At 46.6% G+C, this 272,184-nt stretch overlaps 3 protein-coding genes and 1 pseudogene across 16 annotated transcripts in view; 2 read left to right on the plus strand and 2 right to left on the minus strand.

Moving 5' to 3' along the window:
• Positions 1-6,475, plus strand: part of CARD19 (caspase recruitment domain family member 19) — a 15,812-nt gene extending 9,337 nt beyond the window's left edge. The window contains exons 2-6 of one of the 4 annotated variants that reach the window (XM_006072265.4): positions 2,322-2,541; positions 4,184-4,341; positions 5,567-5,626; positions 5,872-5,943; positions 6,211-6,475. In XM_006072265.4, coding sequence (XP_006072327.1) covers positions 2,322-2,541; positions 4,184-4,341; positions 5,567-5,626; positions 5,872-5,943; positions 6,211-6,326 — 626 coding nt within the window. In that variant the 3' untranslated portion in view covers positions 6,327-6,475. The remainder of the gene's footprint in view (positions 1-2,321; positions 2,542-4,183; positions 4,342-5,566; positions 5,627-5,871; positions 5,944-6,210) is intronic. The other 3 variants (XM_006072267.3, XM_006072266.4, XM_006072268.4) reach the window with 3 other exon arrangements.
• Positions 6,476-14,026: 7,551 nt separating this feature from the next.
• On the minus strand, positions 14,027-25,639 carry NINJ1 (ninjurin 1). Of its 4 annotated transcripts, none has more exons than XM_044940299.2 (5): positions 25,153-25,639; positions 17,088-17,102; positions 16,649-16,874; positions 15,688-15,846; positions 14,027-14,620 (listed from the first exon to the last, which is right to left on the minus strand). In XM_044940299.2, the coding sequence occupies exons 1-5, from the start codon at positions 25,225-25,227 to the stop codon at positions 14,586-14,588; spliced, it is 510 nt and encodes a 169-aa protein (XP_044796234.1). In that variant the 5' UTR covers positions 25,228-25,639; the 3' UTR covers positions 14,027-14,585. The 4 variants fall into 4 exon arrangements, with proteins under 4 accessions (XP_044796234.1, XP_025137864.1, XP_044796235.1 ...); XM_025282079.3 differs by having other exon boundaries at positions 15,688-15,850; positions 25,153-25,360; XM_044940300.2 differs by lacking the exon at positions 17,088-17,102 and having other exon boundaries at positions 25,153-25,363.
• Positions 25,640-48,437: 22,798 nt separating this feature from the next.
• On the minus strand, positions 48,438-50,496 carry LOC102403528 (annotated as a pseudogene).
• Positions 50,497-61,716: 11,220 nt separating this feature from the next.
• On the plus strand, positions 61,717-204,314 carry WNK2 (WNK lysine deficient protein kinase 2). 8 transcript variants are annotated; one of them, XM_045165135.1, is made up of 30 exons: positions 61,717-61,944; positions 62,515-63,188; positions 106,175-106,347; positions 106,580-106,800; positions 110,277-110,434; positions 113,133-113,221; positions 115,243-115,462; positions 123,839-124,121; positions 127,377-127,579; positions 130,049-130,204; positions 130,585-130,776; positions 132,213-132,767; positions 134,898-135,191; positions 135,752-135,801; positions 136,588-136,756; positions 136,843-136,959; positions 137,327-137,497; positions 137,768-137,813; positions 138,307-138,426; positions 168,580-169,403; positions 169,583-169,652; positions 171,491-171,573; positions 171,670-172,361; positions 173,553-173,767; positions 174,644-174,832; positions 175,561-175,659; positions 182,539-182,583; positions 184,025-184,284; positions 201,171-201,282; positions 204,115-204,314. In XM_045165135.1, exons 2-30 carry the CDS (start codon positions 62,517-62,519, stop codon positions 204,138-204,140), a joined length of 6,504 nt encoding a protein of 2,167 aa, XP_045021070.1. In that variant the 5' UTR covers positions 61,717-61,944; positions 62,515-62,516; the 3' UTR covers positions 204,141-204,314. The 8 variants fall into 8 exon arrangements, with proteins under 8 accessions (XP_045021070.1, XP_045021069.1, XP_045021071.1 ...); XM_045165134.1 differs by lacking the exon at positions 201,171-201,282; XM_045165136.1 differs by lacking the exons at positions 182,539-182,583; positions 201,171-201,282.
• Positions 204,315-272,184: the final 67,870 nt, after the last annotated feature.

A 272,184-nucleotide genomic window follows, 5' to 3' on the forward strand; every position in this document is an offset into this window, starting at 1 on the left:
CCATCTTTGCATGAAATGCTCCCTTGATATCTCCAATTTTCTTGAAGAAATCTCTAGTCTTCCCATTCTGTTTGTTTTCCTCTATTACTTTGCACTGTTCATTTAAGAAGGCCTTCTTATCTCTCCTTGCCATTCTCTGGAACCCTGCATTCAGTTGGGTACATCTTTCCCTTTTTCCCTTGCATTTCGCTTCTCTTCTTTCCTCAGCTATTTGTAAGGTCTCCTCAGACAACCACTTTGCCTTCTTGCGTTTCTTTTCTCGATGCATATTTCTCAACACTTTTATTTCTGACACTTTTGGTTACCAAATGTGTGTGGGGGTTTCCTCTGTCAAGCAATTTTCCAGTTCTTTGGTGGACACCAACTGGGTGTCCTATAAATTTAACTCAATTCTTACACCATCTATCTGGAGAGTGTCAGATCCCATAGGTTCACTTTAGGCTCAGTCCCACAAGATTGCCCCCACTTGAAATGCCAGTCACCAGTCCAGGCTGCTCCCTGTGCTTCTAACTGACTGGCTATAAATCAGATTTCCCCTGACTGTCATTTGCTAGAGCAGTTCACAGAACTCAGGAAAACACTTACTATTCACAGTTTGTTACAAAGGATATTTCAAGGATACAAGTGAACATCCAGGTGGAAGAGATACACAGGGCAAAACATGTGAGAAGGGGCATGGAGCTTCCATGCTCCTCCCAGGCACCTCCATGCGTTTAGTAACTGGGAGGTGCTCCAAACCCTGCTTTGGTTGGGGGAAGGTTATGGAGGCTTCCTTAGGTAGGCATGAGCTTCCCTGGTGGCTCAGCTGGTAAAGAATCTGCCTACAATGCGGGAGACCTGGGTTCTATCCCTGGGTTGGGAAGATCCCCTGGGGAAGGGAAAGGCTACCCACTCCAGTATCCTGGCCTGGAGAATTCCATGGACTGCATAGTCCATGGGTTGCAAAGAGTCAGACACGACTGAGTGAATATAGGAAAGTGAAGTCGCTCAGTCATGTCCAACTCTTTGCAATCCCATGGACTGTAGCCTATCAGGCTCCTCTGTCCATGGGATTTTCCAGGCAAGAGTGCTGGAATGGATTGCCATTTCATCTTACTGTAAATCACAGTATCACAAATCTATTCTGTCAGTCTGTGTCTTTTGATTAGAGAGTTTAATCCATTTACATTTAATTACTGATAAAGGACAACTTGTTTCTACCTTTTTGCTGTTTGTTTTCTGTATGTCTTGTAGCTTTTTTGTCCTTCATTTCTTCCATTACTTCCTTTTGTATTGATTTTCTGTAGTAACACATTTTGATGTTCTTTTGTGTATATTCCGTGGACATTTTCTTTGTGGTTACCATGGGGGTTATGTTTAATATTGTAAGGTTACAGCTATCTAATTTGAATCGATACCAGCTTAACTTCAGTCACATACAGAAACTCCTCCTATATAGCTCTGCCTGCCCGCACACCAACCCCGCATCCCCTGGGTCCACCAGGAAACAGGACAAGCTGCCTTACATAGGTAAGGTGGTGCACTTGTTCAGGTAGCTAGGGCTGCAGGGCCTTGGGACCCTTCCTCAGAGATTCTTTGCCATCTGCCCACCAACTTCTTCCCATCCACTCCCTGCCTTTAAAGTTTTGTCATTCTAAGGGACATTCTTAATGGGAAAGATAGTGTAACAGTGATGTTTTAATGATGATTCTGAAAGAAAAAAACAAAAGGAAAAGCATTTCCCAGCCTCCTGGGTAGCAGGCGTGTTGGTCTGCTGTTTGTGGCAGCTTCCCAAGGCCTTGCAGATACTATGTCTGGTGGCCATGCCAGCGAAAAGTGGCCGGGCCACTCTAAACCCTGTGCTTCTGTCTGTGTGTCTCCTGTCCCCACGACAACAGTGGCTGTAGGAGCTTTGGAGTTGGGCCTTCTCTGTGCTGCTGTGTCCTTCCTCAGGCCTGCCTATTTCCAGAGAGCACTGGGGGACCCTGCAGACAGAAGACTCTTCACCCTTCTGAGTTTTTTTGTGATAAGCTCTCAGGCATAGAAGAGAGGAGGAACCAGAGGCTCTGCTCTGCTCTTGAGCACTCTGTACCTTTATCACTGCACCCACCCACCCCACTCTTTTGCAAGGGGATTGGCATGACATGGGGGATTCCTGGGCTTTGCATGAGTTGGGATGTCAGCAGTTGTCCAGATGCTTACCGCTGGTACACCTTTTGGTGGGCACAGGACCTTCCTGTGAGGAGTCCCTGCCATGGCTGTTTCATGGTGTGTGGGACTCAACACCTCCTCCTTGGGCTGTGCTGGCTCATGTCCTTCTGTGTTCTCTGCTTCTGTTTCAGAGCAAACCTACTGTGATCGCCTAGTCCAGGACACTCCTTTCCTCACCAGTCTCGGACGCCTGAGTGAGCAGCAGGTGGACAGGATTATCCTCCAGCTAAACCGCTACTATCCCCAGATCCTCAGCAACAAGGACGCGGAAAAGGTGCCAAGGAACCTGAGGCTGCTCTCCCATCCCTTCCTCTCTGGGCTGGGAGAAGCGGGGGGCAGGACAGCTTGGAGGTGAAAACCTATCTCCTTGGGGTGACCTTAGGCCTAGAACATCATTTTTTTGAGCTTTAGTCTCTTTAGATGTCATCAGAACTTCTAGCCCCTTTCAGAAATGCTGGAGGATCACAGAAGAGGTGTGACAACATGAGACAGACCTGGGAGGGGGAACAGGGGAGTACCAGGGTGGGAGGGGAGCAGGGATACCAGACTCTACTGAGTGCTGCAGAACTCTTCACTCAGCATCTTCCAAAAGTTCAAAATGGGCAATCATCTTGGGTGTGATCTGGCCCGTCCTGTTCGGGGACACTGGATGAGAGTGGGTGCTCCTTGTGCACCCCACCCACTTCTCTGGCTCCCTTGTGGCAGTGGGGGTGGGTGCCAGAGACTAGCTGGGGCTCTGGGGCACATGACCTGCCTCCCAGCTGGGTGACAGAGCGAACCCTTCTCTTGGGGCCACATGCAGGGCTCTCTGGAGGGTTGAGGCCTCTCCAGGGGACAGATGATATTGATCCTCGACAGAGCTAGAATCCACCCACACACCCTGCTACTGGCTCAGATGCTTGTTGAGTTATAAACGTAGTCCAGTAAGTTGAAAAATAGGGGCTCAAATTTCTGTCTTGTAATTAAAAGTCTAATATGCATTCACTATTTTAAAAAAATTTTGAAAAGCTTCAGATGTTGACATGAGAAAAAGGAAACTGCACACACACACCCCCCCACGGTTCCTTTCCTCGTAGGTACCCATGGTTTCTGCTGCACACCTGCCTTTGCTTTGCGTTTCTGTCCTTTTGTGGTTCAACTCTAGTTTCTGGTAGAATGGTCCCCCACCAGCAGGTGGCAGCACCGGCCATAGCCTCCATGTTCTGGGAGTCGGTGCAGGTACCCTGTCCATTGACCTTTACAACCATATATGTTTCAGTCAGCCACATCGAAAAAGCCACCTTTTTCTCTCCTTAACCCTTGATATCGGAGAAGGCAATGGCACCCCACTCCAGTACTCTTGCCTGGAAAATCCCATGGACAGAGGAGCCTGGCAGGCTGCAGTCCAGGGGGTCGCTGAGAGTCAGACACGACTGAGCGACTTCACTTTCACTTTTCACTTTCATGCATTGGAGAAGGAAATGGCAACCCACTCCAGTGTTCTTGCCTGGAGAATCCCAGGGACAGGGGAGCCTGGTGGGCTGCCGTCTATGGGATCGCACAGAGTCGGACACGACTGAAGTGACTGAACAACCCTTGATATATTTTTTAAAACTCGAATCACATTCCTGTAGACTATGAACTACTAGAAGTTATCATTTATGCCATTACCTTGAAGGTTCCCTATAATGATCGTACCGTGTGGGTTTATTATTTCCTTTTTTACACGTGGGAAAACCAAGTTAGCAAGCCGCTAAGTTTCCACACTTGGAATAATGCCACCACCATCTTTCTTGGTGACCTGTCGAGGCCTCCAATGGGAGTGCAAGGATTAGTGGCCATGTAGCACAGTCTTGGGCACCGCATGGGAGTGGTTGAGTCTTTGGTATCAATTGCTACCTCCCCATGGTTGTTCCAGCCACGAAGGTGGCATCACAGCCATTGAGAATGCTGGGGCTGGGGGGTGAATCCAGAGTCCTCCAGCCTGATCTGTCTGTGCCCCTTCCTCCTCCAGTTCCGGAACCCCAAGTTGTCTCTGCGAGTGCGTCTCTGCGACCTCTTGGGCCACCTGCAGCGGAGCGGTGAGCGGGATTGCCAGGAGTTCTACCGGGCCCTGTACATCCACGCCCAGCCCCTGCACAGCTGCTTGCCTAGCCGGCACGCCCTGCGTAAGTGCGTGTCCCAGCCCCCTGGCCTTGGCATCTCCTTGTTCAGCCCTTCACCAGAGACAACCCTCTGGTTGTGTCTTGTGTGACCCTCAGAGAGTGTAGAGAGATTATTTCAGACAACACAGATATCTCTGTCTCCAAGGCTCCCTGTCTCTGTCTCTCCATGTCACTGTATGTGTCTCTCTCCTTCTCTCTGTCTCCCTTTTTCTTGTGCTATTTATTTCTTACACAAAAGTATCTTGTGCATGTAGTCCTACCGTTTCCTCTATAATCTAATGAACCTGGGAATTCTTACACTTCTGATCAGAACTAGCTCACAGCTGTAGGCTATACCAGCCTTGAGTGAACAGCCTCCCACGACAGAGGTTGTATCTACTTTCACCCAGGTAGAGCCTCATGGTGTGGATGTTTCTGTACAGTAGTCTCTGGCACAGATGGCTGGTCCAGGACAATGTGTTTTGGTTTAGAAGTGCCAGCCCATGACCCAGGAGGCTTGAGAGGGATCCTCTGATCTGCCAGGATGGGTACAGGGAAGGCACAGGTAGGGGTGGCAGCTCAGTCTTGAGGCCTCTGCACCCAGGTCCCCAGGGGGAGTGGGTACTGTCCCTCAATCCTCACATGAAAGGCTGGAGGCTGTGAGGGCAGAGGTGGCTCACCTCAGGCCACTCAGCTGGACCGGGGGCCCCAAGCACAGGCTGGCAGGCCTGGGCCCTGAGCTGCGGCATGGAACAGCCCTGTCACCCCAGCTGTCAGGACCACACAGCCCTGCCTGGAGTCAGGGACCTTCCAGGGTGCCCTCAGGGTTATCAAGGAGCTGGTTGACTGGGGAGCCCCAGGGAGGTCTGGGGAAGAGAAAGGGCGCCCTGCCTTCACTCAGCACCATTGGACTTGGGACAGGCAGGTGTTTGCACTGTTGGGTGCCTTGTGATTGCCAGGGAACAATGAAATCCCCATCCCATGGTCCTCAAGTTCCCATGAAGTGGACAAAAGGAGAAGACCCCAGACTGTGCAGGGGTCCTTCCCTGGTGCTGACTGCCCCCCCTCCCCCACCCACTGCCCCAGACACAGCATGGAGGGCTCAGCACCCGCACAACCCAAGGGGCCTGGGTGGTCTGTGGGGAGGGGCCTTGGCGGCCCCCTTGGTGGCCCCCTTGGTTTCTCGATGGCAGGCGACCACCTTACTCTCCAGCTCCCCCATGACTAACCACGCCCTGTGATTTTGTTTCCAGAGAACTCAGATTGCACAGAGCTAGACTCGGGCAACGCAAGCTGTGAGCTCAGTGACAGGGGTAACCGCCTCCCACTTTCCTTTTCTCTGTCCCCTGACCCAGGGCTCCACCTCTGTCTCGGGGGCTTCTCATTCCAACTTGGGTTCCAGTCCTGGCTGCCCATTGGACAGATCCCCTTAGGGTGCTCGCTAGGGGTATCCCTGCCTGGCTGACCCCAGCACAGGGTGTGAGCCTGTCCTCGAGGCCTCTGGACCCCTCCCCGCCCCTCAGGGCTCGGGGAGCTGCTCATGCGCATTTCTCCCCAGGACCTGTGGCCTTCCTGACCTGCCTCGGCCTGGCCGCAGGCCTGGCGCTTCTCATCTACTGCTGCCCTCCAGGTGAGTGATGCCGGGCCAGGCCTCGGCCAGTCCTCCCCACGCCCTGGGGCTGAGCCCTGCCAGATGGACGGAGGCCCACACCTGGGGCCCCCCCTTGTGACCCAGTGTGGCATGCCCGCCGTCCCTTTCCTGCCATGCTGACCTTGTCCAGGTCCTGGGTGGGAGCAGTGCATGGGGACCCCACATCACTCAGGTGTGGGCTGGTGATGCTGCGAGGATGAGAGAAGGTACCTTCTTGAGGAGTTCTGAGACCCCCTTGTCTTCTAGACCCCAAGGTGCTTCCAGGGGCCCGGCGTGTCCTGGGCTTCTCCCCTGTCATCATTGACAGGCACGTCAGCCGCTTCCTGCTGGCCTTTCTCACAGATGACCTGGGGGGCCTCTGACCGACCCCAGCCCTGCCCACCTGCGTGTTTGCTCTCCAGGGGCTTGCTTCTTTCCTAAGTGTTTATTTCTTGCTATTTATAATTTCTGTAATAAGCACTTTACTTTCATTGTACAGAGGTGTTCAACAATATTAAATGTTTGAGTCTCATCCCTTCTCTCAGGAGTGTTTTCTAGATGATTCCAATTCAAGACATGACAGCGTCTCTAACTAAGGTTGATCCTGTGGGTTCTTCACTTCCTGAGTCCAACCCAAGACCCAGGTCCTGCCCAGGCTGCCTTCCCGGACTCCTCTGAGCCTGGGTCTCATCCCTCTGTGTGGACTACCCAACCCCAAATGTCCCCGGCTGTCTCCCAGTGCCCTCTTCCAGATGTAACCCTGCCGCATGTCCTGTCCCCTCCTTCTGGGGCCTCCTTCCACTGCTTCTCTCCAGAACTCCTACCTTGAGCCCTTCTTGCCATCCCCCACCTGGAGCACTGTTGGTCCCCACACCTGCCCCCCATCTGCTCTCTGTCCCAGTCCTCAGCCCCAGGCCCGGAGGATGGACAGGCAGGCCCTCTGCAGTCAAATGCTCTGCCCCTGAGCTATACCCCCATAGGCAGGCCCTCTGGACTGCTCTGTTACCCTCCCTCGGCTCACAGGGCCGCCAGGGCCAAAGGTGGAGCACCAAGCCCTCTTGGATGTGCACAGGGACATTTCCGTGACAAGATCCTGAGCCTGAGGCCAGGAGGTGAGACAGATGGGTACAAGCTCCCTGGCTGAGGGGACGGGCCCTTGTCCCCAAGGCAGTCACAGGGCTCAGCTCAGAACAAGGGGCTTGCGTGTGGCCAAACCCCAGGCTGTTAGTGGAGGGCCGTGGCGGGGCACCAGCCAAATGCCTTGTGATGCTCTAGTGCTGCATGTGTTGCTTTGACTCCTCCCAGCGCCCCAGAAGGTGGGGGCTGCTGCCCTTGCTTTCCTGATGAAGACGCTGAGACTGAAAGAAGAGGCCACTGAGCCAAGAAAGGAGGACCCAGCACGTGAGGGGCTCGACCACCACCTTCATTCCCTTCCTATGACATGTCCCAGGGAGATACCCCCTATCAGCCCTCTTGTCTCTGTCTAGTCACCAGAGCCAACACCCAGTTCCTGGGCCCTGTGAAGCTCCTCAGACCCCACTATCCGGGAGACGGAGCCCCTCCCTCCTGGGGAAGCGATGACCTTGGCTTTGGGGGTCAGGGACACATGTACGGTCAGAGCCTAGAAATGAACACAAAATCTTATCCCTGATCCCAGGTGGAGAGGAGGTTAAGACAGAGTACACAGAACCCTCTAGGACTTCTAGAGATGAAAAGTGTAATTGTGCCATTTGAAGTCTTCAGCTCTGGCTCCTCACGCCCTCCCCTAACGGCCTGGGGGAGCCCTTTGTTGGACCCACACAGCCCCTTGTTCTCAGAGTCAAGCCCTGTAATTGCCTTGGGGAGATGGGCCTGTCCCCTCAGCCAGGGAGTTTGTACCCATCTGTCTCACCTCCTGGCCTCAGGCTTAGGATCTTGTCATAGAAAAGTCCTTGTGGACACAGAAGGGTGAGTGTACATGTCCAAGCGGGCTTGGCGCTCTACCTTTGGCCCTGGGGGCCCCATGAGCCGAGTCCCCACTGCTGGGCCATGGGTGCCCACTGCCCTCCAGGCTGTGGCTGCATGGCCCCTGTCCTCTGGGGAGCCCTGTCACCACCCTCATTACCAGTGAGGGAGCTGAAGCTCAGCGCCCAGGACCACACAGCACCTGAGAGTGCCCTCCCCACGTGCGCGCACACACACATGCACACAGATGTGAGACGTGTGTACAGTGCTCAGATTCACATGTGCGCGCGCACAAGGTATGGGCCGCTGGGGCCTGGGATGGGCCCAGATGAATCCCTCTCCCTGTTGCCTCCCTCTGTCATCTCCTTCCCCTCCAGCCGCTTTCTGGGGAAACAGAAGTATGTCAACCCGAGAACCATCATGTGCTTGCGTTTTCCACAGGGGATTTCCAGAGGCACCGCAGGCTGACACCAGGAATGATGCTGCCATTGGGCAGGCCCTCAGGAGGGGTTCCACTCCCTTGTCTCAGTCTCTGAAAGCATGTGGGAGGGAAACGAGATGGGAAGCAGAAGGATTGGCTTCACGACGTGGTCCCTGGCCCTCATTCAGTCAGCCTGTGGGTTCATTCACTCATTTGTATGCCCAGTCATTAAAGTGAGGGCCAGGGCATGGGAGAGCCAGGCAGAGGAGCCCTCCTGCCTTCCCTGAAGCCCAGGACATCATGGCTTACCACTAGCTCTTCCATCTCTGCCCTGCCAGTCCTGGGGGGTGTGTCTCCAGACTCTGAGTGTTAGTTGACCCATCTATTCAAAGAGACAGGACCCCTCCTTGAGCATGGATATCCTGAGCTGGATAGCACTGCTCCAAGTGCTGTTTTCTGGAAATGGCTTCATGAATAACCACTAAAGTTGTGCTAAAGGTGCAGCTAGAGCATGTTTCTCTGGAACAGACCTTCATTGGGTGAAATGAGCACCCTGAGCCATGTGAGCTGAACAGAGCCCTCAAAGGCTGGAACCACATGAAGGTTCCTCACTCAGGGTCTAGGGTGAATGATGCTGTGAACATATCCACTTCCCTCCCTCCTCAGAGCTGTAAGGATGCACTGCACTCCAGATCCCTTGCAGACAGTGCCCCGTGTAAACTGCTTTTACTGCTGCAGAGAGTGCCCGCTGTACTGGCTAGCCATACAGATCAAGGAACTAGTTTCTGGACTCCAAGCTCAGAAGGTAGGAGGTCAGCAGAACCCTGAGGCCAGCCCAGCACATCCTGTCCAGTCTGCAGCCCTTCCACCCACTAAACAGGTAAGATCCTGATTCCCAGGGGAAGTTGCTTCCTGGGCAGATGCTGAGGTATTACTGATGTTTGTCTTGCTCTCTGACAGACGTGCTTGGGTAAAAGTGACACGTGCCCAGTGAAAGTGACAGAACTAGGTAAAGGGCACCACTGGGTAAAGGCGCCAGATGCCTGACTGTAGGTGATAGAGACATCTGGGTAAGTGAGGCCGCTGTGTGTAGGGTGCAGGCAAAGCAGACACCAAACAAGCCAGTGCCTGGATCTCAGTCTTCCAATCTCCTGAAATAAATGTTACTTATATACCCCCCGGAATATAGTCCTTTGCTATTAGCAGTCCTGAACTATTAAGTAGAAGTACCTTTGAGGGGACATCCCAGAATCAGAATGTTGCAGGGAAGGTCCTGGTACTTACCCCCAAGGCCCTGTGGCAGGGTCCATCCCCTGAGCAAGGGTCAGTCAGTGCCGGTCCCAGGTCTCAGGTGAGCTGGTGAGCTGTGGTAGTCCAGGGCACCTATTCCCTTGGCTCCAGCTGGGCCACTCTTGTGACTGCTGACTTTCTCCTTCCAGCAATGACCCACCCAAGGCCTTGCCCTGGTGGTCCAAAGCAGCCCTTGAGTTCAGGCTGTTCTTGGACCCCCTCCGTGGATCCCAGCCTCAATGGCCCCTTCTCCAACTGTGCCTGGACCCTGTGCCCACAACTAAAGTCTATGGCAACAGCCCAGACCACCATCCAGGCCCCTCTTCCATCAGCTTGCCCCTGGCTTGTGGCAGCCATACAATGACCCCACTCCTAGGCTGGGACTGGGGGAGGTGGAACAATGGGGTATCCATGTCTAGGCACAGCACCTATCCCCATGAGGGCCCCCTGCCAACTACTTGCTCAGTAACCATGACCTGTAATGAATTAAGTCCATCAAGGTGTGAAAGATGCCAAGGGCCAGTCTTGCTGGCCCCCTGGGACAGGCCCTTAACCTTCTGTCCCCTGTCCCTACCTCCATAGCTCAACAACTGGAACTGCTCATGATCCATACCCTCCACCTTTGCACATGCTATTCCCCCATCTGGAAGACTACTAACCACTCCCCCCATCTACTCAACCTTCAGATCTTTGGTAAAATGCCACCTCAACTGGGAAAGTCCCCCACCAAACTCTAGTAAGAAGAGTAGATCCTCAGCTACCACAGTGCCGGGGTGACTGTCCCATCTCCAGTCTGCCTGGGTGGGGAAGAGCTCCCCGGTGTTGGGAGGGGAGTGAGGGGGGATGTGAGCAGGGTGGGAGGGAGGGAAGTGTTGGGGGCATTCAGGAGAAGTGTGTCTGTGAAGGAGGTGTGTGTGTGAAGAGCAGAGATCCTGTGATGGAGGCAGTTAGGCCCCTGGATGCTCTCAGGGATGTGGTTTCAGGCCCAGTGAAGTAATAGGCCGCTGCTTGTGGAGCCGGAAATGCAACTGCAATTTGCACAAGGCAGAGTTCCCCTCTGGGAGAAGGCACAAGGTCTGGGTCGGGGTGCTGACACTGCTGGAATCTGGGGTTATTTTCAGCCCACCAGGTCAGTGCTCTGAGAGCTATCTCAGAGTGCCCACCCCACACCCAGAACCTCTGCACAAACCCCAGGCCTGACCAACTTGCAGGTCAGGTCCTTGTTGGCTGGGCCCTGGGGCCCCAATCTTGTAGACTGTGTGGGGGTTTCGGAGCGTAGAGCTGGTGCCCTTCCTCAGTGCTGGCTCGGTAGCAGCTGGCACCTCAGTTCTTATCCCACTTGGAGGCAGGGCTGGAGCCCCATATCCCCTCAGAGGGCATTGAGGCCTAGGGCAGGGTCTGGGGGGCACTGCTGCCATGGGGCATCTTCCCTGGGCCACATGGAGATCCAGCAGCTTAGTTAGCTTAGTTTCCCCTGAAATAAATACTTGAGAGAGAGAAGAAAAATGCTAGAACATTCTGATCGTGAATTCTTAAAAGTAACGTAGTGAGAAAAGAGGAATTAAATTCCATTAAAAGCAGGTGGGAGAAAAGATGCCTGAGAGAGAGGGAACTGGGTGGGTGGGTGTGGCAAGTGTGGAAGGAAGGAACCACTCAATCCTGCAGCGGAAGTCCACCCAGCCCAGCCCATCCTGGCCTAACTTTCTCAGATCAACTGGGCCTGGGCCTTGAAGGGTGGACACTGGGGATGGAGAGTCAGGGGAGGAGAACCCCAGGGTGACCTGGGATGACTCATCTACCCCTACCCCTATCTGTCATCTATCTATACCTATTTATTTGTCATCTATCTGTCTTCCATCCATCTGTCCATCAGTCTATAATCTTTTTGTCCTCCATCTATCATCATCTCTGTATATTGTAAAACAAGGAAGCACAAAATCCTCCCAGCTCCCTCAGTCGCCCCAATTCCTAGCTCTTCATGACTTCCCCTTTCCCCACACTGACCATCCTACACTCCTTTAAGGCCAGCCCCAGCTCACGTGGCCTCGGGGTTCGTGCACCACAGGTTTGTCCTTCCACAGGGCTCCCTCCTGGTCCTGGGTCCAGGAGCATCAGTCTTGAGGGCTCCCTCACTTGACTTCCCTGTGTGTGTGTCCCTCTGTGGAGTCTCCCAACTCGGCACGTACATTTGCTTGCTTCTTACTCCTCGAGCCCCTTGCTTACTCTCAGGGTCTCTGCCTTTCCCCGGGATGACAGAGTGGGGTCCCCAGATGGGGCAGCTGCCCAGCAGGGCTTGGCCCTGACTGACTCTCTGGGCCCTGTTTTTTTTTGTCTATCCCTTGGCCACTGTAACACATGTGCAGAGCTTGGAACTTGAGGAGTGGATCTGTTGTAGACATGTACTAAGTACCTAGACTAAGTATGCCAGACACAGTGCTGAGCACAGGCTTTGAGTGGTTGCATCAAGTGGAAGGGCCGGAGCAGATCAAATAGAACTACAAGTATGATTAAGGGTCCGCCTCCTTCCCCAGCTCAGGCAGAGCTCCCTTAGCCTTCAGGGAGATGGTGAGCAGGACCCTACTTCTCAGGCAACAGCCCTGATCATGGGCCAGATGACGTGGGGGTAGTCAGGGCTCAGATGAGGGCCCCAGGGGGACACTGTGGGCAGTGATGTGACCGATGACATCAAAGGCAGAGCAAACCCAAATGGCCTGCCATGACAGTGACCAGAAGCAGGGGTCAGGAGGGCCAGCGGGGAAGACCTCAGGGCACAGCCCCGAACCTAGAGAGCTGCAGCACAAGCCAAGGCCCTGAGACAGGGGTACATCCAGAGTGAGGGTCGGGGGCCGGGTCTGTTGACATGAGCCTGGGTGCTGGTGGGTGGGGAGATCAGGGGCTGTCAGGTATACCTGTGGGGGAGCAGCTGGGGCAGAGGCTGTCAGCGGCTGAATGCACAATGCCCCTAGTGCCTGTAGAGGCCAGCCTGATTTGGTGACCTAGGACCCATCCAGCCATCTGGGGCTTACCCTATCTGGTCAGGTCTAGGCAAACTTCCTGTCCTGGCCAAAGGAGGAACTCAGCCATCTGCTGGCCATGTCCATGGTCCACACAGGCTGGCATCCCCCTGGTGTGGCTGTCAGGCATCCCACACCACAGGCCAGAGACAGCTTCAGGCTACCCCAGGGCTATGGTGCTGGGCAGTCTCCACTTGTGCAGAGCCCTGAGTGGGGCTGGACCTGGGGGCATGGGCCCAGATACCACCTTGGATCCACCATGAGGGCCAGGTAGTGGGGCAGGTTCACAGCCAGGAGACTGACTCCTGCTGCTTCCTGGCAATGAGACAGCCAAGGTGCTCACGGTGACCAGCCGCAGAGATTGGCCTCTCTACTGCTTGCTCCCAGGGCCCAGCCACCTGACAGCTGTGCATCTGCCCTCCTCTGACCAGGTTGGCCCAGGCTCATCGGCTCCTCTGGGCACACGTGTCCACCCACTGCCCACCTGCTGGTCTTGCTTCTTCAGGGATCTCATCCCACGTGTGAATCACCTTTAGTAGTCTTCTTTACGGGACATTCAGACACTCAGAAGAGCAGAGAGCTGGCTCTGGAGCCCCAGCTCTGCAGTCCCCAGCACTTCCAATCTTGCTTCCTCCATTTCCCTGTACCTTTTTCCTGAGTTATTCACTTTAAAGCAAAGCTCAGATTAGATCATCTCACCCATAAGCACTCTTGTTTATCAATCACTCTGTGCTCATCTTTCAGCCCCACAGAAGACTACGGGGTCATCTGAATGTCTGTGGAGCTGCCCCAGGCTCAGAGTGGGGAGGGCAAGAGAAGTGATGGGGGAGGGGCCTTGGGAGCTCCTGGGGGCTGCATCCCCTCCCCAGGCTCCAGTTGCTTGGAGGGAGTTCTCAGGTATCCCACCTGGAGAGGCCCAGGTGAAGGCTTTGCTGACTTGAGATGAGGGAATGGGGCCAGCAAGGGTCAGAAAGGAGATGACAAGGGGGTTGAGAGTGAGGGCTCAGGCCCTAGTGGTCACAGGGTGGACTGAGGGAGCTGGGGGTCCCAGCCACGTGAGAGGCGGCTCTGTGAGCCCCCAGAGACAGCACCTGGCCCTCACTGGTGTCTCTGCAGGGTCGAGGCTGGCTTGGCATCAGCCCCACTCTCCTTGATCCAGTACTGTGGGTATAGAAGGGAGCTAGTTGGGCATGTAAACTGCAGGAAATGGGGGAATGCTGGAACTTTCCACGAGGGTCTGGTCAGGGGTCATCGAGCTGACTGCCCTGAGGACATGCATGTGGGGGTGATGTCTGGAGATGCCAACAAAGGCTTGGAGGGAGGGACAGAGGAGGGCTGTATAGGCCGGGGACTCTGAGGGGCACGGTCCAGCACCCAGGCCTGGGTGGCAGGGAGGGTGGTTCTGGGAGCCACATGAGGAGAAGAATCAGCTTTATTGGTTACTTATATATAGAAAAGTGGGGGCTCAGATCCCCAAGGAGGGGCTACAGCCCTGCCCAATCACTGCTGGTGGAAGGTGTGAGGTCTGAGTCAGTGGCCACGGTGGGGGACCCACAGGGTCACTGATGGTCTATAGTCCTGGGTCAGGAAGTGCAGAGGTCACAGGTCACCCAGGGTGGGCAGCGTACAAGGCCAGGACGCTGCTGCACTGGCAGAGGGCAGGCATCGCCTCGTCTCTCTGGAAGTGTCCCGAGATGGGGGCCAGCTCCTTGACCCCCATCCTTGGGCCTGCTGCATGTCCACGGCAGCGATGACCGTTGTTGAAGGCTCACCAGTTCTATCTTCTGGGCCTGGCTACTCCATGCTCCAGGAGGAGGAGCAGCTGAGGACGGGGCAGGCCCTGTGTGGCCAGAGTGGCCTGAGCACGTGTGGCTTATTTGGATGCAGTCCAGTGGGGCCAGCCTGGGCTCCGGCGGTTTAGAGGAATCCTGTGGACAGGAGGATGGGCCTCAAGGGCAAGGCGCCTCCTGTGTCTAGGCAGCTGCGGCCAGGCATGATCCAGGGGCACCTGCAGAGAAGGGAGAGGGGAGGCATGGAGTCACCAAGGCCGGAGGAGCCTCCAGCTCTGTTCTGGTGACCCTGCCTCAGCGTGGTGTCTGCTAACCAGCCCATAAATGTTGGGGCCACTCTGACTCCAGAGTCAGCCCAATTCTGACCTGGGAGAACCACAGTGTCCCCCCCGTGGGACACTGTCAGGGTTTAAAACCCTGGCCCAGCACGCTCGGACAGGGCACCCCTGAGAGCAGGGGCTGGTGGGTGGACATGTGCCATGGGGACCTTGAGGTCTCCTCACTAGGCTGATGCTTGGGGAGACTCAAGACTGTCTTGGGGGCACGCAGCAGGTGATTAATAAGTGGCCCGGTTGTCATGCGATGAGTGAGGCAGCAGGCTGGCATCCAGAGGATTCCACGGAGGACAGACTGAACAGCAATCTGGGGCCAGCAGCTGGGCAGAGAATCCATGCCAGGTGGGGCCAATAGTGATGGCGGGGGCAAGTGGAAGCCAGATACTCACAACAGGGCCACACAAAGGCCCTGCTCCCAGCATCTTGCTTCGTCTGCTTGGTCAATCTGGAAGGTTTCCTCCTACGTCCCTAACACACAGGTGTTTGCTGTCTGTCTATGGCACCCGCCTCACCTCTGTGGCAGGCCTGAGGACTGCTGGGTCCAGGGCCCCGTGGACCTGTGTTGTGCGACCCTGGCCAGGACACATGCCAGACCTGCCAGCCTTCTGTATCTGCCCTCGTGACAATCTGGGTTGCCTGCCTCTGAGCCCCCACAACCTCCCTATAGGAGGGGCTTGTTGAGTGTGTTACGAGGCTCACGTGACTTCCTTGTGTCTTCTGCTCCCAAGTGGGGTCACCATGGGCAGGCACTGGGTCTCTCTGAGCAAGGACAGTGGGCTGAGTGTGGTGTAGGGGGGCACATGCCCAGGGGCGCCCACCCTGCAAGGACAGATGCAGTCACGGGTGGTCTGCACAAAAGACCCTGAGTTTCCCACGCTGAGTCAGCAGCCCCGTGGGGTCAGCGGGTGGGTTTGTGGAGGAATAGACCCTTGACGGCCCTGCCAGCTCACCTGAGCCCCTACTGCCGGGGTGCCATGTCCATGGTGGGCTTCTGGACACCAAAGGCAGTAATGAAGATGTTGACCACGACGATGATGAAGACCAGACCAGTGGCCAGGTTGTTGAGGAAGTCCAGCTTGGCATGCTTGGCAGGGTTGTTGAGGTCATACCTAACTGTGAGAGGGAGCAGGCACTGCCCAGGGCTGGGAGATACAATGGGGCCCTCTTCTGCCCCCCCCCAGAGACAGACATGCCTGCTTTAAAACACTGCCAAAAATGGGGCCTGGCCCAGGCAGTCTGCTATCTCTGGCTTGACTGCTGCAGCCCCGCTTGCTCTGTGAAGAGGAACTCAGAGGGGCCTGGCACCTCATCATAAAGTAGAAGGTGGGAGGCCCGAGGCCCAGGCTTGCATTCTAAGGCACAAGGTACTGCACACACACAGGCAAGCACCATTCTGAGCACTGGCGCATGATAAGCCATTCCCACACGTACCCAAGGCTGTCCTTACGCCCACTTTCTAGGCAAGGAAACAGGCCCACGAGGTCACGTAGCCTGCCTGAGGTCACACAGCCAGGCAGAGGGGAGCCCAAACACTTGCTGCTTCTACACCTGACCCTCACCTGGGGGGCAGGACCATCACCTGGTCCCTATAGCCCACCTAAGGACTAGTGGGTACATAGTAGGCACCCAATACACATCAACTATTTGTATGGTTATGATGTTTTCCTGTGTCCTCAGCTTGGGTGAGTGGAAGGATAGAGACATGAGGGGCCCTCTGGGGGCCACAGTGGGAGCTGTTAATCCATTTTGGACCACCTGGCCTAGCGAGGTGGGCTGGGGCTCCTGTGCAGCTTGTGAGGGCCTGCAAAACGTGTGACCCATCCCAGAGTGTGTGCAGGCAGAATCAGCTGGCTGTAGGGTAGGGTACCCCAGGGCCCTCCCACTGCTGCAGCCCCCTGCCCAGGCACGCACCAAGGAAGATGAGCAGCACGCCCACACCAATCTGCAGCGCGAGGGAGATGGAGATGAGGACCACCAGGGGGATGAAGAAGGCGAAGCCAGGGCCCTGCTCAATGACAGCCTTCAGCTGGGAGGCGTTGGCCATCAGCAGTGCAATGTCCAGCATGCTCTCAGCTGCGCTCTTCTTGTTGGCATAATGGTTCATGTTGATGGGCTGGTTCCTGCCCCAGCGGCTAGGCTGCAGGGAGCGGGGTGGTCAGGCCAGGCTCTGCAGCAGGGGACTGTGGGCCTGGGCCCACCCTGGTGTCCCCTACTTTGAGCCTGGTCTCCTTCCTAGGTACTGGCAAGAAGGTGGGGGTAGATCAGGTCAGCAGATGAGGCTTGAAAGGGATGTGCTGATTAACAGAACAATAGGCCCAGAGAAGAGACTGTACAGCCCTGCAAGACCCACCCTAGGAATCAAGTCCTGGAAGAGAAAGGAAACAAAACACAACCTAAGTGCACACTCTGGTTTTAGACTGGAAAATGCTGCCAACCATCTGCCTGCCATGGGTGGGGCCGTCTGGCAGCCTCCCCTGCGTGCCCCTGCCCGCCCTTCCCTTCAGGAGGTGACTGGTGCCAGGGAGGTGACGTGACAGCAGCTGGATCCCAGATTTCCACACACTTGCCCACATGTGAAATAAGACTTCCTGGGATGGCTGATCCACCCAGGCCATCTCCCAGCTGTGCGGGCACACAGCAGGTGCTCAAGAGATGCCTCAGTATTCTAATCTACAGCTAAACTTAGCCTCTTCCTTACTTTTTTATTAAAAACAATTTTAAACCACTTTACTGAGTGAGATGTGACTGACACAAAAAGCTGTACATAATAAACATGAACAACCTGAGGAGTGTGGAGCTAAGTGTGCACCGTGACACCATCACCACACCCAGGCCACCACACATCTACGCCTCCAGAGTCTCCTCCTGACCTGTCATTACTAGTATTTGTGATAAGCACGAGGTCACCCTTAGAGTGCCCTACTGGTCATGACGCTCTACAGCTTATCCTGCCTTCCTATTTGTGTTGATAAACTGCGAACACAAGTTGGGCTACTTCCTCCCTCACTTCTGCCTGAGAACATCCCCAGTCCTCAAGGCCAGGCCCTGTCACTCCCGAGCACCCTCTGTGCCTCAAGGCCCCACCCAGAGCCGACTGTCTCTGCAGACTAGGTTCTCTGCTGGGGCAGGAGCAGGGAGGGGAGTTAGGCAGAAGAAGGCTGGCCTCAGAAGCTGGAGTCCAGGCCACAAAGACCTCTCCCGAGAGAGACTGGAGTTTGCCTCTCGGGACGGCTGTTTCACTTGAAGGCAACTCGAAGCCGCCTGGCATCCTCTTGGTAGCCAGCCCATCCGCCCTCTTCAAGCTGCCCCTGGCCAGGCCCCTCCCCAACCTCCCAGAACTAACCTGTACCCCTCAGCCCTGGCCACTTGTCCACAGGCCTCCCTGAGTCTAGGCCTCCTGGGGCCATTTGGAAGATCTTATTTCTAGACTCATGAAAGATGCAGGGATGGGAGGTGGGGGTTCTGGGGAGGGCAAACTTCTACTTTCTGCAGTTGGAGAAAGCATGGAGATTATAGAACTATACAATGGAAATTACAGAATCACAGAAATACAGAAGTTTTACAGAAGTAAAACTACTTTTACATTATATCTTCTTTTTTAAATTGGAGTATAACTGCTTTACAATGTTGTGTTAGCTTCTGCTGTTCAACAAAGTGAACAGCTGTGTGTATACATACATTCCCTCCCTCTTGAACCTTCCGCCCAACCTCCCCACCCACCCCTCTAGGTCATCACTACATTGTATCTTTTAAAGTTTAAATCTCATCTAGAATAACAGGATCAGGAGGGCGAGCATGGGACTCCCATGTCCTGTGTTCCCTCACTGTCCGTTGTTCTTAGGCAGCAAATCCTCTTGGTTTAAAATTCTAGACCAAGAGCTCGCTGGGAAAGCCTTTGTCCAACCCAGTGCCCTGGCCCTGCTCTCCGGGAAATTCCATGTGCAGCCTCTTTCTTTCTTTAAGTGGGGTCTCTCCTTTGACTCTCCATGCCAGGCCGACAACTGCACTCACAGCTGGGTGGGCCACCCCCCTTGCCCAAGAATACCCAGGGCACACCACTCCTCCCCAGGGTCTGTGCCCTGCCTCAAAAGCACCCAAGCCGTCTCCCAGCTCTGCTCTTGCGAAGTGGCCCAGCTGGCCATGCTCTATCATGTATGTGCTCCACTGGGTGCAGGCATCCTGGAGGCCCTGGCCTCCTGGCCATGTGCCCCTAAGTTTCATAAACCAGAAACACCAAAACGTCTTCCTTGAGGCCACCCCAGGGCTCATCCCAATCCCCAATCCCAGAGAAAAAGCCAGGCGCAGGTTTTCCAAGGAGCTTCCACCTTCTGGGGGGCAGGGGAGCTATACACACACAAATGCACACATTCATGAGCACATACACACATACACGCCATACACAAGCATCTATACACACATACACAGAAGCACAATACATATACGCGTGTAAGCATACACTAACATGTATACATGATACACATGCACACGTGTGGATACATGTACACATATGTGTACATACATACACACAATATACATGTGTGTGTTCATTAACAAACACACACACAGCTAACTGCGGAAGCTTCTGGGCAGGAGGGAGAATTCCTCTTTTACTTTGAACTCTCTTGAGCTGTATAAATATTTCACGCCTATGCAACCACACACACATTCAAATACACAATGCCAGCAGCAGCAGCAGTGCCCCCAGCACAGGAAGCCTGTGCCCCTCTGTCCTCCACCTTGGGTGCCCAGGGCAAAACCCATCACCCTTCAGTTGGGTGCTTTCCTCCAGGGAGTCCCTGTCTTCACAGGGAAGTAAACTGAGGGGGTAAATTGAGTCTGTACGGGAAGGAAACTTGTCCAAAGTCAATAGGAAGTGAGGGCTGCACTGGGATTTGAACCCAGGTGCCAGGGCTCAGAAGCTCTGAGAGCTGACACCACAGTCTCCTTGGCCCTGCAGAGCAGGGCTGGGGTCAGAGTCACCTGTGAGGCTGAGTGCTCAGAAGTCCCCAGCCCCCTCTGCAGTTGAGCGCCCTAGGTGTGCAACAGGACCATGGAGCAAACATCCCAGGAGGTTCTTGGGGGTCTGGTCACTGTCTCAGGGCCCCTGGTAGCAAGCAAGGGCCTCAGCCCATATGTCCGTCCTGACCAGGACATTTCCTGCCCACAGAGCCATCTGCTTCCTATTCAACCCATGCAGTGATAAGGAGCACTAGCCAGAGGCTGCAGGCCACATGGCTGGTGGGGAGGGGGCTCTGGTCAAGCCCTAGCTGACTACAGGCTTGCAGTGTAGCCTCGACAACATGTTCCCTTCACCGGGCTTCAGTTTTCCCATCTGTACACCCCAGGTCACAGTCTGGGAAGTTCTACCACCCACCAAGTACACTGACAGTGAGAAAGAGCACTGTTCTCCCATTCTACAGAGTGGAAGACTAAAGGTCAAGGGGGCTTACTCAGGGCCACCGTGAGGGAGAGGCAGATCAGAATTTGAACCCAGCTTGTCCACTTTGAAGCTAAGGGCCACCCAGAACATGGCACAGCCTCATGTCCACACTGGGGAGGAGGCCAGGAAGCTTTATGTGGTAGGGCCTTGGGTTGGGGGTGGATTTCAGGGTTGATTCATTTCCCTCGTGCCTGACCTTGGTACCCCAGGCCTTCTGGGGAGGGGCTTTGAGCTGTGGGGAGAGCTCTGGGCCCGAGAGGTGACCACTGTTAGGTGAATCCCAGGGAAGGCGCTATCCTGAGGAGGTCACCCAAGTTGGGGGGAAGTCAGAGCCCATCTTGCACAGGTGTGGAGCTTCACCTCCCCACCCAGCTGCCAGGAGCCATGCTTGGGACCCTCCCACTGAGACCTCTGGCCATGACTTGGGCAGTGCAGGGATCAAACGCCCAGTTTAATGTGTCCCTGGGGCCAAAAGGAATTCACTGAAACCCCAGTGGCATCTCAGAAGCTGAGTAAGCCCAGGGCTGCCATTTTTTTTTTTTTTTCCTTTTCTCTAAAAGCCAGGAAGGAGCCTGTAGAGAAGGAGCTGGTTTTGGCGGGGATGCCCACAAGCCTGGCTCCTTGAGCCTACTTTCTGTGGACAATGTGCGTCATCCCAGTCATTTGTACATAGGCAGCTCGCAGGGACCCAGGCCACCTGGCCCAGGGTCACACTGCACTGAGCAACCTCAGCTTGGACAGGGAGGCAAGTTGGAACAGAAGCGAGATTCAAAACAGGTCTGTGGTACTCAGAATACCCAGTTTCAACACAGCACATCCTCCAGTTCACCCTGGGCTTGGAGAGGCTGCCCATGGCCTCCAGTTGGGCCCACGAGGTCTGGCTCATCCTCAGCCTCTTGCCGGTAAACCCTCTGCTTCCTTGGGAGATGAGGGCAGGCCAGGGCTGTGGCCAACTGAATCTCTGCAGGACCTCAAGGTTTGGGTTATGGACTTCCTCCAATCCTGCCTGCCCACAATTCTGCCACTGACTCCAAATCCCAGGTACAAGCTTGGAACAAGATGCCTACATGGGAATTCCTGCCCCCCTTCCCAGAGCCCAATTTCACATCTAAAGAATGAGAGACCAAGGCCCTCAGAGACCCAAAATCTATGAGGCTCATCAGCTGGTCTGGGAAGAGGTGGGATGTGGATGTGGGCCTTCCCTTTATCATCTCCACATCTTGCCACACCACAGACCAGCAGAGTGACTGGTCTGTGCTCAGTTTCCTCAGCTATAAAATGGGCAGGCGGGCATATGACAGGGAGCAAATGAAGCGCTCAGAAGCCTAGTGGCTGGTTAGAGCACAGCTGGGGCAGGGCAGGACTGATCGATCCTCTTCCTTGCCACCCAGCCTCACTGCTTTGAAAGGCTGCCTCCCAAATAAACTGTAACAATTTGTAATTAATTCTATTGTGAAAGTCCCTAACAAGGAAGAGAGAGGACTAGCCCCGGAAACTGCATGAGCTGAGTGAAGCCCAGCTCCAGATGCTGGCCATTGCAGCCACTCCTGCATAGGGCCCCTTCCCTTGGGCTCAGTGGGCAACAGTGGATGTGGGGGTTCTGGAGTCCTCACTTCTGGCCTGGGACCTGAGAACCGACCAAGTAGGATCTGCTGGGGCTGAGTAGGATCTGTCTGATCCATCGGTGTGGGGCATAAGCTGCTACTGTGCCCATTGCCTGGGCTCAGCGTGAAGGCACCCACCCCAGGTCACACTAGCTCACTCCTGCACTGTCCCCACACCATCTGTGCCCAGCCAGCCTCGGAAGGTCTCTTGCTCCGTGTCTGAGTTCCTGGCAGGAAGTTTCCCGGGGTGGGGGTGGGAGGTCCTCGCAGCAGCTGAGCGGGGTTGGGCAGTCCTGCTTCCTGTGGGCTCACCACTGACCAGGAGTAACCGCGCAGCCACGTCAGAGTTGCCTTTTGGAACATGGCCAAGACCCTGGCAGCCTCAGGATCTGCCAGGAGAGCAGAAATGAGAAAAAGAGCAAACTTGGAACTTCCCTGGTGATCCCGTGATTAAGACTCCACAATTCCAAGGCAGGGGGCACAGGCTCAATCCCTGATCGGGGAACTAAAATTCTACATGCCAGCTCAGCAAGGCCAAAAAAAGAATTTAAGAGAAAAAGAGCAAACCTCTCCCAGCAGCGAAGGCTATGCAAGCAACCCTCCCTCCCAGGACTTGGTTTCCAAGCCCAAATGTTGCCCTGCGAGCCTCACTGCACCCTGTCCTGCCAGCGCCCTGCTGTGTCCTCGGCTGGCTATAGCCCCAGAGTCTGCTGCAGTGTCCAAGGCAGCTGCCCCCTCAGATAAACCCTGGGCGTGGCCACATTTATTTTCACAATATAACTAACGTTTCTTATTTCTTCTGCTGCCATCCAAAAGTGAGTTAATTGACTAAAGACACCAACTCACTCCAGCAGGGGCCCTAAGCAGACTGGCCTTGCATGGAGGCCACAGGGGTAGGCAGCACGTGGAGGGGGACATCTGTGGAGTGGACATCTGTGGAGTTCCCTCACTGCCCTGGCTTGACAGATCATCTGCCCTTGGATTATACATACAACTCTCCTCTGAGCCCAGTCACCCTGGGAGGTGAGTGATTCTTCCCCACTCTACAGAAGAGGAAACTGAGGTTCACAGAGAGAGTCCATACTTGCCCAAGGCCATGCAGCAGAGCATCTTGAGACTGATAGGGCTCTGGGCTTGGGCTCCCAGTCAGTCCTCCCGCAGCCAGGGGCACAATGAGGACATCGAGGTGACTCAGCCCACACATCCTGCTGTCTGGGGGCTCTTGCTCAAGTGGGGACATATATGAAGATCCTGGGATTTCCCCCTCCTCCCAGCAAGCCCTTCTACCCCTCCTCAAGCAGGACCTTGGGACTCAGATTCAGGCAGGGGCCACTGGGAGGGAAGGCTGTGGAAGAGCCAGGTGAGGTGCAGGGGGAGGGCCGTGCCTATGGTGGGGTAAGGGGAGAGCGGATTGCGCTTGGGAGAAGGTGCTGCCCTTCCTAAACCCTGCCGGGATGTCATCTTTGAAAGAGGATCTAGTTTGGCAGGCAGGAATGTTAATACTATGTGTCCAGTTTACCCCAGCACTTCACACACATTAGCCCATTAGTCCTCACCACAAGCCTCTGAGGGCTTCCCTGGTGGCTCAGACAGTAAAGGATTTGCCTGCAGTGCAAGAGATGTGGGTTCAGTCCTTGGGTTGGGAAGATCCCCTGGAGAAGGGAATGGTCACCCACTCCAGTATTCTTGCCTGGAGAATCCCATGGACAGAGGAGCCTGGCGGGCTGCAGTCCAAGGGGTCGCAAAGCGTCAGACACGACTGAGTGACTAACACTTTTACTTTCTTTCATAGCCCTCTGTTGGAGGTGCTGCTCTCACCCCATTTCACAAATAAGACACTGAGACACAGAGTGATGTGCCTAAGAGCACAGTGAGGTAGGTCCTGAGGGTGGGAAGCAGAAGGCAGAGGCTGGAGAGAGAGCAGTGTTGGGTGGGACTGGACCCCAGGCTGGATGAGCAGAGCAGCCGTCAGTCCTGACGTTCTCTCCCAGAGCCTCCTTGCCTGTGACTGGAGCCCCCTGGAATAATGTGTCCACTCTCACGTGAGCGTCCAGAGCCTCCATGGCCCCTCCGCAGCTGGCAAGGTCTGACCTCCTATACGCAGCCCCGATGTACTTGGTGGTCCAGCCTCTGGGCCCTTCTCCCACTGTTCTTCCTCCTGGGATGCCCTTCCACACATACTCACACCCCAGGGCTCAGTGCCAAGGTCCCCACTGGTCAGGAAGTCTTCCCACCCGCCTGTGTGTTCAGCACTCTGGCCATGGCTTCTCCGTCAGGACTGGTCTCGGCTCTCAGATAGAGTGGAACAGGGCTGTAGCACCCGCAACTGGTCCCAAAGCCAATGGCAGTGACCCCTGAGCACAGGGATCCCTGCCCACTGAGGGACTGCTCCCCAGGCCAGGGCCTTGCTTGCCCCACGTGTTTGCCCTCCACCCCCTAAATATGGCCTGTTACTACAGCATCACCTAGGACTGGCCACTCACACCTGAGCGGGGTCAGTCTCGGCCTTAGTCTGGTGTACATGGCTGAGAGGCCACTGTCCCTGCCCCCATCCCCAGGGGTCAGAAACTAAAAGAAAGTCCAATGTCAACAAGTTACCAAAGGGTGGTGCTCAGGCCTGCGCCACAAACAGAGGCCCTGGGGAAGTGCTGGTCCTGGGCAGGGCCGGTTACAAACCGCTACTCTGGCCCTGCTCCAACAGTGGGACAGGACCCCAGGGTGCGAGGGTACTGGATCTAAATGGGACCACTGCCAGGGCCTGCCCCCATGCTCACAGCGCTCCAAGGCCAGCAGGGCGGGCTGAAGCGCAAGAACCCGCGGGTGGAGAGAGGGGAGGAGGCCACAGCGGCCCCAGGTTCCCCATCAGGGCATGCACAAGACTGTGCGGTCGCTGTGGACACCGTAAGTGACGTAACTGTCTGCCCGCTGCTGGCCTGGAGCCCAGAGGCCGGGATCCATTCCGTGCCTAGTCCCGGCGCGTAGCGAACCAGAGCAGAGGCATAGCTGGAGCGCTGTGTGAGAGCCAGGAAGGCAGGGGCCGCAGAAACCGGAGTGAAGGTGGCGCCCAGGCCCCACGGCTGCGCAGCTCCATGTGGGCGCTACCTGCCCCGGGCCATGTACGGCAGCCTGCCAACCGCGCCCCAGCCCAACCTTCCAAAGTGGCTTGAGCCCCGGATAATCCCTGGGCTCCCCGCGACCACGCTGGCAAGGGGGCGGGACGCAGGGGGCATGGCGACCACCCCGACCCTCACTGCGGACGCGGCGCGCAGCGGGTCGGCACCCGTAGGTGCCTGGGAGCCGTGGGAGCAGGGTTCAGAGAGGGCGGGCGTCGGACAAGGTCGCACAGCGGCACGGATGGAGGGGGTGCTTACCGAGGCGCCCGGGGATCCCGGCGAGCTCGGGCGCAGGTCGCCGTTGAGCTCGTACTCTTCGGGGCGCGAGTCCATGGTGAGGCACTGGGTCAGCTTTGCTCCGGGTCTCAGCGTGGCCCGCGCCCCAGCCGCGCACACAGACCCCGCTGCGGGTCCGCCCACGGCCAGCCTTCCTCCCGCCGGGTGCACGCAGCCGCACTCAGACTCCGCCCCCAATCCCCTGGAGGAGGCCGAGGGGCGGGGCTTAGGCCACCCGGGGCTGGCCCCGCGTGGACCTCTATGGCAGGGGGAACCAGCGCTGAATTTCGGTTCTGTTAGGTCCCCGACCTCTAGTGTTCGTGGTAACGCACGTCGCCTTCTGCGTTCCTGTCGTGGACACTTTTAATCCATAAAACGAGGGCAAGAACCGGCCTTTCCCAGGACGCTTCGCTAACTGCCATGGAGTCTAGAGGGTACTGCCGCGGGCGTGGTTTTGTGTTTTCCCGGATGACACTCACCCGCGGGGCCCTAGTGCAGCTCTCGCCAACACATCGCTCGCCCCGCACACGAAACCTGCGAGTCGCCTGGGTCTCACACCCTCTGAACTTTGGCCTTCTCTAGGAAAAGGGGACATGAAGGCCTCCCACCCACTCAGGAGAGGGCAGACAGCAGGTCACCGCAGCTTGGGCCCTCTTTGTGCCTGCCGCCCTTCATGGAGCAGCCTCTGTGTCTTCAGGCAGGGCCCCTTGTTTGGGGTGGCACCTTGTCTGTGTCAGTGCCAGCCGCTAGGGGTGGCAAAAGCATGTTTGTTCCTCCAGCCTTTCAGCACTTGTTTCCCGGGACGCGGGCCTTTCCCAGAAGCCAGGCGGGTGCAGAGGCCAAACATTATCTCCCCAGCCTGGTAGGCGAAGGTCTGGGTCTCTGTGTTCTGCCCTGACCCTGACCTGGCTCCCAGGACCAACAGCTTTTTACTCCTCCCAGTTTGGCTGCCCACCTCCACTCCCATTCCCGCCCCACCTTCTGCCTTCTCTCATAGTGTCTGCTAAATTCTGTTAGCACAAGGCATTTGACCAAGGCCATGTGGGCGTGACCTTACCCCTCCTGTTAAACCAGAGATCAGAGAGAGTAAGCAGCAGTGCCCAAGGTCGGGAGATAGTTACATTAGTCTTATGAGATGGCTGGATGGCATCACTGACTCGATGGATGTGAGTCTGAGGAAACTCCGGGAGTTGGTGATGGACAGGGAGGCCTGGCATGCTGCGATTCATGGGATCGAAAAGAGTCGGACAGGACTGAGCGACTGAACTGAACTGAGAGCTCATTTATTCATCCTGTAACTAGAGTGTCTGCTTTATGCTAGGCCCTGTTCTGGGTGCTGTGGCCTGGAACAGGGTTATGGGGCAGATGGGAGGTGATATGGGATAGCCTTGTGAAGCAGGGGTTACCCTCTCACTTGACATGGGAGGAAACTGAGGCATAGCTGGGAAGAGACCTAGGAGGGCCATGCTCAGAACTGGGGGGATTGCGTGGATCTGTAAGTAGTGGACTTGTTGCTCTCTTGGCTGGTCTAGCCAGTGAAAAATGAAATAGTTCCTGCTGTGTCAGTAAACAAAGTTGCCACAGTCATCAGTGATTGCAGCCCTCCAATGTGAGCTAGTGAGCCCTAAGGGAATTCAGGAAGGCAAAGATTACCTGCTATCTAGCAGCCAGCAGACTACAGCCATTTCCTATGGTGAGCCCCGAGGAAAGGAAGTTCAAGATGTGAAAACACAGGGTACTGGCCCCAGATAGCTGAGATGCATATGAAAGGAGTGATTTCAGTGAGCGCAGACTCTTGCATCTTCATGTAAATAGAAAAATGCTGATTTCCTTAACTTGGGATGTCTCATTTTCTTTAAATAACAATAATCTTTTGATGATCAGACTACCTGCCCTTTGTTGCAAAACGGCTCCTCCACTCGCCTCCTTGGACCACTTCTCTCAGGGTTTCTTGAGATGCTGTTTCCTGGGCTAGAAGTGCTGAAAGTTTCCACGGAATAAATATAACTCTCAACTTTTAGGCTGTAAGTATTTTCTCAGTCAACACCAGGCAGCAGGTGGGCATCCATGAGCACTGTAACCTCGTGCCTGCCTCACCTGTGATTGCCCTCCACACCAAGACCTCCTTGTTCCCCCCTGCCTAATGCCTTACCCTTACTGCTAGAAGTAGCCTTTTTTTAAAAAAACAATATTATCTTTTTAAAAATTGATTGATTGATTGATTTTTTTTTGGCTGTGCTGGGTCTTAGTTGTTTCTTGCGGGGTCTCTCTAGTTGCGCCGAGTGAGGACTACTCTAGGTGCCGTGCACAGGTTTCTCATTGCAATCACTTTCACTTTTCCCTTTCATGCATTGGAGAAGGAAATGGCAACCCACTCCAGTGTTCTTGCCTGGAGAATCCCAGGGACGGGGGAGCCTGGTAGGTTGCCGTCTATGGGGTCGCACAGAGTCGGACACGAGTGAAGTGACTTAGCAGCAGCAGCAGCTTTGTTACTGAGTCCAAGCTCCCTCTGCCCACTGCATGTTAGGCCAATGAGTCCAAGAGACAAGGTGTTGATGAGGCAAGGAATACGACTTTATTCTTATTCAGAAAGCTGGCAGACAGAGAAGATGGCAGACTAACACCTCAAAATAACCATCTTGTTAGGGTCTGGATGCCAGGTTCTGTTATGAACCAGAGATGGGGGGGAGGTGAGGAAACAAAGTAAAAAGGCCACTTAATCTTTTAAGTATCTCCTAGACGGCAAGCCTCAGGCAGAGTGATGTGTTAATTTCTTCCTTCTTGCCATCTACACAAGGACAAGGTTCGGAACAAAGGCACTTTGATTTAATAATCAGGCAGAGGGGTAGGATTCTCTGAGGCAGGCCATTATGTGTGATTATAATAATAAAAGCAACGGAAAGCAAGTCAAAGAAACCATTTCAACATGGAGTCAGAATTGACTTCTCCCCGCAACAGCTCCTTAGTTGTGGTGTGTGGGCTTAGCTGTCCCATGGCATGTGCAATCCTCCCAGGGGACAATGGAATCCTTGTCCCCTGCACTGGTAGTCAGGCTTCCAACCACTGGACCACCAGGGGAATCCCTAGAGGGAGTTTTGAAAGTGAAGCTGAAACCATGGGAAATGTAAGTCACTTTGGAGATTTATCAGAGAAGGGAAACTTCCTCTAAATCCTCCTGACATGCTGCATGTCTGCACCATTTGTGGTGATGGACAGGCTGGGGGCCATGGGGTTCCCACAGCCCTGGCTAAACCCAGCTGGGTATTTACTGACTGTATGATGTGACTGTATGATTCCTCCTCTGTTCAGTGAGCTGTTTGGGCTTGATTCCTCAGGGCTCTGGCCGTGGTGGGACCCTGGGGTCTAGGGTCTGTATGGGCTAGGCTGCCTGGGAACTTGTCTTGACCACAGCCCTAAAGTCCTGCAGCCACAGCTCAGACCAACAGGCCTCCATTTTGTGCAGGTGTGGGTAGGCCCTGCCCACTTGCTGCTAAGGGCCCAGTGCATCTTAACGGGGCCTCAGTTCTGCCCACTCACAGCCTGCTGGTGGAGGAGGAACTGCTGTTGTGCCACTACTTCAAAGCTGAGAAAACTGAGGTTCACAGAGATGGCTATTGCCTCAGTCCTAGTTGACAAGGCCAACATGAGCGGGGACACAGCAGTGCCTGGGGGTCTGATCAGACCCAGGCATGGTGACTGTTACAAGTAGCAATTACTGTTATTCTCACAAAACCCAAATGTAACTAAACACAAGCAGCTGGAAATGTCTGCTGCAGCAGCAGCCTGGCCCCTAGAGAGGCTTGGGAGAGGGCAGCCAGGAGAGAGGGCCCTGAGGGCGCAGGGGAGGCTCCAGGTGCAGGGGTGGGGCAGGTGGGGGGAGGTGGGAGGAGAGTGCTTGAGAGGGCTCTGTCCCCGCCTGTTTATTGGATGAGAGAGTGTCGGTGGGTGTCACCAAGGTCTCTCACGTGGGTCCTGTGGCAGCTCTGTGCTGAGGTTCATTATTCCCTCTGTCCAAAAGGAGGAAGCTAGGAGAGATCATGGTTGAATAAATAATTGGGCATTTAGACTTGGGTTTGTAACCATGCTCTGTACTAACCACCAGGGAACCAGGCAGGCACTTCACCTTCCTTGAGTAGAGCTGATGGGGGCATGGTCAGCCCTTGGCAGGGTCTCATCCTCCAGATGTGCTTGTCCTCAGGGAGGGACTTTTATCCCAGTCTGCTTTGTCATCCTCATTTGCCTGTGCTGTCTGTTTACCAGACTGTTCCCAGGACAGACTGAAAGAGGCAGTCCATACTTGGATGTCCTCACATCTACTTGGTTTCAGATTCTCCTGCTGGAGAGATCAGCATGGGTGTCCGAGGTTGGTTCCCAGATTCTGACTGTGAGGCTTGGGTCTATGGGGAAGTGACCATTGGGGAATGTCCCAGGAGAGAAGGTGGGCTGGAGAGGGACAGGGCCAGTCGCTGTTCTACAGCAAAGAGACACACAAGAGAGGGGCTCATGCGCAGACAATACACACGTTCAGACACACACATGTCGTGTGATGTTTAGTTCACCTGCCCATTCTGGTCTGTGTCACTGGAGGTGCATTTCCTGCCTGTAAAATGGGGATGCTCTGAAGATGAAGTGACCCAGCCCGGGTGATGCCCAGACCAGCTCCCAGTAATGGGGATGATGACAGTCTTGACCTCACTCCCCTCCCCATGCTCCCACCTTGAGCAGGTGCTGAAATCCTGCTGGCCGATGATAGTCAAGAGCCATATCACCCAGAATAGGCCCCAGAGTCAGGTGGCTCTTAGGGCAGTGGCTTCACACTCTGGGTGAGACAGAGACCAGATGCTTGGGTGGCTTCACTCATCAGGAGGGATAGGGTCTCATGGCTAGAAGGACCTGGTCCCCGCCCCACCCAACACAACACCAGGAGAAGGATGAATATTGCCTGTGCCCCTGAATTACTGTGGGGAGAGCATGGCTGTGTCAGCTTGGATCTGGGAAGATGTGCATTCAGATAGATCACGTGAATGGGAACCTTCACAAATGGCTGAATCCCTGGCCCTTTTCCATCTCTGAGAGGCAAGGAGACAGGGAGGGCATTTCCATACAGAGAGAGAGAGGATACCAAGTTTGGAAAGGTGCTGCGGCATGCATGGGGTGCCCCAGGCTCAGTGAGGCAGGCCTGTGCTCAATCCTGCTCTGGGAGGCTGGCTTTGCAACTGAAGCTCCTGCCTCTGCCAGGGCCCGGGCCAGCCCAAACATGCCCACTACTGGGGAGAGCGGGAGGAGAGCAACCAATTGGCAGTCAACCTGGGGCAATTGGTGCTCCCTGGGAGCTGGCAGCCTGACTGCCTGCTACCCACTTGAGGGGAACCTTGTCATGCCTGTGGGGTGAGCCTAGGATTCTGCATTCCTATCAAGCACTTCCAGGCAGTACACTTCACACCAGTTCAGTGCTCAGAGCCAGGTGGCAGGGCAGGGCTGCCACCCCATTTCCAGAAGGACAGAGGAGGGAGGCCAGGCATGTGAGGAGGTTCTGTGTTATCACCCTCATTTTAAGGACCGGGTGGCACTGGCCAAGGTCATGCATGGTAATGGACTAGGTAGCATGAAATGGGCACCCAGGTAGGCATATGCATCACCTCACTCAGTCCTCCTGCAAGACGTGACATGCCTAAGGTCACACTGTTAGGCCCTCACCCCCCAAACAAAGCGGGTTTCTCCCACGAGGGTGTCGCTGAGTTATGCTCTTCGTATTCTGGAATATCACCAACATGACAGTGGCTGGATGTTCTGTAGCCACCAACAGAGTGTGAGAGGCAGGTTGGGTGACTTGGAGGCGCCCACCCAGTACTGTGGAGAGAGAGCAGTGAAACGCAGCTTCCTCCAAGGAGACTTGATCCGCCCATTTGTCCTGCCGTCTGTGTATCAGTCTCTCCCCAGTACCTATGGGGCCCAGCCAAGTCCTTGTTCCCACAGCATGTCAAAGGGGCAGGGATAATGGCCATCCCTGCTATTGGTTCGTCCCTTCTCCTTCAGTCACAGACTCCTGAGTTTAGCTCAGCCAATGGTTTCCCAGAAGAGGGGTCTCTCCTGCAATTCTGAACTTCTCCTGCATTGAAGTGTGGCTGTGTGGCTACAGTCTGGCAATGGAAGAGGTGTGCAACATTAGGAAAGGGACTGAGGAATACCATTTCTTCTTCTTCTTTTTTTTTTTTTATTACTTCTTCCTTCCTATTGGCTGAAATATGAATGTAATGACTGGGGCTCCACTAGCTATGTTGGACCACGAGACTGGGCATGGGAGTCTCGCACAGCAGAGCCAAAGATAGAAGGAGCCTATGTCCCCTTGGAGCCCAGGCCTTCCCTAGCCTGCCCACCTTAATACTTCTTAAGTGTAAACAAACAAACAAAAAACTATCTTGTTTTAGGATACTGGAATTTTGTTTTTTCCTGATACAGCTGATCTTAATCCTAGTTTTTATATGTGTTTATATTTTTCATTGATAAATAGGTTTTTCCCCCCTTTAAACATAGGACATAAAACAGATGAAAACACTCACCCCTCCCCACAGTCCTATTTTGAAAAAGTAAATCAGGTTATCTCCCTGACCAGATTAAGTCCCTCTGAATTCTTATGAAAATCTTCACTCCTGGGACCTATATATCTGACACCCCTGCATCCTCCCTTCTCCTCACCTTCCTCATTGCCCCTCTGTTTGTTCCTTGGACTCATCACCGTGTCAGGACTTTGCATTCCCCATATTCCCCACCTAAAGATCCTGTTCCCAGGTCTCCACGTGTCCAGCTTCTTCATGACATCTGATTGTATCCCATCTGTTTGTTTACCATCTGTCTGAAGTAGCCTTTGGCCTCCCTCAGCTTGTGCCCTGGATCAGCCCCTGAAAACCCCATGCTTGTTGTTTGTGTGTTAACTGCCTCCTCCCCCGACTTGACACAAAGCCCCAGGTACTGCTGACCCTCAGCCCACGCCTAGTGGCTGCCCCGGGCATGCCCTGGCCATGCCTACTTTGTCCAGGCTTCAGGAGTCCCTCAGCCTAGCCAGCTCAGCCCAGCCCGTGCTTTGCAAACCACTAATGAGGGGCTCCATATTCTTGGCTCTGACAGTGACCGCTGACTCAAACTATGAAACTACGGGCCACAGGTGACTGTGGGAGTGAGAACAGGCATCTGGAGCGCTGGTGGGGTAGGTGGCTTGTGGTTTGGCAAAGAGGTGTCCTCTGGGAGCAGGTCAAATCTAGTCTAGGTACCCCACTTCCTGTTCCAAAGGTTGATTGTTAGCCTTGCCCTGTCCAGGGAACCAGCTAGGCAGAAAGCCCAAACCCAGGCTATGACGAGGTCCTATGGACTGATGATCGCTCCTCCATAGTAAACTGGATCTCAAAGCTGCACACCAGGTGCTGAGAGAAAAGTTGCTGAGGGACTGGTGGGGCCTATGCACATCCAGCCTGAAGACCACCCTGACACTTTCTGCCTTCCCCTGCCAGGGTCTGCTGCTGCTGCTGCTGCTAAGTCGCTTCAGTTGTGTCCGACTTTGTGCGACCCCATAGACGGCAGCCCATCAGGCTCCCCCGTCCCTGGGATTCTCCAGGCAAGAACACTGGAGTGGGTTGCCATTTCCTTCTCCAATGCATGAAAGTGAAAAGTGAAAGTGAAGTCGCTCAGTTGTGTCCGACTCTTAGTGGCCCCATGAACTCCAGCCCACCAGGCTCCTCCATTCATGGGATTTGCCAGGCAAGAGTACTGGAGTGGGGTGCCATTACCAAGCCTGGGGGCTGCCTCCTCTGGGAAACCCCAAGATGCCCCTGAGCGCATGCTTTCACACCCTCAGTTCTCTCCCACCGCCTTCCAAGACTCGTACCCACATTGAGGGGCTCAAGGCTCAGGCTGGGGGTTGTCTGCTTTAGCACCCACAACTTCCCACAGCTTGTGGACAAGTGGAGACACCGCCACCAAGAGGTCAAGGATAGAACTAGCAAGCATTGCTGAGGGACACTGGTCTGGGGCTTTGGTGTGAACTCTCTTACTATGCGCCCATTCGGCTTGCTTGGACACTAAGGCTCCCAGAGCTGACCAGGTCTCCTGAGCCCACCCCACCTGCCCCAGATGGGGACTGGGAGCTACCACGAAACAGGTGAGGCTCACAGGAGCACTCAGCTTCCCCAGGACCTTTCCACTCTTCCCTGGAGAAGCAAGGCCCACCTCAGATTCTGGGCTGACCACGACTTCACTTTCCTTAGGGACACCCCTGAAAATACCCTAGGAGCCACAGCAGGGTGGGGAATTTGAGCCTCCCGCTCTGAGGTGGGGAGGGGACAGTGGCCGCTGTGTCTGTGGACATCATGCAGTTCCATCCACATCGGTGTCCTTGTTCTGACCCTGGTTGGGCCATCATCAGAACTGCCGAGAGACACTGCTCGCTACCCACTCCCTGCATTTCTACCCAGGTCCTGGGGAAGCCGGTGTGGCTGCTCTGGGGACCCCACTCTGAGCCCCAGCGTGGGAATTTGAGTCAAGTGGATTTGACTGAGGGGTGTGGAGGGGAGGAGACCCCACTGCTGAGCACCAGCCTTGGCCCTGGTGCCTTTGCACAGATGCTGTCATCAATCACCCCTCAGCACAGGGCACGTGTCTCCTGCTTTGGAAAAGCTAAGACTCCTCAGGGTGACATGTTAGAAATGCCTGTAGAGCAATGGCACCATGTAATTTCACTTGCATAAATCCATGAAGAAAAGAGTCCTAAGGAGGGATCCTGTTCAGATTTCAGGGTCAGCCGGCACAGTCTTCATGTTGGCTGGGTTCTTAATGACCTGTCATCGGTCATTTCTCACAGTTGGTGAGCAAATTTTGTCCAACAGATGGCAAGGTTGCCTTCATCTTGGTAAAGCCTATGCCGTCAAAAAGCAAGGGTTTCAGAGGACTTTGTTTGCTAAGAATATTTGCAGGGCAGCCAGATGAGGGAGCAAGATGGCTTTACTTTAACTTGCCCTTTGTCCTCTGGCTGCTGCCTGCCTGCTGTAACCCTTGGGCTGTGCTTCTCAGTCTGACAATGTTGGTCTCCACAGCCTCTTCTTTCAAGCTGCTCATGAATTCCATTTGCTTGGCTAGCCTCTGGTTCTTTCCTTACTTCCAGCCCAGGCTAACTGGAAGAACTTGGAAGTTAAGATATTCCATTCAGTTCCACAGCTGCTACCTCCCATCTAAGGGAGAGGGTATGAAGGTTTGGGGGGTGAATTAGCCTGCCCAGGAAAGGACCCTTGTCCCTTTGGGACCAGGTTGGAGGCAGGTGTATCCTCCTGGTCCAACATGGAGTGGGATGGGGGCTGGGTAAACCCAGGGGCTGGTTCTGGGGTTACCACTGCTTGGGAGTCCAAACCACCAGACCATTGAGGCCTCCAGCTCCATATTCAAGGCATGTATAAGAGCTAGGCCCTGCATGGACCTTTTGTGGTCACTGGCCTCTTTGTGGGGCTAGCTGTCCATCTAGCCCATGGACGTGGCCTACACTGTGCAGAGGCTGAAATTTCCAGGGTGTCTCCCCCAAATGCCCTTCTCCTGTTGCTGGCTCTTCTGGTGTCCCAGCTGGCAGGACTTTTGCTGGGCAGAGGCCAGGGCAGGGTGCAACCAGCTCTCACTAAAGACATCTCGTAAGTTGATGGAAACCCATCTAGCACAAAGGGGCATTTACTGGACTGGATGGTATGTCTCCATCTGAATGCAGGGAGGACAGAAATAGCCTTTCACAGAGTGCCAGCAGGGCTGGGCTCTCCTGCTCTGAGGGTGTCAGTTTTCCAGCTCTTTCTCCAAGCTATGCAACTTGTCCCTTTTTCATGTGAGTTACTCACCCTGTCCTGGACAGAGGACTCACTGATCTCTCTCTTGCTAAAACTGTTAGAGAGAGCGGGGGAAAAGGGGAGAGAGTGGAGGGGGAGAGAGAGACTGGAAACATGAAAACACAGGTTGAGTTTCTGTTGAGATGCTGTGTCTCAATGGTTCTCCATGATGGGAGTGACATGCATTAATGTCTTACCTGATACCCTCTCCGTAAGATGAGATCGGATGATGTCATGCTCCAGGAAGTGACTCTTGTATTTCTGAAAATGGCTATCATTTCCATGATAGCTTTGCTTGTGCTCCTCCTTCTGCCTATAATGTTCCTCCAAAAATGCCCAATTAAGTAGCAGTTAAGTCTTCTTTGACACCTATACATAATTTTTAAAAAATTCAGTGTGCTAAAGCCAATGCTAGTAATGTTTTGGAGAGGTTAAGAAGTAGCTCAGCTGCTACTTTATTGCTAAAAAATGCTAACTATCATCTGATGCAGGGTTGCCACAAACCTTCAATTTGTGAAAAATGCAGTATCTACAAAGCGCAATAAAGCAAAGCACAATAGGAGAAGTTATGACTGTAGCTTAAATTTTCAGCAGGGAAAACACATGATCACACTGTGTTATATTCACTTGGTGGGATATTCAGTCACTGTAAATGTTACTCATGAAGGACATATAGTAACAAAAAGAATTTTTACAATATAACTTCAGAGAAAAGTCAGGATATCAAAATGTGCATTGCAGTTATTACCAGTTGCTGTGCGTCTGCAGAAGGCTGGGAACAGAAACACTGAGAGGCCTTAAGGAAAGGTTTTCTTTCTAAACATCCCAAAAGCTTGTTTTATACATACACACATACACATTTCTTTATATAAAAAACTTAGATAAATAATAACACATATAAGCAATAAAAATGTACATAAATAGTAAAATGTTATGCTTAATAAAATATAATATATAAATAATAAATATGTATGGAATAAAATATATACTTAGATTAATGTAATATTATGTTCATATCAGAAAATTTAGAAAATGAGGGTAAGGGGAAAAAAAGAAATTGATTCTGTTATGCAGGAATAACAGTTTTTCCTATTTTCATGTTGTGTGATCAGTCACAGCCATTGTGAACACTAGGAGGTGCTGGAGGGGAAGGGCGTAGGTCTTGCTCTTGTACCTGTGACTTGGCTAGGGCTCGGCTTCAGCTTCCAGTTTGGTCCAGGTCTGCTCCACAATTCTCCCATTCTCCTGGGACTGCCTGCTACTCGGATGCTCCTCTCCTGTTGAGAGTCTGGAATTCCCAGATTGGCAAGGAGAGCATGCAAGTCCTCTGAAGGTTTGGAATTGGAATCGGCTACTGATGCTGCTGCCAGAAAAAGCCATTTGGCCAAGCCCAAGATCAACAGGATGGGAAAGTGTCCTCCGCTTACAATTGAAGGGGAGTTGTGTGGATACATGCCCATCGATAATCCCAAATTACCCAGATGGGTAGCCTTTCCTACATTTTCTATGCTTTATATAAAGACATGTTCTTCAGGGAGCTTCCCAGGTGGCGCTAGTGGTAAAGAACCTGCTGGCCAATGTAGGGAACATAAAAGATGAGGGTTCTATCCCTGGGTTGGGAAGATCCCCTGGAGAAGGTCATGGCAACCTACTCCAGTATTCTTGCCTGGAGAATCCTATGGACAGAAGAGTCTGATTCGTAGGCTGTCCTTAGGGTCACAAAGAATCGGACACAACTGAAGCAACTTAGCATGCATGCATGTACTTTAGGACTTCCCTGGTGGTACAGTGAATGGGAATCTGCCTGCCAGTGCAGGGAACGCGGGTTGGATCCCTGGTCCAGGAAGATTCCACGTGTCGCATAGCAGCTAGGCCTGTGTGCCACAACTATTGAGCCTGTGTTCCGCAATAAGAGATGCCACTGCAATCAGGAGCCTGTGCACCGCAAAGAAGAGGAACCTCTCCTTGCCACAGCTAGAGAAAGCCCACATGTAGCAACGAAAACCCAGTGCAATAAATAATAAAAGACACGTTCTTTACACAGCAGAATCATTCTGCCTATGTTTTGTCACTTAATTATAAGTATGTCTTTCTATGTCATAAAATCATTCTGCAACATATGACTGCATGCATTTCTATTTTAATGTCACGTTATGCCTTATTCAACTTAATGGACATTATGTCCCCTCCCTTTTTTTCTGCTTCTAAAAGCAATACTTCAGTGACTGTCCTCTCCTGGTACCTAAGTCTTTAGGTTTTAAAACGTTATTTTTTTATTTATGTTTTTGGCTATGCTGGGTCTTTGTTGCTGCGTGGGCTACTCTCTAGGTGTGGTGTATGAGCACTGCAGTGGCTTCTCTTGTCGTGAAGCATGGGCTCTAAGGTGCAGGGGCTTCAGTAGCTGCAGCATGTGGGCTCAGTCATTGTGGCTTCCGGGCTCTAGAGCACAGGCTCAGTAGTTGTGGTGCAAGGGCATGCTCTGAGGCATGTGACGTCTTTCTGGATCAGGGATTGAATCCGTGTCTCCTACATTGGCATGCAGGTTCTTTACCACTGAGCCACCAGGGGAGCACTATCTGTGACATTTTTAAAGAATACATTTCTAAAGCAGATTTAGGGAGGGAGATAGTTGACCTCAAGATGGCCACAATAATCTTCGCTTTCTTAATCACACCCTTCTATAGTCTCTTCTTACAGTAAATCAAGGCCAGACTATATGGCCAATAAATTACAGCCGAGGTGATGGTGTGTGACTTCTGTGGCTGAGTCATAGAGGGCACTGCGGCTTCTGCCTTTCTCTCCTGGCTCAGAGCCACTCTGCAGAGTCACTCCTGAATTCTTGACCAACAGAAACCACTGGAGACATTAACTAATAATTTTTTAAGGCCACTTATTTGTTTTAAAGGATAGATACATATTAGTGTGAGTATTTTGATCGAGAGGCCCAGTTTCACTTTGTTATCAGATAAACCCCAGCATCTTGGTGGCTAACAGAGTATGGTTTATTTCTCACTCCCACACACCTAATGTGGGTAAGGGGGCTCCCCTGCTTTTCAATCAGGTGGTGTCCAGGGACCCAGCATATTTCAGTCTAGTAGCAAATCACTGCCTCTCACATCCAGGTGGTGAGAATTCAGCAGGTGATCACACCCAGATGTATGGGACCAAGAAAATAATTTGACCAACTCTTGATGTTGAAGTTGAAACTCCAATACTTTGGCCACCTGATGCGAAGAGCTGACTCATTTGAAAAAACCCTGATGCTGGGAAAGATTGAGGGCAGGAAGAGAAGGGGATGACAGAGGATGAGTTGGTTAGACGGCATCACCGACTCAATGGACATGAGTTTGGGTAAACTCTGGGAGTTGGTGATGGACAGGGAGGCCTGGTGTGCTGTGGTTCATGGGGTCACAAAGAGTCGGACACAACTAAGCAACTGAACTGAACTGAACTGAACTGAGCATTATCTCTGCCAATGAATCAAAAGAAACTATAAGTGGTTACTATGTATTTTTAAAAGATAGACTCAGAACTAAAGATCTATATATTGAAATCATGATTCACAATGAACAACAAATCCTGAGGGTGCTCAAATTTCCACAGTCGCTACATGACAAGTATGTAGAAACACAGGGACTCTTCCATAATGCAATCTGACGGTCTATACCAAGGGCCTTTAGAATATTTATATCCTCTGACCCAAATAGGGGCTTCCCTGGTAACTCAGCTGGTACAAAAATCTGCCTGCAATATAGGAGACCCCAGTTCAATTCCTGGGTTGGAAAGATCCCCTGGAGAAGGGAATGGCCACCCACTCCAGTATTCTGGCCTGAAGAATTCCATGGACTGTATAGTCCATGGGGTCATAAAGAGTTAAACATGGCTGAACGACTTTCACTTTCACACTGACCCAGATAATTTTGCTGCTGGAACTCTATTCTAAAAAGATGTTGTTTAATATGATAAAATCATTATGAATAATTCACCATAACATTATAAGAAGTAATGAAAAATTGTATGTATGCCAGGGAAGGGATAATCTGTCACCTCCTCCAGATTGAATATTACACAACCATTACAAGACATGCTGGTTGTGCAACTTGTCATAGCTGACACTATACTGTTATGGGGAGAGGTCGCAAAATTAAATTATTTCAATGATACAAACACAGGGAGAAAACATTACACTATTTATAACCTACCTTATTTCATAACCAGAAAAAAGTTGGTAGAAGCAATTTTAAAAGCGTTGCTGGTCTTTCTGATCCCTAGTCAAAGGCATATCTATTGGCTTCACTGTCCCCTTCAGGTGAGAGCTTCCCTAAGCTTCCCCAGTAGTGGATGCGGGAGAGGGTGCAGGCCAGGTAGGAGCAGGGATGCTTCAGAGCGGATCAGAGTGCTGGTCCTGCATCCCCAGGGATGGGGCTGGGATAACCCACCTGGGCACCACCCTCTTAGGCTGAAGTGAGAGCCCAGCCTAAGGCTGGAGACATCTCCCACCTCACTGGCTCCAGAAGCTGGTGGCCTCCATGATGCTGATATCCCCCCATGAGGTCCATGTCCTCCCATTACGTCCATGATGCCCGTGATGCCCCTGGCCCCCTTGCTGCCTGTAGCTCCCACGGTATCTATGGTGTCTATAGCTCCATGGTACCTATGGCCCCTGTGATGTTCATGACCTTCACGATATCCAAGGCCCTATGAGACCCATAGACCCTCAGTGATACCAAGGGATCCCCCTCAAAGGTGGCCTCTGCTCCCTGCCCACCACCTGCTGAGTACACTGTCCTTCACAGACCCCTCAGGGTGTGGGCTGGGTGGACAGAGGAGTGGGTGCAAAAGTTAGTCACCAGGGTTTGGGCTGGGGAGGGCAGAGGGAACCCAAGGGACCCACTCATCTCAAGGCTAGCCTCAGGCCTTGGTCTTACTTCTCTGAACTGTGCTAGAGCTGCCTCCGCAGGCCTGCGTGCTGAGGAACATCAAACTTTGATCCTGGTGAATGCTGTCCTGGAGGGAGGGGGACTGGCTTGCACACATCGCTCCTAAGCCAAACTGTGGATACTATTATCCCACTTTATAGATGAGGAAACTGAGGCCCAGAGGATGGCAGAGCTAATGGGTGGAGGAGAGGCCTTGAAAGCCTGGAGATCTGGCCAGAGCTCTCTCACATGATTGCTGTGAGGGGGCAGCTCCACCCTGGTGCAGGCCAGGTTCAAGCGGACAGGGACACAGGACTTGTCACAACAGGGGCCATCACCAAAAGTCAGGCTGCAGAGAGTTGCTGTGTCAGGCCCAGGGGCTGCCTCCTAGGGAGGAGCCTTAGAGCTGAAAGGGAGAGGAGGAAGATGGCCAGGCTGTGGTGTGTCCCAAATCCCTTGAGGCTCTTGGCCTTGGCTCAGGGCCTGCGCGAGAAGAAGGCAAATCTAGGCAGCTGGAGGATTAAAAGTGCCAGGGAGGACATGAGTCCAATGCTGTGATGTGATTATCAGGAACAGAGAAAAGCCCAGACCTGTGGGCACTTCACAAAGTTCACAAATGGGTGACTGTCCATTTAGTTCTATCTCACAGGCAGGACCTGAGGCAGAGGGGATGCTTAACTTAAGGTCACTCGGCTGGTACAGCAGGAGGATGGGAGACCCTTCTAATGTGGAGCTCGGCTCTCAGTCCATCAGTGTGAAGGAAGGGCACACAGTCACGGCCTCCCCTCACCGCCTGCATTTACTGTCCAGGATGCTGAGAAAATGGAGATTTGAAAGTGCAGAGACGGACAGAAGCAAGAGGGAGCAGTGAGAAAGAGAGAGAGAAATACGGGAGTAGGAGGAGAGAGAGAACCTGAGGGAAAGGAAGGGAGGAAGGAAAAGGCAGGGAGTGGGGGAAGGTGAGCCTGCCTCTTGCCCCCAGCGGCTCCTGTGCTCGGTTTGGTTGCCCCTTGAAGTCACTGCCCACCTCCCTCTGACTTTGCTCAGGTGCGTGGTGGCTCTGATCTCCAGAGAGGGAGCCAGCCGCTTAGTGACCGACTGGGAAGGGGCGCGTAATGCAGTTAGGGCCTGAGTGGCTCTTGCAGGTGGCCCTGTGACATTCCTTGGTCTGGGGCCTGCTCTCGGCCCTGTGCCCTTGGATCCTGGTGCCCAGCTCCCCACTGGTGGCAGTTCCTCCTTCAGTACAGCACATACCGTCACCAAGGCCAGCGCTGCTGGTATCACCGGCTCACCCCTGAGATGGGTATGCCTCGGGCGTGAGGCCCAACTTCACTAGTGGGTCCTAACAGCTGCCCTCCCTCCCTGGGGCTCTGGTTCCGCTGGCTGCTAACTCCTGAGCTGTGGCGAGGGGCAGGAAGCAATTACTGCCACTTGTCTACCTGTGGTGTCCACCCTTGGCCCTGTGTATCTAAGAGACAATTGGACTGAGAATTTCAGAAGCTCTTTTCCTGTTTAAAAGCATCAGCCATAATGGCAAATGACAGAATTTATTTTTCTGCCTTTTTTCTTATGTTTCCCAGAAATTGCTTTTAAAACACATGCTGATTAGAGTGCATTCAGGTAAGTGTTTCCTCCCTTCCACACTGGGCTCCTGATAGTCCAGCCAGGGATGGAAGGAGGCAGCAGACTGATCGGAGGTGGGTTCCAGGAACCACACAGGCCTGTGGTCATGGAAACATCAAAGTGGGTGGGATGCTCACTCTTCACCTCGAAATTGGGGCATCAGGAGAAACGATTAAGGCAGTGTGAGTTAGTTTTTAGGCAGCATCACAAACTGTGCCACTAAATATGTGTCTTCCCTTCTGGTCTGCAGTCTGACCTGGGTGATAGCAGCCAGAGAACGCCTAGCACTCACCACATCCTCAGAACTCATCCCTGGGAGCGGCTGTCACAGCTGGATTATAAGCTAAGTTTTGTCTATCCATTAGGAATTTATGGGGTATCAATAATAGACATAGTTTTACCGCCCCCCACCACCCCCATCACTAGATCAGACCCAAACAGCTGCTGCCTTGCTCAGAAGCTTGATGTTGTCTGGACAGTAACTCTGCGATGATCTTGGCCTTCTCCTTGGAGTTGTTCCCTCATGGTCATAACTTAACTCCCACAGCTTCAGGTATCACATCTATGTGCAGACCAGGGAGAAACAGGGAGAAGACCAACAGCCACATCTGTTCCCCTTCATGAGCAGAAGTTCTGCCTTTCTCCAGCAGCTGCTGCTGCTGCTAAGTCACTTCAGTCGTGTCCAACTCTGGGCGACCCCAGAGACGGCAGCCCACCAGGCTCCCCCGTCCCTGGGATTCCCCAGACAAGAACACTGGAGTGGCTTGCCATTTCCTTCTCCAATGCAAGAAAGTGAAAAGTGAAAGTGAAGTTGCTCAGGTTGTCTACTTGAAAGTTACACAGTCGTGTCCGACTTTTAGCGACCCCATGGACTGCAGTCTACCAGGCTCCTCCGTCCATGGCATTTTCCAGGCAAGAGTACTGGAGTGGGGTGCCATTGCCTTCTCTGTTTCTCCGGCAGACTGCCCTTTAAGTCTTAGGGCCACCCCTCACTGCAAGGGAGGCTCAGAAATATGGAACAGAACTGGCCCAGTCACCTGTCACCTGGGCTGAAGATGCTGTCCCTAGGGCAGAGATTGCCACGCAGTATTCATTCTTTCCCTCTTGATTTTTAGTAACTGAACCCCCAATTTAACTGGATTATCCCCAAATAGATACCACCTCTTCCTGTCTTCTTAACAGCCAGATGCAACTGAGTTCCAAACCATCATCTCAACTCACTGGAGTTTTGTCCACAAAAAAGAAGGGAACTGTGGCTGTTCGGGAGGTGTCGGTGCAGTAAGTCCACTGCCCTGGCGCTTGCTCAGTGGAGTGAAATCTCATTTCATAGCTTGATCCTTGGCTGATTCATCACACGGAGCTGCTTCTCCTCTTCAGACAGAAACTTCTCACCGTCTTCAGCCTTTCTCTTCTGCATGGTTGGGTCTCCCTCTAAGAAGGGGCCCACTGGGATATGGCATCCTGTGGGATGGACAGGGCTAGACAGGGTGAGACATGTTTTAGATTTCAGCAATGAATTATTACTCACATTGGAGAAGGAAATGGCAACCCACTCCAGTACTCTTGCCTGGAAAATCCCTTGAACGGAGGAGCCTGGTGGGCTACAGTCCATGGGGTCGCAAATAGTCGGACACGACTGCGTGACTAAACTTTCACTTTCACTCTATTACTCACATACACCAAGAAAGCACCCATCTTGGAGGTCCAGACTGATGTGTTTTGAGAACTGTACAGACTGACCATCACGAATATCAAGTCTAGAACACTGCTGTCCCCAAGAAAGCTTCCTCAGGCCCCTGTGCAGTCAAGCCCTCTCTCCCCACTACAGTGGCTACCCCTGTTCTCATCCGCTTTGCCTGTTCTGAATCAACAAATAAATGGATTAATTTATTACGTGTCTGGCTTCTTTCACTCACAAAATGTTTCTGAGATTCATCAGGGCTGTTCGTGTATCAGCAGCCCATCCCTCTTCCCTCCTGAGCCCATCCCAGTGCGGGGGCACCCAGCATGTTTTCACATTCACCTGCAGACAGTCATCAAGGTGGCCCTTGTTTGAGGCTGTTATGAATGAAACTACTTAGTGCAGTGTGTAAGGACTTGTGTAAGCATGTTTTCACTTCTCTTGGCCAAACAGAGAGGAATCTCTTGTGTATATTTATAAGAAACCACCAGACCTGTTTCAAAGTGGCTGTACTATTTCTTACCAGCAAAACATGAGTCCCAGTTGCTCCGTGCCTCCCTAACACTGGTTATTTTCTATCTTTTAAATGTTTAGATGTTAAAACGATTGGTGGAGATACTTCACTGATGACGCTCAGCACACTTTCAGGGGCCCATCCATTCGTGTATCACCTTTTGTGAAGTGTCTGTTAAAGTCTTCGGCACATTTAACATTTTAGGTTATTCATCTTTTTAGCCTTGACTTTTAAAGGAGTTCTTTACACACTATGGCCACATGTGTTTTTTTCAAATACAGGTATTTTTTCCAAATCTGTGTCTTGCCTATTATTTTCTTAGTCGTGTCATTTGATAAGCAGAAGTTTTCAGTTTTATAAAGTCCAATCTACCAGATTTTATTCAGATAAGTACATTCAGATAAAATAATTTTATATTTTTTGAATAGGTATTTTTTTTAGCATCCTGTCCTGGAGGCCCCTTTACCTGCAAGGTCAGCATATCAGTTCATTGCCTCTGAGCTCCGAATACCCTTGGACATTTCTCCTTCCTGGTGACCAAAATGTCAGGCACTCCCAGTTCAGAAAACTGGAAGGGTGGAAAGAGGATGGAGCTCTCATACCTGGGGGTCTGAAGTGCGGGATTCAGGATACTTGGTGCCCATGCACCCCAAATGACATTCCTGTGACCTTGCAGCCCTGCCCTGGTGGTTACCTTCCCAAGGCCTCTAGATTCAGATTCCCCACTCTCGGCCTCCAGCTCCTTCTTGATGCCCCGAATTTGCTACGCACCCTGGCCAGTAGCCACAGAGCCTGCGCTGTGGTGGTTGCAGACCAGCCTGGCCCACACAGACCAGCAGATTTCCCTGCCAACTAGTGGGTTCAGGCATGCCTTCTCCACTGAGGCCCAGCTCCCTCCAAGCTGACCTCCTCAAGTGCCCTCCCTCAGTCCTGGGGTTTCCTAGGGCTTCCTTTTAGGTCTCATCAGTGCTTACTAACTGGGCCTATTAGACATCCTGTTCAGGTCGCTGAGTGGTCCCTACCATCTGATTGGACACAGATTAATACAGTCACAGAGATACTCTCCAAGGTCTGTGATCAATGAGAGGCGAGCTCCATCAATATAGATACAGGTAATTGTTTTTCAACCACTTAATCATTGTTAAGTTTGAAGTTCAGCAGTGTTAAATGATTCCACCTTGTTGTACAAAAGATCTAGAACTTTTTCATCATTCCAAACAGAAACCGTCCCCATTAAACACTAATTCTCCATTCTCTTTCCCCCAGTCCCTGGCACCCCCCATCCCACTTTTTGTTTTTATAATTTGATAACTGTAGGTGCTTTATACACGAGGAATCATATAGTATCTGTCCTTTTATGACCAGCTTATTTCAGTTAGCACAATGTCCTCAAGGTTCAACTATGTGTCATGTGTCAAAATATTCTTCCTTTTTAAACTGAATTATATTACCAGTGTCCGGAGCAGGAAGGACTCTGGACCCAGGCTCAGATTCAGAGCTGGCAGTCCCTGAGTGCGGCGTGGCTGCGGGGCCCTCCCTGGGAGCCCGCCATCAGTCCCTCTGCTCCTGGGGTGTTCTTGCAGCACGTTCAATCTGGGCTGCTTCTCCTCTGGCACTCAGAGGACTTTCCTGCCACCCAAACAGCAGATGGTCAGGAAATGAAGGCTCACTCCAATATCAGCCAGAGGAAAATCTAATTCAATTGGCAAAACATAGAGTCAGAAAAGCATGTGGCTTAATGCATGTCATCTTGTTAGGTGGCGTTGGCTTTCAGAGACTAAGGACCAACAGCTGGGCCAGGGCTGGGATAGGGCAGTGGAATTTCGTGGTTTTCTCGGTGTCAGCTTCCCTCCCAGGCCTGGGTGCATTTCTCCTCCACCCCCGTCATACATGTGTGACTGGGCTGGATCCTCAGCCTATAATTGGCCAGATGCTTATCAGGTACTTTATATGATGTGCCACTCAGGGCAAGTGTGATGACACAAACCCCAAAATATCAGTTACTTAAGCAAGAAAGACATTCTTTCTTATTACATAGAAGACATCCTAAGGCAAGCAGGATGGGGCTGGTGTGGCAGTTCCATGTGTCAGAAGCCCAGGTTCCTCCTAATTTCCTGTCCTGCTGTTCTTAATATGTAGTCTCTACCATGTGGCCCAAGATGGCTGCTTAAATTCCAGCCATTCTGCTTGCATCCCAGCTAGCAGGAAGGAGGAAGAGAGAAAGAAATATGCATCCTACATTGTAAGACTTTTTTTTTTTGGCCAAACTGTGCAACTTGCAGGATCTTAGTTCCCTGACCAGGACTTGAACCTGGGACCATGGCAATGAGAGCACTGAGTCCTAATCTCTGGACCACCAGGGAACTCTCTAAGACACGTCTTAGAAGTTTCTGCACAGTTCCACTCATATCTTTGGTTAGAACTTAGCCACGTGGCTATACCTAGATGGAAGGCAAGCAGAGAGATGTACTTTATGTTCCAGGCATCCATGTTCCTAACTGAAAGTTCAGGGTTTCTGTGATAGAGGAAGAGAATGGATGGTGGAGAGCACTTAGCCATCTCTGTTACACACAACTAATTCTGATAAGTTCTAATCATTGTTTAAGTTTAAATCTTATTTATATCTACATTTTTGTTAAATAGGCTGATCACACAGTATGAAATTCAAAACAATGTGTGTTGAAAACTCTTCCTCTCCCTCCTGTCCCCCTCTTGCTCCTGTACTGTTCCTTTACTTTTCTATCAGGTGATGGGGCCTCCTGGCCAGCTCTCGGGGGACTTGAATGGGCAATGGGTTCCACTCACAGGTGACCAGTGAGGTCTCTCACGTCTCCCTCCCAGGGTTTCTTCAGTCAGCAATCGGGGGGACTGGGGGCCTGGGGGCCTGGCCTGTACTTTCCTATGGCATTAAGGCTGTTTAGTCTGTCCTTGCTGAGTTGGCCAGTGTTCAGCTAATATCTGTGTGAGGAGGCGTCCTCACAAATGTTTGTTGAGTGAATAAGTGAAGGGTCAGCTCGTCATCTCCCAGGTGGCGCTAGTGGTAAGGAATACACTTGCAGATGCAGTGGACACAAGAGATGAGAGTTTGATCCCTGTATCAGGAAGGTCCCCTGGAGGAGGGCATGTCAATTCACTCCAGAATTCTTGCCTGGAGAATCCCATGGACGGAGGAGCCTGGCGGGCTACAGTCCATCTCAAAGAGTTGAACATGAATGAAGCAACTTAGCAGGCAGCATCTCCATCAGTAACTCTGGACCCTGGACACTTACTGCACTTACCCAAACCTCAGCTTCCTCCCCTATTAGAAAGGGAACTGGAATCCCCACCTCACAGTGTAGTAGGCAGAGTACAAAGAGAGACGGCCAGTGGTTGGCTGTGTCTGGGATTGGGAAGCAGAAATGTTTTCCTCTTTCTGTCTTCCCAGAGAAAGAAGGTTTCCTTGAGTACAGATGGTGCTTTGTCAAATCTAACGTCGATGCCCCTGGAGCCTGATTGTGCCTCCCTGCCTGAGTTGCGCACCCATCCTGAATGGCCAAGCGCCACCAGGGGGCGCAGCACACCAGAGTCTAAGAAAGGACCCGCTGTCCAGGAGACTGAGCAGGGAGAGAGGGCACAGGCCTTGGTCTGAGGAGTGTGGGGAGTTTAGTCAAAGATTTTGTTGGGCACAGACACATTAAGGGAAAAATAGATCAACTTCATTAAAATTAAACACTTTTGGAATCAAAGGACACTATCAAAGTAGTGGAAAGACCATCCACAGAATGGGAGAAAATACTGGCAATCACAGATCTCACAAGGATCCAGTGTCCAGAATATGTAGAGATGTCATAAAAGTCAACCACAAAAAGACAAACAACACAATTCAAGAACTGGCAAAGGTCTTGAAAAGACATTTCTCCCAAGAAGATATATAAATGGCCAATAAACATGAGCATAAAGATGCTCAACATCACAACTGTTAATCAAAACCACAGTGAGGTACCCCCTCACACCCATTGGGATGGATAGAATAGAAAAACACAGACATTAAGTGTTGGTGAGGATACGGAGAAATTGGAGCTCTCATACCCTGCTAGTGGAAAAGCAAAATGATATAGCCACTGTGGAAAACAGTTTGGTGGTTCCTCAAACAGTGAACATAGAATTACCTTAGGATCCAGCAAGGCCAATACAAAAACATGTACATGATTGTTCATAATGGTCAAAACCCAGACACAATCCAAGTGTACACGATTGGATGATGGATTAAACAAAATGTGGTGTATTCAAACAATGGACTATTAATCAGCTATAGAAGGGTGAAGCGGTGGTGCATGCTACAATGTGAATGAACCTAGAAAACACGCTGAGTGCAGGAAGCCAGACACAAAAGGTCACATATGTTATGATTCTATTCATATGAAATGTCCTGAATAGGCAGATTCAGAGTCAAATTCATGGTTGTTGGGGTGCGGGGGCCCTGCGTGGGGGCTGATTGCCTGTTGGGTACAGGATCTATTTTGTGTTTTCTTCTTTCCCAAACTTTATTAAAGAAAAAGCAACGGTGGTTACTTTCCAGAACATAGTCAAATTTCTGGGAGTTTTCCATTGAAAATGTAGCATTTGCTTCCATATATATGCCAGTGTGTACTAGGTAGGGGCCATGCTAAAATTCTAATTTTAAATGAACTTTCTAATATTCATCTTCCACCCAGTCTGTGGTCTGTCTTTGGATCAGCAGTAATCATCTGAACAGTCACTGAGGCTGCATTAATTTTTGTCTGCAGCTCTCTGAGCTCTTCTATACACACCAAGTGCAGAATTTGAGCAGCTTCATTAAGAACCTCAGCTCCTGTGTTAAAACCAAGAATACGCTTGTCTTAAGCAGCAGGCAAGCCCTCTTCTGTTGGGTTTGTATTAGCAACTGCATGCCATATCAGGGATCCTGGACCAAAATGTTAATTGCTTGAAGCACTGCCAGGTAATCACCATGGATTGACTCTGAAAGGTAGCCTGGGCCAGGACACCAGCCCTAAAATTAGGATTATTTATGTCCAAATTGATCATGGGCTCCTCATTTTTAATTGATGCAACAGTCAGCATTGTTTGCATTATCAGTTACCAAGTAATTGTATTTTTCAGCATTATCTCCATATCCAAGTCTAACAGCTAAACCAAGAATCCAGTCAATTGCTTCTTGTCCATCTAGAATCTTGAAAGAACAGTGAACATCTCTGAGAAACTTTTCAAAGAACTTGGGTTGGTCACTGTCATGGGTTACCTCTGTCTTCAGTCTTACAGCGTCTGATTTTCTGGTCTTCAAGGCAAACATTGAGTTTCTAAATTCTGTTTTATCTGTTCAGTTGAAGAGGTAGGTTGTGGCAGAGAAAGCCCATCATGCTTCCTGCTTCAGCTGGGAGGGCCAGATCTTCTTTTGTGATGATGAGAACGTTCTGGATTTAGTGATGATAATTGCCTAAGTCCGTGAATGTATTAACAACCCCTGAATTGTACACTTTAAAAGGGGGGTTTTTATGGCATGCAAATTATGTCTCAATTTTTTAAAAAAAGGTTTTCTTGGTCAGAGTGAAATGTAGTGGCTGAGTTGCAAGTCATGTCCTTGCAACTCTGGCCTCCTCCCATCCTGTCCCCTGGGGGTGGGGGAGGCAGGCAACCCAGGGGGAGGGGGACAGTTTCCAGACAATTTCAGCTTTCTGTCAAATTCATATCCTCATTCATTTCACCGTGTGATTCTGTGATTCCTTCTCTAGGGCACAGTTGGGAGATGTGATGGAAAACTGCAGTGTGGCAGACAGAAGCACAGCTGGGGGCCAGGTTGTACTGGTGGGATAGGGGTATTCACCGTCCCTGGGACCCTGCTTGGCTGTCCCAGGGCAGTTACAGCACAGGAGCTTCAGGTCTGTGGTCCATCTGGCATCTTGAAGGCCATGTGCTCCCATCCTGGAGAGATGCCAGCAGAGCTGGCTGACACCCCTCAGGTCCTGGGGAGGGGCTTCCTGTACCAGCTGGGGGCTGGACCAGACGATGTTGATTTTCTGTGTTATTCACAACACAAATGCGTTTAAAAAAGATCTCCAGAGTTACAAACAGTACCTCAGAGTAGACTAATTAATTTAACTAACAAATAAACGCTGTTTTACAATTGGCTTTCCTATTGGACTTCCCTGGTGGCTCAGACGGTAAAGTGTCTGTTTACAACGTGGGAGACCTGGGTTCGATCCCTGGGTTGGGAAGATCCCCTGGAGAAAGAAATGGCAATCCACTCCAGTACTATTGCCTGGAAAATCCCACGGACAGAGGAGCCTGGTAGGCTACAGTCCATGGGGTCTCAAAGAGTCGGACACGAGTGAGCGACTTCACTTCCTATTTGCTCAGATGGTAAAGAATCTGCCTCCTGTGCAGGAGACCCTGGTTCAATCCCTGTGTTGGGAAGATCCCCTGGAGAAGAGGATGACAACCCGCTCCAGTATTCTTGCCTGGGAAATCCCATGGACAGAGGAGCCTATGGGCTACAGTCCATGGGGTCACAGAGTCGGACATGACTGAGCAACTTTTCACTTTCAGCTACTATCAGCTGCGAAGAAACTGCTGAAAGGTATATCCTTGTCATGACTTCAGAATTTTGCCTAGTTGCCTGTGATGACATCTTACCTCTGGCACCTGCGGTGAGGTTAGAGTGAAGTCAGACAGAGGCAGCACCTCCCCACCCTGAGAAACCCAGTGCAGCAGAGTGTTCATCATGGGCTGACCATGACCGCGTGCTGGACATCATGGTGTGCTTCTAAAAGTGCAGAGCCAAGAAAAGTACCAGAACAGCGTAGGGTCTGGGAGCTCCAGGTGTTGGGGATGCAGGACAAGCTATCTTCCTCTCTATTATTATGGTTTCCATCCTGCAGGTCAACAAAGGAGAGCTCAGAGAGATCAGCAAATCTGTCCAGGGTTTCCCAGCTGACCATATGGGGGCAACTTTCTAGTTTATCCTTAGCAGATTGTGATCCTGTCTTTTTGCCTATTCATCTTTCTTCCCTTCCCTCCCTCCTTTCTTCCACCTTCCCCCTTCCCTCCTTCTCAGTTATCCCTACCTTCTTCCCTCCTTCCCTTATTTCCATCCTCCAATCCTTTGAGCAGAGACTACCACGTTCATTCACTCATCTGGCTGTCCTCCTCTCCTCGCAAGTGGGGAAACCAAGGCTGGAGAGCGGCACCACCACCTGCTTAAGGCCACTGAGCCTCCTGGCTGCCTCCACCTGTGTCTGCAGGGCCTCACGCCATTTGTGTTAAATTCTTGTGAAAGAAGATGAGGGTGTGAGGCTGCAGGCTTGGTCCTCCCAGGGAAACTCCTGACCCTGTCCTCGGGCCCCCGTGAATGAATGCTGGTGCTTTGTGAACAGAGGTCCCTGTGCAGCCCTGGGTCATGCTGGCCCTTCCCCAAGTGCCACTCTGAGAACACCCTGGACTCCAGTTAGCACTGCCCACTGTCCTTGGTCCATGTGGTATGGGGGACACTGGCCTCTACAACCAGAATCAGGCATGGGCTGCAGGCAAGCGTGGGGACCCCAGGGTCAGGGGTCTGGCTGGCAGGGACCAGGCACGCACTAATCGACCAGTCCAACAGCCTCCACCCCAGCTGTGGCACAGGCAAAGTGGGCCCTGGGAATGGAGATGCTGATCCAACCCAGCATTATCTGGAGAAGGATGGAGAGCTCAGGGCACACACCCTCAGCTGCCTAGAGCTGCAGTGACCACTCCTCCTGTGCCCGGGCCTAGGCTGCCCACTGGAAGCACTGCAGATGTCTGCTCTGTCACCCTGACCGTGACCTTGCTGGTTGGCAGATAGGAAACTAAGGCCCAGGGGATGAGCTTATTGCACCCACCCCCCCAGCCTAGGTGTCTCTCCCGCAGGCTGGTGTGGCCTAGGGTGGCCAAGGGGCTGGACCTGAGTCCAAGCCACACTTCTGATGGCCACCATAGGGGCCTTCATCTTGAGGTTAAAGGCCTTGCTCCATGGGGAGCCCAGAGGAGTGAGATGGGTCAGTTAGCACAGACCAACTGGCTTAGGCCCTGCTGGGGTGAGGGGGCTGCCAGACCAGAGGAGCAGGGGCTCTGGGCTGCGACCTGAGTGCCTGTTGCAGAGAAGCACATGCTTCGATGGTGGCCCCGCATCAGGCAGGGCTATAGGCCCCTCAGGGACCTCACCCCTCTGTGGAGGTGACTTCTGAGCCTAGGGCTGACAAAGGAGATGGAACCAGTCACTCAGAAGCTGAGCGAAGGTGGTCTGGATGTCAGCAGGGCAGGGAGATGTCAGCCTCTATGAGGACAGTTCGAAGGAAAGAAAGCTGGTTTGAACCCATGGGCAGAGGCTGAGCTCACAAGTGACGGGAGACATGGAAATTAAATCCTTGGGGGGATATAGCATTTCTCCTAATGCAAAAGTCAATTAATGTGCTCTGTGGGCAAGCCGACAACACTGGTGGGAGTGTAAATTGGTACAACCTCTCCTGAGAACAGTTGGCCAAAATCTGTGACAATTACGAATGCATGAACTTCTGACCGAGCAGCTGGTTCAGGGTTGGCCAAGCAGGTGAGTGCATGGTACAAGCTGTGGGACAGCCATGACTGCCATTTGAAAATACTAGAAAAGCATGAAAACAAAAAATGGAATTCACCCAGATAGAAATAAAAGTGAAAGTGAAGGTCGCTCAGCCGTGTCCCATCCTTTGCAACCCCATGGACTATAGAGTCCAGGGAATTCTCCAGGCCAGAATACTGGAGTGGGTAGCTGTTCTCTTCTCCAGGGGACCTTCCCAACCTGGGGATCAAACCCAGGTCTCCCACATTGCAGACGGATTCTTTACCAGGTGAGTCACCAGGGAAGCCCAGATAGAAATAACCACTGCTGATATCTGGTGTATTTTCTTTGAGATTATTCCTTTATTGGCTGTTTTAACAATTGTTCCTTGAGCTTGCGGAATACACCAAGCTTTCTTGTGCCAGGAATCCAGTGTGGAGTGTATCAGTCCACATTGCTGCAGTAACCAATTATCACAAACTCCTTGGTTTAGGACAACAAAGGGTTACCCAGGCCTCCCCCTGGAACCTTGTCATTTCCAATTTTTTGGTATGTATAGTAACTCTGAGATAAACTACTCTAGGTCTAAATCTTTGCTTTCCTCAGGGTAGATGCCAAAAGTGAATCAGAGTAAGAAATAAGTGTGAGGCTTTTCCAAGCTGCTTTCCTAAAAGGCTGGGACTGACTACTTGTTCACAGCTTGCCTGTCTGCTCCCCTCTGCCAGCACCGGGCCTTATTATTAAACCAGGACTGCTAATCTCCACATGAAGATGCCAGTTTGTTTTACTTGCCTTCTGACAGTTCCTGGTGAGACAAAACTGTGGTTCTATACATTCCGAGACTTTCTGTGCTTGTTGGCATGACTTTCATCCTCTTTTCTTTGGGGAATTTGGCTTTTTTCCGCTAATACTGAACCCGTATTGACTCATGTGAATTTCTGTATATTAATGATAACTCTTCTTGCCCTTTATATCTGTTGTGAATATTTTTTCTCAAGGGAATGGCTGCCTTTAGATGTTGTTTCTTAATATTTAAAAATTTGGTCAATGTTATCTTTCTTTTTTAAATCTCTGATCTCTCCTCCCTGCCCTGCCCCCTTTTGCTCTTGGGTCTGGAAGGCCTCCCCACAACCAATACACACACACAAACACACACATCTAATAAATGATCACTTAAAGCTCCCTTCAGCAAGAGACAGGGCCTTTTTTGACCCTGGAGGCCTGGTTCTATAGCCTGATCACCATGTGCTCTTGGGCAGCTCCCCCTTCCTCTTCGAGCCTGGTGTCTCCTCCGTTAAAAGCCCTACTTTGCTCTTGCTGGTGTCTGTGTTGGCCTCTGCCCTTCAGCTTCAGAACCAAGGCACCCTGCCCCCTAGCCCTCCCACCACTCACATCCTCACAGACAGACAGAACCATGTCAAGCCCCATGCAGCACACAATACCCCACATCCTTACCCCATGGCGTCCAGGGCTCAGCTCCTGCCTGTCTGTCCCTGTGATGTTGATGTAGAAACCACCCCAGGGCCTGAGGCTGCCTGCAGTATCTACTAATGCCAGTTATAGTTCCGGTCTTTATTCGAAGTGGAGTGTGATTCTGGCTGTTGGTGCCTGCCCAGTTACCTTGTAAAATGGCAATTCTGTCTCTAAGACCAATAAGTATTGGAGTCACTGCTGTGGTTTATTGATCAGTGACTTCATTCCTGGATGTGTAGTTCACATGAAACCTTATAGAAAAACATGTTGCAGCTCAATGGCCTCAGAGGTTGTGACGCATTCCCTTGGCAGGTGTGTGCAGCATGTTGAGCCTAGGAGGGTGGCATTGATGTTTACTGAGCACCTACTGTGTGCCAGGTTGTTTAGGGCCCTCCCATTCTCCCATGGTCTGATGAGGTGAGCCATTCAGTAGATGAGCAAATTGAAGCCACAATTACAAGAAGAATGAATGGGGCTCCCTGGGGGTTGGTGCAGACATTCAAAGAGGAGCCATGCCTCCGTTCCCAAGGTCAAGGTCAGGGTGTAAGTGGGATGCTTCCTCCTTATTTTGGAACAAGCCCTCTTCCCACATCCAGTCTTTGGACCAAAGGGGGACATGTGCCCAGTCTGGCACGTCAGAACATCCCAGCCCTGTCCCCAGGGGTGGTTCAGGGATGAACACGTGACCTCTCCGCTAAAGACATCCATCTCCAAGGCTTTCCTAGAGCTGTGGAGGGAAACACTGGAAATGTCAATGTGGAGCTACTGGTGGGCATGGGTGCTCCTCCAGGAAGAGTCAGACTGTATGTGAAGCCAACAGAGAAGGAAGCATAGCTGAAAGACAGGCAGTGCCTCCTCTTATGATGCGGTCATTTTCCAAAGTGTGCACTAGGCCTGGCCACCAGTGAATCTGTTTGGGCAGCAGGATGAAACAGAGGCAGTAGATCCACAGCAAGCAAGGGCTGGCATGCGCCAACAGGACTAGTAGGAGAAAGGCCAGAATTTGGGGCCTCAGTGGGATGAGACTTCTCTAGAGGGCTCAACGGGTGTTTGGTGATGATCTATTATATGACCTGGACACCTTTTCATTCTGAATGAACAGGCATTCCCAGGGGCAGGTATTGCGATTTGAACTGGGTCAGCTGGAAAACCCCAAGTCAAGTAGGCCAAGTTTCCAGCCAGTGGAAAAAGCCTCTTTTGCATCACATGGAGAATTATGTGTCTCCCCTGAGAGCTCATGGGGGCTGATCGGGCCCACTGAATGTAAAGAGAAAACTCCGGGTGAGTGCGACCCCTGTGAAACATGGTGGCATAGCCCACCTCGGCCACTTGTCAGAACCTGTCCTGGACGGTGGCCTGGCTCTGGTGTGAGGACTCCAGCCAAGGCCTTGTGGCATGCTCTCCATGCTCCTTCTCTCTGCTCTGTCCAAATGAGCCCACATGTCTGCCCTCCCTCCTCGCTAGCTCTATTGCTGCTAAGTTGCTTCAGTTGTGTCTGGCTCTGTGCAACCCCATAGATGGCAGCCCACCGGGCTCTCCCGTCCCTGGGATTCTCCAGGCAAGAACACTGGAGTGGGTTGCCATTTTCTTCTCCAATGCATGAAAGTGAAAAGTGAAAGTGAAGTTGCTCAGTCGTGTTCGACTCCTAGCGACCCCATGGACTGCAGCCCACCAGGCCCCTCCATCCATGGGATTTTCCAGGCAAGAGTACTGGAGTGGGGTGCCATTGCCTTTTCCACACTAGCTCTGTGGTCCTAAGCAAATTGCTAAGACATCCAACCTCCACGTCCCCCTGGGGAAGTAGGGATTCAATGGCTCTCTTGAATCAGGGGCCATTTTTCTCTGTGTCAGGTCCCACCAGCAAGGAGACAGGTGGCAAGGTAGGAGGTGGTCAGAGTCCAGGATGGCTACCATGTTTCAGTCCTACTGGCCTGCTAGAACCCCTAGGGATTCATTTAGTGATTCTGTCACAACCCCAGGAACTGGGTGCTGCTACCACCCTGTGACTAATCAGGAAACTGGAGTTCAGAGACATTAATTAGTGAGTTGCAGTTCATGGCCAACAGATGGTGCCAGGATTCGAATCAGATCCAGGCTTCCAGACGCTTGCTGAATCAGTGCGCCCCCTTTTCCAAAGACATGGGCCACACATTAAGCGAAGCTGCCTCTTGTCCAAAGTGCAGAAAAACACACAAAAGCAAAACCATCTACTGCTGACATTTTGGTGTGTTCTCTTCTGGTTTTTCTCCAGTACCTTGTCACTTCAAATTATCTCTAATCACTTCCTGCCTCATTATAAAACTCCAAGAGCATTTAAATGGCTTCGTCATATTTGATTATGTCGGAATAACACAGTTTACTGAGCCATTTTCCAATTGCTGAAACTTTACATTATTCCTAATGCTTATTATAAACAACCCTTCAGTGAACATCTTTATGTGCCACTATCTGCATAGCTGGTCACTTCATTTGTATAAATTCCCCAAAAGGGAATTACTGACTTAAAGGGTATAAACATTTTTTTACATTCTTGCTCCAACTATGAATTGCTTTCCAGGAAGCTTGTGCTAGCCTGCTCAGTGGATCCATTTGGGCAACAGGATAAGAGAGGCCGTGGGGCCATGGTAAGCAAGGGCTGGCATGAGCCATCAGGACTAATAGAACACAACCCAGAATTTGGGGCCTTAACTGGGATTTGGCATCCCTAGAGGGCAGTAGACAGATGTGGTTGGGGTCAAGCTAGAATTGAGAGAGGGTCAGCTCAGTCGGTAAAGAATCTGACTGCAATGCAGGAGACCAGAATTTGATCCCTGGGTCAGGAAGATCCCCTGAGAAGGAAATGGTAATCCATTCCAGTATTCTTGCCTGGAAAATCCCAGGGATAGTGGAGCCTGGCAGGCTACAGTCCATGGGGTTGCAAGTGTTGGACATGATTTAGTGACTAAACCACCACCTCTCACTCCTCAGCCTGCCCATTAAGACAGATCCCTCAAGAGCTGAGAGTTGAGGAGAGAGCTGAGGCTGAGACTGGGCGGAGCATCCATTCAATCCTAGGGCTGAGATACCAGGTGTTGGCAGGCTGATTGAGCACACTGGGGACTCTGCTCCCACTGAAACCCAGACAGCAGTGCATACTCTGAGTATGGACAGAAGGAAGCTGTGGAGCTTGGACGGGTGGCCACCTCAGGGGATGCTCAGCCTCGGGGATTGGGAGTGTGGAAGGGGGCTCTTCTGTGCTCTGGCTGCTCCCTAGGAGAGGAGTGGAGCCATGTGACCGGCTCTGGGGACCAAAAGAAGTCTGATGGAGAGTACTGTATACCCCCTGTTCAGTAGATGGGGACAGGAGCTCCTTTCAATCTGCTGCTGCCAGCAGTTCCTCTGACAATGCCTTTCTGAAGCCACTGGAGGCTGGGAGAGATGGAGCACAGATTCCCAGCCCCAGTGCTATATGGGGTGAAGCTGGAGGTGGGATGGATCATGGGCATGAGACAGAAGAGCCAGCAGAGTTAGAGCTCCAGGGGCCACATGCACAGAGGTGTTAAGAGAGGATGCGAGAGAGCTGGTGTGATGAGGCATGTACCAGCTTGCCAAAGACCAGCCCCTCGAACTAGCAAAAAGTCTATGGGCAGGGACTGGCCACAAAGTTCTGAAAAGGCTAGAAGGCAGCAGTTTCAGGCTGAGAGGCAGCTCACAGTGAGGTGCGATCTGGTTCACCTCCAGGTCCACTGCCTGCATTCAACAAACTAAGGCAAGACTCTGCCTCTCTAGTGCTTCCCATCTGATAACAGGGCCCCCTAGGACAGTGTGGGGCAAGACAAGAGAATTCCTGCAAACTTAGCTCAGCACTGGGGATCATCATCATTATCATTATTTGAGCAGCATGACTTACTTTAGGCCCCACCACCCACTGGGCTCAGTGATTCACCCCTATTTTTGTTGGCTATCGGGTACTCTACTCATGCTATGGCAGAAAGTGAAGAGGAAGTAAAGAGCCTCTTGATGAGAGTGGAAAAGAATAGTGAAAAACCTGGCTTAAAACTCAACATTCAAAAAACTAAGATCATGGCATCTGGTCCCATCACTTCATGGCAAACAGATGGGGAAAAATGGAAACAGTGACAGACTTTATTTTCTTGGGCTCCAAAATCACTGTGGATGGTGACTGAAGCCATGAGATTAGAAGATGCTTGCTTCTTGGGAGGAAAGCTATGACAAATCTAGGGAATGTATTAAAAAGCAAAGACATCATTTTGCCAACAAAGGTTCATATAGTCAAAGCTATGGTTTTTCCAGTAGTCAAGTACAGATGTGAGAGTTGGACCATAAAGACTGAGCATGGAGGAATTGATGCTTTCAAACTGTGGTGCTGGAGAAGAAATTATTGAGAGCCCCTTGGACTGCAAGGAGATCAAACCAGTCAATTCTAAAGGAAATCAACCCTGAATATTCATTGGAAGGACTGAAGCTGAAGCTCTAATACTTTGGCCACCTGATGCAAAGAACTGACTCATTAGAAAAGACTCTGAAGCTCGGAAAGATTGAAGGCAAAAGGAGAAGAGGGCAGCAGAAGATGAGATGGTTGGATGGCATCACTGACTCCATGGAAATGAGTTTGAGCAAACTTGGGGAGATAGTGAAGGACAGGGAAGCCTGGCACACTGCAGTTCATGGGGTCACAAAAAGCCGAACACGACTTAGCAACTGAACAACAACAATGTTACTCAAGACCCCTGGTTCAAATTCCTGGGGCTTTAGGAGAGATGAAAACATGGAAAATAGCCCGTGTTTTCTTCTGCCCATTTCCCTATTTCATGATCCATGCAGGTCTCTAGAGCCATGCGGACCCTCTCTTTCTTTACAAACCAAAGTCAATCCTGCTCTGAGACACGAAAAGAGGGCTCATTCAGTGGGTCTCAGGTGGTGGACACAAGCATCATCTCTTTTGTGCAACCAGAAGTTGTGCCACACTCCATCTGCTTCCATCAGAGACTGAGAATGAAGGGCAGGCTGTGACCAAGGATGATGGTTGGGGTGAATGGGCTGCTTCAGCTCCGGAGTTTACCACAACTCCTGCTGAGGTTGAAGGCTGGTCTGAAGGTGTGCAGGTGCCCTCTGTGCCCACCTAGTAGTTCCCACTAAGACTGATCTGCTCTCCCACAGCTCAGGCCACTGAATGGGTAGGAATGATCATTGAATGGTCTTAGCTGTTCTTCTTCAGACTCTTAACCATAAAATGGAAATAAACTGTTTCTAAAAGTTGAATCCATTAAAAAAAAAAAGCCTGGGGTCAGGAACTGAGCTGTGCAGTTTGGGGGTGGTCCTTGATGGGAGACTGAGGGCTGACAGCATCTCCCACACCTGGAGGCAGGCTCAGTTCACAGCAGGGTCATAGGGAGAGGATTTCAAACACTTGCACATTCAGGATATCTGAGGGCTAAAGCCGTGTTCTCTGGACTGAACCAACAAGGATATATAATGTAGCATCTGGTATGAGCCAAGCTGAGTAAAGTTAAATAAATTTAAGTAACTCACTGCATAGGGGAAAAAGGTTTGAATCGTTATTCAGTTATTTGATGCAAGCCTGATGAGCATCTCCTGAGTGGACAGCTGCATATGGCAAGACGTGCCTGCTACAGGTGGTGCAGTGGAAGTCATACTTGTTGTTGTTTAGTTGCCAAGCTGTGTCCGACTCTCTGTGACCCCATGAACAGTAGTATACCAGGCTTCCCTTCCCTTCCTGGAGTTGTTGATAGACAGGGAAGCCTGGCGGGCTGCAGTCCATGGGTCGCAAAGAGTCAGACATGACTGAGCGACTGAACTGAACTTAACTGAGGCTTCCCTGTCCTTCACTATCTCCCTGAGTTTGCTCAAATTCATGTCCATTGAGTCAATGGTGCCATCTGCATTTGCATATGCTGAATGGAAGAAGCCAGTCACAAAGCACTGTCGTATGATTCGATTTCTATGTGATGGAGCTGTTATTTAGTTGCTAAGTCATGTCTGACTTTTTTGCGGCCCCATGGACTGTAGCCCATCAGGTTCCTCTCTCCATGGGATCTTCCAGGCAAGAATACTGCAGTGGGTTGCCATTTCTGTCTCCAAGGGATCTTCCTGATCCAGGGACGGAACTTGCATCTCTGGCATTGGCAGGCAGATTCTTTACCACTGAGCCACTAGGAAAGCTCATATATGATGTTATGAATTAACAAATCTATAGAGATAGAAAGTAGATCACTGCTAGCCTGGGACTGAGAGAGGGGTAATGTGGAGTGACTGCTAATGGGCATGAGTTTCTTTTGGAAGTGATAAAAATGTTCTGTAATTAGACAGTGGTGATGGTCACACAACTCTGTGAATATAGTAAAAATCACTGACTTGTACACTCTAAAAGAGTGAATTTCATGGTAACTAAATTATATCCTAATAAAGTTGTTATTTAAAAAAATCAACACATATTTTCAAATTTGGGAGTAAAAGAAATGTTATATCATTATAAAAGAAGAAAACAATGCGTTATAGAACTGCTCGGCCCCCACTGGATGGGGAGACTTCCCCAAGGAGCCAGAGCACCAGGTGCCCCACCATTTGCCCTCAGTTGCCGGAGGCTCCAGAGCCTCGGAGCTCAAGCTTGGGAGTCCCATATGCCCCGACTCCATCTCCCTGTCCCAGCAAACTTCCTTCAGTCCCTGAGAAGTTTGCCCTGCCCCCATCACCCCAACTCTACTCTCCTGACACAGTCCCCCCTTTTGCTCCATCCCCTTTACGGGACCTGGCTCTCCACTATTTCACCTGTGCCTGGGGTGGACCCCACATAGTCTTCAAGTGAGGGACCACCTCCCCATGCAGTAGCCTGTAGGGGGCACTCAGGGAAGTGGCCTGGCTGCACTGGGTCTGACCACTGGACTGACCCCAGGCTGTTTGAGCCCACTTAAAGGCAGGCCCACCCTCAAAAGTACCTGTTGACTGGGCTCCCTGGGGGCAAGCCCAGACCCTGACCTTCCTATCAGTGGGCTGTGCAGGGAACTGGTTGGAGCAGAGGCAGAGGGTAGGTCTTGTCTCCATTCCTCCCTGCTTCTGTAAGCGTTTGTTGAACACCAGCTGTGCATTAACCATTATGTTCATCTCATGGATGAGCAAACTGCAGCCTGTCCACTAGCTGCTTAGCTGTATACTCATGGGTCATGGGTCAGCAGAGAGAGTGAACTCCCTGTCACTAGAGTCAGGCAAGCAGGGCCGCCCCAAAGTACCCCTAAGGTCGCAGAAAGCAAGCACAGGGCACTCGGTCAGGGACAGGTTCTCTTCGATCCCCCAGCATTTAGGTTGCCGCTTCGATGTGTGGGGATACTTGCTGCCATATTATGTACATCTGCCAGGTGTGGGTGGGCAGCGGTCTGCCAGCGATTACATGAATTGTCTGTCATCTCCTCCATCACCAGGCAGGCATGATGCCCACATGCCACCAGCATGTCCTAGGGTGCACGGAGGAAGCCAGACTGACTTGCATGCGTCTGTCTGGAACATGCTTAGCTTCATCCGTTGATAGGCCTAGGCTCGTCCGTCATGGACAAGCTTGAAACGGATAGGCTTGTAATTCAGGATGTCTTCCTGGACTGACTGAATCTTGATGAAATCGAAAGCCTTTCCAAAAGGCGGACAGACTAGGATGGTCAAGCCATTTCTGCAGGGGGGATAACAGACCATTCGCGGCCAGCAGTCTGGTGGGGCATTCCAAAGATCCTCAGAGGCCAGCAGCGCCCCCTGGAGGGGGAACAAGAGGGCCGCAGCGGGCCTGCGCGGCCCCGGGGCTGGCCTGCAGGTGGCCGCGCGCGCCCGAGGACAGGTGGGCGTGCCAGGCCCCGCCCCGCCGCGCCGGCCGGGGGCGGGCAGCCGAATGCCCCGCCCTCCTCGCGCGCCGGGTCGGATCCCGTGCCGGAGCGCAGCCGCGCGGAGCCGGAGCAGCACGCGGGAGCGCGGCCCCGGCGCGGGCCGGCCAGAGGGAGTAGCGTCGCGCCCTGGTGCAGAGGGTGACCCGGGCCTGGAGCACGGACCCGAGCTACCCAGACCGAGCGCGGATCCCGGCCCTAAGAGCGGTCTCGCCCGCCCCTGCTGCCGGGCCGCGGGCATGGACGGCGCCCGTTCGCCCTGTGAGTGCAGAGCCCCCCGCCCGCTGCCTTTGTGTGCGCGCCGCGTCGCCGCAGCCCCCTCCCCGCGCGCCCCTCCTGCGCCCCGGGCCGCGTCCTTTGTGGAGCCGCCGCCTGGCCAGTACCTCCTTCTTCCCCAATCTCCTTCACCCCTCCCCGGCCCAGGGTTGAGCAGGGCACGGGCCCCCCATTCCCCCAGCCGCGGCCTCCCGGTCCCGTCTTCACCGTCTCCACCTCCCAGGGACATCCCAATAGGCCCCTTTCCCCTCGGTTGGGCAGGGCACAGGTGTGCTCTCCTTGGCCTCCCGGTCCCCTCTGCAGCCTTCCCCGGTCCCTCGTGAGACAGCCCTGCAGGGCTTCTCCGCGGCCCAGGCCTGAGCAGGGCACGGCCCCCTCCCACCCAACCCGGCCTCCGGGTCGGGTCTGCAGCCACTCCCCACGGACAGCTCGGCAGGTCCCTCCGCGGCCAGGGAGGGCAGGGTGCGGACTCCGGGGCGGTGCTGTTTCATCCCGCGGCCCGGGCAGGTGCGGCGAGGCCGTCACTCACACGGCCCTGTGTGTCCTTGCCCGCAGAGATGGACGACGATGGCGGCCGCCGAAACGCCCCGGGCGCACTGATGGAGGCCGGGCGCGGTGCGGGTCCCGCGGGCATGGCGGAGCCCGCGGCAGTGCCGCGGGTGCGGGCGGCGCGGCCGGGGCCCCAGCGCTTCCTGCGGCGCAGCGTGGTGGAGTCTGATCAGGAGGAGCCGCCGGGCCTGGAGGCTGCCGAGGCGCCGGGCGCGCAGCCCCCGCAGCCGCTGCAGCGCAGGGTGCTGCTGCTATGCAAGACGCGCCGCCTCATTGCCGAGCGCGCCCGAGGTCGCCCGGCCGCCCCATTGCCTGCCGCGCCTGCTGCGCCGCCGAGCAACCTTGCCGACCCCGGCCTGGAGCCGGCGGGAGCGCAGGAACCCTGCCCGGACCCCGCGCCAGTTCCGGTGCCCGCCCCCGACGGCGGTCCCCGTGAGGAGATAGCGGCCACGAGGAAGGAGGACGCGGGGGCTCCCGAGGCCAGGCCGGAGCTCGGGCGCGCACGCCGGGAGGAGCCCGAGGAGGAGGAAGACGACGAGGACGACCTGAAGGCTGTGGCCACCTCCCTGGATGGCCGGTTCCTCAAGTTTGACATTGAGCTTGGCCGCGGCTCTTTCAAGACGGTCTATAAAGGGCTGGATACGGAGACCTGGGTGGAAGTAGCCTGGTGCGAGCTGCAGGTGAGGGATGCGCTGGCCGCAGGTGGCTGGTGGGTGAGTGCAGTTCCGGCATGGCGCCATGCCTGGCTTAAGCCAACCCTGGCGGCGGCCGTCTGTCTGCCACCCTCTGTGTGGGTGGGTGGTTGTGCGGGCGGTCTGTGTGGCGAAGGTTTGGGTGATGGAGGTCGGACCTCGCAGTGTGTGGTGTGTGACTGCGGCACGATGTGAGCCCATGATGAAGAGGGGGCACTTGGAGGGCGTGTCTTGCAGTGTGTGTTAGTGCTGCTCTCCTGGGCTGTACTGACACAGACAGTGGCTTTGCTGACTTGCTGGGGGGCTTCAGAGCCCTGTGTCCAGGTGGTCACAGGGTGGTTTGGGGGACTCTCAGCTGCTCTTACATGAACACCTTGCTGTATCTTGCAGAGTGTAGATGGCCTAGTTGGGGATATCTGAGGGGCTTCCTTTGACCTGGGGTCTGTTTGCAGTGAGGCCTGGGGGACAAAACCTGGCGGCGTTGTCACTAGTTAGTTCACCACATGGATGTGTGAGAAGTCCTAAAGTCAAGTCATGCAAAATGCAGGTGGGGTTTGGTTTGGTTTTTGTTTTTGTGGATATAAAGGCTCTGGACATGCATTTTTCATAACCTTGCCCTCCTGTTGGCTGTGTCAGCCCCAGCCCTAGAAGATTATATAAATGGTAACTCAAGCTGCCCTGGGCCAGTCCTGGAAGCTCGGGCAGCGCCTGTCACAGTGGGTGTTTATGGGCCCTCCCTTGTTTGGGGGAACAGCTGTCAGGCACTGGGCTGGCCTATGCGAGAGCTGGCCGTCCGGGTGTAAGCCTACCTCAGCACCCTGTAAAGTTATAATAGCTGGGCCTGCCAGTCCTGACGCAGGCTGCCTGCCACACTGCAGGCAGCTTTCCTTTTTGGCTCAGAAATGGGATTTGGTTGCTTTGTCCTCTGGGCCCCTGCAGGGTGGCCTGTGCGTGTGTGTGTGTGTGTGTGTGGAGCTGGCTAATGTGTCCAGTGTCCACCTGTCCTCAGCCTTTCTCCTGACACAAAGAGCTCTGGAGCCTACCCTTCCCCACAGCTCCTTGGTTCTTCTGTGGAAATACAGATTTTTCATGGTGAAGCCAGTGGTGTTCTATTGAGACCCTTTCCCTCATGGCTGCAGATTCTGAGCCCTGCTGAGGGCTGGCCTCAGTGGTCTTTGGTCTGGGGCCCTTGGGATGGTGTGCCGGGGGATGGCACAGTCGTGAGCTGGGCATCACTGCTGTGTGTGAACACACAGGAGAGAGGGGACCCGGAGGGGGAAGATGGGAGAGGAAAAAGGACTTCTGATGCTAGAGTGCAGTCATGTGCCTTTCTTCCCTCCCTTCTTACTCTTGCCGAGTGGCCTGGTGTGGTGCTCAGCCACGGAATGCCTCTGCAGGGTAGAGGACAGGAGTGGGGGTGCTGCAGCAGGCAGGAGCTGAGTTAGACCTCAGCAGCAAAGCCCAGCTGATCTGGTTGAGGTGCTGCAGGCTCATGTGACCCTTGAAGGAGGTTGTTAATTTGCATTCCCTTTAAGGCAAGGCAAGCTGTTCTGCCTCTGGGTCCCTGAGCAGAGTGGCACCAGAGTGTAGCTATCCAGGGGGCCTTTCCTCCTGTCCTCTTGGTGGGAGTGGGAAGGTGGGAGATTTGGCTTCTACTCTGTCTAGTTTTGCTTCTTCTACAGTAATTACTGGGGGCCCCATGCCAGCCAGAAAACTGTTCCTGTATCTCCCCTAACACGAGGGCTGATGGTGCAGCATTTGGGTTCAGCTGCCTTCTGCTGGGCGGGTCTGAGAGGGTTTTACACCAAATGGGGCTGGGACCCAGCTTAGGGCAGCAGCCAGGGGTCTGCTGTGTGCCCTCTCCTCTTTACTGAACAGGAGGCTGCTGTCTCCCCCATTTGGTTGTTGAGCACCCACCAAGGTCACCTGTGAGGATCCAGATGATAGAAGGGATGGCAGCGTCATGGGAAGAGGCCCCCAGCCGTCCTTAGGAGAGGAGAGAAGGGTGGAGGGCAGGGCGCGGAGTCAGTCCTCTTAGATCACCAAGCACCAGGGAGGGTGACAAGTGGCCTGCTGGCTTTGTGTGTGGGGAAGGGGTTTCTGAGTGCACAGGGTGGAGACGTTCATCTTCCACCCAGCACCCAGAATTCCCCGGCATCAGGGCTCCCAGTGGAGGGTGGGTTGCCAGGAGCATTGCCTTCAGTGCAGGAGCTTTGCAGGATTCCTCCTGCTCTCCAACCCTCCCTTCCCCAGTCCCCATAGGCTCCTCAGCAGGCAGCTTGGGAATACCCTGGAAATCAACCCTCAAAAGTCCGTTTCCTCCTCTCAACCTTGAGGTCGTGGGAGATGTTGGCACCTGCCTGCCTCCCCCAGAACTGAGACAGTGTCACCCGTTCGATTTTTCTAGGGTTCCCTGCCAAGGGAAGGAAGGGCTGCATTTTTGGACCTAATAAGTCTGGCTTGGAGGATGTAAGATCTCCATGACTTCCAGTTTCCTTCTAGAATTTAGTTTTGAAAGAGCTTTGCGGAAAGAGCAATATGTGTTCACATCACAGTGAAGGGCATTACCTCCTAAATTCTCCAGACGTTCGGAACTGATACAGATTTTGGGGGGGAAGCCATTTTAAAGTATTACCTACCCTTCTGTTTTATTTTGAATGAATGTGTATTTCTGGCACCAGGACATGTAACATTAGCAACAGGGACCTAGAACCACTGACTTTACTGTAACTCACATTACCCACCTCTGTGCGGCCAGCTCTGGCCCCTGTCAGACCCCATCCTGTCAGACAGTGCATGGGATAGCTGGGCCTTCTGGTTGACTCTGGGTTGCCATGGAAGGATAGATGTGGATCACTGACATGGTCCCAGGTGACCCAGGCACCCTCTTTCACCTGCTGATGCCTCCGAGCCATGGGTAGGGCCTCGGAGCAGAGAAAATGCAGCCACCCCAGATCCTGGCCAGTGTCCAGAAGCCTCGTGGGAGATGGCCTGTTGGCCTTTCTTGGACCACCTGCTTAAGCATCTTTCTCGAGAACTTGGAAGGAACCTTGGTTTTCAGCCCCCTTGGTCAGTACTGCCCCTCCCGTCAGCAGGCCCCTGCATCCAGGGAGACAGGTCTCAGGTGCTGTGTGCTTCCTCCTCCCCACAGAAAGCTGCTCTTACAGGGTTGGGCACTGCCTCCGGGGGATTCCACCTGAGCTCATGTTTCTTGCGCTTGTGTTCTGGCCTGTGCCCAGTGCGGGAGACATTTTCCCTCATGGAGGTGTCAGCTCTTGACCTTTCTGGAGTACTTGAAGGGGCTTTGAGGGCCATGAGAGTCCTAAAGAGATGGGCCTGAGTCCCCATCAGCCAGGGACGGGTGCCTGGGTCCCTCAGGTGTCGTCATGAAGCTGTCCTGCTGGTTGGTACTGCCCAGAGGTGACTGCACTCCCGTGGGGTGGTGATGGCCTGGACTCCAGGCCCAGGAGTCGTGAGGACCACAGGACCTACTGACATCTCCATCCTGTGGCCATGGAGGACTCATGTGTTCCCAACCCACCCACCCCAGCCAGACCTCTGTCACATTCACCTCCCTGCGCCCTGGATGTGGATAATGCCTCTAGGGGTCTGTCGGTGCAGCCATTTGAGCCTGCTGGTCCCCTCACTGTCCTCAAAGGGTGACCAGGTCTTCCTGCTGTTGGTGCGGCCTGGAACCTCTCCCATGGCTGTACTGGGTGCTGAACTCACACTCTGATCATACAAGCGTACCATCCTCTTTCATGGGCAGACCAGGCATGTGCCCTGCTGTGCTGGGCAACCTCAGGCCTGAGATTGAGAGGTGTTCCCTGTGGCCTCCATAGCAGACTCAGGTGCTGCCTCATCTGCTTTCAGAGGAGCCACAAGCAGCCGGATCCGGCTGACACAGGGAGTCAAGGGGATGTGCAGAGGAGATGGTGCTTGCTTGCTGTAGTAGGATGCTCGGGTGCTGTGCTTAGTCCCTCAGTTGTGTCCGACACCTTGTGACCCCATGGACTGTTAGGCTCCTCTGTCCAGGGGGGTTCTTCAGGCAAAAATACTGGGAAGCCGTGCCCGTCTCCAGGTGATCTTCCCAGCCCAGGGATTGAACCCAGGTCTCCTTCATTGCAGGCGGATTCTTTACTGTCTGAGCCACCAGGGATGCTTAGAAAGGGCTCAGCTCAATTTGATTGGTGGTCACTGTGCTTTTTTATTTTTATTAAAAAAGTAATCTTTTAAGAGCTTAATTTTGTTTCGAGAGGTGTAATTTGAAAGCAGTTGGGTGTCGGCGCTGAATTTGCTTTCTCAAATGGCGTTCCATGTGCCACCGTGACCACATTTCGGGTCTGGTTGGTGAGAAAGGTGGGTGCCAGCTGCCTGAGAAGCCTGTGGAATGCACTGGGGGGGTGCCCACCAGTGCTGAAGTGTCCACGTCCAGAACTCAGAGGGGCCTCCCCTGTGCCCAGGCTTTGTTGGGGGTGTTGTCAGAGTGTGGTCAGCAGTGATGGGCGAGCAGCCTGAACTGTGGGTCACCACTGTGGGCACATTGGGCATTGTGGCTCATTCCCTGTTGGAAGAAGCTGCTTCTCTGGCCAAGTGTGTGTGTCCCAAGGTGTTCTCAGGGCTCTGGCGTGTACCAGGCTGAGCCTTTCAGGCCTGAATTGCCCAGTGACTTGGAGCCCAGAGGGAGGATCTCCTTTGTGGTCTGCCTTGGCTGAACGGTGAGATCGGTGCTGGCATCTGCCCGAGGTGGTAGGAAGGCAGGGCACACTGTGTGAACCCACTCTGGGAGCAAGGTATCCTGCTGCATTTGGGTCCCAGCCCCACAGCTTCCCAGCGGGGAGGCCATAGAGAGGGCACCTGTCTTTGTGAACCTCGGTTTGCCTCTTTGTGCAATGAAGATAGTGCTAGCCAACCCTCACAGGGCTATGGGGAGTGTGGAGAAGTACATTCAGCACTGAACATAGGGCAGGCACTCTTCTCACCCCATGTGAAGTAAGTCCCTCAGTCGTGTCTGATTCTTTGCAACCCCATGGACTGTAGCCTACCAGGCTCCTCGGTCCATGGGATTTTCCAGGCAAGAATACTAGAGTGGGTTGCCATTTCCTTCTCCGGGGGATCTTCCCAACCCAGGGATTGAACTCAGGTCTTCCTCATTGTAGGCAGATGCTTTACTGTCTGAGCTACCTTTGGACCCACGTGTGTTGGTCTAAACAGTTTTAAGAAGCTGAGCTTGAGGTGGAGAGCAAGCTGTATCTGGAGGAGCGCGGAGGCCTGCCTGAGGCTGGAGGGCCTGTGCCTCTGCCTGAACACCTGGCTGCTGCCACCTTATCATCTGAGCTGCAGATAAGGAAAGGGTGTGAACGAAGCAGCTGCACTCTCCCAGAAGCAGATTAGGATCTGCTTCTGGGCACAGACAATCCAGGAGCTGTGTTTTGGGTGGAGAGGCTCCCTTGGTGAGGATGCAGAAGCCCAGTCTGTGTGAGGTTGGCAGCCTGAGTCAGCTATGGGTTTTCCTCCTTCAAATAGTTTTCAAATCCAGATCTGCTCCTGACTTAAATTCTAAGATTTTCTGGAATACTTGATCACTGCCTTCAATTTAGATCAGCATTCTCTAAGTAAATGTTAAAGTTTTTAAAAAAGAATTGAATAAAGGAGGCAGTGTGGTATAGAGAAATAGATCACCGAAACTGAATAGAGAGCCCAGAAAGAAATGCAAATAAGTATATGACCTGACCTTTGACAAAGGAGCAAAGGCAACACAATGGAGAAAAATTGGTTATTTTAACAAACAGTACTGGAACAACTGGACATCCACGTGCAAAAAAAGGAATCTGAAAGTTATGACCAACCTAGATAGCATATTCAAAAGCAGAGACATTACTTTGCCAACAAAGGTTCGTCTAGTCAAGGCTGTGGTTTTTCCTGTGGTCATGTATGGATGTGAGAGTTGGACTGTGAAGAAGGCTGAGCACCGAAGAATTGATGCTTTTGAACTGTGGTGTTGGAGAAGACTCTTGAGAGTCCCTTGGACTGCAAGGAGATCCAACCAGTCCATTCTAAAGATCAGCCCTGGGATTTCTTTGGAAGGAATGAGGCTAAAGCTGAAACTCCAGCACTTTGGCCACCTCATGCGAAGAGTTGACTCATTGGAAAAGACTCTGATGCTGGGAGGGATTGTGGGCAGGAGGAGAAGGGGATGACAGAGGATGAGATGGCTGGATGGCATCACTGACTCAATGGACATGAGTCTCAGTGAACTCCGGGAGTTGGTGATGGACAGGGAGGCCTGGCGTGCTGCGATTCATGGGGTCACAAAGAGTCAGACAGGAGTGAGCGACTGATCTGATCTGATCTGACTCAGACGATACCTTTCAAAAAAGTTCACTCACAGTGGCTCATAGACTTAAATATAAAACACAACTATAAATCTCCTGGAAGATCACATAGAAGAAAACATAGGTGACATTGAGTTTGGCAATTACTTTTTAGATACAACACTGAAGATATGATCTGTGAAGGAAAAACTTTTTAAGTTCGACTTCATTAAAATGAAAAACTGCTGCTCTGCAAAGGCCTATAAGTGAATGAAAAAACAAAATGCAGACTAGGAGGAAATCTTTGCCAAATGCATATCTGATAAAGGGCTGTTACCCGGAACCAGGGAGTCTTGCATTGCAGGCAGATTCTTTACCATCTGAGCCACCAGGGAAGCCCCAGAATACTGGGGCTCTTAACTCTTAAGACTTTACAATAAGAAATCAGACAACCAGATTAAAAAATGGGCCAACTCTCTTTTTTTGTGAGTCAGGGAAGGTGAACACAGACCCACAGTCTTCTCCTTGTTTCTGACCTTGGCTTCTAGAACAGAGGGAAGCTCCTGGAGGGAAAAGTAGGATAAAGATCTTAACAAACAGCTCATCAAAGGAGGTATACTGATGGCAAATAACCATTGAGCAGATACATCATATTTCATTGGGGGAAATGCAAATGAAAACAATGAGGTACCATTAAACAACTATTAGAATGGCCAAAATACAGAACACTGGCATCACTAGTGGTAAAGAACCTGCCTGCCAACGCAGGAGACACGAGAGACGTGGGTTGATCCCTGAGTTGAGAAGATTGCCTGGAAGAGGGCATGGCAGCCCACTCCAGTATTCTTGCCTGGAGAATCCCATGGACAGAGGAGCCTGGTGGGCTACAGTCCGTAGACTTAAGTGTCTTAGCACACGCATGCACGGCATCACCAAATGCTAACAAGGGTGTGGAGCAGGTGGAGCACTCATTCATTGCTGGTGGGAATGCAAAATAGTACTGCCACATACTCTTACCATACGATTCAGCAACCATGCTCCTTCGTATTTACCCAAATAAGTTGAAAATTTATGTCTGCGTAAAAACCAGCATGCAGATGTTTGTAGCAGCTTTGTTCATAATTGCCCAAACTTGGAAGCAACCAGGATAGCTTTCAGTAGTTGAACAGATAAATTATAGAACATCCAGATAATGGAATATTATTCAGTGCTAAAAAGAAAGGAACTATCAAACAATGTAAAGATATGGAGGAATCTTTTTTTCTTTTAACTTATTTATTGTAATTGGAGGCTAATTACTTTACAATATCATGGTGGTTTTTGCCATACATTGACATGAATCAGCCACCGGTGTACATGTGTCCCCCCATCCTGAACCCCCTTCCGCCTCCTTCCCTATCCCATCCCTCTGGTTTGTCCCAGTGCACCGGCTTTGAGTGCCCTGCTTCATGCATTGAACTTGGACTGGTGATCTATTTCACATATGGTAACATACATGTTTCAATGCTATTCTCTCAAATCGATATGGAGGAATCTTAAATGCATATTAGTAAGTGAAAGATGTCAATTTGAAAAGACTGCATACTATATAATTCCAATTACATGGCCTTTTGGATAAGGCAAAGCTTTATGCAGGTCTCCTGCATTGCAGGCAGATTCTTTACCACCTGAGCCATCAGGAAAGCCCATAATGATGGATACGTGTCATAAATTTGTCCAGACCCATAGAACGTGCAACACCAAGAGAGAACTGAAATATAAAATATGGACTTTTGTTAAAGATAATTTATCAATATTGACACATCACTTATAACAAAGTTCCACACCAAAGCAAAGTGTTAATAATAGACAATACTGTGCAGGTGTGAGGGCATACAGGGGAATTCTGTTTTCTGCTTAGTCTTTCTATAAGCTGAGAATGTCTTAAAAAATAGTTTATTAATTAAAAAACAAAACAAAGCAGTGTAACAGCTACATTAAAGAAGTTTGCAGAAATGAAAAAACTCATAATTAAGTGATTATAATTACTTATTATTTTTGCATATTACCTTCAAGTTCTTGTTTCCCCATGTATGGCTTTTATAAATACCATTATAGTCTCTAGGTGTCATTGCTTTTAAAGTTTATGTTTCTAGAATGTTTCTTAATCCTGTGTATTGGTTTGCGGGGAGAGTCTGTGGTTTAGGGTCCATTTCTGTCTCTGTGCTTCCTGTTCTGGTCCTCTTGGAGGGGTTTTCCAGAAAGCCCTGCTCAGCTGTGCTCTGAAGGTGGGGAGCAGGCTGCAGCCTGGGCAGAGTGTCCCTGACCATGGCAAGGTGGTCTTGGATTGTGGGCTGCCTAAGCATCTGCTTCCAGGAGCTTCTGTGCTCCTGGAGTGGTCTTTATGCCTTGTGCACAAATCAGGAGGGTCTAGACAGTGGACCCCCTCATATCCCACCTCCCTGGGGACCAGGGATGGCCAGCTCCTGAGCTGGGATATTCCCCAGGTGCTCAGGAGTGGAGTCTCTTTGGTGGCTTCAGGAATTAAAGATAGCATGGCATGAACCCTGCCCAGGCACATGGGCAGAGGAGGCTGTGGAGGAAAGAGGGGTGCTGGACGAGGCCTGCTGCTGCTGCTGCTAAGTGCCCCCGAATTCTGGTGGTTTGCACAGAGCTGTCCTCACTTGGCTTTGGCGGGCGGGGGGTGCTCCTTGGCAGTGAGGTTCAGGCCTGACTATCAGCTGGCCATGAGCAGGATGTGGGCACAAGGGCAGGGGGGAAGCTGTGGTGTGGGGAGGACTTGAAATGGATGTGTAGACCCATATGTGAGTTTATTAAGTCCTCAGAACCACTTTGAGAGGTCTTGGGACTCTGTTTTCACAGATGAGAAGGAGACTCAGGGGAGATGGCACTCTAAGCTCACACTGAGGGGCAGCAGCTGGTGGCGTACCTCAGGCCTCTCCCCTGGATTGTCATTTTCCGTGTGTGTTCAGGGGCTTCCCTGGTAGCTCAGCTGGTAAAGAATCCACCTGCAATGCAGGAGACCCTGGTTCAATTCTTGGGTTGGGAAAATCCTCTGGAGAAGGGATAGCTACACTCTTCAGTATTCTTGGGCTTCCCTGGTGGCTCAGATGATAAAGAATCCACCTGCAATGTGGGAGACCTGGGTTCGATCCCTGGGTTGGGAAGATCCCCTGGAAGAAAGGTGTGGCAACTCACTCCAGTATTCTTGTCTGGAGAATCTCCATGGACAGAGGAGTCTGGCAGGTCACAGTCCGTGGGGTAGCAAAGAGTCAGACACGACCGAGCAGCTCAGCATAGCACAGCACGTGTGTTCAGAGGGTTGCTGTGGAAAGGGAGGTGTTACTAAATAGGCATGGGGAATGCTGGGTCAAGCATGATTTGCTGTTGTGGGACTTCTCAGAGCCTTTAAAATTCTCACTGTGTTGTGAAGCTCTCAATGGGGCAGTTGTGAAGCTCTCAATGGGGCATGGGAGGCCTTGCATCCCTTCCACCTTTTCTTTAGTTGTTTGAACATCTCGTGGGACCAGGATGGGCTCTGGGGAGTGTCCTGTTGGCTGACTGTTGGTCGAGGTACGTATGTTCCCGTGGCATGTCTTGGCTCCATTTCAAACACCATGGGAGTTCCCATCTCACTCACTGCTGGTGCTGTTGGCAGCACCTTGATCTAAACATGAAAAGCTGGCCTTGCCCTTGAGAGTTTCTACCTGTCTCAGGCCAGAAGCTACCCTGGAAGGACCTGTCCTCCTTCTGATGTCCACCCCCACCACCCCCAACTCCCAGGCCTTCTGCTTTCCTGACTCTCTGTGCTTTCTCAGACATGGATAAACTGGGAAAAGTCTTAGCTATAAGCCAAGTGTGGCTAAGCAGGGCAGACCTTTGATAATTCCCTGAATCTGAAATCTGGGGATGGCCAGTCCAGGGCCTTAGAGACTCAGTAGTGTCAGCAGGGTACTTTCCTCAGCCTTGTTGAATTTGTCCCCTGTCTCATTGTCTCAGGGTGGCAGAAAAGCTGCCATGGTTCCAGGTATCACAACCATATTTGAAGACAGGAAGCAAGCAGGTGGTTAGGTGGCAGTTAGGTAAGATGTCCATATTCTAATTCATAAAGGGAAATATTTGCCAGTAAGCTTCTTTGGTTTTTCTGGTTTACAATGAGATAGTGTGGTCTCCCTTAGTTGTAAGGGCGTCTGGGAAAGACTTGATGGTGTAGATGGGTTGTGATTTGTTTCCTGGGATGGGGCACAGTGGGTTTTGTTGGTAGAAAGGTGTGGCAGGCAGTGGGCAAGTACAGAGGGTGCCTTCCTATGTCTGTCTTGGTCACCTTATCCTCCCAGGATCTGATTGGTGCTCATGTTTGATGAGGACCTCCTCCACCTGGGCCTGTCTTCTGGACAGAACAACCCACATACTCGACTTCTTTTAGGTGCCTCCAGGGGCTGCGGTGCCAAACTCCTCCCAGCTCTCACTTCCAAGAGTCTGTGGCTGGGATCCTGTGACCTGGGAGCTCTCTACATGCCCTCTTTCCTTTTTCTCTGAGCTTTACATTTCCCCACAAACTTTTTGTTTTGAAAAACTCGGACAGAAGAGTTCAAGTTATCAGCTGTTAACATTTTGGCACGTTTGCTTTGTCTCTGTACCTCTGCACGTGTTTTATTTTGGCCCACATACAGCTTGCCCTGAAAACTTCAGCACATGTCTCCTATAGGAGTGAGGATATTTTCCTGCAAAACCACAGCTCAGCATCCCACTCAGATCCAACTTGGATGCTGTCAGCCACACATCTGATGTGGACTGTGCCTTCCTAATAGTTTTCCTGTTTGGATCCAGGATACAGTCAAGAGTCATGCACTGCATCTGGTGGTTATGTTAGTTTTCATCTAGAACGGTCCTCCCCCACAGTGTGCAGGCACTGGGCCCCTCCAGGGTGTCGGGGTTGTGAGGATGGAGGGCGTTGTGGACAATGGATGGGGAGGCCACTGTGAGCTTTTAGGGGAACATTTCCAGCTACCTAATTTCTGGGAGGGTGATGGACATGACCGTGCTGAAACCTAAAAAAGGAAAAACTGCCTCAAATGTCTTTCCTCTGACATAGCAGTTTTCACTTTGGTATGTGTCCTTTTTATCTCTCTTTTTATGTTCTTGGGTATTTTGCAAAGTCATAATTGTAGTGTTTGTACTAATGTGTGTGGTGATGGTGAATCACCGCAGGCCTACAGTTTCTACCTCCTTGAGCTTTGGTGAGAGCCCACCACAGGGATGAGTGGGTCTGCCAGCCTCCCTCTTCCCTCGGGGGTAAGTTCAGGCTGGGCTCACCCCCTGCCCTGTGCACAGCTGGGCCCAGGGTTTTGCATGCCCCTCTCATCTCCAGATTGGGGCCAGACCTGTCAGGGTGCCTCCCCCTGCACCGTGGGGGATGTAGCGTCTCTGCCCCGGTGCTGCTGTGGTCTCTGGGGCACCCCACAAGGAGCTGGCTGTTGGGCTGTGTCTCAAGCCAGGAAGTTCAGCAATCCCCTGACACCTGCCCCGACAGGTTCTGAGGCATTTCTTCTCTTTAATTAAAAGTTTCAAGTGGGAGAATAAATTCAGCTTTTTTGGAAGAAGCGTTGTAAGCTTGAAGGGTGGAGGAGCAAGCCGGGGACAGGGCAGTGGTGTAGTCCCCAGATATATTCCCGGGTGTGGTGAGGGCCCATGCACGCTTGCATTTTAGAAATACTCTATCATCCACAAGTGTTTTGTGGCAATAGAATTGACTTAAGGGGACTGCAGGGTCATTTGGTTAGCAGCAGTGTGAGGGTCCTCTGCCACTGTTGAAAGCCTCCCACGCCCCCCATCCTCTCAGGTCTTTGGGACCATCCTGTGTTTCCAGTTGGAAGCAGATTCCCAAAGGTCTAGGTCTTGATGGCCACAGCCACAAGCAGAGTGAGCTGGTTCTAGGGGACCCTGTGGAACAGTCTAGATGTCTGCATTGTCTCGGCCCCTGGGGACACAGGTAGCACCCCGCCTCTCCCTGGCTGTCCACTGGACCTGTGACGTATGAGAGTGATCTGCCCTAATGTTTGCTAGGGGATGGTTGGTCGTGATCCCCACCCCTCCGCCTACCCCAATGTAAGTCTTGACTTGGTCACCTGGACTGTTGGGTTCCTAGGGGGACAAAAGCTGCCCTCAGTGGGGGCTGTCTGTCTTTTGGCAAGCTTCTTAGGGGCATCAGTTGGAGTGATTCTGCCTTTGAGGTTTCTGGGTGAGGACTCTGTGTTGAGGATGTGGGGCCTGAACTGTGGACCTTGTGTGGGTGCTGAGTGGTCTGGAACCTGGAGCTGCCCTGTGGGGAGAAGGTTATCATGGGGGTGTTATCTCCATTTCACGGAGAGGGACAGTAGCTGTGTTGTGCAGGGAGGGCGGCGGGCTCCTGATGTCTCGGGTGGGTCCTAGTTTTACCGGGGGTGGGGGGGGGATGGTGAGCACTGAGGCTCCTCTCTCAGCACAGGTGTGGTGCTGTGAGTGATTTGGAGCCCCTCAGAGGGGTCTGGTTCCAGGGATGGCAGGGGTGTCCCCAGGCATTGGGAACCCTGACTGTGAGTGGGATTCTTGGCCAGTGGACCCACCTTCCCTACCTATGCTGACTCCTGGGGTTTGGGGCCCAGCCTCAGGAGGGCTTGCCTTGCCTCTGCCCATCTTGCTTATTTGCCTTTGCAAGTTTGAGGTTAACATCCCCTGGACAGTGCCCCTGGGGTACCTACAGAACTAGTGTGGGTTTTTAGGGCCCTTGGGTGGTCTGCCTTGGCTGGGGTCTCGTTGTTGTGGCTGCAGGCCCAGCTCAGCCTGAGGGGAGGTATGCACAGGTGACTGCGTTTGTTGTTTGTGGAAAGGTTAAAAGGGAAACTGGGAAGTGAATAAACTCAGCTAGGTATACTTCAGAGGAGGAGGACAGGATGAGTTTAGGGAAAATGGTAAAACGTGTTAAAAAACTATCAGAAATAAAATGAAGCAACAGCAGATGAAAATAAACAGCAAAAGTTTTTAAAAAGAAAGGGATACACGATCCTCTTTGAAAGTAAAGGAAAACAAAATGCTGAATGATGGAGGGGCATTCGTTCATTATCATGGAAATCAAACTGCTGGAGCCCACAGAGCAGTACAGTGTGTTGTGAGCCCCACCTGGCAGAGTAGACGTTTCCCCGTAACCCCGGCCCCGGGGCCCCTTGCCCGGCTGCTGTCTTACTGATCGCCTGCCTGCCCTCACATTTCCTGCACGTAGATCACACACTGTATGCTCAGCCTTTTGTCTGCTGCCCATGCACGTCAGTATGCCTTTGGGACTCGGCCCTGGCTGCACCAATCACAGTCGGTCTCTTTTCTGCTGTGTAGGTGTCCTCAGTCTGTCAGTCTGTGGACAGACTTGGGTGGTTTCCAGTCTGGACTGTAGTGGATTGGAGGGAGGCCGCAGAGGTGGAGGTGGGGGTCAGGGGCTGCTCTCTGCTTGTCCTCAGCAGCCTGAGGCCCCCTGCTTGCCTGGGCTCTGGTAGATGCCCACTCTTGCCCTTGGTCTTGACTTCCTGGGAGTCCTGAGTATGGAGAGCCCTTCTGTACTTGCAGTGGGGTCAGCGTGGAGGCAGCCTGCCCTGGGCTCTGTGTCCAGACAGCAAGGACCCAGACCCATGGTGGGCACGCTTGCTCCAGTTGGAGAGAGCAGCTGCCTGGCAGGAAACCCCACCCCTCTCACCGCCCCGCCTTCTCACCTGCAGCTCCCCGTGTCCTGGGAAGCGTGGTGTTTGGCTCACGGCTGGCCTGCCTGAGATGTCTGTCAGCCTCTGTAAATATTTGATGACGGCGATGATAAAAAACAAAGCCCTGCTCTGTTCCTGGAGGGGAGCAAGATGGTGACTCTGGAACGTTCCGGCCCTGCTGACTGCTTCCTGGAGAGGTTTATAGATGCATTTTTTTGAGGCAGGCCCTTTGTGTCCTCAGTCTGGCAAGGCAGAGCGGAGGCAATGTAGCCAACTTTCCACCTGGAGCCCGGCTGGGCCTCTGTGAGTGCTGCTGGCCAGGTCGGGGCTCACAGTGGGATCTTGCCCTTCAGAAGTGATCTGGGACAAACCCCTGGCCACAGGTCCTGGGGAGGAGCTCAGAGAAGCCAGGGGGCTAGGGTTTGGCATACGCGCCAGACCTTATAGCAGAAAGGTTAGTGGCTGGCCAGTATTGTTGGGCCCTGGTGGGCTTAGCTGGGCTGTCACAGGTATATCACATGCCTGCCCCTGTGTTCCTGCCCCTGTGGTCCTGCTCCCATCGTCCTTCCCTGGTGGTCTTGCCCCTGTGGTCCTGCTCCCTTAGTCCTTCCCTCGTGGTCTTGACCCTGTGGTCCTGCTCCCTTAGTCCTTCCCTCGTGGTCTTGCCCCTGTGTTCCTGCCCCTGTGGTCCTTCTCCCTTAGTGCTTCCCTCATGGTCTTGCCCCTGTGGTCCTGCGCCCGTGGCCCTGTCCCCATGGCTATGCCCCTGTGGTCCTGCTCCCATAGTCCTTCCCTCATGACCTGGATGTGGCAGCAGCGGCGCCTGACTCTGGCTTCCCCGCCACCGTCTGTTGCTCGTGCAGGCTGTGAGTGTGGTGAAGATGCCCCGTCAGGCTGTGCGGGCCTCTGTGTGCACTTAGATCTGTCGCTTGGGTCTGTGTGCCAGAGTAGAGGCCTCCCTGCCCCGTGGGCGCTTCCGTGGGAATGACAAACCCTTTTGAGGCAGCCTTGCTGAGGGGAAGCAGGCCTCCAGGGTTCTGGAGTTAGGGCCACAGCCCTACCAGACAGCGAAGGCCCTCTCTTTGGGTGGGGCAGGAACTGCTGGTGGGCCTCTGTGCTCCTGAGGGTGGGGACGGGTGTTCCAGGTGGGTGTTTATGGCTGATGGCCTTTCAACGAAGGGTTTCTGCTGTGTTTTCTCTTTGGAGGAGGGAAGATCTTGTGGGTGGGGTGGGGGTAGGTATAGTTTGGTGGAGGTTGAATTAATGAGGGTTTCAAAGGACCTTGTCTCTGAGTATAATTATTAATGGTCACGATAAGAGCTATGGCAATTTCTTGAAGGGTCACCGAGGACCTGTGTTAACCTGTGTGCTTATGTTTCTGAGTCCCGGGTGCTGCCCCAGGAGGCTGGTTTATCTTCTGAGGCCCAGGAAGGTTGTGCTTTCTGGAGCTCTCCTCCACTGCCCTGGGCTGCCTTTGCCTGGGTTTCCTGCCAGCCACTCAGAGCACTCTCAGTCCTGCTGCAGGGGCGAGGCTGGAGCACTCGCTGCCCGGACCTGGAGGGGCCGTTTCTGGGGGTTGTGGGAAGGGGGCCAGCCAGTCTGACCCAGGCAGGGGGGCAGGGCATTGTTGGGAGCCTTGAGCACGCTTTGCTGAACCTGGTTTGTGACGTGAAGCTGGAGTGAGGGCCCCTGGGCCTGATGGGCTGGGTGTGGCCAGAGGAAGGTGTGGAGGCCAGGAGGGGGCACAGGTCTTGGCAGCGTGGACAGATGGCCCCATGTGGGCAGTGATAGATGGGATGTAGATGAAAGAGGTCCCACGTGGGGCTTCCTTCTTCATCTAGAGAGGGAAAAGATGAATTAAAAAGATGGCATTACCCCCCGAGTGTCAGTTGCGAGACTGGGTGATGGCTGGCTTGGGGAGAGATGTGTCTGGTGTGAGTGCTGTAGACAAGGGGCTCCGGTCAAGGGGCTCCGGCAGTCTTAACCTGGTCAGTGGGCACGAGGGGCTGTTGCAGGCCCTTGCAGGGGTGATATGAAAACAGGGTTCAGGGACAAGGGCTCGACAGTTGCATGTGAGATGGTGGGAACAGTAGCGGCACTGGGTGGCTGTGGCCCCTTCCTGTGATCTATCCACGCAGGCAGCCTGCTGACTCACATCACTGTTGGGGGTGGCAGAAAAAATGAAGGCCCCACCTGTGGCATGTGGTGAACTGCCTGTGGCCCCCGGAAGGGGTGGCTTCGCTCTCTGGGGAAGGATGTGCGGCCAGCCCATGGGCTCTGAGGGGTCTATCCTAAAAGCTCCTGCCTGGAGCCTGGCTCTGGGCTGATGGCACATGTACCCCCTCTACCTGTCACAGAGCTGCATATGTCCTGTGGTCAGAGAGTTGAGTGGACCTTACCTGCCAGATGGGACCTCCCAGGGCTGGGGTCTCCATGGCAGGGAGAGGGAGTGCAAGAGAGGACATGGCCAGCCGTCCTGTGGCCATCCCCAGACTCCCTCCTGGAGGGCTGTCCTGCTGCTACCTACTGGCCAAGAGTGAATTCAGCCCGTAGGAGGTAAAGGAGTCAGTGAATAGTAGGTATCAAGGCTCTCTGGGGAAATATGTTGGACTGTGCTCAAATCAGAAAAGTGTTTGCATTTGTGGGAGATCCTGTTTCCCCACCCCCCTCCATTCTGGTACAAATATTACTGTTTAGTGACCTCCCTCTCCAGAGTCTGTATTTGCAGATCAGCTTTACCAACGATGGGAGGCATGAGGGCCAGGGTTGGCCAGGTGCCTCCTTCCACCTGACCAGCCCTTCTCTCCTGCCCCCTGCTGGCACTGTCTGTACCCCACCATCTCTGCAATTTTATCTCTGTACTCCCCTTCCCCAAAAGCCCCCCTCCCCCATCTCTGTCCCCACCCCCCGCTTAACAGGAGCTCTGTATCCATAGCAACAGTTGCTGCTGTGGAAGCCACTGCCTGCCTCCTCATCCCATGGGGAGGTATTTTTGGCACTGCAGAGAGATATTTATTTTATTTTTGGTTTGACTTTTCCTCTTTGAGTGAGCACTACACAGACCGAGCTGGGGGCAGTGTTCAAGGAAGCCTTTGCACTGGGAGGGGCGCCGGGCTCAAGAGCCGCCTTGTGTAGACGCGGGCCCTTCCCTAGGGGATCCTGTAGACCCAGTCAGAGATGATGGCTCCTTTGAGCAGCCTCTGGGGATGTAGATCACGGGATCACAGATTGTACTAGAGGTTTGGGGCAGTGACTCTGGACAGCAGGATAAACCAGTAGGGTAAGCCTGGACTTGAGGAGTGGTCTGACTGAAGCCTCGAGGCCTTGGGCCTGAGCCAGTAGTCACAATAATAGCTCACTGGGAGCATGCAGGGCATTGGCCTTTTGGGTGCCAGCCAACCTAGCGCTGGCCCTGGAGCCTAATGCTGTAAGTTCCCGTGATGCTGCCTGGGCTCCATTTTACAGGCTGGGGATACTGATGCCACCAGGGCGGTCTTGAGCACCTTGGCTAGACATCTCCTTCTGAGACGTCTTCCTGTCCCCCCAAGGCCCACGGATGGCAGAATATCTGGGCTCAGCTTCTTCCCCTAGTGTGTGAAAGTGAAAGTCGCTCAGTCGTGTCCGACTCTTTGTGACCCCATAGACTATATAGTCTGTGGAATTCTCCAGGCCAGAATATTGGAGTGGGTAGCCATTCCCTTCTCCAGGGAACCTTCCCAACACAGGAATCAAACTGCATTGCAGGCAGATTCTTTACTAACTGAGCTATCAGGGAAGCCCTCCCCTAGTGTGTGCCCCCACCTTATTTCTTTGGGGGTTGGGACTATACCCTTCTTTTGCTCTAGTCTTGGCCGCTGCGAGTAGAGGTGACCCGCACATATGGCACCTGCCCCAACACAGCTTTGCTCCTTACTGGGAGTGCCAGTGGGATGCCTGGGAGACCCCAGGGGCATGGGATCTGCCCCGTCTGGCCCAAGAACACCGTGGCATGTGGCTGGGGGCCGTGGGTTTCCAGTGTCCTTTACTGAGACATCAGGGGGGCTGGCAGCCAGATGGATGATGGAGTGGACAGGTTTTCCCATGAGCCAGTGCTGGGGTTGGTGTGTGCTTGAGGGACTATCACTGAGGATGGTCTACAATGCATCTGCTGCCATTGGTGGGGAGCTGTGGCCTCTCGGGGAGCAAGTCCAACCCCCTTTCATGGGTTTCCTTGTTGAGGAGGTGGCTGGGTGTGCTGCACCCCAGGGTGACTAAGAGCTGCTCCCTGATCCTCCACATGGGCATGATGGCAGCTTGCAGGGGGCCGTGGCATTGCTCATGATGCCCATGCCTGGCCAGGTTTCCTGCAAGGGTCATGACAGGGCATCCAAATCAGAGTCAAGGGCACTGGTGCTGACTGAGGGCCAGACAACCCAGTTGCTATTTCTGATCTATCATCATGGAAATTCCATATACGTCAGAAAGTAGACTAATAAAGCTCATCCCACCCCAAATTATTATCAGGAGGTTCCCATACTTTATCTTCTGAATCTCTCAGTTTTGGATAAGCTCTCAAGTACAGACCTGAGGGGTTAGACGTGCCCAGATCTCTGGAGGGACCTTAGCTACCATCACTGACAGGCAATACCTGCCAGTTCCCCCCAACCCCTGCAGAGGGTTGCATTTCCCATTAATCAATACACAATAAGTGCCCAGTGCACACACGGGAGGATTGGACTGGTCCATCTGCCCCCCAGAGGAGACGGAGCTCAACAGGAAGAAGCATTCAGGGTTTGTGGGTTTTACAGAATCAGGAATTCTGTCTCCAATGAGTGTGTTTGGTGCAAACCCAAAGCCATTTATAGAACAGATGCCAAAGGGAGCACTTGAAATAAACGCCATGGTAACCTCACCCTGGGGAGGAAAATAGCCTTGCAGTAAGCATTGCTGCTGCCCAGAACATGATCCAGAGATGTAGCTGGAGAATGCTTTTTGTGTTTAGTTTTGTGAAGTTTAGCAGATTGCAGAGAGTGGGGGAAACAGAGGAAGGAAGAGAAAAGTCCCTGTGCCCTCCTCCCTGAACTCAGCCCCCTATTCTCACTGGTCGTTTTGTTCTCACCATGTGAATCTTATTAAGTCCCAGCATGGTGCTTTTCACCCTTGGCTGTCTCACCACTTTTCTTGGTAGTTGGGGATTATAACTGCCCCGTAGACCACATGATCTGAGTCACTGCCGCCAGGCCTGTCCTGGGATGTCCGGTTATTTCTCAAAATTATAAATAACCATCCAGTGAAGAATTCCAGACACACACACACACACACACACACACACACACACACACACACACACACACACACAGAGGCATTGTGGTTTTGGATGGTTTCCCTGTGGAGGAGCACAAGGCTGAGAGTCCCAGGTGGGTTCTGCAGGACTCACAGGCTGTGGGTGCATTTCTGGGTTGCGGTGCCTGCTGGACAATGTGAACAACTGCAAATGAAGTTTTAGTGTTAACATTATCTGCCGCTCTCTTATGTTGTATTCTCTGAGAAATAGTGTAAATACAGTAGAGGAAGTAGCTTTTCGTAGGGAAGAACACCTGACTCCTGTCTGCGGTCCGAGGGTAGGAACGTGCCCCTGCCCGTGCCCTTCTGTGTGTGTACGTTCACACATGTGCAGTCGGGCTGCGCTCAGCACTTCCCCGGCTGCTCAGACAGCGGGTTGGGGGCGTTGCTGAGGAGCAGCAGCTCAGAGGAGACAGCTGTGCCTGGCAGAGGGAACAAATGCTGCGTTGCTGGGAGCTGGGTGTGTCTGTGTGGCCTCTGGCAATCAGTGAGGGTGCTGGGAGCACTGGGAATCACCATTGCCCAGTGGCCTCAAACGGTGTGCCCCACCCCGCCCCCCGCCCCTGGCTTCCTCCTGGGTCAAGGGTGGGAAGGGGGATGGCTGCAAAGAGTTTCGAGATGATGGTGACCCTGGCAGAGGAGGCTGCGAGCGAGTGAGTTGACTGTGTCTTGTGGTTTACATTGGCCGAGTATCTACACCTGTCTTAGGCATTTCCTGTGCAGCCAGACCGCACAAGAAGGTTCCCTGTGTCAGTAGCTAGGAAGCTGATGGGCTGGTTCGTGTGGGTCGCACAGTGCCTGAGCCCTGGCCCTGTCCTAGGGAGTTGTGGGTGCCTTGAGGCACAGCCAGGGAGGAGCCCGCACTGGCCTGAGGAGTGGTGTGCTGAAGGTCACCAAAGAGCACTGTCACTTTGTCAATGCCCTGGTCCCTGGTGGGAAGGGGAGTTGCGTTGTGTGAATGGTGGAGTTGGGCAGAGTCAGGGCTCTGACTGTGTCGCAGGGTGGGCAGGCCCCATGGCCAGGTGGCCAACGTGCTGATTGCTCCAGGCACTGTCCCTTATGGAGAGTGGCATTCCAACGTCTCCTGGCCATCTCTCTACATTGTGATGCCCGTGCCTGTGGATTTGAGGACAACTGGAGGTGTGGGTGAGGTGGAGCTGTTTATGTTCACAGGGCCAGGGTTAGAAGACTCTGGAGTGAGTGGTCCCTGCCACAGTGTGGGTGCTGACTGGGGCAGGGCGTCTGGCAAAGGGTATGAGAGGGACCTGGTTATCTGCAGAGAGGCCCGGGGGAGGGGGAGCTGAAGGGCGAGCTTTGGGAATTCACCCTGCTCTTTGCCTGTGCGGGGTCCTGGGTTCTTTCAAGTCTCCTCATCTGGAGTGATGTGTTCCCCCCACTCTGAGATCTGCCTGTCTTCTGCAGTCATGCTTCACCCATGTTCAACCATGTTCCCAGGAGCCTGCACACACCTGGAAGGAGTGGTAGCCAGGGTGGCTGAGCATCATGTTCTGACCTGCTGCTTGCGGAGGTGTTGAGCTTCTCTGAGCCTCAGTTTCCTCTTCTGTAAAATGGGGCAGCACCATCTTGCATGGCTTATAGGGCTGAACAGCAAAGGCAGAAGTCTTGTCTTAGGGTCACCTTAGTGAGCTCAGTGTGTGGCTGTCCAGCAGGGCATGGCTATTGGTAAGTGTTTGCTTGAGGGAAAGAGGTATGGAGGAGGTGGAGGTACTTCTTTACCCATCAGGGTGTTAATGACAGAGAAACTCCCCGACACTGGTTCTCCTGACCCTGAGTTCTCAGGGTGTCAGACCTCAGAGTTTGCTCCTGGCCTCAGGAGTCATTCCTAACTGTCCGAGGTGAGATATAACAGATGGAGGCAGAGCAGCCCCTGTGAGGTGCCAGGCCTGGCATCTGTAGGTCTCAATCGTGCAATGGGGAGGTGGCTTTACCATCATCTCCTGCAGAAGGGAGCCCCACTGAATACTAGCTCTGCATTGGATTTGGGATTCTTTTCTATCTTGGGAAGATTGTACCATCATCCTGTAGGTGATTGGGGTCACAAAAATGGTTGTCATTTGTAGGCATGCCCTGGGGAGACCTGGGTTGTAGGGCTGCATAACTGAAGAGGGCAGGATGAAGGGTGTCAAAGAGCAGGGTAACTGGGGTGGTGTGCTTATTTCACTGGTCATTTCATTTTACTTCATTTGGCTGTGTATTTGCAATTTTTGGTCATTATTTCATTACATACTTGTATATCCACATAGTGGGAATTTTAACAACTGAGGTGTGGTTTCAGGTGTGTATGCCTTGTAATTGGATGAACCAATCTTAGCTCTCTAGGCTTTGAGCAGTTTAGAGTTTGTACTTAGAAAGTTTCTCATGCATTCTTTCCTAAGTTTTTTAGTAGTCCAACTAGAGGTTACAACAATGTATCCTTGATTATTAAGGCACCTTACCTGTCTCCTGAGAAACCTGTATGTGGTCAAAAAGCAACAGTTAGAACCATACATGGAGTAACTGACTGATTTCAAATTGGGAAAGGACTACAACAAAGCTGTAAATTGTCACCCTGCTTATGTAACATCTATGCAGAATATATCATGTGAAATGCTGGGCTGGATGAAACACAGGAGGAATCAAGATTGTCAGGAGAAAATATCAACAGCCTCACATATGCAGATGATACCACCTTAATGGCTGAAAGTGAACTAAAGAGCCTCTTGATGAAGGTGAAAGAAGAGAGTGAAAAAGCTGGCTTGAAACTCAACATTAAAAAAACTAAGATCATGGCATATAGTCCCATCACTTTATGGCAAATAGAAGGGGAAAAAGTGGAAACATTGACAGACTTTATTTTCTTGGGCTCCAAAATAATTGTGGACAGTGCCTCCAGCCATGAAAGTAAAAGATACTTGCTCCTTGGAAGAAAAGTTATAACAAACCTAGACAGTGTATTAAAAAGCAGAGACATCACTTTTCCAACAAAGGTCTATATAATCAAATCTATGGTTTTTCCATAAAGAACAGAAACAGTAAGAACAGAACAGAAACAGTAAGAACCTAACAGAATCAGAAGAGATTAAGAAGAGAGATCAAGAATACACAGAACTGTATCAAAATAGTCTTAATGACCTGGATAACCACAATGGTGTGGTTACTCACCTAGAGCCAGATATACTGGAGTGTGAAGTCAAGTGGGCCTTAGGAAGCATTACTATGAACAAAGCTAGTGGAGGTGATGGAATTCCAGCTGATCTATTTAAAATCCTAAAGGATGATGCTATAAAGTGCTGCACTGAATATGTCAGCAAATTTGGAAAACTCAGCAGTGGCTGTGGGACTGGAAAAGCTCAGTTTTCATTCCAATTTCAAAGAAGGGCAATTCCAAAGAATGTTCAAACTACTGCACAATTGTGCTCATTTCACGCGGTAGCAACGTAATGCTCAAAATCCTTCAAGCTAGGCTTCAACAGTATGTGAACCAAGAACTTCCAGATGTACAATCTGGATTTAGAAAAGGCAGAGGAAGCAGAGATCAAATTGCCAACATCCGTTGGGTCATAGAGAAAGCAAGGAAATTCCAGAGGAACATCTACTTCTGCTTCATTGACTATGCTAAAATGTTTGACTATGGATCACAACAAACTGTAGTAAAGTCTTAAAGAGATGGGAATACCAGACCACCTTACCTGTCTCCTGAGAAACCTGTATGCAGGTTAAGAAGCAACAGTTAGAACTATACATGGAACAACTGACTGGTTCCAAATTGGGAAAGGAGTATGCCAAGGCTGTATATTGTCACCCTGTTATTTAACTTCTATGCAGAGTACATCATGCAAAATGCCTGGTGGATGAATCACAGGCTGGAATCAAGATTGTCAGGAGACATATCAATAACCTCAGATATGCAGATGACACCACCTCTATGGCAGAAAGTGAAGAGGAACTAAAGAGCCTCTTGATGAAGGTGAAAGAGGAGAGTGGAAAAGCTGACTTAAAACTCAGCATTCAAAAACCTAAGATCATGGCATCCGATCCCATCACTTCAAGCAAATAGATGGGAAAAAAATGGAAACAGTGACAGACTTTATTTTCTTGGGTGCCAAAATAATTGTGAATGGTGACTGCAGCCATGAAATTAAAAGACGTTTACTTCTTGGGAGAAAAGCTATGGCAAACCTAGACAGCATTAAAAAACAGACATCACTTTGCTGACAGAGGTTGGTATAGTCAAAGCTATGGTTTTTCCAGTAGTCATGTACAGATATGAGAGTTGGACTATCAAGGCTGAGTGCCAGAAGATTGATACTTTTGAACTGTGGTGCTGGAGAAGACTCTTGAGAGTCCCTTGGACAGCAAGGAGATAAAACCAGTCAATCCTAAAGGAAATCGACCCTGAATATTCATTGGAAGAACTGTTGCTGAAGCTGAAGCTCCAATACTTTGGCCACCTGATGCAAAGAGCCGACTCATTAGAAAAGACCCCTGATGCTGGGAAAGATTGAAGGCAGCAGGAGAATGGGATGACAGAGGATGAGATGGTTGGATGGCATCACTGACTCAATGGACATGAGTTTGAACAGGCTCCGGGAGGTAGTGGAAGACAGGGAAGCCTGGTGTGCTACAGTCCATAGTGTCGCAAAGAGATGAACATGATTTAGCAACTGGACAACAACAATGAACTAGAACTTCGACCGCATCCTGGGCATGGAAAGCAGGGGTCTTAGAACATTGCACTGTATCTACCCACCCTCCCTGCCTTTGGTGATATTGCTATGCTAAGTCACTTCAGTCGTGTCCGACTCTGTGCGACCCCATAGACGGCAGCCCACCAGGCTCCCCTGTCCCTGGGATTCTCCAGGCAAGAACACTGGAGTGGGTTGCCATTTCCTTCTCCAATGCATGGAAGTGAAAAGTGAAAGTGAAGTCGCTCAGTTGTGTCCGACTCTTAGCGACCCCATGGACTGCAGCCTAACAGGCTCCTCCTTCCGTGGGATTTTCCAAGCAGGAGTACTGGAGTGGGGTGCCATTGCCTTCTCTGTTGGTGATATTGTGTCTAAAATTTTCCTGTGTGTTTGTTTTGTAAGAGTTTTATTTGGCTGCAGTGTGCCCTTGGGTGATTTTCCTTATATTTAACCTGATTAAGGTTTATAGTACTTACTGAATCTATGTCTGGATGTCTTGTTTCAGTTTTAGAAAACTTTGGGCTGTTATTTTAGACACATTGCTTTTGTTCCATTCTTTATGCCCTCTTGTTCCAGAATCCCTTTTATGAGAAGGTTGGACCTTTTCACTGTGTTCTATGAGTTTTTAAAAATCCTCTTTCCTGTATTGTCTATACATTTGTCTCCACGTTTTCAGTCTGTATATTTTGTACCCCCATCTTCTAGTTTTTTGATCCAGTCTTTAGCCATGTCTAATCTGCTATTAAACTTGTATATTGAGTTTCCATTTTCATTTCTTAGTTTTAGATTCCATTTGATTTCTATTCCTTAGATTTTGGTTCTGGTGAAATTATCAGTCTCACTATCTGTTTTCTTGACCACACTAATCAGGATTTTAATGTCTGTGTCTAATAAGTATAATATTTGAATCCTCCTGGAGCTCATTGTCACTGTCTTTTTTTGGCTGTTGTCATTGTTTTTCCTCTTGATTTTCTATCATTTGGCCTTGTCTCCTAGTCTGCCTGGCCATTTCTGATGGATGTGTTTAAAACTTATGGAGATATTTGAGGGAGGCTGTGGGTGTTTTTGTCTTTCTCTAGAGAAGATTTACTTTTGTTCCCAGAGGCAGTTAGAATAAGAGGAGGTCGTATTAACCGAGTCTGGAATTAAGCTGATTCAAAGTGGAGTTTCAGCCTTTGTGAGGGCTGCTCCGTTCCCTTTTATCCATGTTCCTAGCACTGAGCACTTCTGGGGGGACTAGACTGAAGTGGGTGTTCACTGAGGCCTCTCTCCCCCAGCAGACCCTGTCACACTCCTGCAGCTCTGCCTGCCCTTCAGTGTCTGGTCTACAGTAGTAGAGCTGATGCTCTAAGGTAGAGGAGCACTGCTGCGCTGCTGCTGCTAAGTCGCTTCAGTCGTGTCCGACTCTGCACGACTCCATAGATGGCAGCCCACTGGGCCCCCCGTCCCTGGGATTCTCCAGGCAAGAACACTGGAGTGGGTTGCCATGTCCTTCTCCAATGCATGAAAGTGAAAAGTGAAAGTGAAGTCGCTCAGTCGTGTTCGACTCTTAGCGACCCCATGGACTGCAGCCCACCAGGCTCCTCCATCCATGGGATTTTCCAGGCAAGAGTACTGGAGTGGGGTGCCATGGCCTTCTCTGAGAGCAGCACTGGTCCTGTAGAAATTTATTGTGAACCATATGTAATATGTAGTTTAAAAGCCACTTTTAAAGTATAAAAAGAACAAGTAGAGTTAACTTTAATAATATATTTTCCTTAATTTAATATATCAAAAATATCTTTTTAACATGTATAGTTGACCTTGGAAGAATGTGGGTTTGAACTGCATGGGCCCACTTACTATGCGGATTTTTTTTTTTTTTTTTTTCAGTAAATACATGTGACAGTATTATATGATCCATGGTTGGTTCAATCTGTAGATGCAGATTATACAGACCATGAATATGGAGGGCCCACTGTAAATTTGAATGTGGATTTCCAACTGTGTAGAGGATCATCGACCATAACACCCATATTGTTCAAGGGTCAGCTGTAATTAAAATAAGATTATTAATGAGACTTAAAAACTACTTTAAAAAATGCTATGTCTTAGAAATCTAGAGTGTATCTTACATTTAGATAGCATCTCACTTTGTACTAGCCGCATGTTGAGTATTCATAGCCACATGTGACTCATAGCTGTTGTCTTAGGCCACACGACTCTAGAGGAGGATGTGGCTGAGTGTGGGGTTCCCTCCTCTTCAGAGGAGTCAGACCCAGCTTACTGCCCATTTCACATGCATGTGCCCTGTGTGCCTGCTCTCTTGTTTTCGTTGAGGCCCCAGGGCTCTTGCTACCATCTTGAGGAGGAACCAAGGAGTTGGTTCACAGGACTGGGACAGATGGGAGCCACTAGCCTTTCGTTCACCCCAGAGAGCCCTGAGCCTCTGTCTGTGGTCCTCTGTTTTCTTGATCACATGCACGGTCCATCTGTCAGTGCCTCCCTCCACCTTGCATTCTGGTGCATCACCCGACCCAGAGGGACATCCCCAGCTTCCTGACCTGCATCCTGATATCCTGGTACAGCGTCTGGCCCAGAGGGGGCACCACCTCTCCCCCCACCCCGCTTCCCCCCCATGCCCTGTACCCTGGTGCAGAGTGCCTGGCCCAGAGGGACACCATGGATGTTCAGGCCTGGGAGCATGTTCACTCAGCAGACACTAACCTGAGGCCATCAGTCTGCCACCTGGCCCGTGCGGTCATCTTACCTCTGTTGGTTAGATTACTTGGACTGCCCAGGGCCTCTGGACAGCAGTGGAGTGAGTCTGGGCCACTTTTTTTGTGGGGTGGGGCTTAGAGGACTTGGCTGGATGGGACCTTCCGTAGTATGAAGCACTGGGTTCTCCCTCCTTTCTGCTTCTGTGAGCAGTCAGGGCTGCAGGTCTAGGTGTTCCTGGGCTTGGAGGTATGTGGGGGAGGGTCTGTTTTCTGGGGGAGTGTCCATAGCATTCAGCAGATTGATACAGGACCATGGACCCTACTGTTACGGTAGGGTGCCCCAGCCACAGGAAGATCCTTTATAGGAAATGGGGCCAATGAGGAGGCCCCAAAGGAGTGACCTGTCAGCAGCTTGGCTCTGGCATTGGGCAGTGTTTGCTGTCCTGTCCCACTTCTCGCACAGGCACTGTCCTTGGTGAGGTACTCACCTCAGCTGACCTCGTCCACATCTATCTTTAGGTGTCTCTGTGCGGATGTGGCCTGGGCCAGAGCCGGCCCTTCCTAGAAACCAGGCACGTGGTGTGGCCACGTACAGGGGGTGACTGCTCCCGAGCTGCCTGCCGGGCCTTGGGGCCGCCTCAGATGACTTCTCCTGCTTGAAGTGTGGAGGGGAGCCAGGGCAGGAGCAGGGAGTGGCCAGTGGGATTGGCACGGGCCGGGTGCTAGCTCCCCTGCTCACTAACCTCCTATTTGCCTTTCACAGCACAGTGGATGGCCCACTGCTCTGGCCCAGGGTACCAGGGTTATTCCATTGCTCTGTCCTCTCTTGTCTGCCTGCTTCCAGCAGAGAACAGACCTGAGTTTGTGGTGCCACCTCCATAAGACCTCCATCCTTTCCCTTTGTATGGAGAGGCATGAGGTGTGGTGAGACCACAACTGTATAGTTAAGACCCCATGGCTAGGCCAGGAGGGGCGAGCTGGACCATGGAGGGCTGACTCCCCAGGACTTGACAGGGAGACCTGCTCAAGGCAGCTGTGATAGGAGGAAGAGTGTCTTGGACACGACCATCTGTCATTATCTGGGACTATCTGCAGGGCTGGTTCAGGTTTGTCTGTGGCCTGTGTGAGGCCTGAAGTGAAGTGAAGCGAATTCGCTCAGTCGTGTCTGTCTCTTTGCGCCCCTGTGGACTGCAGCCTACCAGGCTCCTCAGTCCATGGAATTTTTCAGGCAAGAGTACTGGAGTGGGTTGCCATTTCCTTCTCCAGGGGAGAAGGAAGATTCAGGGGATCTTCCTGACCCAGGGATCGAACCCAGGTCTCCCGCATTGCAGGCAGACACTTTACTGGCTGAGCCACCAGGGAGGTCCCATGAAAGATTTTATGGACTGGAGGGCTTGGGGTTGGATCCTGCAAAGAGGCCGGGGCCTGCCCAGCGAGCTCCTGCCCTTGAGGGTGCCGGTGGGCTCTGTCTCCGATCAGGCACTGTCCTCAACCCCGCTCCCTCCACCCCGCAGCCTGTCTGCTCTCTGAGATGATCCCGACCCCCTGTCTGGTCTTCTTCCCCTGATTGGCTCCTTTTCTCCACCTGTCCTTACCAAGTAGTGACAGCTCCTGCCAGTTTCACTGTGGCCCTGCCTGTCCTGTGGTGAGGAGGATGAGCAGGCCTGGGGCGGGGTGTAGCCTGCCCATGACCCTGGGGTGGGGCATGGGGCGGGGGCCTCCACCCCAGGCATGCCCAATATAAAGGGCCATCTCAAAACTGCCCCACTGTGTTCATGCCCGGAATAAGGGCTTTCTAAAGGTAGGAAGGGGCCATCTCCTGTACCCCACCAGACCTCACCTCTAGCCCTGCCCAAAGTAAAAAGTGACAGTCAACCCCAGTGAGGGTCTGGGGATGGGGTTGACACACTTTGCTATGTTCACAGAAATGAAGGCGGGCCTGATGGGGCTGCCAGCTGGTCCTGAAGAACTGGTCTGTGCAGGGCCCGTAACTGCTCCCTCACCCCATCTGCTGGTGGATTAGAGCCAGAGGTGAAGGAACTGATGCTGGCTCAGCCTCAATTGAGTGATAATTAAGATTCACCCATGGAGAATATGTGAAATGATAGGGAAAAGGCTCCACCCGGCTCAGTAAAAAATGCATGTTCAGTCACATTTGTTATCTATTTGATCAACTATGCACTACTGTTTCATAATAATAACTCGGTGCATAAGGAAAATGTTTGGACCTCAAAGTTACATGACCATAGGAAATAAAACCCCTAAATTCCAATATGCATCATTTTGTGACAAAGAAGTGTGGTCAGGTGATCAATAAAGGCTTTTAGGAAAAACCTGTATTCTATTAGGTCTGTGGAGTGAAAATAAGAATCTGGACTGTATTAGAGATGCTTTTACTTGTGTATTTTTATAATATAGCTGGGAGACTATGAAGTTCCATGGGAACCATTTCATAGAGCATTAAAATAATGACACTATTTTCAGTATGCTGCAGATGACGTCCTTTACAGCTCATTAAACTTGTGACAGAGTTGTATCTCAGCTTGCGAGTGGTGAGGGTGCCCAGTTTTACATAGTCCTTCTGTAGGTGGCAGAAGGAATGGGGCCTGGTGAGGCTGGCCGCCGGTGGCTCTGCCTTTTGTGGGAAGGGCAGTGGCCTGGGTGGCCTTAAAAGAGCAAAGGCCCTTAGAGACTCTAATTTTGAGTCATTTGTGTACCTAAACCTCCCTCCACCCCAAAGAAGATAGTATTGTTTACAAAAGCAGTGAGAGGCTGGCTGGTGATGTTCACATTTCCTTCTCAGCAATTATAAGCTTGCTGGCACCCATGACAAAGAAAGTGTGAGTGTTGGAGTGTCCAGCCCTCCCTGACCTGTCTGTCTACTGAAATTTTACTCTCAGCCTGGGCCCAGTGGGATCTTCCTTTTTCTGAGACTCCATGGACCCTTTATGTTGGGTCTGTGCTTCCTGAGAAGCGGGATTCCATCTTATGGTAGCCGTGGGAGGACTTTTCACTTCAGTAATGGTGCCTTTATTTTAGTTCAGTTTAGTTTATCTTGTATTTCTTCAGAAGCAAAGGAAAACTGTATTCTTTGATCAAAGAGTGGAAAGGTGCGAGCTCATGCTCTGGAGTACACACTCTTTGATGCCTTTGTTTGGAAATGATTTAGAAAAAAACATACCTCCCTTTTCTGTGAGCTTGTGTATTTTATTGCTTAGATGCAGCTGAAGAGAGCACTTGAGTTTAAAAGAAGTAAAGACAGTAAATATTAGAGGGAACAGGTCACAGCCCAATGTGTGTGATATTACCGTCTGTCCAGGGCTCTCCTTTGCTGCCCAGGTGGAGCGTAGCTCTTGAGAGAGGTCAGGACAGCCCCACTGAGCCACCTGCCTTGGGGCAGAGCCAGTACCTGGCTGCTGTCCCTGCAGCCACCAGCCCTGTGGTGGGTTGTAAACCACAATCAGCCCACTCTTCTGGGACCTCACACCCTCATATAGGATGCTTCCTCCCGGAATCCCTGCCCTGCCAGTGCCCTGGGTAGGTGGGGGCAACCTTTTCCCCAGGCCATTGTGGGTGTTCTCTGGCTCACGGTGCCTCCAGATGGCACACCCACCTATTCCTTTGCTCTGATTTTTGATGCAATGTCATTGCGTGTTTTTCTGTTGCCTGCCATCCCTGCCACACCTGAGGTTGTCCACGGCTTTTCCTGCATGCCTAGAGCCTCAGTGACATCGGTTGACTGAGCGAGGTGCAGGGATCCTCACCTGAAGTAGGAGTCAGGAACAGAGCAGTGTCCTCTTCTCCACTGACATCTCCACTCCCTGTGTGCCCACTACTCCCTGGACCCAAGACCCTGTGCTTTCTCTCTGTTTTATGGTGAGAGAGTGGCGAGGAATGGGCCAGCTCCACAGCAGGTTGAGCCTGGGTCAGATCCTCTAGACTTGAGAAGGCTCTTCCCACCAGTGGTATCTAGGGCCTAGAGTGTGCAGAGGACTATGCAGAGCCAGTGACCCCTGCCCTTGGGCCCACTCTGTTCCTGGAGCCCCTGTCCTCAAGTGACTCTCTGTACATGGGACTGTTCTCAACAAAGACCCTTGACACTTTGTTTTATGACCAGATGGGGTTGAAGAGAGGTCCAGATTGTCAACCCTAGGACTCTGGCTGTTCTTGACACTCTCCCAGCTGCTCATGTCCCCTCTCTGTATTGTGTGTGTGGATCCTGCCTTTCCCTGTCTGTACTCAGGGTTGCCAGGCAGCTCTGCTCCTCGTGGGGTTGGTTGGCTTTGCATGGAGAAAGGAGATGGTTGCAGAATCCCCTGAGAGCAGCCAGGGTGGCCCTCTGGGTCTGATGATTTCAGCCCTCACTCTTGTGATGTTGGGCAGAGCTGGTGACCCCTTGGTGGCTGGGAGGGCCTATTAGATCCAGGATTTTCTTCCTCTGACCACCTTGGCCATCTCTTCTCCCTGCCCCTATTCAGAGGGTGCCATCCGTGACTGGCTGGACCTTTTTCCTGTAGGAGAAAAGGGCCGGCATTGTCCCAGAATGCATTTATCCTTTATCATCTGGTTGACTTTGACCATCCTTATCCAATAAATTATTTAGCAATAATTTACCCGCCACCAGGGATCTGGTGGGAGAGAGGCTGGTCTAAGAGACCTCACCTTCTTGTGTGGTGGGGGTGAACTCTCCCGTAGCGATACTATGTGACCAGCTAGAGCCCACCTCCTCAACATCAGACCTCCAGAACCACCTACTCTGGCAGGATTTGGGGGTCTCAAAGGGATTATGTGCTTTCTTCCTACTGATTTATGACCTGAGCCCCCAGCACATCAATGAACGAAATCACAAACAGTGATAATGCATCAGTCACTGTGGTGGTCCTGCCTCCATGGAGTCACTGAGCTGATGGGGCCAGCCAGCAGTCAACAAACTGGAAAGGACCCCAGCCAGCTCTGAGAGAAGGGACGCTGGGCAGCACACTGCAGGCAGCTCTGGACAGTGCTTTGAGGACATGCCAGCTGATCTTTTAAATTATCGAGCAGTGTGTCACCTAGTTAAAAATAGCCCAGTGGCTTAGAACATAAAATAAGGTCGGCTCCCTCCCACTTCCACACCCCATCCAGCTCCAAGTGGCGCTGTTGTTAAAGATCTGACTTTTGTGTTATACTTGAGTCTTGGCTTTACCATGTTTAGCTGGCATCTGAAAATCAAAACTGTAGCATATGCAGGGCACTTTCCTCTCCCTCTCAGTGTTGTTAGTTAGGTTATATATAACACGAACCTTTTTGCTCTGCACTAAAATGAAATCTTTTGCTTTACTGTTGGTTGATGCTGAAATACTGGGAAAAGCAATTTTTATTATAAGTGATCCTGTGAGTTTGCTTTAGAATAAATGACTAGACCATTAGATGGTCTAGTAACTGAAACGTCATTGCTCAAATGGCTGCAGGGTCTGGGAGTGGCACAGTGGTGCACCCCATGTCCCTTCTGGCTTCTGTCACATGGTGCAGCCAAGTTCAGTCACCCATTGTGGACCAGTGGGGCTTCACCGAGTCCCCTTTTGTGTTCTGTGTTTTGCAGAAACGCTTCCAGTAGCTGTCTCACCTGGGGTGCTGTGAAGTAACCTTTGGGCTCTCAAGTGTCTGAGAATAAGTCTTTGGGCCTCATGGTTTGATGTCCCTTTGGCGGATGATAGAATTCCAGGTGTGAGTCAGCATTTTGAGGATGCTGCCAGTGTTACCAGTGAGACTGGGTGCCTGTCTGGGTGTTCCTTGGGAGGTAGGACTTACTCTCAGTCCGTGGGAATCTGATTTTTTCTGGAATGAGACCGGAGGTGGGTCGTTTTTCATTGATTCGGCTGTGGTGTATGCTTTTATTCTAAACAGTTCTCCTTTTAGCTCGGGGAAATGCTGTTCTGCCATCGTCTTCTTTCCTGATACCTGTTCTCTCCTTCTAGAACTCCTGTTCCGTGTTGTTAGGACTCCCAGCTGGTTCTTTCGTGTCTCTTGATGTTTTTCTTCTCTTTATCTATTTGGCTTTGTGATGCTTTCATTTTACTTTTTACATTTGAAAAATTGAGGTATAACTTACAGGTAATGAAACACAGATCTCGAGTGTATACATGATGAGCTTTGACATATACGTGGGAGCCTGTAACCTTTGTCTTCAGTTACAGTGTAGAATGTTTCTGTCACGCCCTCATCCCCCACCACTACCCCCCATCCTTCTCACCTCCTCCCTCTCAGCTCCTGCATTTCCCCTCACCCAAGAGGCAAGCCCTTATTCTGGTTTCAACCCCATGTGTGAGTTTTGCCTTCTCTGGGGTTCAGGAGATATTAGGACTGGAGCTGGGCTTCCCTGGGGGCTCAGTGGTAAAGAATCTACTTGCCAATGCAGGAGACACAGGTTCGATCCCTGGTCTGGGAAGATCCTTGGAAATGGCAACCCATTGCAGTATTCTTGTGGGGGAAGTCTCAGGGACAGAGGAGCCTGATGGGCTATAGTTCATAGGGTTGCAGAGTTGGACATAACTTAGCAAGTGAACAACAGCAGCAAAGTTGAAGGGGAGTGGCTGGACCTAGAGCAGGGGTGAACCTGCCAAGGGCTCTCTGAGGCTTGTACCAGCTTGTATTTCCAACAGCTGTGTGCCCAAAGAGCTCAGCTGCTCTCAGATGCCCAGTGGTTCGAATGATCCATCTTTTTATTTTAGCCCTTCTGGTGGGTGTGAAGTGGTATCTTGTGCTTTTAATTGACATTTTTCTGGTGACTCATGGTGCTTTACACATTTTCATGTACTTATTGGCCTTTTCTGCATCTTCTTTTGTGACTTTTCTTATGTCTTTATTGTTGAGATATGGGAGCTCTATCTATATTCTGGATGTAACTCCATGTCAAATGCACCTATTGAGAATATGTTTGTGACTTACTTTCTAAAACAAAGTATCGCTTTTGATGAGCAGAACGTGTTTCCATGTTATTGTCTTGGTGAAATGGTAACTTTTTTTGTATTTACTGTTTCATTGGGTTGCAGAATATCTTATTCTTAAAATACAGAGCTTTAATTTGCAAGAGCTCTTCCTTGATTGTTCCTATTTAAATAGAAGCTGCTCTTATTTATTTGTGTCAAGCTCTTGGATTTTTATGAGGACATGAACTAGATTTTGGGGGAAGTTGATTTTGTGCCTGAATTGCTTGTTTTTCTGGAATCAGTCTTGGTGTAGCTCTGCTTTGTTGGTGATTATTATATCCAGTCCCACTTGTACCTGGAGTGTCTGATGACAGTTTATTGAGGTGGGCCTGGTGGGTGGGAGAATGCCTAATGGGCACAGTGCTACTTGGGATAGAGTTCCTTAACCAGCTAATCTTGTCATGACCCCAGGGCCCTTCTCTTCTTTTGGATTGGTTGGAGTCTGGCCTGATGTCCTCTGGGGTCTTTCAAAGGACCTGAGAGGTCTTGGGCTGTGTTTTTTTCAGCTCTGATTTCTTCTTCCTAGAACTCCTCAAAAACTTGATGGTTTGTGTTCATTTGTATTTATGTTTCCTTCTGAGAGTTCTCCTGGTGGGAAGGTGAAGCGTGGGCTGTGTAGGCTGATTGGGCTGTGATGGAGGAGACACTGGAGGCACATATTCAGGCTTGGGGAGAAGGCTGTGCTGGGGCTTCTAGGGGTAAGATTCACCCATGAGGTGAAGTTGAAAACAACAGAACTCTTGGGGTTGTTCTGAGTGCTCTCTGGTGGGAATCCATTGGAGGGATTTAAGAAGGGAAGGGCCAGGATCTAGGCTGCAGAGGAGGGATGAAGACAGGTGGCCGGGTTGGTGGTGGATTGGATCTGGGTAATGCTGGAGCAGATGAATCAAGGGCAAGGAAGGTGCTTGGTGTGTGGGACTGTGCTGAGGGAGTCCGTGGCTTCCTCCCAAGATGTGGCTGGGCATACTTATGGGTGACACCCCAGAGGTGCCTCCCCGCACCGTGATGGTGGGGTTATAGTTCCCTACTTAACCTTGCGGTCCCCGCTCAGCGCTTGAGGTGCAGGTGCTCCCAGGCCCCAGTGAGTGTCTTCCGTGCCCTCTAGCATTGATGCAGATGTGGCTGGGACTCTACTATTCTCTGCCTCTCATGTCATTGTTTCCTTGTTTTCTGGATGTCATTGTTTCCTTGTTTTCTTGTCATCTGCTGTGGTTGTGGACATGTCCTCAAAGTTATGTGTAAATTAGAAGTAAACAGATGCTTCTTTCTTTTACTAATACTCAGTAAGTGGGTGTGGAGGGAGCAAGGTTTCAGAGGTTTTTTTCTTTTTTAAATTTCGATATAGTTGCTTTAAAATGTTGTATTAGTTTCTACGGTACTATGAGGTGAACTGACTGTATGTATGCACATATTCCCTCTGTCTCGGCCCTCCCGCACCCATCCCACGCGCCTAGGTCACCACAGCACGCTGAACTGAGCTCCCTGCACTATACAGTAGGTTCCCACGAGCAATATGCATGTCAATCTCCACCTCCCAATTCAACCCACTCCCGCTTCCCCTCCACCTCCCCATGTCCACAAAGATTCTCTACATCTTTATCTCTGTTCCTGCCTTGTAGATAGGTTCATCTGTCCTGTTCTGCTAGATTTCACATATATGTGTTAATATACAGTATTTGTTTTTTTCTTTCTGACGTACATCACTCTGTATGACAGATTCTAGGTCCATCCATATCTCTACAAATGACCCAGTTATGTTTCTTTTTATGGCTGAGTAGTATTCCATTGCAGAGAAGGCGATGGCATCCCCACTCCAGTACTCTTGCCTGGAAAATCCCATGGATGGAGGAGCCTGGTGGGCTGCAGTTCATGGGGTCGCTAAGAGTCGGACACGACTGAGCGACTTCACTTTCACTTTTCACTTTCATGCATTGGAGAAGGAAATGGCAACCCACTCCAGTGTTCTTGCCTGAAGAATCCCAGGGACGGGGGAGCCTGGTGGGCTGCCGTCTATGGGGTCACACAGAGTCGGACACGACTGAAGCGACTTAGCAGCAGCAGCAGCAGTATTCCATTGTATATGTGTACCACATCATCTTCTCTTTTTTTCTTGGCCACACCATGGGGAGTGTGGGATTTTAGTTCCCCAAGCAAGGATCAAACCCATGCCCCCTACAGTGGAAGCATGGAATCCTAACCACTGGACTGCTAGGGAATTCCCCTGTGCCACATATTCTATATCCATCCGTCTTCCATGTTGCTTCCATGTCCTGGCTATTGTAAATAGTGCTGCAATGAACATTGGGGTGCCATGTGTCTTTTTAAATTGTGGTTTTCTCAGGGTATATGCCCAGTAGTGTGATTGCTGAGTCATCTGGTAGTTCTATTTAAAGTTTTTTTAAGGAACCTCCATACTGCTCTCCATAGTGGTTGTATCAGTTACATTTCCAGTGCAAGAGGTTTCCCTTTTCTCCATACCCTCTCAAGCATTTATTGTTTGTAGATTTTTGATGAAGGCCATTCTGACAAGTGTGAGGGGATACCTCATTGTGGTTTTGACCTGCACTTCTCTAAAAATTAGTGATGTTGACCATCTTTTCATATGCCTCTTGGCCATCTGTATGTTTTCTTTGGAGGAATGTCTATTTAGGTCTTCCACCAGTTTTTTGATTGGGCTGTTTCTTTATGTTGAGCTGTGTGAGCTATTTATATATTTTAGAGATTAATCACTTGTCAGTTGCTTTGTTTACAAATATTTTCTCCCATTCTGGGGGTTGTCTTTTTGTCTTGTTTATGGTTTCCTTTGCTTTGCAAAAGCTTATAAGTTTAATTAGGTCCTATTTGTCTATTTTTCTTTTTATTTTCATTAGTAAAGGAAGTGAGTCAAAAAGGGTGTTGCTGTGATTTATGTCAAAGAGTGTTCTTCCTGTGTTTTCCTCTAAGAGTTTTATAGTATCCAGTCTTAAGTTTAGGTCTTTATCTATGTTGAGTTTATTTTTGTGTATGGTGTTAGGGAGTGTTCTAATTTCATCCATTTATATGTAGCTGTCCAGTTTTCCCAGCACCACTTATTGAAGAGACTGTCTTTTCTCCATTGTATATTCTTGCCTCTTTTGTCATAGATTAGGTGACCATGGGTGTGTGGGTTTATCTCTGGGCTTTCTGTCCTGTTTCATTGATCTGCATTTCCGTTTTTGTGTCAGTACCATACTGTCTTGATGACTGGAGCTCTGTCGTATAGTTTGAAGTCAGGGAGCCTGATTTCTTCTGCTCTGTTTCTCTTAAGATTGCTTTGGCTCTTTGGGTCTTTTGTATTTCCATATAAATTGTAAAATTTTTTGTTCTAATTCTGTGAAAAATGCCATTGGTAATTTGATGGGGATTGCATTGAATCTATAGATCGCTTTGGGTGGTAGAGTCATTTTCACAATATTGATTCTTCTAACCCAGGAGTGTGGTATCTCTCTCCATTTGTTTGTGTCATCTTTGATGTCTTTCATCAGTGTCATATACTGATGTGTACTCAGTTTCTGAGTATAGGTCTTTTACCTCCTTAGGTAGGTTTATTCTTAGATATTTTATTCTTTTTGTTGCAATAGTAAATGGGAGTTTCCTTGATATTTCTTTCTCAACTTTTGTTGTCAGAGTATAGTAATGCAAGAGGTTTCTGCACATCAATTTTGTATCCTGCAACTTTACCAAATGCATTGATTAGCTAAAGTAGTTTTCTACTGACATCTTTAGGATTTTCTGTGTATAGTATCATGTCATTTACACACAGTGCCAGTTTTACATCTTCTCTTCCAGTTTGAATTCCTTTTATTTCTTTTTCTTCATAGCTAGGACTTCCAAAACTATGTGTTTTGTTGAAAAAAAAAAAAATATATATATATTATATATATACATATAATAAACTATGTGTCTCTGTTGAATAATAGTGGTGAGAGTGGACATTCTTATTCAGTCTGTTTCTGATGTTAGAGGAAATGCTTTTAGTTTTTCACCACTGAGAATATTTGCCGTTGGTTTGTGATATACGGCCTTTATTATGTTGAGGTAGGTTCCTGCTATGCCCATTTTCTGGAGAGATTTTATCATGAATGGATATTGAATTTTGTTAAAAGCTTTTTCTGTCTCTATTGAAATGATCATATGGTTTTTATTCTTTAATTTGTTGATACGGGTTTTTGCGCTGATTGGTTTATGTGTATTGAAGAACCCTAGGATAAATCCCACTTGATTATAGTGTATGATCCTTTTTGTGTGTTCTTGGATGCTGTTTGCTAGTATTTTGTTGAAAATTTTTGCCTTTATGTTCATTAGTGATATTTGTCTGTAATTTTCTTGTTTTGTGCTTTTTTTGTCTGGTTTTGGTATCAGGGTGATGGTGGCCTTGAAGGATGAGCTTGGCAGTGTTCCTTCCTGTGCAGTTTTTGAAAGAGTTTGAGAAGGGTGGGTGTTAGATCTTCTCTAAATGTTTGATAGAATTTGCTTGTGAAGCCATCTGGCCCTGGATTTTGTTTGTCAGAAGATTTTTAATTGGAGTTTCAATTTCATTACTTGTAATTGATCTGTTTAAAACAATTTTCTATTTCTTCTTGATTCAGTCTTGGGAGATTGTACCTTTCTAAGAATTTGTCCATTTCTTCCAGGTTGTCTGTTTTATTGGCCTATAGTTGCTTGTATAGTCTCTTATAGAGAAGGAAATCGGAGAAGGTGATGGCACCCCACTCCAGGACTCTTGCCTGGAAAATTCCATGGACAGAGGAGCCTGGTAGGCTGCAGTCTATGGGGTCGCTAAGAGTCGGACACGACTGAGTGACTTCACTTTCACTTTTCACTTTCATGCATTGGAAAAGGAAATGGCAACCCACTCCAGTGTTCTTGCCTGGAGAATCCCAGGGTCGGGGGGAGCCTGGTGGGCTGCTGTCTATGTGGTCGCACAGAGTCGGACACGACTGAAGTGACTTAGCAGCAGCAGCAGAGAAGGAAATGGCACCCCACTCCAGTATTCTTGCCGGGAGAATCCCATGGACAGAAGAGCCTGGCAGGCTACAGTCCATGGGGTCACAAGAGTTGGATACGACTTAGCAACTAAACCATCACCATAGTCTCTTATGATCGTTTGTATTTCTGTGGTATTAATTGTAATTTCTCCTTTTTCATTTCTAATTTTATTAACTTGAATTCTCTCCCTTTTTTTTCTTGATGAAACTGGCTAACAATTTATCAGTTTTGTTTCTTTTCAAAGAACCGGCTTTTAGTGTCATTGATTTTTGCTATTATTTCATTCCTTTCTATTTCATTTATTTCTCTTTGATTTTTATGATATCTTTCCTTCTACTAACTTTGGGTTTTGTTTGTTCTTTTTTCTGTAGTTGCTTTAGGTATAAGGTTGTTAATTTGATATTTTTTTTGTTTCTTGAGATATGATTGAATTATTATAAACTTTCCTCTTAAAACTGCTTTTGCTGCATCCCATAGATTTTGGGTTGTCATGTTTTTGTTGTCATTTATTTCTAGGTATTTTTACAATTTTCTCTTTGATTTCTTCAATGATCTCTTAGTTACTTAGTAGCATATTATTTAGCCTCCATGTGTTTGTGCTTTTTACAGCTATTTTTCTATAATTGATTTCTAATCAATTGGAGCTGGAAAAGGTGCTTAATATGATTTTAATTTTCTTAAACTTACTGAGACTTGATTTATGACCTAAGATGTGATCTACCCTGAAGAATTTTCTGTGTGCATTTGAGAAGAATGTGTATTCTGTTGCTTTTGGGTGGAATATCCTCTGAGTATCAGTTAAGTCTGTCTGGTCTGTTGTGTCATTTAAAGTTTGTGTTTCCTAATTTATTTTCTGTCTAGATGATCTGTCCATTGGTATAAGTGGGATGTTAAATCCCCCCACTATAATTGTAATCCTGTTGATTTCTCCTTTTACTGCTGTTAATATTTGCCATATGTTTTGATGTGCACCTATGTTGGGTGCATAAGTATTTACAGTTGTTATATCTTCTTCTTGGATTGATCCCTTGATCATTATGTAGTGTTCTTCCTTGTCTGTTGTAATAGTCTTTACTTTATTTAAAAATCTAATTTATCTAATTGCTACTCCAGCTTTCTTCTGATACCCATTTGCTATAGAACACCTTCTTCCATCCCCTCGCTTTCAGTCTGTACGTGTCTCTAGGCCTGAAGTGGGTCACTTGTAGACAGCATGTATACAGGTCTTGTTTTTGTATTCATTTAGCCAGTCTTTTGGTTGGAGCATTTAATCCATTTACATTTAAGAGAATTATTGATATGTGTATTCCTATTGCCATTTTCTAATTGTTTTGGGTTTGTTTTTATAGGTCTTTCTCTTTCCTTGTGTTTCCTAGAGAAATTCCTTTAGCATTTGTTGTAAAGCTGGTTTGGAAGTGCTGAATTCTCTTAGCTTTTGCTTGTCTATAATGCTTTTGATTTTTCCATCAAATCTGAACCAGATCCTTGCTAGCTAGAATAATCTTATTTGTAGGTTTTTCCCTTTCATCATTTTAAATGTATCTTGCCACTCCCTTCTGGCCTACACAGTTTCTGCTGCAAAATCAGCGGATAACCACCTTTTGGGGATTCCCTTGTGTGTTATTTTTTGCTGTTCCCTTGCTGCTTTTAATATTTTCTTTGAATTCAATTTTTGTTAGTTTGATTAATATGTGTCTCAGTGTGATTCTCATTGGGTTTGTCTCCTTGAGTAGGGAAGTCTCTGTGCTTCCTGGACTTGGGTGGCTATTTCCTTTCTCATGTTGAGGAGGTTTTTGACCAATCTCTTCAAATATTTTCTCAGACCCTTTCTCTTTTCTTCTTCTGAGACCTCTATAATTTGAATGTTGTTGTGTTCAGTAATGTCCCAGAGGTCTGTGAGTCTGTCCTCATTTCTTCTCATTTTTTTTTTCTTTATTCTGCTCCTCAGTAATTATTTCCAGCATTTGCTCTTCCAGCTTACTTATTCATTCTTCTCAGTTATTTTGCATTGATTCCTTCCAGTGTATTTTTCATTTCAGTTGTGTTGCTCATCACTGTGTATTCTTTAGTTCTTTTGGGTCCTTGTTAAACATTTCTTGTATTTTCTTGATCCACGCCTCCATTCTATTTCCAAGATTTTGGATCATGTTTATTACCATTCCTCTGAATTCTTTTTCAGGTTGGTTGCCAAGGTTTTTACCTTGCTCCTTCATCTGTAACATATTTTTTTTTTTTTTTGGTCGTCCCATTGTTTTTGATGGGCAGGGCTGTGTTCCTGTCTTGCTGGTTATTTGACCTGATTAGTTCAGCACTGGAGTTTGCAGACAGTTGAGTGGAGCTGTGAGTTGGTGCTGAGATGAGGACCTCCGGGAGACCTCACGCTGACTGATTTCCCTGTGACCTGCAGTTCTCTGTCAACTCAGCAGTTTGGACTTGGCGCTACCACCACAGGAGCTCAGGCCCAAGCCCTGGCCTGGAAACTAAGGCCCAGTAAGCCTTAAAGTGCAGCAAAAAGAAAAAGCAAGCAAGCAACAAGCAGAAAAGAACAAAACAGTACCAAACTATAAAGTGAGGTAAAATTAGGAAAGTAAAAATTATATTTAGCGAAATAACTCTAAAAATTAAACAAGAAGACAAAATAAAACAGAACGATAACAGCAAAAAAAAAAAAAAAAAGGCAAAGGAAGAAAATAAAGCAATTTAAAAATTAATTAGAAAAAGAATAAAAGTAAAAGATAAAGACATAAAAATAGGACTTCCCTGGTGGTCCAGTGGCTAAGACTCTATGCTCCCATTGCAGGGAGCCTGAGTTTGATCCCTGATTGGGGAACTAGTTCCCACATGTCACAACTAAAAATTCCACTTGCTGCAAGGAAGGTCAAAGATCTCGCTCTCGCATGACACAGCTAAGACCTAGCACAGCCAAATAAATAAATAAAAATAAGTAATTATTGAGAAAAAATAAATAAAATATTCTCCATGCCTCCTCTTCCTGTGTTTTTCCTTCTACTGGAAGCTACAGCCTACCCCTGCCTCCCCAGTGGACCCTCCAAGACCTCCAGATAGGTCTCTGGACCTGCTTTGTCATATCTACATGTGTTGCTCACTAGCATCTGTTCCTGAAGCTGGCCTGGAGCACACATGCCATGTAGGCCAGCTGGGGCGTAGGCCTCCACTGGTGTGCCCATAGGGGCTGGCGTAGCCAGGGAAGAGGCCCTGGAGGCGGGTGGCATCCGGCTTGCCTGTACCTACATGGCCAGAGGAAGCCCTGTCAGGGGCGGGACTTGGGCTGCCAGTACTGTGTGGCTGGAAGAGGCCTTCATGGTGTGAGGGCTCAGGACTGGGATCCACACAGCTGGAAGAGGCGTGGGGGCTGGACTCAGGCCCAAGATGCAGGCGTCTAGAAGAGGCCTGGGGTGGTAGGGGGGCTGGGTGGTCTTAGGCCTGAGATCTGTGCAGCTGTAGGGGGCCCCAGTGGGTGGTGGGGCTTTCAGGCCCAGGACCCCCACAGACTCACCGGGGCTGAGTGGGCAGAGGAGACACTGGCTGTGTTCCCCTCTGATTCCCAGACTCCCAAAGGTCCCTCCCTGTCCTTGCTGATCCCTTGGTGGGGAGTGGGCTCCTCTGAGTGCGGAAACCTTCCCTGTCCTCCAGACACCCTCAGTGGTGCCTGTCTGGTCCCACCGCCACTCTTCTTCTCTCCCTCCCTCCCACGTCCTACCTGGTTGCTCAGGGATTCCTCCCGCCCCTTAGGTGTCCGGGGTCCCGCACCAGGGCCTTGTCAGTGCCCTAGTTCTGAGCAGATGCAAACTCTACATCTTCCTACTCCGCCGTCTTGATGCTGCCCCTCAGAGGTGTTTTTAGGGAAAAAGCACATGAGCATTACAGTGTGGGGTTTGGAGGTGTCTCTGATTCCCAGAGACCTTTTTGCTGAGCTTCTTGAGCAGGGAGAAGCTAATTTGAAATCGATGAGATATCAGGGTCTGATGTTCCAGATGTTGGAGAACCGTGAACAGTTGTGCTGGCTTTATGAATCAGAGGCCTGTCCTGCTCTCTGTGGGTAAAGAGGGGAAGGACTTGGAACTGGGTCAGATTTCCCTCAACCCCAGATGTCTAAGTCCTTTCTTCCTGCTGTGCTGTGTGTTAAGAGCCGAGAGAGCAGCCTGGCAGAGTCCTGGCCCCGGCTCCCTGGAAGGCCTCTGCCTGAGGCTGTGCCAAGTGTCCCTCTCAGTCTGTGTGTGTTTCTCTCTAGGACCGGAAGCTCACCAAACTGGAGAGGCAGCGGTTCAAGGAGGAGGCCGAGATGCTGAAAGGCCTGCAGCACCCCAACATTGTGCGCTTCTATGACTTCTGGGAGTCCAGTGCCAGGGGGAAGCGGTGCATCGTGCTGGTGACCGAACTGATGACCTCGGGGACACTGAAGACGTGAGCATGCTACCCACCCAGCCAGTTGGGGCCTTGGGGTGGGCTTGGCCTGGGGCTCAAGAGTTGCAATGGCTGAGGCCCCGGGCCTGCGTCTGCTTGGGGTGGTCCTGGCTGGTGTGGCCAACAGCCCTTTCTCAGAAGTGCCCCTGTTTGGGGAATAAATACACAGCCCTCAGCAGCTGGGGGCCCCTTCCCCACACGAGCCGTGGGTGAGCCACACCCCCACCTGCAGGTATCTGAAGCGGTTCAAGGTGATGAAGCCCAAGGTTCTACGTAGCTGGTGCCGGCAGATCCTGAAGGGCCTGCTGTTCCTGCACACCAGGACGCCCCCCATCATCCACCGGGACCTCAAGTGTGACAACATCTTTATCACTGGGCCCACAGGGTCTGTGAAGATCGGCGACTTGGGCCTGGCCACCCTCAAGAGAGCATCCTTTGCTAAAAGCGTGATAGGTGAGCCCATCTTGTCTCTTCATGCCCCTGTGCTTCAGGGCACCTCCCCACCTGCCAAGGATCACCATCCTGCAAGTGCTGGCTCTGCTGCCTGTGCCCCCGATGCCTGGCTGCAGCCCTGGATGCCCCGTGTGTGAGTCCCTTAGCTGTGTCCCTTGGGTGCTGAGGCTGACTGGCACCCAAGGGCCTGTGGACACTAAGGGTGCTTGGGTGCAGGAAAGAGATCTGGAGGACAGAAGAATGTGGGGACTTTGTGGTCATTGAGGCTGGAGCTGCCTTCAGTGGACTGAGAAAGGGGAGGGTGCCCCAGATCCCAAGACCCACAGAGGAAACCTTTGGGGTAGTTTGGGGTATGGAGTGAGCATGAGGGGTGTGGGGGCTCAGGGATTTCATGTGGATGGCAGCTTGCTGGCTATTAGCCTGCATTTCTTATCCTCCTCAGAGAAGCTCCTCTGTGGCTGTGGCTGTCGTGAGGACATGGTCTGCAGTTCATGCCAGCCCCATGTGGTCCTGCACACAGCAGGCACTGTGTCCACCAGAGCTGCGGGGAGCCCTTCCTGGGTTTTGTAAAAAATGTGCTTGGAGGGGCTGTGGGGCAGCCATTTATAGGGTTCAGGATGTCGGAAAGTGCCGGTGAGCTGCAGGGTCAGGTGGCTGTAGGGTATGGCTCTGGAAGTTTGGATCAGGTAAGATTGGGAGAGGCTCTCCTCCATGCCATGATGTGATGGCTTCTTCCCACATAAGCAAGATGAGAGGGTGATTAGGGCTTGGCAAGTTCATGGTTTTGTTGTATGGTTGGAGACAGAACTTGACTTGTTTTGTGGAAAATGGAACTGCTGGGAATCTGGAAACTTCTCTGGCAGGCTAGTGGTTTTGGAGTGTGACAACATCTGGGACAAGGTAGCCACCCGGTGTCCTGTGGATGTGAGGCCTCTGGCCGAATAGGGGAGCTGAGTGGTGATGCAAGGGTTGACTCAGGCCTCAGTTCCCTATCTGTGAAATGGGTGGAGCAGGTGAGGGCCTGGCTGTGGGACCCAGGGGTTTAGGGGATACACCACCAAGCCTCTGAGCTGCTAAAGGTGTCCAGGCAGGCTTTGCAGATTTGGCCTTGGAAGTTAGGGCTGCTTTGACAGCTCTTTTTCCTCTTGGAAATGGACTTTGCAGTTGCTGAGTGATGTGGTGGGGTGAGATGAAGCCTGCGTGTTTCTGGAGGCACAGTGAGCCCCACACAACGTCTGGCTCCACAGGGCTCCCTCATCACCCCACCTTTTGCTCAGCTGGAGCCCTCGAAGCTCCATGCTCATTGTAAATGGAGGCTGATCAGCACATTTAAACAGGTGGGCAGCAGGGCCCTGTCCCCAGCAAGGGGCCTCAGCTGAGTGGGGGTCTGTGGTCAGGTGAAGGACCCCCTAGGCCTGTGAACAAGGCTTTTCCCCCCATGCTGTGTCCAGGGTACCTATGGGGGCCTTTGATACTGTGGACCCATTCTAGGTGCAGCCGTCAGAGGTGTTGTGCAGATAAGATGTGGTTTGAGATACCTGGTGGCGGCAGCCTCCCAAAGGCTCCCCATGACCCTGGTGGGGTTTGTCCCTGAGGGCCGCTGGGGTCTGATGCCGTCATGGTGTGCTCTCACTGCGTTTGCATTGGCCGGGCCCTGAGTGGGTGGAGGTGAGGTCGGCACGGTCCTTCCTGCAGGTGTTCACAGCCATGGAGGCTGCAACTTGGGGGATGCAGAGCTGTGGGGCTTAGGAGGTGCACCCAGAGGTCCCTGGACACGTGTGTATGGGTGCCAGCATGCACACATTCTTCTTAACATTTAGATTTAAACAGTGTTGTAAGGAAAGAGAAAAAAGTTCGGTGTCCGTGGCCCTCACACAGGTGCAAAATTGGCATCACCCACCATCCCACCTTGGAGCTGGGCCCCCCACACACCCACTGTCCACTCTACTCCCACAGAGTCAGAACATCTTGGGTCCTTGGGGTATTTCTTGCAAAGCAGCATTTCTGGTTCCCAAGGGTCTCAGAAGAGACTGCGCTGAGTGATCAGGAGTCCTGAACAGGTACGTTGGGTCCTCTCTGAGCCGGCTTTGCTCCCAGCTGCTTGCCAGCAGCCCTGAGGCTCCTCTCTCTTATCCTTGTAGATGGACATGGCCAAATGCCCAAATTTTCAGTATTATCGTATGGTTCAAAACCCCAAAAGGATGAAAAATTGCCAGTGCAAGGTCCCTTGAACTCCAGTTCTCGCTCTATTCATCATTATTTCTGATGGAATCTTCGAGAATTCTTTATGCATGTGTGTAACTCAACTTGACATAGATTCTTGTGTTTTCCATTTTTTACCCAAACTTAACTTTTTTTTTTTTTTTGGTAAATATATAATACATCTTAAGTTGAAATTATGGGTAAAGGAGAAAAAATTAAAATCACCCTTAATCTGCCTGCATGCCAGATACCCTCAAACCTCATGCTTTTTAACACACTAGTTTGTACTGTTTTACATCTGCTTTTTTAAAAAAAACTGGAACGTTTTGAGAATCTTCCAAGGTCAACAAAGATGGAGAAGTTGAAATTAAAAGCAGTCTTATTGAAATTGATGGCCCCATTTCTTTGCATTCAGCTTGACAGATGCTAAGTTGGGCCTTTTTAAAAAAAAATATATAAAAAGAGTTTGTGATTTTGAAAGCAAATATTTGTTACAGAAAAATTACAAACACCAGACTAAAGGAAAAAGCCATAAGCCCACCTTCTAGATGAGTCACTTTGTCTGTGCTTATTGTTTTATATGGATGGTCAGCATGCATGTACAGTCATATATTTTGCTTATTTTACTCAGCCTATGTGAGTCTATCATGTCCTTAAAAATTCAGAGTAAGCTTGGTTTTAAAATTTCTTGTGCTTAGAATGGATGGGCAGTTCTCACCGTAACACGTTGCTGGTACCTGCCAGATGATTGGCACCTGCCCAGCTGTCCCCAGGCAGCCGTCTTTAGTGAAGAGAATCACTGTGCTGACTGATGCTCTGCTTGACTAGGGACATGGGGGCCTTTCTAGGCTTTTACAATTTACGAAGGTCTGTGGTGACCCCAAGTTTTTGTCTGCTCTGGATTATCTGGGCCTGTAGCCAGGAGGGATATGCTCAGACTTCTGCCTCCTCAAAGAGAGGCATCTCCATCATTTCTGGCACAGACCCTGTCTTCTGGGAAGCAGTGGTTTCCCAGCTCTGTGATCAGGGGATGGCGCTATAAACTGATCCACCGTAGAATTGGGAGGGTATGGGGAGGGCGGATTTGGGGAAACTTCTATCAGTAAAGCAGAATCCTGTTTGAATCCTGGATTCTAGAACCAATGGCAAGGAGCATGGGGGCAGGGCCCGTCCTGGCTTGTGGATGGGGGAGGAGGTGTGGGACTCTGAGAGAGGCCCAGGGGTCTCCGGGGCCCAGTGACCACTGACCCTGCGTCTTCTGCTCCCGGGTGCAGGTACCCCCGAGTTCATGGCACCAGAGATGTACGAGGAGCACTACGATGAGTCTGTGGACGTGTACGCCTTCGGGATGTGCATGTTGGAGATGGCCACCTCAGAGTACCCCTACTCAGAGTGCCAGAATGCCGCCCAGATCTACAGGAAGGTCACCTGTGTGAGTCCACCGGCCACTGTGATGGGCTGGCTGTGCGCCCCACGTTGAGCTCTGTGTGCTTTGTAAAATCCTCACAGGAGCCATGTGAGGAAGGGAAGGAAGCCGTTTTACAGACAGAGAATTAGAGGACGAGTAGGGGGTCTCCTAGCTTCTGTGGAGTAGCAGCAGTTGTAACGTGGGCTGTGGGTGGACCCTGGAGCCTTCACTAGGGCCTCAGGCAGTGCTGCGGGCTGGAGCACCAAAGGAGCCTCTCCAGGAGGCCCAGGCCACCTGTGCATAGAGACCCTCCTCTGTGCCACCTGGAGGCTGCTGGCCCTCCCACCTTCTGGCACGTCCCTAGACTTTGATCAGATGGTTTCAGCTCTGAAAACACCATCCTGTCCTCCCCCTGTGGCTGTCCTGCTGGGTGGGGAATGCAGCAGGAGCATCCAGCCCAGGGCAGCTGGGGCTGTGCCTTTTCTGGGCCCTGGTGCCTCACTGTCCATCTGTACCTGCAGGTACCAGGCCCCACCACCCAAGTGCTGGCTGCCTCTCCCCAACCCCAGCCCCCACCTCCCTGTAGCCTCCTCACTTCTGCAGAAGCATGAGGTGCCATGGCTCTTGGAACCCTAGAGCACCTGCCCTTATCCCGCCCTCTACTTTGAGCCCTCCCCGCAGGTCACAGCTTGTTTCTGTCCTTTAAGTCTTCATTTTCAGTTATCTATCAGCCATTTTTTTCACTCTAAGCGCCTCCTGTGTGCTGCTGAGGGTGCAAGGTATGAAGAGAGAATCCTTGGTTAGTGGCGCTAGTGGGTGTGGGTCAGATACCCGCAGAGGTGTGCTGCTCCCCCAGAGGTGCTGACCAGAGAGGTGACCCATCGGCCATGGGCAGGTCCTCCAGGGGGACAGGGAGGGACTCAAGGGAGATTAGGGCTTCATTGCCAGGTCTTGGAGGAGCGCTGGGGCCCAGGGTGCAGATGGAGCTGCTGCTGACCTTGGTCCTGGTTGTGTGTGTGGATGGGGTGGTGGTCCCTCTGTTGGGCTTGGGGAGACAGGGACTGAGACTCCTGGGCACATACTCCTTAGCCACCTGGGTTCTTTCAGCAGCAACTCTGCCCCCCATTTAGGCCCTGGGAAACAGGACACTGGTCAGGGTCCCAAGGCTCCTATGTGGACCCATGTTGGTTTGAGTAAAGCAAGGCCCTACCTACCCTGCCTCCTTGAGGAAATCTGATGAAAGGTGCATTCCCTGATCCTTGGTGTTTCCTCTGTTTGCCATGACACCCTCGTGCTCTGGGTCCTCTGGGCCCTCACGCCATACCCACACGCTGGTCCAGCCTCCAGCATCTGCTCCAGTCCTTGCAGGGTCTTGGTTCCCTTTGTTCTCAGCTGCCCCAACTCTGTGCTTCTGAGCCCAGAGATGTGAACCCCTTCAACCTTGTTCTGGCACATTCTGCCACAGCCTTCCAGAGATTTAAATGATGCTGTATGTGCACCCTTACCAGTATTTATAGTTTCTCAGACCACTGGTTCCCACCCCTGTTAGGACTGTGGCCTTTCTTTCTGGCATAATTAAATTTCTTTTTCTGTTGGCTTCAGTGGAGTAACACGGGGGTCTCATGTTCAAGGAGGACCCCTTGCCCACTTTTAAAGCCAAGGGCTGTGTCTGTTACTGCACAAACTCCCCTACATGTCAGACACAGCATGACCCATTGGTTATGGCCAGCTGTCCTAGGCAGGAGTTTGCTGGGCACTTTGGGGCCTCACCTGCACTCCCAGGGTGCACCTCCCCTCTCCCCCATCCCTCTCTGTGGGAAAATGTATGCTTCAAAAAAAAAAAAAGCCAGGACGAGACCTTTGAAGACAGTCTTTTTGAAAGAGGAAGAACATGATGGTTGAGCCCTCACTCTGTTCCAAATCTTCAAAGGCCAGGATCCCCTCCACCCAAACCCCTCCCTGGGTAGATTGCAAATAAGCCCTGCCATCCAGCCCCTGCTTCTCTTGGAATCCCATCTGCTTGTGGGATCGGAACTCTGCTCCCCCCATGCCTCTGGCTGCACACCCCTGGTACCCGCTGGCTTTCTGGTCCGCTTTAGTACACGGCCACCTCCTGCTCCTGCTGCCTGAAGGTCATCTGATCTGGCCGCCGGCTGTGGACCTTCCTGGTGCAGATGCTTGTCTGCAACCCGCTCCAGCCACTAGGCCTTGGAAGTCAGCCCCGCCTGTGACCACAGTGTGGCCAGAGTCTCTGGTGGCCCTTGGCCAGCAACAGTGACCACAGAGTGACTTCTGCATCCTCCAGGGAGGTATGACAAGAAAGGCCAGCTCTTTAGGGTTCCTTGTCCAGCCTCTGAGACCCTCTGGGCAGCTGGCCTGGGAGGTCCTGCCTGGCTGGTGTGTGGCCTTGGGTAGGTGTGCCTTCCCCCACACCCACCTCCTCTGTGCAGTAAGAGTGCAAATGCTCCCTTGTGCGGAGCTGGATTGGGTAGAGCGAGCATCCTTCATGTCTGTTCCGAGTTTCCCGAGTCTTTCTCATCCTCAGACCTCACTACTCCCAGTAACCCTTCAGTGGGGCCTTACAATGAAATGATGCCCCTGCCCTCCAACCCCAAACAAGCCTCTTGCACTTCCCATTTTCTCTTCTACTGGGGTGAGTGTGAAGTGAGCAAGAAACAGATCCCAATTCGATGTCAGGTGACTCTGCTCATGTCATCTTCAGGGCATCAAGCCAGCCAGCTTTGAGAAAGTGCACGATCCTGAAATCAAGGAGATTATTGGGGAGTGTATCTGCAAAAACAAGGAGGAAAGGTGAGTTCCCAGGCAGCGCTGGATCTGGGCTGTTGCTCTGCCTGAAATCACATCCCAAGAGAAGGCGAGAGTTGGGAGACAGGCCACTTCAGGCCACAGGCATACTGGGTTCCAACAAGCCCACTGGGCAGTTGGAGGGCAGCCCCTACCTGACTTCTGCTGCCTGGAACACACTCCCTGGCTCTGGGTACTGTCCTAGAGTCCCCATCCCCTTTACTGGCTGCTTCTCGCCCACCCAGCCTGGAGTGTGGGGGCTGCTGGGGCCTCATTCTGCCCTTGTTGCTTTTTTTCTGTGTTGTCCCTGGCAAGCCTATCCCTCCCCCTGGTCTGGAGGACACCCCCATGCCAGGGTTCCCATCGAGCCTCATCCTGCCCCGCTCTCTCAACTCCAGGCTATGTCTTTCATGCACGTGTTGTCTGACCCATTTCAAAGTCCCACATTCAAGTCAGAGCCCTCCAGATGCCCCCAGACCAGCTCCCTCCTCAGATCAAGGCCCTTCCTTCCTCAGCTGGGTATGTGTTCTGAGCCTTCCTCCTTCCTTCCTCCTTTCCTTCCCCCTCTCTCTTTCCTCTTTCCCTCCCTCTCCCACCTCTCTGCTCCTTCCTCTCTCTGTCTCTCCTTTGTTTTCTCCCTCCTTACTCTCTCTTCCCTACTCCTTCATACCTTCCTTCCTTCCCTCCCATCAACCCTCTATTCCTCCTCCTTCCTCCCATCTCCTCCCCCCGCTTCCTCCTCCCCTGCTCTCTTATCCTGCCCATTCCCCACCTTCCCCATTCCTCCGTGTCTCCCCTTAATACCTCTTCCTCATGGCAACCCACTCCAGTATTCTTGCCTGGAGAATCCCAGGGACAGAGGAGCCTGGAGGGCTGCTGTCCATAGGGTCGCACAGAGTCGGACTCGACTGAAGCGACTTAGCAGCAGCAGCAGCACCCCCTCGTATCCCCTCTCTGCCCTTGCACAGCCAGCTCATGCCTCTTCCCCCATGTTACTGTGCCCAACGCTGACCACTGTCCTTTCTGTCATCTTTCGTGTAGGGGCCTGTCCTGATCTCTCAGGCCTGTCCTGATCTCCTGAGTCTTCTCTTTTGCCCTCTGCATGTTATGTTTCTTAAAGAGAAAATACTAAAAAACTGTGAACTATAGCTCACATCAGAAAAGTACAGAAACCATCTCCCAGACCAGGACAGAGCCCCCAGGGGCTGTGCCGTCTGTGCCCCTAGGGGCCCTAACTTCTGGGCTTCCCCGGGGTCCCCACAGGCATTTGTCAGCCTGTGTGAGGGTTGCTCACCCTCCCCTCCCCTTTTCATGCATGGAGCTATCCAGGTGGCATGGTTCCACTGCCCGTGGGATGTGTTGCCCTCAGTAGAATCGGTGATGGGCCACTGGATCTCAGAGCCCACGGGGACCACAGACAGGAAGCTGGGAGGAAGCCAGGCCCTGGACAGCACTGGGATCTGTTTGTGCCAAAGATCAGAAACTGGGCAAGCATTTAGGGATGTGGATTTGGGCGGCAGAGTGGTTAGCAGGGCAACACGCCACCCTACCCCCCTTCCTGTCCTTGGGAACCTCCAAAATTATCCCTGCTTCTTGGAGGCCAGGGTCCCTCGGGTAGTGAACTGGGGAGTTTGGGGCTTGCCTCGTCCAGGTCCAGTTCAGTTTTACCCGGATCCACGGATCCTATGAGAGTTCCCCAGCATCTCAGCAGGCTTTGTCTGGACAATGCAGAGCCTGATTTACAAATTCTTTTCTGAATTACCCACATCTCTTAATAATGGAGGTTTCTTTTATAATGAGAGGAAAAAAAGGTCTTATGTAGGATGTAGTTAGATGTGTTCAAGTAGCAGATTTTTCCTCTTCCCCTGAGAGTTAGGGAATGCAGAGGTACTGTTTTGTGCTGCCCTTGGGGGCAGAAATGCCCAGTGAGTGGTATGGTCAGAGGACTTTCCAGGGGGAGCTGGGCAGGTACAGGGCCCTCTCAGCTAGTGTGCCCGTGCCCTGCCTGACCGCTGCCTCCTTCCCAGGTATGAGATCAAGGACCTGCTCAGCCACGCCTTCTTCGCGGAGGACACAGGTGTGAGGGTGGAGCTGGCCGAGGAGGACCATGGCAGGAAGTCCACCATTGCCCTGCGGCTCTGGGTTGAGGACCCTAAGAAACTGAAGGGCAAGCCCAAGGACAACGGGGCCATAGAGTTCACCTTCGACCTGGAGAGGGAGACGCCAGATGACGTGGCACAGGAAATGGTAATGTGTGCTTGTTTCTTGGCAAATCTAGGTGTGTGCCTTGCAAGTGTGTGGTTTCCACAAGATTAGAATGAAGTCAGAAAAGGAGCATGGTCCCTCAGTGGGTGTGCAGTTTTGGGAACAAGGATCCCCATTTGTTGAGTGCAGCTGTGAAGGACAACACAGGTCAGAATCACAGTGCTGCACAGTAGGATATCACCTTGGAAATGGTGCAGTGAGAGGATATTGTGGACCAGTGCAGAGATGTCCCTGGGGACTTTCGCATGTTAGGAAGAGCCCTGTTTTGACCAGATTCTTGCTAACTTTGTGCAGATGTAGGCCTTTGAGTTTTGATCTTTATTTCACTTTGTTTCTGAGGGGCATTGTGGTCTGAAGAGCCTGGCGAATGTAGAAGTATAGAGACGCTTCATATCACAGGGGGAAAGAAGAGAAATAAATTAGACACTAACTTTTACTAGAAAATCTGAGCAAAAGTAAAAATCTACATGCTTATTGCAGTAGAGTGAGTACTTGGCTGCACCTGTCATAATCACAGAAGTGCATGTCCTTTTTTGAATCTTTTTTAAAAAATAATGTGTCATTGAAAATAGCACATCTTTCAGAAATGCAGTAAGTCACAAAGGTATGGCTGATGTTTTCTTTACAAGTGGATTCCCTGAACCCCAGTAGATGTTTTTTTTTAATCAATAAAATGTATTTTTAAAAATTGAAGTATGGTTGATTTACAATGTTCAGGTGTACAGCAAAGTGATTCAATTATATATGTTTATGTATTTTTATGTATATGTGTATATATACTTTTTTAGATTTTTTAATATAGGTTTTTACAACATATTGAATATACTTTTCTGTGCTATATAGTAGGTCCTATTGTTTACCTGTTTTGTGTATAGTAGTGTGTATCTGTTAATCCCAAACTCCTAATTTATCCTTCCTCTCCATTACTCTTTGGTGACTGCAGATTTGTTTTCTGTGTCTGTGAGTCTATTTCTGTTTTGTGAATAAGTTCATTTGTATCATTAAGATTCCACATGTAGTGATATTATATGATGTTTATATCTCTCTTTACTTCACTTAGTATGATAACATCTCGGTCCATCCATGTTGCTGCAGTTGACATCACTTCATTCTTTTCTATGACTGAGTAATATTCCCTGGGAGCTCAGTTGGTAAAGAAGCCGCCCGTAGTGCAGGAGACCCTGGTTTGATTCCTAGGTTGGGATGATCCACTGGAGAAAGGAAAGGCTACCCACTCCAGAAGAATTCCATTGACTGTATAGTCCATGGGGTCACAAAGAGTTGGACATGACTGAGTAACTTTCACCTTCACTTTCAATATTCCTTTTATTTAAGTAATGTTCCTTTATGTATACAATATCACATCTTCTTTGTCCATTCACCTGTCCATGGACATTTAGGTTGTTTCCATGTCTTGACTATTGTAAATAGTGCGCTGTGAACACTGAGGTGCATGTATTTTTTTCAAAATAGAGTTCTTGTCTTTTCCAGTTATATACCTAGGAGTGGGATTGCTGGATCATATTGTAACTATTTCTTAAGCAACTTCCATACTGTTCTCCGAACTGGCTGCATCAATTTACATTCCCCCCAACAGTGTAGGAGGGTTCCCTTTTCTCCACATTCTTGCCAACATTTATTATTTGTAGACTTTTGAAGATGACCATTCTGACAAGTGTGAGGGGATACCTCGTTGTAGTTTTGATTTGCCATTCTTGAATAATTAGCAGTGTTGAGCATCTTTTCCTGTACCTGCTAGCCACCTGTATGTCTTCTTTGGACAGGTGTCAGTTAGGTCTTCTGTGCATTTTTTTGATTGGGCTATATATATATATATATATATGTATATATCAGTTCAGTTCAGTCACTCAGTCGTGTCCAACTCTTTACGACTCCATGGACTGCAGCATGCCAGGCTTCCCTGTCCATCACCAACTCTCGGAGTTTACTCAAACTCACATCCATTGAGTCGATGATGCCATCTAACCATCTCATCCTCTGTCGTCCCCTTCTCCTCCTGCCTTCAATCTTTCCCAGCATCAGGGTCTTTTCCAGTGAGTCAGTTCTTTGCATCAGGTGGCGAAAGTATTGAAGTTTCAGCTTCAGCATCACTCCTTCCAGTGAAAATTTGGCTTTACATATATATATATAATTTCCAAAATATGCAAACAGTTCATATAGCGTCCCTCTCTCTCTCTCTCTCTCTCTCTATATATATATATATATATATATATGTATATGTGTGTATATATATATAGAACATATATATATACTGTCCCGGTGTTAAGAGGAGGGGAGGCAGGCCAAGGGCTGGGACAGCCCTGCTTGGTTGGAGATGAGGTAGGTCCCTGGACGGCCTTGAGGGCTTGTGTCTGTCAATGTGCAGGCACCTCAGAAAGCACAGGTGATGAACAGTGTTCTCATTCCCTCGTGAACACTACATAGCGGCGATATGAGAGTGGCAGGGGACACAGATTCATGTGGTGGCATGTCCTGGAGGCACCTGGGACCTAGACAGCTGGAGCCATCTGTGTCTCAGCTACGCCCGGTACATCCTGCAGCTTTGGCTCCATTCTTGGTTTGTTCCAGACACTCTTCAGTTATAGGACGGCGGTGCCCAAACGTGGCCTGGACCCCTTCCCAGGACCTTCCCATATACTAGAACATATATATATATATATATATATATATGTTCTAGTGACATATATATATATATATAGAGAGAGAGAGAGAGAGAGAGTGAAGCTATATGAATATGTTTGCATATTTTGGAAATTAATCTGTTTTCAGTTGTATCATTTGCAAATGTTTTACTTCATTCTGTAGGTTTTTTGTTTTGTTTTGTTTATAGTTTCCTTTGCTATGCAAAGACTTTTTTTTAATTAAAAAATTTTTTTTATTATTATTTTTACTTTACAATATTGTATTGGTTTTGCCATACATCAACATGCATCCGCCACCGGTGTACACGTGTTCCCCATCCTGAACCCTCCTCCCTCCTCCCTCCCCATACCATCCCTCTGGGTCATCGCAGTGCACCAGCCCCGAGCTTCCTGTATCCTGCATCAAAGACTTTTAAACTTAATTAGGTCCTGTTTATTTTTGCCTTTGTTTTCATTACTCTAGAAGACAGATCCAAAAAAATATTACTGCAATTTTTGTCAAAGAGTGTTCTTCCTGTATTTTCCTCTATTTTATAGTAGCTAGTCTTACACTGAGGTCTTCAATCCATTTTGAGTTTATTTTTGTATGTGATGTTATAGGATGTTCTAATTTCATCCTTTTACGTGTAGCTGTCCAGTTTTCCCAGTACCACATATTGTCTTTTGTCCAACGTATATTCCTGCCTCTTTGGCGGGTAGATTAATTGACCATAAGTGTATGGGTTTATCTGGGGGCTTTCTGTCTTATTCCATTGGTCTATATTTCTGTTTTCATGCCAGTACCATACTATTTTGATAATTGTAGCTTTGTAGTATAGTCACAAATCAGGGAGAATGATTCCTCTAACTGTTCTTCTTTCTGAAGATTATTTTGGCTATTTGGGGTCTTTTGTGGTTCCATACAAATTGTAAAAATTATTTTGTTCTAGTTCTAGTTTGTTTTGTTCTATTTTGTTCAGTGTTAATAAGGCCACTGGTAGTTTGGTAGGGAAGGACCCTGGTATGGCCCTGGAAGGTGGGCTACAAGAGGTAGAGGGGAGACTGCCTGCACAGGCTCTTGTGGGCAGCATATCTTTGGGACCAGCCTGTGCTGACCACTGTACCATGGAACTCTGGTCAGATGAGGAAGCTGAGGCTGGCCATGCCGTGTAAGGTGTGGGAGTCATAAACCAAGGGGGCCCCGGGGGACTGGGCACATGTCAGGTGAGGGGTCCATGGAGCTTGGTTTGGGGGTTGCAGCAGGTTGGTGGATGACAGGAGTGGGAGGTGCATGGCCACCCAGGACCCTGCCCTGCCCTTGACAGCAGCCTGTGCCTCTGCTGGCATGTGTGGAGGGTATGACCTCCTGCTGATGGCATGGTGCCCGTGTCAGGACTCCTTCCCAGCTGCTGGCCACATTCCTGGACTTAGAAACAGGCACCTCTGCTATAATCAGATTTAATAGAATTATTTAGCTCTGTGGCTTCCCGGAGTATCTTTCTATGACCTTGCATAGTGCTGTTGAATTGCTGCATATTTGCTGAGAGTTGCATTGAGTTAATTACCAGCTTATCTATTTTAGTATAGTAGTTTGTATCTGTTAATCCCTAGACCTAATTTGCCCCTCCCCCTCCCTTTCTCCTTTGGTAACCATAGTTTCTTTTTCATGTCTGTGAGTCTATTCTGTTTTATATATATCAATAGATTAATTATATTTTAGATTCCACATTAAAAAAGTTAAAAAAAAAAAAAAAGAGTTACCATCCCATCAGTCCTATGAATTCAGGACCTTTTTTTCCCCCATACTGTGACATTGGTCCCTCCATGTTTTCTGCTGAAGTTTAAAGCATAGACATAAGTAGCAATCAAGGTCGTGTGTAGGCTGGTATCCTGTGAGCTGAGATTCATGAGGGTGAGTTGCATTTGGCGAGCATCCTGGAGGGACCGTGGAGATTGGGAGTACCTGGCCTGCAGCTCTAGCTGTTCCGGTGTTAAGAGGAGGGGGAGGCAGGCCGGGGGCTGGGACAGCCCTGCTTGGAGATGAGGTAGGTCCCTGGACGGCCTTGAGGGCTGGTGTCTGTCAACGTGCCGGCACCTCAGAAAGCACGGGTGGTGAACAGCATTCTCATTCCCCCGTGAACACTACATCGCGGTGGTATGAGAATGGCAGGGGACACAGACTCACGTGGTGGCATGTCCTGGAGGCACCGGACCCAGACAGCTGGAGCCATCTGTGTCTCAGCTACGCCAGGTATGTCCTGCACCTCTGGCTCCATTCTTGGTTTGTTCCAGACACTCTTCAATTATAGGATGGCAGTGCCCAAACGTGGCCTGGACCCCTTCCAGGACCTGCCTACCTTCCTGAGAGGACTCATCCCTCATATGGCTCAACATAGAGGATGCCCATGGCCCCCAGGCCCTTAGGTACACGCCTGTGCCTATAGCTGGGGCCTTGTCTTTACCAAGTCTCTAGCATCTGCCTGGACTCATGGGCAGAAGGTGTCTCTGAGAGTTCACAGCACAGGCCTTGGGCCCGGCTTCTCCCCCTTTCCTCTCCTGTGTTTCCCTTTAAAAGCACTTTTTCATGGGCACACCCTCCATGCTGTATGGCATCCATGCAGAGGGCGGCACATCATTGTGTTCAGTTAAGGAATAATAATAACCAACACATACCCAGCACTCTGTTAAGAAACAGAATGAACCCAGAGCCCTGGGTGCCTGTGATGAGCTGAACGTGGCCGCATTTGCCCACTGGGGTCTTCCTCCTGTGTGAATGGCCCGGTTGTTACTGGTTGCAACTCCTGTCTCCTGGCTGGGCCTTGTAGGTCAGTGGTAGTGCTGCAGCCCTTGGTGAGGATCTAACTCCCCTTCCTTCCCTTTCCCTCCCCTCCCCTCCCCACACATCTGTAAACACCAGACCCAAAACTGGGGTCTGAGGCTCTCCTCCCTGGGGTAGCTGCCTGAGCCTTTCGTGGGCTATCCCTGGAGACAGACTGAGCTGGGGAGACTTCCAGAGCTCACAGCCTCCTGGCAGCTCTGCTGGGTGGTCACTTGCTGATAGCTTTAACCCAACACAGTTTTAGGACCTGGTCCCCATTCTGGGCTGCCCTGTTGTTAACGCCTGAGATTAGCGAGCGTTAAGTTTTGAAGATGATGAGGCTGCCTTCCTGAGGCTGCTGGGGGTGGGAGGAGGCCGATGGGATAGCTTTCTCTCCTCCCTCTACCATCAACTTCCAGCAGGTCCTGTGGGGAGCAGGGGAGGTGGGGGGCACTGGGGGTGGGTAGAGGATGCAGTGAGGTGGCCCACGTGGATATGGATCAGAACAAAGAAGCCCCCATGGCCGAGAGAAGGGTGAGTTCTTTAGGGACCTGGGCTGGCTTTGATCTGGAAGTGACCCCTTGTGTAGACCCCCAAGGGTGGGAGGGGAGGGGGCTTGGAGCCTAGCCCAGGGCTCTTTTGTCAGTGGTACCAGCCCTTCCACCTTCACAGCCTCCAGATAACAGGATGCCCCAGTGTGGCCAAATTCTCTCCTGATTGGGAAAAAATAGAAGGAACACTTTGGAGATGATCACTGGGTGGTGACTGTGAAAATGGAGACGTAAGGAAAAATGGGTCATGGGCAGAAAATAGAAATGGCAGGCAGGTGCATCTGTGGGATGCCGCCTTTTCAGCGGCCTCTGGTCAGGTCGGCCACGCGGGTAGCACTGAGGGTGGGCGCGGAACCTGCTCGGCCTCTTCAGTGAGTCCCGGCCATGGGCACAGCCCTGCTCACACCTCCACCGTCCTGGGCTGAGCCTGGTGGGAGCCTCAGGGTGGACGTCTGCACAGTTCATTCTGTCCAGTGGAGTTGTCTTCTGACAGGGGTCTTTTGAAGTAATCACAAACTTAGAGGGAAGTTGCAAATGCAGGACAGGTCTGTTCAAGATGACTTTAGTTAGTTAGTTAGTGTTCGTCGCTCAGTTGTGCCCGACTCTTTGCGACCCCATGGACTGCAGCCCATCAGGCTCCTCTGTCCATGAGATTTTCCAGGCAAGGATACTGGAGTGGGGTGCCATTTCCTTCTTCAGGGGATCTTCCCAATCCAGGGATCGAACCTGGGTCTCCTGCACTGCAGGCAGATTCTTTACCGTCTGAGCACCCTGAATATATCCGTGTCTGTTTCCCACAGATGGGGACTTTGCTCACAGCTGCCTCAGCTGTCAGAATCCCAAGAGTAGCCCTGCCCACCAAGGGTCTGGAGCTGTCCAGTGATGCCTCATGGCAAGAGTGGCTTCACGGGAGAGTGATCCACAGGAGGGAAAGAAATAAAGGGAGAAACAGAGAGACAGACTGAGAGAGAGAGAGAGACGGAGGCAGAGAGACAGATGGAGAAAGAGAAAGACGGACACAGACAGAGCGGCGCAGAGAGACAGAGGCCAAGAGGGCTGAGAGGCAGAGAGAGACAAGCTGCATGTATGTGGCAGTCCTTTGTGTAACCTCATATTGGCAGCAAACCAAGCACTTCTGCCCCCACAGATCAGTTCTGTTTGTCCTGTGTGCGTTTGTGGACATGTCCTTCAAACCATCATGGTGTCACTTTATTTTAGTGCTCAGAGTGCCCCAGATTCAGCCAGTAGGAGGCCTTGGACGCTGGCTTCCGTGTTGTCCTGCTGTCTGTCGTCTTCCCAGCATGTCCTCGATTTCAGGCACAGTGAGATGTGCGACTCCCCCGCCCTTTCCCCGCAAGCCTGAACCTGCCGTCTCATGGGGAGTCCTGCACTGTCACGTCAGCCGGGCTCCACTTGGCTGTCACTGCCCCAGGCCCACTCCGTGGGTGGTGCAGAAGCACGCACTACACCGTGTGTTGTATGTGCTCAGATCTACATCTGGTGTGTTTATGTCTATTGCACTTTGAAAACTGTGAGTTCACACCATTCCCATCCAGCGCCACAGGGTCTGTTCTTTTGTTTTCTCTCTTTTCACGTGGGGAATCCCAAAGTGATGGGGAGGAGCCTGGCTGCCGCTGTTTCGTGGTTTTGCCACAGGTATTCTCAGAGGGCACTGTGATGTTTCCTTGAGATTGTTGACTCCTTTACAGATGCTCTCAAATGTTCTGTTGGGTGAATTGGGTTCAGAGTTTTGCTAGGCATGGGTACACACCTTCTTGGTCTCTTGTTACTAAATGTACCTCTTTTCTCCAGCCTCCGTGGTTTCTCGGAGAGTGCCCAGGACGACACTGAGGACAGTGTCGGCTGAGGCTCCTTGGACCTGTCCCTGAGCACACAGATGCAGCCCGGACCTCCTTCCTGCCCTTGGCCAGCCTGAGGGAGGGAAAGCCCTGAGGAAAGCCCTGAGGCCCAGCCGTTGGGAGTCTGCCCTGTGTTCTGGCCCTGCCAGAGGCAGATTGGGATCTCCCTTCCCCTCACACACCTGGCCCTTGGCCTCCATCGGCTGTGTTGCCACAGACCCAGGAGCTGGATTATTGTAGGTTTAGATGGTCAGTCTCCCCGTGGATCTACAGTCAGTGGCGGGAGGACGTTCACTTCTGGGATGATGAGAGTGTCCATGACAGGGATGAGCTTGGTAAACGTGGTTATGAGGGTGAGGGACCCTAGGAGGGGACCTAGGGCAGAGACTCCTCAGGCAGGAGGTAGCAGTGCAGATGGCAGGGTCCCCTGGAAGTGGGGCGTGCAGCTGGAGCTGGTCCCAGTAATGACATGGAGATTTCCTTTGCAGATTGAGTCAGGATTTTTCCATGAGAGTGACGTGAAGATTGTGGCCAAGTCCATCCGTGACCGTGTGGCATTGATCCAGTGGCGGCGAAAGAGGATCTGGCCAGCGCTGCAGCCCCAGGAGCAGCGGGAGCTCGGCAGCCCTGACAAGGCCAGGGGCCCACCCACGCCCCTGCAGGTCCAGGTGACCTACCACTCGCAGGCCGGGCTGCCAGAGTCCGAGGAGCCCGAGGCCGACCAGCACCTCCTCACCCCTGCGCTGCCGGCCAGCGCCACCTCCCTGGCCTGTGAGTGCTGCCTCTCCAGGCGCCCCCTCCTCCTGCACCACCCGTCCCTCTAACCCACCTGTGGGTATGAATGATTGGTGTGGGCAAGCATTTCTCCAGGGAGGGATTCCCCTGGGAGGCATCCCCATGTGGCAAAGAGATCTGTGACCAGAGGCTCCCTGAAGTCTGGCTTCCCAGGGCAGACTCAGAACTGAGCCATCGGGGCTGGAGCTGACTCAGTTCAGCTACTTATCCCCTCTGGAGGCTCTCAGCCCAGCCTCACAGGGCACCTGAGGGCTATACCTCTGCCCTGGATTCCCTGACCGGTGGAGGCATCAGAGCCGCATGCTGTGGTTCTGAGGCTGCCAGGGGCTACAGCCTCCAGTCATGCTGTGGTCTTGGTTGTGAGTTTTCCTGCTTGGATTATCCATCCCCAAGGTTACCTCCCTTCTTGTGCCCTTTAGTATGTTTCCCAGGGAATGTCACCGATGGATTGGTGAGAATTACTTTATACCTGGCTTCATCTCAGACCACTGGAAGGGAGAATCCAGTGTCTTCTTTAAGTCTGAGTAGAAATTCTGCCTTTACCCTCAGTATCTTCAAAATTCAGCTGTGAGCCACGGATGGAGGATGTAGCCTTTTCTGTCTGTTCTGTGAATAAGCATGGAGAGCTGAGCTGCCCTCCCAGGCCACTATTTTAGGTGTTTTTGTGTGGAAAGACCAAAATAGTCTGTTTATTTAATAGTTACATCCTTTCTTTAGCAGTAGAATAGCTAAACGTTCTTCAAAGTAGGCTGTTTAAATTCAAACCAGCTGCTGGCCATCACTTTAAGACAAGTTGCCAACTGTTTACTTGTCTCCTCCCTGCTCAAGTTTGCTTTGGAGAATAGAGTCATTACATCATTACTACATTTTCTGATAAACCAAAAAATTAATTCACAAGTATAAACTTTCTGTAGGAAAAAGCTTTCCACACCTGGCATACCACTACATACTTTGAGAACATAATTTTTGGTTGAACAATTTTTAGGACAGGAATTAAGAAATCTCCTTTTGTTAAACTTTGCAGAGATACAGTCTGGGACCTAGAATAAGCTGTGCTGTGGTAAGATGTCATGATACAGGCTTGACCTGCTGCATAGACATGAATCGACAGATGAGTTTATAGTGGATGTTGTGTCTGCACACGGATCCGCTTCCTGACTAAAAATGAGGAATGTGCTTCATGTCATGGCCGTAGTTTTCAAAAACATTTTTACCCATTTATTGTATTGGGTTGGCCTAAAGGTTTGCTTGGGTTTTTCCAGGACATTGCACAGAAAAGCCCAAAGTTTATGGCCAACCCAATCTTGTTTTTTAAAGTAGATAATATAGTCACACTGTATACAATTTAGAAAATCCAAGAGGATATACAGCAAAAGCCAGTTAATTTTCTTCCCTGGAGGTCACTGATGTTAAATGTCTTTTAACTTTCACTTCCAGAGATTACACCTTCCAGACATCTTCTGGACACATGCACGTGTAGCGTGCACACACGCACCGACACTCCCTGTAATCCTCAGTCCAGCGTCCTGCGCATGCTCTTCTGCACCTTGCTGTGGGTCAGAGCAGAAAGCCTGTGCTCAGCTATCCCTCTGGCCGCAGTGCCTGTGGTCGGCTGGACCACTCTGGCTTCATAAAGATGAACTAGTGGGGACACCAAGCAGCACACAGATCACTGTAGAGGACATGGTCTTAGGTAGCAAGATGGGCACACAGGCTTTCATTTATCAGAAGGTGCAGCGAGTATCAGATAACTTCCCACTGTGCGTTCTGTAAGCTACCCACCACAGTCCAGATCAAGCTCAAGCCAGCGTCAGTGACTGTGAGAACACAACTTTTCAATAGCTTAGAAATGATTTTTTAAAGTAATTTTTATTATACAAATAAACACATTCACTTAGAAATGTAAAATGTCACTTATATGGTTAAAATCACCCTACTTGAAATTGGTCTCGCTCACTCTCGTGCACTTTCTCCGTCTCATCTTTCTTTCATGTGCCCACACTCCCCATTTAGCATATGCACACACCTGGCCTCTGTTTCTGTCTCTCTCTCTAAGTAACGATGACTGCTGGCCACCTCATCAGAAATCAGAGCCACGTGTTTCATTGGTTTTTTCACAATCAAACCTCACTATTCGTAAGTCTTCCTGGGTCAAAATGAGTTCTGCTTAGCTCTCGGGAAAAATTATTTTGTTGCAAAGCCAACAAGCGTTCTCTTGTACTTTATTTGTTTAAAGTGAAAATTGAAAGTTAAAATCCACACCAAAAGGTGTCCTGTAGAAGTAGCTTAGTGTTCATGGATGGCAAATCCTAATGTTTACGTAGCTTTTGGAATCTGGAGGCAGTAAAACAAAAACGCCACTTCAAACGGGTTTTGCTCTTCATTCTTGCCCGGCACGACCATGCAGGTGCCCTCTCCTCCCAGGCGTGTCTTGGTGAGACCAGCCTGTGGCCACGGCGGTCCTGTCTGTGCCACCTTGTACAGGCAGCTCCTTCCACCCAGGCTGGGCTTGACAGGCCAGTCTAAGCTTACCTTGGGTGAGGCTGGCCTCTTGGGAGGCTTTTTTGAGGCTGCAGAGCCTTTGGGTCCTCCGCTCATGGCCTCCCTGTGGGGCACAGGCCTTGTCAGCCCCATTTTCCAGCCGCTTTAGACCTGAGCCTGTGAACTGAGGGGTTAGATTTGGACCTAAGTCTTCCTAATTTAGGGTCTTTGCTGTGGTGAATGGAGGTGGTCAGGGCCCTCTCCCTCTATAAAACACAGCTGGTAATTATTTCCTCCACATGACTGCAGCTTTTCCTAACTTGGACATTCGATCTTCTACCTTTGAAGAGCTGAAAGTGCCCACTTTCAGGGCCAGGGCAGGTGGCAGGTGAGGTCCCTATCTGTAAGCTGGTGGAGGTGGCCAGCCTGCCTACAGAGGATGGTGTGAGTTGCCCACCTGGGATCCATGGTAGTCCATCGTGAGAACCAACAGGTGTCAGGCAGTGTGGGGTACAAGCTCCCAGGGCCATTTCCGGGTGGTGCAGTTATAGCCTCTGTATAGGCGATTGTTTAAAATGATGCACATTTATTATGTTTGTGATCTGGAAATGCAATCAAGTCTTGTTTTACAGAAGAAAACACACGGACAAGCTGTCCCACGTTTGCGTTCCCTGGGACCTGTGCGACGTGCTGTGGGGGTGATGTTTGGAGGTGCCTGCTTTGAGCCGTGCTTTTTTCCTCCCTCCCCAGCGGACAGCACGTTCGACAGTGGCCAGGGCTCCACGGTGTATTCAGACTCGCAGAGTAGCCAGCAGAGTGTTGTGCTGGGGTCGCTGGCAGACGGAGCACCACCCCCCTCCCAGTGTGTGTGCAGCCCCCCTGTGAGCGTGAGTGATGGGCCCGTCCTGCCACATAGCCTGCCCTCCCTGGGGGCCTACCAGCAGCCTGCCACGGTGAGTCAGCCCAACCCTTCTGGCCAGTGTTCTGGTCCACACGGCCTAGAGTCTGTGATGGTTCATTCAGTCTGTGCTGGCCTGTTGTCAGTTCGGAACCATGCAAAAGTGGTCCCGCAGGAGGTCCATCCTTGCTGGTAACTGCAGGGCTGCAGGCTGGAGCAGCCTGTGATGTACCCTCAAAGACCTGCTAGATGAGAAAATCCTGAAAACAGAGCCTAGTGACACCTGTACATACAAAGCTGCGATAAAGCTGGTGAGGTCCTGCCCTATATGCTGGACCTGAAAAGTAACTTCTGACTGTTGCAAAGGCGATGGAAAAGCATCATTTATAGCACTGAAATCTTTGACTTTGTCTCAGTGTCCAGCTTCACTGAGAGAGTGTTAAGTACCTCCCGGCATTTCTCCTCTGCTTATTATACAGCCGTTAAAAGTTAGAGGTATGGAAACAACCAAATCATAGGAAATGTTTTTAGTGACGTTTCAGAAGTGGGATTGAAAGGGCCTCATGCTTATGCCTGTGGAAAAATTTGTAAGATATGGAAAACCTAAGGCTGTTAGATGAGATGGAAATTGCTAGATGAGGTGTTAATATAAATAAATAAATAATAAATTTCATTTATTGTTTTATTTTGATTTTTTTCTAATGCCGAAGAAAGCAGAACAATTGCTTGTCTCCCAGTCCCCAATCAGTCAGTCCCAGAGAAGTTGCCCTTGAGCCGGGCTGCGGAGAGGGGTCCACAGGGAGATTTAGATGCTCCTCAGGCCCAGGAGCCTCTGCCCGAGGAGCCTCTCCTGCCGGGTCCTCGGTTACCGCGGCGCCCAGACGCGCTCTCACTTCTTCGCTTTTGCGTGTCCTTTCGATCATGTGCTCTCGCACTGTGGCTGCCTTTTGGGGCTCCCTGAGTGCCAGGTGCCAGCCTTTCCAGCCATCTCTGTCTCTTTTCCCTCCCCTCCTGTCTGCTCAGGCTCAGAAAAGTCCCCTTGGAAAAACAGCTGAAGCATTTGCCTCTGCTAACCGGAGCCCAGGATTCATTGCCAATTTGCATTTTGCAATTTGACCTGTTTCACAAAATTAAGTGAAATATGATTTTACAGCAAGAAGAGTTCACTGCTCAGAGCAGTGGTTCTTGGCTTTAGGTTGCCCATGCCGGGGCTGAGCCAGACCGGTCCACAGGCCCTCATCCCCTCTAGGGCAGGTCACACAGTGTGTTCTTTACCCGGGTCTCTGCAGTGCTGTGTGTTTCCTGGGTTTGGCTCACAGGCCAGGATGCCCGAGCACAGGGAAGTCGGGGGCCAGGCCAGGAAGCACCTGACATTGGCTGGGGTGCTCTCTCCCATCTCTTGCTGATGCATGCAGAAACACCTTGGACAGAAGGGGTCCCCCGGGTGCACCAAGGGTTCCTGGGGAGTGTTGCCATGGTAATGTGCCCCTAGGACCCAGGGAAGGAAGGGCACAGCCGGTGGAGTCAGGAATACAAGCTGCTTCTCTGAGGCTTCCGGGCTGCCTGAGCGCCTGACTCCCACTGGGCCAGAGACTGCGGCTCTGGGAACATGTGCACAGGTGACTCATTCTGCCCTGTGGCTTCAAGTAAATGCAAAGGAGAGATACCATCCTACCCCACGCTGCTTTTCATACAGCATTTACTGTGAAAGATGAAGTGAGTGATAATGGTTTTGGAAATGATGGTCACCTGTTTCATCTAGAAAACCTCAAGTGAGAGAAGCTTCTGATGTCAATGTGTTCTCAGCTTCAGAAGTCATCTCTGTGTTTTTTTCCATAGCTCTCACCTGCTCGCACCCCCAGTATTTTGAAGTAAATTCTAGACAGAAAGATATTTTGCCCCCAAGATATTTCCGTCTATATCTCTGCAGGATCAAGACTCTGAAAACAAAACCCAGTACCATTATTGTACCTAAAAAGGAGCAAGTTAGCAGCATCAAGCATCCAGTGCTCATATTTCTGACTCTCTCCCATTCCGTGTCTATGCTTTACCTGGTGCTGAAGGCTCACATCTGTGGCCTCGTTTCTCTTCTGATGGCGAGTCATGGGAGACTCGCAGCTCTGCAGAACACCCTTCTCTTTGGCTCTGTCCCGCTTTTTATCCCCATGTTTCCATATTCTGTTCGTGAATATATCTGCATGTGCACCTTTTATTCAGCTCTATAAATGAGAGATGTGTGCATGTTTATCTTTCCCTCAGTTAATGCCATCATAAGCATTTTCCAAGATTCCACAAATCTCTTGGTTGCATGATACTCTGTGGAATTGAAATTCTAGCACATTCCCTGGTTGGGAGGTTCTGGGGCCATCACATCTTGCTTCTGTTGAATCCTGTTCCTAGGAAAGTGTCCCTGGCAGGATGGCAGACATAGGGAATGAGAGGTGGGTCCCTGAAGATGGTGAGTGTGTGCTTGGTGGCGGGCCTTACGGCAGCTGCTGAGCGTGGCTCTGTGTGTTCTCTGCAGCCTGGCCTGTCGGTGGGCTCTGTCCCACCCCCCACCCACCCTCCGCTCCCACAGCAGCCTTTCCCAGAGCCAGCCATGAGCTTCGCCCCTGTACTGCCACCGCCCAGTGCCCCTGTGCCGACAGGCCCTGGCCAGCCCACAGCCCCCGCCCACCAGGTGAGTGCTGGCTACCCTCCTTATGGGTGCCATGGGTGTCTTGGTCTCCCCAGGCCCTGCCTGTCCATCTTGGCTGGCCTGAGCCCAGGGCCTGTGAACCTCCTGGCAGGTCCAGGCCCCCTGTGCTCATTCTCTGCAGTTCCCCAGGGCCTGGGGTGTGGACGGAAGTGGGGATGGGTGTCTTGTGTCTGTGGAGCTCAGGGTTACACATTATTTGGAAGGCCCTCATTCCACAGAGTGGTCCTCTCAGATCTGTGTGTCCTGGGCTCCAGGCTGGATGTTTGAACGTGTGTCACTGTGGGTATGTGTGCATGTGTGTTGTGTCTAAGTATATATCTCAGGAGGACATCAATCTAAGAGGAGCCCCTCTCTCTTTCTAGCCTTCTCTCCTGGCCCAGCCGGTACCCTTGCCGCAGGTCCTGGCCCCACAACCCGTGGGCCCTCTGCAGCCAGCGCCCTCCCACCTGCCTCCGTACCTGGCTCCAACCTCCCAGGTGGTGGCCCCTGCTCAGCTGAAGCCCCTCCAGATGCCTCCAGTGCCCCTGCAGCCACTAGCTCAAATCCCCCCGCAGGTACCTCTCTGTCCCCTGCTCTCCAGCCTGGCCTGCTCCCCCAGCCTGGTTGGCCAGTCCTTGTCCTCAGGGCATGTGGGTGCCTCAGGAAACACTCCCTGGTGACAAGACAGCTGGGCTGGTGTGTTCTGCCTTTGACTTCTGCCCCAGATGCATCCAAGATTGGGAAAGGTTTAGTCCAGAGTTAGGCCAGAAGAGCCAGGATGGAGCTGTGAGCACAAAGCTTGGGTCACTGTTTTCCATGGAGCTACCCGAGGCTGTGTGGACCATGGATTCTTGGGGAGCCAGTAGACAGCTGAGCAGCTTGCCAGCTGCAGAGATTGGACTGTCTTTGGGGGAGCGTCATGTGACCAGTATCACGTGATAGCACGTGGTTGATACTTGGGTGCTCTTGCTCAGGCTAATGCTTTCGGTGGTCATGCATGTTTCTAGTGAATCTTGACTGCAGGATGGCTTTCATTTCATGGGTCCCATTGTTGCGTGTTGACGGGGCTGGGATGGGAAGTGCTTCTTTGTAGGGAGGATGTGAGTGTTCCTACGGTTTGCAAGCACCCCGTACAAGGTGCTTTCATGTCAGCTGTTGCCTGTCACCTGCCTTGTCCTCATCACTCCTACATTGGAGTCACTTTCAGCATCTAGTTAATCCAACACCTTGCTCCCAGTGGTTGTGGCATTTAGTAGCTTTTCAAATACGCAGAGGTCAATTTGCATATTTTCTGTCTTATAATTGCACAAAGGTACATGTTGTGTGATGCTCATGTGTCTATAACCAGAAAGGCTTTAGTTTAGAACTGTCAGAGAATCTGCTGAAATGTTTCAAGTGCTAAATCCACGAGATGTCTCCAGGATAGAAGACCAGACACGGAAGGTTCTGAAACTTTGCTGTTGCGACATGCTGCTCTCTCTCAGGCTGCATGGCACAGGGGCATTCAGCCAGCAAGGAGAGGCTGGAAGATTTGCTTGTTCTGAGATAACTTATCAAAGAATTTGGTCTCATTGTGAATTTACACAGATTGGAGGGAATCAGCCAAAGTAATTTCAGATATTTGGAGCCAGTCTGGTAGCTTGGACAGTCCTGGTACTTCTGAATGAGAACATGCCAAAGCTGGGTATCTGATGGTCACTATTATGACCCCCAGTATCCTTACAGTAACCAAGAAGAGTGGTCCAGCCTGAGACTCTGAGGTGGTGCTAAATGGGGGCCATCTTGAAGGTCGTGTCTATATCCCACACCCTTCTAAGGCCTCCTGTCTTTCCTTCTGTTTGAGTGTTGTATACACTTGGTTTTGTTTAAATTGGGTTTATGTTTTGGTTCCCTTCCACAGCAGCTACACGAAAAGTGTCTTGGGGGCAGAAGCTGGGGGTGATGTGGCCCCTCTCACCAGTGCAGGGTGCTGCCGGCAGGGCCCAGTCCTGATGTGCTTGTTCTCTTTCAGATGCCTCCACTTCCTGTTGTCCCCCCCATCGCTCCACTGGCCACAGTTGACAGCCTCCCCACAGCCCTTCCTGACCTGCCAGCCACCAGTGGGCCCACCGTGCCTCCCCCCTCTCAGTATTTCTCTCCAGCTGTCATCTTGCCAAGCCTCCCACTCAATGCCACCACCGCTTCCCTGCCTGCGTCGCCGGCTCTGCCTCTGCAGACGGTCAAGCTGCCTCACCCTGCTGGGACACCGCTGGCCGTGCCGTGCCGGACCATCGTGCCAAATGTGGCGGCCACTGCCACCGCCATCCCTCTGCTGGCTGTGGCCCCACAGGGCGTGGCCGCCCTGTCCATTCACCCCACTGTGGCCCAGCTCCCGGCACAGCCCGTGTACCCAGCGGCCTTTCCGCAGATGGTACCCAGCGACGTCCCGCCTTCTCCCCTCCACGCAGCGCAGACTGTGCCGGCTGCCGCTCCCCAGCCGACACCCACCGTGCTGCCACAGCCCCACCAGCCAAGTGTTGCCCGCCTCCCGGAGCAGGCTGCTCCGGCCGCCAGTGCTGGAAGCCAGGTAACCCACCTGCTGGCCAGGGCCCACCCTTCAGGCGCTGGGAGACCCCTTAGCACATAAGGGGCTCACACATCTCTGCTCCTTCTCAGGACCTTCACCTGGGTAGCAGAGTGGGAATGGGCAAGCAGGCAGCGCTGTCCCATGACTGCAGCGTTCTCACCCATTGTGGGGAATGTCTAATGTTTCTTCTTACTTCCCAGCATGTGTTAGGAGCCTTGGGGACTGGGGTGACTAAAAGCTTCGCTGTTGGTTCCTTCCCAGGTGTTGGAGGAGCTGTCTGTGGGGGCGGAGGGTCCCTGGCCATGCTGGGCATTGTGGCATCTGCCCTCACGTGGATAGAGTTGGCAGTCTTGGTACAGCCACGTCAGCCCCTCCATGGGTGCTGGAGAGGCTCACACTGCTTATCTTGTTACCTGCCAAAGGAAAGTAGGTGGACAGCCCCCATCTCTGCAGTCAGCAAATGAGGAAAATGGGGTTCTGATGGGGTCTGTTGGTGATGACCTGGGCCGTGTTGGGTGTGCATGGGCCACTGGTCCTAAGGTAGTCATGGCAGACAAGGATGATGTCTCAGAGCCAGATGAGGGCCATGGGCAGCTTGTCGAGCTGCCAGTGAAGAGACACGCCCCTTGCTGGCTGGGGGGACCTCCCTGTGGCTCCACACACCTGCACAGCCCATGCATGTTTTGTAACTCTAAGCCTGTTACCCAGCCTCCTGTGTGGAGAGGAGCTGGCCTGGGGCTCTCACCTTAGGGGCAGGGCTCTCACCTGGGCATCCTCTTACCTAGGGAGCCTCTTACCTAGGGATCCTCCCACTTGGCCCCGCCTTGGCTCTAAGCCTCAATGGCCATGTGCCAGTGGGCATGTCCTTTGCCTTTTAAGTTCAGGCTCCTGCCCTTTTGATTTCATTGTGAAGATTCATACTGAAAGTGTGCTATGGGGCCAGGTGTCCCCCTAACTCATTTTGCACTGAATCCATTCTAGAATGAGGCACTGTCATAAGTATGCATGGATTCTCCTGGATGTTTGTCCCTGATTTTGAGAAGGGGTGATTTTCATTGCCCAATAGGCTGGTGCTTGTTTCAAAACCAGTGTGAGGAGGCCCATCGTCAGTCCAGTGCCCTGACTGAGCGACCACCTCCCTGATCTCTTACTTGGAGTAACACTGACTCAGGGCTCAGGGTCATCTGGGGAAAGCCGAGGGCTGAGTGGAGGCCTGGGGGTGTGTGGTATCACTGCTGGGCCTGTGTCTTGCGTCGTGCGCTGGCCCGGCACACTGCTGACACAGGTTGTCTGCTTAGCTAGCGGCTGGAGAAGGTATGGGTGCTTAAAGGTCACTGCCCAGGCCTGGTGGCCTCCCTGTGGTCTTGCCAGCAGAGGGTCTGGAGTTTACTGATGAGCTAGGCTGACTGGCCAGAGGCTTCCCTGTGCCAAGGGAAGAGACTCCCCTGGAGGCTGGGGCACCTGTCTAGGAGAGAAAGTTCCACGGCTAGGCTGTGGCTTTCACGTCTCACTCCACATACCACATGTCTGATCAGTCTCATACTTGTAGGCCCTGTAGCAGGTCATTCCCATTCCCAACCTCAACCTCAAACTGGGGCCCTTTCAGGCCATGGCTCTCCTTCAACCTGTCTTAGCCTCTCCCCTGAGAGCCTTTAAAGAGGGAACAGGAGGGAATCTGGCCCAGTTTCTAAGTCACCCCATGGAAGGCTGAGGTCCGCAGCCCCTCTTGCTCACGGCTGGGATTGGAACACAGGCTTTGACCTGACAGGAGGCTGGGGTGGAGTAGCACAGTGATCTGGCCCTGCAGGGTGGTGGCAGGGAGCCCAGAGAGGTGCTAAGTGTGCCGCACTTCCAGCTTCTCAGCCTGACAGCAGCTGGAGGTTCATGGATGAAGTGCAGTTTTAGGTTTGGTTTTATACACATGGGGACATGAGAGTGTCTTGTCCTTGGTTTTGCTAAATCTGCATACACGCACGCTGTGATTTGTCTGTGGGGTGTGGGTGCATGGGGAGGTTCGTCCTCATCACCTGCTTACTCCCTTGGGTGATGGAAGCACCTGCTTTGGTCCAGGACCCTCAGGGGAGGCGATGGCCCGCACCCCAATCGCATCCCTGTCCCCTGTGTCCTCAGATCCTGCTTGGCCACCCGCCTACATATGCTGTGGATGTCACCACCCAGGTCGCCACAGTGCCCGCACCTGCTGCTGTTCTCTCCCCACCTCTGCCGGAAGTGCTGCTGCCTCCTGCCCCCGAGCTCCTGCCTCAGCTCCCCGGCTCTCTGGCCCCCACAGTGATGGCGGCTCCTCAGAGCGTGCCTGTCCAGACCGCTGCACTCCTGCCGCCTGCTAACCTGCCGCTGCCCAGTGGGCCTGGGATCCCTGGTCCCTGCCCGACTGTTCAGCTGACGGTGGAGCCAGCCCCCGAGGTGTGTGGCCCTCCCCTAGGGGCTCAGCCCCCAGTCCGTCACCCTGATTCCTGACCCCAGCATCACTGCAGCCCTCCTGTGCTGTGACCTTGCGGCTCAGCTCCAGAAGTCAGGAATACCCTCAGGAAGGTGGAAGTGTGTATCCAGGGACAGCCTCGGGCGCTGTTCTTCTCCCTCTGCTGTCCCTGGATGGATTTTCCTTAATCACACGTCCAGCTGGAGACCCTGATTTTTACACATGGATTGAGAGTCCTTTTCTTGGAGTTGATGGGAAGAACCTGTGATAATTCTTCCTGGGCCATGTGCTCCCTCGTAGGGATGATCAAAGTGGGTTAGCATGTTTGGAAAGGAGGTGGCCCCAGCTTATAGGAATCTGCTTGGCTCTAAGTGTTAAACATAAAATCCCTTGCTCCTGCCAGCCTGCACGTGATTTGCTCCCTGCAGTCAGAAGGGAGTGGGTGGCGGGCTGGGCGGTGATGGTGGGGAGACGGCAGACTGCACACGGCTGTGTCGCGGGGGAATGAATGTGACCTGGCCTCCTTTCCGTGGTTTTATTTCAGGAGCAGGCCTCACAGGACAAGCAGCCCAGCCTCCCTCAGAGCTGTGAGAGGTAATGGCACACTTTGCCCGTGTATGACAGATCTTCTAACGTCGCCCATTTCCAAGCCTGAGCTGGGGGAGCCTCAAGGAGCTCCTCTGGGGGGGTTTGTCAGTGCTTGCTGTTGTTTGGTAGTCAGATACTCCCAGTTGTATTCCGGGTCCTGGTGCTGGTGCGCAGTGCTGAGAGCAGGGAGAGGCTATGGATGGAGAGTCACCAGGTCCGGGGACTGTGGAAGGCTGGGAGAGCAGGGCAGACTCCGGCCCACATCCCAGGTCTCCCAGCACCTCAGGCGTGGCCAATGTTGCATTTAGGGAGGCAGCTGGTTACAGGAAGTGATCTTGTGTCCCACCCTCCTGGTCATGGCAGCACCAAGCTCAGTGCTCTGCAAACTCTCCTCAAATGCCACAGTAGCTCCACCTTGTTGACATGTTCCCATTGCTGTTCAACAGATGGGGGAACCAAGGCATGGGGGTGGGTTGTGTCTTAATCCTGACATATACTGTGAGCTGATTAAGTGTGATTCACAGGTCAGGAGCTGAGAAGACTTAGGTCCTAGGTCAGAAAGGTCATATGCCCCATATGACCCCAGCACTGTCCAGGACAGATATTACAGGGTTAGGAGGGGCAGTGGGTTCAGGGTCCCTCTGTTGTGCATAGGCAGCTTTAGACCCTCTGGGGTTTCCACCTAGCACACCCAGACAGTAAAGCTTCTGTTGGTTTTCTGGGAAGCCAAGTTTCCCATGTGAGGCAGGCTGGGTTCCCCTGGGTGCTGTAACATTCTTGGTTTTCATGTAGCTATGGAGGCTCTGACGTCCCTTCTGGAAGAGAGATGAGTGACAGCTGCGAAGGTGCATTTGGTGGGGGAAAGCTGGAAGGCAAGGCCGCCCGGAAACATCACCGCAGGTCCACGCGTGTGCGCTCCCGCCAGGAGAGGGCCAGTCGGCCCCGACTGACCATCCTGAATGTGAGTAGCCAGGCAGAGCAGGCCGGCAAGACAGGGTAAGTTGGGCACGGTGTCCTCCCTGGTCTCACTGCCTGAGTGTCCTTTAGGTGTGCAACACGGGTGACAAGATGGTGGAGTGCCAGTTGGAGACACACAACCACAAGATGGTGACGTTCAAGTTTGACCTGGATGGGGATGCACCTGACGAGATTGCTACCTACATGGTGAGGCTATCGTCATGCCTGGTCAGATGAGCCCACGGCCCTTCCCCTGGCACTGTGAGGCTGTCTCCTTATGTTGCTGGGCACATGCATGCCAGCCCCATTGAGGGGAGTACTGGTGCCAGCCTTGCTTGTCCTCCCACCTCTGCCAGTGCCTGCCTCTTGTTGATAGCACTGGGGCATCACGTGGAGGCCTGCTGTGGCTTCTTGCTGAACTGTGTAGCCCTGCTGTTGGTAACTGAGCTCAGTGGCCGTGTCTCCCCTCTAGGCTTAGTCCAGAGTAGAAACCAAATAAATCCATCAGTGAAGACGCTGTGTGGCTAGTGGCCTGAGGCACAGCCCCACCAGCAGGGCTGATGTGTTGTTGCAGGTAGAGCACGACTTCATCCTGCAGGCCGAGCGGGAGACATTCATTGAGCAGATGAAGGATGTCATGGACAAGGCAGAGGATATGCTCAGTGAGGACACGGATGTGGACCGTGCCTCCGACCCTGGGGTGAGCCCGCCACACCTCAGCACCTGTGGCCTGGGTGCTGGGGAGGTAAGTCCCCGTTATGAGGTCCTGGGAGGGGCTGGGCCTACTTATACCCCAGCTCCAGGCTCTGCGAGTACAGTGCTGTGATGTGGCCTGCTAGAGGAACCTGTATGCCATGCAGTGTCGGGTGAGGTGGCCGGGAGGGTAGCCGCCTTCTGTCCAGTTAGAAATGTCTGAGCTCTTGAGGCCTCTTAGAGGATTTGAGACACTGTTGTGCTCTGAAGGAAGTTCTTGTTCCATGCAGTCGGCTGAGTTCTGATCCTTCACCTCTTTCAGGAGAATCGCCAATCCCAAGCAAACGCCCCGGTGTACCAGCAAAATGGTATGTCTCCCTTCATGGCTGTCCCTGCCAATCAGACATGCCTTTGGAGGAGTCATGTCTGCCATTGTCCTTTCTCTGCTTCCAGTAGGCATTTGATAAGGGCCCCCCACTGAGCATATTGTACGGGTTTTGGCCATCACACTGGGGGGTTGCTGGAGTGTATGGTGAGCATGTCCCCATCTGGGGACAGCTGCCCTGTCTGAAGAGCCATGTCTGGTCTGGGTGGGGACTGAGCATGATGTGGACTCACTGCCCTGCTGGTCCCCCAGCCAGCATCACCACTTCACTGATGTACTTCTGGTGACCTTGGAAATAAGCCCGTGCTGGGGGGACTTATGAGAGCCTCTAATGCCAGTGAGGAGCCCCCTGAGCGGGCTGCACATCCTCCCCACTGGTGTGAGATGAATTCCTCAAATCCCCATTATCAGGTCTGATATTGGCAGCGAGGGGTCACCTACTCACTCTCACCAGCTGTTTCTGTCCTTCCTCTTAGTCCTGCACACTGGGAAGAGGTGGTTTATCATCTGTCCGGTGGCTGAGCACCCAGCAGTAGAGGCCCCCGAAGCTTCACCCCCACTTCCTCTGAGCGCCCTGCAGCCAGACACCAGCCAAGGTATGAGCAGCCAGAACTCCCAACCCTTCCTACTTGATAATTCTGTCTGTCTCCTGTATATTGCTCCACATCAGCTCATGGTCCTCAGCCTGACTTGACTTGTGCTCATGTTTTGCCAGCATGTGCTGTGTGCCAAACAAAGTGTAAAAGCCCCACCCTGCACTGTTACCCAAAGCCCAGAGCAGTCTGTGGGCTGTGTCCTTGTCTGTATCCCTGTCCCAGTTGTCCACCAAATAAGTGAAGTCAAGGTGGCACTCAGGCTTGGGCCTGTCAGTTACCTTCACAGTGCAGATGAGGCATGTGGGTTGCATAGGTATATGCTAAAATGTCTCTGCCCTTGCCCTTTCCTACCAGTGTTTTTGCAGGAAAAATTCTCAAGGAAAATCAGAAAACATTTTGATATGAACAAGAATTAAAATGTATTAAAATGTGTGAGATGCAGCTGAAACAGTAATTAAAGGGAAATTTATAGCAGTAAATGTTTAGAGGAAGAAAGAGGTCTCAAATCTATAACCCAAGTTTTCACCTTGAGAAGTTAGGAAAAACTAGAAAATCCAAAGCAAACAGAAGGAAAGAAATAAAGGTAAGAGCAGAAATCAATGACATTTGAGACAAAACAATAGAAAAAACAATGAAACCAAAAACGAATTCTTTGAAAAAAAAAATAAAAATGTTTGGTCTCTTGTAAGACTGACAAAGAAAAAGACACAAAATACCACTATCAGGAAAAAAGGGAGACATCACTATAGACCCTGCATAAAAGAGATGCTGATCGTGGAATCATAGTCATGGACTATTTTGAACAAACCTACGCACATTTATTTGACAACTTAGTTGAAACAAACTAACTCTATGAAAGCCACAACTACTGAAACTCATCCAAGATGGGATAGATCACCTGAATACTCCTATACCTATTAACAAGATTGAATTAGCATCAAAAATATCTCCCAGATAGTTTCACTGTTGAATTCTATGAAACATTTTAAAAAGGAAATAACACCAATTCTACAGGCTAGTCCAGAAAATTGAAGAGAAAGGAACACTTTTCAAATCGTTTTATGAAGTCAGCATTGCCCTTATATCAAAACTATATAAAGGCAGTACCACACACACAAAAAAGAGTGACAGACACTTTTATCTATGTTATCTGATATCCTAATCTTTCAAGGATATAGAAGAGAAAAAAAAAAAAAAACTCAGTAAAATGCTAAAAAGTCAAATCTAGCAATATAAAAAGACTATGCCATAACAAAGCAGAGTATATCCTAGGAAGGCAATATTCAAGAATCAACTAATTCACCATATTAATGTCAAAGGGAATCTCATTTCCTTACAAAAGGAAAGGTACACAATCATATCAGTTGATACGGAAAAAGTATTTGACAGAAATACAACACCCATTCATGATAAAAATGCTCAGCAAGCTAGGGATAAAGGGAAAATCCTCAACTCGATAAAGGGCATCTACAGAAAACTGATAGCTAATATCATGTTTAGTGATGAAAAGCGAAATGTGATTCCCCTATGGGGATCAAGGCATAGATGTTTAATCTCTCTATTTCTGTTCAACGTCACACTAGAAATATTAGATTCCAGATGAACAAGAAACAGAAATAAAAGGCATGTGGATTGAGGACTTTACTGGTAGTCCAGTGGGTGGAAATCCATGTGCCAATGCAGGGGACACGGGTTCAATCCCTGTTCTGGGAAGATTCCACTTGCCACCAGGCCGCTAGGCCCATTCACCACAACTGCTGAAACCCAAGTGGCCTAGAGCCCATGCTCTGCAACAAGAGAAGCCGCTGCAATGAGAAGCCCACGCCCTGCAACTACAGAGTAGCCTCCACTCGCGCAACTAGAAAAAACCCGTGTGCAGCAATAAATCTGGCTATGCTGGCATAGCCAAAACAAATTTTTAAAGTCATGTGGAGTGAAAAGGAAGAAATAAAACTGTCTCTGCAGCTAGTATGATTTTATGTGGAAAAAATTCACAAACATTCTAAACAGAAACAACTATGAGAACCAATGAGAGAGTTTAGGTAGATCATAGGATATATAGTCAACAACAAAAATAACTATGTTTCTATATGCTGACACTGAACAATTAAAAATAATATTTTGAAAGAATACTATTTACAGTAGTTAAAAAAAAAGATACATAGCTCTAAATTTAACAAAACATATACAGAATCTGTATAGTGAAAACTATAAAGTAATGATGAAATGGATTAGAGATGATCTAAATAAATGGAGAAGCATACTGTGTTTATGAGTTAGAAGATTCAGCAGTAAAAATGTTGAGTTTTAAAGAATTTTTAAAGATTTCAGCAGTTCTTCCCAAAATGTTATATAGATCTAATAGAATGCCAATAAAAATTCAAATGGTAATTTTTGCAGATACAGACAGGCTGACTCTAAAATTTATATGGAAGTACAAAGGTATAGCTAAAGCAGTTTTGAGAAAGGCAGATGAAGTTGGAAGCATCATATTACTCAATATTAAGACCTTATAATGTTACAGTAACCTAGAAAGTATAGTATCGACAAAAGAATTGACACATAGATCAGTGAAAAAGAATATAAAGCCCAGAAATATATCCATAGAAATATAGCCATTTGCTTTTTAGACAAGGATGCAAAAGCAATTTTATGTAGAAAGGATAGTCTTTTCAATAAATGGTGTTGGACTAGTTGCTCATCCACATGCAATAATTGAACTTTGACCTATGCCTGACATCTTTATACAAAAATTAACTAAAAATTCATTGTATATCCAAACATAAAATATAAAACTGTATTATAATTTTTGGAGAAGAACTTTTGCAACCTGTGCCAAGGGAGTCTTTAGATCTAACATCAAAAGCATAATGCATAAAAGAAGAATGGATAAATCAGACATCATCAAAGTAAATTCTTTTGTGCTGTGAAAACCGCTGTTAAGAGCATGAAAAGATGATCTACAGACTGGGAGAAAATAATTGCAAGTTACATATTCAGCTTAGTATTTGTTCCCAAAATAAATAAAGTACTCTCAAAACTCCTAAGAAAACAGCTCAACTGAAAAATGGACAGTGGACTGGAACACACACTTCCTAAAGAGAATATAAGGATGGCAGTTAAGCACATTTAAAAAAGTTAATGTCATTGACTACCAGGGAAATGCAAATAAAAGCCATAGCGAAGGATCATCACATACTTGTGAGAATGGCTAAGCTAACAATACTGAATTTTGTGTGGATATGGAGCAACTGGATCTCATGTTAGTGGGAATGCAAAATGGTACAGCTATTCTGGAAAATATCTAGTTGGATATTTTAAAAATCAAAGATATACTCAGTATATGACACAACGATTTCACTACTCAATCTTTACCAAGGAGAAATAAAAACTCATGTTTACTAAACACTTATATGTAAATAGTTATAGCAGTTCATTTGCATAATTGCCCAAACTGGAAACAACTCAAATATCTGCAGTGGGTGATTGGAAAAACAGACTATGGTGCTTTGAGAAGAAACAAACAATTGACACATGCAACAGCATGAGTGAACCCCAAAGGCATACTGAGTGAAGGAAATCGGTCTCAAAGCTGCATACTGGATAATCCTATTTTTAATGACATTCTCAAAAAAACTATAGATACCAGATCAGTGTTTCCAAGGAGTTAGAGATAGGGGGAGAATGTGAGTATTAAAGGGATAATAACACAAGGAAGTTTTTTAGGGATGATTGAATTGCTATGCATTATGGTAGTAATTATATGGATATATGTATGCTAAAGTTCTCAGAATTTTGCAGCTAAAGAAGTCCATTTTACTGTATGATAATTTAAAAAGTGAAAAAAAGCTTTATATATATTGAAAGAAAGTATGTAACCTGGCAGATAATGAGGCAAGATAGCATGAAAGAAAAGCAGCAACAAGAACAGACAATAGAAGAGATCCTCAGACTTTTACTTTAGGTCACATTGGATAATAGGCACTGGATTTATTTTCCCTTAAAACAACTGAAAAAGCACGCAAAATATACGAAACTATATTTTTTAAAGACTTTAAACATAAAGGAGTGACTGACATTGATCCCTGCAAGACTGAAAACACTCGATGATCATTTCAGCTGACTGCACTGAGAAGCTTTCACAATCCCAGAGCAGGGAGGGAGGGACCCAGGTAGAGCTCAGCAGATTTCCCGTAATGAGGAGACTGACCTGAGAGTCTTGGGGAAGCCCAGGGGCAAGAGTTTGTGGGTAGAATTTTGGAGAGGAGAGAGCACAAAGAGGAAAGTCTCTGGATTGATAGAGGATTCCTTTTGATTATTTTGCAGAGTGCTGTGTGTGAGGAAACTAGCTAATGCCAGGAAATGAACCACTCCAAAGGATTAGAGGGCATGCTACTATAACTCACAGTTAGCTGGAAGGACTTATAATTCAAGGGCCACTGGGTAGAGGACTGACAAGGGCTTTGCCTCTGTCATGGAGAATAATTAGCCCTAAATTAAAATTTGTTCTTGTCCTGCTGAACAAATCTTAAGAGCAAGATATCAAAAGATCAAGCCAGAGTAGCTTAACTGCATCCCATGGCAAAGAATGTTATTAGGAATACAAACTCATACAGCACCCAAGAAGGCAAGTTTTACATTGTCTGATATCCAACTGAAATTATCAAGCAGGACAATATGAGAAAAATTCCTCATTCCCCATAGCTGACAAAGCTGTTAGGATTAGCAGACAACCACATTAATACAGTTAATTACAGCTGTATTCCATATGTCCAAAAAACTATAGGAAAGAGATATAATTTATCATATTGATAAAGTAGTAAAGAAGCAGTCCATAAGATTATCTAAATAAATACAGAAAAGGAATTTCACAAAATTCAACAACGGCAAGTATCCTCTGCAAACTCTCCATGAACAATGTAGAGTTAAATCTGATAAGATATCTGTAAGACTGTTCAGTAAGAACTACAAAACAATGTGGATGGAAGCTAAAGACTTAAAGAAGTACCCTATTCTCAGGTCAGAAGACACAATATTATTACAGTTTTAATTCTCGCTCACTTGATCAATAGATTTTATACAGCTGCCACCAGAATCCCAAAGGTTTTTTTCTAGCAGTTGAAAAGCTGTGAAAATGTAAAAGCCATTTGGAAGTAAAAGAAATAGATTGCAATGCTAACACTAGCTGATTTCAAGAATTATTATAAAATCATAGTGATCAAGACAGTGCGGTGATGGTGGTAAGTGTTATTTGGTCACTTGAGTCATGTCCAGTTCTTTGCAACCACATGGACTGTAGCACATCAGGCTTCTCTGTCCTCCTCTGTCTCTCAGAGTTTGCTCAAATTCATGCCCATTGAGTCAATGATGGCTGTTTCACCATCTTATCCTCTCCCACCCCCTCCTCCTTTTTCCTTAAATCTTTCCCAGCATCAGGGTCTTTTCTGTTGAGTCAACTCTTTGCATCAGGTGGCCAAAGTATTGGAGCTTCAGCACAGTCCTTCCGGTGAATATTCAGGTTGATTTCCTTTAGGATTGACTGGTTTGATCTCCTTGCTGTCCGAGGGATTTTCAAGAGTCTTCTCCAGCACCACAATTCAAAAGCATCTGTTCTTCAGTGCCCAGTCTTCTTTATGGTCCAACTCTCACATCCGTACATGACTACTCGAAAAAAACCATAGCTTGGACTTACATGGACCTTTGTCAGCAAAATGATATCTCTACTTTTTAATATGCTGTCTAGGTTTTTCATAGCTTTCCTTCCAAGGAGAAAGCATCTTTTAATTTCATGGCTGCAGTCACTGTTGGCAGGGATTTTGGACCCTAAGAAAATAAAGTTGCCATGAAGTGATGGGACCAGATGCCATGATCTTAGTTTTTTGAATGTTAAGTTTCAAGCCAGCTTTTTTGCTCTCCTCTTTCACCCTCATCAAGAGGCTCTTTAGTTCCCCTTTGCCTTCTTCCATTAGAGTGGTATCATCTGCTTATCTGAGATTGTTGATATTTCTCCTGGCGGTGTTGATTCCAGCTTGTGACTCATCCAGCCAGGCATTTCTCATGATGTACATGTGAAATGATGTACATGCACGTGATGTACTCTGCATATAAGTTAAATAAGCAGGGTAACAATATGCAGCCTTGTTGTACTTCTTTCCTAATTTTGAACCAGTCATGTTAGTTCTATGTTCGGTTCCAACTTGCTTCTTGACCTGCATACAGCTTTCTCAGGAGACAGGTTAGGTGGTCTGGTATTCCCATTTCTTTAAGAATTTACCACAATTTGTTCCAATCCACACAGTCAGAGGCTTTAATGTAGTCAGTGAAACAGAAATAGATATTATTTTCCTGGAACTCCCTTGCTTTCTCTATGATCCAACGAATGTTGGCAATTTGATCTCTGGTTCCTCTGCCTTTTTTAAACCTAGCTTGTACATCTAGAAGTTCTCGGTTTACATACTGCTAAAGCCTAGCTTGAAGGATTTTGAGCATAACCTTGCTATCATGTGAAATGAGTGCAATTGTACAGCAGTTTGAACATTGTTTGGCATTGCCCTTCTTAGGGATTGAGATGAAAACTGACCTTTTCCAGTCCTGTGGTCCTGCTGAGTTTTCCAAATTTGCTGACATACTGAGTGCAGCACTTTAACTGCATCATCTTTTAAGATTTTAAATGTCTCCACCAGCTTTGTTTGTAGTGATGCTTCCTAAGGCCCACCTGACTTCACACTGCAGAATGTCAGCTCTACGTGAGTGACATGATGTCATTGTGGTTATCTGGTTCTTTCAGAGCTTTTTCGTATAGTTCTGTGTATTCTTCCCACCTCTTCTTAATCTCTTGTGCTTCTGTTAGGTCCTTAACTTTTCTGTCCTTTATTGTGCCCATCCTTATATGAAATACTCCCTTGATATCTCCAATTTTCTTGAAGAGATCGCTGGTCTTTCCCATTCTGTTGTTTTCCTCTATTTCTTCGTTGTTCATTTATGAACAGGAAAGTTCTTATATCTCCTTGTTATTCTCTGAAACTCTGCATTCAATTGGGTATATCTTTCCCTTTCTCCTTTGCCTTTTGCTTCTCTTCTTTCTTCAGCTATTTGTAAGCCTCCATAGACAACCACTTAATCTTCTTATTCTTTGGGATGGTTTGGGTCACTGCCTCATTTACACTGTTACTAACTTCCATCCATAGTTATTCAGGCACTCTGTCTACCAGATCTAATCCCTTAAATCTACTCATCACCTCCAGAGTATAATCATAAGGGATTTGATTTAGGTCATACCTGAATGGCCTAAATGGTTTTCCCTACTTTCTTCAATTTAAGCCTGAATTTTGCAATAAGGAGCTGATGATCTGAGCCATAGTCAGCTCCAGGTCTTGTTTTTGCTAACTGTATAGAACTTGTCCGTCTTTAACTGCAAAGAATATAATCAGCCTGATTTCAGTATTGACCATCTGGTGATGTCTGTGTAAAGAGTCTTGTGTTGCTGGAAGAGGGTGTTTGCTATGACCAATGCATTCTCTTGGAAAAACTCTATTAGCCTTTACCCTGCGTTATTTTGTACTCCACCACCAAACTTGCCTGTTACTCTAGGTATCTCTTGACTTCCTACTTTTGCATTCCAGTCCTTTATGATGAAAAGGACATCTTTTTTGTGTGTGTTAACTCTAAAAGGTCTTGTGGGTCTTCATAGAACTTTTCAACTTCAGCTTCTTCAGCGTTAGTGTTTGGGACATAGACTTTGATTACCCTGGTGTTGAATGGTTTGCCTTGGAAAGGAACTGAGATCTTTCTGTCATTTTTGAGGTTTTACCCAAATACTGCAGTTTGGACTCTTCTGTTGGCTATGAGGGCTACTCCATTTCTTCTAAGGAATTCTTTCTCACAGTAGTAGATGTAATGGTCATCTAAATTAAATTCGCCTATTCTCATCCATTTTAATTCACTGGTTCCTAAGATGTCAATGTTCACTCTTGCCATCTCCTGCTTGACCACATCCAGTGTACTGTAATTCATGGACCTAACATTCCAGGTTCCTTTGCAGTATTGTTCTCTGCAGCCTTAGACTTTGCTTTCACTACTAGACGCATCCACAACTGGGCATCGTTTCTGCTTTGGCCCATCCACTTCATTCTTTCTGGAGCTATTAATAATTGCCCTTCACTCTTCCCCAGTAGCATATTGGACACCTTCCAACCTATGGGTTGCTCATCTCCTGGTGTCATATATTTTTGCCTTTTCATACTGTCCGTGGGGTTCTCCATGAAAGAAACCACTCCAGAATACCGGAGTGGGTTGCCATTTCCTTTTCCAGTGGACTGCATTTTTTCCAGAAGTCTTCACTATGACCCACCCATCTTGGATGGCCCTGTACAACATGGCTCATAGCTTCATTGAGTTACTCAAGCCCCTTCTCCATGACAAGACTGTAATCCATGAAGGGGTGGTATTGGAGTAATTACAGGTAAATAGAATAAAGAGAATTCAGAAATAGACACAAACACAGAGAGACACTTAATTTTTTATAAACATATAAAGGACATTCAATGAAGAGAGAACAGGTTTTTCCAGTCTTGGAATAATTGATCATTCATATGTGAAAAATGAATATTAATCCATACTTAACACCACATACAAAAATCAACTCAAAATGGAATGTAACCCTAAATGTAAAACTGAAAACTGTGAAACTTATGGTAGGAAGCACAGGAGAATGTTTGTGTGACTTTGGCTTAGGAGATACAGGTATCCTCAAAGTGCTAAGGAAAATAAACGTAAACCTTGAATCTCTATGTGGTGGTTAGCATGCTACATGAATTAAGATGAGATAAAAATGAGAAGGCTTTAATACCTGCATATTGTAAATATAAGACAGGATATTTTTAGGCTAAACCACAGTGATACCAGATGGAAGGTCAGAAATACAGGAAGGAATAAAAGTAATAGAATTATAAAACATGGACAAGTGAAAAGGAGTGTTAACTGTTTAAAAAACATAATGTCTTCTGAGATTTGAAATATATTTGTTGTGCTAAAGTATGTGAAAGTAAGGGCATATTTACCAGGGGAAGGGAATTGTACTCAAAGAGCTCCTGCATTCTTGCATTGTTAGAGAAGAGAGCCAAAATCAAGAATGTATATTGTAGTCTGCAGAATACTCTTTTGAGAATTGTAAAGTAGTAGATAATTTTCACACTCATTGGGGAGGGGTAGAGTAGGGAAGAATTTTTTAAAAACAAAAGGCAAGCAAGAAGAGAAAAAGCAACATTGAACATGATGAAAATATAGGAAGTCATTTGTAAGATGGTAGTCTTAACCCTAGTAGATGAGTAATTAAATGTAAATGAAATAAATATCAAGTGTTGTCAAATGTGAAAAAAGAGAACAAACTAATAACAAACTAAGACATAAGACTACAAATGGTGACGAGTAAAGAAATGAAAAAAAAAAAAGGCATGCTAATACCTAAAGAAGGCTAGAGTAGATTTTTGTGTGTGTGTGTGTGGAGTGGGCAGAGCCATGGGCCATGTAGGATCTTCCTTCCCTATGTACTTGAATGTTAAGTTGCTTTACTCATGTCCGACTCTCTGTGATCCTGTGGGCTATAGCCTGCCAGGCTCCTCTGTCCATGGAGACTCTCCAGGCAAGAATACTGGAGTGGGTTGCCATGCCCTACTCCAGGGGATCGTCCTGACCCAGGGATTGAAGCCATTGTCTCCTGCAGCTCCTGAACTGCAGGCAGATTCTTTACCCCTTAGTTCCCTGACCAAGGATCAAACCTGTGCCCCTTGCAGTGGAAGTGCAGAGTCTTAATCACTGGGCTGTCAGGGAAGTCCCATAGAGTAGATCTTTTATATCAGACAAATGGACAAAAAAGTAATGATGAAAGATTCAGTTCTCCTAGAAGATCAAATAACTCCATATTTGCATGTCTTCAATAACACAGCCTCAAAATATATAAAGCAAAAATTACTAGAAATAAATGAAAAAAATCATCATGAGAGTTTTAACTTTTTGAATGGGAAGACAAAAATCAATTCAGAATATAAAGGATTTCGACAGTAGAATTAGCAGTTTTGTTTTATATGTAAGACACCCAATAGCTGAAGAATGCCAGTTTTTTCAAGTACACAAAGAATATTTTAAAATTAGCCATATTCAGGACACAAAGCTAATTTCAAATTTAAAAAGATTGAAATCATTCAATGCATGTTCTTTAACTACAATTGGCAATAAGCTAGAATTTAAAAACAAGAAGATACCTGAAGTCTCCACAATTTGACAGTTAGGAGATGCATTTATCTCATGAAGCAACAAAAAAATTATAATGTAAGTTGTGAAAATATTCTGAATAATAATGATATGAAAATCATGCAAATACAACATTAATTATCAAAAGGTGTGGGATGCAGCTAAATCTATATTTTGCGGAAATTTTGCAGTCTCAAATGCACATTTTAGAAAGGAGAAAAGATTAGAAACAATCAAAATATATCCACTGTAAAAAGTTAGAGAAGAGAAAATTGAATGCAGTTAAGAGGAAGAAATAAAAACATAAATTAATGAAATACAAAATAAATATACAATAGAGTATCAGTTCAGTTCAGTTGCTCATTCGTGTCTGACTCTGCAACCCCATGAATTGCAGCACTCCAGGCCTCTCTGTCCATCACCAACTCCCGGAGTCCACCCAAACCCATGTCCATTGAGTCAGTGATGCCATCCAACCATCTCATCCTCTGTTGTCCCCTTCTCCTCCTGCCCTCAATCTTTCCCGGCATCCGCATCAGGTCCCAAAGTATTGGAGTTTCAGCTTCAACATCAGTCCCTCCAGCACATACCCAGGACTGATCTCCTTTAGGATGGACTGGTTGGATCTCCTTGCAGTCCAAGGGACTCGCAAGAGTCTTCTCCAACACCACAGTTCAAAAGCATCGATTATTCTGCGCTCAGCTTTCTTTATAGTCCAACTCTCACATCCATACATGACCATTGGAAAAACCATAGCCTTGACTAGATGGACCTTTGTTGACAAAGTAATGTCTCTGCTTTTTAATATGCTGTCTAGGTTGGTCATAACTTTCCTTCCAAGGAGTAACCGTCTTTTAATTTCATGGCTGCAATCACCATCTGCAGTGATTTTGGAGCCCCCCAAAATACAGTCTGACACTGTTTCCACTGTTTCCCCATCTATTTGCCATGAAATGATGGGACCAGATGCCATGATCTTAGTTTTCTGAATGTTTAGCTTTAAGCCAATTTTTTCACTCTCCTCTTTCACTTTCATCAAGGGGCTCATTAGTTCTTCCGTTTCTGCCATAAGGGTGATGTCATCCGCATATCTGAGGTTATTGATATTTCTCCCAGCAATCTTGATTCCAGCTTGTGCTTCTTCCAGCTCAGCATTTCTTATGATGTACTCTGCATATAAGTTAAATAAGCAGGGTGACAATATACAGCCTTGACGTACTCCTTTTCCTACTTGGAACCAGTCTGTTGTTCCATGTCCAGTTTGAACTGTGCTTCCTAACCTGCGTATAGGTTTCTCAAGGGTCAGGTTAGGTGGTCTGGTATTCCCATCTCTTTCAGAATTTTCCACAGTTTATTGTGATCCACACAGTCAAAGGCTTTGGCATAGTCAGTAAAGCAGAAATAGATGTTTTTCTGGAACTCTCTTGCTTTTTCAATGATCCAAAGGATGTTGGCAATCTGATCTCTGGTTCCTCTGCCTTTTCTAAAACCAGCTTGAACATCAGGAAGTTCAAGAGAATTTTAAGCATCACTTTACTAGCATGTGAGATGAGTGCAATTGTGCAGTAATTTGAGCATTCTTTGGCACTGACTTTCTTTGGGATTGGAATGAAAACTGACCTTTTCCAGTCCTGTGGCCACTGCTGAGTTTTCCAAATTTGCTGGCATATTGAGTGCAGCACTTTCACAGCATCATCTTTCAGGATTTGAAATAGCTCAACTGGGATTCCATCACCTCCACTAGCTTTGTTCGTATATAGAGTATCAACAAAGCTTAAAGTTGTTTCTTTGATTTGGAATAAAACTGGTGAGCAGGGGATATCAGCATCCGACCTCACATAAAAACAACAGTTGGACATTGATACATAAACGGAAGTGGCCGTGGGATGGCTCAGAAATCCAGTTAAGAACCTGTGTTAAAACAGTGGAGCAGAAATGAAGAATTAATGAACAGAAAGGATTAGGGGGAATCAGCTTAGATGAGATGGCAAGGAACAGAGATTGAGGTATCTGTATCAGCTACACAGCTTGTGCCATCATGGTCCCCAGTGGCCAGCTCTGTGAAGGACTCCATTAGCCTTTGCTGCTAAGGACCTCTACCGCCCCCATGGTTGCTGCAACTTCCCCACAGCTTTCACAGCAGAGGAACCTGTAGTGATAGCGGGCATGGGCCCCAGTTGCCTACTCCACAGAGGACGCTGGGTGCTTTCACCATGGAGTTAACCAGCAGCCATCACCACCACAAGACACCCTAGGGAGAGAGATGCTGCTGCACCTTATTCTTCCTTCCCCAGAAGAAGCTGCTGGTCTGCTGCCCTGGGACCAGGACTGCCAGCTGCCTTCCTCAACCCTGTGCATACCCCAGACCCCAGAACCCTGGCTGTTGTGGTGGCAGCCATGCTTCAGATCCCAGCTCCATGGTAGCTGCACACTCATGCACCTGAGATGCTGGAGCCACCACCGTTGTGAACTAGTCAGCACACCAGAACCTGGAGCCACCATCCCTCTGTGAGTGCCTGCACGCCAGACCTCTGCTGTGTCTCTGTGCCATTGACACCTGTACATCAGACAGCTGTGTTACCACTGCCAGGAGAGTGTGCACAGGCTGGATCCAGTGCTAAGAGGTAGCCCATCAGCAATAAAATCCCCATGGGAAAAAAAGGATCAGAAGGTGCCCACAGACTGTCACCATTGTAGACCCCAACAGTCCCACAGCCTCTGTAGCTACCTGCAGTTGAGGACTCATACCGTCCTTGCCAGTACTGACCTCAGCTGGTGAGCTGCACAGACACTACAGTGCTGGGCCTGGCCTGTACCTGCAATCAACGTACCCCATCCAACCAGCTTCCCTGTACCTACTGGCAGGTAAAGGTCTTCTCCACCAAAATCAGTTTGTAAGGTCTAGAAGAGATGAGTGATCCATCAAATACACAGATATCAACACAAAGTTACAAGAAGCATGGATAAAAGCAAGGAAACATGACACCACCAAAAAGAGCAGAATAATTTTCCAGTAACAGGCCACAAAGAATTGGAGATCTATGAATTGCCATAGAATTCAAACTTAATCGTTTTAAAGAAACTTGGTGAGCTATAAGAGAGCACATGTAGATAACAAAATCATGAAAACAATACACAAACAAAAATGAGAAGTTTAATAGAGAAATAGAAATGGTAAGAAGAACCAAACAAATTCTGGAGCTGAAGAAATGTAGAGAATGAGGTTTTAAAAAATGCAATAGAGATCAAGTCTGCAATACAGACTTGATCAAGCTGAAGACAGAATCTGTGAACTTGAAGATGAGTCATGTGAAATTAGCAAGTCATAGAATAAAAGGGAATGAAAAAATAGTGAAGAAAGCCTATGTGAATTATGGGGCTCCATCCAGTAACTAATATTTTCATTGTGGACATCCCCAGAGAAGAGAGAGAGAAAGGGCAGGAAACTTATTTTAAGAAATTTCCAGAAGGGAGGTTCAAGGGAGAGGGGACATATGTATACCTATGGCTGGATCATGTTGATGTATGGCTGAGACCAACACAATATTATAAAGCAATTATCCTTCAATTAAAAATAAATTAAAAAGAGAAAAGAAATTCTCAAATCTAGGACAAGATCATGAACATCTGTGTCCATGAATCTCTTAAGTCCCTATATAGATGTAACCCAAAGAAGATTTTCCCAAGATACATTATAATAAAGCTATCAAAAATCAAAGACAAAGAATTTTGAAAGCAGCAAATGGGAGGAAAAAACCTTGTTTTATATGAAAAGAAACTCTCAGCAGATTTCTCAGAAGAAACCTTGTAAGGCAGGAAAGGGTGGAATGATATATTCAAAATTCTGAAAGAAAAAAGCTGATGACTGGGACTACTACTTTAACTGGCAAAGCTGTCATTCAGAAATGAAGGAGAAATAAAGACTTTACCCAAACAAACAAAAGTTGAGGGAGTTCATCACCGCTGTACCTGCCTCATGAAAACACATGGAAGTGTAAAATTCAGTGGCAAAAGTATATAGGCTATTATAACTATATTTTTATTTTAAGGCTTATGGTAGTCACAAAGTAAATACCTATACATAAAAGATAAAGGAAATAAAGCATACAACTATAGAAAATCATCAGATCACAAAGAAAGAGAGAAGAAGAAAGGAACTGCGAAACAGAAAGCAAGAAGATGGCAATTAGTAAGTCCATATTTATCAATAATTACTTTAAATGAAAATGAATTAATGTCTCTAATCAAAATATAGAGTTGTTATTCAATTGCTAAATCATGTCCTGCTCTTTGGGACCCTGTGGAATACAGCATGCTAGGCTTCCCTGCCCTTCACTATCTCCCGGAGTTTACTCAAACTCATGTCCATTTAATTGGCGATGCCATCCAACCATCTCATCCTGTGTTTCCCACTTCTCCTGCCCTCAATCCTTCCCAGCATCAAAATCTTTTCCAATGAATTGACTCTTTGCGTCAGGTGGCCAAAGTACAGAGGCTGAGTGAATTAAAAAACAAGACAAAACTATATGTTGTCTGCAGGAGATTCACTTCAACTTTAGTGGCATGTATATCCTGAAAGTGAAGGATGGAAACTTATATTCCAGGCTGATAGAAACCAAAAGAGAGCAGGGGCAGTTATATTTATATCAGACAAAATGGCTATGAGTCAAAATCTGTAACAAGAGACAATGAAAGTCATTCTATAATGATAAAGGAATCAGTTTATCAAAAGGATATAGCATTTGTAATTATGTATGTACTCAAGATGTGAGCACCTACATATATGGAACAAATATTAACAGATCTGCAGGCAGAAATAGATGTCTATGCACTAATAGTGGGGGACTTAAACTACTTCACTTTTAATAATGGATAGACCTTCCAGATGCAAAATCCATGAGAAAATATAGAACAAAAGGACCATAGAACAAATGGACCTTAACAGACATAAGCAGAACATTCTACTCAACAACAGCAGAGTACACATTCTTCTCAAGTGTGCAAGAAACATTCTCCAAGATAGATCATTTGTTAGATTACAAAACAAGTCTTAACAAATTTAAGAAGACTGAAATCACATCAGATTATTTTTCCAACCACAATGTCATGAAACTAGAAATCAACAGGAGGAAAGCTGGAAAATGTAAAATTACATGGAAATTAAGCGATGCATTTCTGAATGACACATGGGTCAAAGAGGAAATTAAAAAGGAAATAAAAATATCTTGATAGAAATGAAAGTGGAAACAATGTGCCAAAACTTACATAGTTCAGCAAAAGCAATTTTAAGAGGAAATTTATAGTTACAGAACTTACATTGAGAGACAAGAAAGATCTCAAACTCTTTAACTTCACACCTCAAGGAACTAGTGAAAGGATGAACTTAGCCCAAAGTTAGCAGAAAGAAGGAAACAACAAAATCCAGAGTAGAAATAGAGACTCGAAAAAAAAAAAAAAAATAGATCAACAAAACTAAGAGCTAGTTCTATGAAAAGTTAAAGTCAGCAAACCTTTAGCTAGGCTAAGAAAATGAAATCTGAATTGAAAGGGGAGATGTTACATCTAATAATACAGAAATGAAAAGAATCATGAGAGAATACCATGAATGAGGACATACCAAAATATTGAATAACCTAGAAAAATGGATAAATTCCTAGAAACACACAGACTATCAGGACTGAATCAGTAAGAAATAGAAAACTGAATGGACCTGTAACTAATGAAGAAACTGAATCTGTAATCAAAAATCTCCTGACAAAGAAAAGTGCAGGACTGGAAAACTTCACTGGTGAATTCTATTAAACATTTAAAGAAGAATTAGCACCAGTCTTGCTTAAACTCTTCCAAAAAACAAAACTGAAAAGGAGGTGGCGCTGCTGACTCATTTTGCTGCCAGCTTTACCCTGATACCAAAGTTAGACAAGGGTACTACAAGAAAACAGAGTTTCAGCCCAGTATCCTTGATGCATCTGTATGACATTTATATACAAAAACCCTCAACAAAATACTACCAAACTGAATCAAGAGCACATTAAAAGAATCATACACTACAGTCATGTGGGATTTATTCCTGAGGTGCAAGGATGGCTCAACATAGGTAAATCAATAAATGTGATACAACACATTAACAGAATAAAGTAGAAAATCTTATGATAATGGCAATAGATAAAGAAAAAAGGCATTTGAAGAAATTTAAATGATAAAAAATCTCAACAAATAAAGTATAAAAGGAATGTACTTCAACATAATGAAAACTGTATATAATCAGCCCACAGCTAACATCATACTCAATCATGAAAAGCTAAAGCTTTTCCTCTTAGTTTAAAAACAAGACAGGATTCATACTCATTACTTCTATTCAGCGTCACCCTGGAAGTCCTAGCCAGAGCAGTTAGTCAAGAAGAAGAAATAGAGGGCATCCAAATCAGAAAGGAAGAAGTAAAATTGTAGATGACATAATCTGATATACGGAAAACCTTAAAGACTACATCAAAAAACTGTTAGAATAAATCCAGTGAAGTTGCAGAATACAAAATCAACATGCAGAAATCAATTTTGTTTCTATAAACCAATCTGAAAAATAAACTAAGAAAGCAATCCCAATTACAGTAGCATCATACTGAGGAATAAATTTTACCAGGAGATGAAAGCCATGTTTGCTAAAAACTATGAGACATTGATGAAAGAGATTGAAATAAATGGAACCATATCTTATGTTCTTTGATTGAAAGAATTAAATGTCTATACTACCCAAACTTATCTACAGATTCAATGCAATCCCCATCAAAATTCCAGTGTCATTTTTCACAGAAATAGAAAATTCTAGAATTCATATGGAATCACAAAAAAAGCCAAATAGCCAAAGCAGTTTTGAGAAAGAACAAAGTATATAATTTCATGATTTCAAACTATATTGTAAAGCTATGGTAATCAAAACAGCATATGGTATTAACATAAAAATAGACACAGACCAGCAGAACAGAGAGCCCAGAATACACTCAAGCATATATGGTCAACTAATCTATGACAAGGGCACCACATGTACACAGTTGGGGAAAAGGTTAGTTTCTCCAATAAATGGTTCTGAGAAAACTGGACATCCAAAAGGAGAAAAATGAAATGGGACATCTGTCTCACACCACCCACAAAAATCAACTTAAAATAGATTAAAGACTGAAACTTAAGGCCTGAAACTTTAAAAACAGAACTGCCATATGTTCCAGCAGTCCCACTTCTGGGTCTTTATCCAAAGGAACTGAAATCACTGTCTCAAAGAAATATCTGCATCTCCATGTTCATGCAGCATTATTCATAGTAGCCAAGATATGGAAACAATCTTAAGTGTCACTAGTTGAATGGATAATGAAAACATGGCATATTCAGCCACAAAAAGAAGGAAATCCTGCCATTTGTGACAGCATGGATGAAATCACAGTCATACTAAGTAAAATAAGCCAAGCAGAGAAATTCAAATACTCCTTGATTTCAGTTGTATGTGGAGTTTGGGGGAGAAAAAATTGAGCTCATAGAACCAATGAGTGGAATGGTGGTTTGCCAGAGGCACAGATTAAAGAAGCATATGATCATCTCAATAGATGGAGGAAAACATTTGATAAAAGTCAACATCTATTAATGACTTTAAATAATAGGAACATAAACATAAAAGTGAATTTGTTTAATCTGACAAAGGATATCTGTTTTAAAAACAACAGCAAATATACTTAATGGTGATATGCTGCTTTGTTCTTTGTTTTTTGAGATGGAGAGCAATATAAAGATACTCATTATCACTATTTATTTTCAGTATCCTACTGGAGGTCCTCAATAGCCCAGTGTAGAGTAGGACATTGTAAATGGGTTCCCAGACCCAATTCCAACTTTGTATGTGTGCGTAGGCTGCCCCACACCAGTGAGCAATTCTCAGATGCCAGCCAGGTGTCTGAGAATTCAACTCAATTCTGACACTTTCTACCTGGAGATAGAATCAGATTCCAGAGGTAAAGAGTTCAGTTCCACTGGACAACCCTCCACATTAGATGCCAGTCACAAGCCCAGGTTGTTATCTGGGCATCTAACCAACTTGGTACAAACTGGAGTTTCCAACAGACATCCTCTAACTTAGGATGTCAATTGCAAGTTAAGGTTGTTTCTTGTACTTCTGCTAAGTCACTTCAGTTGTGTCCGACTCCGTACGACCCCATAGACGGCAGCCCACCAGGCTCCTCCGTCCCTGGGATTCTCCAGGCAAGAATACTGGAGTGGGTTGCCATTTCCTTCTCCAGTCAGTACTTCTGACTGACTGGCTATAAATCAGGGTTTCCCATGAGCCCTTAATTTGCTTGAGTTGCTCACAGAACTAAGAGAAACATGTATTTTACTGGATCACCAATTTATTATAAAAGGATGTTAAAGTATAAGAATCAGCAGCCAGACGAAGCGATATATAAGGGATGGCATTGGGAAATGGTGTGGAGCTTCTGTCCTTTTTCCAGGCTCACCACTCTCTCCAGTCTCCATGTGTTCAACCTGAAATCTCTCTGAACCTTGTCCTGTAGAGATTTTATGGAGGCTTCATTCAGTTCAGTTCAGTTCAGGCGCTCAGTCGTGTCTGACTCTTTGAGACCCCATGGACTGCAGCACATCAGGCCTCCCTGTCCATCACCAACTCCCAGAGTTTACTCAAACTCATGACCATTGAGTTGGTGATGCCATCCAACCATCTCATCCTCTGTCGTCCCCTTCTCCTCCTGCCTTCAATCTTTCCCAGCATCAGGGTCTTTTCCAATGAGTCAGTTCTTTGCATCGGGTGGCCAGAGTATTGGAGTTTCAGCTTCAGCATCAGTCCTTCCAATGAATATTCAGGACTGATTTCCTTTAGAATGGAATGGTTGGATCTCCTTGCTGTCCAAGGGACTCTCAAGAGTCTTCTCCAACACCACAGTTCAAAAGCATCAGTTCTTTGGTGCTCAGCTTTCTTTATAGTCCAATTCTCACATCCATACATGACTACTGGAAAAACCATAGCTTTGACTAGACAGACCTTTGTTGGCAAAGTAGTATCTCTGCTTTTTAATATGCTGTCTAGGTTGGTCATAACTTTCCTTCCAAGGAGTAAGCGTCTTTTAACTTCATGGCTGCAATCACCATCTGCAGTGATTTTGGAGCCCCCCAAAATAAAGTCTGACACCATTTCCACTGTTTCCCCATCTCTTTGCCATGAAGTGATGGGACCAGATGCCATGATCTTCGTTTTCTGAATGTTGAGTTTTAAGCCAACTTTTTCACTCTCCTCTTTCATCAAGAGGCTCTTTAGTTCTTCTTCACTTTCTGCCATAAGGGTGGTATCATCTGCATATCTGAGGTTATTGATATTTTCTCCTGGCAATCTTGATTCCAGCTTGTGCTTCATTCAGTCCAGCATTTCTCATGACGTACTCTGCACATAAGTTAAATAAGCAGGGTGAGGCTTCATTACATAGGCACAATTGACTAAATCATTGGCCATTGGTGATTAATTCGACCTCCAGCCTCTCTTCCCTCTTGATCAGGAGCTGGGACTGAAAGTTCTAACCCTCTGATCACATGGTTAGTTCTCTTGGCACCCAGTCCCCACCCTTGGGTGGGACCCAAAAGTCATCTTCCCTGAAGCATTTTCAGGAACTGAGGGCAAGAGGCCAAATATTATACTTGTAATATATAATTAATGCTCTTAATGCTCAGGAGAATCCAAGGATTTGGGGAATCTGTGAGCCAGGAGGTATGGATGAACACCAAGTACGTGTTTTTCCTATAAATCACAAATATTGCAGACATGAAGCAGGAAGGGAGAGTGAGAGAAAACAGAGAGAACGGGAAGGAGAAAAAAGTGGGAAAGAATACAAGAGAGGAAGAAAAGCAATAATACTGAAGAAGCCCAGGCCCTGCTTTACACAGTGAAATCTACATTTCTACACATGAGACCTAGCATCACTCTCTTTTGTACCTTCCACGTGATTCCAGTCTGCAGTCATCTTTAAGAGTCGTGCCCTGTCCAGTTTTTGTAAATATTTAAAGAAGTATCATAATGCTGGCACAATAGCTTAATTTTTCATTTGAAGTAAATAAATTTATCTCAAAACAAGGTTTTCTGAAGCAACTTTTTGCTTGTTTGAGTTTGTACCAGCTAAAAGTAGGCTTCCTTTTTTTTTTTTTCCCAGAAGTGAAATCAGGGATCATTTATTCAGCTTCTTTTAAAAACACGTAATCACCTTTTTCCCAGGCCTGTGGCAAAAACTAACGTCTGCCTTTTTTCAGGCAACTTCATAATTCCGTGTTCCCAAAACTTTTTATCTTTTTGAGCAAGAATTCTTTTAGGTGTCTTTTACAGTCTTCCAGGGAGTTGGAATTTTTCCATTAAGAGAATTTGTAAAACTGAAATAAACAAAAATCCGGTGCAATGTCTGGTCAATACAGCAGATGAATCAAAACTTCCCAGCCAAGCGTAACAGTTTTTGCCTGATCATCAAAGAAGCATTCAGTCTTGTGTTATACTAATGAAGTTTATGCATTTTCTGTTGACTAATTTCGGACGCTTTTCATCAAGTGCTGCTTTCAGTTGGTCTAATTGGGAGCAGTACTTATTGGAACCAGTTGTTTGGTTTTCCTGAAGGAACTCGTAAATAGGGGACTCCCTTCCAGTCCTACTGTATACACAACATCACCCTCTTTGGATGAAGACTGGCCTTCGGTATGGTTGGTGGTGTTGGTTCATTTCACTTGCCCCACGATCTCTCCCATTCTATATTGTTTTACAGAATCCACTTTTCATTGCCCTTCACAATTTGTTTTTAAAATGGAATGTTTTTCTTGCATTTCAATAGAGGATCGCATGTAGACTTATGGTCCAGAAGGTTTTTGTGGTGTTTTTTTTTTTGGCTTAACTTATGTGGAACCCAAATATCAAAGCTATTAACATAACCAAGCTGGTGCAAATGATTTTCATTGCTCGATTTGGATAGTTTGAGTATGTCAGCTGTCTGCCATGTGGTATAACATTGATTGTTCTCAGTTAATGTCTCAATTTGATTGTTATCAATTTCAGCTGGTCTACCCAACCACAGAGCATTGTCTGGTATTGGTTTCTGTGATAGCTTATCACGGGAAATTGAATATAGTTCCCTGTATTATATAGTGGGACCTTGTTTATCCATTCTATATATAATAGTTTGCATCTGCTAATCTCAAACTCTTAATCCACCCTCCTTCAGTCCCCTTACTCTTTGGCAACCACAAGTCTATTATCTATGTCTGTGAGTTCATTTCTATTTTGAAGATAAATGCATTTGTGTTATATTTTGTTTTTTAAGTTATTTATTTGTTTATTTTTGGCTGTGCGGGGTCTTTGTTGCTGAGCATGAGCTTGAGTTGCAGAGAGCAGGGGCTACTCTTTGGTGTAGGTGTGTGGGCTTCAGCAGTTGTGGCACATGGGCTCTAGAGTGTGAGGGCATGTAGGATCTTCCCAGACCAGGGATTGAACTTCTGTCCCCTGCATTGGCGGGTGGATTCTCAACCACTGAGCCAACAGGGAAGCCCCTGTGTTATATTTCAGATTCTACATATAAGTGATATTATATGGTACTTGTCTTTCTGTTTCTAACTTAAACTTCACTTAGTATGATAATCTCTAGTTCTATCCGTGTTGCTGCAAATGGCATTACTTTGTTCTTTTTATAGCTAAGTAGTATTTGTATATATCTCACATCTTCTTTATCTATTCATCTGTTGAAGGACATCTAAGTTGTTTCCATGTATCAGTGATTATGAATAGTGCTGCTGTGAACATAGGGGTACATGTGTCTTTTTGAATTATAGTTTTTTTCCAGATACATGCTGGATCATATGGCAACTCTATTTTTAGCTTTTTGAGGAACCTCCATACATGTTTTCCATAGTGGCTGCACCAACTTACATTCTCTGTCACAGTGTAGGAGGGTTCTTTTCTTTATGTCCTCTCCAGCATTTATTATTTGTAGACTTTTCAAGGATGGCTATTCTGACTGGTATGAGGTGGTACCTCATTATAGTTTTGATTTCCATTTCTCTAATAATTAGTGATGTTGACCATCTTTTTATATGACTGTTGTTGGCCTATAATTTTTTTCTTTTGTAAATGTATTTTTCTGAGTATCAGGGTAAAAGTGGCCTCTTAGAATGAATTTGGGAATGCTCCCTCCTCTTCAGTTTTGGGGATAGTTTGGGAAGGCTAGGTATTAGCTCTCTTTATATGGTAGAATTTTGTCTGTGAAGTCATCTGTCTGGTTCTGGAGTTTTGTTTTCTGGGAGTTTTTTGATAGCAAATTCAGTTTCACTACTACTGACCTGTCTATTCCAATTGTCTATTTCTTTCTGATTCAGTCTTAGAAGATTGTGTGTTTCTAGGGTTTTTATCCATTTATTCTAGGCTGTCCAATTTGTTGCTGTATGATTTTTTGTATCTCTTTGATATTGGTTATATTATTTCTTCTTTCATTTCTTATTTTGAGTCCTCTCTTTTTTTCCTAATGAGCCTGGATAAAGACATCAATTTTATCCTAAAAAAAAAAAAAAGCAAAAAACGCTGGGTCTTGTTTTCATTGATTATTATATTGTTGAGGTGTGTTTGTTTTTTTTTTTTGGTCTCTATTTTATTCTTCTCTGATCTTTATTATTTCTTTTCCTCTGCTGACTTTAGGCTTTGTTATTTGATTCCTTTAGACAGTAACCGACGTTGTTTATTTGAGATTTTTCTTCCTTTTTGAGGTAGGCCTTTATTGCTTCCCTCTTAGAACTTCCCTTTTCTGTGTCACATGATTTTGGAAAGTTGTACTTTTATTTTCATTTCTCTAAATGTTTTCTGATAACCTCTTTGATTTCTTCATCGACCCATTGTTTTTATAATGTCCTACTATTTAGTCTCAATGTTTTTGTTTTTTTTCCGCATTTTTCTTCCTGTAATAAGTCCCAAAAATGGAAAGTGAAAAAGTGAAAGTGTTAGTTGCTCAGTCATGTTCGATTCTTTGCAACCAGATGGACTATAGCCCTCCAGGCTCCTCTGTGCATATAATTCTCCAGGCAAGAATACTGGAGTGGATAGCCATTCCCTCTCCAAGGGATTTTCCCAACCCAGGGATCAAACCCAGGTCTCCTGCATTGCACGCAGATTCTTTACTCTCTAAGCCACCAGGAAGCCCAAGTTTCATATTATTATTGTCAGAAAAAATGTTTGATGTAATTTCTGTCCTCTAAATTTGTTGAGACTTGTTTTGTGGCCTAGCATGTGATCTGTCCTGGAGAATGTTCCACATGCCCTTGAAGAGAATGTATATTCTGCTGTTTTTAGATGGAATGTCTCCAGTTCAGTTCAGTTCAGTCGCTCAGTCATGTCCAACTCTTTGCGACCCCATGAATAGCAGCACGCCAGGCCTCCCTGTCCATCACCAACTCCTGGAGTTCACCCAAAGTCTTGTGCATCGAGTCAGTGATTCCATCCAGCCATCTCATCCTCTGTCGTCCCCTTCTCCTCCTGCCCACAATCCCTCCCAGCATCAGAGTCTTTTCCAATGAGTCAACTCTTCACATGAGGTGGCCAAAGTACTGGAGTTTCAGCTTTAGCATCATTCCTTCCAAAGAAATCCCAGGGCTGATCTCCTTCAGAGTGGACTGGTTGGATCTCCTTGCAGTCCAAGGGACTCTCAAGAGTCTTCTCTACCACCACAGTTCAAAAGCATCAATTCTTCGGCGCTCAGCCTTCTTCCCAGTCCAACTCTCACATCCATACATGACCACAGGAAAAACCATAGCTTTGAGTAGACGGACCTTTGTTGGCAAAGTAATGGCTCTGGTTTTGAATATGCTGTCTAGGTTGGACATAACTTTCCTTCCAAGAAGTAAGCATCTTTTAATTTCATGGCTGCAGTCACCATCTACAGTGATTTTGGAGCCCGTGGAAGTGAGAAATAGATTTAAGGGCCTAGATTTGATAGATACAGTGCCTGATGAACTATGGAATGAGGTTCGTGACATTGTACAGGGGACAGGGATCAAGACCATCCCCATGGAAAAGAAATGCAAAAAAGCAAAATGGCTGTCTGGGGAGGCCTTACAAATAGCTGTGAAAAGAAGAGAAGCGAAAAGCAAAGGAGAAAAGGAAAGATATAGACATCTGAATGCAGAGTTCCAAAGAATAGCAAGAAGAATAAGAAAGCCTTCCTCAGTGATCAATGCAAAGAAATAGAGGAAAACAACAGAATGGGAAAGACTAGAGATCTCTTCAAGAAAATTAGACATACCAAGGGAACATTTCATGTAAAGATGGGCTCAATAAAGGACAGAAATGGTATGGACCTAACAGAAGCAGAAGATATCAAGAAGAGGTGGCAAGAATACACAGAAGAACTGTACAAAAAAGATCTTCATGTCTCAGATAATCACGATGGTGTGATCACTGACCTAGAGCCAGACATCTTGGAATGTGAAGTCAAGTCGGCATTAGAAAGCATCACTACGAACAAAGCTAGTGGAGGTGATGCAATTCCAGTTGAGCTATTCCAAATCGTGAAAGATGATGCTGTGAAAGTGCTGCACTCACTATGCCAGCAAATTTGGAAAACTCATCAGTGGCCACAGGACTGGAAAAGGTCAGTTTTCATTCCAATCCCAAAGAAAGGCAATGCCAAAGAATGCTCAAACTACTGCACAATTGCACTCATGTCACATGCTAGTAAAGTATATAATAAGTCCAACTGGTCTAATGTTAAGACCACTGTTTCCTTATTGGTTTTCTGTCTGTATGATTTCTCCCTTGATATAAGTGAAGTGTTATAATCTTCTATTCTTATTCTATTGTCAATTTTTCCTTTTTATGACCATTAATATTTACTTTCCAGATTTAGGTGCACGTGCATTTGTTTTTGTTCAGTTGCTAAGTCGTGTCTGACTCTTTGTGACCCTATGGAGTGTAGGCTCCTCTGTCTTCTCCCATCTCCAAGAGTTTGTTCAATTCATGTCCAACGAGTTGGTGATGCTATCTAACGATTTTGTCCTCTGCCACTCTCTTCTTTTGTCTTCAGCATCAGGATCTTTTCCAGTGAGTCAGCTCTTTGCATCAGGTGGCCGAAGTATTGGAGCTTCAGCAACAGTCCTTCCAATGAATATTCAGGGATGATTTCCTTTAGGATTGACTAGTTTGATCTCCCTGCTGTCCAGGGGACTCTCAGCAGTCTTCTCCAGCACCATAGTTTGAAAGCTTCAGTTCTTCACACTTAGCCTTTTTTATGGTCACTTCAACACATGACTACTGGGAAAACCATAGCTTTGACTATACAGACATTTGTTGGCAAAGTGATGTCTCTGCTTTTAATATGCTGTCTAGGTTTGTTGTAGCTTTTCTTCCAAGGAGCAAGCATCTTTTAATTTCATGGCTTGTAGTCATTGTCCACACTGATTTTGGAGCCCAAGAAGAATAAATCTGCCACCATTTCCATTTTTCCCCCTCTATTTGCCATGAAGTGATGGGACTAGATGGGACCTGGTATCTTAGTTTTTTAAGTGTCGACTTTTAAGCCAGCTTTTTCACTCTCCTCTTTCACCCTTATCAAGAGGCTCTTTAGTTCCTCTTCACTTTCTGCCCTTAGAGTGGTAACATCTGCATATCTGAGGTTGTTGATATTCTTCCCATCAATCTTGATTCAGTTTTTGTAATTCATCCAGCCTGACATTTCACATGATGCACTCTGTTTAGAAGTTAAATAAACAGAGTGACAATATACTCCTTTCCCAATTTTGAACCAGTCAGTTGTTCCATGTTCAGTTCTAACTGTTGCTTCTCGACTTGTATACAGTTTTCTCAGGAGACTGGTAAGGTGGTCTCATATTCGTGTCTCTCTAAGAATTTTCCACAGTTTGTTGTGAGCCACACAAAGGCTTTAGTGTAGTCAATATTAGGTGCATATATATTAATGAATGTTATATTCTCTTCTTGTATTGATCACTATCAGTATATAATGGCCTTCTTTGTCTTATTTATAGACTTTCTCCTCAAGTCTATTTTGTAAGATATGAGTATTGCTACCAGCTTTCTTGTCATTTTCATTTCCGTGAAATATCTCCTTCCATCCCCTCACTTTTAGTCTGTGTATCTTTAACTCTAAAGACAGTCTCTTGAACATAGATGGGTCTTGTTTTTTTATCCAGTCATCTCCTCTGTGTCTTTTGATCAGAGCATTTAGCCCATTGACATTTAGTTAGTTAGTTAGTGTTAGTCGCTCAGTTGTGCTCGACTCTTTGCGACCCCATGGACTGCAGCCCACCAGGCTCCTCTGTCCATGAGATTTTCCAGGCAAGGATACTGGAGTGGGTTGCCATTTCCGTCTCTAGGGGATCTTCCCAACCCAGGGATTGAACCCCATTGACACTTTCAAGTGATTATATATAGGTATGTATATATTGCCATTCTGTTACTTGTTTCTGGGTTATTTTTTCATTCTGTGTTCTTTTCATGTTCTTTTAGTTTCTTTCTTTGTGGTTTGATTATTTTGTTTAGTGGTATGCTTGTGTTACTTTCTCCCTATTTTTGTGTGTCTACTGTAGGATTCTGATTTGTGGTTGCCATGGGGTTCATATATGTTGACCTAAATATCTATTTATTTTAATCTGGTAATTTAAATCATTTGAGTTCAAGCACATTCTAAAAAATCTCCATTATTTTACTTGTCTCCCCCACATTTTGTGGGTGTTTTGTTTTGTTTTTGTTTTTTGGCTGTGCCACACAGCATGCAGGATCTTATTTCCCCAAACCAGGGCTTGAACCTGTGCCTCCTGCAGTGGAAGCTGGAACCTTAACCACTGGAGTCAACATAGTTTGTGTTCTTTTTTATGTCATATTTTACATCTCCATGTGTATCCCTTAACTGTTTATTGTAGTTATAGTCGACGTTCTAATTTTTGTCTTTTAATCTTATATAAGCATTTGATCCACAGTCTTTGCTGTATATACTGTGCATTTTCCTTTACTGGTGGGATTTTCCCGTCCTATAAATTCTTTCATTTTGTTGTACCCCTTTTTTTCCACTTGGAGAAGGCTAAGACTTCCTTTAAAGTTGGGTTAAATATTATGAACTTTTAGTTTTTCCTTATCTGAGAAGTTCTTTAGCTGTCTCTTAATTCTGAATGATAATCTTGTTGGGTAGATTATCCTAAGTTTTAGATTTTTCCTTTTTAGCAGTATCGGTATGTCATGCCATTCCCTTGTGGCTGTATAGTTTCTGCAGAAAAATCAGCTGATGGACTTATGGGTGTTTCTTTATATGTTATTCTTTGTTTTTCTCTTGCTGCCTTCAGATTCTTTCTTTGTCTTTAACATTTACCATTTTAATTATGGTAGGTCTTGGTGTATATGTCTCTGTCAGTTTGGGACACTCTATGTTTACCATACATGGATATCTATTTTTCTTCAGGTTCAGAGAGTTTTCAGGCATAGTTTCATCAAATACATTTTTTTTACCCTTTTCTCCTTTGGAACCTCAATAATGCAAATGTTAGTATGCTTGATATTGTCCTGCTGCTGCTGCTAAGTCGCTTCAGTCATGTCCGACTCTGTGCGACCCCATAGACGGCAGCCCACCAGGCTCCCCCATCCCTGGGATTCTCCAGGCAAGAACACTGGAGTGGGTTGCCATTTCCTTCTCCAATGCATGAAAGTGAAAAGTGAAAGGGAAGTCGCTCAGTCGTGTCGGACTCTTAGCAACCCCATGGACTGCAGCCTACCAGGCTCCTCCATCCATGGGATTTTCCAGGCAAGAGTACTGGAGTGGGGTGCCATTGCCTTCTCCGTGATATTGTCCTAGAGGTCCCTTAACTTGTTCTAATTTTTTAATATTCTTTTTCTGTTCGGATTGGGTGGTTTCCATTATTCTGTCTTCTAGCTCTCTTAGGCATTCTTCTGTATCACTTAGTCTGCTGTTAAATCTTTCTGGTGTTTTTTCATTTCAGTTGTTGTATTTGATGACTTTATTTTTGGTATTTTCTACTTCTTTGTTAAAATTTTCACTGTGTTCATCTATTATCTTCCTTAGTTCATTAAACATTCTTTTACTAATGCTTTGAACTCTTTCTGGTAAATTATTTATCTGTTTTATTATTTATTTTTTCAGGGGGTTTTCTCCTTTTTTCATATAAAAGAAATCCCTCTGTCTTCTCATTTTGCTTAACATCTGTTTTCTCTATGAAATTAGGTGAAACAGTTACCTGTCTTGGTCTTAAAGAATTGTACTTGTATGGGAGCATCTCTGTTCAGTCTGTCTTTGCCCAGTGGCTTTGGTGGGAGAGCTGGGTCTGAAGTAAGCAGGGTCGTATCTTTTCCCAGAGTGTGCGGGCTGGTATCACCTTGATGGTAGGTAGGATTGGAGATGGAGAGGCTAGAGGCAGAGCCAGGTATGATCTGGGGCTTCTTGTATGCTCATTGGTCATCACAGTCCTATCAAGGGTGGGGTCTGGTCCCAAAGTCTAGAGCAGAATCCCTGAGGGTGGAGTTCAAGCTGCCTCCTTTCCCTGTGAGTGTGTGCTCCCCACTGTCCTGACAATGAAATGTGTGGAGATCTGTGCTAGAGCAAGAGGATCTGAGTGGTACCTGGTATAGGCCAGTGTGTGTGCTTGTACTGTGCCTGCACACCATCCATTCAGAGCGCCAGTCTGTCCTGATCTGCCGCTTCTGTGAACACCAGTAATGGCTGTCCCACCTCACCCCCGACCAGATGCAGGGCTGGGTAAGAGCCAGCTCTCTCTCCTACAGATGCACACTTTCCTCCACCATAGCAGCCTTTGACCTAGTGGGAAGCCGTGCTGAAGCTCGTGGTGCTGGAGTGGGCGCTCAGTGTGGTCTGGGGAATGCCTTGAATCAGTTGCAGGAAACTAACCAGAGTCCCAGGCCTTTCAATCTGCTTCCTCTGTTTTGCTCCTAGGAGTAAACAAAGAGTATTCACACTCTTCACGAGCAAATTCTAGGTTTCTTACAGCCCTCCTGTTAGTCCCACTGGTTTTCAAATCAACCAAGGGGACTCATCTTCTCGGTGTCAGACCCCAGGATGGGATGACTAATGTGTGGTTCATACCAGTCACTCCTCAGGGAGGATCTCCAAGCCCATGTAATCCCCCTTTACCTCTGTGTCCCCTTCCAGGGGCATCAGTTCTGACCTGATCACTTTCTACCCGATTCAGTGTGGATCTTTACAGCCTTGATTGTACAAAAGGCTTCCTGCCAGTCTTCAGTTTGATTTTAGTGAGAATTGTTCCACCTGTGATGTATTTTTGATGTGTTCGCAGAGGGTGGTGAACCTGTTGTCCTTCTACTCCTTCATCTTGATCTCCTCTCTCTGGTCCGAGCTTCTGATCTTACAGAGCATGGTGTCTGGCTCATCAGAAGTTACTGTCCTCTCCAGGGCAGGGGAATGTGTACTGCTTGCTACTTAAGACTTTATAATTTCATTTTACAGTTTTGTGGAATGGGCCAGTGCAAGGGTCATAAAAGCTGTTTTTATGGAGCTCGCCTGGCACATGAGGGCATGGAAAGACAGTCGACAGACAGGGATAGGTTATGCCCGATGGCTAAGTGCTACAGAAAAATCAGAAGGAAGGTGGGACGTGCTAGTGCGGCTGAATGGGACACTTCTGGAACACAACCTGAGGTGGGAAGCAGGGTCACAGGAAGATGTGTGCAAGGAGCCTCGGGCTGGAGCTAACATATGCATGAAGGTGGCATGTTGGAGAAGAGGAGAAGAGGACTGGCATATAGAGCACTACCAGCCCAAAGAAGGCATCTTTTTAGCTAGCAAAGTGCCAGGTGAATAGGATCAGAATAGGTTAGTATAGAGGCACTTTTCCTATTTGTTCTAGATTCAGCACCCTCTAAAGACCAGCTATCCTCCAAGGAGAAACCCAGCTTCTCAACTGATCTGCAGCTTCTGAGCCAAGCAGGCCCCAGGGACCTTCCTGGTGGTGCACCAGCCCCTTTGGTGCCGTCATCCCCTCCCGTGACTGCTCTGTCCCAAGACATGGCCCCACCAGCTGCCAGTCCTAAGCTGGAGCCAGCAACGGGGCCTGCCATGCAGACAGGGGGACCAGGAACCCCTCAGGGGCCGGCCAGTGAGCATAAGACTCCCTGGCCATTAATGGAAACTCTTGATGTTCAGCTTGCTGCACAGTCCCCTGGCATGGGCCGAGGGCCTTGTGCCCCACCTTTGGAGGCCCCCCTTCACCCCATGGGTCTGGGGGATCCTGCCTTAGCCAGAGAGCCCATCACCAAGGGGGAGCCCCTATCAGCTTTGGCCCCCACATCTGGTGCCCCTGGCGGGGCCTCTCAGCCCACTGTGAGCCAGCCCCTTCCCCCGCTCCCTACTGTGGTGGGAGCAATCAGTCTGGCCACTCCCCAGCTCCCCAGTCCCCCGCTGGCACCCACTGCCCCACCTCAGCCACCTTCAACCTTGGAGTCAGATGGAGAAGGGCCGCCCCCAAGGGTGGGCTTTGTGGACAGCACCATCAAGAGCCTGGACGAGAAGCTGAGGACTCTGCTCTACCAGGAGCACGTGCCCACCTCCTCAGCCTCGGCTGGGACCCCTGTGGAGGCAGGTGACCGAGACTTCACCCTGGAACCCCCAAGAGGGGATGAGCCCCGTACAGAGGCCTCTGGGGGCAGTCTGGCCCTGCTGCCCCAGCCTGCGGTGAGTACAGCCCGAGGCACTGTCTGCAGGCAATTCATGTCTGATCCACGCGTGTTTTGCTCGAGTTGCCTAGGGAGGAGGAAATCCATCCTTTGAACTGGAGGGGAGGATTTTCAGTTTTGCTACAGAGATGTTAGCAAGTAAGGCTCATAGCTCTTTCTTTCTGTTTCTTTCTTCAGTTGGAAAAGTCAGAAGTGGCCCCTGGATTAGAGGTCACACTGGAGCAGTCCATGTCCTTGTCAGTGACAGGTAACAAGCCATAGGTGTTACCAGCCTTCCTTTGAAACATTCTGCTTCTTTACCCTTCATCCCCACAGCATCTTGGGTGGGACCCAGATGTGGCAGAAGCAGTTCTAGCACAAACCATGTGTTCACACTCCAAGAGAAGGCCCTCTGTGGAAATGGGTGAAAGCCCTATTGACTGGGTATTGGGATCTTAACAGGGCCTGTCTGGCTCCCCAGTGCTCTCAGTATATTCTGGTGAATACCCCTAGCTCCTATTTCTATAGGAGGTTATAAGGTGACTGTGGTTATTTTGGACAGAATGCAGGGCTGGGGCTGGGGAGTTCCAACAGGTCTGTGGAAGCTGCCAGGCTAGAGCCATCTGTGAAGTTCTGAAACAGGATTTCTTCTGTGGTTCCTGAGTATTGTGCATCTCTGCAGGAATTCTTGCTGTAGTTCTCATTTCATTACCTGAACACACGTTTTAGCACAAGAGAATTAGTCTGATCTAAGGTGTTGGTTCTTTCTCGGCCTGGAATTTCTTGGGAAATTGGCAAGATAAGGATCCAGCTGACCTTGTAATGGAACCATGGGTGTGCATCAGTGGCAAGAACAGTCCTTCCAGATCACAGAACAAGGGGAGTGGACTGTTGGATTCTGTGGCTGGACCCCAGGACACCGCATTCTTATAGATGCCACACTTTAGAGGGGTGGGGCTTCTGGGATTGGGGTCAGAAGCCGTAACATATGATGTTTACCTGGGGAAGATAAGGATCATGGGATGAAGCAGGCGTGGGCTAGGCAAGGGAGAAGGTGAGAGATTGTACCCGAGTGCCCTCTCCTTCTCCTTCTGCCTTCTTTCTGTGAGTTGTGTACCATGGGCAGCTGCCTCTGCAGCATCAGTGCCTTCAAGTGCCGGAGCCTTCCAGAATATGGAACTGACAGGGAAACTCTAAGAGATAGATTCTAGTTTGGAAACGGTCAATTTTTCTGGTGGTCAGAGCTGATCAGAAATAGAGTGCAGTTGGTAATGAGCCTTCTGTCCCCAGAGGTGTGCAAAGCAAGATTGGATGATCGTCACCATAGTTGTGTAGGGAGGAGTATTGTGTATTTTCTAGAGTTGGGGTTGCATGACAGATGAATCTGGGTCTTTTCAGGAATCTGTGCGGGAGCAGCCCCCCAGCCTGGCTGGAGGCTCTTTCAGCCCCTGTCATGGCTCTCCCAATCCCCTACGCATGGCAGCATGTTAGTTCAGCTCAGGCTGGTTTTCTTTGCTATGTGCAGGTCCCAACTCAGGCCAGGCTTCCACACATCAGCTCCTTCTGCTTCTGTTGTTTACTCTTCACAGCAACCCGGGAAGGCTGGTCAAATGTCTCATCTGTAGATGGGGAAATGAGACAGTCTCAGATGACAGGGACCTTCCACAGACTTTGGAGCAGCAGGATTAGGAGTGTCAGCCTTATTGTTCTGATCTTCCTGGACCTCGTAAGACCCTTTAATCATCAGAACATTTTGGGGAGAGAGAAGGCGATGCTGTCAGGTGAGACAGGGCACATCAGGGGTATAGAGTGGACAGGTGAGGCAGGCGATGGTCATCAGGTGCGTGGAAGGCCTGGCTGTGCCTGGGGGTCTGGAGCAGGGGCCTTCAGGGGTCTGAGTAGTATTGGGTTGATGTCTTCCCCCTTTTCTGGATCACAGGGCATCTCCTGTGAAGTGATGGGGTTAGGATGTCAGTAGTTTCTGTTTTCCAGCTGCACACACCGCTTCTCACTGCCACTCCCTTTCTCTTCTGAATGGCTGCTTTTGGGTCATTCCTGCCTTTGTTCTCTGCGCCAGCCTGAGTAACGGTTTTAACGTTCCTACAGCTGAATCATCTTTGAGCCACACGCTTGGCCGTGAGGGAGCACAGGTGGCCTCCGATTCGCGCGCAGCACCCAGTGCCCCCAAGGTAAGAAGTTTTCTCCAGTGAGATGCTCAGTGGGTTGGCGGGCTTGCTCTCTGATGGTGTTTGCGTGGAATCTTTTCCTTTCCACTGTTTCCCAAGGATGTCCCTGCTTCTGCCATCCCTGCCCATCTGGAGCCCACAGACCGGACCAGCAGGGTCCCTGGGGAAACCTTGGCCGAGTCCATGCAGAGCTTCCCGGGGACATTGATTGAGGGTGGCCAGGACAGCCAACCCCAGCCACACAGCACTCTGGTATCAGGATCCCCTCCGAAATGGCCAGGGCAGCAGGATGGCAGCTCGCCAGCCAAAACCGTGGGCCGGTTCTCAGTGGTCAGCACCCAGGATGAGTGGACTCTGGCCTCCCCCAATAGCCTGCGGTACTCAGCCCCACCTGACGTTTACCTGGACGAAGCTCCCTGCAGCCCAGACATGAAGCTGGCTGTGCGGCGGGCACAGACGGCCTCCTCCATCGAGGTCGGCATGGAAGAGCCCTTGTCCAGTGACTCTGGGGACGAGTCCCCTTGCAGGAGGCCTTCTGTGCAGAAGCATGCCTCCCTGCCCAGCAGCAGTGGTGGTGTGGCCAGTGACTTTGTGAAGAAGGCCGCTGCCTTCCTGCAGAGGTCCTCTCGGGCTGGCTCCCCAGGCCTGGAGACACCCAGCAGGATGGGCGTGAAGGTCCCCACCATCAGCGTGACCTCCTTCCACTCCCAGTCATCCTACATCAGCAGTGACAACGACTCAGAGATTGAGGATGCTGATATCAGGAAAGAGCTGCAGAGCCTTCGAGAGAAGTAGGTTCTGTGGAACAGGTCAGGTCTGGGCTATGGTGTCAGGGGAAGTGTCCGGGAGCCGAAGTCCACGTCCTGCCAAGTGCGCTTTGAGCTCCTGGGCTGGGTGACAGGGTAGAGGCAGTATCCCTGCCGTCAGATCTGGTCCCTGGTCTCTGGAGCCCACACCTCCCCTCCTCCTTCAGTCTCACACATAGGCCTTGATCGCGCTTGCTCTCTCCCCCTGCAAGTTTGCCTGCTCCTGCTGTGGTCAGGGTCACTGGGATACAGCTAAGAAGGCCCCACACTTTAGTGACTAAGGTCGGGAGAGGCTGGAATCCTTGGGAAGGGGTGGCTGTGGGCTCTTGGGGGGGACCCAGAAATGGAGACATGGGCAGGAGAAGCCCGTGCTCTCTTCTACTCTTGGCTGTGCAGAGAGGGCCCTAGCCTTAGCTGCATGCTCCCTGAGGAAGGCCAACCGGGACCACCCAGCCCTTTCCTAGACTTTTCTAGAAACTGCCCTTGCCCACAGCCAGTAATTCCACCCAAGTCTTAACAGCAGCTTCCCACCCATGTGACCTGGTGTCTTGGCTCTATTCTCAGGAATAGTGTTGCCTGTGGGGTCAGCCTAAGCTGCAAGCTCTTCTGGGCACAGCTGGAGCCCCAGGGCCCTGGCTAACATTTTCTGTAGACTTGCTTGTACAGGCTTCCTCTCCTCTGAGAGGCCTCTTGTGCTGTGTTCCCTCACATGGAGGAAGTAACACTTATTTGCCTGATAAGCTAAGGCAGCCTTCCAATTCTGAGCCCTGATTATTTGTTTCTTCACCCATGTTTATGATTAGGGTTTGTATTGTAAGCATAAATGTGAGAAGTTGTTCATATCCTACCCCCGTCCACCCCCCCAAAAAAAAACAGCAATGTTACAAGTCTGGATATATTGGAAAACTTGAATGTTTTAGGCTGGTCTCCATGCAGTTCTGTTGTTGGGTGAGTTGATGCCAAAGGTCTCAGTGATACTCCCATTTGGCTTAGGTGTAAACAGAAGGTGACATTTAAATGCCCTTATGTCCCCTGCACATGGCCTGTCTGCCCAGCCTACCCTGCAGGCTCTACTCCTCATACCCATCCTACCAGTCCTGGGCTCTCCTGGAGGGGCCTCATGTTGGAGGTGACCAGAATGCCCACCTGGCTTCCCTCTTCCTTTCCCTCCTACAGGCATCTGAAGGAGATCTCAGAGCTACAAAGTCAGCAGAAACAGGAGATTGAGGCCCTGTACCGCCGCCTAGGCAAGCCACTACCCCCCAACTTAGGCCTCTTCCACACGGCCCCACCCATTGGCCGCCGGAGAAAGACCAGCAAGAGCAAGCTGAAGGCGGGGAAGTTGCTGAGCCCCCTGGTGCAGCAGCTCAAAGTCGTGGCCTCCAGCACAGGTTGGCCCAGGGCCCTCCTAGCCTCCCTCAGACGTGGGAGCTGGGCAGATGGGAGGCAGGCACTAGGCCTTGGAAGAGCGCTTCCTGAATCTCCTTTCATTGGAGCAAGGAAGCATCTTCAGGCCCAAGAGAGCCAAGGCCTCCACCCCTCCTGCCAGGAGGGAAGTACCGGAGTCCCAGCTGCCTGTGGGTTGCAGTGTGCTCCTCCCTGCAGAGTGCTGCCCGGGCTGGGGTCCGCTTCCTCTGGTCCCGTTTCTCAGATGTATGTCAGCCCCTGACAGTGGGGGTTGAGAGTTGCCTTGGGGGAGGGAGAGGATGATAGGGACCCTCCCTGCTCCCCTGCCTTTAACCACAATGCCCAGGCACTAAGAGTACACACCGCAAGCCCCCACACTCTGGGGTGGGGACCCAGTGAGCTGAAAGCCCTAAATGCACCAGGTGGGAAGCCAGCAGTGAGCTGACCTTAAGCCTTCCCTCTCCATGTTGCAGGTAACCTGCAGGATACACACCCAAGAATTTCTAGGATTACCCAAAATTATATGAATTCCATTATCAATTCCTAAAGCTAACACAAGACTTCAGAGAGTGAGGAAATCCACAGGTCCCCTTTGAGCCCACGTGTACATCTGCAGACGGGCCGTGGTCCTTTCACAGCGTTTGCACAACGTAGGTTAGCACCAGTGGAAACAGTGGTCATTTTCTTCAATCTTCCTGACAACTGCACATGGGTGATCCAGCAATGTACCCATTGCCTGTAGGGACTCAGCTTCCCCAAGGTCACCCAGCAAAGAGCAGGGAGGATAGACATGGCCTGAGCTGGCTGGTCTGTCCTGTGGTGCCTCATCGTGCCTGTCACCCCTTCTCCCCCCAACCCAGGTCACTTGTCAGACTGCAGCAGAGCCCCACCTGCTAAGGACCCTGCCCAAGCTGGGGCAGGGCCCACAGCAGCTTCAGACCCATGTGGGAAGGCAGTTCAGACTCAGCAGCCTTGCTCCGTGCGGGCCTCCCTGTCTGCAGACATCTGCTCCGGCTTGGCCAGTGATGGAGGCGGAGCGCACGGCCCAGGTGATTCCCAGCTCGCCCGTCTCCGAGCATGTGCTAGCCTCATAGGGCCCGTGTGGCATAGAGGGGACATGAGCTGCGGCCAAGGCTGCCGACAGCCGCTTAAGGAAAAAGAAACGTTAGATGTAGATTTTGAATGAGAAAAGTGGATGGCCTGCCCATCATCAAGTCTTGCTGTAAGCGGCTCAGAGGGAGGTGCGCTTGGCAAGAGCCGGCCTGGGGAAGGCGCCAGGACCACTGAGAGGTCAGATGTGGCATCTGCTGTGTGCTCTGCGCCGGTTCCCAGGCACTGGCCCACCCCCACCCTCCCCCACTCCCCACTAAACATGGGTCCTTCCGTCAGGAGGGCCAGTTGGGGGGACGAGGGCACAGCTCTCGAGCTGGGAGATTGGCCTTGAGGAGGAAATGCTCGTCACCGCTGCCGTGGATGCAGCAGCTACGCGATGAGGTGCTCCACCCCCACCATCTCTCTCCAGAGAAGTCGTGGTGACCACTGCCGGTGCCCACCCCCCACCCTGCCCCGCACGCTCTCCTGGGGTCCGCTTCTCTTCCGCTCCAACATTGCCTCCTTTCCATTATGTGATCAGTGGCTGTGGTCCTCTGGGCTGGGCTAGGTGGAGCCGTGGATGCTAAGTGAAGAGGCTGATGTGGCTGGTGGTGTGTAGGAGGAATCCCAGAGACTGTACTTGATGCCTGTCTCTTTGTTTTCTTCCCTCTATATTCATTTGCAGGCTGGACGGTTTACCACCCAACGTCTGAGAGAGTGACCTATAAGTCTAGTAGCAAACCTCGCGCTCGATTCCTCAGTGGACCCGTGTCTGTGTCCATCTGTCTGTATTTGTTCTTTTGTATTTTATCACCTCCTGGCCCTTGGTTTCTCCCCTGCCCCTCCCTGTCTTCATTATCTTCCATACATTTTGTAGGACACCTTACCCCACCCCCATTGAAATCATGTACTTGATACAAAAAATGGAACCCCGCCCATGCCCACCCTTCTAGCCCCAGAAAGCGCCAGTGCATGCTCTTGGCTGGCTCATGCCTGGACACCAAAAGCATGTTCAGTGGCTTGCCCACTCCCAGCCTCTGGCGCTCTGCCCCAGGCCCCAGGGTGCTCTGCATTTCTTTTGTCACTTGTTTGTTTAGTGTGTTTTTTTTTTTTTTCCTTTTTTCTTTTTTTTATGTTGGACGTAGTTTTATTTCTGTTGCAATCGTGGCAGATTTACACGTCCGCTGTCCCCAGTTCCAGCGACAACAAAAAGACAACCCCGGCCTTCTCTAGACGCATGGTGTGTTTCACACGTGTCTGGACTCTGAAGACATGCATGTAGCGAGCCGAGACAGTTCTAGAAGGTCACTGGAGGGTGTAACTTCTGTACAAGGGCCGTATCACAACATCCAGTACTGTTAACCCACTGCCCCACTCCCTGCATGTGGAAATGCTGAGAGAACGTGCTCCAGCTAGGATGCCCCAGCACCCCCTCCATTCTTGTCACGTCAGGAATCTCTGACCCTGAGAGATTTGATTCCAAGCCTCCTGCTGTACCTCTCTGTGTGAGCCCGTCCCCTCCTGGCCTTCTCTCTAGCTGGAGCACTTTACTTGGTGTATTTCCCTCTCATCTCACCGACCTCAGAGATGAAGTCAATTATTCAGTTCCCCAAAGCTGTGCTAAATCAAAACTCAAGTCCCAGTCATCATCTGCCTCCCTGGAACACACTGCTAGCACCCAGGGACTCCATGTCCAGGAATGGCGCATCTGCTCAGGCTGTCCAAAATCGTTTTCATCCCTCAGACCAATTGGCCAATGATTCAGAAGCTGTGAGGTTTTCAGGTTTTTGTTTTTCAACAGAAGTGTTAAGCTTTTTACCCATTGGATTGTACATGCTGGTTTAGGGCCTCTGGCTTTTGCTCGTACAACAAAGATACATTGTGCTTGTTGGGATCTGAGGCCACATCCATGGCAGGCATCCATCAGCGTTCAGTGTCCATCCCCATCAGAGTGACTTTGGCACCCTACCCTGGAGGGACAGGTCAGAGGCATAAGACTGTAGAAATGCTCAGGAACTGCCCAGTGCTCCTTGTCTGCTAACAGCCCCCTCACCCTGTTTCTGTTTAGGTGTCTTGGGTCTGCAGGTTAGTTGCCAAGTTGGGTAGGGGGCTGGGAGGCCTGCATGCATCCTGGCTCCCTGCTCACCTCGCGCATCACCCACTAGTCCTCTTTATTCTGCCTGTGTGTGCCTGGCTCTCACCTGGGAAGCTGTGGTGAGGGCACCCACACCTCTAGGCATCTCCAGGCATCTCCTAGTCGGACAAGTGTGTGTATCACTGCTTGAGGGTGGCCAGCCAGGCGTGGGAAGCAGATTAGAGCAGGGCATTTGGGGTAAAAGTGGGAGTGAAGAGTACCATGTGGCCCCTGAGGTCATTGCCAGGCTACCTTTCTACTCAGGTGGTTTTACTTTTTTTTAAGGGTCTTCATTTATATCATTATTAATTATTGTTTTGTGTTTTTTTTTTTAATTTTATTTTTTAACTTTACAATATTGTATTGGTTTTGCCATATATCAACATGAATCCACCACAGGTATACACGTGTTCTTTACTCAGCCATTAAAAAGAACACATTTGAATCAGTTCTAATTATTGTTTCAAGATAAAAAAAAATTGTTTGAGGATCAGTAGGGACAAAGAATCAGGATCAGATAGAATTCTTCACTTTACCACTTTCAGTTTTCAAGGGATGAGAATATGTCTTCCCCTAACCACACTGCTTGTGTGTGTGGCTAGGAAGTAAGAAATGTGTGTGACAAGGCTTGGTGGCAAACGGGGAGCTGGCCTACGTAGATTGATTTTAGGTGGTGGTACATGCTGGCCTATAAGGCTTTATTTCCTCTGATGCTGTGAATCCAATAATGCTGCCTTTTTGCACGCAGTGGCCCTTTTAGGCATACCATGGCTAAGCTCAGAGAAGGCAATGGCACCCCACTTCAGTACTCTTGCCTGGAAAATCCCGTGGACGGAGGAGCCTGGTAGGCTGCAGTCCATGGGGCCGCAAAGAGTCAGACACGACTGAGCATCTTCACTTTCACTTTTCACTTTCATGCATTGGAGAAGGAAATGGCAACCCACTCCAGTGTTCTTGCCTGGAGAATCCCAGGGACGGGGGAGCCTGGTGGGCTGCCATCTATGGGGTTGCATAGAGTCGGACACGACTGAAGCGACTTAGCAGCAGCAGCAGCAGCATGGCTGAGCTCCTACTCTTTGGGCCACAGTGTGGCCCCCACATGCTCTGAGGTTGCTGGTCTGGAGGGTGTACTGTGGGTTCCTGCCCTGGACCCGCTCACTGCAGCCTCCAGCTGAGCCTGTGCCCCTGCCACTACCACTCTAACGGGGTGGGATACCCCAGGACTCCCCATCCTGTCCCACGTGCGCTAGCATTTCCTGAGCCCTGCAGGGGGTTCTCTTGGACCTGTAGTCTGCCGGTTTCTGGGTGACCACGGAGCTTTGTGCTCTGAGAAGAGGCTGAGCACATGCCTCAGTGAGAGACCAGAGGGAAATATTTAGGGCTGGCTTCAGCCCCTGAAGGCTGAGAGTCAGGGGGACTTTGGGTTGGCTGCAAGGGCAGAGGGAGCTCGAGCTTGGGTGCTGAGGGCTGTGGCTCTGGGGTTGCGGGGGCAACTGGTCCAGCCCAGAGCTGGAGGTAAAGCCAAGAGAAGGTTTTCAGTTTGTACAGGAGACAGAACTCTAGGAAAATAAACCCTGTGTTAAACTTTGAAGTACACAAAGAAGGTCCCAGCTTCTATGAAGCGTGGAGAAGATAAGAGGGGTTGGAGATGGGTGGGGGCACCTGGGGTGGAGCTGCAGGCAGCTTCGGGAGGTGGGGAGGTAACTCGAGGTGGCGAAGCAGCCATGTCCAGGATGGAGAGCCAGGGGAGGGTGAAGCCTGGGTGCTGCCGTAGGGTGGGCGCCAGAACAGGCCAGCCCTCAGAGCCGTAGGCGAGCTGGCACTCACGGAAGGGCAGACTTGGGAGTGAGGCTCTGGGCACAGAGCCCTCCTTGCAGCCAGTGGAGGCTTCAAGGAAGCTTGGAGTCAGGGGTGTGAGGCCATGTTCAGAAAGTGGTTGTGTCCTGTTAGTCAGAAGCTATGGTCAGACCCATTGGTCCTCCCTGCCCCCCACCCCACCCCGCCCCCGGTCTTCATCGGAACAGAGACGGGCGCGGGCCAAACCTTTCTTTGTGCACACGAACAGTGAGGTCTGCTGTGTTCTTCTCACATGTCCATCAGCAGCAGGCCGGATGTCGTCCACACTGTAGCCAGTTTGTCTCTGGGACCGCTAGGTGCCGCAGTGCAGCCCCCCAGGTTCTTCCCTCACCCGGGACTATTCTCGCCCCTCCCTGTGGGGACTCACGAAGCCCCAGCCTACACTACGGGCATTCAGGATGAACTGTCCTAAGGGTAGGCCCTGTGCCGTTCAGGGTGGAGTCACCCTAGGGTAGAGCTGAGACACACCCTTCCTCCCTGCACATGCTTCCCAGAAAAGTTTCAGCTCCGTGCTGGGATCTAGGTGGCTTGCTACAGAGACGCCCAGGATGATGTTTTGTCTCTGTGTCCCGTGTGTCTCCTGTGCCAGAAGAGAGCACGTGATGCCACTCTCAGGTGCAGGGCTGACCGGCGGACTCGCCTCTTGCCATGGGGGGAGCGGGGAGGCCCCTGGCTGGTCTGCACTGAGGCTGTTGTCCCCATTTCCTTGTGAGCTTCGTATTTGAAGCTTGATAAACTGCAGGTGTGATAGTGGCTGCAGGGCCTGGCCCGGGCAGATGTGATGGGGGCTGCCCTGGCCCGCCTCTTGAGCAGTTTGCCTGCATCATGTATCCTGGGATTTGAGGTGTCCTTCTGGCACTCCAAGGGTCTAAACACCATCGGGTGCCTGACAGGGCTGGCCAACCATACCAGGAGCCGCCTCTGTTTCCATGCCAAAGTGAATGTAGGGGCAAGTGGGGTGCGGGGCCTCATTGCATGCAGGCCTGGGCGATGCCTGAGACTCCTGGCCTGGCTGTGGGGGGTCCTGCAGACACGAGCTGCACCAGGACGAGATGTTCGGTCATCCAGTGTGTTGCTCCTTTGCAGTCTAGGAAGAACAGTTTTCTCAGTAGCTGGGAGAGGCTGCCAAGCCCCAGATCCCTAGCATCTGCCCATGTGCCCATCTGCCCATCTTCTTGGAGTATTTCTGAGGTTGCTAAGCTGGCTTTTGCCAAGCCTTGGCTAAGGATGGAAGTGCTATGGGGAGGACTCTTTCTTCATGGAAAACCAGGGGGTGGGGCTGGTTAAAACCATTATTCCCCATGTGCGCCTGATGTCGGCTTCCTATAGGCCTGTGTGGGTCCCATGTAGGTATCCTGTGGGCCGCAGGTGGGCCCCTGGTGTGTCCCATGTGGGCCCTTTGTGGGTTCTGTGCAGGCCTGCCCTTGCATTGCTCCCTTGTAGCTTGATGTTCCTTGCAGCTGCCTTGTTCCTTCCTGCTCTGTAGGCAGGAACTCGAATGTATATACTAGCACAGTGTGGGTTCAGCAGGGCTGGGTAGGGACTTGTTCATCAGATGCTGTCTGCATGGTGTGTGTTTAGAGCAGGACTCAGGCCAGGGAACAGACACAGGGGACGAGATTCAAGGGGTCACTTGAGGATGGACAGGGCTCTGGAGTGAGTGTGGACTTGTTAGCCACATGATGCCTGCTCAGCTATGGTTTTGTAGAGCCAGACAGTGTGACCTGTGTGGAAGGATCCAAATCTGGTTTGTTTGTATTAAAGATCTACCCTAAGGGCTGGGAGCTGACCAGGCTCTGGTCATCTCAGGGCCCGTGCTCAGCCAGGGCATGGATGGCCAGGAGCTATGCTCCATCCCTTAGGCTGTGTCCAGTGGGGGTGTGGGTTGGTATTGCTTTCTGGCTCTGAGCATGGTGTCCTGGTGTCTGATGGCTTTGACCCTGCCTGGGTAACCAGAAAGATCGGTCTGGAGCCCTGATTTCAGGCTAATCGCAGGTACAGACTCCCTCTAGCAGGCGACTTCTATGGCTGGCTGGTGTGTTCTCTTTCCCATGAGGGTGATAAGAGACAGCTCTGAATGCAGAGCTCTAGCAACACTAGGAGCTGCCAGGCAGGCAAAGAGCAGCCTTTTGAAAGAACCTGTTATGGTTAGACTGCAGGGACCTGGAAGAGTACTTAGTCCCAGGTCCCAGGGTCGTCTGTAGGGGACTGCTGTGGTTCAGAGGACAGTACAACCCTGGGATCTTGACTAGGAAATCTGTGTTCACATGCACAGTCACAGAGCCCAGAACCCTCCTCCCTTTGTACCTTGGAACCCCTAAAGGGCTTTGTGCTTCCAGCTAGTCCATCTCAGGACACAGACCAGCAAAAACTTTTCAGAGTTCCCACTGAGAATCAGTCTGGATTGCTCCTGCCTGGCCCAGTTCCGTTTTATTCTCATTATAGACCCCAACTGAATATCACCTCCCTTTTTACCAAGTCAGCCTCAGCAAACACAACAGGATGAACCAAAATAAGTGCAGCTCAGTGTGAGCTAGGTTTCTAAGCCAATGAGTACAGCTTTTCCCTAATAAGCCTTTGCCCCTGTCCCCAAATACAGGAAGCAGTGTCTTGTCTTCCGTAGTGAGGGGGCTGGGAATGGTGCTGTGGTGGGCACTCTTGGGAGATTGGGGGTGTGTAGGAAATCGTGCTCCAGGGGAGGGGCTGTGGGCAGGAGCACAAACAGACCCTCCACGCTAGTGTGGCCTTGCTGAGTGACCTTGGGAGCACCTGAGCCATCCTTGACCATCCCACCTTTGCCTGCTCGGCTGCCTGGAATGCCACAGGGTAAGCCGGGTGTGGCAGCCCCTTTCGGCCAGCTCAACTGCCCTCCAAGTGGGCACTAATTGTCAATTCCAAACACTAAAGTCACTGCCCATCTGTCTTAGCACAGGCAGCCTCTGGGAGCACGGGGTCTGAGAGCTCTTAGTGATGGTGCAGTAAGGAGGCCTCTCACCCTGCCCCATGGACAGGGAATACCCAATGAGGCAGCCGTGTTACCGAGAATGAGGGTCAGCTTCCCTCTGGCCTCTGTAGACAGGGCTCCTCATATTTCCCCCTCCACACTCACCACTGGCCTGTTCAGGGCAGCCCAAGATCTGGGATTGGCCTCAAATCTGCAAAACAATGTATCTTTTTGCACTTGGAAAACTGCCCATGAGCCTTATGCCAGGCAGGGCCAGGCTGTGCTCCATTGAGAGCTCTCCTGGCTGACTTTTAGTGGGCATCCTGCCTCAACCAGCAGGACTCCCAAAAACCCTTACATTTGAAAGCCAAGCAGTGTGCTTTGCTTTTTTTTTTTTTTAATTTTTTTTTTCTTTCTTTCTTTATCTCTCTTTCTCTCTTTTTCTTTTTTTTTCTTTTTTTGGAATATGCTTCTACAGACACACACACTTCTACCTGAAGCTTGGGGCTTGGCCCTGCACCTCCGCCCCTCGGCGAAGCTCGTGTGAACCTCCACACTGACTTGGGGGCCTCCCAGTTAGCCCAGGAGGCTGGTCCCTTCTTTCTGAACTGCTGGCCTTTGCTCCTCCTCGCACACTGATGACTTTTGCTTAGAGTGTGGTGGCTTGTCCCCCTGTGTGCTGTCCTGCCTAACCCTGTGGTCTTGTGTCATTTCTTCTTCCCTTGCAGGGTCTGCCTTGAAGCGTCTCTGTCTAGGCAAAGAGCACAGCAGTCGTAATTATCGGGTTTTTTACCCCTTGTCCGCTTCCATCGCATGGGCTTTATTGTGGCTAGTGCGCATCAGGGTTTCCACAGCTGGACTGGGAGCCGAGGGCCCAGCGGGTAGGCGGGTGTGGACCCGCTCTGTGCCCACCCTCCGTGGGTGCTGCTGGACCTCCACCTGGCGAGATAGCCGCCCTCGGCACACTTTCAAGCCTCCGTGGCTCCTAGAGTTTGTGCATTCTCGCCAGTTCACATCTAACTGGCTTTCCTTCTCCGAAACGTCCATGTATTACCAATCATTAATTGGCTCCTTTTCCAAAACCGTAGGAATGAGTATTTCCTTCAAGTGCTAAAGATGAGTGCCCCCACAGAGGAGAGATGCCGGGACAAAATGGGTATCAGTTTACCTGGGCCGCCCACTGCTCTCATCTCATGCCTCTTGTTTTTTTTAATTTTTAAAATTTTTCTGTTTTTCTTTTTGGGCTGAAATGTTCATGTAGAAATAGCAACATGTGTAAAATCTCATCACTAATGTTTAACTGTTTGTGTCTGTGCTTTTTCATTGCTAGCCTCTAAAGTAAATTATGTTTTGCAATGACTTGTTTGAAGAGATGGTCATTAGGTTATTTATTTAGTGCAGAAAATTTAAAAATTGGCTTATCCAAAATTGCCAACCAGAAGTTATGTACTGGAGGAGGAAAGGGACACAATTTTAAAAAGTTTAAAAGTCCTATTTTGGTCCTTAAAAAAGATCTTTGAGTAAAGCGCCCAGGTGTGCTCACCTTTGTCCAGCTTCACCTAAGCCACAGCCCCAGGCCTTCTGTGGGCATCTGGGCCTCCTTCTAAAGGCATCAGCCCTTTAGTTGGCACCAAGGCTCTGGGTGTTTGTACACATTATTATTACATGCTCTGGTAAGGAGAGGCATGGTTTCTGTGTCTTAAATTCCAGATCACCAAATCATTATCGTTCACGGTAACAGCAGTCCAACCTATTGCAAGCGTTTTCCCTTTGCTGGAAGGATATTGGCAGCTGCTAAGCACTCTGCCCAAAGTATTGTTGAGTCTCCTCTGAATACTCATGTTAGAACTTAGAGTGCAGAAGCTGGAGGACTTTGCCCTTAGTTTGTGTCCAGCTGTACCGGCAGTTTTCTGAACTCCCTCACACGGAGGTCTGGTGGTCCTGGGCAGTGTGGGCACAGAAGGTATACTGCATAAAGCTGCCAGCAGCTGGGATCCTGTCCCCTGACTATTGAGATGGGTGATGGCTGCCTGGCAAAGCCCTGTAGCCTGAGATCACTCCACTGTGTCTAAAACTGCATGGACCCCCAAATGCAGACCATCTCCTGAAGCAAGGTGTTGCCTGGCTTAAGCAAGACCATTGTTTAAATGACTGCAGCCGGCCAGTGGTGCTGGCGGGCGGTGTCACCAACCCTGGCCTGTGTGTGCTCCCCAGGGTCCTCCACCAGCAGCCTGGTCCCGGGCCCTGAGCCGGGCCCCCAACCTGCCCTGCACATCCAGGCGCAGGTGAACAACAGCAACAACAAGAAAGGCACCTTCACGGATGACCTGCACAAGCTGGTGGACGAGTGGACAAGCAAGACGGTCGGGGCCACACAACTAAAGCCGTCACTCAACCAGTTGAAGCAGACACAGAAATTGCATGACATGGAGGCCACAGCAGGCTGGCCCCTGGCCTCTGGCGAGGCACGGGCTGTAAGTGGGGCATGGTCGGGGGGTGAAGGGGGGTGGATTTGCCCAGAGTCCAGGGGACGGAATGGGAGTGAAGCCATGACTCCAGATCTCAGCGGAGCAGTAGGCCCCGACCCAGTGCTGGGCAGTGCCTAGGTGGGACTGGCCAGCAGCTTGCAGGTATGGCTTTGTCCTGGTGGCCCCACCTTCAAAGTCTTCCATCAGAACCCAAGCTGGTAAAGTGGGCGTGGGCTGCATGACATACCCAGGGGAATACCTCTTGTTGTGTTTTAGCTCAGGTGTGCCCAGAACATGTAGGGCAGAAGTGAGGAGCTGCTGTCTTTGGTTCTGTTGTGTGATTTGTTCCTGGATCAGGACTGCTGACTTCAAAACCTACATTGAAGGAGTATTCCCTCTTTTTCAGTCTCCTGGGGGAGTTTGTGCAAGATTATGTTATTTCTCCCTGAAATGTTTAGCAAAGTTTACTGGTGGAGCCATCTGGGCCAGGAGATTTTATTTTATTCTGTTTGTTTTTTTTTTTAAACTTTTTATTTTATATTGGAATGTGGTTGATTAATAATGTGGTCTTAGTTTCAAGGGTACAGCAAAGTGTTTCAGTTATACATACACATGTATCTGTTCTTTTTTCAAAAAATTTTTTCCCATTTAGATTGTTTCATAATACTGAACAAAGTTCCCTGTGCTATATTGGTTATCCATTTTTTGGTGGGGGAGGGGGCTGCGCTCAGTCTTCACTGTGGCCCATGGGCTCTTTGTTGCACACAGGCTTTCTCTACTTGTGCATGGGAGCTTCTCTCTAGTTGTGGTGTGGGGTTTCTGTTGTTTGGCGCACAGGCTCCCTAGTTGTGGCATGCAGCCTCTAGAGTGTGTGAGCTCAGTAGTTGCAATGTGCAGGCTTAGTGGCCCTGCAGCATGTGGGATCTTCCCCAACCAGGGGTGGAACTCACATCCCCTGCATTAGAAGGCGGATTCTTAGTCACTGGACTACCAGGGAAGTCTCGGTCCATTTTAAATATAGCAGTATGTACGTGTCAGTCCCAGACTCCCTCACTGTTCCTTCCCCCATCCTTCCCCGCAGTAACTATAAGCTCGTTCAAGTCTGTGAGTTTGTTTCTGCTTTGTAAATAAGTTTATCTTTATCTTTTTTTTTTTTTAAGATTTTGCATAAAGTACTGATATTTTACCATATTTGTCTTGCTTGGTCTGACTTACTTCATTCAGTATGACAGTCTTTAAGACCATCCATGTTGCTCCAAAAGGCACTATTTCATTCTTTTTAATGGCTAAGTAATGTTCCACTGTATATGGGTACCTCATCTTTATTCATCTGTCCATGGGCACGTATGTTGCTTCCATGTCTTGCCTATTGTAAACAGTGCTACAATGAACACTGGGGTGGGTGTATCCTTTGGGGCCATGTTTTTGTCTGTATACATGCCCAGGAGAGGGATTACAGGATCATATTGTAGCTCTATTTTTAGTTTTTTGAGAAGCCTCCATACTGTTCTCTACAGTGGCTATGAAGTGAAGTGAAAGTTGCTCAGTCATGTCCGACTCTTTGTGACCCCACGGACTATACAGTCCATGGAATTCTCTAGGCCAGAATACTGGAGTGGGCAGCCTTCCCCTTCTCCAGGGGATCTTCCTAACCCAGGGATTGAAACCCAGGTCTCCCGCATTGCAGTCGGATTCTTTACCAGCTGAGCCACAAGGGAAGCCCACAGTGGCTGTACCTATTTACATTTCTCCCAACCTTCTCTTCCCAGCATTTATTGTTTGTAGATTTTTTGATGATGGCCTTTTATTTTATGTTTTTGAGGGTGGGAGGGTTCAAAAGTTTCAAATGTACAAAAGATTGAAAATTCTTCAGTGAACTCGCAGGTACCCTCTACCTGTGAGCTGTGATTGGCGTTTTGCTTGTATGTATTTGTCACATTTCTCTCCATCCCTTGAGGGTAAGGTTTCCATTATGGATTTCATTTCCTTTACAGTTTTAGTACCATTTAGGTTTTCTATTCTTTCTGTTAAATTCTGCTTTTCTAACAATTGGTACATCTCTAAATTTATCTCAGTTCTCCAATTAATTGGCATAAAGTTGCTTATAATATCTTTTCTTCATAGTTTGCAGGATTTGCAGTGATGTCTTGTTTTCATTCCTGATAATGGTGATTTCTCTGGGTTTATAAATTTTATTAGCCTTTTCAAAGAACACATCACTTTGATGATAATTCTTTATTGTATGTTTCATTAGTTTCTTCCTTTTATTATTTCTTCTATCTTTGGGTTACTTTTTTGTAGAAAGTTTCTTGAGATATAAAGCGCATTGATTTTGAGCCTTTCTTCTTTTTTAATATAGGTACTCAGGCTATAAAATTCCTTCTACTGATACTAGCTGCATTCCAAAGATTTTGATATATAGCATTTTCTTTAGCCTTCTGTTCAAATATTTTATAGTTTCTATGGTGATTTTAGGTAATACAGTAATTAACTGAGGTAATATAGTTATTAGGGTCTTCTCAGGTGGTAAAGACTACGTGCCTGCCAAGCAGGAGACTCAGGTTCAATCTTGGGTCAGGAAGATCCCCTGGAGAAGGGAATGGCAACCCACTCCAGTATTCTTGCCTGGGAAATCCCGTGGACAGAAGAGCCTGGCATGCTACAGTCTGTGGGATTGCAAAGAGTTGGACACAAATATATTTATTAATCTTTTTGTTAGTTTTTGTTTTTTTTTTTTTTTAGCCTAAATGCACTGTGGTAAGAGAACAAATTTCGTGTGTTTTCAGTTCCTTAAAGCTTGCTGGGACTGGATTTTTGACCCAAGTTGTCAGTCTTGGTCCTGCTCCACAGGTGCTTGAGGTCATCCTCTTTGATTCCGTCTCATATCCACACTCCCTGTCTGGACTTCCTCTGTTCCTCTTCTGTAGCACCCTCCTGACAGTGCACCTCCATTAAACTCCTCAAATCTATGCTCCATTATTCTGGGACAGAATTGAGAGCTTATAACCTGGCCCCAAGGTGCTGCAGGGTCTGCACCCAAGCCTCGGGCAGGCTAGTCTCTACTTTTCTGTTCGGACTCCACCACATCAACTCTCTGTGCTGGGCGAAGTCCTGTTGATCAGCTCTGCTGATTGTGTTGTTCAGATACCTGTGATTCTTAATAAGGTTTTGGTTTTTTTCTTAACTATTCATGACTATCCATTTCTAGAACTTTTTTATTATCCCAGACAGAAACTACTCAGTAAGGAACAACTATCCAATCCCTCTTTCTGGTAACTCTGGTTATCCAGCCACTGGTAACCACTATTCTATTTCTGCTCTGCTAGGTCGCTTCAGTCGTGTCTGACGCTGTGCGACTCCAGAGACGGCAGCCCACCAGGCTCCCCCATCCCTGGGATTCTCCAGGCAAGAACACTGGAGTGGGTTGCCATTTCCTTCTCCAATGCATGAAAGTGAAAAAATAAAGTGAAGACGCTCAGTCGTGTCCGACTCTTAGCGACCCCATGGACTGCAGCCTACCAGGCTCCTCCATCCATGGGATTTTCCAGGCAAGAGTACTGGAATGGGGTGCCATTGCCTTCTCCCACAGACTTGTATAGGGTGATTCAATTTTTCAAAACTCCAGCTTCTTCATCCATAAAATGAGGATCATACAACCTAGGAATTAGATGATGCTGTTAAAGTGCTGCATTCAAAATGCTAGCAAATTTGGAAAACTCGTCAGTGGCCACAGGACTGGAAAAGGTCAGTTTTCATTCCAATCCCTAAGAAGGGCAATGCCAAAGAATGCTCAAACTACCACACAATTGCACTCATATCACATGCTAGTAAAGTAATGCTCAAAATTCTCCAAGCCAGGCTTCAACAATACATGAGCTGTGAACTTCCAGATGTTGAAGCTGGATTTAGAAAAGGCAGAGGAACCAGAGATCAAATTACCAACATCCGTTAGATCATTGAAAAAGCAAGGGAATTCCAGAAAAACATCTACTTCTGTTTTATTGACTATGCCAAAGCCTTTGACTGTGTGGATCACAACAAACTGGAAAATTCTGAAAGAGATGGGAATACCAGACCACCTGACCTGCCTCCTGAGAACTCTGTATGCAGGTCAAGAAGCAACAGTTAGAACTGGACCTGGAACAACAGACTGGTTCCAAATTGAGAAAGGAGTACATCAAGGCTGTGTATTGTCACCCTGCTTATTTAACCTATATGCAGAATACATCATGCAAAATGCCAGACTGGATGAAGCATAAGCTGGAATCAACATTGCAGGGAGGAATATCAATAACCTCAGATACGCAGATGACACCAGCCTTATGACAGAAAGTGAAGAGGAACAGAAGAGCCTCTTGATGAAAGTGAAAGAGGATAGTGAAAAAGCTGGCTTAAAACTCAGCATTCAAAAAACTAAGATCATGGCATCCAGTACTGTCACGTCATGGCAAATAGATGGTGAAACAATGGCAACAGTGACAGAGTTTATTTTCTTGGGGTCCAAAATCACTGCAGATGGTGACTGCAGCCATGAAATTAAAAGACACTTGCTCTTTGGAAGAAAAACTATGACAAATCTAGACAGCGTATTAAAAAGCAGAGACATTACTTTGCTGACAAATGTCCTTATATTCAAAGCTAGGTTTTTTCAGTAGTCATGTTATGGATGTGAGAATTGGACCATAAAGAAAGCTGAGTGCCAAAGAATTGATGCTTTTGAACTGTGGTGTTGGAGAATATTCTTGAGAGTCACTTGGACTGCAAGGAGATCAAACCAGTCTATTCTAAAGGAAATCAGTCCTGAATATTTATTGAAAGGGGTGAAGCTGAAACTCCAGTACTTTGGCCATATGATGCAAAGAACTGACTCATTTGAAAAGACCCTGATGCTGGGAAAGATTGAAGGCAGGAGGAGAAGGGGACAGCAGAGGATGAGATGGTTGGATGGCATCACTGGCTTAATGGACATGAGTTTGAGCACACTCCAGGAGTTGGTGATGGACAGGGAGGCCTGGTGTGCTGCAGTCCATGGGGTTGCAAAGAGTCAGACCCAACTGAGTGGCTGAACTGAAGGTGTTTTCTGGTTTTCCTTGTGATAATGTCTTTGACTATTTGGTTGTTTGAGTTTGTCATTTACTTTCTATGTATGTATGTATGTGTGTGTGTGTATATATATGCCAGTCATCTAGTTTTTTAATTTCATCCATTGTGTTAGAAAGTATACTTTGTATGATTTATATCTTTCTGCATTGTTTTGTGGAGAAGGCAATGGCACCCCACTCCAGTACTTTTGCCTGGAAAATCCCATGGACGGAGAAGCCTGGTTGGCTGCAGTCCATGGGGTCGCTAGAGTCGGACACGACAGAGCAACTTCCCTTTCACTTTTCACTTTCATGCATTGGAGAAGGAAATGGCAACCCACTCCAGTGTTCTTGCCTGGAGAATCCCAGGGATGGGGGAGCCTGGTGGGCTGCCGTCTATGGGGTCGCACAGAGTCGGACACGACTGAAGCGACTTAGCAGCAGCAGCATTGTTTTGTGGCCTAGTTCAGTTCAGTTGCTCCTGTGAAGCTCTTGCAGTCAAGCCCTGCTGGCCTTCAAAGCCAGGTGCTTTAGGGGCTCCTCCCTCTGCTATCAGAGCCTCAGGCTGGAAAACCTGACTTGGGGCTCAGAGCTCTAACTCATGTGGGAGAACTTCTGCGATGTGATTAATCTCCAGTTTGTGGATAGTCCACCTAGTGTGTATGGGATTTGATTATATTGCAAGTACACCCTTCCTACCATCTTGTTTTTGTTTATTCTTTATATCGTTGGATGTAGAATATCGTTTTTGGCCACTTTCAGTCTTTTTTATTGATGGCTCCTCAGCAGTTTTTTGTGTATGTATACTCCTGAGAGGGGGTGAGCCCAAGCTCTTCCTGCTGCACCATCTTGGATGAGCTCGCAGGAGTTTTATTTCACATCATTTTACTTTCTTTAAAAAAATTTTTTTAATTGAAGTACAGTTGAGCTATTTCAAATCCTGAAAGATGATGCTGTCAAAGTGCTGCACTCAATATGCCAGCAAATTTGGAAAACTCAGCAGTGGCCACAGGACTGGAAAAGGTCAGTTTTCATTCCAATGCCAAAGAATGCTCAAACTACCACACAATTGCACTCATCTCACACGTAAAGTAATGCTCAAAATTCTCCAAGCCAGGCTTCAGCAATACATGAACTGTGAACTTCCAGATGTTGAAGCTGGATTTAGAAAAGGCAGAGGAACCAGAGATCAAATTGCCAACATCTGCTGGATCATGGAAAAAGCAAGAGAGTTCCAGAAAAACATCTATTTCTGCTTTATTGACTGTGTCAAAGCCTTCGACAGTGTGGATCACAATAAACTGTGGAAAATTCTGAAAGAGATGGGAATACCAGACCACCAGACCACCTGACTATGTGCATCACAATAAACTGTGGAAAATTCTGAAAGAGATGGGAATACCAGACCTTCCTGACCTATATGCATGTCAGGAAGCAACACTCAGAACTGGGCATGGAACAACAGACTGGTTCCAAATAGGAAAAGAAGTACGTCAAGGCTGTTTATTGTCACCCTGCTTATTTAACTTCTATGCAGAGTACATCATGAGAAACGCCAGGCTGGAAAAAGCACAAGCTGGAATCAAGATTGCCGGGAAAAATATCAATAACCTCAGATATGCAGATGACACCACCCTTATGGCAGAAAGTGAAGAGGAACTAAAGATCCTCTTGATGAAAGTGAAAGAGGAAAATGGAAAAGTTGGCCTAAAGCTCAACATTCAGAAAACTAAGATCATGGCATCTTGTCCCATCACTTCTTGGGAATTAGATGGGGAAACAGTGGAAACAGTGTCAGACTTTATTTTGGGGGGCTCCAAAATCACTGCAGATGGTGATTGCAGCCATGAAATTAAAAGACGCTTACTCCTTGGAAGGAAGGTTACAACCAACCTAGATAGCATATTAAAAAGCAGAGACGTTACTTTGCCAACAAAGGTCTGTCTGGTCAAGGCTATGGTTTTTCCAGTGGTCATGTATGGATGTGAGAGTTGGACTGTGAGGAAAGCTGAACACAGAAGAATTGATGCTTTTGAACGGTGGTGTTGGAGAAGACTCTTGAGAGTCCCTTGGACTGCAAGGAGATCCAACCAGTCCATTCTAAAGGAGATTGGTCCTGGGTGTTCATTGGAAGGACTGATTCTAAAGCTGAAACTCAGGTACTTTGTCCACCTCATGAGAAGAGTTGACTCATTGGAAAAGACCCTGATGCTGGGAGGGATTGAGGGCAGGAGGAGAAGGGGACAACAGAAGATGAGATGGCTGGATGGCATCACCGACTCGATGGACATGAGTTTGAGTAAACTCCAGGAGTTGGTGATGGACAGGGAGGCCTGGCGTGCTGCGATTCATGGGGTCGCAAAGAGTCGGACACAATTGAGTGACTAAACTGAACTGAACTGAACTGATAGTTGATTTAAACTATTTATTAGTTTCAAATGTACAGCACTGTGATTCAATATTTTTATAGATGTATATCATTAAAATTATTATAAAATATTGGCTATATTCCCTGTGCTGTACAATATATCTTTGTAGCTTATTTATTTTATACATATTGGTTTATACCTCTTAATCTCCAGCCACTGTCTTGCCCTCTCTCCCTCCACCTTCCCACTGGTAGCCACTAATTTATTTTCTGCATATCTTTGAATCTGTATCTGTTTTGTTATGTTCATTTTTTTTAGATTCCACATATATCTGATCAGACACAGTATTTGTCTTTCTCTCTCTGACTTTTTTCACTAAGCACAATACTCCCCAGCTTCATCTATATTGATGCGAATGGTAAAATTTCATTCTTATGGCTGAGTAATATTCCATTATATATGTAAACCGCGTATCTTCATCCATTCATCTGTTTCTTAGGTTGTTTCCATATTTTGGCTGTTGTACATAATGCTGCTGTGAACATGCGTTGAGGTACACGTATCTTTTTAAATTAGTGTTTTCATTTTTTGTTGATTCATACCCAAGAATGGAGTTGCTGGATCATATAGTGTTTCTAGTTTCAGTTTTTTTGAAAAACCTCTATAATGTTTTCCATAGTGGCTCCACCAATTTGCATTCCCATCAACAGTGTACTAGGGTACCCTTTTATCAATATCCTTGCCAACATTTGTTATTGGTGATCTTTTTGGTTATAGCTATTGTGATAGGTGTAAGGTGATACCTCTTTGTGGCATTGACTTACATTTCTCTGATTACCAGTGTTGAAAATCTTTTCATGTGCCTTTGGTCATCTGTATGTTTCCTTTGAAAAATATCTATTCAAGTCCTCTGCCTATTTTTTTAAAATAAGGTGTTTTGTTTATATTGAGTTGTATGAGCTGTTTATTTATTTTGGATATTAACCCCTTATCATTCATATAATTTGCAAATATTTTCTGACTTTCAGTAGGTTGTCTTTTCTTTTGGTCACAGGTTTCTTTACCTGTGCAAAAGTTTTTAAGTTTAATTAATTCCCACTTGTTTATTTTTATTTTTGTTTCCTTTGCCTTAGTTTTGTAGTCTTTAGATTATAGACCTTTTGCCTCCTTGGTTAAGTTTATTCCTAGATATTTTATTCTCTTTGATGCAGTTTTAAATGGGATTATTTTATTGCTTTCTGATAGTTGATTATTAGTGTTTAGAAAAGCAATAGGTTTCTGTTTTTTAATCTTATATCCTATGACTTTATTGGATTCATTAATTAGTTCTCATAGTTTTTTGGGGGGATTTTAGAATTTTCTATATATAATATGTCATCTGCAAATAGTGACATTTTTACTTTTTCCTTTCAAATTTGAATACCTTTTATTTCTTTTTCTTATCTGATTGCTGTGGCTAGGACTGCCAGTACTATGTTGAAAGTGGCAAAAGTGGGCATCCTTGTCTTGTTCCTGATTTTAGAGGAAAAAGCTGAGTATGTGAGCTGTCAGCGTGTCATGAATGGCCTTTATTATGTTGAAATATGTTTTTTCTGTACCAACTTTGTTGTGAGCCCTTATCATGAATGGAAGTTGGATTTTGTCAAATGTTTTTCCTGTGTCTATTGAAATGATCATGTGATTTTTATCCTTTTGTTAATGTGGTGTATCACACTGATTGACTTGTGGATTTTGAACATCTTTGCATTTGTGGAATAAATCACACTTGTTATGGTATATGATCCTTTTTATATATTGTTGAATTTGGTTTGCTAATATTTTTGAGGATTTTTGTGTCTATATTCATCAGAGATACTGAAGTAATTGTCTTTTTTCGGTAATGCCTTTTTCTAAATTTTATCAGGGTAATAATAGCCTCGTAGAATGAATTTGGGAGTGTTCCCTCCTCTTCATTTATTGGAATTGTTTGTGATGCTAGGTGTTAGCTCTTCTTATTATATTTGGTAGAATTTCCCTGGGAAGCCATCTGTTCCTGGACTTTTGTTTGCTGGGAGGTTGTTTGTTTGTTTTTAACACTAATTCAATTTCTTATTGATCTGTTCAGTTTGTTTCTTTCTTTCTGATTCAGTCTTTGAGTACTCTGTGTTTCTCAGATTTTTATCCATTCCTTCTAGGTTGTTCAGTTTGTTGGCCTATAACTGTCTGTAATATTCTCTGACAATATTGTGTTTCACTGATATTGGTTGTAGTCTTCTCTTTCCTATCTTACTTTGCTTATGTGGATTCTCTTTTTTTCTTAATGAGCCTAGCTAAAAGCTTATCAATTTTGTTTATCCTTTTAAAAACTCATCTCTTGCTTCCATTGATCTTTTCTATTTTTTATCTCTATTTTATTCATTTCCTCTCTGATCTTTATTATTTTTCAATAAAGATCAATAAAAATATTATTTTAAATAATGCCTTAATTATTTCTTTACTTGTGCTGACTTGAGCTTTGTTCTTTTTCTAATTCATTTAGGTAGAAGATAGCTTGATTTTTCTTGTATGCTCAGATATGTATGTATCGTTATAATCTCCCCTATTACATCTACTTTTGCTGCATCATATCAGTGATACAAAGGTGTGTTTTTGTTTTTATTTCTCTTTTTTTCTGATTTCCTCTCTGATTTCTTCACTGACCCATTGTTTCTTCTAAAGACATGTTATTTAGGCTCCACGTGTTTGTGTTTTTCTTCCAGTAATTGGTTTCTAGTTTCACACTGCTGTGGTTGGGGGGAAAAAATATGATGTAATTTCAGTGTTCTTATATTTATTGAGACTTGTTTTGTGGCCTAGTATGTGATCTATCCTGGAGCTCATTTCCATGTGAAGTTGAAAAGAATGTGCATTCTGCTGTTTTGGGATGGAATGTCCTATATATATATCTATTAGGTATATCTGGTCTAGTGTGTCATTTAAGACCACTGTTTCCTTATTGATTTTCCATCTGTATGAATCTGTCCCTTGATGTAAGTGGAGTGTTAAACTCTTCTACTATTTTTCTATTATTGTCAGTTTCTTGTTTTTATGTATGTTAATATTTGTTTTCCATAAATTTAGTTGCACCTATATGACCAACCTAGATAGCATATTCAAAAGCAGAGACATTACTTTGCCAACAAAGGTTCTTCTAGTCAAGGCTATGGTTTTTCCTGTGGTCATGTATGGATGTGAGAGTTGGACTGTGAAGAAAGCTGAGTGCCGAAGAATTGATGCTTTTGAACTGTGGTGTTGGAGAAGACTCTTGAGAGTCCTTTGGACTGCAAGGAGCTCCAACCAGTCCATTCTGAAGGAGATCAGCCCTGGGATTTCTTTGGAAGGAATGATGCTAAAGCTGAAACTCCAGTACTTTGGCCACCTCATGCGAAGAGTTGACTCATTGGAAAAGACTCTGATGCTGGGAGGGATTGTGGGCAGGAGGAGAAGGGGACGACAGAGGATGAGATGGCTGGATGACATCACTGACTCAATGGACGTGGGTCTCAGTGAACTCCGGGAGTTGGTGATGGACAGGGAGGCCTGGCGTGCTGCGATTCATGGGGTCGCAAAGAGTCGGACACAACTGAGCAACGGATCTGATCTGATTTGATATGGGATGTATATATATTAATGAATGTTATATTCTTTTTTTTAAATTGATCACTATATCATTATATAATGCCATTCATTTTATTTTTTATGGACTTTCCTTTAAAGTCTTATCTGTAAGATATAAGTATTGATACCAGCTTTCTTGTCAATTTCATTTGCATGAAAAATAGTCTGCATGTCTTTTGAAATTTTTATTTTAATTTACTTTTTGCCTATGCTGTGTCTTCATTGCTCCATGCAGGCTTTCTCTAGTTGTGGTGAGCAGGGTCCACTCTCGAGTTGCAGTGCACAGGCTTTTCATTGCAGCGACTGCTTTCATTGCAGAGCTCAATCTCTAGACTTAGTCTTCAGTAGTTGTAGGCATGTTGGCTTAGGATTTGCAGCATGTGGGCTCAGTAGTTGTGGCACACGGGCTTAGTAGCCCCACGGCATGTAGAATCTTCCTAGACCAGGGATTAAACCCATGACCCCTGCACTGACAGCTGGATTCTTAATAACTGCTGCTGCTGCTAAATCACTTCAGTCGTGTCCGACTCTGTGCGACCCCAGAGACGACAGCCCACCAGGCTCCCCCGTCCCTGGGATTCTCCAGGCAAGAACACTGGAGTGGGTTGCCATTTCCTTCTCCAATGCATCAAAGTGAAAACTGAAAGGGAAGTCGCTCAGTCGTGTCTGACTCTTAGCGACCCCATGGACTACAGCCTACCAGGCTCCTCCATCCATAGGATTTTCCAGGCAAGAGTACTGGAGTGGGGTGCCATCTCCTTCTCTGGATAAACTCCTTTAGTTTTTCCTTATTTGAGAAGTTCTTTATTTCCCTTTCAATTCTGAATGATAGTCTTGCTGGAAATAATCCTAGTTGTAGGTTTTTCCCTTTTACCACTCTGAGTATGTCATGCCATTCCCTTTTGGCCTGCAAAGTTTCTGCAGAAAATTCAGCTGACAGACTTATGGGTATTCCTTTGTATGTGACTTTATGTGACTTTTTCTCTGGCTACCTTTAATTTTTCTCTTTAATTTAACTTTTCCCATTTTAACTATGATACGTTTTGGTCTGTATCTCTCAGTTCATCTTGTTTGGAATACTCTGAATACCTGGATATCTGTTTCCTTCTTCAGGTTCAGGAAATTTTCAGCCATAATTTCATTAAATACATTTTCAACCTTCTTCACTCTCTCTTCTCTCTGGAACCTCTATAATGTGAATGTTAGCATACTTGATGTTGTCTCAGAGGTTCCTTAAACTGTTCTCATATTTTAAAAATTTGTTTATCTTTTTACCATTCTGGTTGGGTGATTTCCATTATTCTGTCTTCCAGATCACTTATGCATTCTTCTCTATTACTTAGTCTTCTCTTAATTCTTTCTAGTATGTTTTTCACTTTAGTTATTTCATTCTTCAATTCTGACTGGTTTTTGTACTTTCTAGTTCCTTGTTAAAATTCTCTCTGTGTTCATCTTTTCTTTTCCCTAGTTTGTTTAACATTCTTATTACCAATGCTTTGAACTCATTATCTGGTAAATTCTCTCTGTTCTCGTTGGTGGTTTTGTCATTGTTCTTTCATTGGAAAGACATTCTTTGGTTTTCTCACTTTGTTTAACATTTCCTCTTACTATGAAATTAGGTGAAACTGTTGCCTATCCTGGTCTTGGTGTGTTGTACTTATGTGGAGACCTTTGTGCAGTCTGCCTGTGCTCAGCAGTTTTGATGTGAGAGGTGGATCTGATGGGTCATGTCTCCCCCCAGGATGTGCTGTCTGGTATCACCTGGTGGGTGATGGGGCTGGAGATGGAGGGACTAGAGCCATAGCCAAGTGTGAACTGAAGCTTCTTCTATGCTGAGTGGTCATCACTACCCTATCAGGGGTGGGGACTTGTCCCCAGGTGCTGAAGCAGGGGTGGTATCCGAGCTGGTTGCTTTCCCTCCAAGTGTGCGCTCTATCCTCTCCTAGAAATGGCACCTTTGCCCCAGGAGGCACAGTGCCAGAGCAGAAAGGGCTGCAGTGGGCACCAGGTGCGGGGCAGGGTATACAGTGGGACAGTCCCAGCAGGCTAGTCAGCTCCAACCAGCTCCTGATCTGCTGCCTCTGAGTACCAGCAGTGGCTGTACTTGCCCCATTTATATGCAGGGTTAGGTTTGAGCCAGCTCCACCCCCAGCTACACACTCTGCTTAGCAATGATAGCTTTCAACCTGGTGGGAAATCTCCAGAGGTAGAGGGGCTGGGCACATGCTAGGCAGTTTCACGAAACTCTCCAGAACACCATCCTATACTTCATTCCTGGGAGTAACAAGCTTGGGTCTAGGTTTCTAGGTTTCTCACCCTCCTCGAAGTCCAGTTGATTTTCAGACCACTGAAGAAGACATACATCCTTCTGGAACTCCTATACTGTAAAGGTCAGCATGTTGGACCCCAGGCCTGAAGTACCAAATATGTAGGTCAAATCACCACCAGGAGAGATCTAGTGACCACCACATACCACATACCACATACCACCCTTCTCTTCTGTGGGCCCAGATCCCAGCCTGATGGCTCCTTTCCCTTCTTACTTGACTCATATGGCTCTTTCTTTTACAGCTTTTGTTTTAGAAGAATTTTTCTTTCCATTTCCGGTTTATTTTCAGGGGGAGTTGCTCCACATATTAGATGTATTTTTGATGCGTTCATGGAGAGGGTGAGGTTGGCATCATCTTCCTACTCTGCCATCTTGATCTCCTCTCCTCCCTCCTTTTACTTTCAACGTCTTTGTGTTTTTGTATCGAAAGTGAGTATTTTGTAGACAGCATACAGATCACTTGTGCTTTTTTATCCAGTCTGCCAATCTTTTATTTGGAGATTTCAATCCATTTACATTAAAAGTAATTATGGATAATAAAGGATTTCTACTGTGTTGTTTTTTTTTTTTTTCTGTATGTCTTATAGTTTTTTATTCCTCAATTACTTCATTGTTGCCTGAAGTTTTTTTTTGTAGTGTGTTTTGATTCCTCCCCCTTTTCACTTTTCTGTATATATTTTTATTTTCTTATTGATTACCTTAGAGTTTACAATTAAAATCTTAGCCTTATAACAGCTTTATGTGAATGATACCACCTTGTTTCAGTAGTGCGAGAGCACTTTACTTCTGTGTGTCTCCATCCCTTCTCCTTTGTGTTTTTGCACAGACTGCACCTTGTACATTGTATGCCCATTCACATGGATTTATAATTGTTACATAATGCATTTGCCTTTTAAATTATATAGGGGAAAAAGGAATTAAAACCAAAATTACAATGGTATTGGCTTACATATTTAGCTATGTAGTTGCTTCGTTTATTTCTTCCCATGACTTTTGAGGTACTATTATCCTTTCATTTCAACCCGAAATGAAAGTTTTTCGTTTAGCATTTCTTGTGAGGCAAATCTTTTAGTAACAATCTGCCTTTGTTTCTGTTTATCCAGAAGTCTTAATTTTTCCTTCAACCTGCTCAGTGTAGAATCTTGGTTGACAATCTTTTCTTTCTGTACTTCACGTAGTTTTTCCTGTCTTTAGTTTTCTTTTCTTGATAGGCTCTGTACACTTATCTTCTTCTTTTTTTTTCCTTTGTGTTTCTTAGAATTTCAATGATATGGTCTCAAATGTGCTGTTTCTTTTTCTGCCTGCTCGGATCTGCTTTTGAGCTCCTCTGAAGTGAAGTGAAGTCACTCGGTCGTATCTGACTCTTTGTGACCCCATGGATGGTAGCCTACCAGGCTCCACGATCCATGGGATTTTCCAGGCAAGAATACTGGAGTGGGCTGCCATTTCCTTCTCCAGGGGATCTTCCCAACCCAGGGGTTGAACTCGGGTCTCCTGCATTGCAGACAGACGCTTTACCATCTGAGCCACTAGGGAAGCCTCTAGTGTCATTTTAATTTCAGTTATTATCCTTTTTAGCTCTAATATTTCAGCTCTATATTTGGTTCCTTTTATAACTTCTTTGACTTTATTGATATTCTCATGTTGTTCATGTGTCATTATCCTGATTTCCTTTTTGTCCATGTTTCCTTTAATTCTTTGAACGTATTTGAAACAGTTGATTTAAAGACTTTATTTTCTAAGTACAGTGTCTAGACTTCTTCAGGGACAGTTGCTATTAATGAGTTTTCCCCTTTGTATAGATCACACTTTCCATTTTCTGTGTGTCAATATTTGTGATTTCTTGGTGAAAACCGGACATCTGAATATTATAAGTGATAACTCTGGAAAACAGAGTCCTGCCTTCCCCAGCATTTGCTGGTTTTGTTTGCTGAAGGCTTAGTTAGTGGTCATTTTTTTTTTTTTTCAAATTGTATTCCATTATATGTTATTTCAAGATATCAGGTATAATTCTGTGTTACACAGTAAATTCTTGATGTTTATCTTTTTATGTATAGTTTGTATCTGTTAATACTTCTTATTTGTCCTCCAAGAATTTCTTGATTTTTCTAGGTCTTTAATAGTTCCATGCATTTTAGAAACAGCCTGTATAATATCTACAAAATAGCCTTATTGGATTTTTATTCTGATTGTATTAAGTCTGTTGATCATCTGGGTAAGATTTGACACATTAACAGTAGCGAGTCTATTATAAACATGACGTTTGTTTGTTTATGTCTAATTTTCTCTCAGTGAAGTTTTGTAGTTTTCAGTGTAAAGGTGTTACACATCTTTCATTAAATTTAACCTGAGATAGTTGATATTTTGGAATGTGATTATAAATTTTATTGCTTTAAAATATCCTTTTACAGATTATGTTGGTAGCATATAGAAATACGGTTATTTTTTGTACCTTGTATCCTGCAATCTTGCTAAATTAATTTTAGTTCTAGAAATTGGTTTGTCTGTTCTTTTTGGTTTTCTCCATACACAGTCTTGTCATCTTCAAATAAGGATGGTTTTCCTTTTTCTTTTCAGTCTGTGTTCCTTATTCCTTTTCTTTTATTGGCGGGAACTTTCCCATACAGTGTTGGCTAGGGGCAAGGGGAGCAAGGGGCAAGGGGAAATACATTTGGCATTTCACCATTGGCACAGGGTTGGCTGTGGGTTCTACAGAGGCCCTTCCAGATGGAGGAGGGACCCTGTGCTTTCTGTGAAGGAGTGTGGAACTTCTCAGATACTCCCCCTGCATCTGTGGGGAGCATCACATGGAATTCTCCTTTGGTATGTAACTGTGGGGAGATGCAGTGATTTTTGCTGGGATGACATCATTGCATTCGTGGGGCAAAACCTCACTTGGCTCTGATGTTTTATCTTTTTTTTTTTTTTAATTGCTTGGTTATATCTGCCAACATTGTGTCTAGAGAGTTTGAAGGCTGTTGGTCTGTAATCTCTTCTTGCAGTAGCTTCGTAAGGTTTCTTCATCATGGCCATGTTGGCCTCACTAGCCATCACAGCTCGTTTCTCATTGTGCTGCTTCTCTTCTGGGGTGTACCTGAGGAGCAGGGAGCAGAGGCACCGCCCTGCCCCCGACTCCAGATCTCTGGGCACAACCGTGCAGAGCTCCCAGCTGTTCTGGACCTCCCATAATGACACTGATAAGTCAAGCAGGAGGCCTTTGGGTGGGGGTGTGTGATTCCCTCACTGTTACTCAGGGTTTAGGTCCTGCTGGGTCTGCTTTGAAGCCCACTCTGGCCTGTGGACATTCACGGCATGTGGCTGCCTTCTTGCCCCACACTTTCACTCTGATGTCAGCCATTAAAAGGTGCCCCAGGGCATGTCCTGAGACCACCCTCTCCTGAGGATGGAGAAACTGTAGGGACCCCCAAGGCCACTGAGTGATGCTAGCTGATTGAAGCCATATTTCTTGTCTTATAGATGAACACATCTCGAACAGCAATGGGGATGCCATGTCTGGCCCCGGTACCCAGCCCTGTACCCACCGTGGTCATTCCTGGAGCTGCCTCAGCCCTTCCTGTGCCCATGCCAGGTACTGCCCTCTCCTGCCTCCCAGCCCCACCTTTGGGCCAGTATGGAAGCCTGATCCCAGCTCCAGTGTCCTGGGGTCCCTGGGCAGCCCAGGCAGGCAGCCGGAGCCTCAACACGGGGCCAAGCCTGGGTGCAGCAGATGCGCCAGCCCTCCCTGTGTTCTTCAGGCCAACTGTGGTCAGCATGCCTGGCCCCAGGCTGCAGATCATGTAGCTCTCTGTCTCACTACTTGCCAATGGAAGACACTGAACAGCCTGGAGGAGTCGGGTTGTGGTTTGGCCTCTGAGTCCTGCCCTGTCTGCTCATGGGTGCCCAGCCAGGGAGCTGGCACATGGGCAGCAATCGTTGCTTCCTTTATTGCTGCAGACCTTATTTCCTCTTAGGTTCCTGTGGTCAACACTTGCTGTCTTTGCACTCACTTCCTGTACTTGAATCGATGGTTAGAACATTGTAATAACCCTGCAGAAGTACAGTGCCTTGAATTCCAGCTTTTCCATTCCCTGATGGAAAGACGTGTTTTAGAAAACCGTGTATCAGAAAAGGTGTATTTCATTTATAGTTGGTTTGTGCATTGATATTTCTATTTCCCATTTTAAGTTGCAGAGATATGAATGGTTTACAAATCTGAAGCTAAAGTCTGATCTTTTCTGTTGTACATGCTTTAAAAAAAATTGAACTAGTGACCTTGAATATTGAAGAGTTGCAAATGCTAGAGTAACTCTGCTTTGTACTCATAAAATGAGATCTCTCCAGCTGTATGGTCACAGGTAGCAAACAGATGGACAAATTCCCTCAACTGCAGTGCCGTGGGCACTGCCAGCAGACTGCCCAGGGTGCATGATTATTGGGGCAGTGCATTGCTAATGGTAGTTGATCTCTTAGTCAGGAATGTTAGCATTTGTGTTTGGCTACGTGGAACTGCTGTAAAGTGCTGGGTAAGCAGACATGACCCAAAGCCTGCAGGGCTGCTCTGAGTGTGGGGGAGGTAAAGGTTTGTGTCTGGAGGTGCAGAAGCACAGGCAGGCCACCTGCTCTGCAGAGAGAGTGTGGCCCCTTCTGCTCAGGGGGCCCACCAACTTCCCCTCCCAGCCTGCCTTCCTTTTCTGTTGTTTGCACAGAGGCCTGTGGCAACCTGGGCCTAGCTTTTCCAGTGTTCACAGGCTACTCTGCCCACCTCTGGCCTCCAGACTGTTCTGCAGGCACCAAGCCATCGTGCTGGGGGCTAGGAGTGTTCCTCTCCTGGAAATTTCAGTGCTACTCATCTCAGACAGGCACCAAACAGCCCAGGGTGGGAGCTGAAGGCCCCACTCCCCACTGGCCAAGATGTTTCCCACTTCCCACTGGGAGGCAGCTGGTTGGGTTGCCCAGCTGTGAATTGTATAGTTCTGCTGTACTTTGGGACTTCACTAGGACTGGCTGAATTCTTTTGGTTTAAATGTATTATTCCGTCAATTCAGTTAGAATTGAATTTTCTAGGTGATTATGCAGAATCTTCTGCCAGGGCATGAAGCTATAGTAAGAGATTTCTGTTCTCTGTAATGTGCCCCTGGGTCCTTGGATTGAGAATCATGTGCGCCTGGTTCCTGAGGGTGGTGGAAACTGCCCTCTTCCCACATCCCTGCTGCTGTACCAGACATGCGGTTTGGAGTCCTGGCCTGTAACAGGAATGGTCAGTGGCACAGACTCTCCAAGAGATTGTATATTTGAAGGAGAAAAATAAACATTTTTGCTTGAAAACAGTGTGGAGCCACATCTTTTTCTTAACTTCTGGCCACAGAGAAGCTGAACCAGCCAGTCTCATAGGGAGCATCGGGTGGGCAGCCCTGGCAGGCAGCACTGCTGTCCTGGCACAGCTTCACTCTCAGCAACACGCTTCTGTCAGCACCTCGCCCAGGAGGCCGGGGCGGCCAGGAGGGGCCAGGGGGCTGAGTGGCAGGTGCTGTCTTCCTGGCAGGATCTGGTGTGACTGACGCTGAGCCGACCTGACTCGGACGATGAGACTGGGGTGTTGGGCAGGGCTCGTAGGCCAGCTCTGTGGCTCCGGGCCTAGGTTGGCCTGTTCACTCGGCTTTCAGACTCTGAATCTGAACTGCATTTGGATGTACGGTAGCCTCTGCCTATGGAGGGTATGAGTCTCATGGCCAACTGAAAGGTGTCTCTGACCCCTGTCCATGTTGTCTAACAGAAAGCCAGGTTTGTGTGACTCACCCTGGACAGAGCTGGGTGGGGGCTGGGCCACCACCGGAGGGTCACCTGAGGGGCTCTGCTGTCCAGCAGGTGCAAATTAGGGGAGGCCCCCTGCAGGGCTCAGCACGTTTTCCTGGCTCACCAACCCTGATGGCCTTTTGCTCAGCTGGCGGTGCCCCTGCATGCCTGCTGCACGCACTCAAGCTGGGGGTTGTGGTTCCTCCCACTCCACCCAGCTGGGGTCGCTGCCCTGGTCTGTTTGTCCTGTGTTTCCACCGAGGTGCAGTCAGGCGTTGTGCTCCGGCCACCCACAGTGCTCCACCTCAGCACTGGCTCTGAGCAGAGGCCGGGGCCGCTTGGGATGCTGCTCTGCTTGCTGTGCCCAAGGAGCCAGAGGTCCCTCACTCTCCAGAGCAACAGTTGTGCGGACCCTGGGAGGCCCTGCCTGGTTCGGGCGGTTGCTCAGTGTGGAAGGCGGCCAGATGGCAGAGGCAGCCAGGAGTCATTATCTGTATAGTGCCTGGGTCGTGGTCAGGCGGCCCAGCCCTCCACGGAGTGTGACCGCTCTGGTGTCACCATTCCAACTTCCGGGGCCTCACGTGGTCACGGCAGGCCTATAATGAGCTGTGGCGGTTTTGTTTTCTAGATTCTGAAAGTGAGAAGCCCGACTGAGCCCAGGCAGGCCGACCCAGACCCAGACGCCAGGCCCTGTGTCATCTCACGCAGAGAAGGCGAGCCCACGCCTCGTGTCCGGTTCACGATGTTTTGTAATCACTTTCTAAGCATTTTTTATTCACAATTGGAAACACAAATGTAAGCAAGAATAAAAAAATATTTTGGGGGAAACAGGACTTTGGTTTTTCAAACTCTCCTTTCTGATGGTCCCCAGACAGGCAGGTAACCCGCGATGGTGGTAAGTGAATGAGGGTGTTGGAGAAGCTCCTGGGATCGCACAGCTGGACGGGTCTGGGGGTAAGTACCCTTAGCTAAAGGGTTCTTGAATATAGGGATGACACTTTCTATGGTGCTTAATAGTGCCCAGGATAGCTCAAGGTCCTTGTGTCCAGACAGCAGCTAGGATGGGTCAGACGTGTGATAAAGACCCACCTCTCAGAGAAGCAGTTGAGGTTGTGGATCGCAGGCAACCTGGCCCCAATTTTCAGGCATTCTCCTCCTTCACACCCAGGACAGCCCCATTCTGTGCAGAGCCCTGGAGGCTGAACAGTGCTGCCCATCTCTGTTGATGGCTCCTTGGCCCATCCAGGCTTGGGCCTTTGTGCACACAGCTCCATTCATTATGCTGCCCCTCAGGCTTCCTTACTCTGTCACTTGAAGACATGATCATACATCCCCCAGGCACAGGACAGGCATGCACAGTGGCTTGAAATGACCCTTCGTTCAGATTTCACATGCACCACTGGGAGGGGCCAAGCCCAGTTCTGAAGCCCCTGACTTCAGTAGGGGGTGGGATCAGCCCAGTGGCCCTTGTAGGGCTGCACCACCACCATGGTAGGGTGTCCGAAGCACAGTGTGAAAGCCAGGGAACCGGCTAGGGGCTTCACAGAGTAGCGTGCAGTAGTAAAGTTGCAGCCTACCAGCTGGAAAGAGGGATCGCACTTGGACCTGGAGTTTGGTGTAGAATTCAGGGAGTCCCATTCATTGGGATGAGAAAATTGTATCTTGGTTTTCAGTTAATCTCTGAGTGCAATTTAGTGTTTCCTCCAGTGAAGGATGTGGGGTTGGAGCAGCAGCACCTGGGCCATGTCACCACTGGAGCCCACAGATGCTTTGTGTGACATTGTAGTCGTCAGGGTGTCCCCAAGTGTTATGTATGGTTGTCACACAAATTGCCAGCCCCTTAGACTCAGTACCTATCCAACTGGCTGACAAAAGCAGAGCAGCACAGGCTTCCTGCCTCCTCACAGCTTCCCAGAGGGTGTGCAGGTGAAATTTTTGGGCATACATAGGGGCTGCCCACTTCATCCCTGTCAGCTGTTGGTGTTGCTGCCCAGGCCAAGTGGACATGTGCCAGTGTGTGCTCTCTGTGATGAAGCAGAGTGGGCAAGTGTTTTACCACGTGTAACAACATTGTGTATTTTCATTGTGTTCATTTTGTCACTGTCCGTTTGTGGCTTTTGTTACTTAGGTTTTCTATCGATGGCAATAATGCACAGTTTACTTTTTCAGATAGCAAATTTATTTGAATCATTCCTTTTAAGCAAGTATGAGCTAATGGTAAAACTTGGTCGTAAGATAATAGTACTCAAAGATAAAAGTAGTACATGCTGCTGCTGCTAAGTCACTTCAGTCGCGTCAGACTCTGTGCGACCCCGTAGACGGCAGCCCACCAGGCTCCCCCATCCCTGGGATTCTCCAGGCAAGAACACTGGAGTAGGTTCTCATTTCCTTCTCCAATGCATGAAAGTGAAGAGTGAAAGTGAAGTTGCCCAGTCGTGTCTGACTCTTAGCGACCCCATGGACTGTGGCCCACCAGGCTCCTCTGTCCATGGGATTTTCCAGGCAAGAGTGCTGGAGTGGGGTGCCATGAGCGAATGGTTAAAATTGCAAGGGTAGATGGCTGAAGTGTGGGCTCACAGGTTCACATCCAGTAGCCCTTGGATGTAAACACCTATGAGGGCACAAGCTTCCTCCAGAATTTGAGTAGGCAGCTGTCAGATTCCTTTATTAGGGGGTATATTTCTGGTTGGGCAAAGGGGAGAGGCGGGGTTGGAACAGACTGAATACCTGTTCACACTACAGCATCATTGAGCACTTCCACAGCACATTTTGGGAGCAGAAGCCAGTGGCTACCTTACCTCCTAGGACCCCCATGTAGCAGAGTCAACCTCACCCCAACTGCAGGAGCAGCTAGGTCCTCCCTGAAAATGGAGATGGCCCTCTGGAAGCAGCTCAATTGCTGTATTCATCAGCACAGGCAGAGGGACAGGCAGGTGATGTTGCTGGTCAAGCCACTATCCCAGGGGGTGGATCCTGCATATTGCTGTCCTGGGGATCTGCACACACAGCTTCATCCACTGCTTAGAAGTGCTCAGTCGCTCTCCAGAGCCTCCAGGAAAACCCTAGTCCCAGATAAAACCCTGGAAAACAGATAAAACTGCAAAGAGAGCAATAGACAAATTCACAGCCACAGCCAGCTATTTCAATAAATGACCCAACAAGTAGATAGAAAGCCATTGTAACAGAGGTGACTCCATTTTTGAGGTCTGAGTGCCAACAGCTTTTAAGCATCACCTCCCCTCTCCGCTCCATATCTGGGCATGCTGATAAGCTAAACCCTAGTGCCCCATCCCTTGGCATCATGGGAAATTCACACTGTAAGTGGAAGCCTCATCCTGACTCTACTCCCTAATAACCATAAAAACCCCAAGCCAGTCTCCCTTCCCTGCCAGTCCTCTATGCCTGCTCACTCAATCTGTTTTGGATCTTAACACCTCATAATGTGAGTAACAAGCCTGTTTATCATCTTTCGATTGTGTGTGTGCACATGTGTATGCATGTGTGTCTCAATATCCAAACCACAATTTGGCTGGAGGTCCCTCCTGTTTCTGTGAAGTGACCACAGCAATCACTGAGAACATATAAAACTTGAACACCACTCTCAACCTGCTGTCTTGATTAACATTTCTAAAATTCCACTTGCCACAGAGCACACATTCTTTTTTGTGTATGTGATCTGTATACCAAGATAAGCCAGATTCGGTGTCATAAAAATGAGTGGCAATTCTAAATTCTAAAGGATTCAAGTCATATAAATGACATTCCTTGACCACAATGGAATTAAATTAGAAATTAGGAACAGATCTCTGGAAAACATCCAGAGATGTTTGGAAATGAGGTAACATACTTCTAAATAACCTATGGATTAAAAGGAGATCAAATGAGAAATTAGAAAACCAGTTAAACAATAAAAATGAAAACATCAAAACTGATGGCATATTGCTAAAACAATACTTAGGAAATTGATAGCACTAAGCCTATATTAGAAGAAAAGATCAAATTAATGACTTCATCTTCTGCCTTAAGAAATTAGCAGAGGAAGAAATTAAATCCAAAGTAAACATAAGAAGTGGAATAATAAAAATCAGTAAAATAGAAAACAGGAAGAACAATAGAGAATATCTATGTAACCGAAAGACAATATATGAGAAACTCAATAAAACTGAAAAATCTATGCAAAATTCTCTTGCATTCCTATACACCATCAACAAAAGATCAGACAGATGAGAAATAATCTCATTCACCATTGCATCAAGAAGAATAAAATATCTAGGAATCAACCTACCTAAGGAGGCAAAAGATCTGTTCTCAGAAACCTACAAGATACTGATGAAAAAAAATGAGATCACACCAACAGATGGAGAGATAGTGTGTTCTTGGATTGAAAAAAATCAACATTGTGAAAATGACTTGGGCTTCCCTGGTGGCTCAGATGGTAAAAAAAAAAAAATCTGCTTACAGTGCAGGAACCCAGATTAAATCCCTGGGTCAGGAAGATCTCTGGGAGAAGTGAATGGCTACCCACTCCAGTATTCTTGCCAGGAGAATCCCATGTACAGAGGAGCCAGGTGGGCTCCAGTCCATGGGATTGCAAAGAACTGGACATGACTGAGCAACTAAGCGTGCACACATGCACCCAAGGTAATCTATAGACTCAGTGCAATCCCTGTCAAACTACCAATGCCATTTTTCACAGAATAAGAAAAAAAAAAATTTTTTTTTAATAATTTGTATGGAAACACGAAAGACCTCAAATACCCAAAGAAATCCTGAGAAAGAAAAACAGAGCTAGAGGAATTAGAGTCCCTGACTTCAGACTATACTACAAAGCTACTGGCACAAAACCAGAAATACAGATCAATGGAACTGGATAGAAAGCCCAGAGACAAACCCACACACCTGGGTCACCTAATCTGTGACAAAGGAGGCAACAATATCCAATGGAGAAAGACAGTCTCGTCAAGAAGTGGTGCTGGGAAAACTAGACAGCTACCTGTAAATGGATAAAATTAGAACACAACACCATACACAAAAATAAACTCAAAATAGATTAAAGACTTAAATGAAAGCTGGATACTATAAAACTTACAGAGGAAAACATAGGGGGAATGCTCTGACATAAATTGGAGCACTATTTTTGGATCCACCTCTTAGATTAATGGAAATAAAAACAAAAGTAAACAGTTCAGTTCAGTCACTCAGTCGTGTCCTGACTCTTTGTGACCCCATGAATCGCAGCACACCAGGCCTCCCTGTCCATCACCAACTCCCAGAGTTCACTCAGACTCAAGTCCATCAAGTCAGTGATGCCATCCAGCCAACTCATCCTCTGTCCCCTTCTCCTCCTGCCCCCAATCCCTCCCAGCATCAGGGTCTTTTACAATGAGTCAACTCTTCGCATGAGGTGGCTAAAGTATTGGAGTTTCAATTTCAGCATCAGTCCTTCCAATGAACACCCAGGACTGATCTCCTTTAGGATGGACAGGTTGGATCTCCTTGCAGTCCAAGGGACTCTCAAGAGTCTTCTCCAACACCACAGTTCAAAAGCATCAATTCTGCACTCAGCTTTCCTCACAGTCCAACTCTCACATCCATAAATGACCACTGGGAAAACCATAGCCTTGACTAGACAGACTGTTGGCAAAATAATGTCTGTGCTTTTCAATATGCTATCTAGGTTGGTCATAACTTTCCTTCCAAGGAATAAGTGTCTTAATTTTATGGCTACATTTACTATCTGCAGTGATTTTGGAGCCCCAAAAAATAAAGTCTGACACTGTTTTCCCATCTATTTCCCATGAAGTGATGGCACCAGATGCCATGACCTTCGTTTTCTGAATGTTGAGCTTTAAGCCAACTTTTTCACTCTCCACTTTCACTTTCATCAAGAGGCTTTTTAGTTCCTCTTCACTTTCTGCCATAAGAGTGGTGTCATCTGCATATCCGAGGTCATTGATATTTCTCCCGGCGATCTTGATTCCAGCGTGTGCTTCATCCAACCCAGCGTTTCTCACGATATACTCTGCATATAAGTTAAATAAGCAGGGTGACAATATACAGCCTTGATGTATTCCTTTTCCTATTTGGAACCAGTCTGTTGTTCCATGTCCAGTTCTAACTGTTGCTTCTTTACCTGCATATAGGTTTCTCAAGAGGCAGGTCAGGTGGTCTGGTATTCCCATCTCTTTCAGAATTTCCCATAGTTGATTGTGATCCACACAGTCAAAGGCTTTGGCATAGTCAATAAAGCAGAAGTAGATGTTTTTCTGGAACTCTCTTGCTTTTTTCCATGATCCAGCGGATGTTGGCAATTTGATCTCTGGTTCCTCTGCCTTTTCTAAATCCAGCTTGAACATCTGGAAGTTCACAGTTCACGTAAATGGGACCTAAATAAACTTAAACACTTGTGCACAGGAAAGAAAACCATAAACAAAAAGACAACCCACAGAATCAGAGAAAATATTTGAAAACAAAGTAACTGACAAGAGATTAATTTTCAAAATATACAAACAGCTTCTGCAGCTCAATATAAAAAACAATCCAATCCAAAATGGTGGAAGATCTACACAGGCATTTCTCCAAAGAAGACATACAGATGGCAAATGAACATAGAATTTCTTTGGTGGTTCAGTGGTAAAGAATCTGCCTGCCAATGCAAGAGATATAGGTTTGATCCCTGTGTTGAGAGATACCCTGAGTAGCAAATGGCAACACACTCCAATATTCTTCCCTGGGAAATCCCATGGACAGAGGAGCCTGGCCAGCTACAGTCCATGGGGTCGCAAAAGTCAGACGCGACTGAGCAACTAAACAACAAAAGCAAATGGACACAAATGGAAAAGATGCTCAACATCGCTCATTATTAGAGAAATACAAATAAAAACTGCAATGAGGTATTACCTCATACCAGTCAGAATGGCCATCATCAAAAAGTCTACAAACAATAAATGCTGGAGAGGGTGTGAAGAAAAGGGAACTCTTACACTGTTGGTGGGCATGCAAACTTGTACAGTATGGTATTGGCACAAAAACAGAAAAACAGACCATTGGAACAAGATAAAAAAGCCCAGAGATAAAGCCACACACCTATGGGCACCTTACTTTTGACAAAGGAGGCCAGAATATACAACAGGGAAAAGAGTGTCTTCAGTAAGTGGTCCCTGGTGGCTCAGATGGTAAAGTGTCTGCCTGCAATGTGGGAGACCTGGGTTCAATTCCTGGGTCAGGAAGATCCCCTGGAGAAGGCAATGGCAATCCACTCCTGCACTCTTGCCTGGAAAATCCCATGGACGGAGGAACCTGATAGGCTGCGGTCCATGGGGTCGTAAAGAGTCGGACACGACTGAGCGACTTCACTTTCACTTTCAGTAAGTGGTGCTGGGAAAACTGGACAGCTACATTTAAAAAGATGAAATTAGAACACTGTAATATCATACACAAAAATAAACTCAAAATGGATTAAAGATTTAAATGTAAGGCCAGAAACTATAAAACTCTTAGAGTAAAATATAGGCAGAACACTATGACATCCATCACAGCAAGATCCTCTTTGACCACCTCTAGAGTAAGCCACACTGCAGTAGGTTTGGGGTTAGGTTGCTTATTTGGATTTTTCTTGTTTCTTGAGGTAAGACTGTATTGCTATGAACTTCCCTCTCAGAAGGGCTTTTGCTGCTTCCCATAGGTTCTGGGTCTTGGTGATTTCACTGTCATTTGTCTCTCAGTATGTTTTTTAACATCCTCTTTGATTTCTTCAGTGATTCATTGGTTATTTAATACCATATTATTTAATCTCCAGGTGTTTGTGCTTTTTTCAGTTTTTTCGCTGTAATTGACTTCTAATCTCATAGTATTGTGGTCAGAAAAGATGCTTGATATGATTTCAGTTTTCTTAAAATTACTGAGGCTTGATTTGTGCTTTATAAACAATTTTGCTTCTTCTTTTCCAATTTGGACTCCTTTTATTTCTTTTTGTTTTCTAGTTGCTGTGGCTGGGACTTCCAATACTATGCTGAATAATAGTGGCAAGAGTGGACGTTTGTTGGCAAAGTAATATCTCTGTTTTTTAGTACACTGTCTAGGTTTGTCATAGCTTTTCTTCCAAGGAGCAAGTGTCTTTTAATTTTATGGCTGCAGTCATCATCTGCAGTGATTTTGAAGCCCAAGAAAATAAACTCTGTCATTGTTTCCATTGTTTCCCCATCTATTTGCCATGAAGTGATGGGACCAGATGCCATGATCTTAGTTTTTAAATGTTGAGTTTTAAGCCAGCTTTAAGTGAAACTAACTCTTTGTAAATGATATACTATACATAGAAAAATCCTGAAGATGCTACCAGAAACTGACTACAGCGCTTCGATGAATTTGGCAAAGTTTCAGGATACAAAATATATACACAGAACTCTCTTGGATTCCTATACACTAACAATGAAAGAGCAGAGAAAGAAATCTTGGAAACAATCCCATTTATCATCATTTATTCTTTTTGATCTTAGCGGAAATGCTTCCAGCTTTTCACCTTTCAGAATAATATTGTTGTTGTTCAGTCACTCAGTCGTGTCTGACTCTTTGTGCTCTGTGGACTGTAGCACACTAAGCTTCCCTGTCTTTCAGTATCTCCCAGAGGTTGCTCAAACTCATGTCCATTGAGTCAGTGATGCAATCTAACCATCTCTTTCTCTGTCATCCCCTTCTCCTGCCTTCAGTCTTTCCCAGCAACAGGGTCTTTTCCAGTGAATTGGCTCTTTTCATCAGGTGGCCAAAGTATTGTATTGTAATTATCCTCCAATTAAAAATAATACAAAATTTTAAAAATACTGTCTTATAATTACAATGCTATAACAAACTTCAATACAAACTATGTAGCATCAGCTAGGAAATAAAAAGAAGAATTTGCTGTATGACTCAGGAAACTCAAACCTTGGCTCTGGGAGGCAGGAGGGAGGTTAAAGAGAGAGGGGATATCTGTATACCTGTGACTAATTCATGCTGATGTATGGCAGAAACCAACACTTTCCTTCTACTTACTTTGGGTTGATTTCCTTTAGGATTGACTGGTTTGATCTTGCAGTCCAAGGGACTCTCAAGAGTCTTCTCCAACACCACAGTTAGAAAGTATCAGTTCTTTGGCACTCGGCCTTCTTTATAGTCCAACTCTCACATCCATCCATGACTGCTGGAAAAACCAAGCTTGCACCTATATAGACTACTATACCAAAATCTCATGGGAAGTGCAAAGCAAAAACCTACAGTAGAAACACACAAGTAAAAGCACCCCAGACACACCACTAAAGATAGTCATCAAATCATAAGAGAGTAGAAGAAAAGGAGAAAGAAAACAAAACAAAAAACAAATCCAAAACAGTTAAGAAAATGGCAATAAGAACATACATATTGATAATTACCTTAAATGTAAATGGATTAAGTGCTTCACCCAAAAGAGATAGACTGACTGAATGGATACAAAAGAGAGATCTATATATATGCTGTGTACAAGAGACCCGCTTCAGACCAGGGACACAGACTGAAAATGAGGGGATGGAAAAATATATTCCATGCAAATAGAATCAAAAGAATGCTGGAGTAGCAATATACTTATCAGACAAAATAAACTTTGAAATAAAGATTGTTATAAGAGACAAGGAAGGATGCTACACAACGATCAAAAGATCAATCCAAGAAGATAAAACAATTATAAGTAAATATGCACGTAACGTGGGAGCACCTCAGTATACAAGGCATATACTAACAGCCATAAAAGGGGTAATCAACAGTTACACAATAATAGTGGGTGATGTTAACGCCCCACTTACACCAATGGACAGATCATCCAGACAGAAAATTAATAAGGAAACAAGCCTGAAATGACATACAACAGAGAGACTTAATAGATACTTATAGGACACACAATCCAAAAATAGCAGAATACACTTTCTATGCAAGTGCCACAGAACAGTCAGTCTATTCAATAAGTGGTGCTGGGAAAACTAGACAGCTACATGTAAATGAATAAAATTTGAACATTCCCTAATGCCATACAGAAAGATAAACTCAAAATGTATTAAATACCTGAATGTAAAGCCAGATACTGTGAAACTTTTAGAGGAAAATATAGGCAGAACACTCTTGGACATAAATTGCAGCAAGTTCTTTTTGGATCCATCTCTTAGAGTGATTAAAAAAATTAACTAATGGGAGATTAAATTTAAAAGCTTTCCAATTGGAAAGTAAACCATAAACAAAATGAAAAAACCCTCAGAATGAGAGAAAATATTTGCAAATGAAGAGACTGAGAAGGGATTAATGTCATATACATAAAACAGTTCATGCAGCTCAATTCCAAAAAAAACAAACATCCCAATCAAAAAATGGGCAGGTCTAAATAGAAATTTTTCCAAAGAAGACATACAGATGGCTAAAAAGCACCTGAAAAGATGGTCAACATCAGTAATTATTAGAGAAATACAAATTAAAACTGCAATGAGGAATCACCTCACACCAGTCAGAATGGCCATAATCAAAAAATCCACAAACAACAGATGATGGTGAGGGTGCAGAGCAAAAGGGAATCCTCCTATAATGTTGGTGGGAATGTCATTTGGTATAGCCACTATGGAGAACAATATGAAGGTTCCATAAGAAAACTAAAACTAGAGCTACCATATGATCCAGTGAAAACCATAATTTGAAAAGACACACTCACTACAATGTTCAGTCCAGCACTATTCACAAAAGCCAGTACATGTAAGCAACATAAATGTCCATCAACAGAGGGATGGGTAAAGAAGATATGGTGCATCTTTATAATGGAATATTACTCAGCTATTAAAAAGCAAAAAATAAGGCCATTTGCAGCAACATGGATGGATCTAGAGATTGTCATACTGAGTGAAGTAAGTCAGACAGAGAAAAACAATTATATGATATGACTTATATGTGGAATCTAAGAAAATGGCCTTCCCTACCGGCTCAGATGGTAAAGAATTTGCCTGCCTTGCAGGAGATCCAGTCTCTATCCCTAGGTTATGAAGATCCCCTGAAGGGAATGGCAGTCCACTCCAGTATTCTTGCCTGGAGAATTCCATGGACAGAGGAGCCTTGTAGGCTACAGTCCATGGGGTCATGAAGAGCTGGACATGACTGAGCAACTTTTACTTCACTTCAAAAAATGGTACAAATGTACTTATTTACAAAACAGAAATAGAGTCACAGATGTAGAAACCAAACTTGTGGTTACCAAGGGGAAAAGGGGAAGGAGAGAGAAATTGGGAGACAGGGAAGCCTGGCATTGCTGCAGTCCATGGGGTGGCAAAGAGTCAGACATGATTTAGTGACTGGACAACAAAAACAACATGCACACTACCATATATAAAAGATATCTAATAAGAACCTACTTAGTATAGCAAAGGGAACTCGACTCAATACTTTGTAATGAGGTCTATGGGAAAAGAATATAAAGAAGAGTCATAAATGTTCAGTTCAGTTCAGTTCCCTCAGTTGTGTCCCACTCTTTGTGACCCCATGGACTACAGCACACAGGGCTCCCTGTCCATCACCAACTCCCGATGTTTACTCAAACTCATGTCACTGATGCCATCCAACCATCTCATCCTCTGTCATCCCCTTCTACTCCAGCCTTCACTCTTCCCCACCAAGAGGGTCTTTTCAAATGAGTCATTTCTTCAAATCAGGTGGCCAAAGTATTGGAGTTTCAGCTTCAACATCAGTCTTTCCAATGAATATTCAGGACTGATTCCCTTTAGGATAGAGTGGTTGGACCTCCTTGCTGTCCAAGGGACTCTCAAGAGTCTTCTCCAACACCACAGTTCAAAAGTATCAGTTCTTCAATGCTCAGCTTTCTTTATAGTCCAACTCTCACATCCATACATGACCACTGGAAAAACCATAGCCTTGACTAGACAGACCTTTGTTGGCAAAGTTATGTCTCTGCTTTTTAATATGCTATCTAGGTTGGTCATAACTTTTCTTCCAGGGAGTAAGTGTCTTTTAATTTCATGGCTGCAATCACCATCTGCAGTGATTTTGGAGCCCGTCAAAATAAATTCTGCCACTGTTTCCCCATCTATTTCCCATGAAGTGATGGGACCAGATGCCATAATCTTTATTTTCTGAATGTTGAGTTTTAAGCCAACTTTTTCACTCTCCTCTTTCACTTTCATCAAGAGGCTCTTTAGTTCTTCTTCGCTTTCTGCCATAAGGGTGGTGTCATCTGCATATCTGAGGTCATTGATATTTCTCCTGGAAATGTTGAATCCAGCTTGTGCCTCATCCAGCCCAGCATTTCTCATGATGTACTGTGCATATAAGTTTAATAAGCAGGGTGACAATATGCAGCCTTGATGTACTCCCTTTCCTATTTGGAACCAGTCTGTTGTTCCATGTCCTGTTCTAACTTTTGCTTCCTGACCTGCATAGAGGTTTCTCAAGAGGCAGGTCAGGTTGTCTGGTATTCCCATCTCTTTCAGATTTTTCCACAGTTTGTTGTGATCCACACAGTCAAAGGCTTTGGCATAATCAATAAAGCAGAAATAGAAGTTTTTATGGAACTCTCTTGCTTTTTCAATGATCCAAAGGATGTTGGCAATTTGTTCTCTGGTTCCTCTGCCTTTTCTAAATCCAGCTTGAATATCTGAAAGTTCATGGTTCATGCACTGTTGAAGCCTGGCTTGGAGGATTTTGAGCGTTACTTTCCTAGCATGTGAGATGAGTACAGTTGTGTGGTAGTTTGAGCCTTCTTGGCATTGCCTTACTTAGGGATTGGAATGAAACTGACCCTTTCCAGTCCTGTGGCCACTGCTGAGTTCTCCAAATTTGCTGGCATATTGAGTGCAGCACTTTCACAGCATCATCTTTTAGGATTTGAAATAGCTCAACTGGAATTCTGTCACCTCCACTAGCTTTGTTCATAGTGATGCTTTCTAAGGCCCACTTGACTTCACATTCCAAGATGTCTGGCTCTAGGTGAGTGATCACACCATCATGATTTTCTGGGTCGTGAAGATATTTTTTGTACAGTTCTTCTGTGTATTCTTGCCACCTCTTCTTAATATCTTCTGCTTCTGTTAGGCTCATACCATTTCTGTTCTTTATTGAGCCCATCTTTGTGTGAAATATTCCTTGATATCTCTAATTTTCCTGAAGAGATCTCTAGTCTTTCCCATTCTATTGTTTTCCTCTATTTCTTTGCACTGATCACTGAGGAAGGCTTTCTTATCTCTCCTTGCTATTTGGAATTCTGCATTCAAATGGGTATATCTTTCCTTTTCTCCTTTGCATTTAGCTTCTCTTCTTTTCACAGCTATCTGTAAGGCCTCTTCAGACAGCCATTTTGCATTTCTTTTTCTTGGGGATGGTCTTGATCCCTATCTCCTGTACAATGTCATGAACCTCCATCCATAGTTCATCAGGCACTCTGTCTATCAGATCTAGTCCCTTAAATCTATTTCACACTTCCACTGTATAATCATAAGGGTCATACCTGAATGGTCTAGTGGTTTTCCCTACTTTCTTCAATTCAAGTCTTAATTTGACAGTAAGGAGCTCATGATCTGAGCCACAGTCAGCTCCTGGTCTTGTTTTTGCTGACTGTACAGAGCTTCTCCATCTTTGGCTGTAAAGAATATAATCAGTCTGATTTCAGTGTTGCCCATCTGGTGATGTCCATGTGTAGAGTCTTCTCTTGTGTGTATAACAATATATACATAACTGATTCTCTTTGCTGTAGAGCAGAAACTAACACAACATTGTAAATCAATTATACTCCAATAAAAATTAATTTAAACATTAAAATAAATAAGTAAAGGGGATTAGTATATTGATTAACTAACTGGAAATGTATGAAATCATACTTCACAGCAGACACCATGGTAAATTCATAAGTTATTAAAGAATTAAATATAAATGAAACTGAGGAAGCAACAAAGGAAAATGTAGTTAAGATTTGATCTCAAGATCGGTGTGGATAAGGACTGGTTTTGGAAAAAGCATGAAATGTATTTTTTAAGCATAAAAGCAAAGAAGAAACAATGAAGGAAAACACTGATCTATTTAAAAATTAAAGAAGTCTATACATTTAAAAAAAAGTTCTGGAGGACAGAGCCAAGATGGCGACAAAAAGTCCAGTGCCTCCCCCACGTAGGAAACTCACCAACTGCTGGTGGGGTACTCCAGCAGACAGACTGACAGGGGGAGCCCTGGGGGTTACCAGCTACTGAATGTGGGGGAGTGGGGGAAGGTGGAAGCCAGGTGACCAGTGCAACTGAGGGGCTGCTGGGGGAGGGGGAGTGGCATGCCTGCTTGATGGGGGAAAGGGAGGGATACAAGGGGAGCATAGGATCCATTAGGGGAAGCCCCTGAGGTTCCCCTTACACTTGACTCCAGGGAGCCTACTGCGGCCCTGAGGTGGGGCCTTCACCCTCTGGGGACCCCTCTACTCTCCGGGGCCCTCTCTACCCTCCCAGCCAAGACCCCTGCCCTCCAGGGCACCCTCTGCTCTTCGTGGATCCCTCTGCCTGGGTGGGTCCTGTGGGCATGGGGTGGGGAGCCAAGCCAACAAGAGAGACTCCTTCTGGGGTTTGAGGGGTAAGAACTGCCTGGTGTTCCACCACTCATTCAGCATCCCCCCACCCAGGAATAATTTGAGGCCCCTGGCTGAGCCCTCTGCATCTTGGGGCCCCTTGGTCCTCTAGGGCCTTCTTGTCCTTGGGGTGCACTCTGCCAGGGTGGGTCCTGTGGACACGAGAAGGAGGAGAGGGTCCTGGGGGAGGCTCTGCAGGGTTGCAGAGCAGGGAACTTCCTGGTGTTTCCATGTCCACTTGGCCCTGGAGAATCTCTTGAGGCCCCAGGTCTAGGCCTCCACTCTTTGGGCCCCCCCTCTGCTCTCAGGGATCCCCTCCACTCTCCAGGGCCACCCTCTGCCCTCCAGCTTCCTCCTCCCCCAGGGCTCCATCCTCTGGAATCCCTCTCATCCCTCTGTGGACCCCCATCCACACTCTGAACCAGGACCTCTACCCTCCAGGGATTCCCTCTGCCCTCCAGGGCCCCCTCCTTCCTCAAGGGCCCCCTCCTCCCTCTGGGCCCCCTCCTCCCTCCAGAACCCCCTCCTCCCTCAGGGGCCCCCTCTTCCCTCCAGGCTGAGATTTGCAGCACCCAGGGGCCCCTTCCACCTTCTAGGGTCCCCCTCTGCTTTCCAGCTTCCTTCTCCCTCCAAGGCCCCCTTCCTTTGGGCACCTTCCCCGCCCCCCCGCCCCGTATCCTTCCATACCCTCCTCCTTTAGGGGCTCCCTCCATCCTCCAGGGCACCTCCATTTTCTGGGGACCCACCTCCACCCTCTAGAGTCCCCTTTGTCTTTCAGCGTGCCTTCTGAGGGCACTCTCTGCCCATGTAGGTCCTGTGAGTACAAGAGAGAGGGGAGATAGCAGGGTTGGCTGGGGGAGGGTCCCTGCAGCTGTGGAGAACCCATCCAGTGTTCCCCTTCCCACTTGGCCCTGGGGAGCCTCCTGGAGCCCTGACCTGTTCCTCTGCAGCTTGAAGCTGGAGGCATTGAAGAGGCCTCCTTGACTGCGTGCAACCAGGCCACCCCCCCATGCCCACTAGGGCCTTTTCTGAATGTGTGGGTCCAGACTCAGGACTCTACATCCCCACCCCTGTCTAAATCTCACCCCCACCTAAACACTGACTCTGCCTAAGCCCTTCCCCACCTAGACTCTGCCCTTCACAGGCATGGTTCTTTCTGCCTTTGTTGTTGGTTTGGGGGAGTTTTGGTTTGTTTTGTTTTTCTACTATGTGCCAGTGGAGTTCAGTTTTACCCTCCAGTGCTTGTTTGTACATATTTTACATATTCTTATTTTCTCTACTATTTCTATTAATTTTCTAAATTTATTTTGTTTTTTTTTACTCTGTTACTATTCTGTTCCCTCTTGTCTTTATGTGGGGGTGGGGGGAAAGAAAGGAAAGAAAGAAAGGAAAAAGGGAGAGAAAAGCAGAACAATGACAAAGAATAAAGAAAAATAAATAAATTTAGAATAGTAACAGATACATTAGAAAATTTTAAGTGACCCCGGAGAGTAAAACTGTTGCTGCTGCTAAGTCGCTTCAGTCATGTCCGACTCTGTGCGACCCCAGAGACGGCAGCCCATCAGGCTCCCCCGTCCCTGGGATTCTCCAGACAAGAACACTGGAGTGGGCTGCCATTTCCTTCTCCAATGCATGAAAGTGAGAAGTGAAAGGGAAGTTGCTCAGTCGTGTCCGACTCTTAGCGACCCCATGGACTGCAGCCTACCAGGCTCCTCCACCCATGGGATTTTCCAGGCAAGAGTACTGGAGTGGGTTATGTATCTGTTACTAGTCTAAATTTATTTATTTTTCTTTTATTCTTTGTTATTGTTCTGCTTTTCTCTCCCCTTTTCCTTTCTTTTTCTTTTCTTTCTGTTTTTCCCCCCACACTCCACTGCTTGTGGGTGCCCCTTTCATGAGGCAAGAGCACTGAGTTTGAACTTCTGGAGTAACAGAGAATGTCAGGCCACAAGGAATATTAATCCAAGTGATGTATCCCCAAGGTCTGCATCTCAACACCAAGCCTTGGCTCTACCCAACTGCCTGCAACCTCCACTGCTGGAAACCTCAGGCCAAACAACTAGTGAGACAAGAACACAGCCCCACACATCAAAAAAGAAAGAAACAACACAAAAATATGTTAAGGATGAAGGAGCAAGGTAAAAAGCTATAAGACCAAATAAATGAAGAGGGAATAGGCAACCTATGTGAAAAAGAATTTAAATAATGACAGTAAAGAAGATTCATAATATCAACAAAAGAATGGAGAAAATGCAAGAAGCATTGAACATATTTAACAGAGATCTGGAAGAAATAAAGAATAAACAGTGATAAAAAAATTACTGAAATTAAAAATACTCTAGAAGGAATCAATAGCAGAATAACTGAGGCAGAAGAATGGATAAGTGAGCTGGAAGAAGAATGACAGAAATAACTGCTGAGGATCAGAATAGAGAAAAAAGAATTAAAAGAATTGAGGACAGTCTCAGAGATTTCTGGGACAATATTAAATGCATCAAAATTTGATTTATATGGGTCCCCAAAGAGGAAGACAAAAAGATAGGGCATGATAAATTACTTGAGATTATAGTAAAAAAATTTCCTAACATATGGAAAAGGAAGGCAAATTGGAAGTACTCAAACAGGAGATGGCAAGAGTGAACATTGACCTTTTAGGAATCAGCAAAATAAAATGGACTGAAATGGGTGAATTTAACTCAGATGACCATTATATCTACTACTGTGGGCAAGAATCCCTTAGAAGAAATGGAGTAGCCATCATAGTCAACAAAAGAGTCTGAAATGCAGTATTTGGATGCAGTCTCAAAAACAGCAGAATGATCTCTGCTCGTTTCCAAGGCAAACCATCCAATATCACAGTAATCCAAGACTATGCCCTGACCGATAATGCTGAAGAAGCTGAAGTTGAATGGTTCTATGAAGACCTACAAGACCTTCTAGAACTAACACCTGAAAAAGAAGTCCTTTTCATTATAGGGGACTGGAATGCAAAAGTAGGCAGTCAAGAGATACCTGGAGCAACAGGCAAATGTTGCCTTGGAGTACAGAATGAAGCAGGACAAAGGCTAACAGAGTTCTGCCAAGAGAACGCACTGGTCATAGCAAACACTGTCTTCTAGTAGCACAAGAGAAGACTCTAAACAGGGACATCACCAGATGGTCAACACCAAAATCAGATTGATTATATTCTTTGCAGCCAAAGATGGAGAAGCTCTATACAGTCAGCAAAAACAAGACCAGGAGCTGACTGTGGCTCAGATCATGAATTCCTTATTGCCAAATTCAGACTTAAAGAAAGTAGGGAAAACCACTTGACCATTCAGGTTTGACCTAAATCAAATCCCGACTATATAGTGGCAGTGACAAATAGATTCAAGGGATTAGATCTGATAGACAGAATGCCTGAAGAATTATGGATGAAGGTTTGTGAAACCATACACAAGGCAGGGATCAAGAACATCCCCAAGAAAAAGAAATGCAAAAGGCAAAATGGCTGTCTGAGGAGGCCTTACATATAGCTGAGAAAAAAAAAAAAAAGAGAGAAGTTAAAGGCAAAGGAGAAAAGGAAAGATATACCCATTTGAATGCAGGGTTCCAAAGAATAGCAAGGAGAGATAAGAAAGCCTTCCTCAGTGATGGATGCAAAGAAATAGAGGAAAACAATAGAACTGAAAGACTAGAAGTCTCTTCAAGAAAATTAGATACCAAAGGAATATTTCATGCAAAGTAGGGCACAAATCAGAGAAGGCAATGGCACCCCACTCCAGTACTCTTGGCTGGAAAATCCCATGGATGGAGGACCCTGGTGTGCTGCAGTCCATGGGGTCACTAAGAGTCGGACACGACTGAGTGACTTCACTTTCACTTTTCACTCTCATGCACTGGAGAAGGAAATGGCAACCCACTCCAGTGTTCTTGCCTGGAAAATCCCAGGGACGGCAGAGCCTGGTGGGCTGCCATCCATGGGGTTGCATTGAGTCGGACACGACTGAAGCGACTTAGCAGCAGCAGGAGCAGGGCACAAATAAAGGACAGAATGGTATGGACCTAACAGAAGCAGGAGAGAGTAAGAAGAGGTGGCAAGAATACACAGAAGAACTATCCAAAAAAGATCTTCACGACCCAGATAATCATGATGGTGTAATCACTCACCTAGAGCCAGACATCCTGGAATGCAAAGTCAAGTGAACAATCGCTATGAACAGAGCTAGTGGAGGTGACAGAATTCCAGTTGAGCTATTTCAAATTCTAAAAGATAATGCTGTTAAAGTGCTGCACTCAATATGCCAGCAAATCTGGAAAACTCAGCAGTGGCCACAGGACTGAAAAAGGTCAGTTTTAATTCCAATCCCTAAGAAAGGTAATGCCAAACAATGGTCAAACTACCACACAATTGTACTCATCTCACATGCTAGGAAAGTAACGCTCAAAATTCTCCAAGCCAGGCTTCATGTATGTGAACCATGAACTTCCAGATGTTCAAGTTGGATTTAGAAAATGCAGAAGAACCAGAGAACAAATTGCCAACATCCTTTGGATCATTGAAAAAGCAACAGAGTTCCAAAAAAACTTCTATTTCTGCTTTATTGACTATGCCAAAGCCTTCGACTGTGTGGATCACAACAAACTGTGGAAAATTCTGAAAGAGATGGGAATACCAGACCACCTGACCTGCCTCCTGAGAAACCTGTATGCAGGTCAGGAAGCAAAGTTAGAACTGGACATGGAACAACAGTCTGGTTCCAAATAGGAAAGGTAGTACATCAAGGCTGTATGTTGTCACCCTGCCTATTTAACTTATATGCAGAGTACATCATGAGAAACGCTGCGCTGGATGAAGCAGAAGCTGGAATCAGGATTGCCGGGAGAAATATCAATAACCTCAGATATGCAGATGACACCTTATGGCAGAAAGCGAAGAAGAACTAAGGAGCTCTTGATGAAAGGGAAAGAGGAGAGTGAAAAAGTTGCTTTAAAACTCAACATTCAGAAAAATGAAGATCATAGCATCCGGTCCCATCACTTCATGGCATATAGATGGGGAACAGTGGAAACAGTGGCAGAATTTATTTTGGGGGGCTCCAAAATCACTGCAGATGGTGACTGTAGCCATGAATTTAAAAGACACTTACTCTTTGGAAGAAAAGTAATGACCAACCTAGATAGCATATTAAAAAGCAGAGACATTATTTTGCCAACAAAGTTCCATCTAGTCAAAGGTATGATTTTTCTAGTAGTCATGTATGGATGTTAGAGCTGGCCTATGAAGAAAGCTGAACTCTGAAGAATTAATGCTTTTAAACTTCTTTTGGAGAAGACTCTTGAGAGTCCCTTGGACTGCAAGGAGATCAAATCAGTCCATCCTAAAGGAGATCAGTCCTGGGTGTCCATTGGAAGGACTGATGTTGAAGCTGAAACTCCAATACTTTGGCCACCTGATGCGAAGAACTGACTCATTTGAAAAGACCCTGTTTGCTGGGAAAGATTGAAGGCTGGAGGAGAAGGGGACGACAGAGGATGAGATGGTTGGATGGAATCACCAACTCGATGGACATGAGTTTGAGTAAACATCGGGAGTTGGTGATGGACAGGGAGGCCTGGTGTGGTGCAGTCCATATGGTCACAAAGAGTCGGACATGACTGAGTGACTGAACTCTAACTGTAACTGTAAGGAAGCGCAGAGAGTCCCATACCGGATAAACCCAAAGAGAAATTCACCAAGACATATATCAATCAAACTAACTAAAATGAAACACAAAGAATAAATATTAAAGGCAGCAAGGGAAAAGCAAAAAAAGTAACGTACAAAAGAATCCCCATAATGCTAACAGCTGATTTTTCAGCAAGGACTCTACAGGCCAGAAGTGAGTGGCAGAATATACTTAAAGTGATAGAAGGAAAAAAAAAATGTACAAACAAGATTACTCTATTCAGCAAAGATCTTATTCAGATTCAAAGGAGAAATCAGAAACTTTACAGACAAGCAAAAGTTGAGAGAATTCAGTACCACCAAACAAGCTTTACAACAAATGCTAAAGGAACTTCTCTAGATAGGAAACACAAGAGAAAGAAGAGGCCTACAAAAACAAACTCAAAACAATAAATGGTAATAGGCTCATACATATCAATAATTGCCTTAAATATAAATGGACTAAATGCTCCAATCAAAAGACACAGAATGGATGAATGGATACAAAAATAAGACCTGTATATTTCTTTCCTTCTACTAGCTTTAAATTTTGTTTGTTCTTCTTTCTCTAGTTCTTTTAGGTGTAAGGTTAGGTTGTTTATTTGAGATTTTCCTTGTTTCCTGAGATAAGGTTGTATCACTATTAACTTCCCTCTTAGAACTGATTTAGCTGCATGTCATAGGTTTTGGACTGTTGAGGTTTTTTTTTATATTTATCTCTAGTTATTTTTCAAAATATCCTACTTGATTTCTTCAGTGGCCCACTGGTTGTATAGTAGCATATTGTTTAGCCTCTGTGTTTGTGTTTTTTGCAATTTTTTCCTTGTAGCTAACATCTAATCTCATACTGTGGTTGGAAAAGATGCTTGATGTGATTTTAATTTTTTAAAAATTTCCTGAGACATCTTCTGTGGCCTAGAATATGATCTATCCTGGAGACTATTCCATGTGCACTTGAAAAAAACTGTGTGTTCTGCTGCTTTCTGATGGAATAGTCTATAAGTATTAATTAAGTCCATTTGGTCTAATGTGTCATTTAAGGTCAGACCATATCTTCTTTATCCATTCATCTGTTGAGATGGACACTTTCATTGTTCCCATATCTTGGCAATTTTAAATAAATCTCCTATGAACATTGGGATGCACGCTTTTTTTTTAATTAGTATTTTCATTTTTTTCATATATTTACCCAGGAGTGGAGCTGCGGTGTCATATTGTAATTCTATTTTTAGTGTTTTGCGAAACCTCTATACAGTTTTCCACAGTGGCTATACCAATTTACATTGCTACCAACAGTGTACAAGGATTCCCTTTTCTCCACATTCTCACTAACATTTGTTATTTTGGGGTTTTTTTGATGTTATCCATTCTGACAAGTGTGAGGTGATATCTCATTGTGGGTTTGATTTTCATTTCTCTGATGATTAACTATGTTGAATATCTTTTCATGTACCTGTTAACCATCTGCATTTCTTCTTTGGAAAAATGTCTATCTAGGTCTGCTCATTTTTAAATCAAGGTGTTTTCTTCTGATGTTGAGTTGTATAAGCTACATATTTTAGAAATTAATCTCTTATCAGTCTCACTGTTTGCAAATATTTTCTCCCATTCAGTAGGTTGTCTTTTCATTTTGTCAGTGGTTTCCTTTGTTGTACAAATCCTTTTAAGTTTAATTAGGTCCCATTTGTTTATTTTTGTTTTTATTTTCCTTGCTTTAGGTGACAGATCAAAAAATTACCGCTATAATTTATGTCACTGAGTGTTCTGCCTATGTTTTCTTCTAAGAGTTTTATGGTTTCCAGTCTTACATTTAGGTTTTTAATCCATTTTGATTTTATTTTTGTATATAGTGTGGGAACTGCCAGTATATTATTCTGTTGCAAGCTCGTTAGGATTTAGCTACTACTTTGCTATTCCAGTTGCCGCTGCTGCATGCTCTCTTTCTCCAAAAATAACTCTTACTGTTGATGTTTCATTTCCTGTTTTCTTTATAGTTGTAGATTTAATATATTTTTATTGTTTTATTGTTTGTCTAGTTTTAGTGAGGTCTCATGGCACCCCACTCCAGTACTCTTGCCTGGAAAATCCCACGGACGGAAGAGCCTGGTAGGCTGCAGTCCATGGGGTCTCTAAGAGTCTTGACACAACTGAGCGACTTCACTTTCACTTTTCACTTTCATGCATTGGAGAAAGAAATGGCAACCCACTCCGGTGTTCTTGCCTGGAGAATCCCAGGGATGGGGGAGCCTGGTGGGCTGCCATCCATGGGGTCGCACAGAGTCGGACACGACTGAAGCAACTTAGCAGCAGCAGCAGTGAGGTCTCAGGAGGTGAGGTGAAGTAGATTGTTACTCTATGATATGAAATTGAAAGCACTCCATCATAGGCTTTGTATATAACCTGCTTTTGAATTTGGGTTAGAAAAAAGTAATAATGTTACTGCTTAGGACTCTTTGGGGCCTTTCCAGGGACATTCCCCCCAACATGTCCCCTACCTATCTCTTGTTTATAGAAAACCTTTAACATTCTAGGCCTTCCTCAAGTTCCAAAAAGCAAATTTAATCAGAGAAGTGAGAAAATGCAGAAACAAAGGAAAAAAATTAAGCAAGACAAAATAAGAATTGTTTAGTCATAAAACAAAGTCAAGGATATTAAGTTTCTCTTCAAGGATTATAAATAATATCCTGAGCCACATCCTTGAGTTGTTTTGCAGGTTCTAAAAGCCCCAACTGGTGGAAGAAGTTAAGTGCTTACCACCAGCAAGTAGACCCAGGCCAGTTCAAACCAGAAGGTTGATGATGTTGACTCCAGAAACATCACCAATCAGTCAGAGAATTGAACACAAGCTGATCACCCATCCTGGGACTCTCTCCCTCACAATGTATTTAAAATTCTTCCCAGAAAGCCATTAGGGAGTGCAGGTCTATTGAGCATGATCTGCCTGTTCTTGCTTGCCACACAATGGTACCTTGCAAAAAATGCTGTACTTTCCTTAACCACAAACTGCTGTTTGTAGATTATTTTTAATGCATATGGATGAGGAGATCCAAGTTTGAGTAATAATAATTGTAGCATTCCTTTCTAAAGCTAAGTCTACCTTCGAGTGAAAATTTCTCACTCGTGTCTGACTATGCGACCCCATGGACTGTAGCCCACTAGGTTCCACATTCCATGGGATTCTCCAGGCAAGAGTACTGGAGTGGGTAGCCATTCCCTTCTCCAGGGGATCTTCCCAACCAAGGGATCGAACTGGGTTACTGGAGCTATGGGAAGGGTCTATTATCTTAGTGAGATTCAATCTCTGACAGGAGGAAGGGGAGGCATGTGGGTGGAAATACTTTGAGAAATGCTTTGCTATTTCTCTCCTCTTCCTTTCTTACCTTTGCCCGTTGACTCATTATGGTGAGATACACTCTCATCATAAACTCCACCCAAGGCACAGTGCCTTAGAATCAGAAGGAATGCCTGAGGAGTAAAGGATTTGGAACAAACATGTAACATCTCAGTTTTTAAGTTTACCACCTGAGTGATAAGCCCTCAAATCACCTAGCTCTGAGAATCAACAGGGTTTGCAACATGGTCTCACAGGACCATGAAAAACAAAGAAGCATTTTTAGTTGATGTGTAATTGATACATAACATTATATTCGTTTCAGGTTTAAGGAAGCAATTTTTAAATGAGTGAGTGAGCATTCCTTTGCACTTACAGCTTCAAGCTCACCACAGAAGTAGCAGACAAAAATACCCATCTCCGAGTTTCTCACTGGAAGGGAATTGACAGCACATTTTTCCAGTTGCTGCCTAAGGGTTTTGCTTCTAATCTGCCTGCATGTGACTGACTGGGATACTCTCAGGAGCCTGAAAGAACTGATGGGCACAGCTATTCTCATCTATCCCTGACTCATTCCAACAGTAATACCAAGTCTCTTGCTTATGACTGAAAAAAGCTTTTCCACGCATCTAGCACCCCAACTGTTATGACTGCCACCTGAGGGACTGGCTCCCAAATCATTGATCTCTGTGAGCTAATGGGGCTCAGCATTCATGAGTCCCAGAGGGCCACAGAAAACCAAAGAAATGTTTCTATGTGGGCACACCAGCACTCCAGTGACTATTTCCTCTGACTCAACAGAGAGTGACTAAGCAAAAACCTCAGTTTCTGGTTCCTTACTACTTTATTAACGTCCCAATTTTCCAACTTCTGCCTGAAGATTGGACTTCCATTTAACTTATTTATATCCAGGAGCTGAATGGGGCAGGCAATTATTAGTCCTCCAGGAGCCTGAACAGGAATATGGGCATTTCCAACACCTTTGAGACACTGATGAGTCTTGGCCCATTCTAATCTATTGGAAGTCAGTTTGGACAATCACAAACATTTGAGAGGCAACCAGGAACCCAGGCAATGTGTATTGACAAGGTTCATCTCCTACACAAAGCCAATTTCTCAAGACTGGGATAAGTGGTTGTTTTATTTAATGTAAAGAAATCAGTATAGAAAGCTAAGAAAAATGAAAACAGAGGGAAATGTTACAAACAAAAGAACAAGAAAAATCTTTAAAAACCAAGCTTAATGAAATGAAGATTAGTTATTTACCTGAAAGAGAGTTTAAAATAGTAGTCATAAAGATACTCACCAAGGTAAGGAGAGCAATGCATGAACAAAATGAAAATTTCAACACATAGAAAATATTTTTAAAAATACACGCAGAAATCATAGAACTGAACAACAAAAAATAAGTTGAAAATTTCATTAGAGGGTTTAACACCAGACTAGATGAACCTGAAGAAAGGATCAATGAACTTAAAGAGAAGTCGATGGGAATCATCTATCAGAGGAGCAAAAAGAAAAAAGAATGAAAACCAAAGAAAGCATAAGGGACTTAGAGAATACCATTAAATGGACCAATACATGTATTGGAGGTGTCCTAGAAGGAGAAAGGGAAAAATAGACAGGAAACTTATTTAAAGAAATAAAGGCTGAAACATTTCCAAGCTGGGAAAAAGAAACAGACATCCAGACCCAAGAAGCCCAAAAAACAACCAAAAAAGATGAATCCAAAGAGGCCCACATCAAGATACATTACAATTAAGTTGTCTAAAGTTAAAGGTAGAGAGAAAATCTTAAAAGTAGCAGAGGAAAGCAAATTGTTACATGCAAGCAAACCCCCATAAAACCATCAGTGGGTTTTTCACCCAAAATCTTGCAGGCCAGAGGGAGTGAACTAATATATTCAGAGTGCTGAAAGAAAAAAAAAAAAAAAGACAAAAGATATAAAAGTTTCCCAGACAAACAAAAGCTGAAAGAGTTCATCAACACTAGAAATGCCTTATAAAAAATGTTAAAGGGAGTTCTTCAAGTTGAAATGAAAAAATACTAATTAGTAACATGACAACATATGAAATTGTAAAACTCACTGGTAAAGGTAAATATAGAGTTAAATTCATGACTCTAATATTACAGTGGTGATATGTAAATCATTTCTAACTCTAGTATAAAAGTCAAAAGACAAAGAAGTATTAAACACAACCAAAATCATGAAACAAGGAGAGGATAAAAATGTAGAGTTTTTGTATGCATATATATTCAAAACAGAGTTATTAACAAATTAGACTGTAAGACCTTTTATGTAAATTTAATGGTAACCAGCTATATACTGCTTAAAGGGATTCACTTTAGCTTTAAGATCGTACATAAACTGACAGCCAAGGGATATAAAAAAAGATATTTGATGTAAATAGAAATCAAAAGAGAATGAGCATAGCTATATTTATATCACACAAAATAAACTTGAAGTCAAAAAGTGTAATGAGACAAAATGGTCACTATATGATGATAAAGAGGTTAATTCACCAAGAGAATGTAACAATTATAACTATTTATTCACGCAACATCAGAATGCCTAAATGTATAAAGCAAATATTAGTAGACCTGAAGGGAGAAATAGACAACAATGCAGTAATGGTAAGGGACTTCAGTACCCCACTTTCAACCACGGATAGAACATACAGACAGAAAATCATTCAAGAAATCAGGCATAACTATACCGTAAGTTAAATGAACTTAACAGACATATACAGAACATTTCATCCAAAAGAAGTTAAATACACACTCAAGTGCACACAGAACATTTTCAAGGAGAGAGCAAGTGATAGACTGTGAAACAGTATTAACAAATTTAAGATTGAAATGATATCAATAATCTTTCCTAGGACTTCTCTGGCAGCCCAGTGGTTAAGAATCCACATGCCAATGCAGGAGACAAGATACCTGGTCCTGGAAGATTCCACATACTGTTGGACAACTAAGCCCATGCACTACAATAGGAGAAGCCACCACAATGAGAAGCCCATGCACCACAATTAGATAGTAATCCCTGCTCACTGCAATTATAGAAAGCCCACACACAGTAAGTAATGAAGACCCAGTGGAGCCATAAATAAGCAAATTCTTTAAAAAGAAAAATACTCATTCTTATTTTAAAAAAGAATCTTTTCTAACCACAATGGTATGAAACTAGAAATCAATAACAAGAGAAAAATTGGAAAATTAACAAATATGTTAAGATTAAGCAACATGGTCCAGAACAACCAATGGGTTAAAAAAGGAATAAAAGAGAAATCAAAAAATATCTTGAGACAAATGAAAGCATAGCATATTAAAGCTTATTAGATGCAACAAAAATAGTTCTAAGAGGGAAATTTATAGAGATAAATATCTATATTAAACAAGATAAATTTACATGTCAAGGAACTAGAAAAAGAAGATAAAACTAAGCCCCGAATAAGTAGAAATAACCAAGAGCAGAAATAAATGAAACAGAAACTAGAAAAAAATAGAGAACAGCAAAATGAAGAGCCATTCTTTTAAGAGATTTAAAAAAAAACCCACAAACTTTTAGCTAGACAAAGAAAAAAGAGAGAAGACTGAAAATTATAAATGAAAAAGGAGATATTACAATTAATACCACAGAAATAATATGGATCATCAGAAAATATTATAAACAATTATATACAAGAAATTGGATAACCTAGAGGAAATGGATAAATTCCTAGAGAAATATGACCAATCAATACTGAGTCATGAAGAAATAGAAAATCTGAACAGACCAATTTTGAGTAAGGAGTTTAAATTAGTAAAAAGCAAAATGAACAAACAAAAACCTTCCCAACATGGAAAAGTGCAAGACCAGATCTCTTCACTGGGAAATTCTTTAAATTCAAAAATTTAAAGAAAGGTTAACTACTAATCCTTCAGAAAACTCTTCCAAACATTTAGGAGGGAACACTTCCAAATTCATTTTATGAGGCTGGTGTTACCCTGATAACAAAGGCAGTTAAGGACTCTACAAGAAAGAAAATTACAGGCCAATGTCTCTGATAAATATAAATGCAAAAAATCCTCAAAAACAACAAAAAACTAACAAACCAAATCCATCATACATTAAAAGGATTCAGTTCAGTTCAGTTCGGTTCAGTTGCTCAGTCGTGTCTGACCCTTTGTGACCCCGTGGACTGCAGCACACCAGTTCTCCCATCACCAACTCCCGGAGTTTACTCAAACTCATGTCCATTGAGTCAGTGATGCCATCCAACCATCTCATCCTCTGTCATCCCCTTATCCACCAGCCTTCATCTTTCCCAGCATCAGGGTCTTTTCCAATGAGTCAGTTCTTCACATCAGGTGGCCAAAGTATTGGAGTTTCAGCTTCAACATCAGTCCTTCCAATGGACATTCAGGACTGATTTCCTTTAGGATGGACTGGTTGGATCTCCTTGCAATCCAAGGGACTCTCAAGAGTCTTCTCCAACACCACAGTTCAAAAGCATCAATTCTTCAGCGCTCAGCTTTTTTTTATAGTCTAACTCTCACATCCATACATGACTACTGGAAAAACCATAGCCTTGACTAGACGGACCTTTGTTGGCAAAGAAATGTCTCTGCTTTATAATATGCTGTCTAGGTTGGTCATAACTTTCTTTCCAAGGAGTAAGCGTCTTTTTGTTTCATGGCAGCAGTCACCATCTGCAGTGATTTTGGAGCCCCAAAAATAAAGTCTGCCACTGTTTCCATTGTTTCCGCATCTACTTGCTGTGAAGTGATGGGACTGGATGCCTTTTTCTTAGTTTTCCGAATGTTGAGCTTTAAGCCAACTTTTTCACTCTCCTCTTTCACTTTCATCAAGAGGCTCTTTAGTTCTTTTTCACTTTCTGCTATAACGGTGGTATCATCTGCATATCTGAGGTTATTGATATTTCTCCCAGCAATCTTGATTCCAGCTTGTGTTTCTTCCAGCCCAGCGTTTCTCATAATGTACTGTGCATAGAAGTTAAATAGGCAGGATGACAATATACAGCCTTGATGTACTCCTTTTCCTATTTGAAACCAGTCTGTTGTTCCATGTCCAGTTCTAACTGTTGCTTCCTGACCTGCATACAGATTTCTCAAGAGGCAGGTCAGGTGGTCTGGTATTCCCATCTCTTTCAGAACTTTCCACAGTTTGTTGTGATCCACACAGTCAAAGGCTTTGGCATAGTCAATAAAGCAGAAATAGATGTTTTTCTGGAACTTTCTTGTTTTTTCCATGATTCAGTGGATGTTGGCAATTTGATCTCTGGTTCCTCTGCCTTTTCTAAAACCAGCTTGAACATCTGGAAGTTCACAGTTCATATACTGTTGAAGCCTGGCTTGGAGAAGTTTGAGTGTTACTTTCCTAGCCTGTGAGATGAGTGCAATTGTGTAGTAGTTTGACCATTCTTTGACATTGCCTTTCTTTGGGATTGGAATAAAAACTGACCTTTCCCAGTCCTGTAGGCACTGCTGAGTTTTCCAAATTTGCTGGCATATTGAGTGCAGCACTGTCACAGCATCATCTTTTAGGATTTGAAATAGATCAACTGGAATTCCATCACCTCCATTAGCTTTGTTCGTAGTGATGCTTCCTAAGGCCCACTTGACTTCACATTCCAGGATGTCTGGCTCTAGGTGAGTGATCACATCATTGTGATTATCTTGGTCATGAAGATCTTTTTTGTACAGTTCTTCTGTGTATTCTTGCCACCTCTTCTTAATCTCTCCTGCTTCTGTTAGGTCCATGCCATTTCTGTCCTTATTGAGCCCATCTTTGCATGAAATGTTCCCTTGGTATCTCTAATTGTCATGAAGAGATCTCTAGTCTTTCCCATTCTATTGTTTTCCTCTATTTCTTTGCACTGATCACTGAGGAAGGCTTTCTTATCTCTTCTTGCTATTCTTTGGAACTCTGCATTCAAATGGGTATATCTTTCGTTTTCTCCTTTGCTTTTTGCTTCTTTCTTTTCACAGCTATTTGTAAAGCCTCCTCAGACAGCCATTTTGCTGTTTGGCATTTCTTTTTCTTGGGGATGGTCTTGATCCCTGTCTCCTGTACAATGTCATGAACCTCCATCCATAGTTCATTAGGCACTCTGTCTATCAGATCTAGTCCCTTAAATCTATTTCTCACTTCCACTGTATAATCATTAGGGATTTGATTTAGGTCATACCTGAATGGCCTGGTGGTTTTCCCTCCTTTCTTCAATTTAAGTCTGAATTTGGCAATAAGGAGTTCATGATCAGAGCCACAGTCAGCTCCTGGTCATGTTTTTGCTGACTGTATAGAGCTTCTCCATCTTTGGCTGCAAAGAATGTAATCAATCTGATTTTGGTGTTGACCATCTGGTGATGTCCATGTGTAGAGTCTTCTCTTGTGTTGTTGGAAGAAGGTGTTTGCTATGACTAGTGCATTCTCTTGACAGAACTCTGTTACCCTTTGCCCCACTTCATTCTGTACTCCAAGGCCACATTTGCCTGTTACTCCAGGTATCTCTTGACTTCCTACTTTTGCATTCCAGTCCCCTATAATGAAAAGGACATCTTTTTCGAGTGTTAATCTAGAAGGTCTTATAGGTCTTCATAGAACCATTCAGCTTCAGCTTCTTCAGTATTACTGGTCAGGGCATAGACTTGGATTACAAGGATATTGAATGGCTTGTCTTGGAAACGAACAGAGATCATTCTGTCATTTTTGAGATTGCATCCAAGCACTGCATTTCGGACTCTTGTTGACTATGATGGCTACTCCATTTCTTCTAAGGGATTCTTGCCCACAGTAGTAGATATAATGGTCATCTGAATTAAATTCACCCATTCCAGTCCATTTTAGTTTGCTGATTCCTAAAATGTGGATGTTCACTCTTGTCATCTCTTGTTTGATCACTTCCTATTTGCCTTGATTCATGGACCTAACATTCCGGTTCCTATGCAATATTGCTCTTTATAGCATTGGATCTTGCTTCCACCACCAGTCACATCCACAACTGGATGTTGTTTTTGTTTTGGCTTTCTGAAGTTATCTCCACTGATCTCCAGTAGCATATTGGGCACCTACCGACCTGGGGAGTTCATCTTTCAGTGTCCTATATTTTTGCCTTTTCATACTGTTCATGGGGTTCTCAAGGCAGGAATACTGAAGTGGTTTGCCATTCCCTTCTCCAGTGGACCACATTTTGTCAGAACTCTCCACCATGACCGGTCCGTCTTGGTAGTCCCTACAGGGCATGGCTCATAGTTTTCATTTAGTTAGACAAGGCTGAGGTCCATGTGATTAGATTGGTTAGTTTTCTGTGATTGTGGTTTTCAGTCTGTCTGCCCTCTGATGGAGAAGGTTAAGCAGCTTATGAAAGCTTCCTGATGGGATAGACTGACTGAAGGGGATACTGGGTCTTGTTCTGATGGGGTGGGGCATGCTCAGTAAATCTTTAATCCAATTTTCTGTTGATGGGTGGAGCTGTGTTCCCTCCCTGCTATTTACCTGGGGCCAAACTATGGTGGACCTTGCTTCCAAACTATAACTGCAAGGAGATCCAACCAGTCCATTCTGAAGGAGATCAGCCCTGGGATTTCTTTGGAAGGAATGATGCTAAAGCTGAAACTGCAGTACTTTGGCCACCCCATGTGAAGAGTTGACTCATTGGAAAAGACTCTGATGCTGGGAGGGATTGGGGGCAAGAGGAGAAGGGGACGACAGAGGATGAGATGGCTGGATGGCATCACTGACTCGACGGATGTGAGTCTGAGTGAACTCCGGGAGTTGGTGATGGACAGGGAGGCCTGGCGTGCTGCGATTCATGGGGTTGCAAAGAGTCGGACATGACTGAGTGACTGAACTGAACTGAAACTATGGTGGAGGTAATGAAGATAATGGTGACCTCCCTCAAAAGATGCATGTACTGCTGCAGTCAGTGCTCCCAACCCTGTAGCAGGCCACCACCAACCCATGCCTTTGCCGGAGACTCCCGGACACCCACATTCCAATTAAAAGGATTATATACCATGAATTGTGTGAGATTTAACCTTGGTATGCAATAATGGTTCAACATATGCTAAACATATGCAAAATGTGATACACTATTAATATATTAACAAGATGAAGAGTAAGTCATATCATCAACTCAATAGATGCAGAAAAGACATTTGACAAAATTTAAAATTCAACATCTTTAATGATAAAAACCCTCAACAAATTAGGTTTAGATGGAATGTACCTCAACATAATAGAGATGATATAAGCCCACAGTTAACATCATATTTGATGATAAAAAGCTAAAAGTTTTTGCCTTTAACACCAAAATAAGACAAGGAAGTTTATCTTTGCCAGTTCTATTCAATATAGTACTGGAAGTCTATGGAAGTACTGGAAGCCAGAATAATTATGGAAGGAAAAATAAAATTCATCCAAATTGGAAAGAAGTAAAATGTCTCTGCTTGCAGATGACATGCTACTGTATATAGAAAACCCTAAAGACTCCACAAAAGAAAACTATTACTACTAATAAGCAAACTCAGTAAAGTTGCAGGATATAAAATCAATACATAAAAATCAGTTACATTTCTATACATTAACAACAAACAATTGAGAAGAAAAATTTAAAAAAGATCTCATTTACAATAAACTAAAAAACAGAAACTTAGGAGTAAATTTAATCAAGGAGGTGAAAAATTTGTACATTGAAAACTATAAAACACTGATAAAAGAAACTGAAGAAAAGTCAGCAAATGGAGATAGTCTGTGCTCGTGGATTCGAAGAATTAATAGTCTTGAAATATTCATCCTAATGAAAGCAATCTACAGATCCTTAATGAAAGCAATAGATTCCTATCCTATCAAAACAACTCCTGTCAAAATTCCAATGACATTTTCCACAGGAAGTTTTTTTTTTTTAATAAATTTGCTGCTGTCCGACTCTGTGCGACCCCATAGACGGCAGCCCACCAGACTCTGCCGTCCCTGGGATTCTCCAGGCAAGAACACCGGAGTGGGTTGCCATTTCCTTCTCCAATGCATGAAAGTGAAAAGTGAAAGTGAAGTCGCTCAGTGGTATCCGACTCGTAGTGACCCCATGGACTGCAGCCTACCAGGCTCCTCTGTCCATGGGATTTTCCAGGCAGGAGTACTGGAGTGGGGTGCCATTGCCTTTATTTATTTTCAATTAAAGGATAATTGCTTCACAATATTATGTTGGCCTCTGCCACACATCAACATGAGTCAGCCATAGGTATACATATGTCCCCTCCCTCTTGAACCTCCCTCCCACCCACAGAAATTTTTTAAAAACAAAAGACCCTCACGTAGCCAAAGCAAACTTAAGCAAGAAGAGGGAAGCTGGAGGCTTCCTTTTTCCTGACTTCAAACTATATTGCTGTTGCTGCTGCTGCTAAGTCGCTTCAGTCGTGTCGGACTCTGTGTGACCCTATAAACGGCAGCCCACCAGGCTCCCCTGTCCCTGGGATTCTCCAGGCAAGAACACTGGAGTGGGTCACCATTTCCTTCTCCAATGCATGAAAGTGAAAAGTGAAAGTGAAGTCGCTCAGTCGTGTCCAACCCCTAGCGACCCAATGGACTGCAGCCTACCAGGCTCCTCTGTCCATGGGATTTGCTAGGCAAGAGTACTGGAGTGGGTTGCCATTGCCTTCTCTGTCAAACTATATTGCAATGCTATAATAATTAAAACAGACAACAGATCAGTGAAACAGAATAGAAAACCCAGAGATTAACCAACACATATGATCAATTAAGGTCTGTATAGTCAAAGCTATTGTTTTTCCAGTAGTCATATATGGATGTGAGAGTTGGACAATGAAGAAGGCTGAGCACCAAAAATTTCAAACTGTGGTGCTGGAGAAGTCTCTTGAGAGTCCCTTGGATAGCAAGATCAAACCAGTCAATCCTAAAGGAAATCAACCCTGAATATTCATTGGGAGGACTGATGCTGAGGCTGAAGTTCCAACACTCTGGCCACCTGATGTGAAGGGCCAACTTATTGGAAAAGACCCTGATGCTGGGAAAGATTGAGGGCAAGAGGAGAAGGGGGTGACAGAGGATAAGATGGTTGGATGGCATCACTAACTCAATGGACATGAGCTTGAGCAAGCTCCGGGAGATGGTGAAGGACAGGGAAACCTGGTGTGCTGCAGTTCATGGGGTCACAAAGAGTCTGACATGACTTAGCAATAGAGCAACAATTTTCGTCAAAGGTGCCAAGAATATATATGGACAAAGGATAGCCTCTTTAACAAATAGTGCTGAGAAAAGTGTATCAGATCAGATCAGATCAGTTGCTCAGTCGTGTCCGACTCTTTGCAACCCTATGAATCGCAACATGCCAGGCCTCCCTGTCCATCACCAACTTCAGGAGTTCACTGAGACTCACATCCATCGATGTGATCCAGTGATCCATCACATCCAGTGATGCCATCCAGCCATCTCATCCTCTGTCATCCCCTTCTCCTCTTGCCTTCAATCCCTCCCAGCATCAGAGTCTTTTCCAATGAGTCAACTCTTCACGTGAGGTGGCCAAAGTACTGCAGTTTCAGCTTTAGCATCATTCCTTCCAAAGAAATCCCAGGGCTGATCTCCTTCAGAATGGACTGGTTGGATCTCCTTGCAGTCCAAGGGACTCTCAAGAGTCTTCTCCAACACCACAGTTCCAAAGCATCAATTCTTTGGCGCTCAGCCTTCCTCACAGTCCAACTCTCACATCCATACATGACCACTGGAAAAACCATAGCCTTGACTAGACGAACCTTTGTTGGCAAAGTAATGTCTCTGCTTTTGAATATGCTTTCTAGGTTGGTCGTAACTTTCCTTCCAAGGAGTAAGTGTCTTTTAATTTCATGGCTGCAGTCACCATCTGTAGTGATTTTGGAGCCCAGAAAAATAAAGTCTAAAACCGTTTCCACTGTTTCCCCATCTATTTCCCATGAGAAAAGTGTATACCTATATGTAAATGAATGAAACTGGACTCCTATCTTATACCATACACAAAAATTAACTCAAATAGATTAAAAACTAGAATTTAAGACCTGAAACCATGACACTCTTAGCTTATAGGGGATCAAGTCCTTGAAATTGGTCTTGGCAATGAGTTTTTGGATTTGACATCAAAAGGAAAAAAAAAAGGTCACAGGCAATGAAGGCCAAAATAAGCAAGTGGGATACATCCAGTGAAAAGGCTTCTGTATAGCAAATGAAACCATCAACATAATTAAAGGCAACCTATGGAATGAGAGATAATACTTGCAAACCACATATCCAGTGAAAGGTTAATGTCCAAAGTATACAAGAAACTCATACAATTCAATACCATAAATAAACAACCAGATTTTTAAATGTGCAAAGGACCAGACAGACAGTTTTCCAGAAACAATAGGTACATGAAAAGTTGCTATCACTAATCATCAGGGAAATGCAAATCAAAACCACAATGAGTTATCATCTCACAACTGTTAGGACATCTAACATTATTAAAAAGACAGGAGAGAAATTTTGGTGAGATGCCTGAAACAGGGAACACCTGTACACTCTTGGTGGGGGTGTAAACTGGCCTAGTCACTGTGGAAAACAGTGTAGTTTCCTCAAGAAAGTACAAATAGAACTACCATATTTTCCAGCAATCTCACTTCTAGATACATATGTAAAGGAAATAAAACCACTACCTTGAAAAGATATCAGTTCTTCCATGTTTGCTGCTGTGCTGTTTGTTCAGTCATGTCTGACTCTTTGTGACCCAATCAACTGCAGCCCGCCAGGCTCCTCTGTCCATTGGAATTTTTCAGGCAAGAATACTGGAGCAGGTTGTCATTTCCTACTGCAGGAAATCTTCCTGACCCAGGGATTGAACCCGTATCTCTGTGTCTCCTGCATTGGCAGGTAGATTCTTTACCACTGTGCTACCTAGAGTTTTTTTTTTAATACTCCCACATTTACTATAGTGTTATTCACAATAATCAAAGTGTCGGAAAAAACGTCCATCGACAGATGAATGGACAAAAAAAAATCAGATACACACACACACACACACACACACACATGTGGTGGTTTAGTTGCTAAGTCATGTCTGACTCTTGCGACCCCATGGACTGTAACCCTCCAGGCTCCTCTGTCCATGAGATTCTCCAGGCAAGAATACTGAAGTGGGTTGCAATTTCTTTCTCCAAGGGATCTTCCTGACCCAGGTATCAAACCCGGGTCTTGTAGAAGGCAGAGCTATGTAAAACAATGGAATATTATTCAGCCTTATAAAGGAAGAAACTCCTGCTATTTGCAACAACATGGGTGTAACTGGAGGGCATTATACTAAGTGAAATAAGCCAGACAGAGAAAGACAAATGCAGCATGGTATCACTTTTTTTGTTTTTTTGTCTTTTGGCTGCACTGGGTCTTCTTTACTGCATGTAAGCTTTCTCTAGTTGTGGCAAGCGGGGGCTACTCTTTGTTGCGGTGCATGGCCTTCTCATTGCTGTGACTTCTCTTGTTGTGGAGCGTGGGCTCTAGGCATGCAGGCTTCAGTAGTTGCAGCATGCAGGCTCAGTAGCTGTGGCGCACAGGCTTGGTTGCCCCATGCCATGTAGAATCTTTCCAGACCAGGGACTGAATCCATGTCCCTTGCATTGGCAGGCGGATTCTTAACCACTGGACCACTAGGGAAGTCCTACATGGTATCACTTATATGTGGAATTTTAAAAAAGAAAAGAAGTGTTGAACACCTAGAGAATAGAATGGTGGTTGCCAGAGGGTGAGAAGTGGAGGAAATTAGAGACTTTGGTAAAAGGGTACAAACTTTCTGTTATAAGAAATATAAGTTCTGAGGACCTAATGTAAAGAAAGCATGGTGGCGGGGATGGTGAGAAGGAGGCTCAAGAGAAAGGGAATACATGTATCATATAGCTGATTCAGCTTGTTACAGCAGAAATTAACACAACATTGTAAATCAATTATACCCCAATTAAAAATAAATTTTAAAAAGCATTGTGGCTATAGTTAATAATGCTGTATTGTATAATTGAAACTTACTAAGATAGATCTTAAGCATTCTCACCAAAAAAGAAAAAGTAACTATGTGAAGTTATGAATGTGATTATGGGAATACTTTTATAATGTGTAAATATATATATATTATAAATATATATATATAAACTCATCACATTGTATACTTTAAATATATTATAATTTTATTAGTCAATTTTACCTCAAAAAAAGCTGGAAAAATTTAATAAAATCATAAAAAAAAGAAAATTGGGTAACCATATCACTTGGGGTAATGGTATCTCCTATTCCAACAGTTCTCTATATTTTCAGTTTAGTTTTTTCCTAGATTTAGAAAGGCAATGGGTCCAGGCCTAGTTGGTTTTGCTTGAAAAAACTCTTTAGTTTCATATTTAAGATCTTCTAAAGACAGATTGAAATTTTCATATCTTCACACTGTTAAAAGAGAAATGTTCTTATTTTCCTTTAAACATTTTCTCTCTATAGCATTAGCAACTTAAGGGAAAATTCAATTATTGAATATATAATAATACTATCCATTTTATTTGGTTTTACCAAATTCTTTGTGCTTCAAAATTGAAATTTAACAATCTCAGTAAAATTTTATTTTTTTTTGCTACCTACAAAAGGTGGCAGTTTTAGCAAAATGCATTGTATGTGTTAATAAAAATTCACTTTATTATTTTTTTAAATTTTGATTTCATTGAGCTATTTGGGGGTTAATCTTTTGGCTGTTACACATGCAAAACTCCTTAGAGTTCAGAGTGTGTTATGTTCATGGAATAACTTGAGAACTGGGCCTTTGGTTTATTTCTCAAATACTCACTTGAATTGCCTTTGCTTAGCTTTCAAAAGGTAGTTTCCCGGATCTCTATTCATTTGTACTCTGCACAGTCTCTTTCTCTTTGTAAATTTGGACAATTCAAACCCCTACCCTCTATTTGGTTTTCAGAAGTTCTGATCTATGAAGCATTGTTGCTTAGCAACAGGTTAACTAACACTTTCTTTCTGGCATACTACAAAAGAGCTGATCAAAACCACACACTCTTACTCATCAAATGACTACAGATACAGTTTCTTAGGTTGTATTACTTATGGACTGTATAATTTTGTCTGTATTTAAACTGCAACAAAATTATTAAAAGTGTGTTTTAAAATCAAACATTTCGAATTAAAATCTGCCTACTTTTTTGACTTGATTTTAAAACAATCTTTTGCTTAAAAAGATTCCTTTCAATTGAAATAAGCTAAATCTTTCCCCCCCTATATTTAAACCAAAGAAACAGACATTATTTTAAGCTGATCATAAACTTCTTTAAAATACCTTTTCTTACTGAAATGTGCTTCATACAAATAGTGTTTTGAATAGAGCAGTGACAAAGTAATCTTCATATAATTAAAATATATAGCAGAAACCAATTTGGAATTCAATAAGTGCACTCAAGGCAATAAGTGCAGTACTTGTACTCCGAGAAATAAAAACTTAAAAAAAAATTTGAAAGAAATATTAAAGTTAAGGTCTATTGAACCAGGGAACAAGTGTAGAGAAGGTACAATTTGGCAGTTTCTCACTTAGCCGTAAACGATCATAACATGTTGGATTCTTCACCTGCCAAATGAATTGTTCTAGAAGTCCTTGTTGCTAGGGAAGGAGATAAAAAAAGAGAAGAAGAAGAATGCTAAATACTGCTTGGACAAAAACATTTATCTAAAATAAATAAATTCAAGCTAACATTTTATAAGATTTCAAAGTTTTGGATTTCTCATGCTAGTCAAGATAGAGTAGGCACGCTACAGCCTATCTTTCCCACTCCATTATAACTAAACTTTCTGGACAAAATTATATAGCACCCACCTGTAAATTTTGTAAAGTAAACAATGACAGGCACTTTGTGGGGTATGGGGTCAAAATCTGAAAAAGCAACGTGTATAGGAGTGAGTTTCCTAGTTTTTCATTCCTTTAACACTTTCAGCTTTGACATGAAAGCGGCCCCAGTCAGAGCGCTGCCCAGTTGGCACACACAACAAAATGTCCAAGAGAAGCCCTTTCTGGCTAGAGATCAGGAAAGAGGTCAGTGAGGCAGAAAGAGTGCACTGGCTCTTGATGGATAGAGATGATCTAGACATAGATACAGATACAGATATGTTTATATGTATCGCTCATCCTGTTCATGACACCAGTTGTCTTGCTGTTCAGTTTGCACTGTTCGCTGAACCCAGGGTAGGCAAGGCTCAAGCTAAGAGTCTGGAAGAAGATTTGAGGAGCCGTAGGAACTGCAGACATAGTTATCCTCTCCTTTAGTGGCTGGCCCAACGGACACAGCCGTACTGCGGATAATGGACATAGGTGTACCGCACACAGTAGCCCATGACCAAGCGAGTGCCTCGATGCGCATGCACAATGCAATAAATGATCTCAGTCATAGTCATTATTTACAGAATGTGGGGCGAGAGAGACTGAACACACCATCCTGGCTAATTAGCTGTCTCTCCACAGTTATATCTTCCTTGTTTTTCTTTTTCAGTACTGTTTGAGGAAGACTCCAGTCCTGGTACTATAAAAAAAGGCAGCATGGGCAACAAAAACTCCAAAAATTTTGTGTGAATCAAACAGGTCCTTGGGAAATCCTAGGGAAGTGGAACCCCTGACTCTGCATATGAACGGGCACAAACCCTGGCCTCAGGTTGAAGGTACACATTCATGGATAGATTCAAAGAAGTAAATAAAGTATCTGAAACCTGAGCTGTCATTGGAAGCACCACCTATAGAAGGACAGACAAAATGTGCAGCCCGAACTTAACTGGGGTGATTGCCTGCCTAAAATAAGAATTCTCTGGAGGACTTTAATAGTTTGCAAAATCTCACAAATAATCAAAATATCCAATACAAGATTACTCAGCACACAAAGAAGCAGGTACATATGATGTCCTCACAAGGGAAAAGACAATCAAAACATGTTCAGACAAAAATGACCCAGACGTTGGCTCATCAAACAAAAACTTGAAATTAGCTACTATAACGCTACTCTTAAGACAAACAAACAAAAAAAAAAACCCAGAAATTTTGGACAGAGACATAGAAGCAGTCAAAATTCCAAATGGGAATTTTATAACTGAAAAAATACAATTTCTAAAATTAAAAAAGTAATGGATGAAATAGCAGAATGGAAATAACAGAACAAAGAATCCTAAATTGAAGACAGAACAGTAGTAATTAACCAATATTAGGAACACCAAAGAAAAAGATAAAAGAAAATGAACAGTTTCAGGAATCTGTGAGACAATATCAGAAGGCCTAATGTTTTTGCCATTGGAGTCTTATAAAGAGAAGGAGAAAAAATTATTCATAAGAAAAATGTTTTGACAAAATCATTGCTGAAAACTCTGAATTTGGTGAACAGTATAAACTTACAGGTTCAAGAAACTCAGTAAAACCTAAACAAAATGCCCAGTATATCATAATCAAACTGTTGAACACCAAAGATAAAAAATCTTGAAAGCAATGAGACAAAGAACACATTCAATGCAAAGAACAACAATTTGAATTGCTGATGACCACAAATACCCAATAAAAAATTGTGTAGGCCAGAATTCACTGAAACAACATCTTTAAAGTATTGACAGAAAGGGACAATTAACCCCAAATTCTATATTCAGTGAAAATATTCTTCAGGAATATGGTGATTCTAAAATATGTCCACAATCCATATTTATCCTCCAGTCAAAAGTTGGAGCCTAATTCCCCTCCTGATGAAGGTGAGCCAGAATTGGTAATTCATTTCTGATGAATAGAGTACAGTAGACGTGACATTTTATGATTCTGAAATTGCAGTTACCACAGTTAGGTTGACACCAGTACCCCAACACCATGGTTCAAATTTTAGTTACCACAGTAGATTAACTGTGAGTAAATGTTTAAAGAATGAACTTGCTACAAACTGTACTGCTAGCTCCACATCCACCAATCATCACGTCAATTCAAGATATCACGCTCAGTGACCAGTGATGTCACTTCTTGCAGAGTCTGTCAATGACTGATCACAAACAGTCTAATTAAGGAGCTAATTCATGCACAGACAGCAAAGCATGTGGTTGTGTTGCCTCCGTGTCTCTCAGTGATAAACTCACATGACAGTTTACAAAAATGGATCATCCAATGATGAAAGTACAGTAAAGAAATGAAAACTGGAAACACTAAAAGTGAAATTTAAATCCATTTAAATCCAACATAAGATAACGTCATTCAAGAAGTAACTGACTGTGGGGATGTCAGTATTGCTATCATTCCAGACGCTCAGATGTGTAGCCAGGAGAACATAGTAAAGATAAATTTATCAAAAACATAAGGAAAATGTTTGTGACGAAAGGAATGACGATGTTCCAGAAGAAGGGACACCAGCAAAAAGTCACATTAAAGAGACTTGGAGATTGTCCATGACATTAAAAGAATAAAGGAGAAAATGTTACAAGCTAATGCAGACGTAGAAAGGAATATTACAAGTTGTCAAATAAGTTATATGAAGAAGACAAGTACTGTTCAAATGACTCTGGATACATTTTTACAAAGACTAAAAGCACTTTAATTCTCAGTGCTGTTCATGTTTTCAATTATAGTATACAAAATGAAGGTTAATTTTACTGCTTTGCTCATTTCCTTATACATTTATAAATGGTAGTATGCATTTTTAATGTACTGATGAAAATTTCTAGAAGTCAGGGAAAGTCATAATTTTCCCCTTCATTATTAAAATCATATGGCACAGTTTCAGCTTGCACAGTCATTTTTGTGGTCCCATACTGTTGGGCAAAACAAAAACCATCTGTTTTATGTTGGGAGGCCCAATGTGCTAAAATTCTAAAAAAATTTATCTGGACAAAGTTGATTTTTTGTTTGTTTGTTTTAGTAGGCAATCACCCAGTTTAGCCTGACTGAAAAATCTTGTCTTGCCCTCTGTTAGTGGTGGCTCCAGCATCAGTTCATTTTCAAAGTGCTGCCATGCAGCTCTCTACTGAGCAAGACATATGTCTGTTCATACCCAGAACTGGGGAGGTGTTTCCAGGTGCCTTGTCTCCAAGATGTCCTCTAGGCTCTCTGGATATTATAGGCCCCCTTTGCCGGGGATCTGGCTAGAAAGATGGGGCTTCTGTCTGATTGTTACCTGTCAATGTGCCTCATGATATTGTCAAAAGGAACTGCCCTCAGGAAAAGAGAGTGAAAAAAAATGGAGGGAAAAAAAAGAAACATAGATTCCTTCCATGTTCTTCAGAAGGGACACTTCTCCATGCCTCGATGGCTGGAAAGACAGGTTTTTCTCTCAGGGCTGAGTTGACTGCTAACTCCTCGGTCTCTGAAGTGCTTCTCTATGAGTAGGGTCAACTTCAGGTCCAAGTTTGAAAGAGTAAAATGTTAGGAAAAAAACAAAAACAAAAGAGGGGTACTGCCGCACTCTGGCTTGCAGGGGCGCCATTACTGAACTTTTAAAGAAAGTCCCAGACTGTTTTCCCATCTGCCATGTGAGAATTTCAGTTCCCGTGAATCTTCATCAGCATTTAGTAATAGGCACTTTTAATTATAGCCATTCTAAACATCATTGTGGTTTCTTTTTTGGTTATTGAATTCTAGTTTTTCATTTATTTTGAAAATTAAATTCCTTATCAGATATGATTTGCAAATATTTTATCCCATTTCTTGGGTTTCTATGTACTCCTTTGATAATGACCTTTGATATACAAAAGTTTTAATTTTGATGAAGTCCAGTTTTCCATGTTTTCTTTTATTGTCTGTGGTTTTGGTGTCATACTTAAGAAATCATTGCTAAATCCAATGTCATATATTTTTCCTTCAGTTAAGTTCAGTCGCTCAGTCGTGTCCGACTCTTTGCAACCCCATGAACTGCAGCATCAACCAGCTGTCCGTCACCAACTCCCTGAGTTCACCCAAACTCATATCCATTGAGTCAGTGATGCCATCCAACCATTTCATCCTCTGTCGTCCCCTTCTCCTGCCTTCAATCTTTCCCAGCATCAGGGTCTTTTCCAATGAGTCATTTCTTTGTATCAGGTGGCCAAAGTATTGGAGTTTCAGCTTCAGCATCAGTCCTTCCAATGAATATGCAGGACTGATTTCCTTTAGGATGGACTGATTTGATCTCCTCGCAGTCCAAGGGACTCTCAAGAGTCTCCTCCAACACCACAGTTCAAAAGCATCAATTCTTCAGTGCTCAGCTTTCTTTATAGTCCAATTCTCACATCCATACATGACCACTGGAAAAACCATAGCCTTGACTAGATGGACATTTGTTGGCAATGTAATGTCTCTGCTTTTTCATAGCTGTTCTTCCAAGGAGTAAGTGTCTTTTAATTTCATGGCTGCAGTCACCATCTGCAGTGATTTTGGAGCCCAAGAAAATAAAGTCTCTCACTGTTTCCATTGTTTCCCCATCTATTTGTTATGAAGTGATGGGACTGGGTGCCATGATCTTAGTTTTTTGAATGTTGAGTTTTAAGCCAGCTTTTTCACTCTCCTCTTTCACTTTCATCAAGAGGCTCTTCAGTTCCTCTTCACTTTCTGCCATAAGGGTGGTGTCATCTGCATATCTGAGGTTATTGATATTTCTCCCAGCAATCTTGATTCCAGCTTGTGCTTCCTCCAGCCTGGCATTTCACATGGTGTACTCTGCATATAAGTTAAATAAGCAGGGTGACAATATACAGCCTTGATGTACTTACTCCTTTCCTGATTTGGAACCAGTCTGTTCCAGGTCTGGTTCTAACTGTTGCTTCTTGACCTACATATAGATTTCTCAGGAGGAAGATCAGGTGGTCTGATATGCCCATCTCTTTCAGAATTTTCCACAGTTTGTTGTGATCCACACAGTCAAAGGCCTTGGTGTAGTTAATAAAGCAGAAGTAGATGTTTTTCTGGAACTCTCGTGCTTTTTCAATGATCCAACGGATGTTGGCAATTTGATCTCTGGTTTCTCTGTCTTTTCTAAATCCAGCTTGAACATCTGGAAGTTCATGGTTCATGTACTGTTGAAACCTGGCTTGGAGAATTTTGAGCATTAGTTTGCTAGTGTTTGAGATGAGTGCCATTGTGCGGTAGTTTGGCCATTCTTTGGCATTGCCTTTCTTTGGGATTTGAATGAAAAATGACCTTTTCCAGTCCTGTGGCCACTGCTGAGTTTTCCAAATTTGCTGGCATATTGAATGCAGCACTTTCACAGCATCATCTTTTAGGATTTGAAATAGCTCAACTGGGATTCCATCACCTCCACTAGCTTTGTTTGTAGTGATGCTTCCTAAGGCCCACTTGACTTTGCATTCCAGGATGTCTGGCTCTAGGTGAGTGATCACACCAACGTGGTTATCTGGGTCATGAAGATCTTTTTTGTGTAGGTTCTGTGTATTCTTGCCACCTCTACTTAATCTCTCCTGCTTATGTTAGGTCCATACCATTTCTGTCCTTTGTTGTGCCCATCTTTGCATGAAATGTTCCCTTGTTATCTCTAATTTTCTTGAAGAGATCGCTAGTCTTTCCTATCCTATTGTTTTCCTCTATTTCTTTGCACTGACCACTGAGGAAGGCTTTCTTTCCTCTCCTTGCTATTCTTTGGAACTCTGCATTCAGATGCTTATATCTTTCCTTTTCTCCTTTGCCTTTTGCTTCTTTCTTTACCCAGCTATTTGTAAGACTTCCTCAGACAACCATTTTGCCTTTTGCATTTCGTTTTTACTTATAGTTTTATAATTTTAGCTCTAAGAGTTTTCGTCTAAGAATTTTATATTTTTATTTCTTAAGTTTAGGTCTTTGATCAATTTTTTTTAATGCCTCTGCTTTTTTTAATATAAATTTATTTATTTTAATTGGAGGCTAATTACTTTACAATATTGTATTTGATCAATTTTGAAATAAGTTTTGTATATGGTATGAGGTAATCTGTTGTTTTTTAGTTAGTAAGTCTTGTCTGATTCTTTTGCGACCCCATGCACTGTAGCCCACCAGGCTTTCTATCCATGGGATTTCCCAGGCAGGAATACTGGAGCAGATTGCTGTCTCCTTCTCCAGGGGGATCTTCCTGGGTCAGGAAGATCCCCTGGGTTATCCTGCATTGGCAGGAGGATTCTTTACCACTGGGCCACCAGGGAAGCCCTGGTATGAAGTAATGGTCCAACTTAATTCTTCCTCATGTGACTGTTCAGTTTTCCCAGCACCATTTGAGAAGACTTCCCTTTCCCCTTTGAATAGTCTTGTCATCCTTACAAAAAAATCAATTGTCTATGTGAGTTTATATTTCTGGGCTCTGTTTTATATCTTTTTGGTCCATATGTCTGTGCTTATGTTGGTACCACCAGTCCTTCAAATGAATATTCAGGGTTGGTTTGAGCCAACTCTGGGAAATGGTGAAAGACAGGGAAGCCTAGCATGCTGCAGTCTATGGGGTTGTAGAGGGTCAGACACGACTGAGCAGCTGAACAACGACAACAAATGTCAGCACACTGTTTTGATTACTGTAGCCCTAAGTAAGTTGAGAAATTGACAAATATGAGTTTTCCAACTTTTTAATTTTTTTTCCCAAGAATGATGTCTTGGGACTTTCCTGGTGGTGCAATAGTTAAGACTCTACACTTCTACCTCAGGGGCATGGGGTCAATCCCTGGTAAAGGAACTAAGATACCACATGCTGCATGGCATGGCCAAAAAATAAAGAAACAAATAAACTTTCAAAATAATGTTTGTTTAGTGTTCCTTGAAATTCCATTTGAATTTTAGGATGGATTTTCCATTTCTGTAAAAATTGTTGGATTTTTGATACAAGTTGCATTAAATCTGTAGATCCCTTTGGGTAGTATTGTCTTCCTAATAATATTAAATATAAATCCTCCAATTCATGAGCATGCCATGTCTTCCCATGCATTTAGGTTTTTAAATTTTCTTTCAGCAATGTTTTGTAGTATGTGTGTAGAAGTCTTTTGCTCCGAAGTTAAATTTATTTCTAAGTATTTTATTCTCTTTGATACTATTGTAAATGCAATTTAAAAATTTTTTTCTCTGATTGTTCATTGCAAGTATATAGATATGTAACTGATTTTTGCAATTGATTTTGTATTTCATATCCTCACATCCTAACCAACTTAATTTATCAGCTCCAACAATACTTCTGTGGATTCCTTAGGGTTTTCTCTATATAAGATCATGTCATCTGTGTAGAGAATTTAACTTCTTTTCCAGTCTGAATGTGTTTTATCTCTTTTTCTTGCTTGCTTGCTTCAGCTAAGACTTTCAGCACAATGTTGAATATAAATGATGAACGTGGACACCTTTGTCTTGTTCTTGCTATTAGAGGAAAAGCTTTCAGTCTGCCACCATGGAGTATGATGTTACCTATGGGCTTTTCATATCTGGCCTTATCACATTTAGGAAGTTCCCTTTTAGTCTCAGTTTACTGAGTATTTTCATCAAGAAAGTGTGTCAAATTTTTCTAATGTTTCTGCATCAATTACGATGATCATGAGGGATTTTTTTTCCATTAATTCAATTAGCATGGTGTATTGCATATGTGTGTGCCTGTGTTGCTTCAGTCATGTCTAACATGTTAACTCTGTGTAACCCTATGGACTATAGCCTTCCAGGTTCTTCTGTACATGGGATTCTCTAGGCTAGAATCCTGGAGTGGATTGCTGTGCCCACCTCCAGGGGATCTTCCTGACCCAGGGATCAAACCTGGATCTCTTATGTCTCCTGCATTGGCAGGCAGGTTCTTTACCACTAGTGCCACCTGGGAAGCCCAACATGCTGTATTACATTGATTTTTTTTGTTTGTTTTTATGTTGAACCACCCTTGAATCATCCTGCGAATAAATCCCATCTGGTTATGATGTACAATCCTTTTAATATGCTGCTGAATTCAGCTTGCTAGTAATTTATCAAGGACTTTTTCACTTGTATTCATAAGGAAAATTGATCTGTTTTCTTGTATTCTCTTTATCTGATTTTGGTATCAGGGTAATTCTGGCCTCTTAGAATGAGTTTCAATGTGTTTCATTATTTTCAATTTTTTTTGAAGACTTTAAGAAAGATTGGAATTAAATTCTTCTTTAAATGGTGGGTTGAACTTACATTGAAACCATCTGGTACTGAACTTTCTCTGTTGGGAAGTTTTTGATTACTGAGTTAATTGCCTTACTTGATGTGGACTTATTGAGGTTTTCTACTTCTTTATGATTCAGTTTTGGCAGATTGTGTGTTTCTATAAATTTGTTCAGTTCATCTAGGTTATCCAGTTTGTTGGCATACAAATATTCATAGTATTCACTTATCATTCTTTTTATTTATGTAAAACTGGTGATTTCTCCACTTTCATTTCTGATTTAAGGAAGTTTAGTCTTTTTTTTTTTTCTTACTGAATCTTTGTCAATTTTCTTTATCTTTTTGAAGAACCAACTTTTGATTATTTTTATTTTCTCTATTACTTTTCTATTTTATATTTTATTTATCTCTGCTCTGACCTTTATTATTTCTGAAACTATGCAAGCTTGGGGTTTAGCTTGCTCTTCTTTTTACAGTTTCTTAAGGTTTATTGGTTTATTTCTCCTTTTTTAACATATATATTTACAAATATAAATTTCTACTTGACCATTGCTTTTGATGAATCCCATGAGGTTTTGTACATTGTGCTTTTATTTTCATTTATCTTAAGCCATTTTCTAATTTTCCTTGTTATTTCTTCCTTGACCCATTGTTTCTTTAAGCTTGTCTTTTTTTTTTTTTTGAGCACTATCATTATTTCTTTTTTTAAATGTATTTTTTATTGAAGGATAATTGCTTTACAGAATTTTGTTGTTTTCTGTCAAACCTCAACATGAATCAGCCATAGGTATATATATATATATATATCCCCTCCCTTTTGAACCTCCCTCCCATCTCCTTCCCCACCCCTGTTTTGAGTTTCCTGAGACATACAGCAAATTCCCATTGGCTATCTATTTTACATATGGTAATGTAAGTTTCCATGTTACTCTTTCCATACTTCACACCCTCTCCTCCCCTCTCCCCATGTCCATAAGTCTGTTTTCTATGTTTCTCCATTGTTGCCCTGTCAATAAATTCTTCAGTACCATTTTTCTAGATTCCATATACATGCATTAGAATATGATATTTATCTTTCTCTTTCTGACTTACTTCACTCTGTATAATAGGTTCTAGGTCCATCCACCTCATTAGAACGGACTCAAATGTGTTCCTTTTTATGGCTGAGTAATGTTCCATTGTGTATATGTACCACAACTTTATCCATTCATCTGTTGATGGAAATCTAGGTTGCTTCCATGTTCTAGGTATTGTAAATAGTGCTGCAATGAACAATGGGATACATGTGTCTTTTTCAATTTTGATTTTCTCAGGGTATATGCCTAGGAGTGGGATTGCTGGACTGCAAGGCTGTGGTTTTTCCAGTAGTCATGTATGGATGTGAGAGTTGGACTGTGAAGAAAGCTGAGTGCCGAAGAATTGATGCTTTTGAACTGTGGTGTTGGAGAAGACTCTTGAGAGTCCCTTGGACTGCAAGGAGATCCAACCAGTCCATTCTAAAGGAGATCAGTCCTGGGTGTTCTTTGGAAGGAATGATGCTAAAGCTGAAACTGCAGTACTTTGGCCACCTCGTGCGAAGAGCTGACTCATTGGAAAAGACTCTGATGCTGGGAGGGATTGTGGGCAGGAGGAGAAGGGGCCAACAGAGGATGAGAAGGCTGGATGGCATCACCGACTCGATGGACATGAGTTTGAGTAAACTCTGGGAGTTGGTGATGGACAGGGAGGCCTGGAGTGCTGCAGCTCTTGAGGTTGCAAAGAGTCGGACACGACTGAGCGACTGAACTCAACTGAACTTAACGGTGGTTTTATGGCTATTTTTTAAAGGAATCTCCATACCGTCTTCCATAGTGCTTGTATCAATTTACATTCCCACCAACAGTGCAAGAACATACCCTATTCTCCACACCCTCGCCAGCATTTATTGTTTGTAGACTTTTTGATAATGGCCATTCTGACCGATATGAGGTGATATCTCATTGTAGCTTTGATTTGCATTTTTTCTCTATTAATGAGCGATGTTGAGCATCTTTTCAAGTGTTTGTCAGCCATTTGTATGTCTTCTTTGGGGAAATGTCTGTTTAAGTCTTTTTCCCACATTTTGATTGGGTTGTTTGTTTTTCTGGTATTGAGTTGTATGTGTTGCTTGTATATTTTGGAAATTAATCCTTTAGTCAGTTGTTTCATTTGCCATTATATTCTCCCACTCTGAGGGTTGTCTTTTCACCTTGCTTATAGTTTCCTTTGCTGTGCAAAAGCTTTTAAGTTTAATCAGGTCCCACTTGTTTACTTCTGTTTTTATTTCCATTACTCTAGGAGGTGGGTCATAGAGGATCTTACTTTGATTTATGTCATTGAGTGTTGTGCCTATGTTTTCCTCTAAGAGTTTTATAGTTTCTGGTCTTACATTTAGGTCTTTAATCCATTTTGAGTTTATCTTTATGTATGGTGTTAGGAAGAGTTCTAATTTCATTCTTTTACATGTAGCTGTCCAGTTTTCCCAGCACCATTTATTGAAGAGGCTGTCTTTGCCCCATTGTATATTCTTGCCTCCTTTGTCAAAAATAAGGTACCCATAGGTACATGAGTTTATTTTTGGGCTTTCTATCTTGTCCCATAGGTCTATATTTCTGTTTTTGTGCCAGTATCGTACTGTCTTAATGACTGCAGCTTTGTAGTATTATATGAAGTCAGGAAGGTTGATTCCTCTGGCTCCTTTCTTCTTTCTTAAGACTGTTTTGGCTCAGTTCAGTTCAGTTGCTCAGTCGTGACCGACTCTTTGCAACCCCATGGACTGCAGCATGCCAGGCCTCCCTGACCATTGCCAACTCCTGGAGTTTACTCAAACTCATGTCCGTTGAGTTGGTGCTGCCATCCAACCATGTCATGCTCTGTTGTTCCCTTCTCCTCCTGCCTTCAATCTTTCCCAGCATCAGTGTCTTTTCCAATCAGTCAGTTCTTCACGTCAGGTGGCCAAAGTATTGGAGTTTCAACTTCAGCATCGGTCCTTCCAATGAATATTCAGGACTGATTTCCTTTAGGATGAACTGGTTTGATCTCCTTGCAGTCCAAGGGACTCTCAAGAGTCTTCTCCAACACCACTGTTCAAAAGCATCAATTCTTCAGTGCTCAGCTTTCTTTATAGTCCAACTCTCACATCCACACACGACTACTGGAAAAAACATAGTTTTGACTAGGTGGACATTTGTTGGCAAGGTCCTGCTTTGGCTATTCAGGGTCTTTGTGTTTCCATATGAACTGTGAAATTTTTTGTTCTAGTGCTGTGAAAAATGCCATTGGTAATTTGATAGGGATCGCGTGAAATCTGTAGATTGCATTTGATAGTATAGTCGTTTTCATAATATTGATTCTTCCTATCTAGGAACATAAAATATCTCTCCATCTGTTTGTGTCATTCTTGATTTCTTTCATTAGTGTCTTATAATTTTCTGTGTACAGTTCTTTTGTCTCTTTAGGTAAATTTATTCCTAGATATCTAACTCTTTTTGTTGCAATGGTGAATGAATGGGATTGATTCCTTAATTTCTCTCTCTGATTTTTCATTGTTAGTATATAGAAATAGATGTTATTTATATGTATTGATTTTGTATCCTGCAACTTTGCTAAATTCAAGATTAGTCTAGTAATTTTCTGATACAATCTTTAGGGTTTTCTATGAACAGTATCATGTCATCTGCAAACAGTGAGAGCTTTACTTCTTCTTTTCTGATCTGGATTCCTTTTAATTCTTTTTCTTCTCTGATTGCTGTAGCTAGGACTTCCAAAACTGTGTTGAATAATAGTGGTGACAGTGGACACCCTTGTCTTGTTCCTGATCTTAGGGGGAATGCTTTCAGTTTTTCACCATTGAGAATAATGTTTGCTGTAGGCTTATCATATATGGCCTTTACTATGTTGAGGTAGGTTCCTTCTATGCCCATTTTTTGAAGAGTTTTAATCATAAATGGGTGCTGAATTTTGCCAAAGGCTTTTTCTGCATCTATTGAGATTATCATATGGTTTTTATCTTTCAGTTTGTTAATATGGTTTATCACATTTATTGATTTGCATATATTGAAGAATCCTTGCATTCCTGGAATAAACCCAGCTTGATCATGATGTATGATCTTTTTGATGTGTTACTGAATTCTATTTGCTAAAATTTTGTTAAGGATTTTTGCATCTATGTTCATCAGTGATATTGGCCTGTTGTTTTCTTTTTTTGTGCTGTCTTTGTCTGGTTTTGGTATCAAGGTGATGGTGGCCTCGTAGCATGAGCTTGGAAGTGTTCCTTCCTCTGCAATTTTTTGAAAGAGCTTTTAGAAGAATGGGCATTAACTCTTGTTTAAATGTTTGGTAGAATTCTCCTGAAGCAATCTGGTCCTAGGCTTTTGTTTTTTGGGAGATTTTTGATCACAGCTTCAATTTCACTGCTTGTAATTGGGTTGTTCACAGTTTCTCTTTTTCCTGATTCAGTCTTGGAAGATTGAACTTTTCTAAGAATCTGTCCATTTCTTCCAGGTTATCCATTATATTGCCATATAGCTGTTCATAATAGTCTCTTATAATCCTTTGTATTTCTGCTTTGTCTGTTGTAACCTCTCCTTTTTCATTCCTAATTTTGTTGATCTAATTCTTTTTTCTTCATGGGTCTGGTTAAAGGTTTGTTGATTTTGTTTATCTTCTCAAAGAACCAGCTTTTAGTTTTATTAATCTTTACTATTGTTTCTTTCATTTCTTTTTCATTTATTTCTGCTTGGATCTTTATGATTTCCTTCCTTCTACTAATTTTGGGGGGTTTTTGTTCTTCTTTTTCTAGTTGTTTTAGGTGTAAAGTTGTCTATTCTATGTTTTTCTTTTTTCTTGAGGTAGGATTGTGTTGCTATAAACGTCCCTCTTTGAACTGCTTTTGCTGCATCCCATAGGTTTTGGGTTGTCGTGTTTTCATTGTCATTTATTTTTAAAAGTTTTTTAATCTCCCTTTTGATTTCTCCAGTAACCTGTTGGTTATTTAGAAACGTGTTGTTTAATCTCCACGTGTTTGTGTTTCTTACAGGTTTTTTCTTGTAACTGATATCTAGTCTCATAGCATTGTGCAGAGTTTCTGCTGAAAGATCAGCTGTTAAGCATATGGAGTTTCCCTTGTATGTTACTTGTTGCTTCTCCCTTGCTGCTTTTAATATTCTTTCTTTGTGTTTAGTCTTTGATGATTTGATTACTATGTGTCTTGGCATGTTTCTCCTTGGGTTTATCCTGTATGGGACTCTTCATGCCTCTTGGACTTCATTGACTATTTCCTTTTCCATGTTGGGGAAATTTTCAACTATAATCTCTTCAAAAATTTTCTCAGAGCCTTTCTTTTTCTCTTCTTCTTCTGGGACCCCTATAATTTGAATGTTAGTGCATTTGATTTTGTCCCAGAGGTCTGTGAGACTATCCTCAGTTCTTTTCATTCTTTTTACTTTATTCTGCTCTTCAGAAGTTATTTCCACCATTTTATCTTCCAGCTCACTGATTTGTTCTTCTGCTTCAGATATTCTGCTATCGATTCCTTCTAGAGTATTTTTAATTTCAGTACTTGTGTTGTTTGTATGTTTATTCTTTAATTCTTTTAGGTCTTTGTTAATCGATTCTTGCATTTTCTCCATTTTGTGTTCAAGATTTTTTATCATCTTTACATCATTATTCTGAATTCTTTTTCAGGTAGTTTGCCTATTTCCTCTTCATCTATTTGGACATCTGTGTTTCTAGTTTGTTCCTTCATTTGTGTAGTATTTCTCTGCCTTTTAGTTATTTTTTTTTAACTTATTGTGTTTGAGTTCTCCTTTTCTCAGGCTTCAAGGAAAGATGAATTCTTTGCTTGAAGAAGATTGAATTCTTTTTTCCTTTTGGTTTCTGCACTCCTAAGGTTGGTCCAGTGGTTTGTGTAAGCTTTGTATAGGGTGAGATTTGTGCTGAGTTTTTGTTTGTTCGTTTGTTTTTCTTCTGATGGGCAAGGCTGAGTGAAATGGTAATACTGTCTCCTGATGATTGCGTTTGTTTTTTTGTTTTGTTTGTTGTTTAGATGAGGTGTCCTGCACAGGGTGCTACTGGTGGTTGGGTGATGCTGGGTCTTGTATTCAAGTGGTTTTGTTTGTGTGAGTTCTCACTATTTGATACTCCCTAGGGTTAGTTCTCTCATACTCTAGGGTCTGGGAGTTAGTGTTCCCACTCCAAAGGCTCAGGGATTGATCTTGGTGAATCAACCCCCTTAGAAGCAGTCAGCCCTCCTGTTTAGGGATTCAATATCCTGCGAATGCTGAGTGCACATCCTTCCTGCTCCCTCACCTCTTGAGGTGCTGTGTCCTTCCCTCTTAAGGTCTGCTAGTCTTCCTTGTATTGTTTAATTTCCACATATTTGTGAATTTTCCAGTTTGCCTCTGTTATTCATTTTTAATTTCATTCCATTATGCTCAAAAGACATACATTGGATGATTTCAATCTTTTAAAAATTTATTAAGACTTATTTTGTGGCCAGTATATGGTATATATGGGCTTCCCTGGTGGCTCCAGTAGTAAAGAAACTGCCTGCCAATGCAGGATATGTTAGAGATGTGGGTTCAGTCCCTGGGTTAGGAAGGTACACTAGAGTAAGGCTTGGCAACCCACTCCAGTATTCTTGCCTGGAGAATGCCATGGACAGAGGTGCCTGGTGGGCTACCGTCCATGGGATTGCAAAGTTGGACATGACTGAGTGACTAACACACATTGCTGTGTTAAATGTTATCAGTATATGACGGGTGCATGCTCAGTCACTCTGTCATGTCTGACTCTGTGAGACCCCATGCACTGTAGCCCACCAGGCTCCTATGTCCATTGGATTATCCCAGCAAGAATACTGGAGTGGGTTGCCATTTCCTCCTCCAGGAGAACTTAGTGAACCAGGGATCGAACCCATGTCTCCTCCATTGACAGGCAGATTCTTTACCACTAAGCCAACTGGGAAGCCCCAATATATGATGAAACCTTTTTAAATAACAGTACAACCAAGTCAGTTCAGTTTTGGTTATAGTTTTCACGGAATATCTTTTTCCATCCTTTTACTTAAAATTAGCTTCATCTTCATATCTAAAGTGAATATTTTGTAAACAGAATGTTGATGGATTCTATTTTTTTAAATATAATCTTCCAAACCTTTATTTTAATAGGAAAGAGTAATCCTTTTCTATTTAATTTGATTACTGAAAAACAAGCATTTACTTTGCCATGTGGCTATTTATATTTTATGCTTTTGTACCTCAATTTTCCATTGTTAACATTTGGAGGATATCAATTACCATGTTAAACTTATTAAACACATGGTTTGAATATACATAATAGTATATAATAATTTAAAAAATTCTGCTTCCTTACATCTCCACTTATTTCCTTTTGGGTTCTCTGCTTCAACCCTTTGAGTTGTTATTATCACAGATTATCACCTTATGCATTGTAGTCCCCTTAAAATGAATTTATAATTATTGCTTTAACATTTGTCATTTAGTTTATTTAGGAAAAAAAGGGAAGTTATAAATTAAATGTACAATTTCATTCATTCAAAAGTCCACTATTACTGGACCTTATACTTATTATTTTTTTATGTCTGAGAATTACTGTCTGGTGTCCTTTCATTTCATCCTGAAGGAGTCTCTTTAGTAATTTCTTGTACAGTAGATCTGTTTACCTGGGATTTTCTTAATACCTCTTTCATTGTTAAAGGAGAGTTTTGCCAGATACAGAATTCTTGACTGACACTTTTTTTCCCCCTTCAGGCTACTAAACATGTCATCCTACTGTCTTCTGGCCTCTGTGGTTTCTGGAGAGAAATCATCTGTTAATTTTATTGAGAATCACTTGTATGTGATGACTGACTTCTATATTCCTGCTTTCAAGATAAACTTGGTTGTTGAGTCTATAAGTATCCAGCTTGGAGTTAGTTGAGCTTCTCAGATGTATATTCATGAATTTCATCAGATTTGGGAATTTTTTTGCCAAATATGTTTTCCTCTTCCTGTCTTCAATATCTTCTTCTGGGAGCCCTATAATACATATATTGAACACCTAATGGTATCCCACAGGTCCTTCAGGCTTTGTTCATTTATATTTATTATTTTTTTCTGTTTCTCTGAATTTATTATTTAATTTGTCCTTATCTTCAACTGATCCTTTCTTCTGCCTGCTCAAATCTGATTTTGAACACTTCTAGAGAATTTTTCATTTTAGTTTTTGTACTTTCCACCTCCAAAATTTCTATTCAGTTCCTTCTATCTCTTTATTTTTCATCTTCATTTGTATTTTTATTTTTTACAGTCATTATTTTCTTGATTCCCTTTAGCTCTCTGTCCATGATTTCCTTAAATAAAATTAAGAAAGTCAATTTAATGTCTTTGATTAATAACTTAAATGTCTGGGCTTCCTCAGAGATGGTTTCTGTCTAACTCTTGTTCTTTTAAAGGGGTTGTACATTACTGTTTCTTTCTATGTACTGTACTGTATTTTTGTTGTTGTTGAAAACCAGACATTTTGAGTTGTGGTAACTCAAACTATAATGCTGTGGGAATTCTAAAATTCCAATTCTGTCCCTCATCAGGGATTGTTGGATTTTGCTTGTTGAAGGTTGAAGTCATACAACTGAACTTTTCCATACTGTTTTTGAAAGTGTGTGCTTCTTCTCTGTGATCAGTAAGGTTTCTGTTCCTTTGTCTCTGCAGACAAAGTGCAACCTGACAAAGATATCCTTAAGCATTTGGCTCCCCAAAGGGGAAAACATAGATGCTCTCTCTTTAAATCCTCTACAAATCAGGAAGACATTTTAGCCCGTTGGGGATGAAACAATGGCTAACTTCTGTTTCAGCCCCTTGATGATTAGCAATAAAAAACCTAAGATCCCAAGTTTTTGGAAGACAAGGTCCATATTCCCCACCATGGCCCCAGAAATTTGCACCAGGAACTGAGTTGCTGCATTGTGGAGTGCTGGGATGTGAGGCATGGTAGCCACTACCATGCAATCACTAAAATTCACCAAAATTAAACTTACCAGCTTCTTCATTAAGCACTCCTCTGGATCCTGTAAGAGATCTGTTAGAGTAAGGTTGCAAAATAGTTGCTCAGACAGTTCCTACCAGCCCACATGTCATTTCTGTGGAGCCAAATTCCTGGGGCTTTCTACTCTGCCACATTTCCTGATATCACTTCATTGTGGCTCTGTCTTTCCCTAATAACTAATGATGTTGAACGTCCATTCATGTGCTTATGTGTCAGCTCTATATTTTCTTTAGTGATGGGTCTGATCAAATTATTTCCCAAATTGTACATTCCTTATTTTCTTAATGAGTTTTCGGTCTTATTATATGTATTAATGAATGTATGCATGAACTCACATTTTTTTATGATTTGCAAATATTTTCTACAACTGCAACTTTCTTTTCATTATGTTAACAGTATCTTCTGAAGAGTTCACATTCTTAATCTTGATGAAGTTAAATTTTCAATTTTTTCTTTTACAGATCATGCCTTTGGCACAATCTAAAATATCTTTAAAAACAAAATAACACAGAGATTTTCCCCTTATGTTCCTTTCTAGACCTTTTAAACTTCTAGGTTGCACATTTAGGTCTAATAAGTATTTTTCTTTTTACTAATTTTTGAACTAACTTTTGTATATGGCTTGAGATGTAGATTAAACTTAACTATTTGTTTTACTCCCATCAGATCAGATCAGATCAGCCGCTCAGTTGTGTCCGACTCTTTGCGACCCCATGAATCGCAGCACACCAGGCCTCCCTGTCCATCACCAACCCCCGGAGTTCACTCAGACTCACGTCCATCGAGTCAGTGATACCATCCAGCCATCTCATCCTCTGTTGGCCCCTTCTCCTCCTGCCCACAATCCGTCCCAGCATCAGAGTCTTTTCCAATGAGTCAACTCTTCGCATGAGGTGGCCAAAGTACTGGAGTTTCAGCTTTAGCATCATTCCTTCCAAAGAAATCCCAGGGCTGATCTCCTTCAGAATGGACTGGCTGGATCTCCTTGCAGTCCAAGGGACTCTCAAGAGTCTTCTCCAACATCACAGGTCAAAAGCATCAATTCTTCGGCACTCAGCCTTCTTCACAGTCCAACTCTCACATCCATACATGACCACAGGAAAAACCATAGCCTTGACTAGACGAACCTTTGTTGGCAAAGCAATGTCTCTGCTTTTGAATATGCTATCTGGGTTGGTCATAACTTTCCTTCCAAGGAGTAAGCATCTTTTAATTTCATGGCTGCAGTCACCATCTGTAGTGATTTTGGAGCCCAGAAAAATAAAGTCTGACACTGTTTCCACTGTTTCCCCATCTATTTCCCATGAAGTGATGGGACCGGATGCCATGATCTTCATTTTCTGAATGTTGAGCGCTAAGCGAACTTTTTCACTGTCCACTTTCACTTTCATCAAGAGGCTTTTGAGTTCCTCTTCACTTTCTGCCATAAGGGTGGTGTCATCTGCATATCTGAGGTTATTGATATTTCTCCCGGCAATCTTGATTCCAGCTTGTGTTTCTTCCAGTCCAGCGTTTCTCATGATGTACTCTGCATAGAAGTTAAATAAACACGGTGACAATATACAGCCTTGACGAACTCCTTTTCCTATTTGGAACCAGTCTGTTGTTCCATGTCCAGTTCTAACTGTTGCTTCCTGACTCCCGTATGGATATCCAATTATGAAAGCACCACTTCTTGAAAAGGTTAACTTCCTCCATAAGTTGCTTTTGCATCTTTATTGAATATTAACCCAAAATGTGTGGGTATACGTCTGGATTCTCTACTTTGTTACATTGATCTCTTTATCATAATGCCAGTATCACACTACCTTAAGTTATCTAGACTTAGAATAAATCTTTAAATTATGTAATGTGAGTCCTCTATTTCTGTTCTCTCTTTTTCCTGAAAGTTATTTTGGTTAATGTAGGTATTTTGAATTTCATATAAATGTTGTGTATTTCTTTATTTAGATTTTTCCATGATTATTTCATTAGACTTTTGAAGTTTCTTTTTAAATTGAGGTATAATTGATTTACAATATTATATGTTTCAGGTGTACAACATAGTGATTCATAATTTTTAAAGGTTATATTCCATTTATGTGGTAGTGGTTTAGTCACTAAGTCGTGTCCAACTCGTGTGACCCCATGGACTCTAGCCTGCCAGGTTCCTCTGTCCATGGGATTCTTCAGGCAAGAATACTGGAGTGGGTTCCCATTTCCTTCTCCTGGGGATCTTCCTGATCAAACCTGGGTCTCCTGCATTACAGGCAGATTCTTTACCAACTGAGCTGTGAGGGAAACCCATATTCCATTTATGGTTATTATAAAATATTGGCTATATTCCCTGTTCTGTATGGTATATCCTTGTAGCTTATTTATTTTATACATAGTAGTTTGTATTTCTTTTTTTTTGTAAATTAATTAATTAATTTTAATTGGAGGCTAATTACTTTACAATATTGTAGTGGTTTTTGCTATACATTTACATGAATCAGCCATGGGTGTACATGTGTTCCCCATGCTGAACCCCCCTCCCATCTACCCCTCATCCCATCCCTACCTTTTAATCTCTTATCTCTAGCTTGCTCCTCCCCTTTCCCTCTCCCCATGGTGAAAGCAAAAGTATTAGTCGCTCAGTTGTGTCCAACTCTTTGCAACCCCATGGACTATAGCCTGCCAGACTCCTCTCCAGGCAAGAATAATGGAGTGGGTAGCCATTCCCTTCTTCAGGGGATCTTCCTGACCCAGAGACTGGACCTGGATCTGGGTCTCCTGCATTGCAGGCAGATTCTTCACCATCTGAGCCACCAGGGACACCTCCTCCCCATGGTAAGCACTAGTCTTTTCCTTTAATGCCATTGTCACTAAGTTTTAAATTTTTTTATATTCCACTGCTGCTGCTGCTGCTGCTGCGTTGCTTCAGTTGTGTCTGACTCTGTGCGACCCCAGAGACAGCAGCCCACCAGGCTCCCCCATCCCTGGGATTCTCCAGGCAAGAACAATGGAGTGGGTTGCCATTTCCTTCTCCAACACATGAAAGTGAAAGGTGAAAGTGAAGTTGCTCAGTCGTGTCCGACTCTTAGCGACCCCATGGACTGCAGCCCACCAGGCTCCTCTGTCCCTGGGATTTTCCAAGCAAGAGTACTGGAGTGGGTTGCCATTGCCTTCTCCATTATATTCCACATATAAGTGATATCATACAGTATTTGTCTTTGATTTATATTAATATCACTTACCATCATATGCTCCAAGTCCACTCATGTTGTTCCAAGTAGTAACATTGCATTCTTTAATGGCTGAATAGTATCTTATTGTACATACACATCATATTCTCTTTATTCATTCAATGTCCTGATGGTGGACATTTAGGTTGCTTCCGTAGTTTGGCTATTGTAAATAATGCTGCTATGAACACTGGGGTGCATATATCTTTTGAATTAGTGTTTTTGTTTTCATCAGGTATATACACAGAAATGGAATTGCTGGATCATAAGGTAGTTCTTTGAGCATCTTAGGACAATTGTTTTAAAGTATTTAATATATATTCCATTAAGTCTATTTCAGGGACAGACTCTGTTTAATTACTTTTTTCTTTGAATTGACCATACTTTCCTAAATCTTTGTATGCCTTGTCTGAGTTTTTGTTGAATGGACACTGGACATTTGAATATAATAATATAGTAACTCTGGAAATCAGATTCTCACCATTTCCCAAGGATTATTTTTTTTAATTGTTGTAGGCTGTCTCTGTGCCAAGAATCAGACTAAGGTGTGAAAACAATGTCTTCTTAGGTCTTTAAAAATCTTTCTTTGAGCACATTAGTCACTTTCTAATTTCCTCCATACATGCATTTTTTCTTTTGTCCTAGTCTTTAATGTCTGATTCCCCAAATGGGAAAAGCAAAAATTTAAAGCAGGAGAAAAGGGCCCTGGCCCTGTCAATTTCCTAGAAGGCTGTTCAGCTTGAGGGGATAAACCTGCCATGAGTTGGTGGGGGTGGGGGGGCATGCGAGGGGAGGTGCAGCAACAGTGGCTACCTGACTTTCTGCATCTCTATGATCAGAAGAAGCAATCAGTGACCAGAACACAGATCCCCTTTTTTGCCTACCCTGACTCCTGCAAGCTGCAGGTAAGCTGCTCAGTGTGTGCTAAGTGGCTGGAAGTGGGGATGCATAGCAACTATTGCCAGCTAAGAGCTGAAGACACTTAAAATTAACCAAAATTTATTACCCAAGCCTTCCCCAGAAGTTACAAGTTTTCAACAGACTCAATAGTTTCAAATTAGTTACACAAGACAGAGTCTGCCAATGCCATTGTTGCCTAGATGGAAGACAGATTTTTGGTGCTACCTACTCCATTATCATCCCAGAATTCTTGTCAAGAGTTAATTTTATCTCACTATTAAGGAAAGACCATTTTGGTACTCTAGATGATGACTTTACTTCTGGCCTCATGTGAACTTCAGGCACTGTACACTTTCATCCTTCCCAAGGGCTTTTTCCTCTGCCTCAGGTAGCTTGCTCACACGTGTTTATTAATTGATTCTTAGCTGAATATTTGTGGAGGAGTCTCTGCAGGCCTCTGGAGTCTTCTCTGTACATCACTCCTCTTTCCAGTACTCTACCCTGTGAGTTTTAGCCATCTTGCTCAGTCCCGATTCCCCATTACTTTCCCTCAACTTAGGGAGGCTGCCAGGTCCTGTGGGTTTGTTTCCTTACATCATGGTCTGGAAACTTTCACCAGGCAGTGAAGTGGGTCATTTGTAGGGCTCATTTCCTTTGTTTTACATCTCTAAAGGATCTCTGTCCTTCACTGATTTATGTTCAATGTTTTCAGAACTATTGGTTCACATTGCTGTCTGGGTGTTTTTGGTTATTACTGTATCAGGTGGGAAGGTAGCAATCCCTTTACTTCAACTTGGCTGAAAGTGATAGCTTAAACTTCAATTTAAAATTAGATGGACATGTACATGCATAGATGTACACACTGCTATATTTAAAATGGATAACCAACAAGGACCTCCTGTATAGCACATAGAACTATGCTCAGTGTTAATGCAGCAGCCTGGGTGGAGGGGAATTTAGGGGAGAATGGATACATGTATCCAGAGTACCTCATGAATTGATCATTATATGCAGAGTACATCATGAGAAATGCTGGGCTGGATGAAGCACAAGCTAGAATCAAGATTGCCAGGAGGAATATCTATAACCTCAGATATGCAGATGACACCACACTTATGGCAGAAAGTGAAGAAGAACTAAAGAGCCTCTTGATGAAAGTGAAAGAGGAGACTGAAAAAGTTGGCTTAAAGCTCAACATTCAGAAAACTAAGATCATGGCATCTGATCCCATCACTTCATGGCAAATAGATGGGGAAACAGTGGCAGACTTTAATTTTTGGGGCTCCAAAATCACTGCAGATAGTGACTGCAGCCACGAAATTAAAAGACGCTTTCTCCTTGGAAGGAAATTTATGACTAACCTAGACAGCATATTAAAAAGCAGAGACATTACTTTGCCAACAAAGGTCCATATAGTCAAAGCTATGGTTTTTCCAGTAGTCATGTATGGATGTGAGAGTTGGACTATAAAGAAAGTTGAGAGCGAAGAATTGATGCTTTTGAACTGTGGTGTTGGAGGAGACTCTTGAGAGTTCCTTGGAGTGCAAGGAGATCCAATCAGTCCATCCTAAAGGAAATCAGCCCTGAATCTCATTGGAAGGACTGATGTTGAAGCTGAAACTCCAATACTTTGGCCACGTGATGGGAAGAACTGACTCATTGGAAAAGACCCTGATGCTGGGAAAGATTTAAGGCAGGAGGAGAAGGGGAGGACAGAGGATGAGATGGTTGGATGGCATCACCGACTCGATGGTCGTGAGTTTGAGTGAACTCTGGGAGTTGGTGATAGACAGGGAGGCCTGGCGTACTGCAGTCCATGGGGTCGCAAAGAATCCGACACGACTGAGTATCTGAACTGAACTGAACTGGATACATGTATATGTATGGCTGAGTCCCTTTGCTGTTCCCCTGAAACTGTCACAACATTGTTAATCGGCTATAGCCCAATATAAAAGAAAAAGTTTAAAAATAAAACGAGTTCTTCCTTATATGATCTCTTAGCATATACTTCTCTGACCTTCTCACTGGTACTAATCAACATATTTCTTGGTAATACAAGTAATACATGCAATTATTTTCTTTTCTTAGTAGTTTGTGAGTTTGTGGAGAATAAGATATAAATTTGAGTCACTACATGTACTTTAAAATATGAAAATAAACATCTACTAGTAGATTGAACTATTAAAAATTAACCTTACTTGGCATAGATTTCTAGACTTGTAGGTCATAGAAATGTCATGGTGTATGTTGATGCTGCAAGGAATTTCATTCTGCTTTTTATGAGAAATATAGATATTTATTTCTTACGGTAGTTAAGTAAATTTGCACTGAGTTAAATAAAGGCAAATAAAAGAAAAATGGATCAAATAAAATAGGACATGTCCTTTAGACATGTAGTTCACCAGTGATACAGTATATAATCAGTGGGTTAAGATTTAGAAGGCATCGCGTTATAGTATCTATATCTTTTAAACAGGGTATAGGAGGGGTATTACTCTTGTCTGGAAAATCCCATGGATGGAGGAGCCTGGTAGGCTGCAGTCCATGGGGTCGCTGAGGGTTGGACACGACTGAGCGACTTCACTTTCACTTTTCCCTTTCATGCATTGGAGAAGGAAATGGCAACCCACTCCAGTGTTCTTGCCTGGAGAATCCCAGGGACGGGGGAGCCCGGTGGGGTGTCGTCTATGGGGTCGCACAGAGTCGGACATGACTGAAGCAACATAGCAGCAGCAGCAGCAGGAGGGGTATTATAATTTATGTCATGAACATATGTATTTTGGAAATTCAGCATTTATTTTCTCTTCCTAAAGATACCCAGGTATATTTCTCAGAAATTGTCTATAGATTTCACGACATGGTCAATCCATGTACTTGCTCCCCCATATTAGCACCAAAGGAGCCGTATTCTTTTCACCATCAAGTTAGAGACAAATTACACATTAAATGTAATCTAATGTGGGGCCAGACTGATGCAACTGCTCAGTTAGTTAGGAATTAAGCTCTTTTGCTACAGTATGCACTAGTCACATATGACTGTTTAACTTAAAGTTAAATAAAATTAAAAATTTAGTTTCTCAGTTATAGACATCAAATACTCAATAGCCACCATGGTTAGTAGCTACCATGTTAGACAGTACAGCTCACTTCCTTCATCATAGAAAGTTCCATTGAATAGTAGAGCTCAAGGAACATAAATGTTAGGATGAGATTATTGAGTATATAATCTTTTTAGTGACATGGAAATTTTTATTTTAAAATATTACATTTATAGTGCTTCTTGGTTTGACAAAGCTAGAGGTATCTGTTATAAGGTAAACAGGTATTGTCTCATGACTGTGCTAAAATCCTTATTTCAGGTTGCACTGATAGTCCCTCATGGTGGACCAGTGTTGCCTTTACCACCTACCTGGGATCTGCAAAGAGCAAGGGATGGGGAGGAGGCAGTGAGCAGTGAGCAGGGGAGGAAGGGCTGTTTCTTGCCTTCAGTTCTTTTCCAAGCTCAGGCTAATGCTCCACCCTGAGGGCATCTGCATTTAAGGCAGAACTTTCTCCCTGTCTTTCAGTGGCACTTGCATTCTTGTAGTTCTAAAACCAAGCTCATCTTTTCCTTTGGCAGTAGATTCAGTGTGGAGAGTCTCAGCTCAGTTTCCAGAGAATGACTATGTGCTCCCACATGTCTGAGGCCCCAGATTCCCTGGAGGAAGTCAAATTCATGTGTTCCAGTTTTGTCAGGCCTGAGTGCCTTTCATATTCTGGTGTGAGAGAACTGCTCCATCTAGAAACATTTTTATTAAACGCAACAGACCATTTAATGATAACTGGTCTCTAAATGGGCTCCCCTGGTAGTTCAGCTGGTAAAGAAAACACCTGTAATGCAGGAGATCCAGGTTCGATTCTGGGTTGGGAAGATATGCTGGAGGAGGGAAAGGCTACCCACTCCAGTAATCTTGGGCTTCTCTGGTGGCTCAGTTGGTAAAGAATCTGCCTGCAATGTGGGAGACCTGGGTTTGATCCCTGGGTTGGGAAGATCCCCTGGAGGAGGGCATGGCAACCCACTCCAGTATTCCTGCCTGGAAAATCCCCATGGACAGAGGAGCCTGGTGGGCTGTAGTCCATAGGGTCACAAAGAGTTGGATATGAATGAACAACAAAGCACAGCACAGTCTCTAAATAATTAAAATTTTAAATGGTTTTGTACTTATGAATGAAAATTCCTGGTTTAAAAAAATAAAAATTTCATTTGATTTATATTGTTTAAAAATAAAATTTAGTTTATTAAATAAATTGTGGAGGGCAGAGAAGGATTCCCTGGCGGTCCAGTGGTTAGGCCTCCAAGCTTCCATTGCAGGGGGCATGGGTTTGATCTCTGGTCAGTGAACTAAGATCCTGCATATTGTGCAGTGTGGAAAAAAAAAAAAATTAAAACTTTAAGATTCCATAAGGCAGTAGGTAAGGGATGACTGTAAAGTTCTTCTATTCAAATGAGAAAATATATGCTGAGTGTTGTCTTCCAAAGTATCCCTGTGGATGTTTGTCTACTTACTCTTTAGCAACTCCCAGAAGTGAGGGTGGGAGTGAAGGCAGACTGATGCCTGAGTCTCTCATGTCAGTAATGGCTGATGTGGAGAGCAAGAGGTCTTGGATACCCAGAAAGTGTTGGGAAGGCCTCTGTGTATTTCCACAGCGGTGGAGAGTGGACACAGACAATTTACAGATTTTAGAAAAACGGACACCAAAAAACTCCCGATTGTTGTGAGTTAGGGAAGGGAAAATTAGTAATCAGTGATTACAACAATGGTAACCAGTTCTTCAGCTGAGATAGTAACCAATTGATTGTATCAAATGTTTGACAGCCAAACATTTGGAAATTCCCTTTATTCTTGAAAAGCCTGAGAAATCTGCACTTAATGAAATTCACTTATGCTTTCCCATTGATGTACAATTTAAAACTACAACATATACTTGAAAGGGAAAATGAATTCATACTTCTGAAGAGAACAGGATTAAATCCACATAATTAAAGGCAAAAAGCAGTTTTAAATTCCAGAATGCCAAAACGGCGACAACAAAATCCTCAAAACTGCAGAGATGCATGTGTGCTCTTCCAGGTAATTTAAATTGACAATCAATTAGCAGATTAGTGCTAGGTGAACATTACACATTCAAATCCCAAGCAGAGATTAATTTGCTCTCTTCCAGGGTCACAGATTGCACGTTTAGCCCCAGCCTGCTGCTCTCCTAATATATGCTAATAAGTACCTGGGTCTCAATCACCTTACTTGAAACACTGAAAGCTTAACCTTTTATTATTGGATGTGCTGTGCTGTGCTTAGTTGCTCAGTTGTGTTTGACAATTTTTGACCCCATGGACTGTAGCCATCCAAGCTCCTCTGTCTGTAGAATTCTCCAGGCAAGAATACTGCAGTGGATAGCCATTCCCTTCTCCAGGGGGTCTTCCTGACCCAGGGATCGAACCTGGGTCTTCTGCATTGCAGGCAGATTCTTTACCATCTGAGCCACCAAGGAAGCCCCCTTATTACTGGATAGAAATCTCAACTAAGCAGAATATTAACAATATTTAATATTAATATTAAAGTTATCATTCTACTATAAAGCACTTTAATTTGAAAAGAATCATGTAAGTAAAACAAGTAATATTTTCCTCCTTCGGGCAGTAGATGAATTGATCAAAACTAAATTGCCTGAAATAGTGAAACAGCTAAAAATAAGTATTTCTATGATTGGTTTTCCACATATTGGTAAATTTTGCACACCGTGGGCTAGTTCTCTTTGTCTCTTGCTTCTGCTGCTACTGCTACTGCTAAGTTGCTTCAGTCGTGTCCGACTCTGTGCGACCCCATAGACAGCAGCCCACCAGGCCTCCCTGTCCCTGGGATTCTCCAGGCAAGAACACTGGAGTGGGTTGCCATTTCCTTCTCCAATGCATGAAAGGGAAAAGTGAAAGTGAAGTCGCTCAGTCGTGTCCGACCCTCAGCTACCCAATAGACCGCAGCCTTCCAGGCTCCTCCGTCCATGGGATTTTCCAGGCAAGAGTACTAGAGTGGGGTGCCATTGCCTTCTCTGCTTTGTCTCTTAATCGTAACTTTTTCTGGAATTTCTTTTTTTAATTTTTATAAAGCATGGAGCCATGTCTTTTTTTTACCATTTTTATTTTTCAGATTTTTTTCTTGCTTGTAGGGCAATCTCTTGGTGAAATTAAAAGTTTTCCCATATGCTCTAAGTGAAAAGTCCAAAGATACAGGTAGTTGGAACTAGGAAAGTCCCCAAACACTAGTTACTATATATTGTGAATCCAAGAAGATATTATAATTTTATTAAATTTTAAATACAGATGTTTGTTTTTACCTTGACACTTAAAAATTTTAGCTTCAACCAACTTCTGAATTTGAAGATTATATAAAATATGGGTCAGCCAAACATTTTGCCAGCCACTAATAATGTTACTCAAAACATAAGAGAATCAGTTTTTTTTTTTAAATGAGAACATATACTTAAATAGGGAAAATAACCCTAAATGAATTTATACTTACGAAAATGAATTTTAAAGTTTCAAAAAGTAAGATAACTGTTATATGTTCTCAAGGATAAAGTTGATACAATTATAGGATGTGGAAGTAATAGTTATAAAAGTCAACATTTATTTAAAATTTGCTGTGTGGCAAGCACACAAATTATCTCATTTAATCCTTATAAAAATCTGGAAGGTAAGTACTATTAATACTCTCATTGTACACATGATAGAAACCAAGGTTTTAAAAGTTTAAGTAATTTACTCAAGGGCCCAGAGGTAGGACCAGACAGATTTGGTAATCTGATTCCAGAACCTTAGTCCTTTACACTGCCTTAAAGTGAAAATAAATTAATTCTCAGAACCCCAGACACTGGCACCAAAGTATTTAAAAGCAAGCACATTTAAAAGAAAACAAAAACAGTGCATAGAAGAGTAAATATGGAGCACAGTGCTATAGATTCAATTACAATGACTGATGAAAACTACGACTCCTAAACGTGTGAGCCTACAGTGGATTATAGAAGGAAATTTGAATATTTTGGGTGTCAGTATTTAATGTGGCTTTAAATGACTAACTGTATTTCTAAATAACATATGATCCTGGCTTCATCACTAACTTTGTGTATGAGTTAATGGCTTAACTTGCTAAAGTCTGTTTTTTAAAAATTAAACACACTTATCAAGATACTAAGCATTTTACTTATGTGTGTATCATACTGGACTATACTTAAGGTGAAGTTATAAGAAATGAAAAAACTCAACTTGCCTTTTTAGGGACAATAGAGTATGGAGGCTTCTTGGAACCTCATGGGTGCAGGCTCCATCTGCTCTGCACCTGCTGTCTGGGCCTGCTCCTCTACAGAGGTTTCTCCAGAAAAGAAAAGGACAGGAGAGTTGGAGGTAAGTAAAAACACCACTTCCAAACTCCTAAGAGTTCTGAGTTTATAAATGCTTTATTCTATAAGACATTAACCTGTTTTAAAAAACATTTTATTGATGCATAATATATTTACAGTATTAACCTCATTTAAAAAGTTATTACTGCAGAGTTCTGGGACAGAAGTCCTGAAAGGACCTCGTTTCAGAAGATGCTACTAGAGCAAGAAGGATTTAAATCATTTTCCTTAGGAGGGGCTGCACAGTCTCCTGAAAGCGAGAGTTAGAGAAGATAGATATTTCACAGTTGGAACCAAATAGAAAGGAGGCATTTCACGTGCTGTAACAGATCTACTGTTTTTAAAGTCTCTTTGGTGATATCTGACACTAAGGCTACTTGTATATTACATTATAGATTGTCATTTCAGTGTCTGGGCCATGAAATGTTACTAGTGAGAAAACAAAAAAGCAGAGCCTTCGGCTCCTTCAGACAATGAAAGCACTTTGAGCGGGCTGAGTCGGATCTATCTGGAGGGAGATCTGCTACCTCAAAGGGAACCGCCAATGAGGGTTCTGCTCACGTGGCTCTTAGATTACTCCCAAAAAAGCAGTGAAGCAGTAAACCCAGCAGGCAGTGGGGTCAATCTGCCACTTTTCCAACTTCCTCAGAATTACCACCCTACTCCTTGTGAACAACCGAAACTCTGGAGAGTTATTTCCCAAGTTAAAGATACCAAAGAAATTAAGGCCGTTGATCATTTCTAAAACCCGGTAACTACACTTGGGCACACAGCGCAGAAACTGATTCCTTTCTCCGTTTGGGACTTCTGCTCACTCCTCCCCCTAGTTACATCCCGACTTCCAGGTCCTGACCACCTTTCCCTCTGCAGCCGCCTCGGCCAGGGCACTGGTCCCACCTCGGGATGACTGGCCCTGTGGGACCAGGACGGGATCTCTTTGGGGTGATCAGACCCCAGGCATTAGGCCTTCTCAGATGACTGGCTCTCAAAACGAACGCTGCCTCCCCGAGTTGACGAGATCCCAAGATTGGGTTGAGGCCTCTTCATGGTGAACCAGCTCCAGGGGATGGAACTTGGGACTCCTCAGGTGGCCGACTCCCGAGAATAAGGCCTTCTCGGGGGTGACCGGGCACAGGGACAGGAAAGGGCCTCCTCTGGGTGACCGGTCCTTGGGGACGAAACAGGGCCTCTTCGGAATAAAGGGACCCGGGAAGAAGATGGGGCTTCCTTAGGGTGACTGACTTCCGGGATGAGGCTTCTTTCAGGGTAACCAGATCCGTAGGTCCGAACGCGGCCTCCTTGAGGTGACCGGCTCCGATAGTGGACGGGGACAGGGCTGCCTGACCGGCTTCCGGGGATAAGGCCGTCCCCGGGTGG

Source organism: Bubalus bubalis, chromosome 3, assembly GCF_019923935.1.
Source record: "Bubalus bubalis isolate 160015118507 breed Murrah chromosome 3, NDDB_SH_1, whole genome shotgun sequence".
Taxonomy (NCBI): Eukaryota; Metazoa; Chordata; class Mammalia; order Artiodactyla; family Bovidae; genus Bubalus; species Bubalus bubalis.

What these genes read in the sequence shown, in the direction of transcription:
- WNK2 (XM_045165134.1), top strand. Translation starts at nt 62,517, where the DNA reads ATGGACGACGATGGCGGCCGCCGAAACGCCCCGGGCGCACTGATGGAG. An exon ending in CAGCGCCACCTCCCTGGCCT is followed by an intron (nt 124,122 to 127,376) that starts GTGAGTGCTGCC and finishes CTCCCTCCCCAG; the next exon opens with CGGACAGCACGTTCGACAGT. An exon ending in GTGGCCTGGGTGCTGGGGAG is followed by an intron (nt 137,498 to 137,767) that starts GTAAGTCCCCGT and finishes CACCTCTTTCAG; the next exon opens with GAGAATCGCCAATCCCAAGC.
- NINJ1 (XM_044940299.2), bottom strand. Translation starts at nt 25,227, where the DNA reads ATGGACTCGCGCCCCGAAGAGTACGAGCTCAACGGCGACCTGCGCCCG. An exon ending in CGTGCTGCTCATCTTCCTTG is followed by an intron (nt 15,847 to 16,648) that starts GTGCGTGCCTGG and finishes TCTCACAGTTAG; the next exon opens with GTATGACCTCAACAACCCTG. An exon ending in CCCCGGCAGTAGGGGCTCAG is followed by an intron (nt 14,621 to 15,687) that starts GTGAGCTGGCAG and finishes CCTTCTCTGCAG; the next exon opens with GTGCCCCTGGATCATGCCTG.